At 46.7% G+C, this 288,358-nt stretch overlaps 2 protein-coding genes and 1 long non-coding RNA gene across 3 annotated transcripts; 2 read left to right on the top strand and 1 right to left on the bottom strand.

Annotated features, from left to right (window-relative positions):
- The first annotated feature begins 103,432 nt into the window (after window positions 1–103,432).
- On the top strand, window positions 103,433–114,572 carry Slc34a2 (solute carrier family 34 member 2). The gene is made up of 12 exons (XM_036201586.1): window positions 103,433–103,544; window positions 103,656–103,790; window positions 104,594–104,722; window positions 106,314–106,457; window positions 106,972–107,083; window positions 109,332–109,527; window positions 110,038–110,133; window positions 110,758–110,878; window positions 112,037–112,204; window positions 113,035–113,151; window positions 113,246–113,370; window positions 113,943–114,572. The coding sequence occupies exons 1-12, from the start codon at window positions 103,433–103,435 to the stop codon at window positions 114,570–114,572; spliced, it is 2,085 nt and encodes a 694-aa protein (XP_036057479.1).
- Window positions 114,573–151,723: 37,151 nt separating this feature from the next.
- Window positions 151,724–266,741, bottom strand: Sel1l3 (SEL1L family member 3). Its single transcript, XM_036200680.1, has 24 exons — window positions 266,429–266,741; window positions 253,761–254,331; window positions 238,823–238,949; window positions 236,741–236,862; window positions 235,567–235,682; window positions 232,544–232,602; window positions 226,253–226,385; window positions 223,757–223,889; window positions 221,588–221,728; window positions 205,281–205,492; window positions 203,869–204,048; window positions 194,781–194,900; window positions 191,918–192,058; window positions 187,317–187,379; window positions 184,502–184,678; window positions 181,725–181,852; window positions 177,509–177,592; window positions 169,267–169,357; window positions 169,048–169,132; window positions 166,922–167,031; window positions 162,471–162,598; window positions 161,781–161,883; window positions 161,631–161,703; window positions 151,724–152,821 (listed from the first exon to the last, which is right to left on the bottom strand). Exons 1-24 carry the CDS (start codon window positions 266,597–266,599, stop codon window positions 152,682–152,684), a joined length of 3,408 nt encoding a protein of 1,135 aa, XP_036056573.1. The 5' UTR covers window positions 266,600–266,741; the 3' UTR covers window positions 151,724–152,681.
- Window positions 266,742–267,112: 371 nt separating this feature from the next.
- Window positions 267,113–277,388, top strand: LOC118592068. Its single transcript, XR_004946044.1, has 4 exons — window positions 267,113–267,233; window positions 268,168–268,353; window positions 270,718–270,780; window positions 276,965–277,388. It is a non-coding gene; the product is annotated as an uncharacterized LOC118592068 (long non-coding RNA).
- The last annotated feature ends 10,970 nt before the right edge of the window (window positions 277,389–288,358 follow it).

Raw genomic sequence — 288,358 nt, 5'->3', positions numbered from 1 at the left:
GAGGAGAAGGGGAAGAGGGCCATGATGGGAGGGGAAAGAGAGAGTTCATTTCCATTCTGCACAGGGACACTAATCTCATCACGGGCTCTATCCTCTTGACCTGTCTAAGCCTTGCTCCCTTACCCCCTTACACCTCCACCTCAGTCCCCAGCCCCAAATCCAATCACCTTGGGAGTTAGGGCTCCAGGGCATGGGTTCTAGAAGGAACTCATTCCTCAGCATTCACCGGGATGCTATCTCTTTCTTGTTCAGGTATATTTCCAGGAAGATGGCGGTCACCTAAGGGCAGCTGGTGCTTGCTCCTCTTTTATGGATTTGACAGTTCCTAGAGCTTTTCTAGATCTTTAGGTAACAGAGACTTGAAGTCCACCCATGTGGCTCTTGGGCTGACAAAACCACTCATGCCTCAGTATACCTAGAAGGTCTGATCTCATGCTTACACTAGTACTATTGTGACTTTGTGGTTTTCAAGGTCCCCGCAAAGAGCATTTTGGCTGTTGTTTAGACTCCTGTGATGAATTGATCTAGGTATAATAAAATGTGCGCATTTCTCCATTATTATTTCTTATAGTTCAGGAGAGCTAGGGGAACTCATAAAAATTGTGCTAATTAACTGTGAGGCAGAACTGCACCTGGGAGGCGGGGGTAAACGTTTTCCGTCACTGTTAATTCCTCAGTTCTGTTGTGAGCATTGAGCACCATCTCCCTCACGGCCAGCCCCATGCTTGCATTTAAAATCCATCACGGCTTTACTTCTTCCCTCCTCCAGAAGACGGGGCTTTATGGTTCACAGTCAAAGTTTATTTCAAGTCCGCCATGAGTGGTTACAGTGCTCTCAATCCCCCCCCTCTTGACTGTTGTCTCTTGGGAGAGATTTCTCCTTGCTCTTCATATGTGTGTGAAGAGTGCGCACCCAGATGTAGAGATCTGAGGATGACTTTCAGGAGTGAGTGGTCAGTCACCTTCCACCTTGTAAGGCAAGGTCTCTCTCATTTCTGCTGCTGTGCCATGCACTCTGGGTTAGCTGGTCTGTGAGCTCCTAGGTGTTCTCCTGCCTCTGCACCCCATCTCATCATAGGGGTGCTGGGACTACTGATGTGCAACCCCATGTCTGGCTTTGTTTTTTTTTTTTTTTTTTTTTTTGAGACAGGGTTTCTTTGTGTAGCTTTGCACCTTTCCTGGATCTTGGTCTGTAGCCCAGGCTGGCCTCGAACTCACAGAGATCCGCCTGGCTCTGCCTCCCGAGTGCTGGGATTAAAGGCGTGCACCACCACCGCCCGGCCCATGTCTTGCTTTTTACTGGGGTCCTGGGACTTGAACTCAGGTTGATAGACTTGCTTAGCAAGAGCTTTTGCCCACTGAGCCATCCCCCCTACCCTCTTCTGGTTCTTTTGGTTGGTCCTGTTCCACCTGCCTTCTATCCACGTGGATTCACTTCATTGACCCCGGCCAGATCTCATGCCTCCTCACATGGGCTTCTTGTCCTGCTTGATAACCCTAGAATGGTGCCATCTAGACAGACAGGAATGGATGCTTCTTCTCTGCCAACTTCAACTGTAAAGTGACATTTTAGCAGCGAGGTGACTTTTTCGGGCAACGTTCCAGAGGATACAATGTGGGTGGGATTGTGTACAGAAGTAAAAGCTGGCCTCCACCCCCACTTCCCCCCCCAGCATATGATCTGTCAAGAAGAAAGCCATGTTTGGAAGTAGATGGCTATGTGAAGATGAAGCCAGTAGAGTGGATCTTAATCCATGATGACTGATGTCCTTATTAAAAGGGAATCTTTAGAAACCTAGGCAGATGAGACCCCTGGCCCCCAAGCATAAGAGAATCTGCAAGGGGAATGGTGTCTCCAATGCCTCAGGCTACCAGGAGTAGGACAGAGGCTGGCTGTGTCCTGTCCCTCAGCTTCAGAAGGAACTAGTTATAATGATACCTTCCTTGCGGACTTCTAGCCTCCAGGACTGTGGGATGCCATTTTTGGCGTTGAAGCTACCCAGTCTGTGGCGGCATGTTATAGCAGCCCTAACACAGGAAACCTGGAATGTGGGTGTCTAGGAATCAAAAGGCAAGGATTCCAGGGTGGTGGCTTTTAGTTTTATAAAGGCTAGGAGGGGGCCATATAGAGACCTCGGTATGTAACCTTTTTTAAAGGAATGGAGATATTTTAAAAAGAGATGGGCGTGCCCCCTCCCTTTTGGCTAGCAGACTGTTGATACAGTGTACACTATGGCCCCCAAGCATTGGGATTTCCTCAGAAGCCTCATGCTGGGAGAAGGAAAAGGCTGGAAGCCAATGTCAGCCAGGGGATAACTGTTACCAGGAATGAGATTTCACGTTGTTCTGATAAGTTGCAGACCACCTTGCAGGAGAGCCTGAAGCTGGATTGATGATGGATGGGTGTGGCCAGCCTTTGAGCAGGACTGCTTAGTTGTGCACATCTCTTGCCTATTTAAACCCCAGCCTCACGCCAGGACCCTGAAGACAGACCTCAGAAGGGGGTGTCATTGAACCTCTTTGCTCCTCTTCCGAATGTGGCCTCTTGGAGTAAATTGCCCCCCTTTCTGCCTCTGACTCATGTGTTTAATTGGATATTGAGGATGGGTGCTGGGGCCTGGCTTATGAGAAACACCAAGGCTCTGCCCCTAACAGTCCCAGGAACAGGTGGGAGAGGAATGCACAGCAGCCACTGGCCCCAGGCTGCTTCCCTGGTCCTCCTGGGCATCATAAATATCCCTTTCAGTCACCCAGGCAAGAGTGGCTCCAAGAGAGAAAGGCACTTGTCCAAGGTCACAACCCTAACAAATTTATACTTGTCCAGCTGCAAAGGTTTCCTCACCTTTCTGAGTTAAGCCAGCGGCTTCCTGATGCGCAGACATCTGATCGCTTATGCATTTTTCAGAACTGCAGGGACATCCTGCTTTGTAACTTTACCGAGAGTGGAAACCCTGGACAACAGTAGTCAAACTGTGGCTTTAGACCCAGGCTTCCCAACTCTGCTCCTCACAGGTTGTTTGCCCTAGGCAAGCTACCAAACTTACCCATGCTTCAACCTCCATCGTTGACAATGAAGAAGATGGTGAAGGTGTTCAGCCCATTCCGTTCTTGGATATTAGCGTCAATGCATTCTTAGATTCATTTGAAAGAACATATGGCAGACATGAAGTCTCAGCACTTGCATCGCTTAATTTGGGGGATGAGAGGGCTGGGGGTGGAAGGCAGGGCCTTGGGCATGGTAGGCAATTGCTCTACCCTGAGTTACATCTGCGTCCCCCATCACGATCACCTCTGAGCATGTGTTCCACATCTCAGCTGGTGCTGTGCTTCCCACAGTAACAGTGGTGCAGGAAAGCTGGAGACTGGAAAACCAAGGAACATGTGTTATTAGAGGGGAAGGTGCTAGAAAGAAATAGTGTTTGTTTATTGTCTCCCTGTGGAGTGTTTTGTCTTGAGCTTCCAAGAGGCACCGAGGGTACAATTTATGGTTCCAGTTGGTGGTAAATCCTTAAAGGGCTATTGTCTTATTCAACTAGTTTCAGAAGATAAAGAAAACATCCGCCATGACGGATCTCTTTGTGCCTTTTACAGCGTAGGTGGTGTGGGGCGGTGGGGCACTGTTTTGAGTCAGCAGATAATGTTTAATATGATAGAAGGCTCCAGAAGGACCTGGCTACTTAGGGTGAATTATTCCAAAGGGTCTCAGGGGTCACACACACTCGTTTCTTAGGCTCTGGAGGCAATCTGCATTATATTATGAGATCCACAAAAGCCATGTGTGTTCTTATGGTGGCTTGAGTGATAATGGCGCCCATAGGTTCACATGTTTGAATGCTTGGTCCTTAGTGAGTGGAACTGTTTGAGAAGGATTAGGAGGTGTGGCCTTGTTAGAGGAGGTGTGTCACTGGGGGTCCCATGTCTTTCCCAGCTGGTTCTCTCTGTGCCTTGTGCTAGTGGATCAGATAGATGTAAGCTCTCAGCTACTGTTCCCCTCTGCCCACTGTCCTGCTCCCCATCATGATGATCAATGACCATCTAACTCGATAGAATGTGAGCCTCCAAATTAAATGCTTTTTTTTCTACGTTGCCTCCGTTACAGTGTCTCTCTACAGGAGTTGAAAAGTAGTTGAGACAGAACCAGAGTCAGGAATACTTGGGTTTTGTACACTGGTCTTATCTTTGAAAATAGCAAGGATACCTGAAATAGCAAGATTCCCATGATCTTCCTGTTATCAATTTTCCCCTTCTCTCCAAGGGAGGGGGATTTTGGGAATGTTCAAGAGGCAGGTTTGTGGTTAGATGAGTCTGCCACAGGACCTTGCAGAGTCATGCCACCTCTGGACCCTTGGCTTGCTCAGGTAAGACAAGTAAGGAGCTACTGAGATTTATGTAGAGGCCCCAGGGAAAAGCTCTGTGAAATGATGGGCAAGTTCCCAGGAGAACAGCCGAAGGCCAGCTCTTGGGAATCATGGGAGGAGGCACGGGCATTGGGATGTTGAGCCAGGCCTTTGGGGATTCTCAGGAAACTACTAACTCCATAGATCCTTCATTGAGGCCTGTTAATGCCTCTGCGCCAGGCCTGAGCTCTGGTTTTAGAAAACACTAAGGCAGGGAGAGGACTGCTGTGTTCTGTATGTTGGTTCCTCCCAAACGCCTGTGCAAATGGTACTGCCATGGTAACAGTGTTGAGAGAGTGGATTTTGCTAGAGGAGATGGCACACACCTGTAATCCCAGCACTTGGGAGGCAGAGACAGGAGGATTAGGAATTCATGGTCATCCTCAGCTACAAATCAAATTCGAGGTCAGCCTGTGCTGAAGGAGACCTTGTCTCAAAACCAGAAGTAAGACTGGAGAGATGGCTTAAAGAGTCGAAGCTGCCTAACTGGAGTCTTAATCTCCAGAGCTCATGTGAAAGCCAGACGTGCGGCGTGTGTGTCAGTAAGCCTGGTACTCCCACAAGGAGACAGGAGGTGGAGACGAGAGAACGGGACATTGAAGGGACAGCTAGTCTAGTGTGCACAGTAGAAAAACAACAGGGAGACCCTGCCCTGAACAAGCCGGAAGGTAAGGGCCTGTTCTCAGACCTCCACACCAGTGCTGTGGTGTGTGCGGGCCCATAGAGACACGCAAAATAAAAATGGAACAAAGCAAATGGGGAATGCTCACTGAAGGAAAATTTGAGAAGCGTAAGTATAAAAGGGAGGAAACATATCTAGAATCCCACTTCCCAAGTCAACTCTCATTAACAATGGCCACAAATCCACTTTCCCGGTCTAGTGTTATACAGCCACACATAAGTCTTTACCGTCATACTCTCTTAGTGACTCCAGTGCACCCACCTTGTGGATGTATGAAAATATATTAAACCACAAAATGGTCTTCTTAATTTATTTATTTTTTTTTACTATTTTATGGTTATTACAAGATTTACAAATCTTACAGTTTATGGCGCCACAGAAGACGGGGCCAGAATTTGTCTAGTTATCACTTTTCGAGCCCTAAATCTCTACAGGGACAGGACTCCTTGGCTAACAGTGGTTTACGAGCAAGGAAGTGAGTCTGAAAGCGAGATAGGAAGGAGCCACCAGCTCTGACAGACACGGTGTTTCTAGGTGGGTGCTGTTGCTCAGTTGTTACCTTAGCTCATGTGCCACTCACCCATTCACTACCACATTTTCTGGTTGGTTTATTTATTTATTTATTTATTTATTTATTTATTTATTTATTTATTTATTTATTTTTTTATTTAAGAGTGCAGATATATCCACCAGGCTTGGGTCCTCCTCCTCCCTCTACTCCCTTCTTTCTGAAGCTTGCTATGTACTCTATGCCGGCCTTGAACTTAGGGCTCTTGTCCTCAGCCTCCCAAGTGTGGAATGACAAGCATGTGCCGTGAAGTCCAACTCATCCCCCAGTTCTCTGTTTTTTTCCATCTCATCTGCTGCGTTCTGGACTTGGAGCTGTCACTGGTCAGCAGAAGTACTTACACTGTTAACCTGTTTTCTCTGGGCTTCTGTTTTCCCATCTGTCAAGTGGGGAAGATTGCCTCTCAGGGTGGTTCAGAAGATTGCACTTGGAAAAAGTAGCCGGAGCGAGCACCTTTGCCTATGCTTCTATGGGTCACACCCCGTGGACGGTGCTGGTGAGTTCATGTGGTGGTCGGTACATCAACTGCTGACAGAGGAATGGGAGAGAGCGAACTCACCTGTGGAAAGCCGGGACGCACCTAGGCTGGGCCAGAGCCAAGACTCCCATCCCTTTGGGTGGTCTACGGCGCTTCTTGCTGCTTCTAGTCTCACAGACTTGAGAAGGCTGAGCAAGCCTCCCTGCCCCTGCCATCCCCCCATGTCCTGTGTGGGGATGGCCAGACAATCTGATGTTTACATCTACACTTAACAAAACGGACATTCTGAATTTCTGTTTCCTTATAACCTCTTGAGGATCTCTTGACTTCAGGAGTTTTTATTTTGTTTAGGATCCTTTAGAACTTTCTCTGGTTCTCAGAAGAAGGCCTCTAACACTTAAGGGTGTCATGAATTTCCTTGGGTCACGGTGACTTCTATGGACCATTAGGCAGCTCCTTAGCAGTGCTTATGTCCCGCTTCTGTGGACTGTGGAGGAACAGAACTTATTACTCTCCTGATGATATGACCTTCACTGATGTATTTGAGGCGAGGTGGCTTTGTTAACCTGGCTCCCACCAGATGCACAGACTTTCCATGAAGACCGTCCATCACTCTCTTTCTTATGGAAAAGCGAAAGAACGCAGGCACCTTGCCCTTCCATTGGTAATCATGACATTTTCTGATGATCATGGCTCTTGTAATATCCTCCTCATCAGTCACGGAGACCGTACCTTGAGTTGGTCAGCATCTGTGGCTGCTGACTTCACTGTTCCTATCTCAAGAAACAGATATCTGGTTGTTCCTTTTTGGCTTCTGATAGACTGGGCTCAAAAAACAACCTGCATGGGTTGGGGATTCAGCTCAGTGGTAGAGTGCTTGCTTAGCAAGCACAAGGCCCTGGGTTCGATCCTCAGCTCAAAAAACAAAAAACAAAACAAAAAACCCAACCTGGATTTGCTCTCCTTCCGTCTGGATGTAGTGTCCATGGTACCCTGACCCCCCACCCTGCATGAAGTAGGTGTCCTCTGAGTCTCCAGGATGTTTCTTAGGCTGGATCTGATGCTTTACCATCATAGCTTAAGTTAACCATGCACTGCTGACTTCTGCATCCCAATTCTGGACCAAGCATGTGACATCCCTCACCTTGGTACCCTGGGCGGAGATTTGGATGTATATCTGCACATCTGAATAAGAAGCATTTGTTTTTTGTAGGCTATAGATACTGGGTCCATCAGGAACTAGTGAGGACAAATGATGAAATTTCCCCACCAAGCCAGACCCCTCCAAGCCGAGGTGAAGTACAAGGCTTGGGGAGAAGAAAATGTTTCCTCCTGAGATTATCTTCTTACCCTCCAAAGGATGGAGGTCGTGTCTTTCATTTCTCAGTGTCTCTGTCAGAAAATCAATTGTTAAATTATTCATTGAGTCAGATCAGGTAATTTTGAAAGCAATCTCTACAGCGAGTGAATCTCTATCTAAGTCGACATTATTCCTGATATCTGAACAGATGAGTTCCATAATTTAATGCCTAATCTGTCTTCCAAACACAATGATGGAGAAGATGCCTCTGTTTCCTGGGCAGTGGGGGAGTGAAAAGCCTCCTAAATCTTTCCATTTTCTCATTACCTTTTCAAGAGAACAAAACTTGGATGTAATAAAAAGAGTCACCTGAAACAATGCTCATTTGGTCCCCAGTTCCTTAATTATTAATTCCTTAATTACCAATAGCCTAGCTGGCTCACTGGACTTGCCCTTGACTTCATGCTGAAAGGTAGAAGTGTCTGTGTTGATTCAGAGACACTGGGCGGGGCCTTAGAGGTTCTCCTTGCTTGTAAGATAGAGAGCAGGAGGTTATCACAGAGGCTTTGACTTCTGCTCTTTAGTCTTTTGTGTTAGGGAAGCCCTCATCCTTGAGTCTTGGTTTCATCAGTGGTGATGGGGAGTGTCTGTCTGTTTTCTTTATTGTTGGATGGATGAATGGCATCTGGGCCCAAGGAGATGTTCAACCAAGTGCCTCCCCATAGTGGCACACACAGTGGTCCTGGCGGCTTTCCTCTATGAGACACCACTAAAGAAGGCCTCGTTTCTCCTCATTGGGGCCCTCTATCAGATTCAGGGTCTTAAGGAAGCCACTGAAGTAGTAACTATCAATCTCAGAAAGATTACGGAGAACTGAGTGTGGATGGAAGGTTGGCAGGGCAGGGTGAGATTTTCTTCACTGAGACTTGCAGTGACTTGAGGACTTTGCACGAAATGGGTTCCCTTATTACAGAGGCCCCAGAGCTACCTACAACAGCCTGCCTAGCTGTGAAGCATTATATTAGCTTTTCTGTTGTTATTATTGCTGTTGTTTGGGACTGGGACTTGGTACATAGTCCAGGTTGGCTTCAAACTTCTGGTGATCCTCCTGCCTCAGTCTCCTTTGTTAGCATGTTTGGTAGTCTAGGAGTCGCTTGTAAATTGCCATGTACCCAGGCCGATGATTCTCAACAAGACAGAGGCCATGCCTGAATCTGAAGAGCCTTATCTCCGGGCAGTGCCTGGTACCTAGTAGGGGCCCAAAATATAACCACTTGAATGAATGAAGAGTGTTTTATCCAGTTGTGGGATCATAGTACAGCACTGATATCAACTAGCTACTTGGGAGTCCATAGCTGGGTTTACATCCCCAAAGCCTTCTGGAGCCCAAAGCTTTTTCTATGAGCTGACCCAGTGGTGCTGATGGAGTGACTATACAAAGCTCACTTTAGCTTTGGTATATTTCATGGCTTGCCCTTGATGAGACAGTTAGAGGAGAGTCAGGAAGATTTGTGCCAGGGAGAAAACCAATTAAAGTCCAAATGGAAAGAATTTAATGGCTTGCAGTAACTCTGTGGTCCGAGTGTGAAGTCTCAAGTCTCTTACTCCCTGAAGCCAATGCTTGTTTCTCTAACCTTCTAGAAGCTTTGCTAATGGGTTTTTGCTGTTGATGCTGGAATTGCTAGTGATATACTGGCTATTCAGATAACTCTTCACAGCACTTACTTTAGCAAATGAGAAAATCGAAGAAATGTCTCTCTTCATGTAAATTTCCCCAGATTTAGATGGTGGGAGGCACTACATAGAGCTAGAGAAGTTAGAAAATCAAATATACAGTGGTGTTGGAGCAAGTGTATCGTTATGGGGTGTTCTATCAATGTAAAGAGACATCATGACCAAGGTGGCAAGCATTTAGTTGGGAGCTTCCTTACAGTTTCAGAGGGTTCGATTATGACCATCATGGTGTGGAGTGCTGTGGCAGGCAGGTGTGGTGCTAGAGCAGTAGCTGAGAGCTCTCATTTGATCCACAAGCTGCAGGCAGAGAAGGGAGTAAGACTGGGCCTGGTGTGGGCTTTTAAAGCCTCAAAGCCCACCTCCAGTGACACTTTTTCTCCACTGAGGCCACACCTCATAATCCTTCCCAAATAGGTCCACCAACTGGGGACTGAATAATCAAATATATGAGCCTATGGGGTCATTCTCATCCAAACCACCACACAAGCTCTAAGTTATCCTTTGAAATAATTTGGAAAAATCTTGATGAACTGAACTCAAGGCTCGCTGTAGATCTGGTCTACACTTGCATGTCACTAACATTGATGTTCATTTGCTGGATTAAAAACCTGAGAAGTAAGGGCTTGGAGTCCAACTCGATGGTGGAGCTCAGCATCAGGTCCTGGGTTTGATCTCCTACACCAACCACCAAACCAACCAACCAAAACCCAAAAGGAAGAAAACAGAAAAACAAAGTGTGATGCCTAATCTAGGTGGGCAGCTTGACACACCTGGGAAGAGGGACCCTCTCTCCCCTCAGTTGAAGAATTGCTTCCATCACATTGGTCTGTGGGCTTGTCTATAAGGTATTTTTTGATTACTAGTTGATGTGGAAGGGACCAGCCCACTGTGGTACCATCCCTGGGCAGATGGGCCTAAGCTAGCTATGTGAGAAAGCTATCTGTAACTCTGTGTAGTGGCACACTCCTTTGATCCTAGCACTCAGGAAGCAGAGATAGGTGGATCTCTGTGAGTCTGAGGCCAGCCTGATCTATATAGAAGGTTCTACAACAGCTAGAGCTACATAATGATACCCTGTCTCAAAGGGGGAAAAAGCCACACATTTAATCCCAGCACAAGGGAGGAAGAGGCGAGCAGATCTCTGTGAGTTTGAGGCCAGCCTGATCTATAGAGGGAGTTCCAGGACATCTAGGGCTACACAAAGAAAGCCTGTCTTGAGCTACCCTTCCCCAAAAAGTTATCTGAGCAAGCCTGGAGACAGTGTTCCTCTATGGTTTCTGCTTCAAGGTCGAGAAAGAGAGAGAGAGAGAGAGAGAGAGAGAGAGAGAGAGAGAGAGAGAGAGAGAATACTCTCAAGACTCTGTGTCCAGGAGAGCTTTGCATGGTGGTAGGAAATACCAAGTGGCAGCTACTTGCCACTTGCAGCTACCAAGCACATCAGAGGTGCTGGAGGATGTCTTTTTCTATGCTGTGAATGTATGTTGTTCCCATTGGTTAATAAATAAGCTGCTTTGGCCTATGGCAAGGCAGCTTAGAGGCAGGCAGGAAACCCAAGGAGAGAGACAGGAAAGAGAAAGGGTGAGTCTGGAGGGACATGCCAGCAGACCAGTAAAGCCACGGAACACATGGAAAAACACAGATGAATAGAAATGGGTTAATTTAAGACATAAGAGGTAGTAGCTAGCAAGAGGCCTGCCATAGGCCATACAGTTTGTAAATACTATTAAGCCTCTGAGTGATTATTTTATAAACAGCTGCAGGACCACAGGGCCGGGCAGGACCAGAGAAAACTTTCTGGCTACACAAAGGTGACTAGAACTACCAAGAACTGAATTTTAAATTTAATTTTAATGTCGATGCAATTAATTTAATTGTTAGGCATTCTACCTGAGTAGTAGTCTGAATCAAAAGAATATTTTATTCAAAATATTTTATGAGATATTTTGACTATTCAGAAAACATGCAAGAAGTATAATAAACCAACCTGAATGAGCTTTTTTCAAATTAACTTTTTGCTATGTGTGCTACAGGTATTTATTTATTTACTTATTGAGATAGGGTCTCAGTGTGTAGCCCTGGCAGAAGTGAAATTGTTATACAGACCAGAACGGCCTCAAAGTTGCAGTGATCTTCCTGCCTATGTCTCCTGTGTACTGGAATTACAGGAGTGAGCCACTACACCTGGAGATACACACCACACACACACACACACACACACACACACACACACACACACACACACACCATTGTGGCTGGAGATAAGACTAAGTAGTTAAGAGTACTGGCTTCAGCAGGGTGGTGGTGGCACACGCCTTTAATCTCAGCACTCGGGAGGCAGAGCCAGGCAGGTCTCTGTGAGTTCGAGGCCAGCCTGGGCTACCAAGTGAGTTCCAGGAAAGGCGCAAAGCTACACAGAGAAACCCTGTCTCAAAAAACCAAAGAGTACTGGCTTCTGTTTCAGAGGACCTGGGTTCAATTTCCAGCACCTGTATGTTAGCTCACAACCTTTGTAACTTCAGTTTCAGGGATTGGACACCTTCTCCTGGCCTCCAGAGGCACCAGGCATGCACATGGTACACAGACATGCCTGCAGAAAAAAATACCTGTGGTAAGGTTGGCTGGTGGCTCTCACTGTTTCTCTGATCTCTAAGGCTTTCACCCCTGTATTTGGCTCTGTGTTTCTTCCTTCCTTTCTCTCTCTCTCTCTCTCTCTCTCTCTCTCTCTCTCTCTCTCTTTCTTTCTTTCTTTCATTTTAAATTACATTCCCTGGAACTGGAGTAACAGATTGTTGTGAGCTGCCATGTGGGTGCTGGGAATTGAACCCAGATCCTTTGGAAGAATGGCCAGTGCTCTTAACCACTGAGCCATCTCTCCAGCCCCTGTGTTTCTTATTTAATAAGACTTAGAAATTTGGCTACAGGGGCTGGAGAGATGGCTCAGCGGTTAAGAACACCAATTACTCTTCCAGAGGTCCTGAGTTCAAATCCCAGCACCCACATGGTGTCTCACAACCATCTGACACCCTCTTCTGTATACATAAATAAATCTTTTAAAAAAAAAAAGAAGAAGAAATTTGGCTACAAAACTCAAACTTGGAAAGAAGGAAGGAGGAATAAAAAGGAAGGAAGGAAGGAAGGAAGGAAGGAAGGAAGGAAGGAAGGAAGGAATCCAGCACAAAGATGCAGGGCGGGGGGGCGTTTAGGAAGGTCAGTGGTGAACAGGAATAGGGCTTAGCCTGCAGGAGGACTAAGGTTCCATCCCCAGTAATACTTCTCATCCCCACCCCCACATGCCTCAATATTTTTCCCCCATACCTGGGAAAAAATACAATTGGAGTTTCTCTTTTCATATGCAACCTTTCAGCTCATGCTTTAATGGAGGTTGTGGCCTCTGGTACCCCAGACTGGCTCTATGTATATGCAGGATGACCTCAGCTCTCCATTCTCCTGCCTCAGTCTCCTAAACTGTGGGTGGGACCACAGGCAGGCACCAGCATACCTGGCCCCACCCATTTCCACACTGTATAATGGTACAGATGTTATGAAGCATTGTTTGTTTAAACAATTTAAGTAAAAGTCACTGTACTATAGAGGACATTCTGCAACTTCATTTTTCCACTTATAATTTTGGGACCTCTTCACGTTAATATATAAATTTATTTCATGGCTAGGTGTGACAGCATGCTCTTATAATCCCAGTACTTGGGAGGTAAAGGCAGAAAAACCAGGAGTTCACAGCCAACCATGGCTACATAGTGAGTTCAAGGGCAGCCTGGGTTACACAAAACTCTTGCCTTAGAAATACAAAGAAATTTTATATATAATTCAATTTCACCTACTTATCCCATTAGAGAATCCCAAAATATAAAGAAGCCACACTGTGTTTATCTAGTTAAGTTCAGACTTAAAATATTGTGATGCGTGTCAGGCATATGCTTTCTCTGAGGGAATGTGTGAGAGAATTCTGGAGCATTGTTTGTACTGTTCTTTTTATTTTTTTCTGATATACCTGGGGTTATTACTCCTCTTGGCTTATGAATGCTTTTCTTGATTTACTATGGTTTCTGATTGCTTCTCTGCTTATCTCTTCTGCTGTCTTGGCTTAGAAGTTAAGTATTTAGTATCTATTTATTTGGTGGTTAATTAATTAACATGTATAAAAAAGGCTTAGATGTAACTGTTACGTTTATTATTTCCCTCCCTTTTCCCCCTTTTTTAAAACTTTTTTTTTCAATTGCCAGGCAGTGGTGATGCACACCTTTAATCCCAGCACTCAAGAGGCAGAGACAGGTGGGTCTTCTGTGAGTTCGAGGCCAGCTGGTCTACAGAGCAAGTTCCAGGACAGGCTCCAAAGCTACAGGGAAGCCCTGTCTCAACAAAACAAAACAAAACAAAACAAAATTATTACATTCATTTATTTTGTAAGCTTTTACATGTATGTGTGTGGATATGCATGTGGTGGTCAGAGGACAGCTTCTACCATGTGGGTCCTGGGGATTGAACTCAGGTCTTCAGGCTTGGCTGCAAGCTCCTTTTCCCACTGAGCCACCTCACCGGTTCCTCACTAACTTCTCTGTTCACTGGCTGCCTTTCTTCCTCTCAGATCTTCTGTGGTACCTGAGTCGAGAGACCCCCGAGCAAGACCACCACAGAGCCGATATATGATGCAACACACTCAGGGGTTTATCGATCACAATCAAGCCCTGACTTGGTCCGTGTCCAACACTCCGACACAACAGGAGGAGGACGGCCCTGAGCTCTCAGGGTGAGGGGTTTTTAAAGGGAAAAACCACAAGCAGGGTGGTGCAAGCCTTGGCATCATATGATTGGGCGAGGGTGTGTAACTTTTGAATTTACTGGTTGGGTTACAGTTATCATTTGGGGGCAGGCCTGGACAAGCTCCAGGCTGTGGCCTCGAGCTGCCGTGGAGGTTGGCTGGCCTAGCACGTACAGACTGTGGGAATTGACTCAGTGGCCCAGGCTCTGTCCTTGACTCACGCACGTAGCTTTAAGTTGGTGAGGGGTCCCAGATGATTGACTGAACCTTGAGCAGTCCGAGTACGTGCAGAAAGGGAGCTACTGTAACAACTGTCTTTTGTCCGCGGCCCTCCCAGAGACTGCCTGCTCAAGTCTCAGGAAACTGAAATTGAGGCCTGATCTCTGAGAGAAGACTGAGCAGCCTGTTATGGTGTCTGCCTGGTCCTTTCACTTCTTTCTGGGTTCATTGTCTTTCTTGCTAAATGGAAAAAAAAAAGTCACATTTGGTATTTTGTTTAGTAAGGTGGTGTTAGCAATAAAATTCAAAGACTTTTATATCTAAAATATATTTTTCTGCTCTCTCTGCATAATGGCTTGGCTAGACTGCTCTGGGGCCGTCTCTGTCTGCACTGTGGGACTCCTATTAAAGACTGACTGCAGAATCTGCAGTTCCGGTCTCTGCGAGCTGCATTCAGAACGCTCCTCACAGCGGCTTGTTAGTTTATTTATTCTGCCTTCTGATTTGTGTCATGTAATGTGTTCACTGAATTTTTTATTGAAATGACTGTTATTTCATGTCTAGGAGCCCAGTTGAACTTACATTAAATCTTCCCATCTCCCCTTAACACTGTACTCTTCTCTTCTGTTTTGTTTACTGTGCTCTGTCCCTTCGCTCCTGCACAGGCCAACGTGGCAATTGTTAGATCTCTTTAAGATTGCTTTGTGTAGCAGCTCCTTCTTTGGTTGCTATGACAAAATGCTTGACAAACTGCAGTGTAAGGAGAGCGGAGGAGAAGGCCAGTAGGTGAGGCCATTCACCTCCATGCCTGGTGACCTGAGTTCAGCCCTTATCCCCTGGACACATGCGGTGGAAAGAGAGAATCGACTCCTTAAAGTTGTATACACACACACACACACTTACGCAGGCACGCAAACATGATAAATAAATATATAAATGTAAATCTTTTAAAAAGAAATTTAAGGAAGGATGAGTTTATTTTGTGTAATGGTTTGAGCATACAATCCATCATGGTGGGAAAGGTGTGGAGGCAGGGGCTTGACGCAGCTGGTCGCCTTGTACCCTTCAGCAGGAGGCAGAGATTGATGAGTGCTGGGGTATCTCTCTCTCTCTCTCTCACTGCCCTCCCCCATATGTGAGTGTGTATGTGTGTGTGTGCATTGTCACAGCATGTGTGTGGAGGTGAGGGGAGTCAGCTGTCTTCTCGCACTTTGCTGAGAAGGCTCTCTTACTGTTTCTCAGTGTGCACACTTGGCTGGCTGTCCCTTGAGCTCCTGGTATCCTGCCTTAGGAGTGCTGGTTCTAAAGAGATGCACAGCATCGCATCCAGCTTTTGTTCACAAAGACGTCAGAGATTGAATTAGGTCGTCAGGCCCGCCCATCACATCTCAGGTTTATTCAGTCCAGGATCACATTCCATGAAGTGTCCATGTTTGGAGTGGACGTTCTCTCCTCATTTAACCCTCTTTGGGTCTAGGGAAGAAGCTTAACATCCAGGAAGCCTACATAAATCAAGCTTGTTGACACTTGGGAGGTGGACAGAGGAAGGTCAGAAGTTCAAGGTCATCCTTGGCTACCTGACAAATTCTAGGTTGGTCCAGGATATCGGGGACCCTTGCTCAAAACCAAACAAAAACACTCCCCAAAAGGTTGCTTTCACTGGGGATGTAGGTCAACCTGGCAGCCTGAGGCACCGGGTTCCATTCACAGTATAGCAAACAAACTCCGACTCTTTCTCTGCCCTGTGTAGCCCTGTGCCAGGAAAATGGTGCAAGCAAAATCCCAAACAGATAAGCTGCCCTCCTACAATATGGTAAGATGTCTGTTGGCCTCCCCCTCCCTCTCAAATTTTATTTATTTATATATATTTTTAGGTACAAGTGCTTCTGTCTGCAGATATGCCTGCAGGCCAGAAGAGGACATCAGACCCTATTATAGATGGCTGTGAACCACCATGTGATTGCTGGGAATTGAACTCAGAACCTGTGCTCTAAACCACTGAGCCATCTCTCCAGCCTCATACTTTTTTTTTTCTTTCTTTCTTCTTCTTTTTGGTTTCATGAGACAGGGTTTCTCTGTGTAACAGCTCTGGCTGTCTTGGAACTCACTTTGAAGACTAGACTGGCTTCAAACCCACAGAGATCTGCTTGCCTCTGCCTCCTGAGTGCTGGGATTAAAGCCATGTGCCACCGCACCAGGTATGTGGTAGGATGTGTAACAGAGATGGGCAGATCCCCTCAGCGACCTGGGATCCAGCCTCTTCCCTATGTCCTGGCCCACCCCTGTCTCCATCCCGTCCCTCCTGGGAATTCCTGGGTTTCAGATTCTGACTCCCTGGCAGAGCAATCCAGTCTCTCCTGCTGAGGCACTGACATTTCGAACCACCCAAGGTGCTGATTGGCAGGGCTCTGCAGGTAAGCGACTGGCTGTCCTGACCAGAAGGTTGCTGTGTCTGACATTGAGTTTCCTTCCATTCCTTTGTACACATAACACAGCAAACATAGGGGACAGCCACAGATGTTCTCCGTAAGTCCCTAATTCCATGTCTAAGCAGGGTAAAGACTGACCAGGCAGACTTAAGTTAGAAAAGGGAGTGTGAAGAAAAACTGCCAGTCATTCCAGAGCTTAAATAAATCAGTTTGAGATTAGACCAATGGGACATGCGACTGTCACCCCAGCATTCAGGAGGCTGAGGCAGGAGGATTGTAAGTGTGAGGGCAGCTTGGGCTATTTATCAAGACTCTGTAATTGATTAACTAACTATTAATTAATTAAAGAGGTAGAGTGCTTATTTAGCATGCATTGTTGTGCCCAGGTCACAGGAGCCCCGAGTAAGATCACCACAGAGCCGATATCCGATGCAAGCACACGGGTTTTTTAAAGCAAGCCCGGGCTTTGTCCACGTCCAACACTGGAAACAGTGGGTAGAGGATGGCCCCGAGAGCTCACTTCAAGGGGTTTATGTAGGAAAGGGTTACATGCAGAGAGTTACATATCTCGGGGTTGGACAAGGGGCTAGTGAGGCAGTTCTTTGAAGTTACTGGCTGAACTATAAGCATGAGGTTACTGATGGCTAACAGGATTCAGGTATCTATAGACATACATGTTTTACTCCCTATGTCCTGCGTTTGCTGAACCCAGGACAGATACACTCAGATTTATTGTTCCAGTCCCTATTTTCCCAGAAGTTCTGTTTCTGGTCAGTTGAGTCCATTACTCCCCATATCCTGTTTTACCAAGTCCAGGGTATATAGATTTGTTGTTCTAGCCTTATCTTCCCATGAGTTCAACTTCCGGTCAGTTCTAAAACTGCTGCTCAGCAAAAGCCTTTAGAGGAGGGAGAGGGAGGGAGTGTCTCCAGATGGCTACTAATTTTTCCCTTTCGGCATAAGGCTGTAGGTTTGATCTCCAGAAACCCCTTCCCGTTATTAAAAATGGCCAGTATGCCGGTTTCTTCAATAATGCATAAGGATAAGAAAGATACAGGTGTCTAGTGTCAGGGAAATACAAATCAAAACTATAATGAGATATCTCAGTGAAGGGAAAGAAAAGGAAATTTTATTCACTCTGGAGGGAATGTATGGGTGTAAGATGAACTGCTAAACGGTCTTACTAATAAAAACAGAACCCAGAGCCAGAGATTGGGGTGAAAGGCAAGAGAGGAGAGGAACAGAACAAGCCACAGCCACAAGTTCTTACCCTAGGAAATCCTCAGCCCGAGAGAGAGCCACTTCCTGTATACTCGCGCCTCGGTACCGTTCTGTGCCCTGCCACCTTACTTCCTCTCTCCATCACTTCCTGTCTGTCTGTACAGACCTCCAGACCTCTGTGGTTAACTAGTGTTGGAATTAAAGGCATGTGCCACCACGCCTGGCTCTGTTCCCAGTGTGGCCTTGAACTCATAGAGATCCAGATGAATCTCTGCCTCCTGCATGCTAGGATTACAGGCATGTGCCATCATTGCCTGACCTCTGTGTTTAATATAGTGGCTGGCTTTTTCCTCTGATCTCCAAGTAAGCTTTATTTTTTAGAACACAAACAAAAGATCACCACATATGGAGGGCAGCATGGATGTTCCTCAAAATATTGAAATAGCTGTAGCATATGACCCAGACATCTAACTTCTGGGCATATACTCACAGGAAGTGAAATCAACATATGAGACACACATGCCAATGTTTGTTTATTTTGACATTATTCACAAGAGTTAAGATATGGAATCGACAAAGATGATCATCAAGAGATGATAAACCAGTCATGGTGGTTCAGGTCCTTAATGCCAGTACTCAGAGACAGGCAGATCTCTGTGAGTTCAAGGCCAGCCTCATCTACATTAGTTCCAGGCCAGCCAGGGCTACATAGGGTGATTCTTTCTCTAAATAAATAAATACAGGAGAGGCTGCAGAGATGGCCGGGTGAGAAAAAATGCCTTCTGTGCAAGCAGAGACCAGAGTTCAGCCCTCCAACAAAAAGCCAGGTGTAATGGCACATACTTGTAATCCCAATGTGTAGGAGGCAGAGATGGGAGATCCTGGGGTCTCACTGGCCAGCTGTTCTGCCAATCAGTGAGCTCCAGTTTAGAGAGAGACCCTGTCTCAAAAAATAAGGTGGAGGGAGAGAGGAAGACACCTATGCTGACCTCTGGCCTCCACACATACATGTGCACGCACAACACAAACACACAAAGACAAAACAATGAGTGGATAAGGGAAGTGTGACTTAATGGAGCATTGCCCAGCCGGAAAGAAGGAAATACTGTCCACTTGAAACAAACATGGACAGACCTGAAGGATATATGCTACATGACGTCAACCAGATGCAGAAAGAGAAATGCTGTATGTTCTTAAGTTAACCCCAACAGACAACAGTGATTGGGGTGGGGATGAGTAGAGGAAGGTTGGGTTTGATCATTTCACACTCTATATGCATGTGTTGGAATATGTAAGTACAATTCATACGTGTCAAAGACAAAAGACAAAAAGGCTGAGTATCCAGAGAGGATGGTAACACAGAAAGGAACTTCAGCAGTGTGTCTTATCAAAGAGTTTCCCACTTGGCTTGTAATTAGAAACAGAGCTGAATGGAGAGACACGATTTTCCTTCTCCCAACATGAGAGAAAGTAATGATTCTGGTAAAGCTAAGTGTCCACAAAGATTCAGAGTCTGAGACCCCCATCAGGAAGGCTGACTAGCACAAGTGCTTTGAGGAACATTTCGGCATTATCCAGCAGAGCAAAAGTGCCTGCACTTGAGGCTGGGCACACCCAGCATGGGACCAACCTCACCACAAACAAGGAATGCCTCACTAGTAGAAGGGATAAATACATTGCATATTATTTGTGCAAAGGAATTCCATGTGGGTCAGAAGTATGTAAATTATCTCTGCACATGTGGTAACAGAAAAAAGAACTCTGTTGTGAAATGTTAGCTAACAGATTGTAATAGGACTTGAGGAGAAACTTCGAAAGAAGGTGGCATTAAACCATATCCCAAACTAGTAAGCCTTTCTATAGCTCCTGCTCCTGGGACTTTGGGGGAGGTTTGGTTGGTTTTTTTCTTCTTCCTGAGACAGGGTCTTGCTCTGTGAGTATCTGAATGTTAGCTCTGCCACTCTGTGTAGACAAAGGCTTTTGTCTTCCTGGTTATAAGATAAAATAATGTCCACCTCAGAGTATTTGTGGAGAGGACAAGAAAGCACAAGTTCAAGTCTTCCTGGCTTTCAGTACAGTTTGAAATTGGCCTGAAAGTACAGCTCAGTGGTGGAGCAATCATCTAGACAGAATACGGCAGGCACAGGCCTTCACGCTTACTTGGTTTGTTCCTTGAGAGATCAAAGAGCTGTGATTACGCAACGTTACTAAGTTTTGTTTTCTGGAAAAAATATTCACTTTTGTGCATATGAGTGTTTTGTGGCATAGATGTGCACCACAAGCCGGTAGTACCTGAGGAGTTCAGAAGAGGGCATTGGATCCCCTGGAACTGGAGTTAAAAATAATTATAAGCCACCATGAGGGTCATAGGAACTGAACTCTACTTCTCTCCAAGATCAGCTAGTACTCTTGACCAGCCATCTCTCCAGCCCTAATTAGTAAGTCATCTTTACTAACCCATCAATCAATAAATATTATGTGTGTGTGTGTGTATTATATACACACACACACACACACACACACACCACACCTTTGAGTAGGTATGTGTACGTACACACACACACACACACACACACACACACACACACACACACACACATTAATATTCCTTGAAGCCATGTGGTGGTGGCACAAGCCTTTAATTCCAGCACTTGGGAGGCAGAGACAGGTGAATCTCTAAGTTCAAGGCCAGCCTGGGCTACAAGACAAGTTGTAGGACAGCCTGGGCTACACAAAGAAAACCTTGTCTTGAAAAATCAAAAACCAAAACAAAGGCACAACAAAATATTCCTCATGTTTCTGAAATGCACGTTTACTTGGGGGGCTTAGTTCTTGGCCCATGCCACCCCTATGTTTAGATATGAGGCTAGGGGTCTGGCTGATGTCCCTGGGGCTGACTGGCATCCTTGTCACCCCTGACCCTTCATTCTACTCCCAAAGACTACATCTGGTCCAGCAGCAACAAAGAGTTTGGGGACACGGTCTTGGGTTAAGATAGCATCTCTTCTTTTAAATACTTGATGATTTATGGCAAATTGCTTAAGCTCTGTGAGATCCTGTTTCCTCATTTGTAAGACAGAGGAAAATAAGTAAACAAATCCACACCCCAAAGTTCAAGCTTGTGTGGTGTGTAAGAGATAATGTTTGAGAAACACTTCCCTATAGTAAGACCCTGTCTCATTAAAAATAAATAGATAAATAAAGAAAAAATAAAAAAGAACTTTACCACCTGAAACACACATGTGAGCCACCAGGCATCCACCCCCCTAGGGCAATGTAGGCAGGTTCTACTGGAGCTGTGTTCTGTGTTGTGGGTAGATGGGAGACAATAACAGAATGTGGATCCTGAACCCGAGAGACCGGGAATTCTGGTTTGGGCTGGCACTGGCTGGCAATGGATGGCACAAGGCTTGGAGCTCTTTAAAAGAGGAAAGTTCTTTCTGGTTTCTCCCTTAGTGGGGAGAGGAATGCAGCAGATGCTAGGCAAGAGGTCTCCCAGTGAGCTGCATCCCAGCCCAGTTCCAGCTGTGATGTGAGAGGGTTGCAAGGCTCATGGGGCAGCTGTAAGGCAGACACGAGTCTGTGTTCCTTGAAGGGCACGATACTCTCCCAATCCACCCCACTTTCCTAATTGGCCCAGGTCCACATTGGAGTAAGATGTCCACGTGCTTTTCTTCTGAGACAAATAAAACCCTTGACTGGAGCTTTTAGAGATGGACTCCTCGTGACCGAGGCTCTCCTGAAGCACTCATGAGTGAGCCATTTGTAAATGTTTTCAAGCTGGTCCACCCAGACCAGCCAGCCCCTTTCTTCTGTGTCCAGGAGCCCAAAGGTCCTCGTCAGTTTCCTGGAGGAGGAAGTCGATGGTGAAATGTGGAGTGGCCTTCAAGGGCCGGAGAAGTAAGAGGGTTTCTGGCTGTCAGAGCCTCTGTCATTAAAGGACCACGTGTCTGTTCCTTGGTTCCAAACTCACAAGCGATTATCACCTGTCTGCCTGACAAGGAAGACCGGGAGGGTGCCCTTCTCTTTCCTAGTTTAGGGCGTGGGAAGACACCCTGTCCTCTTCTGGGAGTAGGGCATTGGCCCCAGAAAAAGCTATAGTTGAAAAGGTCAGACTGGTTTCAGGGAGGGGAAGGGTTGTGTCCCAGCCAGCTCCTCCTGTCTTACCTTCCAGACCAGAAGAGGCGGACATGTGTGAGTCGGGGGAACCAGGGAGAGAAATACCAAATACAGGTCCAGCTTTGGGTCCGCAGCAATGGTGTCCTGAGCTGTGAGCTGTTTGTTTTGCTAACACTCTTTCTTTCCTTCCTTCCTTCCTTCCTTCCTTCCTTCCTTCCTTCCTTCCTTCCTTCCTTCCTTCCTTCCTTCCTTCCTTCCTTCTCTTCTCCTCCTCCTCCTCCTCCTCCTCCTCCTCCTCCTCCTCCTTCTTCTTCTTTTCTCTCTCTCTCCTCCCTTTCTTCTTCTTTTTTTTCTTTTTTAGTTTTTTGAGACAGGGTTTCTCTGTGTAGTCCTGGCTATCCTGGATCTCGCTCTGTAGCCCAGGCTGGCCTTGAACTCACAGAGCTCCTCCTGCCTCTGCCTCCCAAGTGCTGGGATTAAAGGCGTGTGTTACCACCACCTAACAACACTATTTTCTTAATAACAATGTAATAGTTAATTTAACCTTAAAAAAAAAAGACCTTAGGGCCGGCCGTTGTGACTCTTGGCTTCTTTAATCTCAGCACTCTGGAGGCAGAGACAAGCAGATCTTGATGAACTGGAAGCCAGCCTTGTTTGCCTAGTGAGTTCCAGGCTAGCTAAGGCTACATAGTGAGACCCTACAGAGTCTTCCTATGTTATCTGAACTGTCCTTGAACTTGTTAGAGCCTCACAAGTGCTGTGATTACAGGCATGAAGAAGTGCATCTGGCTTTTGAATCATTATTTTATAATATATTACTATTTTTATAGAAACCTGGCTGTTGTGGAATATTAGTTTGGGATGTGTTTCATTTGTTTATGCTGTGGAACATCTGTTTAATACAAATTTACATTTTACAAATTACATTTGTTAATACAAAGATGTATTGCATTCTTTTATATTGCATTTAACTCTGTGAAGCTGTGTTACTTTACCTGCCTAAAACACCTGATTGGTCTAATAAAGAGCTGAATGGACAACAGTAAGGCAGGAGAAAGGATAGGCAGGGCTGGCAGGCAGAGAGAATAAATAGGAGGAGAAATCTGGAAAGAGAGATCAAGGAGTGAGGAAAAGGAGGAGAGCAGGATGCAAGGGGCCAGCTACACAGCCAGCCACAGAGTAAGAAGTAAAGAAAGATATATAGAATAAAGATAAAAGCCCAGAGGCAAAAAGTAGATGGGGCTGGGCGGTGGTGGCACACACCTTTAATCCCAGCACTCAGGAGGCAGAGGGAGGCGGATCTCTGTGAGTTCGAGGCCAGCCTGGTCTACAAAGCAACTTCCAGGAAAGGCGCAAAGCTACACAGAGAAACCCTGTCTTGAAAAACCAAAAAAAATAAAAAAAACAAAGTAGATGGGATAATTTAAGGTAAGAAAAGCTGGCTACAAACAAGTCAAGCTGAGGCCAGGCATTGATAAAAAGAATAAGCTTCTTTGTGATTTATTTGAGAGCTGGGTGGCGGGCTCCCTCACAAAGAGCCAAAAGAGTGTTTAAAAGCAACGACAACAGGGCTGGAGAGATGGCTCAGAGGTTAAGAGCACCAACTGCTCTTCCAGAGGTCCTGAGTTCAATTCCAAGCAACCACATGGTGGCTCACAACCATCTGTAATGGGATCTGGTGCCCTCTTCTGTGTACATAATAAATCGTTCACACACACACACACACACACACACACACACACACACACACACACACAACAACAGCTGGCCATGATGCAGTATGCCACTCACACTGGTAGGAGCCTCACACACTCATATTCCCAGCATCTGTACCGACTCTATTGATTGTATCGTTTTCTCTTATGCTGATTAATGTCATACTGTCTCATTCATCAAGGCCTATCACTAAACTGCATTCCCAGCCCATGATCTCCATTTATAGGTGGCAAAGTGGATATAGGCAGGAAGATGTTGACTCACTTGAAGACTCAAGACACTGAAACCAAACATAGGTATACTGAGCCTGAGGGGTCCTGATTCTGTCTGATGCTGACCTCTTAACCATCCAGAAACACCACCTAGAGACCTGGTCCCAACCCACCATACCAGACACCTGCTCTTTGTCACCTAGATTTACAAGGATAGCATTGGCATCCCTAGCCAGCAGAGAGGTGGGTGCTCATAGAGTACTAGCAGACAGAGGAACCAGAGATTGACATGGAGATGCCAGCAACCTACCTGCTAAGCTGCTCCTCAGAGCCTATCTGTCTGGAGCCTCCTGAATCCACCCTGTTCTAAAAGTGTACAATGCCTATTGGTCAAAAGAAGGTTGCCAATAAAGATTTGGGTTTGTAGTTCCTTCTGACCACTCCAGAGGCCCTCATTCACAATCAAGTTGAGCACCCCGAATGTGAACATCAAAATGGACAATGCTCGAAATCTAAAACTTTCTGAGAGCCAATATGATAAGTAAAAATAAAAACTGCCACATCTGTTCTCATGTGATGGTCACGGAACACAGGTGCATTCAAAACATTACATAAAATCACCTTCCAAGTTGGAGAGCTGTGGAGACTCTCCCCGGGTGGAGAGGCTGAGCCCGGGGCCAAGTGTTTCCAGCTCCAACACTCCAGTTCCTGCCTTTCCCAACAGCGTGAAGAGCCCTTTGTGAACGCATAGGAAGGATACGATGCCTAATCAAACAGCTGCTTACTATGATCCTCGGCAAGAGCCTGCAACTTCCTAGACATCAGCCTCCCTACTGAGGAGAGGTTGTCAAAGGGAACCCTAGGCTCCCTTAGCCCGAAGAGCCTATAATTCTGTGCAGACTTCATGCTATCATCAGGCTATGTGCCGTAACCCCTATGCCAAACGCACCAACGCTGCCCGGTGGATTCAGGCCGTGCGTTTGTATAAGGTTAGTTACCTTTCTGTAGCTATAGTAAATTACACGACATAAGCGGTAGATTGGTTACTTTCTGCTCTGTGATAAAACACCATGACCATGGCAGCTTAGAGAAAAGGAAAAAAGAGTTTATTTTGGGCTTATAGTTTCAGAGGGTTGGGTCTATAATTAGAGTTAGGGAGGGGACAGCCTGGCAATAGGTGGCAGACATGGCAGTGGGAAGCCGAGAGCTGAGGGCACATATCTTGAACCCACAAGCAGGAAACAGAGGAATGATGTGTGGCTTTTGAACCTTCAAAACCCACCCTCAGTGACATCGTTCCTCCAGCAAGGCTACCCCTCCTAAACTGCCCAAATAGCACCAACTGGCAACAAATTATCCAAATGCCCAACATGGGGGAGGGGGGAAGCGCATGTAATTCCAGCCACCACCAGTCATTTAAGGATGGAGGGGTTTGTTTTGCCTCATGTTTGGAGGGTCTGGTCCATCCTGGCAGGGGAAGCCAGAGGTGGCTGTCACATTGTGTCTGTCACCAGGAAGCAGGGAGAGAGGTGCATGCTGGTGCTCAGCTCTCCCTCTTCTCCCTTTCTGTTCCGTCTTAGTCAATGTCCACTGAGTGTGTAAGAGATGCTGGAGAGATGGCTCAGCGATGAAGAACGTGGGATGCTCTTCCAGAGGACCCAGATTTGATTCCTCACACCCACATGGCAGCTCACAATCTTCTGTTACTCCAGTCCTAGGAATAAAACGCCCTTTTCTGGCCTCCCCTGGTACTGCATGCATGTGGTGCAGATACATATGTGCAGGCCAAACACATATGCACGTAAAAATTATTTTAAAAGTAAAGAAGGCAGGGTTGGGGATTTAGCTCAGTGGTAGAGCACTTGCCTAGCAAGCGCAACGCCCTGGGTTCAGTCCTCAGCTCTGGCAAAAAAATAAAAATAAAGAAAAATAAAGAAGGCAAAGCACTATTTTTCAACCTAGTTCCTTTTTTCCTTCTCTCATATAACACATCCTGATGGCAGTTTCTCTCCCTCCATCATCCCAGCCCCCTCCCACCTCCCTTCTCCCCCAAATCCACTCCTCCTCTGGTTCCCTTCCTAAAGGAGCAGGCCTCTCAGGGAGAGCAACCATATGTGGCATAAGAAGGTACAGTAAGAATAGGCACAAACCCTCAGATCAGGGTTGGGAGAGCATTGAGGGATATTTGATCACACTGTGAAACCCACTGTGCCTGGCTTTTTAAATTATTTCATTTCATTTTATTTTCTGTTTTGTTTTTGAAAAGCACTTTTAAATGAAATAGTTTCAGCAAAGTTCCTAGTCATGGAACTAGGTCTGCCCTGATGAGGTTCAAAAGGCCACAGTGGGACTTTTATGTCCTTAGAACTCTAATTTGACTAAGTAGGGTAAGCTCGCTCACACTGAAGACTCACAGACTTCATCAACTAACCACAGGGCCTTTGCATGGCTCTCTGAATATGCTTCTTCCACTCATAAGCACGGACAGCTATCTCTTGTCATTCAGATCTGCTCCAGGTCTATTCATCTGCCAGGCACGGTGGCACATACCTACAGTGCCAACACTTGGGAGCTAGAGGCAGGAGGCTCAGAATTTCAAGCCCATTCTGGGCTATACGGTGAGGTGGGGGTCAATATGGCTGTTCTTCCAGAGGATCAGGGTTCAATTCCCAGCACCCACATGGCAGCTCATACCTGTCTGTAGCTCCAGTTCCAGGAGATCTGACACCCTCACCTAGACATACATGTAGGAAGGAAAAAAAAAAAAAACCCAGAAAGAAAAAAAAAAAAAAAGAAAATGAAAAGCAAAAGATCTTTTATCAGAGAGGCCTTCTATGACCACATAGTTTAGAACACACTAAACAGCCTCCTGCCCCTTCACAGCATTTAACCCCACCTCACATGGTCCACTTTCTTCATTCTCCTCTGCACCCTTCACCAGAGTGGAAGTAACTTGAGGAGAGAGAGAGAGGTCTATGCTTGCCCTTTGCCTGCAGGGCTGGCATGGACTCATCTCTCTTTAAACATGTGTTGAAGGAATTCTTTGTTTGTTTATTCTTTGTTTTTCTAGACAGGGTTTCTCAGGGTACCCTTGGCTGTTCCTTTTTGTTTGTTTGTTTGTTTTTTGAGACAGGGTTTCTCTGTGTAGTTTTGGTGCCTGTCCTGGAACTCACTCTGTAGACCAGGCTAGCCTAGAACTCACAGAGATCTGCCTGCCTCTACCTCCCGAGTGCTGGGATTAAAGGCATACGCCACCAGTGCTCGGCTGGGAAATATTTATTTGTTAATTAATTAATCAAGAAATTTTTTTCATTCATTTTACATACCAATCAAAGTATGTATGTCTTCCCTCCTCCTACCCCCAGCCTCCCCTCCCAACCTACCCTCCACCCCCCCACCACAAGAAGGCAAGGGCCTCCCATGGGGAGGCACATCCAGTAGAGGCAAATCCAAGCCTTTCCCCCTGTCTCAAGACTGCATGAGGTGTCCCATCAGAGGCAGTGGGCTCCAAAAGGAATTCTTAAAGAGACAGTAGACACTAGGGTGTGGTGGCTCATGCCCATAATCTCTGTCAGGAGAAGGCCAGCCTGGGTGGGCTACAAGCACCTTATTCAAATATCTCTATTTTTCTCAAAGAATATTTCCTTTGCTTTGGTTTTGGGTTTCGTTGTTTGGAGGCAGGCTCCTGCTGTCTAGCCCCAGCTGGCCTGGGATTTAGGATCCTCCTGCCTGCACCTCCAGGGTGCTGGGATTATTGTGCACACCACCACATTTTGATAGCCCTGGCACATATGTGTCTGGTTTCTGAAGGTCTACCGGACATTCCAGTGAATCATGCAGTTAGCTGGGCATTCTCTTCCTACTCGTGACCATTATGGTAACCAGTCAGTGTAGCAGTTATTAATGGACTGTCATGCCTATGCTCCTGAGCCACAGCACTGGGGGGCTGAGAGGATGCTAAGATGAGTCTGCTTACAGGGCGTAGCGCCAAGTTGAGACAGGGTCTCATCCTGTGGCCTGGGTGGTCTGACTATATTGCTCTGATTTGGCCTGCAACTCCTGCCTCAGCTTTCTGGGTGCTGGGATTACAGGTGCAAGCTGCCATGCCTGGCTGTGAAGCGACTTCTCACCCTCAGGAAAGGAAGGATGGCGGCATGGTGGCTGCTGTTGATAGCTGTAGGAAAGGTCATTTAAACCCCCGGGCCTCCGGAACACGGGGATAAGGACCGGACCGGCTGCACGTGCTACTGTGACTTTATCTGGAGAGGTGGCTCAGAGGTTAACAGCCTTTGCTTTTCTTGCAGAGAACCTGACTCTGGTTCCCAGCCCCCACTCCAGGTGGCTCACAAGTATAGACATACCCCAATTCCAACACCCTCTTCTGGCCTCCACAGACACCAGCACACACATGGCATTCACTCACCTACACCTACATATACATAAAAACAGCAGCAGCAACAACAGCAACAAAAACCTGGGGAAGACTGTTTCTCCCACTCTCGGCATCCTTAGCTGCCTGTAGTTCTTTGTGTAAGGTTGAGGCCTCGTGAGCTTTACCCATATCCATGTTAACATGTGTGTTGCGGTTATCTTTCAGCTCATGCTTAGTTGGTCACGTTGGCAAGACTATATATGGGTGTAGCTTCTGACATCCCTAGATGTTTCCAGGGAAGAACACACGAGTTGGTTATCTAATACCAGTGCTCAGCCCTGGAAACAGACACACAAATGACAATATGCAGATCCAGCGGTTTGTACTTATGTATTTAGGAAGAGATACATATACAGAAACAAACACGTATTTAAGAATGGTCAATGAAACGGAGGCCATGAATTTAAATGAGGAGAGACACATGGGAGGGTTTGGAGAGAGGAATAGGAAGGGGGAAATGATATAATTGTTATGACCTCAAAAATTAAAAGACATGATTAAAAAATAAAACTGGCCGGGTGGTGGTGGCGCACGCCTGTAATCCCAGCACTCGGGAGGCAGAGGCAGGTGGATCTCTGTGAGTTCAAGGGCAGCCTGTTCTACAGAGTTAGCCCAGGACAAGCTCCAAAGCTTCAGAGAAACCCTGTCTTGAAAAACAAATTTAAATAAATAAATAAATAAATAAATAAATAAATAAATAAATAAACCTGAAACCTATTCATCCCGTGACTTTGGTCACATGGCTCAGTTGTTATTGCACTGCGTCACAAAGTGTGGTGGCCCAGTCAATGGAAAGTGAACAGCTGGATGCCATAGCTCATATCTGCAATCTCAGCACTGGGGAGACTGAGGCAGGAGGAGTGTCTCAAGCTACAGGCCAGTCAGGGCTACATAGTAAGGCTCTGCCGCAGAAAGGAAACAGGAGGGGCCGGGACGGAACTCAGGGAATGGAGGAGTGCTTGCCTAGAAGGCGGGAAACCCTGGGTTTGATTCGTGACACGGCACATGCCAAGGCATCACGGGGTCCATCTGCAATCCCAGCACTTGAAAGGCGTCCCTGCCCAGAAGGGATTAGAGTTAGAGCGGCTTAGGCAGGAAGCACCCGTGTGCTCTGGTCTTCCAAGAGGTTCAGAGAGCTCAAGGCTATCCTTGGCTATACAGCCATCTGAGGTCATGTGAGACCCTGTCAAAGGAAGAATGAGGTGCGTGGGGGTGTGTAAACTCTGCAATGCGCATAGGGAGCACCAGGTACTCCTGTCGTAAAGGAAGGAACCTGTGCTCCCGGCCAGGCTAACAGAAATGCTATCTTCCGTGCTCTGAGACGCCAAGCGGGTCACCAGATCCCTTTGAATCCCAGTTTCCTCATTGGCACACCCTAGGCTTATCAGAAAGTCCCAGAAGGTTTACCCGGAAGTAGAGCTCTTCCTTATCTTGATCTACTGCTGTCAGAATCCCCGATGGAAAGGCAAAGACTTCCAGGGAGTTGGGAAATGGGCAAGAGGTCAGACCCAACTGGCTAATCAGAGAGACTCCTGACACTGAGGGAGTTTGAGCTCTGAGTTTAAAGGGAAGCAAAGAGATCTCATTCGAAATCAGGGAAAAGCCCTAGAATAAGGTTCTAGTAAAAAACGTGTGGACCTTGGGTTGGTGAGATTGCTTAGTCAGAGGGCTGCACAGGCTGGATGACCCATCCCTGGAATCCACAGTGTAAGGAGAGAACTAGAGGCAGAAAGTGTTTACACACACACACACACACACACACACACACACACACGCACACGCACACGCACACACACACGCACACTCACACACACGCACACTCACACACTCTCTCTCTCTCACACACGGCTGCTGATATTTCTCTGAGATAAAGGTGCTTGCCATCAAACTTATCAAACTTTAGTCTGATCCCCAGAACCCACGTGGTAGAAAGAATTGACACTCAAAAGTTGCCTGTGACCTCCACACATGTACTGTGTGTGTGGATGCCCCCCTCCCAAATAAAATAATGTAATTTAAAAAATTTTAAATAAGATAGAAAAATACACATGTGGACTTTGGTACTATGATGGTCCTCCTCTCCTAATCAATGTCACAGAAGCCAGGGTGTCCCCCACCACCACCTGTCGGGGGGACCGGGGTGCCTTGCTTTTCTTCTGCAGAAGCCCCCGTGTACCTCATCTTGTAGGTCCTTCTGTCTCTCCCAGCATGAAGGGAAACTTTGCTTTCGACCGTTCAGCTCTTTCTAAAGTCTGCTCCCTATTTCCTCCTGCGTCTGCCTTCCCAGCCTCTTCTCTCTAACTTGGCCTGGACCTCAGTTTTAATGATTATCCACAGAGCAGGGCGCTCTGATAGCAGGCCCAGTTTCAGGCCAATCAATACCAGTATCAGTTGAAGTTCAAAGATAAAGCAAGAATTTAGCGAAACTCCCGTGTGTCTGGTTCGCTAACACAGTGTTTATCACTCTCACGGCAGCCTGCTGTGCGAAACTACTAACAGCAGCAGCGACGGGACAGTTCTTACTTCAGAAGGTAGCTCTGGGGAGCCGAGTGCGGTGTCTCGTGCCTGTAAACTCAGTGCTCCTGAGGCTGAGGCAGGAGGATTGCCCTGTCGATCTGAGTTGGCCGTATGGAGCAGTGCACGTCTGTGATCTCAGCATACCTATGGCTAGACAAGGTAGCTACAGACAGACTGGCCAGAAGCTACCCTGGAGTGCACTTGCACAGTGGCAGAAACAAGAGAGACCCTGCCTCTCCAAGGCAGGAGGCAGAAGCCAACTCCTGAGCTTTGTCCTCTGACCTCACAGCATGCATTAGCATTTGTGCCAACCCCAGCCCCGTTTCATAATACACAAATTGCTTTTTCTTTTCTTTTCTTTTCTTTTCTTTTCTTTTCTTTTCTTTTCTTTTCTTTTCTTTTCTTTTCTTTTCTTTTCTCTTCTCTTCTCTTCTCTTCTCTTCTCTTCTCTTTTCTTCTCTTCTCTTCTCTTCTCTTCTCTTCTGTTTTCTCTGTTCTTTTCTCAAGACAGAGTTTCCCTGTATAGCTATGGCTGTCCTGGAACTTGCTCAGTAGACCAGGCTAGCCTTGAACTCAGAGATCCACCTGTCTGCCTCCCGAGTGCTGGGATTTAGGCATGCACCACCACTGCCTGGCTAGTTCTTGGTTTTCAGCAGAGTTGAGAACAAGCTGTCTTCCTCATTGCAGCAGTCCTGGTGTTGCCCTTCTTTTTCCTTTTATGTGAACATAAAATCATTTTATCTAATCTAAAATGTGTATATTTCTATCTAGAAAGTGATAATCTCTTGCAGTTACATTAAGCTGGTTGTAATTACATGAAGTCTCTTTTCTTTTTTAAGACAGATTCTCTCTACATAGCCCTGGCTATCCTGGAGCTCCCCATGTAGATCAGGCTGGCCTCAAACTCCCAGAGATCTATCTACCTGTCTCTGCCTCCTGAGGGCTTTAATCCCAGCACTTGAGAGGTAGAGCCAGATGGATCTCTATGAGTTCAAGGCCATCCTGGTCTCCAAAGTGAGATCCAGGACAGGCTCCAAAACTACACAGAGAAACCCTATCTCAAAAAAATCTAAATAAATAAATAAATAAATAAATAAATAAATAAATAAATAAAAAGCTAAGTGGCCAATATCTGGGCAGGAGGAATAGGTGGGACTTCTGGGCAGAGAGAGAAAGTAGGAGGAGATAATCGAGGCATAGAGAACACTCCAACAAGACATGGAAGGAGTCAGACATACAGAATGAAAGAAAGGTAAAAAGCCACATGGTAAAGCATATATGAATAAAACAGGTTAATTTAAGTTATAGGAGCTAGTGGGACAAGCCAAAGCTAAGGCCGAGCTTTTATAATTAATAAGAAGTTTCCGTGTAGTTATTTGGGGGCTGGCTGGTGGGACATAGAAAGACTCATTACAATGTACAGGCTAATCTTGAACTTTCCATCCTTCCTCTGGGTCTCAGCCTCTTGAGTGCTGAGATGATTTGCATTCTCTAGCACACCTGGCATTATTAAGCATTTTTCACCCCTAGGTGATGGGAGGCATTATGTCCTGCATTGGCAACTAAGTTGTCTAACTTTTTCAGCTCTTACTGTGGTCAGTTAGAACTACATTATGGTCTTGGGGATGTTGCTTAGTTGGCAGAGTGCTTGCTTAGCATGTGTGAGGCTCTGGGTTCAGTCTCCAGCACCCCACAAAACCAGGCATGGTAGCATACACCTGTAATCTGACATAGAAGGCAGAAACAGGGAAATCAGGAGTTCAAGGTCATCCTTGGCTATATAGAGAGTTTGAGACCAACCTAGGCTTTCTGAAATCATATTTCAAAAAAAAAAAAGAAATACAAAATTAGAACTACATTTCTTGAGATGTGTCTCATAGTATGACTGATACTTTTAACCAGATGTCTGAGGAAGATAATCTACAGGTATGTTAGATGCTGCTGCTGATATGGGCTTGGCACCAGGCACAAGAGGGGCAATGCTGAGCGGGGCCTGGCGTCAGGAGCATGAGGTGCCTGTAATAGTGTGAAAAGTCCCTCGCTCCTCCAGTGCTGTTACTCCAGGCTCTATCCTGTCTCTACAGCCTCTTTGGGTTTGACACTGAGTGATTTGGTGCATAAGACATGTGGCCTTGAGAGTCACTCCCTTGGAAAGTTTTCTGCCCACACATCTTTTTTTACCATTTACATTTTAGCAACTCTTCTGGAAAATTCACTTCAAAGCCTACAAGACATTTCCCCCCACATATTTGGGCCGTGGCAGAACTGAACCTTTCCTTTTTATTATGTATTAGTGGGGGTGGGGACTGTGCATGGCTGCATGTGCATGCCATGTTGTGCATGTGGAAGTCAAAGATAACATGAAGGATTAGGTTTTCTTCCACATTCATGGTGCCAGGTCCCTGTCATTAAACTCAGGTTGTCAAGCTTGTTGACGAGTGCTTTTACACACTGACCCATCTCACCGGTTCCAAATTTGAATCTTTTTAAGGTAGGTTTGGCGTTTATAAACAAATACATGCCATTTGTGGTCAAATCTGGGAGTAGTAGAGGCCAGAAGTTGGAATATCACTCAGTGACAGGGCAAGAATTTTCTACCAGGCAAGAGGCCCTGAATTTGGTTTCTTTTTTCTTTTTGGTTTTCCAAGGCAGGTTTCTATGCATAGCTCTGACTGTCCTGGAACTCACTCTGTAGACCAGGCTGGCTTTAACTCAGAGGTCTGCCTGCCTGTCCCTCCTGAGTGCTGGGATTAAAAACATGCACCTCCACCTCTCAGCCAGAGTTTGATTCTTAACATTGACAAATGAACAACAACAACAAAGTCAGTATGAGAGCAGATGAACCATGGAACACTATTTGAGTTGAAGACCAGATTTGTATGTGTGTTTTTTAATTTGGCCTTGAAATGATGTCTTACAGAGAAATTCCAGAACGTGGTGGGAGTTACAGAAACCCTTTCCAACTTAGAACTCATCTCTGAAGGTACCTATTCCAGGCCAACACCCACCCCTCTGTCAAAGTTGAAGCATTCAGTCTAACACTCACCATCTTGACTCCAAGTTAAATGTTATATTATTGAGTTATAGTAAACAGAAGTCACTTAACTTATCACAAGCCCCTCTTTTCAAAGATGAGCAGTCTGGAGAGCTTATGTAAGAACAATATTACAAACAGACTTTATTTGCTTTCCAAGCTGAAGAACTGACCATGCAGGAAGTTAAACAGAATCATGATACGGAAGTCCTTGTCAACTTCCCTAACATCTCTTTTTCTCTTCAGGCTCAACTCAAATAGTTACTCTCTCGGGGAATGCAAAGTGAAGCATCCTCTTTGGTGTATCAGCTTAACCAAAGCACTAGCAAAAGTACCCTGAAGGATCTAGAACCAACATGGGAGAGGGTCCTTCTGATATTGCTCCTGTTGACCCTGAAATGCTGTGTGGAGCCAAGAAATGAAGCAAGATTGTCCGCCCTGGCTGTCCAACTGGTAAACCTCCAAAGCTGGTTCCAAGAATGCAGATATGTTGGCTTCTCTAGGCATGGGCCTTGGCTAGTCTTGGCTGGCCGTCTAAAACCAGAACTCCCAAGTCCCACTCATGACAGTCTTCATGCCTCCCTGGTCTCCTAGGCTTACACATGTCTATCTACCCAATTATAATTCCTCACTCCTCCAACTCCCCAGAAAGCTTTTGGCCCTGGTGAGAATCGGGAAGCCATAGTGTCTATTAAAAAAGACTGGATCTCAGCCACTTGAGGCTACTTCCTGATGAGCTGGACGAAGTCCCCTCCAGTTGTCTTTCCGAGAAACTATGTTGTTTGAGCTTTCACAAAACTGCAGGCTTTGGAGCCCTCTTATTATGTAAATGGGGACTTGGGCACATTTTTACACTCCCTTGGTAATTATTGTCTGAGAGTAGAATTATTGCTGATTGCTTTATGGTTTTATAACTATGTGCGGCTTAGTATCAGTTCCAGGCTGAGATCAAAGAGTAGATGGCCTTCAGGATTTTGAGACAAAGAATTACTCTTGAAATAGGCAGTGCAAGAGAGAGAGAAAGAGCAAAAGGTTTATGCCGGAAAGGGGATCTTACCTTCTAGGTCAGTCCTTCTGTGAAGCCTGTGTCTCAGCATGCTACAACGGGGGCTGAAGAGCCCTGTGTGTTCAACAGTTCCAGATTCTACTTCCATAGCTTCAGCTTTTGCAGCCGAGAGAAAATGCCCTGAGAATGTCTGCTAAGGACACCCTGACACCCTGTCAAATATATGCTAGCTCCAGTCCCCAGCATGGCATTCTTTAAAAAGACAGAGTCTCTCTGTATAGTCCTGGATGTCCCAGAGCTTACTATGTAGACCAGGCTGGCCTCAAACTCGGAGATTCCCCAGGCCTCTGCCTCCCATGTGCTGGGATTAAAGTCATGCACCACCATGCCTAGTCTTCTCAGTGTTTTTAGTAGACAGAGCTGCAAGGGCAGTGGACACACTGTGGTGTCACTTGTTTTTGGGGGCTCCTAATCCTGGCTAAGTGAGTTGAATGTGTTGGGTCATAGGGAACTTGCATCTCCTCCCCTCAAAGAAAGAGGGTTGGCTCAGGTTGCCGCTTGCAGCAGCGATGGGAAAGAATCTCATCAAGAGTCTGGGTAGTGCCCCCTACAATTTCATTACTAGGCAGCTAATACAGGAGAATCAGGAGTTCAAGGGTAGCCTGGGATGCATAGAGAGACTCTGTTTTGAAATAAATGTAAGAACAAAATCAAGACAGCACATGGGCCTCTTTTCGGCTTGTGGACATTCCTGGGTCTTCAGGGTTGTACCATCCATCCAGGACCCCCCCACCCACACACACACACACACTGTGTCAGATGGGGACATTTTGGCAAGACAGATCTGCAGCTGGGATGAGGGTAAAGCTCAGTGGGAGGTCCTTGCTTAGTATATTCCAGGCCCTGGGTTTGACCCTCAGCAGCACACAAAAATGTGTGTGTGTGTGTGTGTGTGTGTGTGTGTGTGTGTGTGTGACAGAGACAGACAGACACAGAGAGACAGAGATGGCAGAGAGTCCAGCTCTTCCTGTGGTACCAGGCACTGACACAGGGACACAGGAGGGCAGCTGTCTGTCTGTCTGTCTGTCTGACAGGCTGCCCTGAGGGTGAGATCCTTCCCATTCTAGTCACTTGGCATTGATAAGGGGCACACAGAAGGACCAGTCTATTAGACCAAACCTCTCCAACTCTGTTTCCCTCTGGGTCTCCTCTCAGAGGTAAAAGCCACCAACCAAAGTTCCTTGTCAGGGTCCTCCGTCCCACATCATAAACCTTGGGGTATAGTATTTCTCACCCTTCTGCATGTGGGATGTTGAAATGAAAAAGAAATAATAATTCTGAATCTCACGTGGAAACTGAGGAGATCGATGAGGTAATTGATATGAAATAGTTTAGACTCCCTGGGAAGCAAAGTACGGCATAAATTTAGGCTTTGTCCCTGGATGGAGCTCCATACTAACAACTCAGTGCAGTTAATGAGAAACTCGCTTGGCTGTGCAGATGGCGGGACTACATGGGCTCAGGTCAGAATAACTCTGATCGATACTTCTGTGGACTTGGTATAACCATGAGGTACCTGTCTCAAGTCATTCCTTTCCTCTCCCACTCTGTCTTTTTCTTTTTTAAATTATTATTTTCTTTCTATGACAAAGACTTTTTTTTTTTTTCTTTTTGAGACAGGGTTTCTCTGTGTAGCTTTGTGCCTTTCCTGGATCTCGATTTGTAGACCAGGTTGGTCTCGAACTCTGCCTGCTGGAGTGCTGGAATTAAAGGTGTGCTCTGCTGCCACTGCCGACACCCCCACCCCCTGCTGACAAAGACTCTTAATGTAGTCCTGGGTGGCCTGAAATTTACTACTTTATACTATTCTACAATCCTCCTACCTCTGTCTTCTGGGCACTGGGATTACAGAGATTAACTGTAATCATGGCCTTGCCCACCTCCACCCCCACTCCCATTTTTGAAGCAGGGTTTCACATAGCCCCAAACTAAGTAGCCCCTGAGACTGGCATCCTTCTGTCTCTTCCTCCTGAGTATTGGGATCACAGGCATGTACCACACTCAGCTTCCTGCCATGGAATGATGCCCTGAGACAGCACCATCATACTGAAGCCCTCTCCCGATGGCTTCTAATTATCGCCAGAGCCCAAGTTTCTGTTCTTGTGAATCTGAATAATGTGCGCTCTTTGAAACCACATGCCAATGCTTGGCAGCCGTCACTGAAAGAATCTCAGCCACTCCTTTGCTTTGATAGCAGTTGATTCTGTGTGAATAACAATCGTGTCCCTGGTTCACTGGGCGAGAAGAATAGCTGTTCTCTAGGCTCTCCCCCTCCCCCCAGGAACTAGAAGTCTTCAAAAGAATTCCCACTCTTTGGCACTCATCTTGATCAGCTTGCCTGATCATTGCAGCAAGAAGCTCTAGTCAAGGCCACCCATGTCCTCTGTGTTCCCATTGTCACCGGCTGATTCTCTTTCATCCGCTCTAGCTGTCATGCAGTATTTGCCTTGCCACCCTCTGCCAACTTGGCTTCCAGAACATCAGCTCTCCCTCCCCCCTCCCTGTCTGCATTGCACAACTCCTGGGACCACACTTGTTTCTTCCAGGGTTTGGCCTGTTATGGCAGCAGGACAAGTCAGCCTGCACAGGCTCTCGTGGACTTCATGGGAACACAGCCACATCTGTTTGCTCACATGTGCCTGCCGACACTTTGGGCTGTAATGGCGGAATGAAGTGATGGCCACAGGGGTATGTGGCTTGTGAAGGTGGAAACATTTACCATGTGACCCTTCATGAAAACATGTGCAGAAAAGTGACATGGGCTGTCTGGGGATGGCTTTGCCTCCTGCTCCACTGGCCACACCTAGTCTCCCTTGATTCTCCTCATGTCCCTGATCTCTAGTCCTCTGCCTTTGAACGCCTTCTGTACCTAATGTTGGGCTGAGAGCAACCAAACCCAGGAGGTCCCTACCTCCAACTTATCTCTCTTTCTGAGAGGATCTCAATAGCTAAGGACGGCCTTGAACTCCTGATCCTGCCGCCTCCATATCTCAAATACTGGGGTCACAGGTACCACCAAACCTGGCTTACATATGCTTTCATATCCATCGGTTTAGATTAAAAGCTTCTCAATGAAGGGCAAGGTCTCCACGTGGGCTTCCGATGGACTTGAACTCAAAATGGGCCTGCAAACCTGCTTTCTCAGCAGCTCTTCTCCAGTCAGTGGCAACTTCCTCCTGCTTGCTCAGGCCAAATGTAGGTGCTGCCTGGCCTAGAAAATAGGTATTTGGGCTGGAGAGATGGCTCCATGGTTAAGAGCACTGTCTGCTCTTCCAGAGGATCTGGGCTCAATTCCCAGCATCCATGTGGCAGCTCATACCTGTCTGTAACTTCTGTTCCAGTGTTTCTGACACCCTCACACAGACACACTGGCTAGCCTGTCTTAAACACTTGCCTTTGCCTACAGTTGGGCACAAACTTATCCCAGGTAAAGCCTACTTTGTGCTATATGGCATTTGTTTGTTTCTTTGTTTAGTTAGTTAGTTATAAGACAGAGTCTTGCTATGGATGATTGATTGATAAATAAAGTGCTGATTGGCCAGTAGCCAGGCAGAAAGTATAGGCGGGACAAGGAGAGAGGAGAATTCTGGGAACAGGAAGGCTGAGGGGAGAGACACTGCCAGCCTCAGAGAGGAGAAGCATGATGTAAGATACCAGTAAGCCCCGAGCCACGTGGCAAGGTATAGATTTATAGAAATGGGTTAATTTAAGATAAGAACTAGATAGCAAGAAGCCTGCCATGGCATGTACATATAAGTCTCTGTGTGTTTGCTTGGGTCCAAGCGGCTGTGGGACTGGAGGGTGAGAGAGATTTGTCCTGACTGTGGGACAGGCAGGACCAGGAAACTTTAGCTGCAGAGTCTAACCATGTACACCAGGCTGACTTCAAACTTAAGAGAGCCCCTTGTCTCTGCCTTCTGAGTACTAGTTTGTAGGTGTGAACCACCATGCCTAGCAAGATATTTAGGAGTTCAAGGCTATCCTTGAAGTATGAGAGTTATTTTCAGAAAGAGAGACAAGGTCAGGACAGAGGGAAAGAAAGAAAGAAAACAGAAAGAAATTCTTGTAATTTAGTGTTTATTATAAATAAAGAAACAGTCTGGTGGTGGTGGTACACACCTTTAGTCCCACCATTCAGAAGCAGGCGAATCTCTGAGTTTGAGGTTGGCCTGGTTTATATAGTGAGTTCCAGGAGAGCCAGGGCTACACAGAGAAACTCTGTCTTGAGGAAATAAAACAAAACCCAAACGGAAAAAGAAAACAAAACACCCCCCCCCCCAAGAAACAGATCTTTGACTACTGTACTGAAAGTTAGCATTTGTATTATTGTGACTTAGAGAAATAGTCAGTGGTGTTACCAAACTTGGGTCACAGAAATCAAGTTCTGTCAACTGAACTTGAGAAGCGGGCTCAAACATCACTCTAACAGTAAAAAGCAGAAAAAAGAGATACAGTTAAAGTGCCCACTTGGGAAGAGAGACAAAGAGATCTGATGGTCACTACACAAGACCATCTTCAGGGTCCTAAAGGGGGATTAAAGTTTAATCAGAAGGCCACGGATTTGCACATCTAATAAGTGCAAGTGTCAGAGCGTGGCCCTACCCACCACTGAGCCGTCACTGAGCTTCAGTCCCATCCTGTGAAGTGGCCCTGACCAGTTGTAAAAGCTGTGTGAAGTCTCTGGGAGACAAGTGCCCTTTCTAGCTGGTGTTTTCCCTTCTCCTGGCTGGAGATTCCTGGGAAACTGCTATTTCATGGGGTCTTTTCTTTAGAATACCTTGCTGGGTGCAATGACTCACACCTTTAATCCAGTACTCAGGAGATAGAAGCAGGATTTCTCTCTGTGAGTTCAAAGCCAGTTTGGTATACATAGTGAGAACCTGTCTCATAGATGGACAGATGGATGGATGGATGGATGGATGGATGGATGGATGGATGGATGGAGGGAGGGATGGATGGATGGAGGGAGGGAGGGATGGATGGATGGAGGGATGGATGGATGGAGGGATGGACAGATGGATGGATGGATGGAGGGAGGGATGGAGGGAGGGATGGATGGATGGATGGATGGAGGGATGGACAGATGGATGGATGGATGGAGGGAGGGATGGAGGGATGGATGGATGGATGGATGGATGGATGGATGGATGGATGGGGATGGATGGATGGATGGAGGGATGGATGGATGGATGGAGGGAGGGATGGATGGATGGATGGATGGATGGAGGGAGGGAGGGATGGATGGAGGGATGGATGGATGGATGGAGGGAGGGATGGATGGATGGATGGATGGAGGGAGGGAGGGAGGGATGGAGGGATGGATGGAGGGATGGATGGATGGATGGATGGAGGGATGGATGGATGGATGGAGGGATGGAGGGATGGATGGATGGATGGAGGGAGGGATGGATGGATGGATGGATGGATGGAGGGAGGGAGGGATGGAGGGATGGATGGAGGGATGGATGGATGGAGGGATGGATGGATGGATGGATGGATGGAGGGATGGAGGGATGGATGGATGGATGGAGGGATGGAGGGATGGAGGGATGGATGGATGGAGGGAGGGATGGATGGAGGGATGGAGGGATGGATGGATGGAGGGATGGAGGGATGGATGGAGGGATGGAGGGATGTCTTTAATCCCTGCCAGGCCAGTTATAACACATCCATTGTGAGCCAGGGACTATTTATGTTAGCAGGATCTCTCCTCCAGCCACAGATAATCTCCTGACGAAGTCAGGCACCGTCCTTAGAATATGCCTCTGTTCCATTCACACCTGAACATTTCTGTCCCAGCCCATCTGAACAAGCTCTCCCGGCTTGGATTACGTCATCACCTCTGGTGGACTTTTCCGGATCCGTCCCCTCTCCTTCTGACCTGTTCTTGCTGTATGAGACAATCCTTTCACAATAGGAGTCAACCATGTCTTTCCATTGCTTTCTCTAGCTCACTCAGGTGAAATCCAGATCATGTCTGCCTCCTCCTACCGAAACACCTCCCTGATTCTGTTGTCTCCCTCACTCCCCTTCCTCGCTTGGTTCCAGCTGTGCAGGCCACCTTGCTCCTGGTGGAGAACTCCGAACAGGTCTATGTTTTCCTGCATAAGAAGTGGTGAGTTGGCTCAGCGAAGGAGTTTGCCATCAGGCCTAATGACCTGAGTTCAGTTTTCCAGACCCACAAGATGGAAGAAGAGAGCTGACCCTTGCAAGATGCCCTCCGACCCAGCTGCCCACAGAGCCACACACCTGGGTACCACACAAACCAACCAACCAACCAATAAATGTAATAACATTTTAAAAATGTGGAATGGGAGGTCAAACCTCGGGTGTTTTGTGTGCTTGGCATAACTCATCCAGTGCGCTTCCTGCTCTCATACTTATATTCATCCTCCAACTATCCTGTGGGCTTTGATGCATCTGTAGGAGTTCCCTATGCTGTTTTCTAGTGTATTCAGTGGGAGACTCTTGGGTTTGCCTCAGAACTCAGTTCCCTCCCCAATACCCACACTGTCTCTGTGCTGGCTTGCGATGCGGCATCCTGTGAATTCCAGGTGTCTGTGGCCTTTGTTCGCTCTGCAGGGTAGTCAAGAAGCTCTGACCAAGGCTTCAGAGGAATACAGTTGTTTCTAGTTAAAGAGCTACAGGCAGCTGGGGATGTAGCTCAGTGGTAGAGCACTGCCCCAACATCCATGAGTTCCTGGATTTGATACCCAGTCTCACACACACACACACACACACACACACACACACACACACACACTCACACACACACGAGCCAAACTCTTGTTAGGCATATAGCTCAGTTGATAGGGTGCTTGTCTGGCATGCACAAAGTCCTGGATTCAGATCCCAGTGCCACATAAAACAGGCATGGTGGAGCATACCTATAATCCCAGAACTCAGGAGACAGGAGGATTAGGAGTTCAAGGTCATCTTGGCTACATATTGAGTTCAAGGACACCCTGGGCTATACAGAAGACCCTATCTTAGATGAGGAGGGTAGGAGGCTATAAATTTGAACCATTTCTTTGTAGAGAATGCTTTCAAATTGGCTTGGTTGCTTTCCTTTTTTTGGGGGGGGTGTTGAGACAGGGTTTCTCTGTGTAGCCCTGGCTATCCTGAAACTTGCTCTGTAGACCAGGCTGGCCTGGCCCAGATATCTCCCTGCCTCTGCCTCTGGAGTGCTGGTGTGTACCACCAGACCTGGCTTGACTACATTTCTAAATGGAAGGCCTTGCAGCCTTGTCTTTCCTTGGTTTGCAGAGTCCAATCTCCCTCTTCCCTGACCAGAGAGTTGGCAGAGGGAGGCACTGTCCGCATCTAGACCATGGTGACCAGAGGGGTCCATCCTTGGTCCCAGGTCCACATGGGATCCTGCTGCCTCTGCAGAAAGTCACAGCAGGACAGGGCTTTTAATCCCAGAAAATTCTCTGGACACCTCCACCCTCAGAGTCAAGGATCACCTGCCTGTCAGCGCTGTTATCCTTTGAGGCCAGGTGTATGTCTCCTCTGTCACAATCAAGAGGTCCCCAGCAGCATGATAACTCATGACCACCAGCACACCCAGGCACAGGGCCTTCCAGCCTTTGGACTCCAGGCTGCCTGCATGCCAGCCCCATGCAGACAGGCTATCATAGTCAAACATTGCTCCAGGAGGCTGGGTTTAATCCCTTGGCCTTGGCAGAGCCTCCGTCTCCAGCTGTGGCGGTTTGGTTTAGCTTTTAATCTTCTTGCAGCATGTTTGACTTCTTTGGAAAGCTACAGAAATCCCCAGGCTCATGCAGAAAAGAAGGGCACCAGAGAGATTAATGGATACTTTGCACCCTAGCGTCAAGCCTGCCTAGCCACGGTCTCTCGTCATTCTTTTTTTTTTTTTTTTTTTTTTTTTTAGTTTTTATTTTTTATGATTTTTCAAGACAGAGTTTCTCTGTATAGCTTTGGAGCCTATCCTGGAACTCACTCTGTAGACCAGGCAAGCCTTGAACTCACAGAGATCTGCCTGCCTCTGCCTCCTGAGTGCCAGGATTAAAGGTGCACGCCACCACCTCCTGGCTGTCTCTGGTCATTCTAATCTGAGTTCTTCCTATTCTTAATTTCAGAGACCAAGCTACCAGTTCAAAGTAGCTCTTTATTGTCTGGCCATAGCTTTTCCAGCCCTCTCTCTCTTTCTCTCACTCCCTTTCTGTGGGCAGGATGCTCCCTCAGGCCCTGTCACTCCTGTTGGTTGTTGGATGATGGGGCACTCTGAGGCTGACCCTCCATCAGGTTTGGGTTTGGGTTCAGATTGTGTCGTGTGCTTGTCAGGGAGCTCGCCGAGCATCAGAGCAGAGGACAGGGAGCCCCGGGGAGTCAGGAAGATTGAAACCACCATCACTTAACACACAGCACAGGTCCTGGGTATCATGGGAAGTGTTGAGATTGTCAAATTGTCTGCAGGGAATTAAGAGACAGAGAAAGATACCCTCTCACAGAGGGGTGCCCTGAGGAGGGGTTGGAGCATCTGAACTGAGAGAATCTGCCTGCCTGGTCTGGGAGGCAGAGGCAGGTAGATCTCTGTTAGTCGGAGGCCAGTGTGGTCTACACAGTGAGTCCAGGCCAGGTAGGGCTACATGGTTAGACCGTGTCTTAAAAAAGGAAAAGCAAGCAAGCAACACATTGCTGCTTATTGGGATGTAGGGAATGTGTTTTATATGTCACCAGTATTCACGGTCACGTGTCTTCCCCATACCTAGGGGACAGACTCTTCTATGGTTGGCTCCTCCTCTCCACCCCTCCCCCTCTTTTCTCCTTTTAGTACTGGCATCAAACTCTGGGCCTTGAACATCCCAGACAAGCTCTTTCACCCTGAACTATATTCCCAGTTTTGAAATGGTCATTTTGTTTGTTTTATAGGTTAGTTTTATTTAAATTTTAAAAAAATCATTATTATTATTATTATTATTATTATTATTATTATTATTATTGTGTGTGTGTGTGTGTGTGTGTGTGTGTGTGTGTGTGTGTGTGTGTGTGAGACCAGGAGGTCACAGGTTTCAGATCCTCCTAGAGATGGATTTGTGGGCATCAGTGAACCCTCTGACATGGGTGCTGGAATGGAACTCAGGTCCTCTGCAGAAGCAGTACAAACTCTTAATTGCCAAACCCTCTCTCTAGCCCAGGCTTTGTTTTTGAGACAGTCTCACTGTTTCCCTGGCCTTAAATAATTCTTGGCCTTCCTAGTAGTTGGCTTCTAGGTGTGTGCCATGGTACTCGGCTTACTTACAATCAACTTAAAAATGATTTATTTTACTTGTGTATGGGTATTTTGTCTGCACATATGTCTATATCACTTGCATGCCTGGTGCCTGTGAAGTCCAGACATTGGATCTCCTAGAACAGTCAATGCTTTTAACTGCTAAGCCGTCTCTCCAGCCCTACAATCAACTTTTGTGGAATGGCTACGTCTGGAAGAACTTCCTTGTGCTGTCAGATTTTTGGGGTTCCAAAAGATAGGGAGGGGTTGGGGATTTAGCTCAGTGGTAGAGCTCTTGCCTAGCAAGCACAAGGCCCTGGGTTCGGTCCTCAGCTCAAAAAAAAAAAAAAAAAAAAAAAAAGATTATTTAGTATACACTTTGGGCTGGAGAGATGGCTCAGAGGTTAAAAGCATTGGCTGCTCTTCCTGAGTTCAATTCCCAGCAACCACATGGTGGCTCACAACCATCTGTAATGAGATCCGGTGCCCTCTTCTAGTGTGCAGGCATACATGCAGGCAGAATACTGTATACATAATAAATAAATAAATAAATAAATCTTTTAAAAAAATGTCTGCAGGGAAGGTTCAGGACAATAACAGGAGCAGGTGAGAAATGGTAGTTGGACCACACGGAAGGAAGTTTGGAGGGGAGAGATTGGTGTGAGGAAGAAGAAAGATCTGGCCACAGGAGAAGACTGGAGGCCAATCTCAAACCTGGGACAGGCAGATGCAGTTGGCTTAGTGGGGCTTCCACACTTGCCAGACAGTTGTGGGATTTGTTGTTTGTTTTTTAGGTAAGTCCTCACTATGTAGTCCAGGCTGGCTTGAGATTTGCTACCTAGATCAGACTAGCTTTGAACTCACAGAAATTGGCCTGCCTGTCTTTTAAGTGTGGGCATTAAAAGTACACACCACCATACCCAGTGCAGCAGACAGCTTCATAAACTGAGCCGGCCTGGTACACCAGCAAGAAATCCCAGTCCTCTGGGCTTAGGAGCCAGGAGAGGGCCCAGTCCTGGGGTTAAGCTAGGCAACACAAGGAGCCAGTTGCTTGAACAAGCCCATCTCTTCCTACTCTACCCCTGTTCAGGGCCTGAGGCTGAGTCTTCGCCTCTGGGTCATCAATATTTCCCATAGGTTGATTCAGACCTCTGAGGACCTGTCTCTAGAGACTGGGATAAAGCGCTTTGGGAGTCAAGAAATCTGTACTGTGTTGAGAGCCCAGAAGGATGGGAGAGAGATGGCCCCAGGCTATGGTGGGAGAAACTCAGTAGAGCCAATGGATTTGGCTTAAATAAACTAAGCCAGGATAGGCATGGTGGCACATGCCTATAATGCCAGCACTGAGCAGGCCCAGGCAGGAGGGTGAAATAATCAAAGCATACTTTGAACTGACCCTGCTGCCAGCGCCCCTCCACCTTGGGCAGTGCCTAGCTTGTCTGTGTTATTCCTAGCCTCTAGCCTCCAATATCCTGGGAACAGGAGAGCTCATCCTCTGAGTGGCCTGCTTGCCGGGGTCTGTGAAGGATGGTGATGAAGACTAGCTTTAGGGCATGGTCTGTTTTAACTGGAATCTTTCTCTCCGGGTCCCACCAAGCCCCTACAGTCCATTTATAAAATAAACACACAGATGCTTATATTATTTAAACTGTTTAGCCTAATGGCTCAGGCTTCTGGCTAGCTGTTCTTATATTTTAAATTAACCCATTTCTATTAATCTATAAGTTGTCACGTGGCTCGTGGCTTACTGGTATCTTAACATCTTCTCATGGCGGCAGATGGCAGCGTCTCTCTGCCTCAGCCTTCCACTTTTCTGCATTTTCCTCTCTCTTTGTCCTATACTTTTTATCTGGTTATGGGAAACCAGCATTTTATTTATCAATCAATCATCTACAGCACTCTATGCCTGAAGGTAGCCCATCCTGCCTGGCCTTGGGGACTAAGATGAGGATCCCTATAGAAGTTGGCCATAGCCCTCCTGGGCATCAGTGTCCTTATCTATACAGTAGGTTATTATGTTGTCAGTCTAGGGTCATTGTGAAGGGTCCTTGGAGCTGGTAAGGTGGCTTAGTGGGTAAAGATGCCTGATGACCTCAATTGGATCTCTGAGACCCGCCTGGTTAGAAGGAGAGCCGTGACTCCCACAAGTTGTCTTTTGAAAAAGAAAAGGAAGTAAGTTCCCATGAAGAATCTGGTATGGCGATACATGCCTTGGTTCCCTGTACTCAGAAGAAGGTAGAAGCAGAAATATAGCTGTATGTTTGAGGCGAGGCTGGCCTACCCTACGTAGCAGAGTGCAAGCCAGCCAGGAATTATATAGTGAGACCCTGTCTCAAACAAGCAAGCAAGCGAACAAGAATGAAGGAGAATGTTCTGTGAAGAAATGTGTGGAAATAGGCCCTACCTATAGGCACAGGATGGGAAGCAACTTGCCAAAGTTGTGAAGCCAATACATCTTCCTTAAGGGTCTTATTCTGAGTACCTGAGCTGACACCTAAGGACAGCCCTCCCAGCCGCTGCCCTACCATCCCACTATGCTTCTGAAGCATTTACAAGCCCTAATTTGCATATTTCCTTCTTTCCAAGTGTCAGCTGGTAAGAAAATGTGCCCAAGGATCCTTTGAGGGCCAGGCACTACTGCCCGGCACCTCGCTTTCCCCGCTTTGCCCCAGTTCTGGCATCTGGAACGGGGCGGGGTCCTGCCGTGGTGCTGGTCAAAGAGTATGTCCTGAGGGACAGCTGATTCCGTTTTGGAATTGAGGAGTTTGTGGAACTTGGGAGGGAAGCACATGGTTTCTTCCTGACCTGAAGGCTGAGAATTTTGAGAATTTATCTGTCTCCTTGGTAACAAGCGTGCCTGCACACACACTCAATTCTCTGCTCCCTTCCCCTCCTGGTGTTATTCTGGGGCCATCCCCTTTTCCTCTCTCCCCACATCCAGCCCTCTCCAGCTCTTCCCTCCTCTCTCCTTCTCTCTGGCTGTCAGGGTGCATGCACGTGCTCCTCAGGTGAACAGAGAACAGCTGGTTCATCTGGGCAGCAGGGTGGGGGCCATTTAGCCTGGGCTCCTCTCTAAGGCTCCCCTGGGCCTTTCCCCTTGCAAGCTTTTCATTCCTGCAGCTCTGTAAACAAGCTACCTCATTACCGTCCATTTTACAGATGGGGTAACTCTAATCATTGTAATGACATTGCACAGCCAGTGGCCTTTCATCTGGGCCTCACAAAGGACTCTGCACACTAATTAGACGGTCCAGGGGAAGAGTCACTCTGCTCATGCCGCTGGTGCGGTCCTGGAGGCAGAGTCAGGGTTAGGGTGGTAGGAAGGTGTAGTCCATGCCAGGTGTGGAGTGTTGCCAGCACTCTAGAGGCAGAGGCAGGAGGATTGAGAGTTTGAAGCCTGCTGGGTTGCATAGCGTGACTCCGTCTCCAAACACAAATATAAACAAATAAGTAAGTAAATAAATAAATAGCCGGGCACGACTCATGTTGTAATCTCAGCACTGGAGACACAGAGGGAGTAGAGTTGCAACAAGGCAGCCAGGCAGTGCTGGTGCACATGGTTCTAATCTCATTAGAGGCAGAGGCAGCCGGATCTATGTGAGTTCCAGGCCAGCCTTGTTTACAGAGCTAGTTCCCGGACAGCCAGGGCCACACACAGAAACCCTGTCTCAGGGGGGAAAAAAAGAATTGCAACAAGTTTGAGGCTACCCTGGGTTTCATAGTGAGTTCCAGGCCAGCCCAGGTCTCCTAGGGAGATCTTGTCTAAAAAGCACCCAAACAGGAGCTGGGGAGATAGTTCAGTAGATAAAGTGCTAACTAGAGTTCAGATCCCTCAAATCAACCGAAAACCCAGGTGGGATTGGTAGCCCATCTGTAATTCCAATGCTTGGAGGAACTAGGGGATCCCTGGGCATACTGGCTAGCTAGACTATCAGTGAGTTGGTTCAATAAGATAATGTGCTCCAGTGAGATAGAGTGGAGAGCCAGTGAGTAGGACACTTGACATCAGCTTCTAACCTCCACATACACTTGCACCCCCACACATACATAAATACCACATACATACAAACAAAGCAAAATAAGAAATAAATACATTTTCTAATAGTAGTGATCATGAGAGCTCCCACACAGACATACCCCCATTTCCCGAATCTTGATGAGCCTGGGATATTCTTGGCTGTCCAAGAACTCACTGTAGACCAGGCTGGCCTTGAACTCAGAGATCTGCCTGCCTAGTGGTGAGATTAAAAGCATGTGCCACCACACACGGCTTTTGTGAGTGTGTGTGTATGTGTGTGTGTGTGTGTTGCCTGAGTGTTTGTTGATTCACCACGTGTGTGCAGTGCCTGTGGGGGACAGAAAAAGTCATGAGATCACATAGGATTGGATTTACAGATAGTTGTAAACTTCCATGTAGGTTCTGGGACTTGAACCCAGGTCCTCTGGAAGAGCACTGAGTGCTCTTAACCAGTAAGCCATCCCTCTAGTTGCTGGGACACTCTTTAACTGCCCATGTTTGGACCCCACTAATTCAGTCGGATCCTCCTGGAATGGGATCATGAAGTCTCTCTTGTGCTCCCAGTGGGCAATGCAGCTAAGAGTTACTGTGCTAGATTTATTTATTTCTATTTTATGTGTATGGGTGTTTTGCATGTGTGTATGTTTGTGTGTACCACATGCATGCCTCGTGCCCATAGAGGCCAGAAGAGGGCATTGGATCCCCTGGAACTGGAGTTACAGACACTTGTGAGCCACCATGTGTGTGCCGGGAAATCAAACCCGGGTCCTCTGGAAGAGCGAGAAGGGCTCTTAATAGCTGAGCCACCTCTCCGGTCCTCAGAGAGTTACTGTTAGGACTCAGGTACATCCTGACCAGAAAGCACTGGTGAAAATGCTGATTCCCAGGCCCCATCTGAGGCCCACTGAGTCCACATATGCGGCTTAGTAAGTCTCAGACTGTAATGCACCTACACACCACCTGGGCTTCTGATTAAGATTTTTTGGGGTTGGAGATTTAGCCCAGTGGTAGAGTGCTTGCCGAGCAAGCGCAAGGCCCTGGGTTCGAACCTCAGCTCAAAAAAAAAAAAAAGGTTTTGGTTCACCTCGATTCTGAATCTAAGATCGCCTCTGGACCGCCTAGGCTGTCAGAGTGCTGGTGCCATTTCTATAGTGACCCACATAGAACTCTCTAGACATTTGAAGTGGCCTTATTTCTACTTTGCCTTTTAACTTTCATCCTCAATGTGCCTGTGAGCTGGGCTCACCAGGGAGCCTCATTCCAGCCAGAGCAGTGCTGTTGCACAAGCTAGAAGCTGAACTGGGTGTGGAAATGCACTCCCCAGAATCCTGGCACTTGGGAGTGGGTCATCAGAAGGTCAGGGCCATCCTTGGCTATTTAATGACTTTGGGGCTAGCCTGAGCTATATGAGACACTGTCTGAAAAACAAAAGCCCGGCTGGGTAAGTAGCTTAGCTGGTAGAAGGTTTCGCATGTGGAGCTGACAAGAGTTTCAGGACCAGGATGGACAGATGAAGCCCATCTCCTCCCTGCCTGCAGAATCCATTTTCCACAAACACACCTCATGTGAGTGAGCCAACTGGTTTCTCCTCTTCCTTGGGCCGGTGTACACTGATGACGCACACTCTGGCTGGAAACGGGGAACCCAGAATTTGAACATGGAAAGTTTTTTTGTTTTTTGTTTTCTTTTCTTTTCTTTCTTTTTTTTTTTTTTTTTTTTTTTTCCTGGAATCAGGTAACAGGAGCCAAACAGCTACATCTAAAATTCGGCAGAAATACTATAGATAGCACATTCTGAGGACGGTAGAGGTAGGTGATCTTCACTGAGAGAAACTGGGCCGATGCCCGTGTTGTAGGCACACATCTCATGTGATCTGATAAAAACAGCAATTTACTGAGAGAAGGCAGGTGATCGCAATCTAAAACACCAGGGTATAAATTAGTGTCGGCTACCTTGTCACAGATGTGATTTGATTCCGCTGTCCTGTGCCAGGCAGGGGATGTGCAAGAGGAGCCCTTGGAATTCAGGTTGCTCCGTTCTGTTAGGGACCCAGATTGGGGGAGAGGGACCGGAGTGCAGTATGCATTTGCTTAGGGTGAGGGTGAGGTGTAGCAGAGTTCTTTGGAGGACCAAGAAGGGGGCTTCCGAGGAAGACTTGGAGCAAATGGCATCTGGTGGGGAGAAGAAGGCGAGAGGAGCCGAGTGCCACAGCACGTGTGAAATCTGGGCAGAGGACGGAAATGGCCTCTGTGGGAAACTGAAAGCTGCTAATTGATCTGGAGAGTCTGAAAGTAGAGACAGGGCTGGGCCCAACAGGGAAACCGTAAGTCTGGACTTGTGAGCAGGAGACTAGGACCACATTTGTCTTGGCTATGGTGTGTGGAGGCTGGGTTAGAAGGCAAGACTGAGCTGTGTGCTGGCTCATGCCTGTCATCCCAGGACTGAGCAGGCTGAGGCAGGAGGATTGCTGTGAGTTGTAGGACAACCTAGGCTACAAGGTGAATTCCAGGCCAGTCTGGGCAAAAGAGTGAGAGCCCATCTCAACTCTCCTCACCCCTAAAGAAAGGAAGCTGGTATCCTGGCAAAGCATTTTTCAGGTAGGGTCTGTGGGGCTTGGGTAGTTCATAGACTTTGAGGTTCTAGGCAGGGTTAGACTTTGGATGGTTCTCAGGACAGGAAATGTACTTGGCAATGTAGACGGACAAGATAGGAACTGCATGTCCACACCCAGCATGGTTCCTGAGGCCAGGATTGAAGACCCACTTCCCTTCCTTACTATACCTATGAGAACTAGTGAGACTTTCCCACTGGGTGTGGCTATGATGGAGGAAATACCTAGTTCACACTGATAGGACTCCTGCAAAATATAGATTAATAAATCCTGGAGAAGTGCTGTCTTAGTTGGAGTTTCTATTGCTGTGAAGAGATACCAGGACCATGGCAACTCTTAGAAAGGAAAACATTTAACTGTGGTGGCATCTTACTGTTTAGAGGTTCAGCCCACTATCATCATGGCAGGGAGCAGGGCATCGTGCAGGCAGACATGGTGCTGAAGAAGTAGCTGAGAGTTCTATATCTTGTAGCCAACAGGAAGTGGTCTGAGACACTGGGCAGTATCTTGGACATATAGGAGACCTCAAAGCCCACCCCAGCAGTGACATACTCCCTCCAAAAAGACACACCTACTCCAACAAGGCCACACCCCTAATAGTGCCACTCCCTATGAGATTATGAGGGTCAATTACACTCAAATTACCACAAGTGCATACCTGTAATCCCAGCACTTGGGAAGACTAGAGCAGAGGATTCAGAAATTGGTGGACAGGTGGCTACACAGTGAGACACTGTTTCAAGGCAAAACAAAACAACTGAATTAACAAGAGAAAAGGTGCAGGGTGGTGGTGGCACACCTTTAATCCCAACTCTCGGGAGGCAGAGCCAGGAGGATCTCTGTGAGTTCCAGGCCAGCCTGGTCTATTCAGGAAAGGTGCCAAAGCTACACAGAGAAACCCTGGTTCGAAAACCAAAAAAAAAAAAAAAGAAAGAAAGAAAGAAAATACTAGCTATAAGAAGGTAGTAGGGGGTTGGGGATTTAGCTCAGCTCAGTGGTAGAGCACTTGCCTGGCAAGCACAAGGCCCTGGGGTTCAATCCTCAGCTCAAACAAACAAACAAACAAACAAACAAAAAAACCACAAACAAACAAACAAACAAACAAAACCAAAACCACAACAAAAAAATATAGTCATCGATCACAGCCCAGCCCGGACTTTTGATCATGTGCTAGCACTTGTGATGAGCAGGAAGTGAGCAAAATAGTTGACATCCACTGAGTGCCTACAGTACACCTGAGTTTTTTTTTCTCCATTTTTACCCAGTTAATTTACTGTCTATACACCTCCTGGGGGAGGGTGCGCTATAATTACTTCCATTTATATTGAAGAACTTGAAGCAAGCAAAGTTAATTAAGTTGCTCAAAATTCCAACATTTAGAAATGGCACAGGCCTGGGGATGTAGCTCACTAGAGCTCAGGGGGAGAGCACTTGCCTGGCATGTTTTAGGCCCCTGCTTCAATCACCAGTATTGCAAAATATTTTTCAATTAACTAACTTGTTAAAAAAGCCTATGTGGGGTTGGGGATTTAGCTCAGTGGTAGAGCGCTTGCCTAGCAAGCACAAGGCCCTGGGTTCGATCCTCAGCTCAAAAAAAAAAAAAGCCTATGTGTTACCTGGGTACATGCCATAATTCCAGTACTCATGACCTAGTGGCAGATGGATTGACACAAGTTCAAGACCCATCTGGGGTCTACATGACAAGCTCCAGGTCAGTCAGGGTGATATACCATGAACAAATCAACTAACCAACCCACAGACCAACCAAATAAAAACAAACAAAACACAGCAAAAGTCAAACAGCCTTTCCCTGCAACAAACTGGCATGGCCTCTTCCTAGAATCCACGATGGCTCCAACCCCTGCACTTGTGGTTCATCGTATGGTGTGGACCAACAGCACTCATGTCTTCTCTTCTGCTTACTTGCTCACAAGTCCTCAAACCTCTTTCTCCTCCAGCAAAAAGGTCCTGGCAGCTCTGCAGCTGAGATTATTTTCTCTACCAAGACTGCGATTAACCCAGACGAGAGGTAGGTTATTTACTGAATCTGCGTTCCAGGCTCCACCCCTTCACAGCAGTGATGTGCTGTGTTCCCCAGGGCCCCATGGCCACAGGTGCTTGGGAAATATTGGCCTGAACAAAGCTGACTTGTTTAATAGACTGGGGGATGTCTCAGGAACTTTAGTACTAATGGACACTGTGAATCTCGGATGGATGGATGGATGGATGGATGGATGGATGGATGGATAGGTATATATATGTAGATAGATAGAGATAAGTTTAAAAAAATGGCTCAGGGGTTGAAAGTACAAGCTGCCTCTCCAGAGGACCCAGGTTTGTTTCCCAGTACCCACATGGCAGCTAACAATTCTCTATAACTCCAGTCCAAGGTGTCTATTGCTGTGAAGAGACACCATGATGAAGGCAAACTCTTCTGTTTTTGTTTTTTGGTTTTTTGTTTTTTGTTTTTTTGAGACAGAGTTTGCCTGTATAACAGTCCTGGTTATCCTGGAATGTACTTTGTAGACCAGGCTGGCCTTGAACTCACTGAGATCCGCCTGCCTCTGCCTCCTGAGTGCTGAGATTAAAGGTGTGCACCACCATTGCCTGGCTGACAAGGTAACTCTTATAAGAGAAAGCATTTAATTGGGGGCTGGCTTACAGTTTCAGAGATTTAGTCCATTATCATTGTGTAGGCAGTCCCTGGAACAGTAGTAGCTGAGAGCTACATCCTGATCTACAGGCAGAGAGAGACTCTGGACCTGATGGGGGCTTTTGAAACCTCAATACCCGCTCCAGAGTGACACATTTCCTCCAAAAAGGCCATGCCTACTCCATCAAGGCCATACCTCCTAATCCTTTTAATCCTTTCAAACAGTTCCAGTTCTGGGTGACTAAGATTTCAAATACAAGTCTATGGAGCCCATTCTTTTTTTTTCCAGAGCTGAGGACTGAACCCAGGGCCTTGTAGGCAAGTGCTCTACCACTGAGCTAAATCCCCAACCCCAACTCTTATCATAATTTACTCTTTTTTTTTTTTTTTTTTGGTTTTTCAAGATAGGGTTTCTCTGTGTAGTTTTGCGCCTTTCCTGGAACTCGCTTTGTAGACTCGTTTTGTTGGCCTCAAACTCACAGAGATCCGCCTGGCTCTGCCTCCCGAATGCTGGGATTAAAGGCGTGAGCCACCACCACCCGGCGGAGCCCATTCTTCTTCAAACTACGACTCAGGCAATCTGACGCCCTCTCCTGTCTTCTGTTGGCACTGTACTCAAGTAGTGCACAGACATACGCGCAGCCAAATCATCGATACATATGAAAATAAAAATAAAATCTCAATATTTCTCAAACACATTGAGCCATGGAGCCCATTTCCTTTGTTTTCAGAGAGTGTCTTTCACAGATGACAGCTGAGGAAATGTTGATCCTAATTTTGCTACAGGAATCTGAAAAAGCTATGGAGACTGAAGGGGAGCAGAGTGATTCAAATCTGCAGTTTGGCAATTAGAAAAAGGAAGAGAAATGTGCATCATCATCTCAAATCGGCATCTGCTGGCCATGGGCTCCTATTCTACACCATACATATCGGCTTCCTACTTTGGATCAGGCCAATGTCTTCACTTTGACCCAATCCTCTACTCATGCTATCAGAATATAATTGGCCCACTTCTTTATGGTTGTTGTTTATGGGGTACTGTGGATGGAACCCAGAGTTTCGGTACTCTACCACCTGAGCTGCATACAGTCTCTTGAATGTGAGGGTAGAGAAAGTAACCTTTCTGAAGTCATATGTGGTCATTTATATGATAAAGGGATGTGCAGGTTTGTGGAACAGAAGCTACACAAGGTGTGGAGTAGACTATTTCATCCTCAGTTGTAAACCTTTCTCTATTCAAAGGGGCCAAAAGGTGTTGTTTGTTTTGACACAGGTTTCCATTGCAGCCAAGCTGGCCTGGAACTTCTTGTGTAACCCAGGTTGCCCTCAAACTCATAGGAATCCTCCGGCTTCAGCTTTTTAAATGCTTTGATTACAGGTGAGTGCCATCACAGAAGGCTTCAAAAGTCCTTTCTCATCTTTTCTTTGTTGTCTCTTTTCTGATTTTTGGATTTTTTTTGAGATAGGGTCACGTGTAGCTCAGGCTTGCCGTGAACTCACTATGCAGCCAAGGCTAACTTTGAACTCCTCATCCCTCTTCTTTTGCCTCCCACACATTGAGAATGTGCACCACCACACCTGGATGAATCTTTTTATTGTTAGAATCTATTAGTGACCTCCTTATGCTAGGGGCCCGGACAGAAATCATACTTGGTACTTCATTGATAACTCTGACATTCTGTCAGCAAGAGGAGCTTTGGAGGGACATCCAGGCAATGCTTTCCGTAAAATAGTAACTCCCCTGAAGGTGACAGGAGTCCGTTTCCATTTTGAACAAGAAGGTCATTTTGGATGGGAAACCCATCACCACGCTGATGCAATCCAGAGACCGGAGTTTCTAGAAAGTTCTTCCTGACTGGAGTTTTTAGAAAATCTGTCCTTGTGTTGGAACAAAGTGAGCTGGGGAGATGGCCTAATTGGATGAAAATGCTTGCTGTGTAAGACTGGTGAGTTTTGTCTCCGGAAGCCATAAAAATCCCAGATGCAAATAGCTGGATTCTGTGTCTCTGCAAGCCCAGCACTGCTACTGTGAGGTGTGATACAGAGGCAGGAGAGTCACCTAGAAATTCAGCTGGCCTGGAGTAGTGGCGGTGGCGGCAGCGAGACTCTGTCTCAAAACCAAGGCCCGGGAGCTATCCTCTGACCTCCACGTGTACACTGCAGCAGGTGTTTGCCTCCAGTCTCATTGAACACACCTACATAGAATAAATGAGTAACTATTGACAAAGCAAAACATCAAGTGTGCTCTGATGACATATTCTCAGTTGCCAAGTTTCGCTGTCTGAGTCTAGTCTAAGTATTATTCTTTTCTTTTTCTTTCTCTTTTTTCTTTCTTTTTTTTGGGGGGGGGTGTTTGTCTATTTGTTTTGGTTTTGTTTGCTTTTGTTTTATTTTGAGACAAAGTCTCTATGTAATCCTGGCTCTTCTGGTGCTCACTTAGACCAGGCTGGCCTCAAACTCTCTAATATCCTCCTGCTTCTGCCTCCCAAGTGCTGGGATTAAAGGGTGTATCACCATGCCTGGCTTAGGTATCATTCTTTTCCATATGGCAGGATTTAAATATTTCAAGAAAGCCATTGTATTACAAAGTAACCCCTCCTCTTTGGTTTTGTTTGTTCCCTTATTTGTACCACCATGCTTAGTTTATATGATGCCGGGGACTAAACCCTGGGCTTCCTTCATGCTAAGCACCTACTGGTGGAGCCCAGTCCCTTAAAATCCCCATTTAGAGTCAAAGGATCTGCAGCCAGAGAATCCCTGTGTAAGCCACACGTTGAGAAGGTGGCAGAGCCGTGTGTGTATGTGCTTAGAAGGTGGCAGAGCCGTGTGTGTGTGTGTGTGTGTGTGTGTGTGTGTGTGTGTGTGTGTGTGTGTGTATGTGTGTATGTGTGCGCGTGCTTGACCCCAAAGCCTCATCACATCCACAGTGTTCTGCTGGGGAAGTTCTGCTGACCGGAACGGAGCCGTAACAAAGGCATCTCCACCTTCCGTGACTCAGGAACTGTGAGTGACAGAGTAACTAGCCGGACACCTTCGTGGTGGATAAACTCCCCCAAATTGTTTCATGTAAGCTACATTTTTTATCTGGAATTCCTGGCAGAGGTAACAGACCGTGTCCACGTTTGGCCAGGGAGCCACCAGCATCTTCCGGGCACTCGGGCAGGTGTGGTTGTAACGGGAAACTAGTAGTGTCCCTTCAGGGGGATTTCCATTTCCTGATAGGGACCCGATGCTGCCTGGTACGGGGCATTGTCTGAAGCCCCTCCACGCTGCTGTGACATGCATCACAAGGCACCCAAGGTATGCGAGGTCCCCTACTGCTGCTCTGCCTGATGTCACACATTTCTCTTGCCTGACCTGAGAATAGTTGAAATGCCACCCCAAGAGACCTCAGAGTTTAACTGTGTCCCTGTATTAATCTCTTTCCTCATCCTTGTGACAAATTACCTGACCAAGGGGACGTATGGGGAGAAGGATTTATTGTAGGTACGGTCCATCATGAGGCTGTCATGGAGACATGCGCTAGAGGCAGCTGGTTATACTGCACCCACAGCTGGGGAGAGGGATGAATGCTGGTGCTCAGCCTGCTCTCTCCTTTCTATTCGGTCCCACACCCAGCTCATGGGATGATGCCTCCCACGCATTCATGCCATCTAGAAGTTCCCACACAGATAAGTCCTGAGGTTCATCTCAGGCCATTCTAGATTCTCTCAAGTTGATGATTGCTAATAGCCACCATATCTGGGGCTGGGAAGATGGCCCCGTTCGTAAATGGCTTGCCATGAAAGCATGAGGACTTGACTAAAATCCCTGGTAGCCACATAGAAAAGCCAGGCTCATTGCACCAGTAAACGGCTTGTAAAGTTCCAGAGGGGTGGTAGAGGTGGGAGGATCCCGGCATCCTGCTGGCCGATCAGCCCAGCTGAATCAGTAAACTCATCTTCAATTAAAGACCCTATCTAAAGGAATAATAACCACTACAGAAACAGGAGAATAAACTGTGCTGTAACTACACATATTATGTTCATATGTGAAATGCCAGTTTCTTTTTCTTTTCTTTTCTTTTTTTTTTGAGACAGGGTTTCTCTCTGTATCTTTGGAGCCTGTCCTGGAATTTGCTCTGTAGACCAGGTTGGCCTTGAACTCGCAGAGATTGCCTCCCTCTGCCTTCCGAGTGCTGGGATTAAAGGCGTGTGCCACCACAGCCGGCTGAAATACCAGTTTAAAAGAGTAAATTGAGCCCGTTGGTGGCATACGCCTTTAATCCCAGCACTTGGGAGGCAGATGCAGGCAGATATCTGTGAGTTCCAGGAAAGGCACAAACAATGCTACACAGAGAAACCCTGTCTCAAAAAACCAAAACAAACAAACAAAAAGAATAAATTAACGCCATGTGGTGGTGATACACACCTTTAATCCCAGCACTCAGGAGGTAGAGGCAGGCAGATCTCTGAGTTCAAGGCCAGTGTGGTCTACAGTGCAAGTTCAGGATACCCAGAACTATACAGAGAAACCCTATCTTGAAAAACCAACCCAAACAAGCAAGAAACAAATGAAAGAATAAATTGAGGTGGCCACCTATCACTATTAGCAAATCTAGAAGCGGGTAGTGTTGAGTCAGGTACAGGGTCACCCCTGTAATCTCACCACTTAGGAAAGAGGCAGAAAGATCACTGCAAAGATGGAGACCCTTTGTAGAGAAACAAACTAACAAACAAAACAAACAAGCAGGTGCTGACAGTGTAGCCAGCCAGTATGGAATTCTGGATTGGAATCCCAGAACCACACAGATCAGGTTTATCAGCGCTTGGCTCTGTTTCCCAGCACCTGGAGTCACACACAGGAGTACTAGATGTTCAATGTCCCCTACTCTAAATAGGGAGTTCAAGGCCAGCTTGGGCTATTAAGAGACTCCATCTCAAAAACAAACCCAAGCCAATCACAGCATCAAAATAATAATAATAATAATAATAATAATAATAATAACAAATGTTGAAGCAAAAAGTGAGACTTAGAAGAATATATGGACCTGGAGAGATGGCTCAGAGGTTAAGAGCATTGGCTGTTCTTCCAGAGGTCCTGAGTTAAATAAATAAAAGGAAGATTATGGCATGGTTGGTGCCTGGCTATACAAAGCATGGAAATTCGAGTGCAGGCATGCTGTGGTTCCACATAGTGGGGGCCCAGGAAACAATATCAACTTCAAATGACAAGTCCTGGGGTGGGGGAGGGATTCCATTGGTAAAGGGAAACACAGGCATACCAGTCACACCTGTGTCTCAGGCCGCCTAAGGAGGAAACAGGCAACAAGTCTGTCTGGACTGCTGGGTGGTCCAGAGAGACACAGAATAGTTCTCTGCACATTTTGTTTTGTTTAAGGTTCTTTGAAGAACCTATAGCCCAGGCTGGCTTTGAAACTCATCATGGTCCAGGTTTCTGTTGCAGATCAGCATTGCCTGTTGGAGGGACTCTTAATAAAAAGTACGATTCAGGCTAGTCAGCTGTTCTCCAAGACAGCACAGAGTTGGGACAGATGGCTTGGAAAGGCACCCGGAGTCACAGTGGAATACACTGGACCCTGGGGAAGGCAGCACTGTGCTGATGAAAGACCGTGGCTATCTCAGGACGTTCCCCACGCCTCCACCGCTTACCCGAGTGTGACTTTAGGCAGGAGCCTTTACCTCTCCACCCGTCAGGGGTTTTAATCAGAAAAATGAGATGGTGATGAGAATAAGCCTTCCTAACTGGGCTACTGTGAAAACCAAACAACACAGAAATAACAAGACCAGTTAACACAAGCGTGCTTCTATGTCTCGGGCCCTGCATTTAGAGTGAGGCCACCCAAATCCCCCACCTTCTTCACAGGGCCTCTGCTTCCAAGAACTGGGCTCAGAAGACTCTCCAGGCTCCTGCTGTCATCTCAGAATGCGAGGCTGCTTCGCACTGACCTTCCATCTCATATCTCTCTGCTGCTTCTGCTGGGGTCACCGGTGTGTGTGCCAGCAAGACCTTTACGCAGGAGATAGAATGCGAGGGTTTTTGTTTGTTTGTTTTTTTGGTTTTTCGAGACAGTGTTTCTCTGTGTAGCTTTGCGCCTTCCCTGGATCTCGCTCTGTAGACCAGGCTAGCCTCCAACTCACAAAGATCCGCCTGCCTCTGCCTCCCGAGTGCTGGGATTAAAGGCGTGCGCCACCGCCTGGCATGAATGCGAGGTTTTGTGCATGCTGAAAAAGCACTCTTGAGAATGTGATAGGGTCATACAGATGACTGGGAAATCTCAGCAGCCCTGTGGCCCAGCCTCCCAAGGTGCAGAGGAACGCCAGGCACAGGGCCACCACACTCCGCTCAGGCAACTGTTCTCCAAGCCCAGCTCTCTATCTAGACACATGGCACAGGCCGGTAATCCTGACCCTCAGGAGGCAGAGGCAGGAGGATGGAGACCAACCTGGGTTACACAGTGAGGGGTGGTCTCTAAAACAAGTGAAAACAACCTCAAGCACTCCCAGGAGGCAGATGCAGGTGGATCTCTGTGAGTTCAAGGCCAGCCTGGGCTACAAAGTGAGATCCAGGACAGCTAGGGCTGTTACACAGAGAAACCCTTTCTTGAAAAACAGGGAAGGAAGGAAGGAGGGAAGGAGGGAAGGAAGGAGGGAAGGAGGGAAGGAAGGAAGGAAGGAAGGAAGGAAGGAAGGAAGGAAGGAAGGAAGGAGAGGGGGAGAGAGAGAGAGAGAGAGAGAGAGAGAGAGAGAGAGAGGAAACTCCTAACCCTGTGCCCAGGCTCAGAAGAGACCAAGAGAGGGCTCAGCACAGACTATGCACCTTCCAAGACTCAGTATCTATTTTCAGCTCTTAATTCCAGGTTGAGAAGGTAGACGGCGAGAAGGGTGGGGAACTAACAGCGATGTCCTAACAGGTCAAAGGACAAACGTGCATTACAGGTGGGCCGGGGCATCACTGGGTGGATCTTAAAGCCACTGATGCTATCTGTCTGTCCTACTGGGTCCATGCCAGCCATAAAGGGGTGGAGCACACGAAAGGAAGAGGAGCTACAATGAATCAGATTATTATTATTATATTATTTTATTTTGTTGTTGATAGTTGCTGCCCTCCTCTTAGCTGCCCGAGGGCTGGGCCGAGGGCCACCCCTCAGCTCAGAAATCAGTTTTGAATTGGTTTGTTTGTTGAGATAAGGTCTCAGACATTACAGGTCAGATCTGAACTTGATCTATAATCCAGCATGACCTTGAATTCCTGTCCCTTCTGCCTCTCCCGGAGGTTACGGGCCGGTAATCACTGTGTACCGATTCCAATCAGTTTTGATTAATAGGTAGAAAGGGAGTTAGTTCATCATTAGGAGCCTAAACATTCCCGCTGGGAAAGCAGGTAGGCACAGAGGAGGATCCTTGCAGACTAAGCCTGGGGGTGTTGGCAAAATCCTTCGCTTCTCTGGTCGAGCCCACAGCCATGGTCCTCCTTCCAGTATATAAAGGCCAGAAGACCATCGACAGAAGGTGGTTCTCTCCCTCTGCAGTGTGGGCTCTCTCCGGGGATCGAACTCAGGTCACAAGGTCTGGCGGCAAGTGACCTCGGAGCCATCTCCCCCCACCCAGCTTCACACACCTCTTTTCCTGAGTAGGAGCGCTTGGGACCACTTTTCTTTCCTCCTCCTCCTCCTCCTCCTCCTCCTCCTCCTCCTCCTCCTCCTCTTCCTCCACGACCCCCGTCCCCATTATTGGTTTCGTTTGGCTTTTGAGAAAGGTTCTGACCTCAAACTTGCTACAAAGTGGGGGATGACTCTGATGCTGATCTTCCTACCCTCACCTCCCCAGGACTGATAGTACAGGCATGGACCACCACACCCAGGTTATGTGGTGTTGGAACTCAAACCCAGGGCTCCGGCAAACGAGGCCAGCACCCTGATAACTGAACTACACCCCTAGCACAGTTTTGTTTGTTTTGAGGCCAAGCTTTACACTGAAGCCCAGATTACCCTACGTAGCCTAGGCTGGCTGAACCTTCAGTTTCTGCTTAGAGTTCTGAGCCTGTGTCCTCCTTTCTGCAATTCACAAAGAGAACCTTGTAAGTACTAAGAAAATTGTGTGGTAGATACTGGTAACCAACTGAGCCTCCTTTCACACAAAATGGCTACAACAGCATGAGTCCACTTAGAATTTAGGAGTTCTTTCAAGCAAATGTGTATCTTATTCAACGTAAGTGCCTACACCGCTTTGAAAAATAACCAAAGTAGCCAGACACGACTGCGCACGCCTGTGATCCTCTCACTCCAGAGGCTGAAACAAAAGGAATGTTGTGAGTTGGGGGCCACCCTGTGCTACATATTGAGTATTAGCTATATAGTATAATATGAGCTAGCCCAAGATAATGAGCACTCGCCTGAGGAGATGGAACTTGGTCTTTGTCTCCTCTGGGCGGGGGTGAGCCCCTGGGCCCCAAGACTTCTCTGCATACCAGGCAAGGCCTACTATCTAATTTTCTGGGCTCACTGCCAAAGAGAAATGTTGACCATTCTGTAAAAATGTCTTCTGACTTTCAAGATAGGAACAACGGAGTATTAAGGCAAGTGCGAGGACCCACACTGGAACAGGGCCAGTTGTGAGGAGACTCCCCAACAGGAGAGGACCTTGTTTAGTGGACAACATCCACACTCCTGGAATCCTTCCTCCTTTGTTCTGAGATGCTTGCTGAGCTGGGTGCTGGGCGATGCCTGGGGAAAACAGGAAGCCCTATGTGTTGCAGACTACTGGGATTTCTAGGTACTGCCTCAGTATAAAAAGACCCTTCTTAAGCAAGACATGGCTCCAGCCTTGAAGACGCTCAGTTTAGTGAGGGAAGATAACAGTTCTGCAAGCAACAAGACCCCAGTGCAAGGACAGTGTGTGCAGGGCTATGTCGGGAGAGCTGTCCCAAGGTGGGAAGGGATGGAATCTGGGTGCTGGGCGTTTACCCACCAACCCCACAGTTCCCTAGAGTTTTCTTGAGTGCAAGCAGCAGGAAATACTAGATAGCAAGATTTAGATTGTGGAGATAAACAAATGAAAAATAAAGGATAGTCTCGAGAGGGCCTGAACCTATTCCAATGAGCCCTGACTGTCTCTGCCCCAGGGTATTTATAGAGACGCCAAGGGGTAGAGCAAAAGACCTCCCCCCAGCCCAGCCAAATGCAGACCATCTCAGACACCTGCACTTAGGCCCATGGTCCTAATCATCCTCTCTATGCGGACCTGCTGGGAAAAGCCAAGAGGAACCTGAAAACGGGCTCCCACAGCTGAGCATCCTGAAGAGTGGACTTTATGAGTGATAGGAAGACATGGGTGTGACTGCATTTTACAAGGTCACACAGATAAAGATGGGGAAGGCCTGGATGTTTAGAGAGACACACTCAGGTTCAGCAATGGGACTACAGTAATTGGAACCAGGCATGCAGAAAGTGCCCAGAACTTGGCCTTAACTTAGAGATGGTTCCCTCCAGGTTGATGGTGGGTAGGATTAGGTAGAGCTGGATGGACGTTAAAGCTGAAAGAAAAATCAAAGGTGACTTGCTCTGGGTTTGAGCAGATGGACAGGCGAAAAAACGAAAGGCCACTTTGTTGTGTGTATGTGTTGGGTGGGGGGCAGAGTATGTGAGGTCCTGATGAGCGTCCTAGGGCCTGAGGACAGCTTTCAGCTATTGGCTCTCCCCTTCTACCTTGTCGAGCAGTCTTTCTTGTTTCAGCCATGGGGCAGCTTCTTGATGATTCCGGTCTCCACCTCCCATCTTGTATTAGGAATGCTAAAAGGTTACAGATGTGTGCTACCAAATCTGGCTTCTTTACATCAGTTCTAGGAATTGAACTCAGTTTATTAGGCTTGTAAAGTCGGAATGTTTACCTGCTGAGCCCTCTGGCAAGCCCCAGTATTGTTGGTTTTTGATGCCTGGTCTCATGTAGTTGAGCATGGCCTCAAACTTGTACTACAGCCAAGGATGACACTGAAGTCCTACTCTTCCTGCCTGTATTTCCCTAGTGCTGAGAATTCAGACACTTACAAAAACACGTGGCTTTATACAGGGCTAAGGATTGAACCCAGGGTTTCTCTGTTCTAGGCAAGCACTCTACCAAGTGAGCCGCGTCCCCAACTCTCCGAAAGGCAAGTCGAAGGAAACACTGGGTATTTTATTACTAACTTTGTAAATCAACAGAGACATTGTGAGAAGAACTACATCACTAAATACTTTAGTCTTGCTCGTGGCCCTTTCCTTGTCCCAGCCCAGCCTTACCCCCGATCACCATACCCCAAGAAAAAGCCATCTTTGGCAGAAACTGAAAATAGAGAGGTAAAGTGAATGGACTCTGTTGTCTGCCTCTGAAGCAAGAAAGACAGTATAGCCTAGGAAAGGGAAATGATGGGTTTAAAATTCTCTCTAGCCTGGTATGGTACCACATAGCACTCAGGAGACAGAGGCAGGCAGATCTTTGTGAGTTCAAGACCAGCCTGGTCTATATAGAGAGTTCCAGGCCAGCCAGGGCTGAATAGTGAGAACCTGCCTCAAAAAAAATTTAAGTATTTAATGGCTTAATAGTCACCTTGTATGCACAAGGTCCTTGAAATGATTAGTGTGTGAAAAGCTTGGTGTGGCCCATAAACAGTCTCCTTATTTAGGAAGCATTGGGCAGACTTCATAATGTGGTCTTAAAATAGCTACTAATCACATTCTGATCTGTGAGTCTGGAAGCCCAACCAGTCACCTGGGCAGTAATTAGCATGAAGCCAACCCGTGTCTGTTTCTCATTTCCCACTTTATAGACCCCTTAGTTCCACTTCAGCAGTAATGGAGGGAAACTATTTAAGTATTTATATATGCCAAATCACACGGGGGACTCTCAGGAGGGCAGTAGCTGGGATAGAATTCAGCAGGGGGACTTCTTGTCTCTGGTAACACACACCAGTTTTCCAGTTGCCCAGCACCAACCTCACAGCAAGGTCCTTTTCCTCCCCTTCCACATTGGGCTCTCGGTGACCACCCCCCGAAGCCATGTGACCTCTTGACTGGGCTTGGGAGACAGACACTGTAACTATGATGCCTCGGGTACGGATGCATTGCATGATTTCCTGTGGCAAGCTGCTACCGTAGCAGCTGGTACAAGGAGACCAAAAGAAACTTCTGTTTCTTCCCCCCCTCTCTCTTACAGTGCTGAGGATGGAGTCCAGAGTCCTACACATCCTAGACAAGGGCTCTCCCTCAGACCCTGACCTTAGCCCCAATGACAGATTCTACTGATCCGTTAAATGCTGTAGTGACACCCTTGTCATACAGGTAATTGCTTAGTGACTTCAGGTTTTGCATCCCACTACCTACAAGGTAGAACACTGAATGGTAAATTACCCAGCAGGCCCTGGATACCACTGCTCCTCTCTTCTTTCTGTTTTGTAGACATTGCTTTTGTCACAGGCCACCTGTCTCCTGGAGCATGTGTGCTCAGAAAGCTGAGAGACCTCACCTGGTCTAAGGAACTTTATGTATGAGAAAATCTCCCCACCCCCACCCCCACCCTCACCCCCACCCCCACCCCCACCCCCACAGTATTAGGGATGGAGCCTGGGACTTGTTCCTGTTAGGCAAGCATTCTGGCATGTCCTCAAGCTGCTGTGACTGTCTGTCTTCTTTCCTTCTATATATGAAATCAAAACACAGTTATATCATTTCACCCTTCCATTTCCTCCCTCATAACCCCTGTCACATAACCCCCTTTGCTCTCATTGTTTAGGAGGGTTGGTTACAAGTTGTTGTTAAGGGTTAGGAAAAGGGCTAGGCAACAGGTGCTTGTTTAAAAAAAAAAAAAGAAAAGAAAAATGAAAAAGACAATTTCTAGTTTTAAATACTTTACATTCAATTGGATTGTTTTATATTGTATACAAATTATTATTATTGAGATTGAGATTGTTAGGATATACCATACATGTATTTCTAATCTTGCTCGAGATATTGTATTTATACCATTCATTTAACAATGTAATGCAATTTGCTAATCCTTGAATGTTAGTATTACCAACTATTAGGATATATAGAAATGAAAATTAGTGGTTAGACATTATAATTGAACTTGTAGTCATATTAGGTGTGTTTTCAAGATCAAACAGATATATTTTAGATAGACAGGTCATCTTCAAATAGCCTTTTTGCTATCATTGTTGTTACATACATACACACACACACACACACACATATATCCTGATCAGTCCATATGTTACTTAAATATATGTGTGTGTGTGTGTGTGTGTGTGTGTGTGTGTGTGTGTGTGTGAGAGAGAGAGAGAGAGAGAGAGAGAGAGAGAGAGAGAGAGAGAGAGAGATTGAGATTTCAGGGCTCAACAGTCACCAAGTTCAGTAAGAGATCCTGTCTCAAAAACAGTGAAGAGGGCTGGGTGGTGGTGGCGGCACACACCTTTAATCCCAGCACTCCAGAGGCAGAGGCAGGCGGATCTCTGTGAGTTCAAGGCCAGCCTGGGCTACAAAGTGAGTTCCAGGACAAGCGCCAAAGCTACACAGAGAAACCCTGTCTTGAAAAACCAAAAACCAAAAATCAAAACAAAACAACAACAACAACAACAACAAAACCAGTGAAGAGTGGCTGAGAGAGACACTAGTGTTGACATGTGAATGCATGCACACACTGACACACACACACAGAGAAATCTTTCCGTTGTACAATGGGTCTTGTTTTTGGAGTTGAAAAATGACAGGATGACGTGGGCTCTAAAAACTCAACCAGGTGTTGTCTTCGACGGGATTAAACTCGTGCCTGAGGCGTGTGGAGCGTAACTGGACTCTGTCCTAGGGGTTCTTGCTGGAAACAGGTGAAAGTTTGGTAACCACCCTTTAGGGGAAGATGCCAGGTGCTCAAATGCACAGAAATTAACCCTGCCAAGACAGCAGCAGTCCAGAGGGTGTAGGCAATGTCACGGATTGTATTTTGTAGGGCAGCTTCTCTGCCTAGAGCAGCCAGCGAGAGGCTTCATGTCACAGCTTTGTGGCAAGAGCCACACCATAGCATGTGTCCAAAGTGGGTTACTTTAGAATGACAGAGAGCGGAGCCCATTGGGAGGAAAAAGGCTCCAAATCCTCCAGTGAGTTAGTGGTGGTCAGTGTCCAGTTATCGATTCTGGTCTTCAGGACAGAGCCCTTGATTACTAAGCCAAGGAGAAGAAAGCCATCGTATCCACAGGGAGCCTTAACTACATGGCTGACACAGTCTTCAGGTCCTACAGGACGGCTTTCTGAGCAGCTACCAGGCGCCACAATAACTCATCCTAAACACAGGGAGTTAATCTAATAGCTCCTTGGTAGGAGAATGTGGTTGTTCTGTTTCTTTCTTCCCACCTTAGTGAAGCTGCCAGTGATTCTCTGAGACAAGGAGTCTTCATCTGGGAAGACTCTGAGGTCCAGGAGGGAGAGACAGACGTTCCGGAGGCAGGGAGACTGACTTTACTTGTGTTTTCCTTAGTCTGGCTTTTCATGAGCAGCCAACGTCATCCATCCCCAAGCCTGCACACTGCCTAGCCCAGCATTCTGATGTATGTTTCCATGTACTGCAATGTCTATTAGTGCTTACAATTATTTTGCTTACTTAAATATTTCCTTGCTTGTGTTTTTTTCCTCATTTAGGATGTAAATGCCATCTTTCTTGTCACTGTCTGTCCTCAGCACCCATGCCTGGTTTATGGCAGATATTCAACATACCTTTGATGAATAAAAAAGTGAATGAAAACATAAATGAACTGTGGATATGATGGCTTTCTTCTCCTTGGCTCTGCCCTGAAGACCGGAATCGATAACTGGACACTGACCACCACTAACTCACTGGAGGGTTTGGAGCTGTTTTTCCTCCCAATGGGCTCCACTCTCTGCCATTCTATTAGGTCCTATGCTTTTTTTTTTTTCTTTTTTAAGAACTAGACTGTTGGGTTAGAAATTTACTAAAATGAAGCTGGGTGTGGAGATACATACCTTTAATCCTAGCACTCCAGAGGCAAAGGCAGGCAGATCTCTGAGTTTGAGGCCAGCCCGGTCCGGTCTATATAGTGAGTTCTAGGACAGCCATAGCTACATAGTGAGACCCTGTCTCAAAATAAATGGACTGGAGAGATGGCTCAGCAGTTAGCAGCCAGTAGCTGCTCTTCGGGAGGAGCTGATTTCAATTTCCAGCACCCACATGGTAGATCACAACAGTCCATAACTATAGTCTGATGGAATCCAATGCCTTTTTCTGCTGTGCAAGCATACATGCAGACAAAACATATATATATATGCTGGGATTAAAGGCATGTTCTACCATGACTGGTGAAGAGCTCACATCTTGATCCACAAGCATGAGGCAGAGAGAGAACACTAGGAATGGCAAGCATCTTTTGAAACCTGGAGACTTGCCCTCAGTGACACACCTCCTCCAACAAGGCCACACCTCCTAATCCTTCCCAAACAGTTCCACCAAATGGGAACCAAGTACTAAGTATTCAAACACGAGTCTACGGGAAACCCTTCTCCTTTAAACCACCACATTGAGTGCAAGTAGGTAAACCCAGCACTAGGAAGGTGGATCAGATGTTCAACATTATCCTTGACTATGCAGGGCCACACAGTGAGTTTAAGGCCAGACTGGAATACCTCAGATTCTGTCTTAAAATAAAGGAAAGAGGAATTGCTAAAATGAATTGTGCCATCTTATTGTCTCTTCTTATACAGACAGAAATCTAACAGGCATGACAGCACACACATGTAACTACAGCACTCTCGAGACAAGATTGAGGCAAGGTCAAGGCCAATCTGGGTGACTGAATGGACCCTGACTCAAAATAAAAAGTAAGGAGAGGACGTGGGGTAAGGCTCCATGACAGAACAGTGTCTAGTATGTGCAGAGCCTTAAATTTAATCTCCAATACTACAAAACCAAACAAACTGAACAAATATGGCAAACAAATATGCATTTGGGTAACCTCACTAATCCTTAGTTACAGTCTCAAGATTCCATTCCAATAACATTGGGAAGTAGAGTCCTACATAAGAATTTCAGAGAGGGAGGACGACACCCATGCCTTTAATCCTAACGCTTGGCTAAGGCAAGTAGAACATTGTGAGTTCAAGTCCAGCTCTATCTACCTAGGTATTACCAGGATGGCTAGGACTATACTGTGAGACTCTCAGAACAAACTTAAGTTGTAAGCTTGGTTGTTCATAAAGAAAGCGAGTCCTACTAAGCTCACAGAAGCATGAAGACCCTGTTCCCACCATTACAAATTCATTCATTCATTCTTTCAGTCAGTCAGTCAGTCAGTCTCTAAGACCCTGGCTTCTTTCCCTGTCTTCATCCCCTTGGCTTCCATCTGATGATGCCTGACACCAGGGCAGTTGTCTATTTGTTAAGAGAAATTGATCTGGCTAAGAAGTAGGTGAGGCAACACAACTAATAAGCCTTGCCTTACTTCAGAGACTTCTGGAAAACGCTCCCAAAACTCCATTATCTTAGCCTTGCTTTCTCTGATCCTATTTCCTACTGATCTTTAAATGAGCTGAAAGTCACTGGGTTGTTGTAAGGGTTAGCTGAGTGGAGCATCATAAGCACTGTCAACATGTGTTTCTCTCTCTCTCTCTCTCTCTCTCTCTCTCTCTCTCTCTCTCTCTCTCTGTGTGTGTGTGTGTGTGTGTGGTATTCTTTGAGACAGTGTGTCAAGTAGTCACTAGTGCAGCTGGTCTATAATTTAATATGTAACCTCAGAACACCTTGAATTCATGATCTTCTTGCCTCTACCTTGCAAGTGCTAGAGTTACAGGTATGCATCACCACACTCAATTTTGTTAGACAAAGCATGTAGGCTAGGCTACCCTGTAACTAGATATGTAGCCAAGGCTTGCCTTGAGCTCCTGTTCCTTCCAGTGCTGAGATTATTGGGTACATGCCACCATACTCTTGGCATCACAAGGTTGAAGAAAGATGTTCACAGACTACAAGATCTCTTCACTGTTCAGGCATGGAGGGACTGACCTTTCAGCACTGTTTCAAAGTTCTAGGCAAGGGGCTCATTAGTACAGCTCAGGTCTGATGTCTCCTCTGGTCTAACCAGTTGGGGTGGGGGTGGGGAGAACACAGTCTCAGCCTTCCACCAGAGTGGACAGGCAGAAGATTGCACTCTGCACAGTAGGATGAGGACTTCCTGTAGCATTTGAGCCCCAGGCTACATGGCTCATAAGTCCCTACCTGTCCTGAATGGTTTGTCCTCAATGCATCAAGGCACTGAGATCTCCAGGCTAAAATTCAAGGGAGCTAGAGCTGGCCTAACCTAGGGTCCTGCCAAGTGCCTAGGTTTCAGAGACTCCAGAGATAGCAATAGGACACACACCACTGAAGTGAGACGCAAGCTTCACCAGTCCAGGCAACCTCTGTGACCCTAGGAGGGGGTGGGGAGGCAGCCTGTGCCGAACTGGTGACCTCAAGATGCAGAGAAGAAATGAGTAGCCAATTGCTGGTGCCGGGGAAGGTGACCTGCACACTGCTAATTCAGTACCACCCCTGCTCTTGTGGTCTGAGGGAGGAGAAAATGGGAGGAGGGACGAGAATGACAGGAGGCGGTGGGGTGGGCAGAGCTCAAGAAACCAGCCCATTCCTCAACACCACAGAAGCAGAGGTTTGGTGATCTGGGCCTTTTTGATGACCTTTTTGGGGACAGAGCTTCAGCTCGGGATCTGTCCACCCTGTCCACTCTCCTGTGTCTCATTTGTAGAACAATGCTGTATTCTGAACCTTGTGACCAAGCCAGGAAGGAGTCAGTGAATTCCTATCAGATGGGCTGTGGTTGGTGCCCCTTGGACTCCACAGTTAATCCCAGATGTGAGCTGCTGGCTGCCACAGCCCCTGTCCCCCACCCCCTCCACCACACACACACACACACTCCAATGACCAAGAGAGGATTAAGGGCTAATTGGCTGGGCAGGTTACACCCTCTCAGCACATTCTTAGAGTTGCTCTGTTGAAGCTGCTTTTGGGTCTGAACCATTTTGGAGTCCCAGAGAAAATCATCTAGGCCAGGGTACTCCTGGTCCACCTGAGATCAGCAGGAAGTCATGCAGCTGGGTGGTCTGGAGGACCCAAGGGAGTTAGACTCTCAGAGACAGGCTGACCTTGCTAACTAGAGAGGTGCATTCTGGGAGCCTGTTCTATTGTGCTGCCCATTGCTGTGATAAACACCATAACCAAAAGCATCTCGGGAAAGAAGGGGTTTCCTTCACAAAGGCAAGCAGGGGCAAGAACTCAAGACAGGAACCTGGAGGTAGGAAGAGAAGCAGGAGTCCACTGAGAAAAGCTGCTTAAGGGCTTGCTTTCCTGCCTGGCTAAACTATCTTTCTTATACAATGTAGGACCACCTGCCGAGGGCTGGCACCACCCACCATGGGCTGGGCCCTCCCACGTCATCAATTATTAACCAAAAAAAAAAAAAAAAAAAAAGTGCTTCACAGACTTTGCTATTCCTCCACTAATGGACCCTTTCTCCAGATGACTCTAGCTGATGTCAAGGTGACAGAAAACTAACTAGCACAGAGCCCCACAAGCACTTTATTGAAACTTGGTGTTTTGTAATTAATTGCCTCTAATATCCTCTTTTTGTTGTTGTTGTTTTTGTTTTTGTTTTTCGAGACAGGGTTTCTCTGTGTAGCTTTGTGCCTTTTTCTTGGAATTCACTTGTAGCCCAGGCTGGCCTCGAACTCACAGAGATCCGCCTGCCTCTGCCTCCTGAGTGCTGGGATTAAAGGCATACGCCACCACCACCTCCCGGCTCTAATATACTCTTAATGATATCTCATAGCCTTTTTATTTATTATATTTTCTATTTTTATTTATTCTCCCCCCCCCCCAGTGTGTGTGTGTGCGTGTGTGTGTGATGGAATCTCCTTATGTTGCCCAGGTTGGTGTTGAATTCAAGGGCTGGACTCAAGGAACCTTCTCATTTCAGCTTCTCAAGTGTCTGGGATACAGGTGCATGTGGCCATGTCCAGCTATATTATGTAGCTCCCCACCCTCCTGCATGGCCTTTTAGACCTCTCTCCCTTTTCTTTTCTCTACCTCCCCAATGAAAGTGTCTTCCTTTGTGGCTCAGGCTGACCTTGAACTTCTGATCTCCTGTCTCAGCTTTTCAAGTGTTGGGATTACAGATGTGCACCTGCAGGTTAGTATTTATTCCCAAATTGGTAATAAAACTGTTCAGAGCTCAGTATGCACAGTAAAGAAGTCTCCTTCCCAGGCCAGGCACTGGAGACCCCAGTGGTAACCAGTGTCTGTGTTGCTCTAGAGAACCAACTGATGAACACTAGCTGGTGATAAAGGAATTGTCTGAAAGGTAAAGTAGTTGGCTTCCATCTTACTCAGAGTTTCTATTGCTGTGTTTAGGCATCTTAGGGAGGAAAAGGTTTATTTCAACTTATAACGCTCAGGTCACACTTCATCATTGAGGGAAGTCAGGGCAGGAACTAAAGACAGGAACCTGTAGGCAGGAACTGAAACAGAAACAATGGAGGAGTGCTGCTTACAGGCTTGCTCCCCGTGGCTTGCTCAGACTGCTTTCTTATACTATCTAATACCATCTACCCACTGGTGATACACCCACAATTGCCTCAGACCAGCTCTGAGAGCAGAGACTGACTCCCAAACTAGTCCACACATTCTGGAATCTTCGGCAAGCCAGAGCCTCTCTGGAAATCTGGGGGAGAAGGAGGAAGTGCAGAGAGAAAGGGAGGGGAGGGAAGGAAAAAGCTCCTTGTTTCACAATTTCCTGGCCTGTGATCAGGCACATATATACATTGCACATAAAATTCTTGTCCACAGTCTGATTTTTTGATGGGATATGAGTTATGGGTTCATATGGATCCATCCTCAGCTGGGCTGGGTCCATTCTCAGCACCACTGTCTGCCCACTAGCTGGCATGAGCCGATACTTAATAATACAACAGCCTGGCTCAAGTTCTGGACACTTGGCATGCCAGGCACTGTACCAGGCTTACCGAAATAGCCCAGTTCTCACCATAACCACTGTCCTCACTGCACAGAACAGAAGCCCAGGGAGCTCACGCCTTGGCTAGCAAACAGCCAAGCCAGGATGATACTGCTAGTGTTTTAACCCAGGCACACTCTGTGTGACTAGCTTTTCCTGGTTTCCCCAGAATGTTCCTGGCTCTGTTATTTACTTACTCATCCATCCATCCATCCATCCATCCATCCATCCATCCATCCATCCATCCAAGACATTGTCTCATTACATACATAACCCAGGCTGGTTTGGAACTCAAGACAGTCTTCCTGCCCAGCTTCTTGAGTCCTGGGATTTTACAGATGTGAACCACCACACTCAGCCTCTCCTAGTTGGAAATTTGAACATTCTACCTCCTAAGGAAAATTCCAATGCCCCAGCCTAGGAAGAAGTGAGGGAGTCAGCTGTTACAGTCACAAAATTAAAGGGATTGCCAAAAAGTAATCAATAGAAATAATGTTCGTTTTCAAGACAGTTTCTCTGTCTTGGCTGTCCTGGAACTCACTCTGTAGACCAGGCTGGCTGAGAACTCATAGATCTGCCTGTCTCTGCCTCCCTGGTGCTGGAATTAAAGGTGTGTGCCACTATGCCTGGCTTAGAAATAATATTTTGCTGCAATATTTAAAAACAAAACAAGACCGGCAGGTCTCAGGGGCAGTGGGATGGTTGTTGCCAGGAGGAATTAGTGGGTCTGGGTCTTGCTGTAGGCAATCCAGGGAGGTAGGATGTCTTCCAATGTAGAGTGTGGCTCCCCTGGGAGAGGCTGTTGGAGGAAGGCCTGTGCGTGAGACACCAAAGTGTTTCTCTTAGCATCTACAGGAGACAGGACCTGCTAGACCACGAAAGGCTTTGAGAAGCCATGCGCTGGAAAGCTGAAGGCCCGGTGCCAGAGCAGATCTGCCATGTCCCAGAGAAAAGAGGCTCCATGGCATAGGGGAAGCATCCCCTGGGGAAGAGACAGTGACAGAAGACTCCTCCATTAACTCACTCAGCCCCCTCCCTCCCTCTTTCCAGTCCTGGATTACTTTTGTAGTCATCACAGACTGATGGGGACACCTCAGAGGCCAGACACCACACAGCCACCAGTGGGTCTCTGGATTTCGTGAACCCCTTTGCTGTAGGGACCCGATGCTTCCCTCTGGGAAGGCCACTCGAAGGCTGCTGGGTTGTGAGCAGCAGTTCCAGATTCAGAGTGACTTTGCTTTTGTTTAGGTATCTATTTTTGTATCCACTTTCCATCTCTAGAGCCGAGATAGCGAGGGATCTAAGTGCCGTATTAATGGCTTTGCCACTTGCCTGAGATTTACAGAGCTCATTATGGGATCTCACAGAGATGACCTCTTGGCCTGAACCTGTTCTGCTTTCTTCCTGCATTCCCTTTAAGAGAATCGCCTCTCAGTTGTTCAGGCTACATCCTTCCCTGTGTTCCTTGCCTTCTTTCCACCAGCAGGTGAGGTGGACTTGGCTTCACCTGGGGGTGCCCAGCTGTCCAGGTTTTCCAGGGACTGCCCCATTTAACATCTAAGGTCTCTGCCCAAAGCTTGCTCATTCCTTGCTTTACAGGCAGACCTTCAAAATGTCAACCTCTTCAGTGCATACCTGACTTGCTCCTTTTCCTTGGCACGTTGTGTCTGCGTCCCTACAAGCTCACCTTTCATAGCTTAACGTAAGGCAGGAGCATCCAGATCTGAGTCCCCTACACCTAAGCTAATAAGGGTTGACATTCATCCCTTGGGTCGCTGAGGTGGAAAGGATTCCTGTGCCAATATAATGAGTTCCAGGACAGATAGGGCTATAAATTAATTTATACTTCTTTCTTTTAAAAAATATTTATTGTGTATATGTCTATGTCTATGCACCATTGCATGAATGTGGAGATCAGAGGATAACTTGTAGGAGTGAGTTCTCTCCATCAAGTGGGTCCCGGGGATCGAACTCAGGTTATTCACTTGGCAGCAAGCGCCTTTATCCACTGAGCTATTTTTGGTTCCTCCTCCTCCTCCTGATCACCACCTTCTTTCCAGCTCTTTCTTTTCCTCCTTCTATTAGACAAGGTTTCCAGTAACCCAAGCTGGCCTTGAAAGCTTTAGCTGAGAAGGATTTGTATTTCTGATCCTCCTGCCTCTACTTCCTGAGTACTGGGATTACAGGCACACAACACCACACCCAGTTAAATTAGTGTTGGGGGGCTTGAATCTAGGACTTCGTGCATGCTAGGCAAGCAAGCACTCTGCTTACTGAGCTACACTTCAAACCCATAAATTCATTGTATAAATTTACTCATAAATATCTTTACATGATTTAGAAATCTGCTGAAATAATTTGAACAACCAATGTTAAAGGTCTTTTACTTACAACTTTTATGATAAACTTCAATTATACTTTTTCTTTTGTTCTTTCTCTTGCAGTCCTAGGGACCTTATGGTGTCCCAGGACCTCATACAGTCAGGCAGACACCTTACATTGAGCCACACAATAGCCTCATTTAGAGTGTGAGAGAGAGATCCTTACGAGATCTCAGCTCCCTAGGTACCTGAGGCTGACCTTGAACTTTCGTTTGCTTTGCCTCCAGCTCTCAAGTACTGGAATTATGGGTATGAGTCTGCCAGTAGTGGTGCACACTTGGGAGGCAGAAGTAGGAGAATCTGTGAGTTCAAGGCCAGCCTCGTCTACAGGGCAAGTTCCAGGACAGCCAGGGCTACACAGAGAAACCCTGTCTCGGAAGGAAGGAAGGAAGGAAGGAAGGAAGGAAGGAAGGAAGGAAGGAAGGAAGGAAGGAAAGGAAGGAAGAAGGAAGAAAAGGAAGGAGAGAGAAAAGAAAGGAGGGAAGGGAGGCTAGAGATATACCACAGTTGTAGATAACTTGTCTAACATACGCAAGACCATGAGTTCAATTCCCAGCACCACATGGGCTTGGTGGTACATACTTGTTTGTTCGTTTTTGTGTGTGTGTGTTTTTTTTTAATTGTTGTTCTTGTTCTGTTTTTAGGAAACAGGGTTTCTCTGTGTAGCCCTGGTTGTCCTGGAACTTGCTCTGTAGGCCAGGCTGACCTTGAACTCACAGAGATCTGCCTGACTCTGCCTCCTAAGTGATGGGATTATAGGTGTGCGCCACCACCGCCCGGCAGGCCTCTCATTTATAATTTTAATGTATTTGCTACTCTTTCTCTTTCATGAGACAAAGTGTTCTTACCCTGCCACCTAAGGCTGCCCTGAAGTTGGTTGGTGGTCCTCTTGCCTCAGTTTCCCGTGTGCACCATCACACTCAACCATTTCTCTTTTGGTGTTTGATTTTGTTGATTGAGATACGCTCTCCTGCAGCTTTGCCTGGAACGCACATCATAGCCCAGGATAGCACTGAGCTCTTCACCTGCCCCTTTCTCTCCCAAGTGCTGGAGTTCCAAGCTTGAGCCACGCTGCCCTGCTAAAGCGGTGGCCCAGGCTGGCCTCAAGTTCTTTATCCTCATTTCTCGTTCTCATCAGCTTTTGTCTCTTAGCACAAGCCACCGTGGCTGACACTGTACTTAGGAATCTCCAGTACTGTTAAATTTGTTTATCCATAAAAGCATAAAACATGTCCCTCTGGTGCTGGGGCCTTTTCACAGTCCTGCCAAGGGCCCTGGAGTTCAAAAGGGAACAGTGTTTTCATCGGTTTGCTGATGTCTTCCTCTCCATCCAGGTGGCTGTATTATAAAATTACATTTTCTTTCTTTCCTTGCTTCCTTTTTTTTCTTTCTTTTTTTAGAACTTTTTTTGTTATTTATTTATTATGTATATAGAAGAGGGTGCCAGATCTTATTACAGATGGTCGTGAGCCACCATGTGGGTGCTGGGAATTGAACTCAAGACCTCTTGAAGAGCAGTCGGTACTCTTAACCTCTGAGCCATCTCTCCAGCCTTCTTTTTTCTTTCTTTCTTTCTTTCTTTCTTTCTTTCTTTCTTTCTTTCTTTCTTTCTTTCTTTCTTTCTTCCTTCCTTCCTTCCTTCCTTCCTCTTTCTTTCTTCCTTTTTTTCTCTCTCTCTCATTCTTTCTTTCTTCCTCTCTTTTTTCTGCTCCTCTCCTCTTCCTTTTCTTCTTTATATGTTTTTAAATTAAATTGAATTGTGTGTAGGTTTTCTTTCCTCTTATTATTGATTTTAGGATTGTAATGATCCAGCACACAGGCCTTGGTGGGTGGAGCCAAGGTACCCTGCAGCGAGGGAGGCAGAGATGCCATGCAGACCTGGGGGCAGGCTGTGGTGTGGTTCGTTGGAAAGTCTCTCACACCCTAGGCGCAGTATCCACGTGGAAAGAGAGAGAGAGAGAGAGAGAGAGAGAGAGAGAGAGAGAGAGAGAAGAGGAAAAGAGGGATAGGGGGAGAGAGGGAGAAAGAGAAAGGGAAGTAAACAGGAAAAGCAAAGATGTTCACACCTCATGGTAGGGAAGGGAAGAGGAAGAAGAAGGGAGGGCTTTTGGGGGGGGTTTTGGTTAGGTTTGGTTTGGTTTGGTTTGGTTTGGTTTTTTTGAGACAGGGTTTCTCTGTAGTTTTGGTGCCTTTTCTGGAACTCACGCTGTAGTCCAGGCTGGCCTCGAACTCACAGAGCTCCGTCTGCCTCTGCCTCCCGAGTGCTGGGATTAAAAGCTTGGGCCTCCTGTCAGATTGCATCTCTCCAGGCTTTGCAAGAGTTCACGCTCGCATAAATCTCTGGCCATGCTGGCCACAGCAGCAAGACTGTAAGAGACTCACTATTTCCAAGCTGTGACCTCCGAGTTGTGCTCACAGCGTGAGTTTTGAGCAAGCAGAGAGACTTGCTCCTAAGGTTGAGGGAAGGACACCAGTCAGTAGCAGCTAGGAGAACCTGAATGAAGGATGTTGTCATAGGAGCCAGGAGTGGGGAGAGTCTTGAGAGAGACAGTTGTCAAACACTGCAGTAAGATTGACACCATGAGCACTTGTGACAGACCAGAAGCCACTTGGGTTACCAGAGCTTAGTCTCAGAATGTGATTGTTGGCTGACAGTTTTGGGAAGCAAACACAAAGGCCAGCATCTGTGGCAGAGGCATCTCTTCAAGTTGTTACTGGAATTTCTCTGTCCCCAGGAGCTGCATCTTTTCACTTGAGCTCCAGAAAGTCATCCCAGGCATTTCAAAAATCTATCCAACTCCCTTAATCTGTTAGTGTTGGGACTAGAGGAAGAAAAGAATCAGTTGACTTCTGCTAAGGTTCCTTTTGCCAGCCCAATGATAAGAATGAACTTTTTTTTTTTTTTTTTTTTTTTAACCCCATTAGCTTTGCAGCAGGAATGGAAAGGTATAATGAGTCAGTAGACTCTGGGCAGGAATTACAGGGGCAACCTCCACCCATTTGGAAGAAAGCAGAAACTTGCAACCTGTCAGGATTTCTCAGCTCTGGCTCAATGACACTGTTGGTAGTTCTTTGCCGGAGATTGTTAGTTCTGTGCATTCTAGATGCTCATAATCTCTGGCCTCTGCCTACTAGATGACAATAGCAATGTGTGTCCTCCAGTGTGACAGCCAATAAGGCTTCCAGATGTTTCCAAATGTGCCCTGGGAACAGTTGTCCCCTCCCACCCTGTTCTACCTATATGAAGCCTCAAGTCAACCATTTCCTTCTTTCCTTCTCTCTCTCTCTCTCTCTCTCTCTCTCTCTCTCTCTCTCTCTCTCTCTCTCTCTCTCTCTCTCTCACTGGCAGTGTTAGATAGGGCCTAACACATGCTAGGCAAACACTCAGCTGTAACCCAGCTAGAGGGTGTTAACTTAAGAACCACGGTTTTGCTGGGGATGTAGCTCAGTGTGTAAAGGGCAGGACTGGAATTTCAGAGGCCCTGGGTTTCACCCTCACCAGTGCCTATACTGGGGTGGTAGAGGCACGTAGATCTCTAATCTCAGCCACTTCAGAGGGGTAAACTGGAGGATTAAGAGTCCAATGTTAGCCAAGTGGGAGCACTTGAGAGGCAGAGGCAGACAGATCTCCGATTTGAGGCCAGCCTGGTCTACATAGGGAGTTTCTGGACAGCCAGGGCTACACAGAAAAACCCTCTCCAAAACAAAACAGAAAAACGAAAGACTGCAAGTTGATCCCTGGCCTCAGCCAGCCTGAAGCCGCTACATTAGACCCCTGTCTCCGAAAAACATTTAGAGTTTTGTGTTGTTTGTTTTTGTTTTGCAGTGGAGGGTAATCAGGGAGTGGAAAGTGAACTTGGGGCTTCCCCACTGCTGCCTTTGTTTTGTTTTGAGGCAGGGTTTCCCTGCTTTACCCTGGGTGTCCTGGGGCCCTCTCTATAGACCAGGCTGGCCTGGATCCACTCAGGGACCCACCTATCTCTGCCTCTCAAAAGTCTAGATTAAAGGCATGAGCCACCACACCCGGCTGAGAACTCTTTTAAAAACATTTTAAAGCCGGGTGGTAGTGGTGGTGTACGCCTTTAATCCCAGTACTCGGGAGGCAGAGGCAGGTGGGTTTCTGTGAGTTCGAGGCCAGCCTGGTCTACAGAGTGAGATGCAAGAAAGGCACAAAGCTACACAGAGAAACCCTGTCTAGAAAAACAAACAAACAAACAAAAAATTTTTTTAAACTTTCTTTTTAACAGCTGGAGGTTGGATGAAAGGCTTTAGCAAATACACTGTTTTGTGGGAGCTGGGGATGTGGCTCAGTCGGAAGCTTAGCATGCACGAAGCCCTGGGCTGTCTCCCCAGCACTGTACAATGCAGGTGTGGTGCCACATGCCTTTCATTGCAGCGCTTGCTTGGGAGGTGGAGGCTAGGGAAGAAGAGCTCAAGGTCATTCTTGGCTGTACTGCAAGTTTGACATCAGCCTGGCTTACCTGAGATCCTGTCTCAAAAGGTGTGGGGAAAGCAGGGGGAATGGTTCCGTGGTTAATAGTGCTTCCTGCTCTTCCAGAGGACCCCAGTTCGGTTCCTAGCACTTACATTGGGTGGAGCCAGACCATTAATCGCTATGGGTGTGGTGCTCATTATTCCAGCTCTGAGAAGCTGAGGCAGGAGGGCTGACACAAGTTCAAGGCAAGCCTGACCTGTACTGAGACTTCCAGGTCAGCCTGGAACTACATAGTGAGACACAGAAATCCAAACAACAACAAAACGCTTTCAAGACTCCTCCAGCCTCACTACCTCTTATGTCTTCTTATTGGCTATTCGGCTTCAATACAGGACTCTGATGAGTAAGGGGATCCCAGTCGGACTAATTTAATCACTTATTTGTTATCCTAGATCATGTTGCTATGTGTTTTTCTGAAATGCAAGTTTTCATTGACAAAAAGCAGTCTAGTTTACCCAATGAAAGTCTAGTTCATCCAATCAAAGTTTAGTTCATCCAGTGAAAGTCTATTTATCCAATGAAAGTCTATTCATTCAATGAAAGTCAATTTAATTCATGAATGTTTTGCCTAGTGTATGTCTGTATATCATGAATATGTCTGGTACGCACAGAGATCTGAAGAGGGTGTGGGGTCTTCTGGAACTGGCGTTCTAGCCCATTGTAAGTCACCATGTGGGTACTGAGAATCAAACCCAACCCTAAGCAAGAATAACAAGTGCTCTTAACCGCTGGGCTATCTCTCCAGACTCCCTTCTGTCCCCTTTTTCTATTTAGACAGGATCTCAATAATATCTCACAATGGCTTGGAACTCATTATGTAGCCTAGAACTTAACAGTTTTCCTGCCTTGGCCTCCCACATGCCTTTACACTTCTTAATAAGTGTGCATTTCACCACCCCCATTGTATCCACTTGAATGAACAATAACGGAGGACAGTGTGTTTCACTGCTTCTACAATGATGTTTCAAATAACTTCTGCTGTCAGGGACATTTTAAAATGTACTTCCAGGAGAGAGGGCAATGGAGGAGGACTCGGGGCAAGGCACAATGACATATGTGTATTGAAACATCGTAACAAAAACCATTAATTTGTGTACGAACTAAAATTTTATTTATTTATTTATTTGTTTGTTTGTTTGTTTGTTTTTTGAGACAGGGTTTCTCCGTGTAGCTTTGCACCTTTTCTGGATCTTGCTCTGTAGCCCAGGCTGGCCTTGAACTCACAGAGATCTGCCTGCCTCTGCTTCCCGAGTGCTCAGATTAAAGGTGTGTGCCACCACCGCCCAGCCCAACTACAATTTTAACTTAAAAAATAAAAAGTAAAGGGTAAGGTTGGACATGGGGGTACATGCCTTTAATCCCAGCACTCTGGAGGCCGAGTTAAGCATATATCTGAGTTCGAGGCCAGCTAAGGATCCTATTAAAACATAGAAACTGGGCTGAGATGGCTCAGCTATGTAGAGTACTTGCTACTAACAGAAGGCCAGAGTTAGGATCCTAGCACCCACATCAGGTGGTTCACTCCAGATCCAAGGGATCCAATGCATCTTTCTGACCTCTGTGGATCCCTGTACACAGACATGCACATATACACACACATGCCCGCCCCCCCCCCTCTCTCTATATATATCTATATATCTATATATATCTATATCTATATATATCTATATCTATATCTATATATATATATAGTTGTTGTTGTTTTGTTTTTCGAGACAGGGTTTCTCTGTAGCTTTGGAGCCTGTTCTGGACTAGCTCTGTAGCCCAGGCTGGCCTCAAACTCACCTGCCTCTGCCTCCCGAGTGCTGAGATTACAGGCATGCACCACCACCACCCAGCTTTTTTTAAAAAATAATATTAAAATAAGCAAGCATCATCTATCTCTCTCCATTCCCACTGCCCTCAAAAATACGTACTTCAAAAAACTGATGTTAACTAAGGGGAAAAAAAAGCCAACCAACCAACCAAATGAACAAACACCTTCCCTTCCCCACCCTCCCCAGAAATCCCTACTTATAAAGCTGACATGGTGCTTGACAGAATCTGGAGGTAGAGGCAAAGGCAGGAAATTCAAGAGTTCAAGGCCAGTCTGGGTTATATAAAACCCTGTACCCCCGCCCCTCAAAAACCTCCACAAAAACTGAGAGTATCTGCATTTTTCAAGATTAAAATTATATAATCATTAGATCCATGGCTCATGGGATGTTTTTTCTGTTTGCTTATTTAATTCACAGATGCATCAGTGTTTGAATTGCTGTTTGAATGAGCTTTACAAATGGGGTGAACCATACTGGCCTTTGTGTGGAACATTTTCTTATTAAATATGTTCACTTTGACAGCTGAATAGACAAATGCATAGCTTTTTGTCTAACTTAGCTCTCTTTTGTGTGTGTTGTTGTTATTGTTTTGATTTCTTGTTTTTTCCTGTGATCTGGTTGTTTCTGCTGTGGTTTTTCAAGACAAGGTCTCTCTATGTAACCTGGCTGGCCTTGAATTCACAGAGATCCTTCTGCTTCGGCCTCAAGTGCTGGAACGAAAGGCATGGACCACCATGCCCAACTGATCTGCATTTTGACGACTGTGTTCTTCAGCTGGGACTTGCATCATGCCTCAGTTGGTTCCCCTGAATTTTGAACTAGTTACTCTAGAAGCACATGGATGGATAATCCTTTTAACCTTTTAAATGACTGTTTATTTAGCTGGGTGGTGGTGGCACATGCTTTTAATCCCATCCCTCAGCAGGCGGACACAGGCAGATCTTTGTGAGTCTGAGGCCAGCCTGGTCTACAAGAGCAAGTTTCCGGATAGCCAGGGCTACACAAAGAAACCCTGTTGGAATATCCAAAAAGCCAAAACAATTAAGTGGTCATTTATTTAAGATAGAGTCTTATGTAGCCCAGGGTAACCTTGAACTTGCAGGCCTTGAATTCCTGATCCTTTTGCTTCTGACTATGGAGTGCCAGTGTCCAGCTTTGTGCGTATAAAGTACAGAGAGGGCATGGATTCCCTGGAGCTAGAGTTATAGGCAGCTGTGAACCATCTGATGTGGGTGTTGGGAATTGAACTTGGGTCCTCTGGAAGAATGGTAAACACCCTTAACCAATAGGCAATGTCTCCAGCCCTTGTTTGTTTTGAGACAGAGTCTCACTCTGTAGCTGAGGCTAGCTTTGAGGGTCAGGATTCTAGGTAGGGGCTACATTGCCTGACGTAATCCTTAACCTCAGAATGTGTTTTGAACTGGGCACTGTAGCTCCATGGAGTGCTTGCCAACATGTTCAAGGCCCAGGAATAGAAACACACAAAAGCTTTTGAAAACAAATGATTCCAGGTTACAGAAACAATTTTCAGAGTGTGGTTCCATTGTTCTAACCTCTACACAAATGACTTTACAAAAAACAATTTGGTAACAGGGTGTGGTGGTTCATATCTATAATTCCAGAATTCAAAAGCTAAAGCAAGAAAAAATGTATCAAATTTGAGGCCAGCTTGGGATACATAGTGAGTTCCAGACCAGCTTGAACTACAGCATGAAACACTGTCTTAAAAAAAAAAAATCCTCCGGGTGGTGGCGGCGCACGCCTTTAATCCCAGCACTCAGGAAGCAGAGCCGGGCAGATCTTTGTGAGTTCGAGGCCAGCCTGATCTCCAAAGGGAGTTCCAGGAAAGGTGCAAAGCTACACAGAGAAACCCTATGTGTGTGTGGGGTGGGGGGGGGGACAACAACAACAAAAAACAAACAAACAAAAAAATCCTTGACATTAGGTGGTGATGCACACCTTTAGTCCCAGCACTCCAGAGGCAAAAGCAAACAGATCTCTGAGTTTGAGGCCAGCATGGTCTGTAGTGTGAGTTCCAGGGCAGCCAAGGCTACACAGAGAAACCCTGCATTGAACCTCCCCACACCAATAATAATAATAAAATAATAACAGTAATTATATATTTGGTTTTTTGAGACAGGGTTTCTCTGTGTAGCTTTGTGCCTTTCCTGGATCTCGCTCTGTAGACCAGGCTGGCCTTGAACTCACAAAGATCTGCCTGGCTCTGCCTTCTGAGTGCTGGGATTAAAGGCGTGCGCCACCACTGCCTGGCCCAGTAACAACAATCTTAGCTAGGCTTGGTGGTCCACGCCTTTGATCCCAACCCTGGGGAGATAGGGGCTCGTGTACCTCTATGAGCTTGAGGATAGCCAGAGCTGTATAGTGAGACCCTGTCTCAAACAACGACAAAAAATCCTGAGTTGGGTGTGGTGGCACACACCTTTAATCCCAGCACTCTGAATTCAGGGCCAGCCTGGAGTTCTAGGCCAGCCAATGCTACATAGTGAGATGCACCTCCCCACCACCTCAAAGACACCTAAAAAAAAAAAAAAAAGAAAGAAAGAAAGAAAGCAAAGACCAAAAACAAACATTTGAGGTGGGAGAATCTCTGAGTGGTCATTCACAAAAAAGAGAAAGGATTAAGTGGGTGTAGAGAGGTACCTGGGATGACAGGGTTTAGAGGGGATTCTGGGTAGGGTTTTTTGGCTCCACCTAAGGGTGGAGCTAAATTAGCCTGGCTATATAAAAGCTAGCCTCGCCTTGGTTCTTAGGCCAGTAGCTCCCTGTGTTTCGTAGCTCACCAATGGCTTCCAGCTCTTCAGCACGTCCCGGCTCAGGCTCCCAGCTCTTCGGATGTTCTAAGCTGTCCTCTTCCCAGGTATGAAAGTTGCTGTGGGGTCTGAGGGTTACAGCAGTGGTCTCTGGGAAAGTGGAGGGTCTGTGAAATGTTGGCGGCAGGCCCCAGTGAAGGTGATCCTGTGGTCCAACCCTGATGGCTCTGTATATGTTGGTGAGAACCTTTGCTTGGTGTAATGGGGTGTTCTTATAACCTACCCCTCAAGACAGTCTGCTGGAGAACTAGGGAAGGGCTCGCGTGGATTCATGCCTAGGCCTGTGGGAAGTTGGCTCTTAAGGGCCTGGCTTGTGCCGAGACACAGATGCTGTGTTGGAACTTGGGACAGAACATGAACATGGGCTGAACTTATTTGCAAATGGAGGTAAAAATCACCATATAGTGTGTCACCTGAATGGTTCAAATGTGAAAAGTACAGGGTTCTGGCATCCTGGTTGGTTGTGTGGTGCAGGGATTCTGCAGCAGCAGGGTGATGATGGGGCTCCAGGCTCCCGGGGTGCTGGAAACTAAAGAGACTCAACCCAAAGCCCTGCCACTCCATCTTTGGAAAATATGGTTTCTGGATAGATTGCCTCTGCTTGGCAGGAGGTCTTCTGCCCTGTTTCAGGCAAAGAAGGGTTGGTTGTTGGAGAGAGACAAGTCTCATGCACGGGGTCTTGACTCAGACAGGGCTCATGCATGACTTGGCATCTTGGCTCAGTTAATCACTTTGCTGTTTTTACTGCTGGGGATGAAGGTTGGGAGGGAAGTAATGAATGATCTTTGAGGTAGTTATGGGGCTTACTCCTCCTTTGGAAGGGACCCACAGCCTGTTAATGCAGCAGAGGGTCCCCCTATGTACAGGGCTCCAACTCCATAAAAGATGGGAAGGAGGGAAAAAGGGAGAAGGCACAACCCTCAGGGGGACTGGGAAGTATTGCGAATGTGTATTCCGGGAGTCCAGTCCCTTCAGGATATTTAGTGACAAGCTGTCAGAGCAACAGTGGCCATGTCTGAAGCAAACAGGTGGAAGGCAGAGGAAGGAGGTTCAGTAGCTCAAAGGTTATCTTTGGCTGGGGCAACACAAAGTCTCACAGAATGTAGAGTTAGGATGATTTGTGGCTTTTTTTTTTTTTTTTTTTTTTTTTTTTTTTTTTTTAGAAAAAGGGTGTTTTAGCCAGGTAGTGGTGGTGCACGCCTTTAATCCCAGCACTCAGAAGGCAGAGGCAGACGGATTTCTGGGTTTAAGGCCAGCCTGGTCTACAGAGAGAGTTCTACAACAGCCAGGGCTAAGCAGAGAAACCCTGTCTTGAAACAACCCCCATCTCCATAAGGAGAGGGGGATGTCTTGTAGCTGACATCAACTCCTGATCTTCCTCCTTCTATCTTAGAAACTCTGGGGTTACAGGAGTCTACCACCATGGCTGGCTTTGGGGGTTAGAACCCTTGCTTAAATATAAGGCTTAAAAACAAACAACAGAGGAGAGAATTCACATTTTTACACCATCTGACTGGAAGTGAGGTGGGTAAGCCAAGGACCATAAATACTTCACTACTGACAGGAGCCCAGCTAGACAAGGTATGCCAGACTGGTAGATGGCTGAGGGCTCTCAGTTAAGACCTTCAGCTAGTCTGCATCCTCACAGGGAATCATAGAACAGCAGCCCATCAGGTGACAGATGGTGCCTGGGTTATGTCTGGAGGACTGCTGAACTTCCTTGGTGTGACTTCCTGAGTTAGGGACACCCTCCACCTTCCCTCCCTCCTGCCTATAGAACGAGCCGGGTTCTGTAAGCCCAGTGTATCTTGGGTTAGATTTGTTTTGCTTTGCACCAGAGCTTAAATGCTTCAGGGCAGCTGGGCGTTGGTGGCACACACCTTTAATCCCAGCACTCCGGAGGCAGAGGCAGGCGCGGATCTCTGAGTTCGAGGCCAGCCTGGTCTACAGAGCGAGATCCAGGACAGCACCAGAATTACACAAAGAAACCCTGTCTTGAAAACAAAACAAAAATGCTTCAGGGCAGGGTTTGTTCTCTACTTAGCCTTAAGTCCCCCCCACCCCATCTCTTCCTATACACACCTATCCCTTTTTATCTATTTTCTTTTTCTTCCCTCCCTCCTTTTCCTTTTTCCCTTCTTCCTTCCCTCCCTCACTCCCTATGTGTATAGTACAAGGAGCAAGAACTAGACCAGTAAGCCTACACCATCAGCCTCTTTGACCTATTCAGAGACAGTTGCAGTTATCCAGGCTGGGCTCTCAATTTATTCTGTAGCCTAGGCAGGCCTTGAACTTTGATCCTCTTGGCTCAGTCTTCTGTGTGGTTTGGATTATATATAGTCCTGCATTATCAGGTTTAGATTCACCAAAGTAAACACCACCAATTACTCACTGGCTTTAGCTACTCAGAAGGACCTGTGAGTCGGAAACTCAACCTTAAGGAGCTTATGGTCTGTGGGAAATGGAGAAAGTAAAATAAATACATAGCGGAAGCAACTGGTGATTAGTGTGAAGGAAAACTAGGCAAAGGAAAGGCAGAGAGGGAATGGGTGGATACACCGCTCATCCCAGGGCTTGGGAGTGAAGTAGGCTGATGAGTTCAAGTCATCCTTTACTAAAAATTTGAGGTAACCTAAGCTACATGAGACTGTCTCAAAACACAAATGAAAAACAACAAAAACTTGACCAGCCAGGCGGTGGTGGCACACGCCTTTAATCCCTGCACTCGGGAGGCAGAGCCAGGTGGATCTCTGTGAGTTTGAGGCCAGCCTGGGCTACCAAGTGAGTTCCAGGAAAGACGCAAAGCTACACAGAGAAACCCTGTCTCGAAAAACAAAAAAACACAACAAAAACCTGACCAAACAGCTTCCAGGCGGTTACAGAAGCCTTTCCAAAGCTGGTAACATCTGAGCAGAGATCAGAGAGGGTCAAGGAAACTGTTTGATTATCCAGGAAAGGGGACCAGGAAGGTCAATGGCCCTGAGTGAGACAGGAGTGAGCATGAGGGAGTCCAGGAAGACTGTGCTGCTGTAGGTGGTAGTGAGGGTGGGCCAGCTTTGTTTGCTTCTGGAAGATTTTCCATGCTGGAGAGTTGGAAGGTAGGAAAGGCTGGGGCTTGAAGTACTTACTTGCTTTGTATGTAAACCCAGGACCCTGCAAAAATAAAATAAAATAAAATAGAAAGAAAGGGGCAGAAGATGACTGGGACTCTGTCCTTTGGCTATCATACTGGAGAAAATACTGGAGTGGGTGTAGCTCAGGGCGACCCTAGAAATCCACATTGGGGAGATCTGGATTCCCGAATCACAAGTGCTGGGACAACTCTGCTCTGTGAGCCCAGGCTAACTTAGAAACTGCTCTGTAGTTAGGGACAGCCTTTAACTCATGATCCCGCTCCCTCTGCGGCCCAAGTACTGGGATTGCAGGCATAAGCCATCAGCAGCTGCTTTTTCTTTTTAATTTATCTTTTTATTTTATGTTCATTGGTATTTTGTGTGAGGTATCAGAAGTCCTGGAACTGGAGTTATAGGCAGTTTTGAGCTGCCATGTGGGTGCTGGGAATTGAACCCAGATCTTCTGGAAGAGCAACCAGTGCTCCAACTAACTGCTGAGCCAACTCTCCAGCCTCTTCTTAATTTTTGTTTTACAAGGTTTAGCTGGACTACAGATGTTTCTGTTTTTGTTTTCAGTGCTGAGGATTAACACTGGCTTTGAATGTCCTAGACAAGCGCTTTAAGTTGCCTACATTTCCCAGCTCTCACTTCTGACATCTCTCTGCTTCCTCTTTATTCTCCTGTGCTTGAATCAATTACACTTTATCTGCTTGTAAGCTGCCCTAAGTCTATGTTGAAGCAACAAGTGGAAAAATACAGCCACCTGATGCCTGCCACGAGAGAGCGGTACTAAGAATGCTTTTGAGTACTTCTTTTCAGTACATCCTCTGCATATTTATGAATATATCCCAGTTAGGTTGAAAATGGACTACCATTACTACATCAGCCCTGTGGCCCCCCACCCCTCACCCCCACTCCTCACGCTGCCTCATTTAAGCCTGGTTCTTTGAAGTCTGGTGCTTTCTTGAGACTATGAAATGTATTCTTTGACATTTCTCGAATTCTGGCCTAAAAGGATAGATTTCCCTGGCAGTAAGCCTGACCAATTGCTCTAAGATTATCAAAATTGCCACAGGGCCTGGGAGAAGCTCCTGATGAATACTTTGAGCTCAAAGTGGGTTCGTTCAGGTTGTTTATTGGGAGCCACTGTCTCAGGCACGTAGGACACAATCCACGTCAGGCCCCTTGCAGCTGCTCATGGTCAGGAAAGAAAAGAGCCAACAGTTTGTTCAGTGGCCTCAGAGGAGACCCCCAACAGGCAGCCACAGAATGCAGATGCCTCCTCCGGCCTCACCTACTGGGTCAGCTTGGAACCCTGCCGGCAGTATTGACCATCTTCTGGCTTAGGAACCTGAGGAGTTTGTGCTGAGCAGGGCTAGTCTGGGCTCCCCTTTTTCATTCCATTCTGGGATTTTCCCAGGCCTGATGACTCAGAGGGCGGGGTGTGGCCCCAGGAAGAGAAACTAGAGCCCGGCTGTGGGTGGTCATCTCCCTCTCACGTGACAGTCATGTCTGGGTACCCTGCAGAACTTCCCATCATTTCCAGTTCTTAAAGAGCTTTGTTCCAGTCAGTGGCTTAACAGACAACCAGGACCAGAAGAGAGGGCCCATTAGATGCTGGCCAGAAACAACAGGCCAGGGTCCATCTGCACCTGAGATGACGTCAGGGTCGGAGTGAGCATTGGTAGTCCATTTATTTGACTTTCCCAACATTTCAGTTTATATTTCTCACCAGTAGTATTTACTTATTTATTTGCTTATTTATTTGAACTCACAAAGTCTGGGTGTCCGGCTTCTCCAGTGAAGTCCAAAGATCTACCAGATCAGATCGCCTCTTGATGTACCTGCCACTGACCAGTGCCCAGCTCCATCCAGGACTTTTCTCCTGTGGCTGAACACCACACCCCACTTGGCATGATCAGTTGCTGACTGCTTCCCTTAGTGGAGCTGTTTCCCCACGTGCTTGGCTGGACTCAGCTGAGACTCCAACAGCCAGCAGTTAAAAATAAGATGTTTTCCTCTCCCATTCCCTGCTGTGCTCCCCACCCCCACTCCCCACCACGGCCACCAGCTCCAAAGGAGGGTGCTGTAGACTTGGAAGGCGGGGGCGTTTGGGGAGGCAAGCTCTCCGAGAATGGTCTCAAGTGTGAGGTATACCACCACAGCGGGGAAGCCCATATGAGGAAGGGCGCTACCACCCTTTTAAGCAGGTTTATCTCGCACCTGTTTACAAGTCACCAGTGTGTACCCTTCAATAACCACATCATGTATTTGACATGACAGACAGCATGTGTAGCCACCTAAACTACAGTATAGGGTGATCATCATCCATTCGTACAATTCTTTACAGTTCCGAACTGTACTAGAACATTTCACCATGTGAGTGAGTTAGGTGAGGGCTCTACCTATTTAATAGCTGAGGAAACTGGGTCTTGGATTAGCTAGCTTGCCTGTGCCATGTAACAACTACATGGATGGATAAGCATATCATAATTTTAAAATGCTTTCAGACTTCAAAATTGGCATGTTTGGATATAGATTTTTATAAGAATATGAATCTCCTGTCATCCATGCTCAGGTTGGCACCAATCATCTAACCTAGCCATGTAAAGGCTGTAGCGATCTGCTTGCCTGCCTCTTCAGAGCTACTCCTTGCCCAGGGTTGGCTCGGTAAGATGGTTTTATCATGAAATTATGAAACAGAAAATACATTGTTTCCTTGGTCTATTTTCTACTGCTCACAATGTAATACCACACACTGAGTTAGTCACAACGAAAATGTTTATTTTGGTTCAGAGTTCTGGTTCAGAGTTCATCTGATAGCCTTCTTGGCACAGCCCAGAAGGAGTGCTACGGGATTCTAGAGACACAGACAAACTGGCTTTTATGGCAGACCCACTATCCAGATAACCCATTAACCATTAGACCACTAATTGCATGGATAGATTCATTCATTCATGAGGCAGAGCCTTGATTATCTCAGATTATAATTTGGCCTGTCTCTCACTCTGCAGGGTGGGGTGGCTCATGTCTATAATAACCCCAGCATTTAGGAAGCTGAGGTAAAGGATTTGGAGTTCAAGGCCAGCTAGGGCTTTGCACTTATTTTTTTTTCTTAAGACTGTATATACCCTCTTTGTATATATCATTGTGAATAATGCAATGAAGTTTGGACAGTGCCTCACTAGGTAGCCCAAGCTGGCCTGGAACTTGTGCTCTTTCCTCAGCCTCTAGAGTTGAGATATACATACATCTATTTAATTTCTCTCCAACATCTGTCAATATTGTATAATACAAATACATCATGCAGCAAAGACTGAAGGAAGAGATTCACCCCTAAAAAACGCACAGACAAATGAAAAGCATGGCCTATGCAGAATAACCATTGTGATACTTAGGGAGTAATGGGGTGGCTTTAGGATTACTAAAATGATGACAGAGCTTTGGAAGGCTGTTCAGTTTGCTTGTTCCTGGACAGCAAATGTCTCTTGTTTGTCATGAGATGGGATCTCATTGTGTTGCTCAGGGCAACCTCATACTGTGGGGCCTCACGCGATCTTATGTCTCAGCCTCTCTAGTTACAGGTGTTCATCACTGTCTACCTTCTCCATTTTAATATTTTCATTGTGTGGTGGGGTAAACATTTGCGACACTGGTTTGGCTTAGAAGAAACGTATTTGTAATTAAACTACAAAGATTACAGCAGAAAGCACAGAGTTTAGATGATGTGCAAACGCCGGAGCCAGACCGCCTGGTTAGACACTTATCATGACTTTGGACAAGACGGTCTCTATCTTGATTTGCTCATCAATAAAATGGAGATGATAAACTTGTAGGAAGAAATGAGTCAGTGTGTGGAAACCTTGACAGTGTCCTTCCTGCAGAGTAAACAGGCTTCGTAGCTATGCTGACCACAGTACAATCTATGTGTCAGCCGGCAATCAGATCAAGTCTCTAAAGCACTGGAATTGTTCTTGAACCAGACCCCACCCCACCACCCCGTTATGATTCTGCACTGTAAACTGCATGCTTAATCAATGTGTGGTGGTCCATACCTATAATGACCCTGTCTCAACCCAATCCAAATACATAGAATTAGCGCAAGAAACAATTCTAATTAGTAAAACTTGTGAATTGACTGGGAAGCAGAGGGTAGTGATCTCCGGGCAGTCGGCACCATCCTCTCCACAGAGTGACTTCTGTGCCGATGCCCTTTCCTGAACTTCATAGTTACACCACTTAAGTATGCACTCCTGATGTTAGAATTCAGCTGGGGCTGGTTTGGGGGTTTTAAATTAATGGGAGCAACTAGGATCTCTTCTGACTTTGACTTAACTCTGTGTTGGTAAGATGTGCTTCCTTTGGAGTAAGTTGTTCATGTGCTTTGCTGGGGATCATCTAGCTGCTCTGACAACAACGAAAGGTAATCATTTGAGTGTTTCTCGGTTCATTTCTATTCCTGGGATGAGTATCTGAGCCGTTCAGAGCTGTGTTCTTCTGGTCTTGCTTTGTTGATCATATGTACACATGTTTTCTTTGATTTATGACCATTATTACCAGTCACTGGTACCCTCCACTCTGGCTTGCTCATGTGTTCTTTTTTTTTAAGTTTCTGGAGACAGGGTTTCTCCGTGTAATCACGTGGCTGTCCTGGAACTCATTTTGTAGACCAGACTGGCCTCAATTCACAGAGATCCACTTGCCTCTGCCTCCTGAGAGCTGGGATTGTAGGCATACACCACCACCTTCTGGTTGCCCATGTGTTCTTCCTGTTTAATTTTATACATATGTATGTGGCTTATTTATTGAGACAGCAATTCTCTCTACATAGTCCTGGCTGTCCTGAACTCACTATGGAGAGCAGGCTGACCTTGAACTCACAGAGATCACTACCCTCTGCTTCCCAGTGCTGGGATTAAAGCCACACCCCCCAGCCTTGTTTAGTTTTTTGAGGCTGTCTCTTGTAGCCCAGACCTGTCTTTCTACACAGTCAAGTATTGCCTTGAGCTCCTGATTCTCCTGTCTCTACTTCCCAGCACTGGAATTAACAGCTGTGCCCACTACTGGCTTCTCCATCATTTTAGAGGTGTGTTCTTTTAATGTCTGGAATATTAATGCTTCTAGACTGTTGCCTTGCCCCTCTAGATTCTTTACGAGTGTAAGTTAAGGGGCAGGGTCCATTCTACTGGTTTTCATTTGATGGTTATCCATTTACTGAAGATTACACTGCAGGGACATTGCTGTGATCAAGTGTCCCTTTGCACATTTATGGTGTTCGAGACATGGTCACATAGGCTAGGCTGGCCTTGAGTTCTGATCCTTTTATCTTTAAGTTCTGAGATTACAGATATGGGCTACCACACTTGGCTCTGGGTTCTCTCTCCTTTATTCCATTTACATACGGGTACTTTTAGGTTCTATGAAGGAAAAGCCTATTAAAGAATAGGGAAAACATGCTGATATGAACTGGTTACATCTTAACTCAGTCACTTCTTAGTGCTGTGACTATGCAAATAGGTAAAAAATGGATGTCCTGTCCTCCGTCTTATATATGAGTTTATATGAGAAATCAAACATGCTCTACAATATTAAGAGTGTTTTCATGCCACTGAACTGTCTCTTTCCCTAAAAATCAGCCCCCAGAGGCTCAGGTTTTAGAGTTAATTACACAGAACTATCTTTACATAGCATGTAATCCTCAATTTCAGATTAGTGACCTGATTTACCAAATTCCACCTTTTAGTGCAACGTTAAGCCGAGGTGAGCTGGTGGGATCCACATTGGTGATAGTATTTTAGAAGTTGGCATGTAAACTAAGCTTTATCAGGCGAGGATATTCAGTCTCTGAGATCAAATGAAAAGAGGGAAGTGTCCTTCTGCAGGCCACGGTCTGATAAACGGAGATGAGAGAGTAGACCCTGCAGAGAAGTAATGCAAGGGACTTCCAGCAAGCAGAGCCAAGCAGATGCCACCCTGAGAGCCTTGCACACTCTGTAAAAAGCATCTTGGATTGACTTCCCTTGTCTACCGGAATATAAGGGAGACTTCCCAAGGTTTTTTTGCAGAGCTGGTTTTCATGAACACTTCACCTGCATTTGGGGAGTGATTTTAAGGCTAGGGGAAGGCAGTTAGGTCCCTGCCTCATGAAAGCTTTTAGCCACTGGGAAGCAGGTTCGCAAGATGGACGACCAGAGAGTGACTGCCTCATGAAATCTGGAAATTTTGAGTAGGTGGAGTGTGCAGCCTGTCTTGTCCACCATTGACAGGCAAGGCTGAGCTCCTTGAACATGTGTGGGTGGAATCCTTTTACTCAGGACTCCATGCTACAAGCTGCTGGTTGAAGAGGTGTTTGTTGAGCAGAGCCATTTCCTAGGAATGTCTTAAGTCCACCCTCCTGCAAGCATCATCCCTCAGCAGGGCCACTAGGCAGATTAGCTTTCTGCCCTGTCTTCAGCAAGTCCGTCCTTTGGGCTGCTGTAGGCGGTATTGGCACTGTGATCCATCTAATACCTTCCTATTCCTCCGAACACCTCCAGCGCCCTTTTGAAAGCAAGGGTGGTTAGTTAGCACACTGAGTGCTGTGTGCCATGGCTGTATTCCGGTGTTACACACGAGGAGCAAACTGGACAGTCAGTGGAAAACAAAGGGGCAGAGCAGGGAATTAAAAGCAGGCAGCTGAGCTCCTGAGAGCTTGTCCCAGACAGAGCAGCACTTCAAATACTAGGTAGGGACACTTAGAAACCTGGAGCTGAGGCAGAAAGGAGTGGGCTAGCTTCTGTTTTAGCAGATCTAGAGTGAGCTCACTCTGCTATCACCCCCCTTCGTCTTAATCTTGGCTCCTTGGCCCCAGGCAAAGCTTTTACGCTCTGATCAGAGGTGATGTCTGTCTGCAGTGTTCAGTACTAGCCCGGGGGCTTCCCACGGCAGATCGGTCTCCCAGCCATGTTATAGGGGGTGGAGGTAGAGGAAACCCACTGAAGAGAGCTTTGACAAACCCTGGGCTCTCACAGTGGAGATAGCAGCTCTTTCCAAGCCTGCCCCTCAAGACCTTCCCCAGTCTTGAGATCCTCGCTGGCCTTGTTCTAACTGCCCCAGTCCAGACAGGTCTCAGGGCAGAGGCACCTCGAACAATCCTGGCTTTGTTGGGAAGAATCAGTCCCTGAATTTCCAGTCTGTGGCTCAGTGTCTAACCTCTTTCCAGCCCGGGAGACCGGAAGGCTCAGGCTCGCGACGAGAAGGAGTCAGAGGGCAGGGGGCGCAGCTGGCCGGCGTTCACAGGAACCCCGCGTGGGAGGAAGGCCGGGGGGTTCGGGGGCTCGCGGGGCGCCATCCGGGCGCAGGCCGTTCGTCCGTTCGTACTGCCGGCCTGGTCTGAGGTTACTTCCCGCAGCCCTCGAGGTCACGATGGGCTCATTAAGCCGGCAGGTAGGCAGTGCCGTGGCGGCGGCAGGCGGTCCTGGAATGTGCGAGGGGCGTGATGACAGCGACGGCCGCCGGCCTCTTTGCGCAACACCTTCTCCGTATATATACCGGACGCTCAGCTGCGCTCCACCTGGGTGCCTCCTGCAGTCCCTTACCTGCGAAGGGAGCGCTGGTGAGTACACCCGCCGCTGCTACCGGCCGCTTCTGCCCTCCAGGACCTTCGCTGAGTCCTTAAGTGACTTCATTCTTGTAGATGCCCCTCCATGCTCAGCACAAGAGACTTCACTGCTCCACTGGCTCGGGGCTGCAGAGGAGGAAATAGAGCATTATCTTTCCGAAACTTTCAGATCTTTGCTGTCAGGAAACGACTCTTGTTACCTTCGTGAGGTGGACACGCCTCACCTGGAGCTTCTGAGTGGCTTGGGGTGGGATCTACCCGGCTGGGCTCACTCTTTGCAAGGTTACTTGTGTGACTCCCTTTAGGTCCCTGCCATGCAGTTGCCCTCCTGAGGACACTTGGGTCTTTGCTGCAAATTATATGCTTCTGACTGCTGGAGGATGAGTCGCCTCAAGGGGGACTCAGCTAAAAGCTTCCTCCCCTCAGATGTGTTGAACAGAACCTAGGGTTTGATTTCTGTTTAAGGCAGAGAGTACTAGGCAACAAGGAAGAATATATATATGCACAGGGTTGGGGAAAACCAGCATGTTCAGGCCAGAAAGAGGGGAGTGCCAGTTTGGAGTTCAAGTTCCATGGGGGCAGATGCCTGCCATATGTGCTGTGGTTATTTTCTTAAACCTGTGCTTTCCTACTTTGGGGGGGTCTTCAGGAGAGTTATGCTAGCAGGGATGGCTCTGTCATCCTGTGTCCCCTTTCCTCCTAACTTGCCCTCTGTTAGGTGTTTCTAGAAAACCTGAGCCTTCCCTCAGTGGCCATTGTTTGGGATTGGGAGACTGTCTTATCTTATGCCAGCTGATAATGACCCTTTGTTTTGTAAGCTTGTAAATGGATGGCAAGAAGGGCAGGCTTTATAATAGTTTTAGATGCTATACAAGTTACCCCTCTCTGCTCCAGCCTCCTCAAGGCTACCATAACTGTGGCTGCTAGATACAAGCCAGGCACAGACTAAACTTATGGATAAAACAGCCTTTGGGAGATTTGGAGTACACTACTAGTTTTTTCTAATAATGATGGCAGTATGTTTATGTTTACAAATTCAGCTTTTTAAACTCACACAGACAAGGCAGAATATAGTTACAGGTCAGCTACCAAACTCATTTGCAACCTAAGGATTGAACTCAGAACCTTGTCATACTAGCTAGTCACTATGCCACTGGGATACACCCAGCTTTTGGGTTTTTGAGACAGAGTCTCAGGTCAAATAGTCTTGAGTCAGTTAGCCTCAGGCCTCAGCTTCCCAAGTCCTGGGATTATAGGCTTGACCTACCACACCTGACTAAAAGTTAAAATATAAATACAAACTAAAAGGACACTGACAGATTGTGTGGGCCCAAATTTATAGAGATAGATAGGCTAATTTTAAAAAATTCACGCCTTTAATCCCAGCATTCGGGAGGCAGATCTCTGTGAATTCGAGGCCAGCCTGGTCTACAGAGTGAGATCCAGGTCAGGAGCAAAGCTACACAGAGAAACCCTGTCTCAAAAAACCAAAAAACAAAATAGACTAGTATCATTCATATAAGGTCTAAAACTGAAGCCACTCTCCACTGTAAGACCTAGAGCAGTTAGTTACCCCCCCCCCCTTTTTTTTTTTTTTTTTTTTTGAACAAGGTCTTGCTATAGTCCAGGTCAACCTCAGACATGTCAATCCTCCTGCCTCAGCTTTTGCAATGTTGGGATTTCAGGCATGTAGTGCAACCACACGTGTCTTCTGATCACACCCCTAGGCCCCCCCGCTTCAGGGAGGTATTTTTTCTGATGCTTAAAGGAAGCGAGGGAAAAGCAGCCATTAATTATTACTCAGTGATTTTTGCCCTATTCTCTTTTTTTTTGTTTTTGTTTTGTTTTTTGTTTTTCGAGACAGGGTTTCTCTGTAGCTTTGCGCCTTTCCTGGATCTCACTCTCTATGTAGCCCAGGCTGCCTTCAAACTCACAGATCCACCTGGCTCTGCCTCCCAAGGGCTAGGATATAAAGGTGTGCGCCACCACCGCCCAGCGCCTTACTCTTTCCAAGCATAGGCCCCCAGAGAGCATTAGCTACATAGAGTTGAAATGTCTTTGAAGTTGTAGTGATTCTCTGACTGAGTAATCCTTCTGCATCTCAGGTTTCCTTTTGGTATGATCATAAAGTTAGTACCCAATGATATAAAACAAAATCTCTGTAGAATGGTGTGAAGGTGGGTCTCAAAGATCACTGGCTGAGAATGGTGTTACACAGCTGTATGTAGCTCCACTTTTGGAGAGGCTGAGACAGGAGGATTGCCAGAAGGTTATATGGTATATATATATATATATATATATATATATATATATGAACCCACTCCCCAAAGTGCCTTAAAGTGATTGGCAATTAGATGAGTTGATCAGTGTACATGACTTACAACAGCCCATAAGATGCTCAATAAATGCAGGCCTGCCTTTCAGCACCAACCACTGTCCAGTGGTCATTCTTGTGCTATAGCCAGCCATACCTGGTGTGAGGACACAGGACCACTGACTTGGGCCATTTCACTTTCTCATTCTTGGGCTTTGGCTAAATGCAGCTGGCCCCCATCAGGTCCTGGACAGACGCTCAAACATGCAAAGTAAAGTGTATGGGTGGCTGCCAGGTGCCCCACACTTTCCTGTTTGAGTCCTAGAAGAGCCCAGAAGCTTCCCCTTCTGGGTCTGCCCAGGAGGAATGACTTCCTCTTGGCATTGTGTGTGACACTGTGGTAGAGCCAAGAGTGAGGCTCCGATCCAGCTCTTTAGAGATGGGTCTGGTGTGGGCTCAGGACGTGGAGCCCTTGTGATGATAGTTCTTGGTCTGGCTGGGCAGTTGACACCCTGTTAGATGGAGTGTGTCCCTCCGTGCTTGCTGCTTCTGGCAGGTAGCAAAAATGTGCAGGAATCCAGTGTTAGGCAGGAAAATGGGGGGAACAATGGCATCTGGAGGTAGGAGAAACCTTTGGAAGGACCCAACAGCTTAGGCCCTTTGTTTAGGAAGCAGATTCGGTGCCTGCCATGTCTCTGGTTCAGTGACCTCAGATTGACACCCATCCTCTCTCTGTCCACCCTTCTCAGTAGACACACCTGGAAGACTGCTGTCTGAAGTCTTTCTTGGACAAAACAGCCAGTCATTACAGAATTCTTGATCACTCACTGTATTTGGGTATCCAGTTGGACATAGGAGTGAGTCCTGCAGTCACGTTCCTGAGTCCTTGATGAGCCAGACTGAGGCTCCTGGTGCTTGAATGGACTGAAGGCTTCCTTATGCCCCCTGGCTGTGAGATTTATGGCATATGAAGGCTTCTGGCTTTGAAAGCATATCCTTGGGTTCACACACACACACACACACAAACTATGTGACTTTTAGGCCAGTTTTTTCACCTTTGCCTTCATTTTATTGTATCCTGGAAAGAAAAATTCCTTTGTAGGAACTGTATCCTGGAAAGGGAAATTCCTTTGTACGAATAATGCCACCCCCAGGCAATGGTATGACTATAGACGGCTTCCTTGGTTCTCTTTGCCTCCGCTTCATTCTGCCTTTGAAGGAAGGGTCATGTCACAAGACTTCACTCATATCCCTTGGGACCCTTATTGTGCCCAGAGCTGGCAATGGACTCTCTGTAGACCAAGTGGGGCTTAGACTAGTTCGTGATGCAACTCATTTCTCCATTTGGGGGTGACTCTGCCAGGCAGTACTCAGGCCTTACCGACACATACTGTCAATTAGTCTTCCTAACAGCTCCAGGAGGAATATGACACTTCCATTTCTGAGGATGAAATTGAAGCTTAGATGGATAGGTCTTCAGGGCTGGCCACCCTCCACCATAGCTCTGTCTCACAGCCAGACACTGTAGTCTCCACGGAAGTATTACTTGTAGCAGTGACCTGGAGGGTCCCTGGAATGATGACCTACTCTAGGGGCCAACTGCAGGGTATTTGCTTGCTCCAGGTCTAGCCTTTGCTCTGGGTTACCCTGCAGAGAGCACAGAAGGCTGGGAGAATGGAGCCTGGGTAACTGAGCAGCAGAGCGGCATGCATGGCTGGATGGTTGCCAGATGTCCTGCGTCTCCTGCTTTCAGGATACATTAGCTGTGGTGGTAGAAAGTCAGGAAGGGCATTGCCAGCCATTTTCTTTTCTTTTCTTTTTTTGGAGCTGAGGATCGAACCCATGGCCTTGCGCTTGCTATGTAAGCGCTCTACCACTGAGCTAAATCCCCAACCCCAGCCAACCATTTTAGACAGCCAGGGCTGGGTGGACTGTGCTCCCAGACCCTTGCCCAAGGTGCTTGTGCCAACAGGATATGGCCTAAGTGGTGATGGAGACTGAGTACCAGACTTGTTTCCTATGGGAAGTGTTTGTGAAGTGTGCTGAGCAACTGAGCTCAGTAAGGTGGTCCCCTAAGAAGCACAGGTAACCTATAGAAGTACTTCTCCTTTGGATGCTACAAACTCTTAAGTAAGTGGCACCAGAGGTGGATGAGGTCAGTGTAGACCTGCCACAGGGACTAGGGACATTCTTTCTGTTGGGTCCTGGCCAGTCATAGACATCTGGTCACAGGACACATCCTGTAGCTAACAGGGAAGTAACAATCCCAGTCACACCAGACTGCTGTAAGTTTCTTGGCGGGATGTGGTGGCATCAGGCCACAGTTTCTAGGGATAATTGCTCTAGCCAACAAATCTCGGGCCAATCCAACTTGCATATGGTGATGAGGAACAGCCTCCTGTCAGGAAGACTCAGGCTCAAATCGCTACTTAGTGATAGCCAACATGGAGCAGTGCATTCCCTCAGCAGGTCCCGAGTGCTGGTTTCTCTATTTGGTCATTGTGTTCATTCCCCTGGGCATGGGTGTGAAGGTGAGGTAAAGGTTCACAAGGGGAAAACAGTCCCTGTGTTTAAGATTGTTAGAAGTGGGGAATGGCTCTACAAATGTCTCAGCACGCCTCCAAGAATAGAGAGCCCATTAAGTGAGACCCCATAGTTCCTTGGGAAACCACAAGTAGCTCATTGCAATCCCAAAGGCATGTATGTGTGTTCATCCTGCTTTCTGTTTTACATTTGTTTCACTATCCCCATCTGACCTACTTTTTGCCATTCTCCTGCACCAGCCTTTCAAATTCCAGGGTTACAGGAGTTCACTACCTTGCCCAGCTTAGAGTTGGATTGTTTTGGGTGTGTGTGTGTGTGGGGGGGGTGTCTACAGACCCAGCTCTCACTATGTAGTCCTGACTAGCTCTCCTAGGCTAGCCTTGAACCTCGGAGAAGTTGCCTGAATGCTGTACACCTGAGTGCTGTGATTGCTGTGAGCTCCGATGCTTTCTATTTCCTCTTTTTGAGACAGGGTCTCCCTGGTGCCTTGACGGTCTCCGACTTGCTATTTTTCCCTTTCCTCCGAGTGCTGGGATTACAGGTGTGCCACCACTCAGCTTGCAGTTTTAATTCTGTAACTCCTAGTGATACAGTAATCTTCTATGGTCATTTTTGCAAGGGTACAGTACTGGACACTGTTCTTCTGAGAAGTCCCATTAACACAGGTGTCATTTTGCATATGGAGAAAGGACTTACCCAGCGTCACAAAGGCAAAACCCAGGAAGTTGCAATCCAAAAATCCAAGTTTCCTCTGGAGACTGTCTTCAGTCCCTTAGGATATTTGGCAATGTTTGGATATAATATCAAAATTGGGGTGAGAGTCTTGGCACTTAGTAGGAACAGGTCTGATGCTAAATATCCCTCAGAACGCATGACACCCCCCCATCAGAGACCTGCGCGCCCCAATTGTCAATGTTTAGGTTAATAAACACCTCAATCCATGAAAACAGCTTCTCCGGAACGTAAATCATATACCAGTCAGTGGCCTGCCACCCTTTCCCAATTCCCTGAGGAAAAATGTTCTGCAGGAAGACAAGTCATGCAGATGTTACTCCTTAATATTGTGGGTGAGGCTGGGCAGTAGGCAGTGGTGGCGCACGCCTTTAATCCCAGCACTGGGTAGGCAGAGCCAGGTGGATCTCTGTGAGTTCGAGGCCAGCCTGGTCTTCAGGACAGGCACCAAAACTACACAGAAAAACCCTGTCCCCAAAAACCAAAACAAAACAAAAAACCAAACAAAACAAAAAATTGCGGGTGAGGCCCCAACCCGGCAGAACTGTAGAAAGTGCTGTCCTTTGTTGCTAGGCTGCTTCTGTGGTAGTTTTGCCAGCCCTTTTGTGCATAGATCCTGACTAAGAACATATATCAGGCACTGGCTTGGCACTGGGTAGCTCTCTTGCTCATTAAATGGTCCTGGTTATTAGAGATTAAGAGATGTCATAGTGATATGTGCTGGAGTGCCAGATGAGTCACACCACTTGCGCGTGCCGGGACTGAGAAAGGCAAGGCCAGAGCAGAGAGGAGGGGGGGTGGGAATCTGGGTTGAGGACTGAAGCACTGTCCATATCAGACAGAAGTAGGACCCCAAAGTGGCAGGGAGAGAAAAGGGGTCAATTGAGGGCGGTAATGGGCCATGGCATGTTGGGGAAACAGTGCATGGCACAGCTGTGTTAGGAAGGGTCACCCATGGGGAGACATGGGGCCACAAACACTAGGGGAGTTGTGACTTCCGTTCCCTTGGGAGCTGCACATGGTGGGACTTACCTCCAGGTAGAGCCAGTAGCTCTGGGGGTTTGGGAACAGTCGGATGGCTTTAAAGGTCTAGAACAATGATGGGGACATGTGTTTTCACTGAAGGGTGAAGGGTTAGCTGAAATTGGGGTGAACATGAAGTAGAGCCTGCAAGAGATGTCCAAGAACAGCAGCCTGCAGGTGGAGAGTGCAGGGAGAAGGCAGGTCAAAGGCTCCTCCCCTTCAGGCGCCTAGGGCAGGAAGCTCTGGAGTCAGCTTCTTCCTTCCACCTGCCTTGTGTGCCCGGGAAGGCTGCCACTGACTCCATTTTCCCCATGAGGTGCAGCAAGGCATTCAGTCACCTTGCGCTGGACCTTCAGTCTGAACCATTTCCGTTCCCTCCTGTGTAAATACCATGAGGTCACCAACAGAGAGGTGGGGGGGTGTGGCGAACCTATACAGTCTTATTGTCCCTTTTTGTTGTTTTCTTGGTCTTAGCGGTGTTAGGCAAGTGTTGGGCCACTGAGCTAACTTCCCAGCCCAGTGCGTGCATGCTTGCATGTTGAGATACGGTCCTCTAGCTCAGCCTGATCTGGAATCCCCTATGCAGCCAGGCTGGCCTCAAGATCACCACAAGCCATATATACATGGCTAGAATCAGCCCTTTTAATGGGAAGTTGGATAGATGTGGATATCCTGCCCCTACTCTGAACCTCATGGGATGATTGATTTTGGGTCTTAGTTACTTACCCTAGTACAACCTTGCCAGATTGGGGCAAAGTACGCCTCTTATTCATACTAAAGAGCGTTTGCCAGTATTTGGTTTTCCTGACCACCTTTAATGATTTGCTATCTGTTACACTTTGATCTGCCTCCCTCGTTTTTTTAAAAAAGTTTTATAAATCTGTTTTATAAATCTGTTTTAAAAAAGTTTTATAAATCGGGAGGAAATACCTTTTTGTCTAAGTTGCCATCTCATCAATGAATATGTATTGGGCCTTATCTCGGGTTAGGTGGAGCTTCAGGCCCTAAGGATGCCCCTTTCTTGGTAGTGCCTGTCTGTCCTTTGGTAAACAGGAAGGTCAGCTGGTTCAGGGAATCCTCTCGAATTGACCAGGATAAGGCAGGTGTTTCCTAGAGCTCCTGTTCCTTCTTCCCTCCTAATTCCCATAAGGGAAATGAGTAGGGCCGAGATGCAGGATGAATGAAGGTACATTAGCCTTAGGGTCATACACTTTTTGAGAGCTCCCAAGCTGTTCTTACAGCATGGTACATCTTGGTCCGTCCAGAGATACGCTCCTTCTCTAGTCCTGGGCTGCCCTAGAGCTCCACTACATGACCCAGGCTGGCCTTGAACTCATGGAGATCCTCCATGCCTCAGGCTGCCGAGTGCTAGGATTACAGGTGTGGGGCAGCATGCTTAGCTAGCTACCACAGATTACATCCTGCCGTTACCACTTAATTTGCAATCTTGAATTGCTGATGAGGCCGAACTCTTAGCTGTCTGTACTTCCTTTTCTGTGAATTTTCTGTTCTTTGGATTGCTCTGCTTTGTGGTGTCAGGATAGGCTCTGAGCTGTGGCCAGCCAGGTGAGCTGGCAACCTAACTGAGAGGGACTTTGTGGAGAAAATGGGTTATGAGGAAATCTCTGCAGGGGCCAGAAACAATGCAGCTCTGATAAAGGGCCATTGATCATGGTAGGGTGACCCAGTGATAATCGCCCTTTAACCTTGTTACCAATCCCAGAGCTCAAGAAGTTTGAAGACTTGTCCCCATTTTACAGAGGAAACAGGTACCGAGTGCTTGGAGGCATAAAGAAAGGCCCTTGATCCTAAGGCACATCTACTCATAAGTGACACTATCACATTTCCACAGACCCATACAGTAGGGGGAACAGGTGGGCTGTCTAGGAGTATATATACATTATACACTTGCATTAGCGTATGTGGATGTCAAGACCACTGGGTGAGGTTTGGTGCTGATTTACAGTTGAACTTGTCTCAGAGCAACTAGCAGATGGAGTCCATTGGTACAAACACCTCTTTCCTGTCTCCCATTCCTAAGTAGAAGATTTGCAAAGGAGTGACTTTTTCTCAGACAACTGTTACATCAGTGACTACATCCTTAAGCTCTATCTTCTCTTTTGCAGATCATGGCTCCTTGGCCCGAGTTGGAAAATGCCCAGCCCAACCCCAATAAATTCATTGAAGGGGCCTCAGGTCCACAGTCTAACCCAGTAGCCAAGGACAAGGAGGCCAGCAAAAGTAAGTGCTCCTCACCAACTGGGGACAGGCCCCTTTGGAGGACCGGCGCCCTTGAAGGACCCCCCTCCCCAGAGTCAGCTCTCTCATGGCCTTTGCTACCTGTTTGAACAGATGACCGTGGGGCTCCTGTAACCAAGATTGAACTTCTACCTTCCTATTCCACCACGGTCCTCATAGAGGAGCCCGCTGAGGGGAGTGACCCCTGGGACCTGCCTGAACTCCAGGACACCGGGATCAAATGGTCAGGTAAGTGGATGTCCAGTGTCCAACAGAGACTGCTAAGAAGGACGCAGTCAATCTACAGCATTTCCCTAAATCTATCTAGTAATCTAAAGGATGAGAGCTTGGGGACCCTTTGTTCCTTCAAAGTACCAGGGACCAAGGCCGTAACAGACAGAGATTCAGTGTGTGCTGATGATGGGTTGTAGATTTCATAAGAGGTGCTGAGCACACAACCAGCAAAGCCGAGGTGACCATAAGGTTACTTCTCTTCCAGGTGTGGGGTTCCGATCACCCTGTGGACCAGTCAGCTAGGATAGGATTGGGTGGTGGGAGGGGAAGGGAATGAGTAGGGGAGGTGACAAGACACTTAGCTGGATGGGGAAGGCCCGGGCCCTCACCAAACAGCAGCTGTGGTTCCAGGGGTTATCTGTGCTGCGCTCAAGGTGCTTTGTGGAGCCATTTGCCTGTGACCCCACATCAGGTGGCAAGTGTTCGGTAACTACACTCCCTTGGTGACATTGTGGCTCTTCACTTGAACATTCCTTCTAGTCTGCTGCTGCTGCTTCTCTGGGGTCCAGAGCACAGCAAGACACCCCCCCCCCCACACACACACACACTCTAGAAACACTGGGAGGGTCCAGTGAAATGCATCATCCTAAAGAGAACTTCCAGGAAACCTGCAGCAGTGGAAGCTGCCCCCATTTCCAGGCCTTGATAGAGGAGCCAGTGGCGACAGGAGGTAGAGCTGGGAGCTCCCTTCCCAAACATCACCATTCCAGCTGGAAAGATTCTAACTGTTGGGCATTCCTTCCCACAACCCCCCACAGAGAGAGACACCAGAGGGAAGATTCTCTGCATTTTCCAGGGGATTGGGAAATTCATCCTTCTCCTGGGCTTCCTCTACTTGTTCGTCTGCTCCTTGGATATACTCAGCAGCGCCTTCCAACTGGTTGGAGGTAAGGACCTCGCCCAGGCCTTAGGGCTAGACTCCTGAATTTCATGTCAGGTGGACGCAGCTCGCAGGCCTTCCACATGGTTGGGAGTGTGTGAGGGCAAACCTGACAGGCAGCTCGCTCAGATGTCCCCTATCTTGGAGAAGAAGATTGTAACTTCTAAGTGGCTTAGGTGGCTTAAGGCAGGAGCCAGGGCTGGAGCTGATCTTGGCTGTCAGAATCCCTTCTATTGTACCCAGCAGGAAATTGTTAGACTCCTTTTATCTGGGGATCCCTGCTGTCTCTAGGCTGCTGTCTCAAGAGTATGGGGGGAGAAAACAAACCCTCACAGGCCAAAGCAAGTAGGAAAGATCAAAGCTGCTTCTTGTTAGGAAGAACCTACAGTATAGAAGTATAGAGGCCTTCCCAGGCCTGAACCCAGACACAGGCCAGTGTTCCAGAAACCCAGAAGTAAAATGGCCACGTGTGCTCAGTTAACTTTGGATCCTCATGGGTGACAACAGACAGATAGTAACCTGAGAGTCCCTGTCTGGAATAGTTCTTCCTAAAGTCCCTCCCTTTTGCAAGAGAGAATTAAGGCTCAGAGGTCACTAACTAACCAGACTTTAAACACAGCCTGTAACAAACACAGTGGGGAGTCCAGAGCATGGATCAGGATCAGGATGTCACAGAAGCCTGTGGGTTTCTGCTTCTCTTGCTGCCTCGAGCTAAATAAATAGGAATTAAAAAAAAAATATCGGGGTTGGGGATTTAGCTCAGTGGTAGAGCGCTTGCCTAGCAAGCACAAGGCCCTGGGTTTGATCCTCAGCTCTAAAAAAGAAGAAAAGAAAAAAAATTATCTTCTGAATAAATAGAAATCTAAATAATTAAAATTTTAAATAAAGACAGGGTCTTTATGTAGCTCTGGGTGTTCTGGAACTCCCTATTTAGACCAGGATGCCTTCTAACTTTCAGATCCAATCCCCTCTACTAGGATTAAAGGCATGCTCCACCACATTCTTTCCAAGCCTGTTTCCAAGTCTCACTATTTCTGGCTGGTTTGGAACTCACAGACATCCTCCTGTCTTTGCTTCCCAAGTTCTGGGATAAAAGAGATGGGCCACCATGTCCAACTGAGCTGATCTTTCTGACCTGAGAGATATAGGTGGTGGCAGGTCAATTGTTAGAGATAAATTGACCATTGATAAACCTCACTGACCTGTGGGAACATTCATAAGAAGCTTGGCTTATGATAATGATTATCTGGACATTTCACATCCAGTCCTTCTCTAGGCATCCATTATAGAATGGGTTGGGGAAGGACTGAGGGTCTCCTAGGACACTCCCAGAGAAACCTCTGGAATTCCGTGATGAGAATAGCTGGAGGCATGGCTGAGGGTGTAGGTAAACCCAGGTCCAAGACGTGGAACTGGAGGCTCACATTACCAGACAGCTTCCCTCTCAGGACAACTCAAGAAAAAAGAACAGGAAGCAAGACCCACATGCCCGGCTGAGCTGGAGTCTGGGCTCCCTCTCCACAGACCTCTGGCCTTGTGTGGACCTTAGGGGACTGGGTGCCAGCCCATCCTCACATGACCATCATTTGTTCTTCCAGGGAAAATGGCCGGGCAGTTCTTCAGTAACAACTCCATCATGTCTAATCCCGTGGCCGGCCTCGTGATTGGGGTGCTGGTGACGGTCATGGTGCAAAGCTCCAGCACCTCTTCGTCCATCATCGTCAGCATGGTTGCTTCCTCACGTGAGCTGGACTTGCTCTAATTCTATCTAGGCCACGCCACAATTCATTCCCTTCCCATCTTTTTTTTCTTATGCCAGTATTTTAGCCAAAATTAAGAATTTTTCTATATTGTGAATTTGAGGCCATCCTACGCTACACAATACAAGGACTCATGAGCCTTTATGCGTGTCCTTACCGACAACGGGACTCATCCATTCCCTTAGTCACAGACTGATTCCAGTGTCCCATGAGATGGTTCGACGTCCATCTAAAAGCAAGGCCCACAGGGCTTCAGGGGGTCAGCTAGTGTCCTAAAATTACATTCAAGAATGGGGTTCATACAGATTCATCGACTCCCCTTTCTGGATTTTAATAGCTGTGTACTGTTAGGTATGACATCCGTCCCCCCTCCCCGCCATAGAATCTAAGAGCTGCTTTCTAGAATACTCATTCATCCCACATTGGGATGTGTGGAACATGGCTCTCTTGGCTTGCAGGCTGCCTCACAGTTCTTTTCTTCTTCCCTGCCCTTCAGTGCTGAGCGTGCGGGCTGCCATCCCCATCATCATGGGAGCCAACATCGGAACGTCCATCACCAATACTATCGTGGCCCTTATGCAGGCAGGAGACCGGAATGAGTTCAGAAGGTAGGAATCTCGGGCAGGCCTTTTGTGCCCACCAGGTCTGTCGTTGGAGTCCATGCCTTTATCTAGTCATGAAGCTGTCCTTGGACCTTTACCCGGAAGGAGCCTCAAGAGTCCAGTGAGGGTTGGGAATCCTAGTTGATTAAAATCCACTTACTGATCTGCAGAGCCAGAATAACACTATCCAGCACCACTAGGTTATTGTAACGATTAAACAGCCATGCAAGCAAGCACTTGGCTCCGAATCAGGGTACATGAAAGGTAAGCACTAGCTAGACACGTACTGCTGGGTGGTGGCATTAAAACAAGGCCGGTTGGGGCGGCCTTCACTGTCTCACTTAGTCATAGATAATTATAACTTCCTAAAACTTCCATTTGGGGCTAGCTCAACCAACACTACCACTTCACCTGGAAGCCGGCGCAGGCAAATATAGTCTATGATGTATAAGATACGAAAATAGCACAGTTGGAAAATAGGCAAAGGGAAACCCTCTTAAAATGTTAATGTGGGAATTAAGCCCATTTCCCAGCTTTTCTAACCAGCGATAGACTCTTACCAGAGCTTATTAAAATACAGAAGCAACTCCCAGCTTGTCTATGATGCCATCGTGGTGTGGTCAAGCAGCTGACATTACAGCAGGTTGTCGGGAGACAGGTCATGTTTGTCGGGTCTGCTGGAGAATGGCTATCACCGTGGTCCATCTACCTGAGCCACCTCATTTGGTTCCTGATGACATGTCTTGATGGACGTGATAATACACATTATTAAGGCAGGCGCTCTCTAATTTGATCTTCTCATCAAGCCAGACAGCCTGCTCTATTCCTCATCATACTCATCTTGAAGCTAAAGGAGATGATGTGATGTTGTTGACTGGCACAGCCAGGACTCCAGCTAGGTTTCCATTCTGGAAAATTTAGACTCATCTTAGGATTAACTTACACTAATTGATGCCTTGTAGCCTAAGATATAGTGAGGTGCCTGTACGCTTGGGTATAACTGACTTAGCCTACACGGCCCCCTACTATTTCAGTGTGCTTTCCATAACCAATATTGGTTGTGGGATTGATTGTGTGTGTAACATCTTTCTCAAAGGTTTGGATTATTGCCTTAGATATCTACAATAATCACTGTATTGAATGTTTATAGGGCTCCTGTACATTTTACTGAGCACCAGGAAATGTTTGAATCCTTTTCTATTTTACCAGTAGTATATGCAAGTCTCTTGAATTTCCTTCTCCAGGACTAAAGAGAGTAGCTAATACCATAGAGCAAACATCAGAACTTGCAATACATTTCTTTTACTAATGAATTAGTATTTCACCCACCTGCTTATCAAGTGCTTCTTTCTTGAAGGAGAGTGTCAGATGCCAAGTACACCCAGTGGTAGGTATTTTCTGACAGGGAGATATTGCTAGAAGGGACATTTTCAATTTTCATCGAGGAAAAAGCCTACAGCAGTATTTGCTACCTGGCTTGCGGTAGTTTCTTAGTTTGAAAGTTATATGTCTCAGAATTTTGAGGATTCTTAGAGATTTAGAATTTGGGGGCTGTTAAGATGGCTCTGGTGTTCGGAGGACCTGGGTTTGTTCCCACCACCCATATGGTAGCCAAGAACTGCCTGTAGCTCAAGGGTACAGGCTTCTGGTGGGCTCCTCTACCACTGTAGTAGTGCACGTGCACTGAGGCACACGCGTGCACGTTGGCAAGAAGATCCTGATTGTCTGCTCTCCACTTTCCAAAGGTCAGATTGCTTTCCAAGCAGTTGAAAATGGTCTAAGCACAGTTGTAGAGGTGGCTCAGTGGTTCAAAGCACTTATTGCTCTTGTAGAGGATCAAGCACCCATATGGTGATCTAAACTGTAACTCCAGTTCCAGAGGATCCAGCAAACACGGAAGTGGTCTCCATACAAGCATGCAGAGAAAACAATTCACAATAATTTTAAATTCAAAAATAGCCTGTATGTATGTATATATGTATGCACCACAGGCATGCTTGCTGACACTGGAGCTGTAGGCCCTGGGAATTGAACCCAGGTCCTCTGGAAGAACAGGCAATGTTGAGCCTTAAAAATTTGGGAATGGAGGGCTTGGGGGGTGGTCTTAATGCAATTCTGCTAAACAATGGTTGTTGGGATCCTAGCTCTCAAATACTATACTGGCTGACAATGTCCCACCAGACCAACTAACTACCTGTGTGTCTCGCATCACCTCACTCAGAATATAGTATTAACGGCTGCTTCTATCCCTTAGGGCATTTGCAGGGGCCACTGTCCACGACTTCTTCAACTGGCTCTCTGTGTTTGTGCTCTTGCCTCTGGAGGCTGCCACCCATTACCTGGAGCTCTTGACCAACCTTGTGGTGGACACCTTCCCGTTCAAGAATGGAGAAGATGCCCCAGACATTCTGAAAGTCATCACAGACCCCTTCACAAAGCTCATCATCCAGGTAATGGCTATGCTAGTGTATAGCCCTTGTCTCCAGAGGCTAGGGACTAGAACAAAAGCCGTAGGTGTATTTGTGAGTGACATTAGCCTGGTTTGGCCCCTTTACTGGGTTAGGGATGGATTGGGTGAGGTTAGGGGTAATGAATACTTCTGAGTGAACATTTGTGGCCACATTTTTCCCATTATTGTCTCACCTGAGGCCAATCATGCCCTATGGTCCTTGGTCCCACATATTGATATAGAAAGGGCCAGTTGGGACTTGAACTTAGACAGCAGGTGTCTACAGCCTACTGGCTCTTAGTGCCCTTGCCATATAGTCCCCTCAGTATCTGCCAATCTCTAGGGGATGATGCTGTTCCCTTGAGGTATTGATAGAGGTCTTTGCACACAGCGAGTGGATTGATTCACAGTCACGGTCCCCAACACACCTCAGGGGCCCCTGACAGCCACCCTGTATGTTAAGCATCAGTACCAGGACGTGCTGACCCTTCTTCCCTATTGTTCCCCTCAGCTGGATAAAAAGGTCATCCAGCAAATTGCAATGAGTGACCCCGAAGCCCAGAACAAGAGCCTGGTCAAGATCTGGTGCAAAACTATAACCAATGTGGTAAGTGTCAGGAATGTCACTGCGCAGGTGTGGGCGATGGATGAGTAGGTGTGCCACCTGAAGGGTTCAAAAGCAGCAAATCAAAAGTCAGTGGGGGAACGAAATGAGGCTCTGGGGAGTCCAATCTGGCCCCTTCCTTTTGGGGAGACAGGCACCTTTGCCTCACACTCCTTGGCCTGGTCTCTCACAGAAGGCTGACTTGTTTCTGCTGCCTCTTTGCCCTTGTTTTGGAGATCACGAAGTCTGTGTCCCACAGCACAGATGCAGACAGCAGACAGCAGGGGCATCTCAACGTTCCAGACTCTTCTTCCTGAGGAGGCATACATATTATATTGCGACTCTCAAATAGGAAACTTACCCAACCTGCTATGGAGTGTGGGTGTGGCTTTCCCTTAATTCTTGTGTGTGTGTGTGTGTGTGTGTGTGTGTGTGTGTACAAGGCAGTTGATAAAATAATGAAACTGATTTTAGCCCAGTGGTTCCAAGCGATTTTCCACTAACCCTTCAAGGGGAAGAAGGCATCCCTATGATGGAGCCATTGCATATAGCCCTAAGGATAGTGACCCCCACAGTCCCCACTTTGTCTGTTCCCCACCATGGACACGTCTCATGTTTGTCATTTAGACTCAGATGAATGTCACCGTTCCCTCATCTGACAACTGCACCTCTCCTTTACATTGCTGGACTGATGGCATACAGACTTGGACCATCCAGAATGTCACCCACAAGGAAAACATTGCTAAATGTGAGTGGGAGGTGGCCACTGGCCGCCTGGGTGGGTAGTCGAATGACTACAGGAAAGAAAGGAAGATTAGCCCAGGTCTTTTGGTGACTCTATACCACCCAAAAAACTTGTGATGGGATTCTACAGTTCCCTTGGTGTGCCTAAGTATCCCTTTGTCAATAAGTCAGGGGTAATTGATGGCTGCTTTGATTATGTGGGGTCGATTGATTCACTTGGTGAGTCCCATCTGAACAAGGCACTGAGTCCAGCTGATACTCCCATATTTAGGAAGACTTTCTTCCTCTTAACCTATCTGGAATCCCAGTTCTCACCTACCCCATCACCATGAGTGCTGAGCACTGAGGACCTTGATACAGTGCGATTCTTTCCACGGAATCAGGTGAACTTGTCACCCTAATACTCTAAGTTGCTACCTGTCAGAAGAACTGTGCTTCCCTGGATTCATCATAAAGGATATATTGGAAGGACTTTAGTTAGCAATGCCTCCAAATGCTTTGTGGTAAAGTCATGCGGGGACCAGTGGCCGAAGAATTGGCCTGGACACCTGGGCCTGCCCATCACAAGCTATGATCTAAGGACCTCACTTCACCACCTTCCACTCCCAGGAAGTGCAACTTGTCAACACACATTGGGGGCAGAACCAGTGGTACCTGCCTGTAATCACAGGAGGTTGACGTAGGAGAAAGGATCAAACTATTCTCCAGTTTGGAGACTAACTAGCCAGGACTATACCAACAACAAAAACCAGGGGCTGGAGACATGGCTCAACAGTTAAACTCACACACTGTTCATGCAAAGAGCTGCAGTTCCTACATCAGGCGGCTTACAACCACCTGTAACTACACTTCTAGCGGAATTCTGGTTGGTCTCTACAGGTCCCTGGCATGAGTGCATGCATACACACACACACACACACACACACACACACACACACACACACACACACCCCGAATCTTTAAAAAATGTTTTTTAAAGCTTGTTTAAAAACAGCTAGCAAACGACTGTCTCAAGGCAAACTTCAAAGAAGGACCTTGTTAGCCTGAGCTCCCAAGTGTCTGGCTGCCACTCAAGATCCTTTCTATGAAAAAGAAGGAACACATGCCAGTTTCTGGACAAGGCGGCCCCTGCCATCTGACAAGGCTTTTTGTGTTTCTTCAGGCCAGCACATCTTCGTGAATTTCAATCTCCCAGATCTTGCTGTGGGCATCATCCTGCTTACCGTCTCCCTTCTGGTCCTCTGTGGCTGTCTGATTATGATAGTCAAGCTCTTGGGTTCTGTGCTCAGGGGACAGGTTGCTGTTGTCATCAAGAAGACACTTAATATGGGTAGGTCCAACACTTCAATCCTGTTCTGGCCTTTTGGGGATGGCATTGTGTGGACAGCTGAGTGGGTCTCTCTGATTTTCATCTTGCCATCTCCTGTATGTGGAACTCATTCTTGGATCCCCTGAACTGTAGTGATTAAGCTGTTATTTCCCTGGAAATTGACTAGGATGTCCCATGTAGGTCAGGGAGGGAAGAACAGGTATAGGCTCCCATTGCAGGGTGGGTAAGACCCTGAGAAAGAGCCAGAGGGTTAAGCCTTCTCATGGGCAGGACTGTAGAAGTACCCAGACTACCACAGATCTGCTCTTAGTAGCTCTTAGGGAAAGGGAAATTGGTATCCAGCCTAGGCCACATTTATTCTCATTTCTCCTGGGGTTTGGAGAACTATGTCAGCCTATGAAGTCCACACTGTTCCAACAAGAGTTAGTGAAGTACCCTACCTACCCAATGAGCATGAAATCTCATTGTGGCCATGAAATGCATCCCAGGGTCTTCTTGAGAGGGAGTCCTGTGCTTAGGTGTTTCCCAGAACCAGGGGTCCAATTCCATGCAGAGTTCATAGTGGAATGATGCCAGACCAGGCTAGGGAAGTGGGTAGGGTATTCCTAACTCCCTCTCTGTGTTTGTCTGACTCTCGACCATATCCTTGGCTTATATGTGAATTTGCAGAATGACCTAGGTTAAGGAAGGAACCTGGCAATCTCAGATCACGTGCGGAGTACAATCCTTTGCCTTAGCCTCTGCTCCTGGGTCCTTAGGAAGTGCCAGCCGGGCCTCCCCCCATGCCATCGCCAGTACTTGTGACATGACTTTTTTCCTCTGTCTTCCAGATTTCCCCTTTCCCTTTGCCTGGTTGACTGGCTACTTAGCCATCCTTGTGGGGGCAGGCATGACCTTCATCGTACAAAGCAGCTCTGTGTTCACTTCTGCCATGACGCCACTCATTGGTGAGCTTTTGTCCCAGGGTTCCCCCTCGGGTCCCCATTGTCTCTTCCCATGGTTACTTGGGCCCATGCCCTGTGTTCTGTGATTTTTCACCAGGTATTGGAGTGATCACCATCGAGAGGGCGTATCCACTCACGCTGGGCTCCAACATTGGCACCACCACCACTGCCATCCTGGCGGCCTTAGCCAGCCCAGGCAGCACCTTGAGGAGTTCTCTCCAGGTCAGCACCTGCGGTTTTGCAAAATCAGTGGTTTTATTTTTTATTTTTATTTTTTTATTTTTTTTGAGTTTTGAGTCAGAATCAGAATCTCAGAGCCCATTTTTGGTCCTTGAGTGGCCTTGAGAACTCCTGTGACCTCTTGTGTGCTGGGATTAAATGCACACACCACTATACTCAGCATGCAGACTGTTTTCTCATATATAACATGCCTTCTGTGTTATAGCCAAAAGGCAGAACAAGGAAAGATGCTGGCCAAAGCCACAGGGAGCCAGGTATGGGGACAGTCAAAGCTATGGATTCCTAAGAGGCAGGTGTTTAAAACAGCCCTGCTGAGACACTAGAGGCCCAAGGCATGGGGAAGCAGCAGGCAAGACCATGTGAGGTGACACCTTCTGACCCGAAAGCTCAGCTAGTCAGAGGAGTCATTTGCTTCTTCCATGATCCAAGCAGTGAATGTGTGTTCACAGATATAAAGCTCTGCACAGGCCCTGCCATGCACACACACTGGAAGGATGTTGCGTGACCTCTGTTTTTTCCCCATCCCCTAACCTCTCCAACATCCTCAATTTCAGATTGCCCTGTGCCATTTCTTCTTCAACATCTCCGGAATCTTGCTGTGGTACCCGATCCCATTCACCCGACTGCCCATCCGTCTGGCCAAAGGCCTGGGCAACATCTCTGCCAAGTATCGCTGGTTCGCAGTCTTCTACCTCGTCTTCTTCTTCTTCCTGACCCCGCTGACCGTGTTTGGCCTGTCTCTGGCAGGCTGGCCAGTGCTGGTGGGCGTGGGTGTGCCCATCGTCCTACTGCTGCTGCTGATCCTGTGCCTCCGGATGCTGCAGTCCCGCTGCCCTCATGCGCTGCCCCTGAGGCTCCGGGACTGGAATTTCCTGCCCTTGTGCATGCACTCCCTGAAACCCTGGGACAACGTCATCTCCCTGGCCACTACCTGCTTCCAGAGACGCTGCTGCTGCTGTTGCCGCGTGTGCTGCCGTGTGTGCTGCATGGTGTGTGGCTGCAAGTGTTGCCGCTGCAGCAAGTGCTGCAGGGACCTTGAAGAGGGGGAAGAGGAGCAGGATGTCCCAGTCAAGGCCTCCGGGGCCTTCGACAATGAAGCGATGAGCAAAGAGTCCCAAGATGAGGGCAAGGGACAAGTGGAGGCCATGGGCATGAAGGCCATGTCTAAAACCACGGTGTTCTAGGGGGACCTAGGAGTCGGGGGAGAGGAGGACTTACACCCCATGGGATCCACCCCTCCCAGGTCCCTTGCCACCTCACCAGAACTTCAGCCTATAGGTGAAATGGACCTTTCTTGTCCCGTTTCCCAGGCACCTCCCTCTCAGAAGACAGAGTACACAGATGTAGGCTGTGAATGTGGCCCCACCATAGATGACAACATCCACTTTTAACCTAGACTATGCTTTTCAAAGGCCATCCTCACCCAGAGGACAAGTGTTCAAGGAGGCACTAGGGAAGGTTCTGGAAAAGGGCCTATGTAAGACTATATGTAAATATATGTACAAAGCTGAACTTTCTTGGTATAAAGCTTCAACCACGCTTTTTTTTTTTAAAATCAAAGTCTATTCCCCCTACCCAGTAGTTCCTCCTAGGCATCCCTGCCCCAGACCAGCCAGTTCAGACAAAATGAAGTAATTGTTTGGAGCCCATAGGTGTGGTCCTTTCTAGTTTATATCACAGGACAACCCATTCTCCACCAGGGCTTCAGCTAGATGGGTATGGCCAGTCCAAGCAGTTGACCACAGTGGTCTCATCCTCAGCTTTCTAGGATGGGGGAGATCACACCTGACTAGGTGTTCATGACATGTTGAGTTCACCCATTGGTTTGCATGCCTACGATTCTTCACTGGACTGATCTAGAAACAAATTGTGAGGCATTGTGGCTCCAAGGCACTCTCTTGGTCAGGTAGCAATGTCACCGGTGGGACTTTACAGACCTGTGTCCCAAGTCCTCTCCATTGCTTCATCCGGGATCATCTGCCTGTGAGGGGGTCCCGTTTGGTCCATTTCTTTTGTGCAAGGAAACTTTCTGGGCCGGCTTTTGGTGGCCTGATTCCTCCATCCGCTTCCTCTCCCCTCAGGTATTCATTGGGATCCTTCCCAGCTTCCACAGGTCAGCCCTGTCCGCCTCCCTTCCACACCTACAAAGCTCCAAGGGAATTCTCCTGAGGGAGGAGATGGGGAGTGGCTAGATACCCTCAAAATCATGATGAAGCTCAGAGTTTGTGGATGAACTCTGGGTAAAGGGTGAGCTCCTATTCACACCAGAGAACCTTTACTGTGCCTTTAGAGCCCCCTAAATTCCTGCCACAGCTTGTCAACCATCACCCCATCCCACCCCTGTGAAAAACAAACCTGAGCTTGATTCAGGCGAGGCAGTGTGACTGCACCATAAGACTACCCTCCACATCCTCTCCCAACACACTCTTCACCATCTGAACAGGCTGAGATGCCAAATTGAGCCCTTCTGTAGATAAAAGTTCCTAAACAGCCATTTATGTGGCATATTTATAGCCCTGCATCTGTACAGAATACTCCGTAAGTTATGTAGTACACAATGATATATTTTATAGTGTCTCATTTGGAAATGAGGCAGGGTTCTTTTATGTACTGTGAAGAACAGAAAGAGCACCTTTGTATATTTTGTAATACTGCCTTTAAACACGCCTCTGAGGCCACCTCCATCGTCCCCCCTGTAAATATGTATGTTACATCCCAGGAGGTGGCTTTGCACTCTGTTGATTTCTTAAAAAATGGGATCCCAGTACCTGTCTTAAGTGTATTTTTTTTTTCTTTTTTTTTACTGGTTGAGGAAAGAGAAATAAACGAATCACCCCACCCCCAAAGCGTGTTGCTTCCAATTATGGGATGCTGAAAGCCCGGGGCCATCTTTGCTTACTCAGACCTCACCATGTGCCAAAGGGAAGCTACAGAGACTGTAGAGTCCCCAGGGTTTGGGGACACAAAGACGACTTAGCCGCAAATTCACTTTTTCAGGTTGCAGGGATCAGCTACTGAGAGCTATGCTAAGTAAATCTTGGTTATGATTTTATGGTTATGGACGTTACTGGGTTTGGATGCCAAGAGTGTAACTCATAGGCATCTCTGGCGTCACACAGCTGACGTTTTGAAGCTTGTGCAGGCGTTTCATTCTCTCAAGAGTGGACCTGGCTGGAGACTCCCGAACTTTCTACCAGTGCTCTGCACCTTAATAAGGAAGGGTTGAAAGGAGAGGAAATGGGAGGGGCTACTTCTGTGTGGCTTCTGTCAGCCTTTGTTACTAGGACAGGAAGAAGGGAGAGGTCACCCGTATTTCCCATAAGGCCATTGCTTTTTTTTTTTTTGGGTATGTGGAGCTGAGGATCGAACCCAGGGCCTTGTGTTTGCTAGGTGAGCGCTCTACCACTGAGCTAAATCCCCAACCCTTGCCATTGCTGTCTTTTAGTGCCTCGTGCTAGCCAAAATGCATGCACACAGACCCACTCCTAGCACCCCCAGGCCAGCTGAAGGAACTGCTGGGGACCAAGTCTCACCATATAGTGGTGCCAAGCTTGGGTCAGTTGGAGGCCTAGGCTCTGAACCTAGCTGCTAGTGTCAGGATTTAGAAGCTGGACAGCACCGCTTGGCCTGCTGTGATTATCAAAAAGAGTTGTTGGCCCTAGGATCAGATCCTCATTAATTCTAGGACTACTTCCCCACCATAGCAAAATCCAAGCTGCTCTATCCAGTCTTTTCTATAAAATACGGCAGTATTTGCCTTGTACTATACACTTTGAATCATCTCGTCTAGAGATCGCTTATAATGTTCAATCCAATTGTAAATACTCCATGGAAATAGGCAAGAACAGTCTACATGTCCCATCTATATCCAATTGTTTTGAGACAAGAGTCTTAAGCAACCTAGGCTGGCTCTTTATCCCTTCCTGCCAACAAAGCTCATCCCAAATCAGTAATTAGAGTTAGCCAGTGAAATGGTTTTATAATACCAAGCTTGGGGGTGTTTGTTACAGAGCACGTGACTTGATTCTCAGCTCTGCCTCTCAAGTGTAGACTTTGTTATAATTCTTGACCCTACCTACCTACTTGTTCTCTCCGGGGCTCCTTTGGTTAAATTCCCTCAGAATGAGCCTCCTGTCTATTGTGGGAGGGTAGACCGACAGGCTTCCAGACTCTATTATTTACTCATTAGCTTTAACATGTCAATGGTGTGCTATATTAGCAGAATAAACTGTCCTCCCCTGGCTCTGGCTAAGGCGGGGCCTGTGACCACAGCATCTTCAGAACTGCTGTGAGGTAAAGCCAAAGCCTTATTTGGCTCAGGTTAATTATAGAAGCTGAAGGGATTCCAGGGCCTGCCTGATTATGCTGATGTTAGAGTTCTGTAGGGCGCACTTGGTTGGTGTCCAAGGCAAATAAGTAATTAACATCCCTTACAGTATTGGAATTAATTTTTAAAACAGGACCAAAGAGCATGATGAGATGAAAAATATCTTATTTTATGAGTAAGAAACCATAAGATGCACCTGAACTGAGGTGTAAAATACATCCTCAGTTTTGAAGATGTTTGAAAACAGGGATATGAAAGTCTTACTAACATATTTTACACTGTGTACATGTTGAATTTACAGTATTTGGGGTTAAGTGCAATATGTTAATTAAAATTAATTCATCCACTTAGAGGCTGTTGGATCCCCTGAAGCTGGATGTGGGTGCTGGGAACAAAACTTGGATCCTTTGGAAAAGGAACAATTGTTTGTGACGGCTGAGCTGTCTCCTGTGCCATACCTGCTGGTTTGAGACTTGTGACCATCCTCTGGTCTCTGCCTCTGAATGCTGGGATCACAGTGGTATACCACCACACCTGGCTCTTTTTCCTTTTTAAATATGGTTACCTGGACATTTTAATGCACACATGACTCCATGGTATACTTCTGATACAGAAAGCCTAAATGATAGAACCAGTAGGATCTACCTACCAATGTGCTGGAGTCTTGTTTTCCTTAAATATGAAATAAGGCTTCTCTAGTTTTCCTAGAGCATTCTGGAATTAATTTTACATCATTTGACAAAGTTTCCTATGTATTAAATGCAACTAGGATCAGTAGAACTATCCCACATTATGAAAATGAGATATTCTCCCCCCCTCCCAAATGCTTATTAGTGAGGAGATTAAAACTATATTTAATCCGGGGACACCAAGACAAATACCAAATAGTGAGCACACCTAACCCTGTATGTCACAACAAAAACCCGAGAGCCTCATAGCAAGACATAATTGGACAAGTCTTTGGCTTGGGATTTCTAACTTAAAGGAGTTTTGAAAGGTTTAATCTGAGACGTGACTCTTAGGATTCTGGGGACTTTGTCAGTTTGGGGTCATTTTCCTTATGGTCATTGCATTTACCTCCCTACTAAGTCCTATACTTCAAAGATTTCAACTCTGTGTCAGTGTTACACATCACATGACTACTGGATGAGTTAGACACCTGGGAGAGCTCAGTGCCACTCTCAGCCAGGCCTACAATAACTGATATTTTAGATAATGATGGCGATGTGACCTTATATTCCAGTGCACCTGCGGATATAACTCAAACACTAGGGCTGATAAAACCTAGATGACTTTGTTCCTGGGAGTGTGCCAGGTGTGGTGACTGGGAGAAATGCTGCATTATTTAATTACATTATCAGTGTGCTTAGAGAACGATCAAAGAGCTGGAATTGTTAAAATCAATGAAATATGGTGAGACAAGGTCTGAAGAATCCCTGGGCGGATAACACTGCTTAGGCTTTGTAAGGGACCTAAGCCTGGATGGATTTGCACAAAGGTAAGCACAAATTAGCTTCGGCGTGTTTGTCTGTTTTGTGTTGAGGTCCAAATTTGGGGCTGTACACACGCTAAGGTCATTCCCTTCAACCTTAGCCCCTGAGCTGTTACTTCTAAATGCCTGCAGTGGAGCTAGGGAGACGGCTCAGCTGGTAAAGGCACAGCTTCATGACCTGGGCTGATACCTGAAAACCATGTGTGGGAAAGGTAGGCAGAGAGAATTCACCCCATAATAGTTGTCTTCTGATGTCAGTATAAGGACCATGGCATATCCACCCTTCCTTCTACACAGTGTGAACCCCCTTCCCCATATTCACCCCTCTTCCCTACATATTTAAACACACACACACACACAAATACATAATTAATAAATTTAAATGCCTACATCAAAGAGAAGCAGAACTCCTTCCCACCAGTCAGAGGTAGCCAACAGAGCAAGGGTTTCTGGCAGACACACTGAACTGAGCAACCGTGATACTGACCAATGACATGTTTCTTTAGCTTTATTTCAGTCTGCCTGCAAAGTCCCCTCTCGTACCACATCCAGCTCACAGCTGCCTGTTTCATGAAGTCTCTAGTTTACCATTTAGCCGCCCAGAGCGGCATCTGCTCTACCTTTCCGTACTCCGAAGTTCAAATTCCTCCACTTGAGGCCAGTGGAAACTTGATAAGCAGCAGGCTGTAAAAGTCGCCAGAGGGCAAGCATGCTGTGTGACCAAGTTTTTCCAACTGGCTAAAGTCCTCAGTTCCAGCTAGCACACACTTGGGCTTCTGGGGCCATAGGCCTTCCAGACAAAAACAGATCTTTAGCCAGATATTGTAACACACCTGAATTCTTAGCATAAGCAAAAATGTCTGGCCACCTTTTTTTTTTTTTTTTTTTTAAAATATCTACATTGGTGTTTTCTTTTTGGGGCAGGGTCTCTTACATATCCAAGGCTATTCTCAAATCTTGCTGTGTAGCTGAGGGTAACCCTAAGCTCCTGATCTTCCTCCTCTACTTCCTGGGTGCTAGGATGGCAGGCAACGGGGATCGAATGCTGGGCAAGCACTCTACAAATTGAGCCGCATCCTCCAGCCTGATGCTTCCACATTTCCACTATTTAAGTCAACATTTATAGGATGAGGGGCAGGCGTGAGCAAGCCTGTGACTGTGTGGACATGTGTGGACCCCCAAGTGTTGCTCCAGTATCTAGATGGTTCCTTTAGGATCCACCCTCTATCTAAAACAATGGTCCTCCCCCCGACCCCCTGCTTCTGAAGATTTCTAAATGCTAGCTGTGACAGGTCACTTCTAGTTCAGACTGCCACTGTCCAGTCTGCGGTCCCTGGTCATCAAATTGCAGCTGGGTCCTACTTAGTCCTTTCTGTCAGCCCGCAAAGCGCCACACCCAAGCTATTTAAAGGCACAGGCTTTCCCCCAAACTTGAAAGTGCCATAGAGCAGGCAACATTATCATAAGGAAAACTGAAATCTCAGGGTTGTCTGCTGGTCACGTGATCCCCGAGTCCCTCCTAGTCTGGCTTTCTCCTCAGCTTCCCAGTGTGGTGCTGTGCGTGTATTCAACCTCCAGCCAGGCACAGGGGCCTTTGACGTCCCTGCACCACAGACGTCAGTTAACATACAGGCCAGGGGAGGTATACACACCTTCACTACACAGACTGGTTGGACTTCTTCAAAATTGCAAGTGTGAGCTGGGGAGATGACCCAGCAGATACTCGTGCACGCTGCACAGGCCTGATGACATGAGTCTTGCTTCTCAGAGCCCACGCGAAGAGAGGACTAACTGCCCAAAGCCCTCCGACCTTCACAAGCACACCGTGGCACCATGTGCCCACGCCCACGTGAACACAAAACACCCAAGACCGAGAAATTGAAAGTCACAGATGCCCTGCTGGGCCTGCCTAGACAAGAGTGCTGGAGGGATTTTTCTCTCTCTACATAGTTCCCTCCCCCCACTGTCCTCCCCCACTGCCCTCCCCCACTGCCCTCCCCCACCGCCCCTCCTCCACCGGCCCTCCCCCACCGGCCCTCCTCCACTGTCCTCCCCCACTGCCCTCCCCACTGCCCTCCCCACTGCCCTTCTGTCCCCCTTCTCTCCTCCCTCCCCTTCCTCTTCCCTCCCCTCCCCTCTCACTGCTTTTCCTCCACACTCTCGGTGCCTTTTCACTACAATGACATGAAAATATGTAGTCATTGCCGGGTGGTGAAATTACACATCGGTTTTTTTTTTTTTTTTTAGTTCCCCATTTATATTTTTTTGTCCTCTCATTTTTACACTTTTTTTTCCCCATAATGAACTTGTTGTTTTTCATTAGTAAGGAAATATAATAAGACATAGGAAGCCTCAAATGTCCCCAGGAAGAATGATATAGTAAGAGAAGCTGGGCTTTGCCCCAGGGTCTATTCTTGCTCAGGGCTGATGCCCCATCTCCCTCCAGAGATATTGTTTTTCCTATAACTCAAAATAAATATTTCATTACAGTGTGTGTGTGTGTGTGTGTGTGTAGGACAGAGGTTGGCGTTCAGTATCTTGATTGTTCTCTATGTTGTTGTTGTTGTTGTTATTATTATTATTATTATTATTATTATTATTATTATTAAGACAGGTCTCTCACCGAATCTGGAGCTTATTGATTTTGTTAGCCTGGCTGGCCAATGAGCTTCACAGATCTCCTGCCTCTGCACCTTCAGCACTGGGTCTCGGATGGAGCCTGCTCGGTTTGGCTTTTCCACGGCATCTGGCCCTCCCTAAAAACTAGGGCATTCTGCTCTAGTTTGAAACGTCCCTGTTTTCTCCTAGGCATGCTCTTCTCCAGTGTGTTACTGTCACGAGTGGCCACCAGACTTTGGACTCAGGCCTCCTAAACTAGGAGATACATAAACCTTTCCTCTTTTTAAGGTCAATTGTCTCCAGAATTCCATCATAACAACATGGAGAGAAGTGACACATTCCATTTCATGGTTCTGTCTGCTCAGATGAGCTACCTAACCTTTGTGATCCTTAGGTCTGTGTCTTTATCACACAGGATGGCTGGATAAATTAGAAATTTCCACCAAATCTCTTATATTCGTGTCTTGCCTTTCAAAGGCTTGCTCAGAGAGGATGCCTCATCTTCTCCACCTTCCCCACAGTTTTTGTCCCCTGTAACACAAAAGAAATATTTCACAACATTTAATATATTAGTGTGCTGTGTGTGTGTGTTGCCACAGCACACATTGAGGGGGGGTCGGAGGACAACTTTCACATGGGTCCTAGCATACACAGGGTCTCAGGTTCAATTCCCAGTACCATAAAAATAAATGAATAAATTGTTAATTTTATCTCTTAACCTCTACATTAACATCACTCAAAGCAATAATATTTGTGAAGCTGGGGGTTGGAGTACAATCTTAATTTTTCTAAAAAACGACAGAGCAAATTCACAGTTAAGTTACTTTTTTTTTTTGAGGCAGAGTTTCAAAACTGTAGCCTTGGCTGGCCTGGAGCTTGCTTTGTAGACCAGGCTGGCCTCAAACTCACAGAGATCTGCTCCAGCCTCTCGAGTGCTGGGATTAGAGAGGGGCATGTGCCACTATGCATGGCAAGTTATTAGAACTTTGAAAGTTCCGTGAGGCTCTACGTACAGCATCTCATGTTCCCCGGAGGGCATCGACACAGGCCGGAAAGGTACACTGTAAGCACCCACCCCAGGGTGGGTGCCTGTGAAGCAGAGAGACTTCTGTCCATTCTGAAAGCGAGCACAGGGAGGTGAGGGACGGCAGATGCAGGGGCAAGGGGAGGCAGGGGACAGCAAAGGACACCACTGTGGCCTGAGCTGTCAGGCAAGTTAAAGGGGGCAAGGGTGGAGCAAGGGTCAGCAGGCGAGGGAAGTAGGACCTAGGGACGCTTGAAGAACTGCCAGCTGCAGAGGTACCAGGAGGGAGGCAAGTGAGAGAAGCCAGCTGAAGATAAAGAACAACATGCCTGTTCTTGTGGAAGAGTTTGGACTCTGTCCCCATGTCCATGGGGGAAATAAGAGCTTTAGACCGGGAATCACGTGATCCATTGTGCGGCTAGAGAGGCTCTCAGGGTAGTTACTGTAAGTCACTCCTGACAGTATGTCTGCACCGGTGTCCACGCTTTCTGATGGGATTCCCGCTGTCTGTACCACTGTCCACACTTTCTGATGGGGTTCCCCCTGTCTACACCACTGTCCACACTTTCTGATGGGATTCCCGCTGTCTGCACCACTGTCCACACTTTCTGATGGGGTTCCCCCTGTCTACACCACTGTCCACACTTTCTGATGGGATTCCCCCTGTCTGTACCACTGTCCACACTTTCTGATGGGATTCCCCTGTCTGCACCACTGTCCACACTTTCCCATTCCTCCTCCTGTGTGCCCCCGACTCCTATCCCCCATTGTTTAACATGGGTTTCCAGGTGGACCAGACCATTCATTCCTGTAGAAACGAGCAACCTGCTGTTTGCACTGCCTCAAATAAGCTGCACCTGCCTGGCGGTAGGAACCTGACCCAGCTGTTTGCAGTTCCTTCCCCTGGTCCATCCTCTACAAGCAGCACCAGGAGGCCCCGGAACCCCCATTGGTGCTGAGTACACCTTGTCCCCCTGGGCACCATTTCCCCTCTTTTCTTGTCCCAGAGTGGGTGTTGCAGTGATGTGCAAAGCAGCTCCTCTCTGGGTGTGTGCCCTCCCAGTGGAGACTTCCCACCTTCCCAGCCTATGCAAATGCCCTCCACTCATGGGGTCTCAGTGTCTCCACCTGTCAAACAGGATTGGTCTGTCGATACACACAGCTCATAAGGCTGTTGTGGCGATCACATGAGACAGTGAGGGTAAATCACTTCCCCGGCATGGCACATTCAGTAAACCCTGTCTCAAACAAACAAACAAACAAAGACTTGGTATGAGCTGGGCCATGGTGGGGCATGCCTTTAATCCCAACACTTGGGAGGCAGAGGCAGGCGGATCTCTGTGAGTTCAAGGCCAGCCTGGGCTACAGACCAAGATCCAGGAAAGGCACAAAGCTACACAGAGAAACCCTGTCTCGAAAAAACAAAAGACAAAACAAACAAACAAACAAACAAATAAATAAAAAGACTTGGTTTGAATATTATATCCCATCCTGTCACAGGAGATGTTTGAGTTTGAACCTGTGACCTGTCACCCCACCCCCAAAGTTAGGCTTTGATGTGCCAATGAAACAGGGAAGTGATGATAAACAAAGGAAAGAGGCTTATTCAGTGTGGCCACACTGGGGAGAGGGGCAAAGGAGGTTCAGAACCCCCTAAGTGCACCTCTGGGACCACAGCTTGAGGTGTAGGTTTAAATGGAGGAACGGAGGGATGCATAGGTATGCAGGCCTGATCATGGTGTTTTCTTACCCATCATCCTTGTCTCAGCTCCAGTGCCTCCTGCTAGGAGGCTGACAGATTGTCAGCACTGTGTGGACTGTTCTGGGAGACACGCTCGCCCACTGGTGAGCACCAGGCTCCTAGTTTATTTCTTCTCCTGGCGGCGTGAGATTCAATTCTAGTTTCTTGAGGTGTCTTGTTTTTCTCCCTCCCTCCCTCCCTTCCTGTTTTTTTAGACAGGGTCTCTACATAGCCCTGGCTATCCTGGAACTCACTTTGTAAACCAGGCTGGCCTTGAACTCACAGAGATCCACCTGCTGCTGCCTCTTAAGTGCTGGGATCGAGGATGTGTGTTACTTCACCTGGCTAAATTGTCATCTTTACTGTTATTTTATGTGTATGGGTGTTTTGCCTGCTTGTATGTCTCTGCACCATGTATATGCAGTTCCTGTGGAGGCTAGAAGAAGGCATCAGATTCCCCTGGGATAGGAGTTTTGAGTTGTTATGTGGGTGCTGGGGATCCAACTCAGGGCCTCTGGAAAAGCAATCAATGCTCTTAACTACTCAGCCTTCTGTCTGCCCTGCCCCCCAGGAGTACCTTGTCTTAATTGTCTGATATCCATAGGAGGCCATGGTATCTGTTTCTAATATCTTCACTCCTGCAAGTATTTCTTCACCCTCATTACAGCTACTTAAAACATCCCTACTAGAGGCTTAAAGTAACATTAAAAATGATTACTTCTGGCTGGGCAGTGGTGGCACATGCCTTTAATCCCAGCACCTAGAGGCAGGCGGATCTCTGAGTTTGAGGCCAGTGTGGTCTATAGAGTGAGTTCCAGGACACCCAGGGCTACAAAGAGAAACTCTGTCTCAAAAACCAAACCAAACAAAACAAAAAAATCACTTCTTACCTTCCAGAGTTTTGGAGTGAGTTGGACTCAGCAAAATGGTGGCTTTACAAAAGCTTGCAGTTGGATGGTGGCGGGGCTGGGAGTCCATTCAAGGTCTCATTTCCTCACATGGGCTGCAGTTCACATGTGGTCTGGCCCAGGGGATCAACAGAAAATGTCCCCAGAAACCCATGAGGTTGTGTCATCTTTTATGACCTGGCTTCAGAAGTCACATTACTGGCTGGGCCTGGTGACCACAGGACGCACATCTGTAATCCCAGCACTCAGGATACGGTGGTGGGAGAATAAGGAATCAAGGCCAGCCTGAGCAACGTGGGAACACACCACCCAACAGCAGATAATCCCCAATGCCGAGACTGTGGTGAGTCCCTGAGGCGAGTCCTAGTCTATTGTGGGACATAGAATCTACCTTTTGATAGACAGCAAACTTGCAAATATGTTGTTGAAGCCACCACAGTGTGACCTATGGTCACAAATCACTTACGTTCCTCCCTGTGTCTTTTCAAGACTCCGCCCCACTCTTTCTACAGCACCAGGCTTAGTTTATAAAGACCCTGTCACCCACATTAAGTTCAAGTGTGCATGAAGGTCCTGGCCTGTGGTTTCTCAGGTCTTCACAGCTTGAGTGCCAATTCTCTCGGTCTGAAGTCCTATGACATCGGGACATAAGTCATGAGTCCCTTACATGCCCAGCATTTACTGGCAAGAGGCATGTATGACAGACCCTCACATTCAGGAGGCAAAGCACAAGACCCCCAGGTACTGATCTAGAGATGACCACATGCTGTCAGTTTGTAGAGCAGGGTTCAGTTCTTGTGCTGGGAGTGCTACACATGCCTTAGTACATAATGCTCTGGTCTGGCTTTCCACAAGGATATATAGCTACATATACACACACATGCACATACACACATGCACATACACACACGCACATACACACACGCACATACACACACGCACATACACACACACACACACACACACGCACATATACACACACGCACATACACACACACGCACATACACACACATGCACATACACACACATGCACATACACACACATGCACATACACACACATGCACATATACACACATGCACATATACACATGCACATACACACACATGCACATATACACACATGCACATACACACATGCACATACACACACATGCACATATACACACATGCACATACACACACATGCACGTATAGACAGTGTTAGCTAAATAGAACAAAGCACTATAAGCTTAGGTGATTTGAAACCACAGAAAGTGATAGTGTAAGGAGGCTGAAGGTCTAACATGAAGTTATCAAAAGAGCCATGCTCCCCCTAGAACCTGTGGCAATCCTTCCTTTGACATCCTTTGTTGGTAAATGCATTGTACCCTTCCTCCAAACTCCCAAGGCTTTCTGCCTGTGTGTCTTCACAGTGTCTCTGTCGGTGCCTGGTACTCCCATTTCCAAATTTCCCCTTGTTATAACAATCCAGATCACCCAAAGGAGCTCATTTAACTTGCTTTCCTCCATGAAGACATTTCTCTGTGTAGCCCTGGCTGTCCTGGAACTCACTCTTGGAGCTCTACCTGCCTCTGTCTCCCAGAGTGCTGGGATTAAAGGTATGTACCACTAATACCCAGCAAAGACACTGCTTTTAAATGAAGCTACATTGTGGGGCTGGGTTAGGCTCTTGTGGTAGTTTGACTATGATGCCCTCATTAAGTCTTGGTAATGTTTGTTTTGTTTTTTGAGACAGGGTCTCTTCATGTAGCCCTAGCTATCCTGCAGCTCACTATATAGACCGGGTAGGCCTTGAATTCAGAAAGATACACCTGCCTCTGCCTCCCAAGAATTGTAAGCATTTGAATACTTGGTCCCTAGTTGGCCATTTGGGGAGGACTAGAAGGTGTGACCTTGGGCTGGAGAGAAGGCTCATTGGTTAAGAGCACTGGCTGCTCTCCCAGAGGACCAGGGTTCAATTCCTAGCATCCACATGACAGCTCACAACTGTCTGTAACTCCAGTTCCAGAGGATCTGACACCCTCCCATAGACATACATGCAGACAAAACATAAATGCACATAAAATAAAAATAAACTTTAAAAAAAGGTGTGACCTTGCTGAAGGGACTATATCACTGGGGGTATGCTTTGAGGTTGCAAAAAATGTGTGCCATGTTTAGTTAGCTCTTTCTGCTTCCTGCTGGTAGTTTGAGAAGGGAGCCTTCACCTCTCAGCTTCTGCCCTAGCTGCCTGACACCTGCTGCCTCCACTCTGCCATCATGGACTCTAATGCTCTGGAAACATAAGCCCCAAATAAATTCCTTTTTTCCCCCCTATAAGTTGCCTTGGTCATGGCATTTGTCACATCAGTAGAAAAGTTACTAATACAGACCTCAGCAGATCTTTTTGTGGAAACACAGTTTGACTCCAAACAGCTGGACTCAGTGAGATGCTTCTCACCGAATCTCTCAAGCAGCTGTTGTCAAATGCTGGCTAGGGCTGGTGTCATCCCTTCCTCCCTTACATGGATACTGCTATCAGCTAGAACTCCTCCTCCTCCTTTTCCTCCTCCTCCTCCTCTTCTTCTCCCTCTTCTTCTTCCTCTTCTTTATCTGAGACAAGGTTTCTCTGTGTAGCCTTGGCTGCCCTGGAACTCACTCTGTAGACCAGGCTGGCCTCCAGTTCGCAGAGATCTGCCTGTCTCTGCCTCCTGAGTACTCCATGCACCGCCACCACCCAGATTAGCTAGAATCCTTCTTGAGCTCCCTCCACACACAAGGCTGGACATCTCAGAGCACGGCTGTCAAAGAGAAGAGGATCAGACTCCACCCATCAAGGGCAGACTTATCAATGAATTCACAGACCTATTTCTAAACCTCTCCCTTTGTTCCCTAATCCTTCATGTTGACAGCAAACTGTTTTGTAAAACTCTGACAATGATATTTTCTTGGTTACAATTCTTTGTTTGAGTGTGTTATGTACATGCATGTGTGTCTGTGTGTTCATGTGTATATATGCTTTTGCATGCATGCATGTAAAAAAAAAAAAAAAACCAAAGTTGACATGAGGTGTCTTCCTCAATTGCTTTCTACCTTGTTTACTGAGGTGGAGTCTATCTGAAGACAGCCCAACTCAGCTAGTCTAAGATAGAGTCTATGTGGACACAGAGGTACCCAATTCAGCTAGTTTAGATAGGCAACTTTCCAGGAATTCCTATGCTCTGTTGGGTGTTGAGATTACAGGCAGCTGTCACATCTGTCTGGCTTTTAGCATGGGTCCTGGGGATCTGAGCTCTGGTCCTCATGTCTGCACAGCAAGAATTTAATCCACAGAGCAATCCCAGCCCACCACAGTTCTTTAATAATGTTTCACTGCTGGTGAGATAGAAGCCAAACTTTTGTTGTTGTTCCACAGTAGAGACCAGGCTGGCCTTGAACTCACACAGATCCACTTGCTTCTGTGTGGTGATATTGTCTGAGGTCAGAGAACAGAAAAACCACTAGATAAACACAGAAGCTGGAAAATGGTGGCACACATACCTTTAATCCTAGTATTCCGGAGGCAGAGATCTGTCTGGATCTCTGTGAGTTCAAAGCCACAATGGAAACAGCCAGGCATGGTGAGTCATGCCTTTAATCCCAGGAAGTGATGGCAGGAAGCAGAAAGGTCTATAAGGCGTGAGGACCAGGAATGAGAGCTGGTTAAGCTTTCAGGCTTTTGAGCAGCTCAGCTGAGATCCATCTGGATGAGGACTCAGAGGCTTCCAGTCTGAGGAAATAGGATCAGCTGAGGAATTGGCAAAGTGAGGTTGGCTGTGGCTTGTTCTGCTTCTCCGATCTTCCAGCGTTCACCCCCAATACCTGGCTCTGGGTTTGTTCTTATTAATAAGACCATTTACGATTCATGCTACACTTCTGCCTCCAATGTGCTGGGATTCAAGGCATGTGCCATCATATCTGGCTAGAAGCCAAACTCTTGAAAGTGACCCCTGAGGCTTGCGTTTCTGCTGTCCCATCCACCCCAGACCATGGAGGGTCCATCCACGGCTGTCCATGTGACATCTCCTTGAAAGCAATGGGACAGGAAGTTTCCAGAGCAACACAAAATGAAACCAAAGCAGGCCTATTCAGGCACTCCGAAGGCACCTATAAAACCAACAAAAGTGACTGCATCAGAAGTGACCTTGTGACTTAGGCTTGCCAAAAGCATGTGCGTATGGTTAGCCACAGAGGCCGTTCATCAGTGATCCTTCCAGTGATAGCAGGAGAGAGGAGACTTGGCTCAACGGCCCATTCTGAAACCCCTACAGTGGAGACAACTATCTGGATCCCTTAACTGAATGACTCCACGCTCAGCTGCTCTGATAATGGCCTGGCTCCCAGGTGCTTTGTGTGGGAGAGAACACACTAAGCTCTAAGCAGTGCTTTTGGGGGATTTGACTGCTAAACACACCCACAGCTCTCCACAGATGAATGCACTGACCTTCTAGCATTCATTGTCAGCCTCCTGGGGGTGGGGGTAAGTGGGAGCCAATCGGATCTGCAATGCACCTGGTGGATTTCGGAGCCCACATGGCTGAGGAGCTCCAAGAGTGAAATTGGAGAGAGGCAGCTAGGACGGAAGATCCAAGACAGAAATCCATCTCAGGAGCTTGCCGTCACTTCCTTTGGTTCTGAGCACTTTATCCTCTGCATCACCCTAATCTCAGCCTGGGGACACTCAGCAGAGCACATGCCGTGATGCAATGCTTTTACCCACTAACAGCCTAGGTAACTAGCTAGAGGTGAGGGTAGCCTCCTGTTGAGAAGTGAGGTTAAGCCCTGCCCCTGTTGTCTCTAGCTGGAGAGGTCCTTGAACAGAGAATCAGGCTTCTGTTGTGAGGAAAAAGCAGATAAATATTGTATTTCTCTTAGATGCCCCATGACTCCAAGGCCAGGGCAAGAGAGTCACAGAGCGATGAAGGTTTCTGCTGACTCAATAGAAGGTTGACTATCAATGTCCTGAGTGCCCACATAATAGGACTGTCCAGGGGCAGAGATATACACCCAGTCCCAACCACACCAGGTTGGCTAATAGGCAGGTATCTTCCAGTGTGAAAACAAACACGTGACCCTATGCTTTCATCTCCAGCTCAGTCTCTGCTACCAGAGACATCCCTCAGTTCAGCCCTTGGTTGATCCTATACAAAAGTCACTAAGTGGTGTGTAATGGTGGAAATCATTTACTTCTTTGATGGCTTCATCAGCTGTAGGTTGCTGATGACACAGAGAACTCTAGACACCACTGGGTAGGATCTTGGGGTTCTGGGGTGTTATTGGACAGAGATGTCATTCACAGAGTTGGGATGGGTGGACACTTTGGCCTGAACCCATCTCATCCAGTGTGAGTGGAATAATGGGTAAGGAGATCTAATTTGGAACAAGATGAAGGGGCAGTTGTTGCACATGTGGACATACTAAATGCCATTGCATTTTCAGTGTGAGTTACAAAAGGGGCACAGGATGGGAGAGAGATGGAACCAGAGGGCAGGGAGAGGTCTCAGAATTGCCATGCATCTGTCCTGTCCAATGTCTTGGAACTCCTTTCAAATCAGTGGGGTAATGTAGCAAGGCGAGACCACATCAGGTTGGTCCCAGTTTGCTACTTGGGATTAATGTATCATGAAAGAAATAAAGGATGTGGATGGGGCCAATTATAAAGTCAGCAGTGTTAGGAACATCAGCCAACAGGCGTTTCACCCTGGGGACTTCCTGTTTGTCCCGTGGTTCTTCCTTCTTCCTCCACCTCCCATCCCAGCTCTACCCCAACCAGCTTGCCCCAGAAAGAAAGCACTCATGGAGTAGACCTCAGTAGTTGGGGAGGAAGAGACAGCTGTGGGTTCCGAATAGAATTCTGGGTCACCACTGACCATGTGAGAGAGTGTGAGCAAGTTATTTTAGCCTCTGTGAGTCCCAGTTTCTCCAGATGTGAAATGGAGGCTTTACACCTGCCATGAAAACAGAAGGCTCAATGGGATGTTACCTGAGAGGTGTCTGGCAGGTAGCACCTTCCCATTCCACTCATGGTGGTCACTTCCAGGTGTTTCCACTTTGTGTTTTGGTATTGTTTTTCAAATGATGGCTGTTAATCTGTATAATCTTAATAGGAATGGAGGAAACAATTACAGCACAAGTTTTTGTTTTGTTTTGTTTTTTAATTTTTATTTATGTATTATGTATACAGAAGAGGGGGCCAGATCTCATTGCAGATGGTTGTGAGGCACCATGTGGGTGCTGGGAATTGAACTCAGGACCTCTGGAAGAGCAGTCGGTGCTCTTAACCGCTGAGCCAGCTCCCCAGCCCCTGTAGCACAAGTTTTTGAGGAAGGGGTAATAATAGTAATCCTGTGTGTGGTGTCTTCTATGGTCTGCTTCACAGGCTCCAGAATCACCTGGAGACAAAACTCTGGTGTGTCTGTGAGGGATTATCCAAGTTAGGGTCATCGAAACTGAAGAGTCACCTTAACTGTGTGAGTGGTAACACTTCCCTGGGCTGGGGTCCTAGGCATCACCCAAGGAGACAGCTCTCCAGTCTCTTTGCATCTGACTGCATTCCTGTGACCAGCTGCCACCCAAGGCTTCTGCCGCCATTTCCTCCCTGTCAGGACAGACTGTGTCCCTTTTAATTGTAGGTGGATATAAACCCTTCCTTTCTTAGGTTGCTTTTGGGCATATGTTTTGCCACAGCAGTGAGGAAAGTGACTAATTCACCAACCACGTTCAGGATCTTTCTCACATTGCAGCCCTGTTTAGTCCTTTGCAAGGACAACTAACTCTCTCTTCCCCAACAGCTCTGTGAAGCTGGGTCCGCTGGGATCTGATTGGACACAAGAGGAGAAGCAGTCAGAATGCTTCCCAGAGTGGTGGCTGACTCTAGAACTTTTCCAGGAGGAAATTTGAACAAATCTCCTTCAGACAAGGCACTAACAGCAAACCAAAGTACAATTCCACCAAAGTCCTATTTGGGGGACCTGTGAGTTTATTGAGCTTACTTACAGAGCCTAGGTGACCCCAACACAACTGCACCCCTGGAAAGTCTCACCTGAGCATGGGCAACGGTATCCCCATCCCTACATAAAGTCCCTCTTTAGTTAACCTTTCACCATCTATGCATTCTAGCACTTTCCTAGATTGTGAAGCCCATGCAATAAGGGCACAATCAGGCAGCTAGCTGAGAGGTCCAGTGGGGAGGGGCTGGAATCTCAGGTGCAGGTCCAGTGACCCTCTCCACCCCATCCTTCTGCAAGCAAGTGTGAGCAAGCAAGTGTGAGCAAGCAACAGGCCCAATCTGGAGCACATGGTGCAGGGACTTGCAGCTGTTGTGATGAAGACAATGGTTGTTATGTGTAGAGGACAGCGCCCAACAACAGTAGTGCATGTCCCTAATCCAGCACTTGGGAGGTGGAAGTCATGAGTTCAAGCTCAGCCTTGGCTACTTAGTGACTTTGAGGTAGCCTGGGCTCGAAATGCAATGAAACAAAACAAAAATAGAAACCAGGTCCGACTCTTTACCCCTGCTGATGTGTTTATTTGTTGAAGAACATCTTTATCCCTCTCCTTATTTAACAAAAAATTATTGAGGTGAATTTTTTTTTTTTTTGGTTTTTTGAAACAGGGTTTCTCTGTGTAGTTTTGGTGCCTGTCCTGGATCTTGCTCTATAGACCAGACTGGCCTCAAACTGGAGGTGAAGTTTTAAAATGATGTTTTAAAGATTTCTTTTTCATCTTAGTGGTACAGGCAGGATACTTATTGGAACTGGAGTCACAGACAGCTGTAAACTGCCATGTGGGTGCTGAGAGTTGAACCTGGGGTCCCCTGGAAGAGCAGCCAGTGCTCTTACCTGACACACCATCACTCCAGGCCCCTGAGGTGAAATTCTTATATAATGAACTACTATAAAGTGAAACAACCAATGGAATTTATTTTATTTGTAAATGTTGTACAGCTACCACCTTTGTATAACTTTAAAACATTTCCTTTACTTATTGAACAGTTTCCTCCTGTTAAAATCCACCCCAGATGCTGGGACCCACCTGTAGGCAGAAGTTTCTGTCTCACCAGCAACTCCCAAATACCCAGCAGTTGCTTCCCCAATTACTACACAGAGGCTTATATTAATTATAAATGCTTGAACAGCAGCTCGGGCTTATTACTGACTAGCTCTTACACTTAAATTAACCCATAATTCTTATCTATGTTTAGCCACGTGGCTTAGTTCCTTTCCTCAGTATGGTATTCTTATCTTGCTTCCTCTGTGACTGGCGATTCCTGACTCTACCCTTCTCCTTCCCATCATCCTCAGTTTGGCTTTTCTGCCTAACTTCCTGCCCAGCTCCCAGCCTCCCAGCCTGTCAGCTTTTTCTTTTTCTTTTTCTTTTTCTTCTTTTGAGCAGAGGATCAATCCCAGGGCCTTGTGCTTGCTAGGCAAGTTCTAAATCCCCAACCCCCTGCCATCTTTTTGTTAACCAACAAGAGCAACACATATTCACAGCATACAGAAGGACATCCCACAGTGCCCACCAATCTGTATTCTGGCTCTAGATTGATCTTGTCAGGATGCTGCATATAATGGAATCATATATGTAATTTCTGTTAAAGACAGGATCTCACTCTGCAGCTAAGCCTGACTTGGAATTTATTATGCAGCTCGACACAGCCTCAGATTTATAGTAACCCTCCTGCTTCAACTTCCTGAGTGCTAGGATTGTGGGCATGAGTCATCATGCCTGGCTCAATGTGTGATTTTCGTTGTTGTTTCTGTTCTTATTTTGCTTAGTATAGTGTTTTGCAGGCTTCTCCACATCATGGCATGCAGTAGCACCGCTCTAGGATGGAAGAAACACTTCATCTTGCATGGAAAGCACACCTTGTTCATCCATTCATCATGATGGACAGTTGGTCGTTTCTGCCCCTTGTGTGTCACAGAGATGAGCACGCATGGACATGTCCCTGTTTGTGTTCCGGTTCTCAGTTCTCTGGAGCTCACACCCAGGAAGAGGACTGTGCTGTCATGTGTCGATTCTACACAAAGCTTTTTAGAGGAATCACTGAGCTGTTTTCCTCAACATGCTCGACAACACCCTGCCACTTATTTTTGTGATGCTCGAGACCGACCTGACAGCCGTAGGCAGGCTAGGCAAGCACTCCACCATTGAGCTACATCCTGAGCCCCAAAACTTGTTCTTTCTGTTTTGTTTTCTTCTTTAACATGATGCTGATGGGTTTAGGAAGTGGTAGCTCACTGTGATTAAATAATGATGTTGCATTCTCCTAGATGTCCCTTTGCGTATCTTCTTGGGAGAAATGTCTTCTCTGGTCCTGTACCTATTTCTCTGTCCCTCTCTCACTGGATTGATTTGTGCCTTCAACTGATGGTTGCTACAACAAAAAGCACAGAGTGGGTAATTTACAATCACTGGGGTATACTTGGTTCATGGTTTTGGAAGTTTGGAAGTCTGAGAGCTTATCACCAAATCTGTGGATGGCCTTTGTTCTGTGTGACAGCATGATTGGAGGTGACACCATGCAAACCACACAGGAGAGTCACAGCGAGGATGGGAACCGAACTTCCTTTATTGGGAGCCTATTCCTGCAATTCTAATCCACTCCTCAATAGTGACACTAATCAGCTCACAAGGGCAGAGTCCTCAGGACATAATCACCTCTTAAAGGTGGCAGCTTTTAACACCTACAGTGCAATTCAATTTCATCGTGAGTTTTGGTTGGGACTTTCAAACTATAACAGGTTATGATTTTTGTTGAGTTATGAAAGTTCTCTAGACAGAATTCTGTGATTTAGAAGGGGGACTATGTCCAGATAAAGACATCATACATTGAAAATATCATAGATCAAAAATGCTCCAGATATCCCTAATATTGCAAGCACACAATAAAGGGTTGATTGTTTACCCAGGTAGTTATCTTCCTGCATTGCCTGTAACTGGCTCCCAGACCTTAGCACAACAGACTCCATGATGGAATTACTATTCAGGCCATGAAACTCAAGCATGCAGACAGTATCACCAGCCAAAATGAAAACAAAGACCTAATCCACCCAAGTCCATAGTTCTGGGAAAGTCTCTAAATGTACTAACCTTGCCTTTTGACTTCTGTAGTTCTGCTTCTGGCTAACTGTTCTTGTTAAATGAAGTATGTCAACCCAGAACATGTTTTTGTGCTTAAAAGCTCACCATGACACAGGCTCGGGGCTACACAGGGATCCCGAGCACCCAGTGTACTCACCAGCCAGCTAATAAAGACTTTTTATTGGCTTAAACACAGGTCCACGCATTGTGAACAGCCAGCATCGTGAGATTATTATATTGGATGGATGTTGCTTGCCCGTGAAAAGATCTTACAGTTCAAAACTTGTAGTGGAGTCCTCAGTACGAGTCCCAGCTTGTGGGGTTTTTAGATACTAAACCCTGACTGGATATACAGATAGACAATTACTTTTCTATTGCTGTGAAAAAGACCATGACCGAGGTGACTTACAGAAGAGAATTTGTTTGGGGCTTATGGTTCCTGCGGGATGATAGTCGGTGATGGTGAAGAAGTAGTAGCAGGCAGCCGAGAGCTCACGTCTCCATCCACAAACTTGAGCTGACTCAAAACCGTACGCGTCTTTTGAAGCATCCCCCCTCCCCCCAGCCCAAGTCAGATACTTCTTCCAGCAAAGCCACACTTGCTACACTCCTTCACTAACAGCCACAGGTGGGGTCCAAGTATTGAAATGTCAGGAACTTATGGGGGGGGGGGGTCTCATTCAAATCACCACAGCCGCAAACATTTTCTCCCACCTACAGGTTGTCTGTCTTTCACCCCACTGACAACGTCCTCTTAGCTTTGTTTCACATTTTTTCTCTTTGAAATGGGCTTCGGACTGGCTGGCCTTGGACTCATGGTAATTCTTCTGCCTCAGCCTTTCAAAAGTCCTGGGCTTATAGATGCACACCACCACACCAAGCTTGATAATGTCTTTTGATGCACAGAAGATTTCAAATCCGACAAGCTGAACCGATTTCTTTTTCTCGGGCTGCGCTTGCTTTGATGGCACAGCTTGAAATCCATCACCAGATCCAAGGTCAGAAAGTTTTACCCCAGGTTTCTACTAAGACTTCAGTGGCTATAGCTGTTCCGTTTGGAATGTTTGATCCATTTTGAGATTTATCTATCTATCTATCTATCTATCTATCTATCTATTTATTTGTGTTTTTCAGGACAGGGTTTCTCTGTATAGCCTTGGCTGTCCTAGAACTCACTCTGTAGACCAGACTGGCTTTGAACTCATAGAGATCTTCCTGCCTTTGCCTCCCGAGTGCTGGGATTAAAGGCCTAAACCACCAACACCTGGCTTGAGGTAATTTTTTATATAATTCTTTTGCATGTGGAAACTTGGTTGCCCTTGTCCCTACTACTCCAGAAATCACCCCTCCTCCACTGAGCAGTCTCCTCATATGATATCCATCTCTCTGGGGTAGGCATGGACAAGTAGAGAAGAGCTGGTGACTCCTCTCTTGGTCTACACACAAGGGAGTTAGCCGGGATGGGCCGCTCAGCGTGCTGGAAGACATTGGAGAGACTTTCCAGAGCTGCCGGGGGCTTACTCTAAGTGTCCAGTTGATGCTTTTACCAAAGATAAGCTGAGCGGCACTGCAAAAATGACTCAGTCATAAAATGCGTAAGTCTAATACATGCTGCAAACCATTATGACAATATCCAAATTCAATAGTTAGAGCTCATGCATGTGACAGGGGAAGTGACATGATTTCCCATTGCTTGGATAGTTTACTTCTTTTATTTGTTTTTCTAATACTTTTGAAAGCAAGGTGCTCTCCAAGCTGGTAATTAATTATAGCTGACCTTTTACTGTATACACCTTCTGTGGTGGCCTGTGAAGTATTCTTGTCTCTGCCTTACAGATGTGGAAACAGAGGCAAAAATAAGTCAATGTTCTTGTAGCTGAAGTTTTCCTGTGTCCCAGCCTGCCGGCAGTCAGGACAAATCTCTCCCACTCACATCCCCCAAGTAAACACACAGACACTTACATTACTTATAAACTGTATGGCCGTGGCAGGCTTCTTGCTATCTGTTCTTATATCTTTTTGTTTTGTTTTGGTTTTTGGTTTTTTTTCAAGACAGGGTTTCTCTATAGCTTTGGAGGCTGTCCTGGAACTCGCTTTGTAGACCAGGCTGGCCTTGAACTCACAGAGATCCACCTGCCTCTGCCTCCCGAGTGCTGGGATTACAGGCGTGCGCCACCACAGCCCTGCTCTGTTCTTACATCTTAAATTAACCCATTTCTATAAATCTATAAGTTGCCACGTGGCTCGTGGCTTACTGTTATCTTAACATCTGCCTCTCATCACAGCTGGCAGCATCTCCTGACTCAGCCTTCTTCCACCCAGCATTCTCCTCTCTCCTTGTCCTGCCTACACTATCCTTCCTGTCTGGCTACTGGCCAATCAGCGTTTTATTTATCAGTCAATCATAGCAACATATATTGACAGCATACAGGACATCCCACAGCATATTCTTGCTTAAGGCAAGTTCTTTTCTTAAGATTGTATTTTTATTTTATGTGCATTAGTATTTTGCCTGCATGTTTGTCTATAAGGGGATGCCAGAACCCATGGAATTGGAGTTACAGACATGTGTGAGCTGCCATGTGGGTTCTGGGAATTGAACCCAGATCCCCTGGAAGAGTGGCCAGTGCTCTTGACAACTGAGCCATCTCTCCAGCCCCCAAAGATCCTGTCTTAAAAAAACAAAAACACAAACAAAACAAACAAAATACAAGAATGGGATCTGAGCCCTGCTACACATGGTATTCCAGAGAGTGTCAGCAGAAATACACGCTACCTTAATTAAAGAACAAAAATATAAATAAGCTCCAAACAGACCCATCTAATTAAATCTGGAGCTTCTGTGGCCTATATATATTTCAGCCAATGAAACTGAAATTAAACAGTAATAGTGCATAGGCCTCCAATGGATCAGAGCAGAGCCAACATAGCCGAGTCCTTTATCTAGATAGGCTTGGGGTACACACCATGTATATTTTTGTTTTGTTATGCTTATTTGCTTGGTTTTTTTTTCTTTTTAGACTACATCTCAACATGTAGTGCAGGCTGGTCTTGAACACTCTATGTAGCCCATGCTGGTTTCAAACTTTGGGTCCTCTTGTTTAAGCCTCCCCAGTACTAGGATTTAAGCATGAGCCACTGTACTGGCTGTATATAATATATTTGATATTATATATCATGTACACGGCGAGGCTATCACTATAGATAAGCAAGTTAACGCGTCTTTAACCTTCCACAATTATTTTTTGTGGGGTGTGTGTGTATTAAACATACCTTCAACCTGTACTCTTATCAAATTTTTGACTTCCTTATGCAAATCAGACCCTTACAGTGGCAGTTTCTTCCCCTTCTGACCCTGTCAAGCAGACGATCCCAAGAGTTTTCTTAAGTTGGTTCTGATATAAAGCTGTCATTTCTAGAGTTCAGAAAGCCAGGGCAAGATCTGTTCCTTCTCTTGTGGCTGATTCAGGACAACACATCAAACAGATGAGGAACTGTTTGGACTGCTCCAAGACCACTGGCCAGCAGGGACAAGCCAGCTGGCCTGTCTAGAATTTTGCTTCTCTGTTGGAGGCTGGAGAGGCTGCAGTCTAATTAGAGTTATAAATGTCTTAAGCCACAGGCCACAATAGGCCTGGCCCAGCCTGAGGCAGCAAACTGAGATGGCCATGGGCATTTTTATTTATCTGCCATCTCCAGTTCTGAAAATTTCTCCCATAGGAATTAATATGGAAAGTACAAATATTTTAATATAAATACTATTTTCCCTTCATAATTGATTAAAAATCAAGATCTAAGGTGACATGAAATTCTTACATAAAGGATTAAATTAAATGAAATACAATTCAAGCATTACAAAGATAAAGCTGTTTTTTTTTTTTTTCAATAAAAAGTTGTTTAAGGACCGGGTGGATAGCTCAATGGTTAAGGGCCGAAACTACTCTTGTAGAGGATCTGAGTTTGGTTCCCACCACCCCTGTTGGGCAGCTCACAACCACCTGTAACTCTGGTCCCAGGATATCTTACAACCTCTTCTGGATTCCGCAGGTACCTGCACTCACATGTAACCCCCCTGCCCCATATACACAGGTTTAAAATTAAATACATATTTAAATACATGTTTAAAAAGAAGTTTGTTGTAAATGAAAAAGAAGAGTTAAATTAGAAGAGAACCACCTAGGAGACACACTTGTGAGTGTCTCTCCAGCCAGGGAGGTTTAACCATGGTGGAAATACCTACCCTGACGTCATCCCTTGGGCTGGGGTCCCTGACTGAATCAAAGAAAAAGTGAGCTGAGCACCAGCCCTCACCTCCTTCTTCACTGTATGCAGTGTGACTGCTTGCCTTACTTCCCTGCTGCCAGGCCTTCCCACCAGCATGGACTGCAGTCTCAACCTGTGAGCCAAAACAAGCCCCTGGCTTAGGAGACCCAGGCCGGGTATGTACGTCATGGCAGTGAGCAAAGTGATGGATACAGTCAACAAAGGATGAAAGTATAAACCCTTTTAGCAATGACAGACCTGACTATGGAGGATCCTGGAAGGTTTTGTGCTTTCCTGGTCTTCAGATTTTCCTGTAATTTTTATATAATAAATAGTAAATGTACAATATATGTTTATGCATGGACAGAGAAAATGTAAATCTACATGTGCATGTAAAAATAAGCCAAAGCCTGAGTTTCTTAGCTGTTTTTAGGAAAGAAAAACAAATCTGAGCTCTTCAGTACTGTTGTTGTCCTAAGAGGAAGCTTGTCCTTTTAGCCCTGTATGGAGGCCCTCTCCCTAGCCCACCTGGAGAGCTGAGAACAGATGAAGTCCTGGCTCTGAAACCTTTCTTCTCACTTCTCACAACCACTGTCTCTTACAGCATCAGGGCCTTGTGATTGACATGTCTCAAGGCAGCTACAGAGTAGACTGTGGGAGCCCAACATGCAGGGGAGGTGCCTTGCACACAGCTGGGTGTACAGTGTTTAACTGACAGGGTAGAGCTCTTGGACTTCCAGGTCCCCCTCGAACCCAGGATGGAGGTCTGTCTATAACCTCTCTAACCTTCATTGACCAGTTTCGACAGGGAAGGTCTGGAGTATTTTTAAAGGTACTCCTCAAAGTGGGGCATTTCCCTTTTCTGCTCCATGTGTGTCTGTATTTAACATTAGAGGGATACTATTGGTCAAGTCTCTGCTCATGTCTTCATGGAAGAGACGTGAGCTCTAAGTATGTGAGGACCACAGCCTCACAGCTTGGTGTGGGGACAGGCAAGAACATGCCCGGGTCATGTGCTATGTCCAGCCTGTGACATAACCTTGGACCAGTTTCTCGTCATTCTGTATTTCAAAAGTAGAAACAACAAAATCCGTGGATAGGGTTGCTAGGAATATTGAGATTCACAAACACATGACCCAGCCCATGGCACAGTATGGCTGTGTCTGGACATTATGTTGCTATAGCCAAATACCTGAGAGAAACAACTTAAGAGGAAGGAGTGATCTTGGGTCATGGTTTCATAAGTGTCCTCCATGGTTGCCTGGCTCCATTGTTGTGGGCTTGAGGTAAAGCCAAACAACATGGTAACCGGTGCATATGACAGAAGCTGCTTGGCTCATAGTGGTCTGAAAACAAAGAAAGACGGGATACAACCTTCCAGTGCATGCTACCTGCAACCCACTCCCCTGCCTAGACCCCAAATCCCAATATTGCCATCATGTGATCAAGGGTAAATAAGCTGATAATGCCAGAGCACTCTGGAACCGAGAGCCCAATGCTTGAGTCTTCAGGGAAATCTCAGATTCAAACTACAGCAGCTCCCTGGAGATTCCCTTGTTTAAAAAAAAAAAAGGATGATACCTTAGGATCTTAAAACATATTCTTCAATAAAGGAGGGACTCATGGGGTCCCATTTCTACTTGAGGAGCTGCTGGTATAGATGGGCACTGGAGGAGACAAAGTCAGTTTTCTTTGAGGGTTTGACCCATGGCAAGTTTCCCAAGCTCCGATGGGTATAGACTCCATGCATAGGGACAACAACACTAATTGGATTCCGTAGGTTATAAAAAAGAAAAACAATTGAATTTGGAAGGGAAGTGGAAGAGGTAGAGTGGGAGAATGGTAGTGAACATGATTTAAACACACTGTATATGTGTATGAAATTATCGAAAAATAAGTCAAAATCATTCCCTAGCACCAGGAGATGGCTCAGTGGATGAAATGGTGCATGAGGACCTGATTTTGGATCCCCAGCATCCACACAAAAGTGGGTAGTCACTGACCAGTCAGTCTAGCTGAATTGGTGAGTTCCAGTTTCAATGAGACCCCTAACTCAAAAAATAAGGTGGAGAGTGATTGAGAACAATACCAGACATCAACCTCAAGCCTACCCTGCACGTGTGGTGTACACACACACACACACACACACACACACACACACACACACACACACCTCCAGAGTGAGACCGTGGGGAGGAGCTAGATGGCTATCTACCAGGGACAGAAAATGTGATGGAAATTACAGAAGAAGAAGGCAGAGGAGGAGGAGGAGGAGGAGGAGGAGGAGGAGGAGGAGGAGGAGGAGGAGGAGGAGGAGGAGGAGGAGGAGGAGGAGGAGGAGGAGGAGGAGGAAGAGGAGGAGGAGAAGGAGGAGGAGGAGGAGGAGGAGGAGGAGGAGGAGGAGGAGGAAGAGGAGGAGGAGGAGGAGGAGGAGGAGGAGGAGGAGGAGGAGAAGAAGAAGAAGAAGAAGAAGAAGAAGAAGAAGAAGAAGAAGAAGAAGAAGAAGAAGAAGAAGAAGCAGCAGCAGCAAAAATGGTCGGCAAACATCATAAAAGTTGCTGATGTTTATCCTAATCGGAAACCCTGACTAAAATAAGTGGTCTCTGCACTCTGTCTGACTAGAAAGGATTCAGAATTATGTCTATCCTAAGCATTTGTGAGGGTAGAGTTGGACAAAATCAATTGAAAGTCCCACTTTCAATTGATTTTATGAAGCTGGTTTCATGGCCCACTCCTAACATTCGGGAGGCTGACACAGAAGATCTTGAATTCAAGGCTAGCCTGGGATGCAGAGTGAGATCTTATCTCAAAACACAACCCCCCCCCCCAAAAATGTTTTACCACATTGGAGAGCTAAGAGGTAATAAAGCAGAACACACACACACACACACACACACACACACACACACACACACACACGAATTGCATTTTTTGGTATGTATACCCGAGAATTCCTAGCATGATTATGGAAAGAGAACATCCATTAGTATGCTGCTTGTACTAATAACAAACACAAGAATGGATACCATGATGGTATTTAATTGCAGGGAGTTAGGAGCACTGAATTATGCGATGGTTATCTCTGAGTATCTTCCTTCCTCACTCCCTCCCTCCCTTCCTTCTTCCTTCCTTCTCTCCCTCCCATTCATCATCCTTCTCATCCCTCTTCTCTTCCTTCCTCCCTCTCTCCCATACATCTCTCCTCACATCCTTCATCTCCCACATCCTCCCATCCTTCTCTCTTCCTCTTCCTTCATGTTCTGTATTTTGTTAATATTAGTGTGCAAGCATGTGTGTAAGAATGTGTGTGTGTGTGTGTGTGTGTGTGTGTGTGTGTGTGTGTGTGTGAACTCCACCTGTGCCATGGTGTAAACATGGAGGTCAGAGGACAAGTTTTGGGATTCCATTCTCCCCTTCCACAGTGTGTTCCAGAGATCGAACCCGGGCCATCAGCTTGCCCAGCAAGTACTCTACCCACTGAGCCACATCACTGACCCACTTCCTGTTCTTTCTAGCCTGGCTTTAATAAGAAGCTGAGTTCTAACAAGGATCTTGCTAATGAAGTCTTCAATGATCCTGGGCTGATTAATCATGCTGTGACTGCTGGTGAAAAATGCTTTAAGATAATGAAGAGCTGTCCAATCTCACAGCACTGTGGGTCCCAGCTACACACTCAGCTTAATGGTGCTTATTTTTACACAGTTGGCCATGATGCCCACAAGGGCACTCTTGCAGACCCCTCAGTGGGAAGGTAAGAATGTACACTTGACCAGCCTTTCTGAAATTATGGGTTGGGGTGCAGTACAGTTGTAAAGTATGTGTTTTGCATGCACAAGGGCCCAGGTTAGATCTTTAGCGACACAGATAGAAAACCAGAAAATATATATATATGTATTTAATATTATAGTCACTTCCAGTGGGCCTTCTTTCTCTCTGTATCCCATAGAACTTGGGGTGTGCTGCTTAGATTTGTTTTTATGGAGGGTGTCATCTTGACACAAGATAGGAACATCTGGGAAGAGGGAACCTCAGTGGACAAAATTCTTCCATCACTGCAGGTAAAAGCCTGTGGGGGCATTGTCTTGATTAAAGATGGATGTGAGAAGGCATTGCCCACCCTGGGTGATGCCACCCCTTGACAGGTGGTCCTAGGTTTTATATATATATATACAAAACAAAAAAACAAAACAAAAAAACCCAAACACCTGAGCAGGCAAGTAAGCAGCACACTTCTGATTCGGTTCCTGACTCAGGTTATTGCCCTGATTTCCCTCAATGATGGATTGTGATTGGGGCACTTAAGCCAATAATCCCTTTCCTCTCCAAGTTGTTTGTTTGTTTGTTTGTTTGTTTCTCAGCAATAGGAAGCACTTAGGACAGAAAGTTGTGCCCAAGAGTGGGTTACTGCTCTGCTATTCATGACCATGTTGTTTTCTGGAAGATTGTGGAAGTGTTTGAAACTTTGGGTTGGAAAATGCATTGAGTACTCAAAGCCCAGTGGGCTGTTCTGTGGGAGCCTGGAAAATAAAAATGTGAGTGCAAATGATGGAAGCTTGACTTGTAGTTTCAGAGGGAAGCAAAGACTTTATCGGGGCCAGTAATATGATTTATTTAAATGAAGAATCTGGGGGTTCTGGTCATTTGGAGTTGAAGAGTTAGGTGTGGTTAACAAGAGACCAGTATCACCAAAGGGAAACCTTTGACAATTTGAACTGGTTGGCTGCAGCTGAGAACTCAGTTGTGATTAATAAGAGACTGATATCAGTGACATGAAACCTTCTGAGTATTTCCTCAGGGGTAGCACAGGGAAGCTGTGGTCCAAAGGGGTCAGGGCTGCATCTCAAGTTGGCAGCTGAATTTGGCAGTGTGTAAGACTCTCCTGTTCAGTACTAGTTTTAGCAGCATAGAGGCTGCAGAACTGAAGGGGTTATGGAGGCTTGGTACTGTGAGGGACCAGGAGAGGCCACTGGAGAAGGTACAGACTCAGCTGCAGTGGAGACCCCAGGCAGGATACTGGAGGTGCCAGGACAGTGGGGTAACCACCAAAGACAGTGGCAGGGATGGAGTGGAGCTGGTCTGAGCCTGAGACAAGCTGTGAGAGCTGTGGATGCAGAGCTGGAGAAGTGAACTGCTGACGTCCTTTAAGGCGCAGAAGATCGTGAGTGAGTCCCAGACACTGGACACGGAAGTGCTTTTTCCTTTTCACTGTTAGACTTTGGTTTTACTTTGATCTGATTATGATTGTGCTCTAGTTATCTCCTCTTGGAATTAGAAAGTATGCGATTGATTTTGGATTTTACAGGAACCCATAGTTAGTTATAGGACTTTGGGTATTTTCAAGATACTTTGACATCTTAAAGTGTTTGAATTTAAATTTTTAAGTCATATGCATATTTTAAAGTATGTCTATGTACCACTTATGTGCTTGGTACCTATGGAGACCAGAAGAGGGCATCAGATCTTCCGGAACTGGAATTAGAGACAGTTGTGAGTTTCCATGTGGGTGTTGGGAAACCAACCTGTGTTTTCTGGAAAAGTGCTCTTGACCACTGAGCTATCACTCTAACTCATGTTTGAAATTTTGAAAGACTATGAACTTCAAAAGTTATACTTTATTTTATACTGTGATATTAACATGAAACCATGGGGATAAACAATAAAAGAAAGGTTATAGTTTAATAGAGATGCATTTGTCAAGTTGATAAGGGGTCAATTTTGCTGGGTAGTTATTTGTCAACTTAACACAAACTAGGAACAATTGGGAAAAGGGAACCTTAACTGACAAAATGTTCTCATCGGGTATGATGATAGGCAACTCTGTGAGGGCAATTTATTGATTAATGATTAGCATGAAAACCACCCTCAGGCAGGTGGACTTAGGTTGTATAAAAAAGCAAGCTGTCTGAGTCATGGAGAACAAGCCAGTAAGCAGCACTCCTCCGTGAGTCTGCTCTAGTTCCTGCCTGGAGATTCCTGCCTTGAGCGCCTGCCCTGAATTTCCCTTCAAGATGGACTATAAGCAGGCAGCCAAACTAAATCTTTACCTCCCCAAGTTGATTTTTGTCTGTTTGTTTTATTTTGTATGAATAGGAAGAAAACTAGGGTAAGGAGTGGCCTGAAAGTGCCCTTGCTGTAATAACTCAGCAATTACACAGAGGAGGCAAAGCAAATACCAAAGAACATGAAGGCCTGATTAATGACAAAAGTATGTTCCATTCTCTTAAATTATTCTGGGAGGTTTGCCAATTAAAATAATGAGAGTAACAGGTGAAAAGTCATACATTTTTTCTTTTTTGTGAATATGTTGCATGTACAGGAGCTTACCAAAAAAAGAAGTGAAACTCCAGTGGTAAGGACAGTCTTATGTATCATTTTAATGAAGGAGAGGGAGCTTGTACCTCAAGGACGGATGAATCATGGGAAATCACTAGGAAACCTTGGGGTGTTGGTGAAAGAAAAAGATTTGGGAGGGTTTTGTGGCTGTTGTTCTTGTTGTTTCTTTTGTTTTTGCTGGGAATAAAACCAAGGGCCTCACTCAAGTCCTCACTCAAAGCTCTGCCTCAGAGAGACGTCCGCAGTCCTTAAATGTGTTTATTTTGATGAGGTTGGCTCATGCAGGCTCAACTGTCAGCTGACTCTTTGTGATCATGAGTCTTTCTCCTCTCCTGGTTCACGAGTTCCCTCCCTTGAGAGGGAACACCTCATGGGGAAAATCTGCCTTGCTATTCAGCAGAGGAATGGAGGGCAGAGGTCTCTTCTGCATCTATTCATTAAGAATTTTATGCCTAAGTAGCATGTTCATGTGGCATATCCTGGTCTGTTTAAGATAAGCAAGCCCCAGCTGCCCACAAACCCCAGGAGAAGGAAAGTCATACAAAACTCGCCTACATCCCCACTTCCAGAGGCTGCAACCACATGGACAGAGTCTGACTTGGATCTGCTGAACCACAGCTCCCCACCCCACAGGTGCCTGGCTATGTGCCTAGACACCTTGCTATTGTTTATTACTCAGAATTGCCGTAGCGATGGCTGATTTATCTGTGAGGTGCAGGAAGTGTGTGTCTTGATTTGTAACGGTATTATGAGAATCAGAGGTATTTAGCCAATGTCTCAGATTTCAACACACGAAGAATGCAGTTGTGGTCACATTCACACGGAGGGCTGATGTACCATGGTTCTGCCACAGCAGAAGAGAACGCCTTCCTAGAGGAGGATCCTAAGCAGTGTTGACTGAACCTCTGCTAGATGACCACATTGTGTTTGGTTCAGCTCCCTTGAACGGACTCAGGCTGGTCATGGGTGAAAACGCAGTAGAGTTACCATGAGTCACCAGAAGAGGAGTTGAGTTTGACCATAGGAGCCAACGGAAACACTTATCTATTGGACAGATGAACTAAGCGACCAGTTAATAAACAGTCACAGCTTGGCAAATACTATGTATCTGTCACACACCTGTAGAAAGTTATACACTGAGCCAGATGCAGTACTGCAGTAATGGCTTTGATAAAGGAGATGGGGACAGAAGATGTCCTCTGTCTCCTTTGTGCTCAGAAGTGAACTAAAGAGTCTACTCAGACCCCAGGGAGTCACAATTTGGTGAATAGCTCATTTGCTTTGGTAATGCTTCTAGAATGGCAGGTTTAAGAAAAGACCCTCTTGCCAGGCGGTGGTGGCACACGCCTTTAATCCCAGCACTCAGGAGGCAGAGCCAGGAGGCTCTCTGTGAGTTCAAGGCCAGCCTGGTCTACAAAGAGAGTTCCAGAAAAGGCGCAAAGCTACACAGAGAAACCCTGTCTCAACCCCCCCTCCCACCAAAAAAAGACTCTCTGACAGCAGCAACAATAAACTCAACCTGTTCTCCTACAGCCCTTAGGGCTTATGGCTGGTTTGGGCCACAGAGCCCTAAGGCCCACCCCATATCCACCATTGGTGGTCTTCAGATCTGTAAGCCACTTAAGAGTGTCTGGGTCCCAGTCATGAGCAGAGGTCAAGATATTTTCCCACAGGACATTTCAGTTACCATGCTGATCCAAGTCTGCACACAGCTGATGTGAGGTATCACAGGGCTTCTTATTCACTGGGTGTCACTGGGATCCCTGCTTACAAGGTGTGGCAGAAAGTACAAGGATCTTACTGTACAAGAGGACACAGTCTATCATGGAAGGGATGTCATGGCCACAGGAGCCTGAGACAGCTGGCCACATGGCATCTACAGGAGAGGAAGCAGAAAGATGGATGCAGAAGTTCAACTCATTTTCTCCCAGAACCCTAGCCCATGGGATTGTGTTGCTCACATTTGGGGTGGCTCTTCCCACCTCGACGGCGAAGCTGATCTAAAAACTCTCTCATAGGCATCCACAGTTTTGTTCTAGATCATTCCAGATTGTGTCAGATTGACAGTCATGTTCACCACCCCCAGTGATGTGGAAAACAGCAGCTACATGGGAGGGGGCTTTCAAGCAGGGCTGGCCTCTCCAACTCCTGGAGGAGAGGAAGCAGCTGCACCTGGAGCATTGGGAATGGAAAAGAAGAAAATAGTAGTGTCCTTGTACTGAGGGGGCTTGAGGATAGCTTGGGGTCGAAGAGCAGAGAGCAAGACCAGGAAGTGGCCTGGATGCTGGCCATGGGTTGTGTGATGGGTAAGATGGAGTGGTGTTCTCTGCATGGGATGACTCAGCCATCTTCTGGTACTAAAACTCTTCTAAGGCTTTCCAGAATCCCCGCAGACATCTCCTAAGTCCCGGCAATTGTCATTTTTCTTACACTCATGCCTCTTTGTATTCCCTTTGCAAAGCCCGAAATATCAAAATGTCACAGGCCCGTGGCTTGAGCAACAGAAATTTATGATTCCATGGAGCTGGAAACTCATCAAGGTGGGGTGCACTCCACCCCCTTCATCTGTTTTTCTTTGAGGGTTGGGATCGTGCACCTCCTGTTTTCCTTTGGAGCCATGCAGAGGGCAGCTGTGGACATGGGCTCCACATGGCCGCCTCACTCCAGCACACTGATGCACTGTGTGCACATAGGCTTGGGTGTGTCCCTTGACAGGGGTGGAGGTGTGTGTGTGTGTGTGTGTGTGTGTGTGTGTGTGTGTGTGTGTGTGTTTGAGAGATAGACAGAGACAGAGACACAGAGAGATTTTGTTTGATTTCAGAAAGGGGCTATTTAGCAGAACCTACTGGAGCCGGGAGGGATGGGCAGCTGTGCCCAGACCCCAGCCTGCACTGACTGGCACTGGTTCTCATCTATGCTCTCCCAGCAAGACATTCGGTGTGGTTGAGTGGCTCAGTCAGCAGAGGTGATGTGCAGTGTGAGCCCGATAGTTCTGGAAAATCAATCCGATGCATCTTTGTGGAGTGAAGAGACAGCAGAAAATAAGGGCTGTCTTGGCAGGGTCAGCTGGTTTCTTTATGCTGCTTCCCAGGACGGGGATGACCTTGGAGGCTTCTATGTCCCAGCCCCACCCCTGAACCGACTTTCTCTAAGTGACGCTCGGAAGCTCTTTGCCACTCTGAGAGATGTCGAAAGGATCACTTCCAGCTTCCCAAGCGTGAAGGGAACAGCTAACCTTGGGTGGCCACAAGTCCCTAGCTTCCATCAGCAGTTCCCAGATGGCAAGCTTAGGCCTGTGGAGAGCCTGTCTGCTGATCTCATGCATGACTGAGTTGCAGAGCCATTCTGACCGACTGGAATACTGCTGGCCTCCTCACCAATAGGAGCTCAACAACGTGAGCTCCCCGACCCCTGCCCCACAACTCCCACCGTTCTGGTAGTATTTTGTGCATAGTCTCACCCCCAGGCCTGTGGCCAGGTAATTCTCCCCAGATGACATCTCCTTCCATCCTCCTTGTCAAAATTCTGCCCACCTGTCAAGGCTCAGCCCCACCCCCATAACAATTTTGTATTTAATGGCCACACTCACGGCTGAATACCATGAGACATCTGTTGTATTGTCATGGTAGTGAAGTTGAAATGCATTTATGTGACATTTGGATGTACGCTGGAATATATTTTATCTTATCTACAACCAAGTTTCCTTCTGAGTGTATACTCCCTGGGCACCAATAATGGCAGGTGGTTGCATAGGTTGGAAACATTATTTTGTTCAATGTAATAAACCAATAGGCCCCTTTGGAAAAATGCTTAGCCTCTTAAGGCCAAATGCCCTCCCTCACAGAATGTGCTACCATCCCTCCCTTCCTCCGGAAGTTGGTGTAATGCTTTTGGAGACGTCAGCACCTCCTGTCAGGCAATGTAGCTTCTTGCTCAGGCCATTCTCTCCAGATTCCTGACAGCGACTGGTCCTGCTTCCAGCTTCTCAGGTGATTACAGGTTCCTATAGATGCAGCTGCTGCTACAGTGCAGACAGCCAGCACCCGCCTCTTTCCCCCATCTCTCCCCAGGGCATATGCAGATGCCTGGATACATTCAAACTGTGCAGATGCCAGGACATCTCCAGGAAGACACACAGGGTAGTTTGAATGAGAAATGTACTCCACAGGCTCATGTATTTAAAGACTTAAGCCTCTGGTTGGTGATGCTGTTTGGGAAGTTATGGTGCCTTTAGAAACTGGAGGCTTACTAGAGGAAGTATGGCACATGAGGTGGGCTTTGAGAGTTTATAACCTTGACCCACTTCTGGTTTGCTCTGTGCTTCCTGTGTGTGGATGGAGAGGTGACCTTGCAGCTTCCTGCTCATGCTACTTAGACCATGCCCACCCTGCTGTTGTGGATTCTTACTTTGGAACCCTATACAACAAAGAACCATCCAGCCCAAATATCAATGGCAACAATGTGGTTCATAGACTCAGGTGTTTGAATGCGTGGCCTCCAGTTGGTGGCGCTGCTTGGTGAGGTGGTGTGGCATTGCGGAGCAGGGGGTGTCACTGGGGGTGAGCCTTGAGAATTCATAGCCTCATCCTACTTCTGATTCGCCATGTTTATATTGAGGACGTGATTTCCCAGTCTCCACACCTATCACTTACTGCCTTATCTTTCTTCCTTGATGGGCTTTCATCCCTTTGGAACTGAAAGGCAGACTAAACCCTTGCTTCTGTAAGTTGGGTAAGTTGGATTTGGTTGTGATGTTCTATAACAGCCACAGAAAAGCAGCTAGTGAAGACGAGATTGAAAGACTGCTCCTAGGCCATCTTGGCAAGATTGTGACCCACTGAGTGGTGTGACTGAGTTGTCCACAGCCTAAGATCCCAGCAGATAGGGAATGGGTGTGTTCGCCCTCAACAGAGTCTCTGAGCAGAGCTGAGCGCCTTGGGTGGCTCCTCATATTTCTCTTCCTAACAGCCATGACCACAGCACTTTCTTATGGACTCTCCACACACGCAATCTCATGTAAGCCTTGTGAGATGCACAAGAAGTGGATTTTTTTGTTTCATTGTCATTGTATAGCACAAGAACATGAAGCCAGAGGAGGGTTAATTCCAAGATAACCGAGTAAGTTACAGGACCAGGACTATTAGACCCCAAAGTCTGACTCTTTTGCAAATGGCTCAGATAGTTAATTTCTGCTCAAATGTGAGCAATGCACACAGGAGAAAGAGGGTGAACTGGAGGCTGAACCTAGAGTCCAAGGAAAGATTCATTTCAGAGCAGGCACCCCAACAGTGTGAGGCTGGGCAAACATCATCTGGGCCTGATGTAGGTTTAGGATTCCCCGGAAGGGAGCTTCCTGCCACCTTCACATCCACAGCTGTTAATGGTTTCCAGGACAAATCCCTTTCCTGTAGGGGGTTGTTTTGTGTGTAGAGGATGGGGAGGCGCCTAAGGAGAGAACAAGTGGACCTTGTCGAATGACCACAGTGACAAGGAGAAAGAAAAGCAGCCAACTTCCTGGTAGCCAACTGTAGAAAAATAATTTTATTTACTACTGTAAATAAAGTAGTGCCAAGAGCAGTTGGAACCTACAGTATTGCATTACTGATTTATTTACTACTGGAACAGCAAACAGAATACAGACACTCTGTTCTTCCTTGCCCTTGTCCACACACACACACACACACACACACACACACACACACACACACAGGCAGGCAGAGGAATGATGATGTAACTGAGCTAACAGCTGTCTTCCAGCATATTCTATTGCTGCCAGTCTACTCTAATGGTGATTCATGAAGAAGATGACTACACTTAAATACTAAAGGTTTTCTGGATGTTATTGCATGGGTTGTGATGGAAACATAAACGATATCCAATAATGTCATCAAATGACCTGGAAGCACTACAATGCTAGAAAATTCCACAGGAAAAAAAATGTAAACCAATGTACAATGCTATTGTCTTCCCTGTATATGCTGTTTTGTTAGCTTCAAGGCGCCTTCTAACTGCTGGGTTTGGGACTCAGAGGGCGATCTGTCAGTTGGGCTTTTGGGAGCAGGATGTGGCAAATGCAGATGCGGAAGCATCATCAGCCTTGGAGAGGACTTCCTGTTCTCTGGTCAAAGGGGGTGAACAAAGACTAAGACTTTAAAATGCCTCTTCATGGATGAGAATATGGATGCTCCGCAAGGCAGACTGTGGTTCCCAGAACAACGACCAGGAATGGAAGAGTCCAATGCCTCAGCTCACCTCCCCACATGCTCCTGTTTTCAAGGTGATCCTTGAATGTGTTTGATAACTATATTCTGCTCTGGGCATGTCCTTGTTTAAGAATAAACAAAAAACACCAAGTGCAAAATCAGCATCCAGTTCACAAGACATTTAAGATATTTATCAGTATAATGCCCTGGCCCTAGCCTTTCCCAACCAGCTGTTGAAAGGGCTGTCGCTCGGTTGGAGAGACTGGGAGTACACAGTTCACCCACGAGACTCGGGGTTGTTAGCCATTGTGGGTGGGTCATCTTCGGAGGCATCCACAGCTGGAGGCACAGCTGGACTTGGGGTAGATGAGGTGGGGTCTGCCATGACCCAGGCTGGTGCTGGAGAAGAGCCACTGGCTGCAGAGACACATGCAAACAGAGTTGAACATTGAGAGAGGCACATGCAGGACACCCAGCCCCACCCAGGATCCAGAAAGCAGGATGGATACTCCTTGGCTGGTGGTCCCAACTCTCCGAAGACAGACAACCTTGGACCCATTATCTAGGTTCTTTGAACGTTGGTGTCCCCTTCTATAAAATACCGAGTTGGAATAGATGTGTAAAGATCTCTGGTGTGCACGCCTATAATCCCAGCACTCAGGAGGCAGAGGCAGGCAGATCTCTGTGAGTTTGAGGCCAGCCAGGGCTACAGAGTGAGTTCCAGGAAAGGCTCCAAAGCTATACAGAGAAACCCTGTCTCAAAAAAACCAAAACCAAAACCAAAACCAAAAACAACAACAAAAAAAAAAAAGAAAGAAAAAAGAAAAAGAAAAAAAAAATCTCTGGTGGCCCTTATGGCCCGAGGTTCTAAGTCACCCAGTATCTGAAGGGATTTCCAGGCAAAACATTGCTGTAATCAGTTTCATGAGCCATGACCCTATCCCCACTCCCCAACTCTCCCCCCACCCCCGCCATGATATCAACATAATATAAACCATAAATAATGTCATATAGTTGGAAAAGGGCTGGTTTTATTTACATTCTTATGCCATTTGGATGGTGTGTCAAATTCAGCCCAAGTTATTTTATTTAAATAATTGCATGCAATGGCTGGAAAATACAATTGCTGCATTTTCCATGAAATGATTAGGTTTCAGTATTTTTCAAAATATCTTTAGTAGAGAAGATAATGACTGATTTTAGAGGCGCTTATGTCAAGTTTATAACAGTAGTTTTCTTTTCTCTTTAACTTGTATTTTGTGTGTATGGGCGCTCTGCCTGCATGCATGTCTTGTACAACTTGAGTGTCTGGTGCCTACAGGGAACAGAAGAGGGCATTGGATTCCCTGAAACTGTAGTTACAGATGGTGGTGAGCTGGCATGTGGGTACTGGGAATTGAACCCAGGTCTTCTGCAAGAGCAGCTGGTGGTTTTAAAAACTGAGCCATCTCTCCAGCCCCATGTCAATAGTTTTCCGATGGTAGTGATTTTGCCTCCTCAAGGACAGGGCCACTGCCTGGAGACATTTCCACTTGTCCCATCTGACCAGGGGTGGGGATGGAATGATGGCATCTAATGAGTAGAAACCGAGGATCATGTTAAGCCTCCTGCAGGATACATGGCAAGCCCCACAGCAATGAGTGACCAGCTCTAAATGTCATCTGCGCTGGAGCTGGCAAAGCCTGCTTTATTAAAACCTAGATGTGCCCCAGGTAAGACCGAGGACTCTGGTGGCCACCCACTCTGGCCTTGAAGAGCTGTGTGACTTTGGGTAACTTATCCACACGTTTCTACCTCCAAGAAATGGAGAAGATGAATGTAGCTGCCTCGCTGAATCATTCCAAGGGTTAAACGAGAAAATGCACTTAAAATGCTTAGAACAGTGTTTGGCATGCGTAAGTCTGTGGGAAATGTTACCGGGCTACCAGGGAAATGTGTTAAGATTTGTTCATTTCAGGTACATGGCTTATGGGACTGATAAAAGAGCTGAAGCCTTTCTATTTGGATGCCTGCAGTCCCCTTTGAGGCTCCAGTACAAAAACAGCATGAACTTTAAAGCCAGAAAGACCAGGAGTTGAATAGCTCTGATGTTTACCAGCTGGGTAATCTTGAGCCTTCGTTTCTTTAGCTATAAAAATGGGGAGAGTAACACCCAGAGCTGTGTGATGAATGGTTAGCTCAGTGGCCAAAGTCTGTGCAAACACGGGCTAGTTTGCCTGTAGACAGCGATCTCAATTAAACTCGGTAGTGTTTTAGTCTCACTAACTTTGTAGAAAGTGCGGTCCCTTTTATTTTATTTATCGGGTTTTGTACTTATTTATTTGTAGTCCAGGCACACATGTGGAGGTCAGAGGACAGGTTGCAGGAACCCTTTCTCTTCCTCCATCATGTGGGTCCAGGTTTTCAGTGTCGGTAGCGAGCATCTTTGGCTGCTAAGCCATCCCGATGGACCGATGGAGCCATTTTTAAAGGGCATTCTGAAATGTATGCACCATACAAAGATGCCACCCTGTACTGACAACCCAACTCTTCATCAGTGTGGTGCCTGAACATGGTCACCCTAAGGGCCACTGCCGGAAGTTGGGGCAAGAGCCTCCCAGCAGGTTGGCTTTTCTGCCCATGGACAGGATTTTTCTGTAGGGCCTCTTCCAACACCCACAGGAGGTGTGGAGACAGAGACAAGGGGAGAGGCCATGGTGTTGTGGAATGGCGGGACACTGCTCGGGTTATTAAAGACTTAGAGACAGGTGACCAAGGGATGAGGTCCAGAGAGCACTGCACCACAGTACGAGGCCCAGTCCTGGTGCATCTTCTTTACCTGCTGTTGCCTAACCCCGAGCTAGATACTGCCGTTGGATGTTTTAGTTCTAACATGTTGGAACCCCTGGTTCCTGTTTCCTCCCCAGGGAATAGAAAGGCTTGGAGCAGCTGGTGTCTGGAACCCCTTTTACTATAGGATCTGCCTTCCCAGTGACCCCTGTAGAAGTTAATACAACACTAAAGCAAGCTGAGGGAATGTCTAAGTCACCATGGTAACAAGATAAATCAGCAATTGGTTTTCTGATTAAAACAAAAGGTGCCAATGTGTAAATGTTGAAGGAATGCCTAATTAGCGCTGCCACCACTTAATCCCCCTGGACGGGGACAATAATGAGCGCTGGCTGTTTCCATGGCAAGTTTGTTATTATCTCTGTGAGGGTTCTCTCCCTTCTGTGGGGGCTGCAATCACTGTGTGAGTCCCCCCTACTGCGTGTCTTAATTTTAGAGTGGCCCCTTTGTCTCTGCTCACCTGGAAAGCATGCTAATTTTATTATTGGGCTAGAATCAAGGTAACCAGGAATATCATTGTGCTGCTTAAAAAAAATTACAGCGTATATTCCAGAGCCAAAGAGAAGTGATTTGTGGATTACTTGCTGGCTGGGGAATCATTTCTGAACATTAGTGGGAATAATCAGGAGCTGGCACACACAGGACCCAGGGCCAATGGCTGTTTTTGTATGGGGTCTATGATCTAAAAATGGTGTTTACACTATTCAATGGAAGAACAAAAATCAAAACAAGAATAAGACTTTGTAACATGTGGACACATTTGAAATTCAAATGTGTCTACACACAGTTTTATTAGAAGCCCAACTATGATGTCTGCTTCAGATTTCCAGGGACAGAGTGGAAAAGCCAACTTAATTATCATCTACCTCCTTACAGAAAAGTGTGATGCCGGGGTGTAGCTCAGTTGGTAGGGTGCTTGCCTAGTATGCCTGAAGCCCTTGGCTCCATCTTTAGCATCACATACATTAGATGTAGAGATGTTGGTTTATAATCCCAGCACTGGGGAGGGAGAGGTAGGAGGATCAGAAATTCAAGGTCATCCTCTACTACATGGCAAGCTTGAGGCTAGCAGGAGCTACGTGAGACTCTGTCTACAAAAGAAAACCGAAGAGGATGCTGACCCCTGGTGTAGTCTTCGCACACATTTGGCTGCTAGTGAATCAGATGTGGGCTTCAACAAAGAATATGGGAGCATGTGTTACATGGCAGACCACGGGTAAGAATGAGGGGCAAGAAGATGACACTATGTTTGAGTTAGTTCCCAAGAGTCTGCAGAGCCCAGGACACACACAAGATTCCTGTCACTAGACCAGCTATAAGCTCCGGCCGGCACTGGTGGCCACCAAGAGTGAGAGCCTGGGGGAGATGGGGAAGACACTGTGCTGTGAGGTTTCTGACTTCAAGGCTATCAACTTTCTTCGCCAGCACTCTGTGTGGCATTTCACTGTGCTTTTAGCAGAAACCTCATTAGCTGGAAACGGAGGGGACAGGAGCAGAGCAGAGGAAGGTTTAATTAATCTCACTTGGATCGTCTTACATTGTTAAAAAGAAAAAGAAAAAAAAAAAACGAGAAGCCTAGGCTAAACTGAAGCCTGAAAGGATGAGTCAGCATCCATGGGCAGTGTAGAGACAGACTGGTGTGGACTCGGTCACCTCGTCATCCCTGGGAGCAGAAGGCTCCCCGGACCTCTTTTATGCTGCGTGTTCTTTAGAGTCATGGGGCAGATGGAGGATTTTTTTTTGCTCAGCAATGAACAAGACCAGATGGGTTTTGGAGTTCAGATTTGGGGCTTAGGTGAGACTCTGCAGAATGAGGTATCTTGTGGACTCAAGTAGAAATGTGAAATTCATTGTTTCATATACACACCTTATGTGCAGAGATTGAAAGGTCATTTTATGTATGTTTAGCGCCCCTGCCTTTTGACTGCAACCTGGGAGGTGATGTCAGGGGTGGGACTTCCCTCTTGTGGCTTCATGCTGGTACTTGCATTTCAGGGTTTAAGAATTTAGGATTTAAAGACAGGCGGTGGTGGTGCATGCCTTTAATCCCAGCACTCAGGAGGCAGAGGCAGATGGATCTCTGTGAGTTCGAGGCCAGCCAGGTCTACAAAGCGAGTTCTAGGACAGCCTCCAAAGCTACAGAGAAACCCTGTCTCGAAAAACAATTAAAAAAAAAAAAAGAATTTAGGATTTAGAGTCTTACAGGTTTTATGTTTTCAAAATTCAAACTCCGGTTTTTCACAGGGGGACTCTTTGTTTGAAATGCCGCTTCTGTTTTTTCTTTTCATTTTTTTTTTTCCACCTCCCTGCAGGCTCCAGGCTTTTTTGTTTGAGGGATGTCTGCAGCAGGCACAGGTAGGTGTGGCTCTGGACTCACTTTACTTTGGGATATTTTGGGTTTCAAAAAGGCTGCGCCATTAAGGTAATTAGACTTGGTGTCCTTGGTAGGGAGGGGGAGGCGGTGCTTTTGAGACACATCCAAGCAGTGAAATAAAACTCTCTTTGGAGTCTGAGAGAGGAGCTGAGCTGTCTGTGGATTGTTCTAGCAAAACGCCTCCTCCTTTCCTCTGGAGCAACCTGAAACTGGAAGGCTCCAGGGAAAACGCTAATGGTCCTGTGGTTAGGTGAAGATGCCCAAGCAGGGTGACCCAGAAGCTGTCTACCTGGACTAACATGGTAGGCCTGGAGCAATAGGAGTTCTGCTCTCAGACCTGTGGCAACCAAGGGACCTTATTACCCTGAGAAGCACTGACCTCTTGAAAGATGTAGCTGCATGGAAGAAGGCAAGCCAGGAACTATAAACACGTTTCCTTAATGGCAGTACTTGTCCCCTATTTTGTTACTTGTGACAGATTTGTTAACAACTTTGTTTAAATGCTTTTGAAGTGAAAGCTCCATAGCATAGCAAAAACATGCTAGGCTTTGGTTAACTAGTACAGAGGCAAATCAGACTAGTTAAGTATGATAGCCTCCTTGTGGCAGAATTCTTTAATTGCAGGCAAAATGTCCCCAAAGGATGGGACTCTTGACAGCTAACAGCTTAAAAACACCATGTCATCTCATTTGGTTCTTTCAGCTACAGAAAGAAGCAGGCAAAGTATTATTTCTTCCATTTTGCAGAAGAGCAAACAGAGGCACAGGCAAGCTTCTCCCTTGCTCAGCATTGCCCCACAAGTAACAGTAGGGCCAGAATCCTAGCAGCTCCCTTCCCCACTGCTGGTGGGGCTAACTCCTGTCCTGCACCACTGAACATGGGACAACTTCATGTGGCAAAGGCTGTGGTGTGTTGACTTTATATCACAGAGCATCATATAAACTTGGGAGGAAAAATGAGGCTAGCTGGGGTTGAACACACAACAGATATGAACAGCTTGCTGACAAACCATTAAAATTGAAAAACACTTGATTTGAAAAAACCAAAAATCCTGAAGTGAATCAGAACCCCAACTTCTAGTGGCAATCCTCACCCCAGGCTGTGTTGGAGTCTGTAGCTTCCAAACCCTGACTTCTTTATTGACTATTGACCGGCGCCCAGGGTGAATTACTATGCTTATTTCACACCCTCATCAGCCACAGGGACCAGGCATCCACATCTCCATTTCCTGTGGTGCAAGGATGGGACACCTGGGCGCCATCAGCTCACCAAGGCCAGTGGCGGAAGCCTACTCACCTGCCTATCACCTCTTCAGTCACCCAGACTGAACAATCGTAGTTCAAAATGACCGCCATGTTTGTGCTCTGGATAAGGATGTTAGACACCAGAAAAGGAATGGAAGAGACACTTCGGCTCTCAGCATGAGTGCTCCAGGGCTGGTGGGACCGCAGCAGGCAGGTGCATTCCGGCAGCATGTGAGCCTTTCCTTTTTATTTCTGCCATTCCTGGTCCAAGCATGTTTTACAGGATGGCTGTGTGGGCATGGCCCAGAAGCTCGCGGCAAATGTCTAATCTAGACTCACACCATCAGAATCTTCATGGAGTATGAGCTCTGCATGATTCATAGGCCCAGTAAAACTAAGAAGCAGTGGGCTACAGTTTACACATGGAAACATTATTTTGTAATAAGTAATTTTCCTTTAATTGTCCTTTAGAGTGCTTTTAAAGGAAATATGTGCGTGGGCAGGTTAATTACGAATTTTATTTTAAGATCCTTAAAACTATTAGGAAATATTCTTACTGTGAAGTAGCAATTGGTTTGAGATAGTCTACAACATTTTAAAGTATTGAGGTTTTGAAAGCAAGTTTGGAATTCTCCACCTACATCCCTCTTGGTCTCACTTCCTTAGTTGAACAGGCTACTTCACCTCTCTTGCCTCAGTTTCCCCATCTGTAACATGCCTCATGTAGAATTAAGTTCTTTTTTAGATCTTATCCCAACACAGTCTTCTGTCATTGCCAAAAAGGAAGGGGAGGAGGGGTGTGCCGGAAAAAGCAAATAAAAAAGGTTTTGAAAAGTGAGGGGAAACGTGTGTCAGAATGACCCAAGGAGAGACAGGAAGGGGAAATATGTATGATATATGAAAGGGTGGTAGGGATAGGGGGACCAGAATGCAGAGGGACTGATAATGAAGACTGGAAGACAGGAAGAAGCAGTGTCTAACAAAGGAGGTCCCACCCACCCATGAATTTTCATGGCTACCAGCTGGCATAAAACCATCAAGTCAATTTTCAGCAGTCCTAACAGAGCCACATTCAGAATAGTCATAACAGCATTTCCACAGAGTAAAAATGACAAAGATAATTTGAAATGGAAAACACTGACAAGATGCAAAATAAATGTGCTCTACCTGGCAACAAATTCAGGGGCGAGACAGAAGGTGCCCTGAGGAGATTTATGCAGGGGCAGAGGACGAGGCCTCCAGCCTAGCAGGGCTGCGGTTGGCAGCCCGCACCTCCTTGGGTAAATGAGAGGAAGATCCTGCATTTGCCTGTGAGAGAGACCAACCCACTCCTTTCACTTTTTATCATCTGCTCCACAAATACTGGCCATGCCCACAGTCCGATGCCAGCCCGCCCCTCATTTACCCATTTGTAAGTGTCTCTGTTTGTCTTTGCAAGTTATGCCCTCCTCTTGCTGCCGCTCAAGAGGGTGGAGATCTGTCCCTTTCCACCAAGAGACATTTGCAGGTTTGAGTCTCTGTTAAGTGAGAGATGTTAATATGAATGGTAGGTCTTGGGCCATCCCTTAACCTAGTGTTCACTGAGAGGGCTTTATGTACCACCTCTGTTTAAGAGCTCTCATTAAACTACAGTTGCCATTAGGATAAGCATCTTATATGCATTTATTAATGTCCCCCTCGTTTAGATCCTTCGGAAGTTATGATAGACTCTTTGGATTGATGAGGAAGTGGGAGATCAGAAAGGTTGAGTAATTTGCACTAAAGTACCCAGACTCCAAGACTGGAATCTAAGTCTAAACGGAAGGCACGAGAATCTCATTCTGTGAGTTACTTCCTTATGCTAGCTTGAAAAATCGTCTAGTAGGAATCAAAATGGACTCTCCAGGTCTACCTGGCTAGCTAGGGAGACTTCTGCATTACGGCTGGAATGTGCTGTGGGGTGGAAGATTTGTTTGACTAAGTACAGATGTGTTACATTTGTTTGTGTCGCAGAATAACTGTTTAACCATGTAAAGATGTGCTGCTTTTGTTTATGCTGCCTTTGTTTAACTACATAAAGATGTGTTGCTGTTTTCCCTCGCCTGCCTAAGCACCTGATTGCGCTAATAAAAAGCTGAATGGCCAATAGCTAGGCAGTAGAGGGATAAGCAGGGCTGGTGGGCAGAGAGAATAAGTAGAAGGAGGAATCTAGGCTCTAGGGAGAACGAGAAGGAAGGAGAGGGAGACGCCAGGGGCCAGCCAGACACAGAGGAAGCAGGAAAGCAGGACATAGAGAAGGAAAGAAAGATTAAAAGCCCCAAGGCAAAAACGGAGATGAAGAGAAACAGGTTAATGTAAGTTATAAGAGCGAGTGGGACAAGCCTAAGCTAGGGCCAAGCATTCGTAATTAATAATAAGTCTCTGTGTCATGATTTGTGGGCTGGTGGTCCAAGAAACCCTGCTCCATGAGTGGGAATACTTCATACAGCAGCTGGGTTTGAAATGAGGTTTTCAAGCATATGTAGGGAAAAAGAAAACATTTTAGTTGATTTTTGTTTTTAAGCTCAAAAGATAAACATACAAAACCCTAAGCCCTTTACTTTGAAAGTTGTAAGAGTCTGAGGCTCCCTGACAGTCGGGGACTGTGAGACACTGTATACTGTAAGGACTCCTTCATACTATGTGGGACTGCGCTAAGGAAATGAAGCTTTACCCAGATCATGAGGAGAGGGTGTGCCACTTGTTGGGAGGGAAAAGGAACCCCCCTTCCCTCCCACCTGGGCTTTACAGAAAGCTTTACCTGAGACACACTGGAAATAAAGCACCATCCAGGCGATCACTACGGAGAGCAGGAAGGTTCCCAGGAAGTAGATCTGCAGACATTGGGAGCACGTTTCAGATGCCGGTGGAAAGGGCAGGGCCTGGAGCAGGGCTCAGGGATGATACTCACCAGGGCAGGGTGCAGGACAGCACCCCAGAGAAGCCGCAGGTGAAGGTAAAGCCAGGCCAGGGAGCAGGGGCTAAGGGACTCCTCGTTACTGAGGCTCCAGCACCTGTGAACAGAGACCAGGGTACCCTGTGGTATCACCGGCTTTGGTGACATCGGCCATGATTGGTCCCTCATACCCACATGTGTTTGCCTTTGCATACACAAACTCCCTCAAGATGGTGGCAGAGAATGAAGCTAATTAATCCTAAGTGCTTTGGACCTGGCCTGGTATTTGGAGATCCTAGCAGAAACCTCTGGAAAGATCACACTTCGGTCCTAAGGAAGGCCTTGAGCATAAGATCTACCCAGACAGTATTTCTGAGTGTCTATCCAAAGTCCAGGTGTAGGATAACCTCCTTATCTTCTAGAAAAGTCAGCTAATCAGTTGTGTGATCCCCCCTCCCCCACACTCCTATGGAAAATCTTGGTCAGCACTTAAACTTCAGATCTAGAACATTTGATGACAGACCCGAAGCTCAGTGAAACAGAAACAGCATCTGGGCTTAGTGGAAGGCTGGCAGAAGCAATTCCGGAGACATTTTCTCACACTTGACATCACAAAATCAGGGTGATGCCAGCTTGAACTAAGGTTGGAGTGTCCTCCACTCGGGTCCCCCCATCTCCCCGGGATCAGAGTAGCTCAGAGCTCACCTTTCATACAGCTCCCGGAGTATGGAGGCATTATTGGGATGGAGTGATGGGTCAATTTCCAGGAACTCCAGAATGTGATGTGAGATGACAGCACCTTCTTCTATCAGTAGAGCTAGGTTGAAAAATCCCTAAAAATAAATAAATAAATAAATAAATAAAATAAAAAATGAGCAAAACTGAACTCAGTAACTCCTGGAACAAAACCCAGACACATGCCCTTCATCACAATGTAAACTTTTACAACCTCTCCATTTTTTTTTTCACAGTCCCTAGAGCCAGATGGTGTTGTCGTGTTCATTGATGAATTGGTTTTTTTCCCCTAAATCTATGCATCTGAGAAATTTATTTGCAGGAGAGTGGGGAGGTTTTCAAAAGACGCTATAGCCCATCTGCTCAAATGCTAGGCAAGCCCTTCTCCACTCTGGTTCCCACACAAAACTCGAGGAAATGAGTCGTTGCATCAACAAAGCTAGAATGCTGAGTTAAGCCCACTGCTTAACCCATGTTCTTGACCACCACCAGTCTGTTGGACACCAGATCAAATAAACAGTAGGCATATAAGCACACCTCTGAGGTGTTCTAGGTGAGTGTGGAAAACATCACATGATCCCTGTTGATGTAAATCTCACCTATGGGTCATTTTTATACCCTTTCCTCTATAGTTTGCTTCTGACACTCAGAGTGGGACCTATCCTTTGGACCTCGTAGCTCTAATAAAAGAATGTCATTCAAGAGCTGGGTGGTTGAGATGTATCTAAAATGTGGGTCCTATTAAACTACCAGAAAGAAGTAACACCTCGGCCATGAGGGCATGTGGCCAGGCCAACACGCCCTCTAAAAGTAAAGTGACCTTTATTACTACAGATCCACAAAGACAAACCATTGTTGCCCTACAAAGAACACTTGGTCGTGTTGTAATGGTCTCCCTTTGATCTCGTATTTCAGTGACCACTGATAATAATTTAAAGGCCATCAACATCCACCATGTTGTATATATCAGGACTCTCCACCAGCCCATGCGGCAATCACTGTGGACACAATAGCAGCTAATTTGTGAGTGCTTGCTGTGTGGGGGGCAGTGTTCTGTTTTATAAACAGTCACTCAATCTCATAACAATAAATCAGTATTGGTACTATCACCCTTTGATTTTACAGAGTAAGAAACTGAGGCATAGAGAAGTTAAGGGAAGTGCTTGAAGTCACCCAGCTGGAAAATGGCAGAGCTGGGATTCAAATGCAAGAGGACAGGGTTCAGAGACTCCACTCACACTGACAAATAGAGTATGGAGTGTCTAAGATGCACGCACACCTTCAGCAGCATACACACCCTTCTCCCCTCTTTGAAAGGGGGGTCCTCTTAACGCTTGAAGTGTTAGAAGGAAAGAGAGAAAGTGGCTATAAGATTGCAAGCATTCTGATCAATGGGGAAATAAGATCAAAGTAAGTGGCAGCCAGGCCAGAAGAGCAAGTGTTGGTGTGTCTGAGTGCAGCCCAGTGGCTTAAGGTTCATTATCAAGTAGGCAAATATATAAAGAACTAATTATGACTTGAGTTTTAAAAACTATCAAAGAACCAACAGATAACCAAACAAAGAACACGAATAAAGAATTCACATAAAGAAGATACGATTGGTTCATCATCAAGTGCGGATGAAATAGTCCTTCTTACTAGTAATTACGTAAAAGCAATTGGAAATGAGAATCCAGTGTCAGCCTGCAGTCACTCAGTTAACAGAATTAAACTATCCATGTGGACAAGGTTTCTGTCATCCTCCTCTGCTTATCTACTGCTCCCTGAGATAATGACAGGAAAATATAAACCAGCAATATACTATTGTGTGGTCATAAAACTGCTGGGACTCTGTGACTATCGAACAGCCTTTCTCAGTAAATAACTGAGGTATTCCAGTGAGTGGGTAAGACAGAGCCCCAAAGTGTTCACTACAGCCAAAGAGAGGCACTCCCCAGCTCCTCCTTGAGAGACTGTCAATCCCAAAAAAGCAAGAATAGTGGGGTTCCCCCTCCCCATTTTATGTCTTCACCACTGAACTCTGTCTGTAGCACATAGGATTGGATAAATCCATGCTGAATCAATAAGTTGTCAAACCAAAGAATAACCAACCGTTCATCAATAAGTACCAAAGAAAGAGACCTGTAATAAAATGTACGCAGTGTATCAAATGAGTGAGAAGATTATTTTCAAGGTTGTACGCACACTGGAGTGGATGTAACAGACACAGTTGGTGGGCAGGGACTGGAAGGGAGCAAATGATGATATGAAGAAGTGAAAAGCCCCGGGCTTGAGACACGGCTCAGTGGGTAAAGGTGTTTGCCACCAACACTGATGACCTGAGTTCAATTCCCAGGACCCACATGGGGGAAGGAGAGGACCATCTCCCTAAAAGTCCTCTGACATCTGCATGAACACTGTGGCATGCTCTCCCCTCCCTCCTACATGCAAAAATGAATGAATAGCTGTAAAAAAAAAAAAAGAAAAAAAAAAGAAAGAAAAAATGAAGAAAAAATGAAGAAACAAAAGGCCTTGTCATGAAACTACAGACACATTGAATTTATTGATTTCAGGTCTTTTCCCTTTTAAGATTAAATTTTACTGGGTTTGTGACATTGTTTTTCTAAAAAAAATATCAAAACTGAAAATCAAATTATTAGGCCTAATTTTAAATGATGGTTGATTGTCAGTGAGATTGTTTCTTCAGCAGATCTGGGAGAAATAATTTCTGAATGAACACAAGATAGATCGTGTTCATTAAGCATACTTGGCATGGAATCAGAGCTTTATAACAAACATCTCGTTCAATACTCACATCCCACAAGGGAGGGGCTGTAATGGCTCCCGCTGACAGATGAGAAAATGGAGATCTGAGGGTTTAGTGATATGTCATGTACAAGTAACTGAGTGGGAAAGATGTGAGATTTTTAGCCTGGACACACAACTGTGACACACGAGCAGGTATCAACCTTTCCATCCTCCATTGTAGAAAAGAACCTGAGATCTTCACATAATTCTAATTAGGAAGCTGAACAGGGGAAAAAAGGGTTACCGTAAAGACACAGGCTAGCAAGTGTTGCAGACAAGATCTCCTAAAATCTGAGCAAACTTTTTAAGACAAGCAAGATGCTTGAGTAGTTTTGAGATACTTCCCCCAAGATAGTCATGAATTAGAAATGCAAAAAATAACTTTACAGACATCACCTGTTGTGGATTCACTGTGAAATGTCCCCCACAGGCTTGTGGGCTCGAAGACTTGCTCCCCAGCAGGTAGCGCTGTTTGGGAAGGTTGTAGAACCTTTATGAGGTGGAGCCTCCCTGGAGGAAGTAGACCACTGGGGGCTGGTCTTCATACTCTGCAGCCCAGCCTCACTTCCTGTTCACTCTCTGCTTCTTTAGTGTGACAAGTCAGTCTCCAGTTTCCCTAACATGCCTTCCCTCCTTGTCACATAGAACTGAAAGCCAAAACAAACACTTTCTCCCTTAAGTTGCTTTTGGTCAGGGTATTTTAATAACACCAGGTAGTTAAAATAAGCTTGCCAATGAAGAGGCATTCTGACGGCGTGCATTCCTGATGCTCGGGGATCTATCACTTCCTGGGTGCTGGAAGTCCATAGTGTGCTTCACAGGTGTTCTTGCCCCACATATATAACCTCAGTGTACTCATAAGAAAATAGAAGACAGTCTCAAAAGGCTGACTCCAACAGAGGACTGTTCTCCCAACTACCTAACCAGGGTTCTTCAGAAATTCAAGGCCATGAAGACAAGGAAGGACTGAGGAACTCTCACAGACTGGAGATTGGAAAGAAAGGGAACATCCACATGTCATGTGGGATCCTAGAGCAGAAAAGGGGCACTGTGGGAAAACTGGTGAAGGCAAATCATGACTGGAGTTAGGTAATTCTACTAACGTCTTCATTCAACAGGGCATGTGGCTGTAAGAGATGAACGGTGCCGGCAACTCTCTGGGTTCTTTGTATAACCTTTTTTAAAAGTCTGAAGTGATTGAAAAATAAAGTTCCAAAAAGCTCTTGGGGGATCAAGTCCCATCACTCACATCCTGGCTCAGTGTATGTGCAAACCACTTCTTCTTGTGGGTACACCTCGAGGGCCTTGAGTTTCTACCCCCTGAGTTAGCATTATGGAATGTGGTAGAAGTACTGTAGGCTTCCACCAGAGACGGAGCTGTGGTTACTTTGGTTACAATCAATTGTTTGGCCTTGAGCAATCTCTGGGTAGAAAATGGTGTGAACATTCCAGTCCTGTGGGATTGGTATGAGACTACCATGAGGACCAGAGTCAGTGCTCTGTCCAGATTCATCTCATAGAACTGTGGGGAAGGGTGTGTGTGGCAATGAGGATCCACGACATGGAGCCATGCCACTGAAGCCACGGAGCAGGCTCTAGGTCCTGGGCCTCGAGAGACAGCTACTGTTGCTTACCTGGGAGTCTCCATCCAGGGCTGCTTGGGCATACATCTGCACAGACAGCTCCAGATCTTGGGACTGGTTTTGGTGGCCATAGTAGTAAAGGTCTCCCATCTTCAAATATGCTGCAGAGCACAAAACATGTATCTACTCGTCAGGCAGTTTTATTTCCAGGGGTGGGTGTCTAAGCCATAAGCTGAGAGAGCATACATGCTTATTTCGGGTGACCCTGTGATATGACATTGTCATCTGAAATTTCATAATCTAGAACCTTGCAATCAAGTTTAAAAAAAAATGTGAAAAAAGTCATAATGATGACTTGGTGTGGTGGCTCACACCTTTAATTCCAGCACTTGGGAGGCAGAGGCAGGAAGAGCTCTGTGAGTTCGAGGCCAGCCTAGTCTACACAGTGAGTCTCAGGAAAGCCAGGGCTACATGGTAAGGTTCTGTATTAGAAACAAACAAACAACAACAACAAGAACCCCCAAACAAACCAATAAAAGGTCATAATGTTTTAAGAAAGTTTATGATTCTGATTTTGGTTGTATTCTATGCTTTCTTGGGGCCACATGTAGACACGCTGTTTTCGAACATATTAAATTATTGATGTTTCCTATCATAATATGTTTATACATGCTTGTAAAACACTGTTCTAACTTTAATTGCCAACCTCTAATTGTAAAATTAACACAACCTAGAGTCATCTGAGAGGAAACTCTCAGCTGGGGAATTGCCTAGGCCAGATTGGCCTGTGGGCACATCCATGAAGAACTATCTTGATTAAAATTGATAAAGGAGGGCCTAGTCCACTGTGGGTGACACCATCCCTAGGTGGGTGTGGTCCTGGGCTATATAAGAAAGTCCATATGATAAACATAAGCCTATAAATGAGAACACCAGAGAACAAGCCAGGAAGCAGCATTCCTCCATGGTTTCTGTCTCCAGGTCCTGTCTTGAGCTTCCCACTTGACTTCTTTCACTGATGGAATATGACCTGGAAGCTTATGCCAAACCAACACTTCCCTTCCCAAGTTGCTTTTGGACAGGGTACTTGTATCACAGCAACAGAAAGGACAATGGAACAAACATCTTCATGTTTTCCTTGGTGGAAGTCTTAGGCCCTTAGATCTTGCATCTATCGACACACTGTGTTTCCATGTTGGCTCCCTGTACAGATCTGCTCGGGAGGATGTCCATCAGCAGGCTTACAGCCCATCCGTTGAGGCTGTCTCTTATCCTGTGTCACAGCTGCAGTGCTGTGGCCTGTCCTGCACATGTCCTGCATCTTTCTGACTTTGTTTCAGTCATGCATTTCATCTGCTTAGGGGGATAGCTACAACTCAATGCCCAAAGAGAAATGCGGAGTCCATCTCTGGTAGCTGTACATAGGACTTCCACCACAGGAAAGTGGGTGCCGTTGAAGAGCTCTTATGAAGAGCATAAGGGGTAAATGGGAAACCGGAGGTGATTTAGTAATCAGGACTGAGGAAGCAAACGTCACCCTTAGTGTGCAAGAGGGTGGTATGGGAGGATAGATGTGGCAATGCCAGGCCTTTGTGGCCCATGAGAGCTGAGCCCAGAGATGACAGAGTTGGCTGGTGGGAGCCAGAACACTGAAGGGCTGCAACCAGAAGCTGGGTGCAAAGAGAAAGATGGAGGTATGCCTGGCTTTCTCCCCTCCTCCCATGATGCCATCTTCTAACGGTACATCAAGTTGGCAGACGTACACCTGAATGCTCTGGGCAAAGGAGTCTGGGCACTGTAATTCCTGGAGGCTGGCCTCTACCCAGAGACCAGAGTGTGTGTGTGTGTGTGTGTGTGTGTGTGTGTGTGTGTGTGTGTCGGGGGGAGTCCAGGAGCCCATCTGTGTGCACAAAGACAAAGGACCAGCCCAGGGAACCGCATCATAACAGCGGTCTCTTTGGAGATGTCTTGGTTTGGAAGGAGTTGTTGGCTTGCAGGAAGTACACAGCGGGAGGTTGACAGCAGTTTAGTCATGACCTTAATAGCAGACATTTTTCACTTTCTTCCCTAATTGTTGAGAAATATCACACTCCCTACCAACCTGTTAGATGGTCCCTGTTACTATAGATTAAAACCTCCCCACCACTCCAGTTTAGCACCTGTTATTCTATACATACCAAATGAAGGAGCATCGATTTGAAAAACAGAGAAATTATAGTATCGCCAAACACAATTAACGCCCAAGTATCTCCCAGCCAGGTCCTAGGAGGGGAAGGGGAGAGAAAGTTAATTCACTAATATTTTGGTCCAGTGACTAATTTTGCCCCTGTAAAACTCAATTCATTATCTTTAACCTCAGAGCTTCTACAGAAAGAAGAATAGAATACATTACTTACTGGCCGCTCCTCGCAGATGTGTGCTAAATTTGTCTGTGACACTTCAATTCCAGTTTCTGCTGCTAAAACATAATACAGCAAAGCTTCATGCCTAAAAATAGATGATTAATAATAAATTTCATATAGCGGCTCTTACTAATACTCAGAGAGCCTTATATTCAAACAGAAGAGGGCAAAAATAAGCAGTTTTTTAAAACCACAAAATCATGAGTTGCCCCCCTCCACCTTTAAATAAATACTGTTGTTAAAAATACTTCCTGCACTGATTTATTTTCTCTTAAAAGCTGAAAGGACAGATAAGGCCAGGAGCTACTTGATACAACAGCTACCTCTACTGGTTGAACGGCGTGTGGCCATGCTGGCTGGGGACTGTCTGCAGGTCCTAGCTTCTGGAAGCCTTCTTCATCATTTATGATGAGTGGTATGAAGGAAAATCCCCGAGCTTTACAGCCCTCTGTTTCACAAAAGGCTTTCTAGGACTTAGGGTTCTGAACAAGCTTAATTAAGCGGGGCTTTTGTTGTGCATTAGAAGTTGGGCAAAAGAAAAGTGGTTTACAGGGCTTGATAGCAATGGTCAGAATATACAACAGAATAAATGTTGAACGCAGCACATAATTGCCTGGGATTTCTGCATGGGGTTGTGACAAGGTGTCTGGGCCTATAGATATGGCCCTATATCCCCTGATGGTGGGAGGGTCATGGACACCATGGCTCTGGAGGACGAGGTAGTCATGCCAACACAAGAAGCATCAATAATATGTGTGCCACATGGTCCCACACATCTCACCTGTGGGCTTTATTCAAAAGGGAAAAATCAGAGCTATCTACAAAGATTCCCTTGTCAAGGGGTTCATGGGAGGGCTGCACATATGAACAATAAGAAAGCAAACCGGAAACATACATCTGACAGCTGCTGAGAGATGCAAGGACTCCAGGGTGTAGCTGCTTTCGGAGGGACGTGGTTGTTCAGGAAGTAATGTCATAAGATGGTGTGGTGGTGCATGCCCATAGTCCCAGCACTTGCCAGGCAAGGGGGGGGGGAACTAGGGGGGGTTCAGAGTTCAAGGTCATTCTTGGCTAAGCAGTGTATTGGAGGCCAGTCTGGGCTACATGAGACCGTGTCTAAAAAACAAAGCTGGTATCCGGGTTGAACTCAATTGGAAGAGTGCTTCCCTATCGTACACGAAGCTCTGGGTTGCAAAAGCAAAGTAAAACCGAACATGCATATGCACACATGTGAATGGACACACAGAAGACAAACCCCCAAGGCTCTTTGGCCCAGTGCTAACTCCCCTCTTTTCTTACCTTAACTCTTAACTCATTTGGGGACAGTGCATGCAATTTTTATTTTCTTCCTTTTAATTACCCACTCGCTCCCTTAATTATGTATATGGCCTAGTTTATGAGTAAAAATGAATTATAAGTAATTGTTTCCCAAGCTTATTTTCCACTTGGTGCAGTTGATACTGCTAATGTTTTCTTCGTGTTAGCACTACTTTGGAGGTGGACTAGGGGAAGGGTGGGGGAAGCATGGGTGAGACAAAACCAGGTAAACAGTCTGATGTCATCGCTACGAGCGGGCAGCTTTGGGCAGCCCACATCTTGAGCCAGAGAGATGGTTGGAGATCAAGCTAGGACAGTCAGGACCTTCATCAGACACATGTAGGCCATGGGCTGTGTTTCTGAAAAGGGAGCCAGTCCCCAGCCCATGAGAGACTCAAGACAGCAGACTCATTAGCTGTGATCATGCTGAGCGCCAAGGTCAGCTGAGCAGTGTCCCTGCAAAGACAAGTAACAAGCCCCAAACTGTACCTACCGTAAATATCGCACAGCCTGCAACAGCCATGTTTGAGTACCCGACTGCTCAGAGCAGAGCAGACCCCAGAAAGCATGTCTGTGGGACCCAGCAGAGAGCTCCATCCTTCTGCAGCAAGGTTCCATCCAGTGTTACATCTTCTCCCTTCCCACTTCTTTCTGAGGTAGGGTTTCATGGATCTGTACCCCAGGCTGGCCTGAACTCCCTATGTAACTGAGGATGGCGCTGATTTACTGTTTTCTCCTTCTGAGTGCTGGAATTGCAGGAGTGTACCACCACGACGGATGCTGGGGCTCTATGTATGCTAGGCAAGTACTCTACCAACTGAATTACATCCTGAGACCTAAGGTCTCAAAATCTCAAGTTGTTTCAGAGATACTTGGGTTGCACTCATGTCTTGGTTTCTGTCCAAAATTCATGAAGGCTAGGCGAGGTGGCACATACCTTTAGTCCCAGCACTCAGGAGGCAGAGGCTGGAGGATCTCTGTGAGTTTGAGGCCAGCCTAGTTTGCATGGGGAGCACCGGGACAGCCAGAACTACACAGAGAGAGATCCTGCCCCCCCCCAAAAAAAAAAGAAGAAGCACAAGGGAAGGGCATGATATTGATTTACAACCCAAGGTCAAGATCTGGGCCGCAAAGAGATGGAACAGGCTCACATTATTAAAACATAATGCAAGGAGCTTTTCTTGAGCAAGAGAAACATCAGCTGGCTGTGAGAATTGAGGACTGGGAGGTGAGCTTGAGACTGACATCCTCCTTAAGAACAGTTGCCAGACAAAGCTTGTAATGACGGCGCCTCATCTCTCCAGTGACCTTGGTGATAGGAGGAAGAAGGGAGACTTCGGTTGTCCAATTATTACATAAACCGAGAGGAAAGTTAGCAGGCTTCTGGAATATTCCCATCAAAGAAGAACTGAGATCCATCAAAATGAGATGTCTAAAAGCATCTATGTCAATATTAGTGCTCAACAGAAATCCACCTCATCTTCCATCTGGCACGACCAATCACCTAATGCCTGTGTGCCTGATGTCATCACATTTCCTTCTGAACAGTGGAAGTCTACAGGGGACGAGACACTACAGACCAATCTTCCCCACTGACTAAAACCTTTGAAGGGCTGAGGGGATGGCTCGGTGGATAAAGGGCTTGTTGTGTGTGCATGTGGACCTGAGTTCAGATTCCCTACACCTGCATAAAAAGCCAGGCATGACAGCATGTGTTTGTTACCCTAGAGCTGGTGGGGACTGGGATGGGGTGGGGTGGGATACAGGCAGATCTCAGGGGCATGCAGGGCAGCCAGCCTAGCTGAAATGGTGAGTTCCAGGTTCAGCAGGACCCTGTCAACAATCAAGGAAGAAATCCCATGTCCGCCTCTGGCCTCTGCATGTGTGGCATGTGCATACTCATGCATACACACACACACACACACACACACACACACACACACACACACACTTCTGAGACACAGACCTTACCACATGTAACCTCCCGGCATTCATTTGACTATCTCCACTGAAATCATGTCCAAGTATACAGATATTTCTACTCCTACATTCTGAAACATTTGCTCATCCCCAGAAGCCCAAAGACAGAGTTCAAAGCTTTCTTGTTCTTCCACGGTGCCCCTCAAGGTGGAGAAGGGCAAATAGCATCCCCATGCACGGAATCACCACCCTTCCGCTACAGTTGCTGGGACAAAAAGGTCGAACAGGCACAAACAAGAAGGGATTCACAGAGAATGGACTGAGACACATTTTCTACCTTCTCGTCTCAAACGTGGCATAAAATGTTCCTAGCACTTTCCTGGTGGTACATCTTCATGAGAGCTGTGTGGCCACCTGCCGTGAATGGTGAGTTTGAGCTCTCTGAGTGGGTCCTCCATTAAACTATTTCCTCTGTGCTCTTTTATGCTAATGTCTGAAGCAGCTTAGACAAGAGAGATGAGAGACAACAAAAAAGCCCCCCCAAACTAACATTTAGGGTCTCCCCATGGAATTCATTGCGGCATTACAAAAAAGTGACTCTCCTCAGCTCCCCATGCCTCCATGTCGCGCATGCTGGCTAACCTCTGGGGTTAAATACTTGGGGTGTGTTGAAGACAAAGGGCATTCCAACTCACAGCTGGAAGATGAAATACACACGAACCAAGCGGATTGAAATGAAGCATGACAGCTGGCCCTTCCTCTGGAACTCCTTCTAGAGTCCGAGGGCTGCCTCAGGCCAGACAACGTTATCTCCCAAGTCATGCCAAGGCAGCAAAAGCCCGTCTCCCCACCACCATCTTCTCTTAAACAAATTCCACAGATATCTTGGAACAACAGAAAAAGCCACAAGCCCATCAAACTGACACGTGTAATTTGGAAATAACGTCCAGAGGCTGGGGACATTGACGGATGCCTTAGTTCAGTTACAGCAAAATAGAAGGTACCTCGCAGTCGGGGGCTGGGAGAAGCACCTGTCTATTTCCTGTTTACCCCTGGGGAGGGCTGCGAGGCTGGAAGGGCAGGGAACCTTAGAAGCACTTTGCTCCAAATATATTTTGACAAGGATCTTCCCACCATGATGGATAGAGATGATTCTTTTCCCCTGTCAGACTAAAGTTTCAAATCCAGACCGATTGCGTCAGCCACACTTAGCTTCATTATTAAGAGTGGCAAGGACAAGGAGGAGCAGAGACGTGCAGATGATGAGCAGGACAGCAAAGGGATCCGTTCTGGGAGACAGGGAGCATCTCTGTGGAAGGCTGAACAGAAAACAGGTGCCTCCGCAGAGACCCAGGAGCCCCACTGGCAAATGTAATTGTTCACAGGTCCTCTGGCCCAATCTTCAAGCCACATGGGGCTTCAAGCCAATGACAAGGAAACACAACCATGCATTAACATGAGAACCTTTAACATGTGTGACCACCGAGAGTGTGCTTCAGTGTTACCCAGAGGCAGGAACTGAACTGTAGAACTGTAGAAGCATGTCAACTTGAAAAAGCAGGTGAAGAATTACATGGATAATGATTTTAGTAATATAAAGGTCGGAAGTAAGCCAAACCAAACTACAGGCCAACATATCCACATATCAAGATCCATAGAAGAATCTAAAAGCAAACAAGAGGCGGGTGGGTGCATAAGAGGATTAGCCTAAGAAGTACTTCTGGGTACTGGGGTGGTGGTGGAAGTCAGTCTGGGAGGGGCATGCAGTCACCAGCACAGGACCAGAGCAATGCTTATTGCCCCTCCCTTCTCCAGCTCCCCACTTCTGATCCTTTCTTCCTCCCCTCTCTCCTTTCATGCTTGCCTCCTTCCCTGAGTAACCCCTGGCTGGCCTGGCACTCACAGAGATCTGTAGATGTAAACATGTTGTTAAATAAGAAACATAGAGCCAATTGCAGAGTTAAAAACCTGCCTCTGCCTCCCAAATGCTGGGATTACAACCACACTAAATCCTCCATGCCTCCCTCCTTCTCTTCTTCCCTCCCTGGATGAAAGATTTCACTAAGTTTCCCAAGCTGGCCTTGAACTGCCTGCACACCGCAGGTTGGCCTTGAACCTCGGAGCCTTCCGCCTCCGCCTCGGCCTCCTCAGTGCTGAGTTCCAAGGCATGCACCACGATCCTCGGTTCATGCTCCTTTTCTTAGGTAAGGCAGACCTTTGCTGCACTTTACTGTAAGCTTCTGAACTCATGTCCATGTCACGTACTGTTTTGCGGGGGTCTCTATCACATAAACACAGGCGAACTGGTCAACTGATTCAAGCCACAGCTCCAGTTCGAACGCTCGGCTCCCTTAACTTGGATTCGAACTTACCCCCTTTCCATTCTTGTCACCGATTAAGTGGCTACTCTGTCACTCATAATCCCGCCAAACCGTGTTTCTCTGGCTTTGCCATATTCTCTTCAACAGTTGCCCTTGCTGGAGATGGCTTAACCATTCCAATCACACTCATCTTTTCTTTCTTGACTCCTGTAACTCTCTTTGCCGGAGACTCTGCCCCCTGCAGGCTCAGACGACACTCTTCCCATGCTCCAAGGCTGTGTTCTCCCTAATTCTGTCCTCAAGGCTGTCCCAAGCCTCCCAAGCCAGGTAGCATCTTTTCCTCATCCGAATTTCCAAAGCCCACGCCACAGCTCTTCATCTGTTCACCTGCGTTAATTCATCCAGTGGTGTCTGGATGCTTCCCAGGTGCTCCCACGTGCAGGACATTGTGATACAGGCTCTCACTACTGCTAAGCTAGGAGCAGGCGTGCCCCATGATGGACAAAACAGGGGAGGAGCTGGCCAGGATTCCTGGGTAGAAGAAATGGTAAATGCGGAGGCCTGGAGTCGGACCGAACACAGGCCTTGCAAGAATACACACATGAAAGAGGAGAGGCAGTGAACAGTCCCAAGGGTGACATCTGCCATCCTCACAGCCAAGGGCAAGGTGCCCTAACATTTAGACAGTACAGTAAATCTTTCTTTTCCCCCCTAAATAATACTTTTTGTTTTTTGAAAGTACCATACAGTTAGGCTTCTTTATTTTTAATTTTTATTATTTTTTAATTATGTGTAGGCGTGTCTGTGTGGAAATGCGCACATGAGTGCAGGTGACCACAGCGGCCAGAGGTCTGAATGATATGCCGCTGGAGTTGGTTGTGAGTTGCCTGGTGTGGTTGCTGGAGGCACACTCAGGTCCTCTGGAAGAGCAGTGCACGCTGTTAACCACTTAACCATCCCTCCTGCCCACTATAGTGAGTCTTAACACACGTGGGGCAGCACACACTCATATTCTCTTCCCCTGCCACCCACAGCTTGTGTAGGGGAATTCCTACTATGGCTGGGCTTTAAGAGAGAAAACAAAACATGCATCTCCCTATTCATCTAACCCTCTGAGGCAAGTTTTAAAATGTGTGAACTGAAGTGCTTTTGTGAAGTTTAATTCAAAAGCAGGCAAAGAAACAAAACTATCTGCAAACCCTGTGTACGAAACTCAGGCGTCAGACATCTGAGGGTGTGTCTGCAGGCCCAAGTGTGTTTACAGACACACTCCTCTTTGAGGAAAACACCACAAAGGAATGCTTTGATAACTAACTGGCTGTTAGGTTCACCCTAAGAAGCTCGTGAGAAGAAGAGAAGGGAGGCTAAGGTTGGATTTGAGAGAGGTTCTTTGCTTGGTTTTGAGACAGGGTTTTGCTGTGTAGCCTTGGCTAGCCTGGAACTCACTATGTAGACCCAGCTGGCCTTGAACTCGCTGTGATCTTCCTGTATTGGTCTCCCAGAGTACTGGGACTAAAGGTATGCACCACCACTTCCAGCCCCGGGTTTGAGATTCTTATGAACTCAAGTTCACTTGGGAAACAAGATAACACAGCACAGAAATGGTGAGGCATGTTCACAGTCGGGGACAGTTATTTCATTTAAAGAAACTCCTTCATGATCACGCACGGGGAAGCTATACATAATGAACAGTTCCAGGGCAACAAAACAAACATTTGTATTTGGTGCTTTTTCCAGAGTCTCATTTCCCAGAATGCTTTGATTTAAGATCCTTGCTCACTGATCTGTTGGTTCAGCTATGAACTAAAAGGGAAAATGGCATCCTTTTGGGCCTACGCTTTTATTTTTAATTAAGGTTCATATCAGAGTGTGATCTATTCTAGGTCTGGTCTAATGTCTTTGAGGCAGTGGACCGAGGGGATTTCTGATGATTTGCATATCCATTTTCGTTATTATGGAAATACCCAGATCATTTAAGCAATAAACCAGCCAAGAAAATGTGGCCTGAGGGAGCCAAGATGGAGTGCTGGAGTCCACAGAAGAAAACAAAGGGGGGCAGAAAGCAGGTGGTGCTTGAAAGCTGTCCGGCCGTTTATGAAATCACCAAATGGTGAGAGAGATGCAGAGGATCTCATCTCTTTGGGACAGGGTGGGTTACCCATGTCAAGGTTAGGATAGGGGCATCTGTCAGTGAGCAGCAGCCAAAACGCTGGGTTCCTAGGTACAGTCAACTATTTGTGAAGGAGAAGGGCAGAGTGTTGACCTTACATACTGGTCTCTTCACCCACCAACCAAGTGTATATGCCAGGCTTTGAGCAGCTTGGCAGAGTGAAGAAGGCTCTTACCCAGGACTGTGGTGTCATCTCTAACCCTACAGCCAAGCCAAACAGATTTGAAGGAAAGAGAAATCCACGTATGTGTGTGTCTCTCAACTTGATGAATGTGGACACTCCCCCCTAGAGAACTAATTTTTGTGTATAATTAAACATGGAAATGCAATGTTTTCTAATCAACAGCCAATCAGCCCGTGTGACTCTGAATATCATTACTAGGAGGCTGTGATTTCCCTGCAAATTGCTTTTGGGGTTGCATTTGAAGGTTCCCTCTCCCAAGACTATGTTGACAGGTTGAACGTGAAGGGTTGAGGAAGTTTACTTTGACGTGGGTCCTGAGCTTACCACAGTCCCTCCAGGTAGGCGTTGAGGCCTTTGCGAATGACGTGACCCAAGTATCCATTTTTCTCCGCCACATGCTTCGCCCATCTGAAAAAGAAAGGAAAGAGAAGGGAAAACATGCAGACTGCCACAGATTAAATAATCACCTTTCCTCATACGAGCTCCATAAATCCCACTTGGGGAGTATTTTCTTGTTTGAATTTTTATAAAGCAACAAAGCAGAACAGAATATTAAGAAGGCAAAGAGAATGTATTCTGAGAACGCTCATTCAACGTTCTCATTTACAAATGCTGAGTAGCATCCTGCTATGGAAACAAAGACAAGTAAGGCACATAATGTCAAATTCGACTGATATAGGAAGACATCTCCGCCAAGGGTTCTATAGCTGCTCCTATTAAAATGAGTTCACTGGCACTATCAGCACATCTTAGAGGTACAACAGTGCTTAGCATGTGTCAGGCCTTGGGTTCAATCCTTGGTACCATAAGAAGAAACAAATAAATACATTTACTGACATATGGTCTTGAGGTTTGAATGAGAATGGCCCCCATAGGCTTCTATGTTTGAGTAATTGGTCCCCGCTTGGTGGAACTGTTTGGGAAGGATTGGAGGGTGTGGCCTTGTGGGAAGAGGTGTGTCCAAGTGGGTAGGGCTTTGAGTTTCAAAAGCCTCCAGTGCTATTCCTAGTGCCACTCACCTCCCTCCTCTTTCTCTGCATTGTGCTTGTGGCTCAAGCTGCGAGCTCTCAGCTCCTGCTCTAATTCCACGTCTGCCTGCTGCCATGCTCCACACCATAGTGGTAACGAATCTTAACCCTCTGCTATTGTAATCCCCCCAAACCCTTTCTTCTATGATCTGCCTTGTCCATGGTGTCCTATCACAACAACAGAAAAACAACCGAGGCGTGTGATAAGGTTTCTTTGTTTTTAATCTGCTCCCTAAATGTATCCTGAAGGGGTTTATTAACAATGAGTTACTGTGTTGTGATCTATAGACTTAAAAAAAAGGTATCAAATTTTACTAGGTGTGGTGGTACACAACTTTAATCCCAGCACTTAGGAAGCAGAAGCAGAAAAATTTCTGTAAGTTTGACACCAGCTTGGTCTATATAGGGAGTTTCAGGACAGACAGAACTGCAGAAAGAAACTTAGGCCAAAAAACCCAAAAGCAAACCCAAAGAAATAAAAAGTATAAAAATGAATAGCCACAAGTCAATAGAAGGGAAAACAGAATTACTTACAAAACAATAGATTAATACAAAAGAATAAGAGAGGAAACAAAAGATGGGAAATGAACCAGATAGGGTAAATAGGAAATAATAAAATAATAGATTTTAGAGGTTTATTTATTTTATTTGGTGTTTATGAGTGTTTGCCTGTGCACTACATGCATGCCTGGTGCTCTCTGGAGGTCAAGAGAAGGCACTGGATTCTCTAAAAGTGGAGTTATAGATGTCTGTGAGTTGCCAGCGATAGGTGCTCTTAACCACTAAGCCATCTCTCCAGTCCTAAAGCGGTACATTTTAAAACCAAGTGCATCTACAATTGCACTAAATGTAAATGGACTAAGTGTGCCAATTAAAAACTAAAACTGTCAGGTGGAATAATTTATATGTAAAACTCAACTATATGCTGCTTATAAGAACTTTACAATAAAGGGGAGAAACGTGATACATTAAAGGACAGAGAACAAATTAAAGTAAGTGGAGGCTAAGGCAGAGATAACAGAGATAAAAAAGACACTGTAAAATTACACAAGAGTCCCCCAGAAAATCAAAATAAACCTATGTGACCCAATTACATAAATTCAAGACACACGGCACAAAATTGACATAACTGTAAGGGAACAAGTTAAGTCTATATATACAGAGCGTTCTAACACATTTCTTTCAGCAAATGGCTTAAGAAGCGGAACAAGAAAAGCCAGAAGGGATGCAGAACAATGCAGTCAACAAACCTGGTGTGGCAGTGTATGCAGACACTGTACCCAATGAGTTTAGAAGAGCCTGTTTGAAAGACAGCACAAAGCGCCTACCAACACTGTTCGCATGCTGCTCCCCCAGCCTGCTTCAGCAAGTTCCCAAGGACTGGCTGAGGTCACGATGAATATGCTCTCTCATCATCCAGGACAAAAAAGTACTAAGAAAATCTACGGAGTGAATGTTCACCCCAAATACCCTACATAACACTGAGAAAAGGCTTCAAATTAGCCTGGGTTTTCTCACCAAGGTAAGGTCAGAATAGATTTGATCCCAAATGTCTTAGGAAAACCACCTTTCAGGGAGCCTGGCTACAGGTGAGATGCAGCCAAAGGCAGAGTCAGTCATGTTTTCTGCTTTCTATAAAGGGTGAGATATCAACGCTGGAGGTCCTAGATGGTTTCTCTTTGTTTGCTTTGTAACCCGTTAAAAATGCAAAAACCTTGTAAAGCTCTGCAGGGCAGGCACTAAACCGCATCTCATCCATGAGCCACAGCGGGGCCAGACTCTGAAAAGCATTTTGGGTAAGCAAGACTTTAAAAATATTCCTCCTGGGTGGCTGGAGAGATGGTTCAGTGGTTAAGAGCACTTGATGATCTTGCAGAGAATCCATGTCCGGTGCCCACATGAGGCTCACAACTGCTTATAACTCTAGTCCAGGGGATCTGATGCCCTCTTGACCACTGTGGGCACTGCAGTCACACGGTGCACAGACACGCACGCAGGCAAAACACACGTGAAATAAAAATCAATGACTCTTTTTCAGAAGTGGGCCTCCTCACCAGTCTTCAGGAAGTTGTTCCCTCAAAACACTGGGGAGAAGTCTGAGAAAGACAAGGACCAGCCTGGAGTGTCAAAACACCGCCAAAAACAGAGAGGGAAGGAGAGCCCCAACATGGGACAATATCCATCTCAGGATCACAACCCCAAAAGCCCACCCCCACCCCACCACAGGCTCCAGGAAAAACACCATGAAAAGGTTAACTTATTAGAATAGACCAGAAGTGTCTGGGCATCCTGAGTGGACAGGGGAATTGGATCAAGAATATGGAAAATGACAGGAAGATGTCTCAGCAGTTTAGAACACTGGCTGCTCTTCCAGGGGACCTGGGCTTGCTTCCCAGCACCCACATCATTGCTCATCACCACCTACAACTTCAGTTCCAGGGTATCCGACAACCTCTGCTAGCCTCCTTGGGCACCAGGCATACATGTGGTATGCAGACATATGTGCAGGCATGTGAAATAATAAAAAATGAAAAGTAAATAAATAAAGGTTTATTTTTTTAAAGAATATGGAAAATGATTCATATATAAAGAGAACAAAAATAATAATTCCTCAACAGAAACTTATACAAGAAAGAAAAGGCTAGGCTAGTATAATTCATGGCTGAGTCATATTAATTCAATACTGATACTATTCCAACCAAGACAAAAAGCTCATGGGAAGATGGTAGCAGAAAAGAAGCCCCGGTGTGCTGGGTCCTGGGAGGTAGCAGAGAAATAAAACTATGCCTTCATTCTCCCAGGAAGTATCACTAATCAAGGCCTGTGATGGGAATACTAAACACAGTGGTGAGAGCCTGCTGCTTAGAGGTGGAGGCCAGGAAAGAAGAAATAACAGTCAGACAGGGACATTGTCTATGGACCAGGAACCGGAGTGGGGTGGAAAGTGGAGGCTGGGATTGCTTGTTTTGTCTTGCTGGATTTTTTTAATTAAAAATTTAAAATACTTTGCTTGTCAATTATCTGGTTTTCTTTTCTTTTTTTTTTTAATTTTATGCGTTCTAATTTTAGGGATGCTTTACCTACATGTCTATCTGTGTAATGTGTGTGGCCTGGTGGCTGAGGAGGTCAAAAGAGGGCATTGGAACCCCAAGACTAGGACTGTAAATGGTTAAATGAGCTGCTATGCAGATGTTAGGACTCGAACCCAGGTCCTCGGCAGGGACAGCAAGTGCTTTTCACCTCTGAACCCTCTCTCCAGCCCCAATTATTTGCTTTTTTTTCCCCTTTTAAATCTACATGCATGTATGAATGATAAATGCAAAAACTGAGTTTTAAAAAGTGTAATGAGAGATAAAGAAATAAACAGAGGGGGGAGGGGAGTGAGAGAGGGTAAGAAGGAGGGGAGAGGGAGGGAGGGAGGGAAAGAGGGGAAAAAAGATACCCCTTTTGTCAGGCCAGGTGACTAGAGGACATGGCTTCTCAATGGCAGGGGACACCTGACAGATTCTTACACAACAGCTTTCTCCGGATCTCTAGGGAAGGTCTCCAGGTTGCCCGTGATATAGTAAAGAGAACACCACAGCGTCCCTTCCATGTGCCCTCCTTGTGCAGCCTTATGGAAGTATTCACCAGCCAGCGTCTGCAAGGACATGAACAGGAGCCCCTTCATTAGTGCCAAGTCCTGGCCACCCAGGCTTCGGCAGAGCCAAGGTCGCAGGTCCTTTAAGCCCAACATTATCACAGGCTTACATCTTTGGATAATTTAAGGCAAAACAGGTCAAGAAATAACTCCAAAAAGACAATTCATCCCAGAGGCCCGGGATATCCAACCTCATTGGGAACTATGCTGTTGATTAAGTTTACCCAATAAGGAAGGCACCTTGTAACCAGAATCGCCCTGCCACCTCACTGGGTCCTCACAAAACCTCTGCACGCTTGATGGCAGAGTGTGACAGGAGTCACGGCGTGTGAAAACTCAAGCATTTGCTTTCCTAACCTCACTTAATACCTTTCTTTACGCTCATGCACAAAAACTGCACTTCTAGTGGGGAAGTGAGAATTAGAAAGTGACAGGGGATAAATCCACGCTCACAGATGTGTGGGAGGGCTACCAGACATTTGCAATGCATAAAAATATCAGCTTTAGTGCAGTCAGGGAGAGGTGGAGGGAAAAAAGAAAACAAACATTTAGGATGTGTGTGTGTGTGTGTGTGTGTGTGTGTGTGTGTGTGTGTGTGTGTGTGTTTTCCAACTCCCACTGATCACCATTATTTATATCAGAGGGTGGTGAACTATTGTTTTTAAGAAGCGTGTGCTTTACAGGCAAGAGGGACTTGGGATCGTCTGTCAGTCTGTGTGGCCTCATTTTTTCCAAACCTTTTTAGTTGTTTGTTTGGTTTTTGGTTTCAACTGAAAAATGTGGCTTCTGAAGTCAGACATGGTGGTATACATTTGTAAGCCTAGCCTTGGAGGGGTGGAAGGAGGAGGCTCAGAAGTTCAAGGCTTGCCTTGGCTATATAATAAGTCTGAAGTCAGCCTGGTCTACCTGAGAACTTGTCTTAATTTTTTTTTTTTATATTTCTGACAGTCCCTAGTGGAGAGAGTGAAGTGAGGATTACACGGGAACACGTGAAGATAGGTTCTGAAGGGTAGACTGATGTCTCACAAAGAAACCTCCAAACCATTATGGTACCCCTTGCCAAATCTAGGGTGACCATAATATTGTCCATCCTAACATCTGCTACCTCCACCACCCCCATTCTTTTCCTTTTTTTTTTTTTTTTTTTTTACTCTGAGACCGGGTTTCTTCGTGTATCCCTGGCTGTCTTAGAACTAACTCTGTAGACCAGACTGGCCTTGAACTCACAGAGATCCTCCTGCCTCTGCCTCCCAAGTGCTGGGATTAAAGGTGCGCCGCCGCTGCCACTACCACCACCACCACCACCACCACCACCAGCCTCCACTCTTAATCTCAATATACATCATCACCAACTCCTCCCCATTCTCATATCCCCATCCAACCCATCAGCAAATTCTATTTCCTCCTCGACCAACCTTGGAAATACCTTTGGTAGCCAATCCTGTAAAGCCTTGGCTCCTCCCTGCTCCATCTCACCTGGATGCAAGGCCAACCTCCTCTCCTGTCCTTGTCTCCTCCCTAGTCAGAATCACTAGGACCCAGGAGGGGTTTTTTGAAAGCATGCCCTCATCACTCAAGTAGGGCCCTCCTTCAGGACTATTGTTGGCAGTTTCCACCTCCCTTAGCACAAATGTCAAGTCAAACCAGGGCCTGGTCAGGGACCTCCTTGGCCTCATCTCCCATTTGTCCCCAGTCCCTCCTTCTCTCAGCCTTCATGCTGGTCCTCTAACATGCCAAGCCTGCTTCCTTCTCCGGGCCTTTGCCCTAGCCATTGCTTCTTTCTGGAATGTTCTCTCAAACATCTATAAGATTCATTTAGAAGCCTTTACAATGTCATCTTACCACAGAAGGCTTTCACGGTCCCCCTTCTAAAGCAGCATCCCTCCATCTCCTCTACTCCCAGACTCTTTGTCTCTCTCATCAGGGCAGGGACTGGTGTGTCCACTGCTGTGTGTCCAGAGCCCATAAGTGTGCCCAGCAGAGGGGGCTATATGTCAGAGTTCTGAGCTATGATTCCCATCAGCAGTGTGACCATGAAGAGAGGGTTCCCACGTCACATCAGGGACAGGGCCCTGACTCAAACCAAGTAGATGACTCCAATGACTCAGAGACCTGGTAGCCCATTCTAGAAGATGGGCACAGGCATAGCCCAGGTCCTAGGGGCTCAGCTACATGAACCTGCACTTCTGAAGCGCTTGGTATGTGGGAAGTACCTGGTGAACACCAACCATGGCCTCGGCTCTTGGCTTTGCATCTCTGGTCTCAGCTCTGGCAACTCTACTGGCACCTGGCCCTTTCTGCTCCTTAGCTCAGTCTTCCCGAACCATCTCTTGCTCTCCCTCGGTGGATAATCTCTCTTTCCACCCTCTACTCAAGCCTTCCTCTTCCCCAAAGATGTCACGGCTGCTCTGGCCTTCCTTGGTTCTGCTCCCTGGAAGCACTTGGATCATCTCCCATGTGGCTAAATGCATCTTTTCCTCAAGGCTGTCACACCTTCCCCACTAGACCCTGAGCTCCTTGAGGGCAGGCCCATGTCTCAGGTCGTATTCTTACATCCCTCTCATCCCACCATGCACTCGGCATGCCTTCTTCCATAAGCATTCACAACCAGCTACCGGCCAGGTGTATGGCTGTCTCAGGTTCACTCACCAGATTCCTTCCAGGAACACCTGGGAAAATGCCATCCAAATACAGGACCCCAAGGTTGTATGATGCATCGGGGTTCCCCATTTCTTCTGCTTTTAACCAGTACTTTGCTGCTTTGGCATAATTTTTCCTGAATTTGTGGTAATACCACCCCAGGCCATTGACGGCCTGATGTAATCCCTGAATTTTAGAACAAGAGGGAAATTATTATTATTATTTTATGAAATCTAAAGACATCTGGAAGCAGTTGCTGTGGCAGCATCCTTCCCGAGTTTTCCCTTTCTCGTTTTCGAGGGGCAGATGGCACTAAAGAAGAGCTAACAGATAGACAGCACGAGCCTGCCTAAGAGACTTCCCAAGTGGATTTTGCCCGGCTGCTGCTGGGAGTTCTGCCTTGCAGCCTCAGTAGTGACGCTGGTCCCCAAATCATCTCTCAGTGCCTACAGGCCTTTGCGTAACACCCCTGCAAATGCCTCTCCTCACCTAGGAGGATCCGGCATGCCCTTCAAATTCATGAGAGCTGGGCTGCAGCAGGATGGCTGAGATTGAAACCCGCCCTGGCTAGGATGCTTTCTAGGTGACCCGCCTGCCCATCTGTTGATTCCTCTGTCCTCAACACCCACAAGCCTCCGAGGGCAGCAGCTGTGGCAATCCGCTTGCACAGCTTCGGTGCTTTGAGCTGAGTTGGCATTCCCAGTTCTGATGGGATTCAGGGTCTGATAGGGACTGGGGCAGCAGAGAAGGCTGGTGAGGAAAGGTTTCAAAACGGAGCTGGTAATGTCAGCTCCAGGGAAGGAAGGGGCTGTTCATGTCAATCTGTCCTCTAGTATCCTGATTCTTATTGAGTGCATTTCATCGGGGACTCTTTCCTACTCTCTCAGACGCTCAGATGATGAAAGTTCAGGTGTCTTGCACACCTCTGTGCACACTGGGCTCTCATGTCTCAGTTCTTGCCTGACCTAAAGACCAGGGAGAAAAAAAGGATTTGAGGGACCAACGGTGCCCTTGTGTCTGTGGACTTGTAAGGACAATCTCAATGTGGAAGCATATGTTAGCCTCCCCTTTCATCAGGGAGGGACTGCCATCTTGGTTTTTAATCTCTGGCACAGGGCAGACACTTAAGCCAGTGCCAAATGAAGGAAAGCTATACCCTGAATGCATGTGCCAAACAAAACCCTATACCCTTCAGGTGGAGAGTCGTACCTGCAGGCCACCAGGATCTCCAGACTAACAGTACCACTTGACATTCACAGAAGCATTCTTACGAGCCTGGGACAATGTAAATTCCCTGTAAGGACTGCAGACTCTGTCTAAAGAAGTAATAGACCAAGGCATCCTAGGAAATGGCAACAAAATCTCTCACTGAGACATGCCCACAGCAAGGGAACATCCAAATGGCTTTTCATTGTTCAGCTGGAGAGAACACAGCCTAATTCAGATGAACCTGCCACAAGCCGAAAGTCAGTGCTTCTCTGGGAATTGCTCTGGGTTCAGTTCAGCGACCCATAAGCAATCCTGTCATATGACTTAGTACTCAGCCCTTGTTCTGAACATCTTCTAATCCCCAAAATCGAGTTGTAGGAACTTTCCCCACAGTCCCTGGCAAATACTGGGCCCTTAGTGAGTCTGCGCCAATGACACTCACCCAGCACTGAAGGACAGAGAGACTTCAAAAATGCTTTGTAATCTGAATAAAGCAGGCTGAATGTGAATTCCCCACCAGGGGGGCTAAAGAGATGCAGATTTCACACTTGCGTGGACAACCCTCAAAACAGCCCCCACTTGAGGGTGCTCTGGACTCAGTACCCTCAATGGCCATCAAATAGAGTTGCTGTTCTCTTCCCGTGCATCCCTTGTATTAGCTCAATAGCACATATGCAAATAATAAGTGTGGTCCGGTGCACTGCTAACATACAGGTAGAAAAGCCTTTCTTTCTCCCTGCTTCAACTTGCTGCTCTATGGGGCAGGATGCTCTGAGCTCCCCCAAGAAAGAGTGGGGCTGAAAAATCAGCATGGTTACTTTTAGAAGCCTTGAGAACAAAGGACCAGCCAGGGGCCATAAAGGGTATAGAGGACCCTGGTGAGGTGGAGACTCAGGATGGCTTCTGTGAATCTATTCACATGCATCTCTGTACACAGCTGTGTGTGTGTGTGTGTGTGTGTGTGTGTGTGTGTGTGTGTGTGTGTGTGTATGTACTAAGTGTGCATACATTTGGACATGAAGTATGCACGCACATGTGTGCATGTGTGCACCTGTGTGTGTCTTCTTTCAAGTGCCCTTGTGGCCTCTATTCTGCAGGGTTCTATTGAAACCAGCTGACCGAAGATACTATTGAAATATAATACTGACAAAGGCAAAATAATTCATAAAGCTCTGACCTTGGTGATGATCTTTGTAAACAGCCCATTATCAAAGCACAAGAAGCGAATGGGAATTGGTCAGAACAGGGTTAACTTTCCAGGAAATTGGGCTTTGGTTTCCCTAATTCAATGGCTTTTCTCCTCATTCAATTTCGAGGAGCCTCTCTGCTTGTTATCAGGGCAGCCCGTGATTATAATTTTAGCCTTCAAACAAAATCAGCCCGGATTCTGTTGGTGGTAAGGTGCATTCAGCCTTTGAATGGTGCTGTCCTCATTGTGGCAAGATTATGTGTGTGTTATAACTTAAAAAAATGACTAGTCGCTGTACAGGGGGACCCCTCCCCACCTCACTTCCACCTCTGCTTTGTGGAAGAAAGCTGGCCATTTGCTTGAGCAGCTTTCTGAGAGCGTGGGTGTGTGAGGAGCTGTTTCCTCCCGACAATGTGCATGGGTTACCTTGGAAGCAGCTTTCTTCATGAGCTCTAAGGCAAGCCGTCTGTTCTTTTTAACTCCTTGACCCTAAACATTGACAAACAGCAATGATTATGAGGAAAATAAACCCCAAATCCTCACAAGCATCACACAGAGACACCAGTGTTCAATATAAAATGCTTGCAAATAAGCCCTGAACCTTTAAAACACACACACACACACACACACACACACACACACACACACACACACAAACCTTTAGCTTTTCTAGGCACAGCAATATTGTGAGATATCATTGGTGTTGTTGCCATAACCATCATCATCTTGTTCATGTTTGTGGGAGAGAAACAAGCCCCAACCTCCCAGCTCATCAGCAATAGCAATAGCCCCCCCACCCCCGCCGCAATATTGATTATGGCGTGAACTGTGTTCCTATCACTCCACAGGTGCTTGGGGAGAAGCTGTAAGAAAGGTTGGATGGGTTTGGTCAGCCTGGTGCTTTCCTCTGGAATTATCTAATTTGACACCCAGATAACATGTTATCTGTGTTGAACAGTCAAGAGTTATTGGCTCCGGTCCCTAGGGTATGACACTGTGGCTTCCGAATCAGTTTGAGAGCATGCTGAAAATGAGATAGGACCCTGAGAAGTCAGTTGCTTGCCTCCAAGTCAAGTGACAGATGCTAACAAGTTCCTTTCTAGCAAATGAGAGATTTCCAGAAAAGGTGGCTTGTCCTCTGTATATAGAGATGGACTTTGGAGTTCTTGTTACAAAAAAGGGTCTTTCTAAAGGGTCTAAAGGTCTATGTGGAGAAATGGTGGGTCCGAGAGTGCAGAGGAAAGATGTCCCTGAGGTCTTGACCCAAGCCTGATGTCAGGAGGGACCGACTGAAAATCTCTGTTGCATCAAATTTATTCATAATCATGGGTCCCTTCCACTCTCCCAGTGCCTTAGGAGATCCTCCTTAACTCAGACAAGACTTGTAGGGTCACGGGATATGACCACAGGGAGGGCTTTCTTTGCATGAATCCAGCTCTCTGCTCTGATTGGTTGGCTCTCTAAGAACCAGAGGTGGTGACTAACACACCATGTGATCTTGGACCAGCACCCCCATCACCACATCTAAACAACCACAGCAGCAACCATACAGGGAGCCACTGACATTTCCATCCTCCTCAGACTCCCCATAATTACATGATATGTGAGAACGGGAGGCAGGATTTGAACACAAGCCAAGTAGACTAATGATGGGTGATATTGTTCTGTATGCTGTGAATATGTGTTGCTCTGATTGGTTGATAAATAAAGCTGTTTGGCCAATAGTGAGGCAGAATAAGGTTAGGCAGGACATTCTAACTAGAGAGAAAGAAGGAGAGAAAGAACAGAGCAGACACTGCCAACCGCCGTCATGAGAAGCAAGATGTAATGATACTAATAAGCCACAAGCCACGTGGCAAAGTATAGATTCTTAGAAATGGTTTAATTTAAGATATAAGAACCAGCTAGCAAGAAGCCTGTCATTGCCATAGTTTAAAAATAATATAAGCCTGTGTGTGTTTATTTGGGTCCCAGCGGCTGTGGGACCGCAAGGCCATGGGAGCTGGGAGGGACCAGAGAAAACAGACTAAACCTCTGACCGCCACACTATGCTGTCCACTGTGTACTTTAGTTCCACTCTAGAAAGTACAGTGACGCCTAACTTCCTGCATGGTACAGCAAAGACAAAGGGTATACTTAGCTCTATATTTTTCAGGCTCTCCAATAAAAATAAGAATCAAACTAAGGGTTAAACTCCACCCACGTTTCTACTGGACTGTAATTTACCTATTTAGTAAAACTAATACAAAGGGTAGAATGGAAATATTTTTTCAGAAGTATAACTGTGCTGGCTAGTTTTATGTCAACTTGACACAGGCTAAAGTCATCTGAGAGGAGGGAGCCTCAGTTAAGAAAATGCCTCCACAAGATTGGGCTGTAGGCAAGCTTATAAGCCATTTTCTTCATTAGTGGCTGATGGGGAAGGGCCCAGCCCATTGTGGGTGGTGTTGTCTCTAGACTGCTTCTAGAAGAACCTGGGTTCTAGAAGAAAGCAGGCTGAGCAAGCCATGAGGACGGAGCAAGTCAGTAATCAGCTCCCCTCCATGGCTTCTGCATCAGCTTCAGCCTCCAGGGTCTTGCCTTATTTGAGTTCCTGTCCTGACTTCCTCTGATGATGAACAACAATATGGAGGTGTAATCCAAATAAACTCTCTTCCCCCAACTTGCTTTTGGTTGTAGTGTTTCATCAAAGCAACAGAAACCCTAAGACAATGCCATTGTCATTTAATTAGGAAGAGGGTGAGAACATAGACGGATACTTCGAAGTATTAGACAGGGAACAAGATGACCTTTGGACTGCCTGAGGAGCACCAGAAACAGTGGACTAATGGAACATCTAATCCCGAGAGGACACAAGGTCCACCTTACTCAGTTCTTTGTTTTGAAGGAACAAAACAGGATGAGGGAGGTTAATGTATGCAAAGGCTCACAGAAACACAGTGTATCCTTGAACCCAGATATTCCAGTTTCCAGGGTAGAAATGTTTCCAGTAGCCTTGCTGTTTAATCTAGTATTCTCGTCAGTTTCATCACGTAACTTCTTGAACAAAGCCTGCACCACATGCTACTGACTCTGAGCAGTACCGGAAGTTCTTCAATGAGACCAATGCCAAACAAGGCAGAGGGCATGAACACAGTGACAGAGGACAACACAGAGTCAAAGTCAAAGCTTCCTGGTTAGGCAAATGCAAGAGGTGATACACTTGACCACTTTGGACAAGCTGCAATCCTCAATCCGATGTCATATTTGCATGTGGTATGTTGGGTTCCCTACGCAGCCAATGCATACCATTGCCTTTGCATCCAGAATGCCCATTTCCACCGGAGGCCCTTCTATGTGAACTATACTTAAAAAGAGCTCCTTGCCAGAAGCAATGCTCTCCCCAGATGCTGATGAAGGCCTCCTGCACTGTTCCCAGAGATAACTTAGTCAGAATTCAATAGCACTAGCAAAACAAAAACAGATTTCAGATCTGGGAAATGAGACCTGAGGAAACATGTCATCCACAGTCACAGATGCCCATATGTGCATCTCATTCTACACCACCAGATGCCGGTGGGCAGAAACAATGCCTGACTCATGCCTCCCTCCTCTCAGGACTTTGCACAGTGTCTGGCCCCAACTCTGGTGGGACAAGCATCTCTCTGCTACAGCATTTCTGTCCTCAGTCTTCCTCTCCAGTGTATGAGCCCTCTGAGGCCAGGGATGTGACTCATGTCTCCATATGTCCCTCCACTGAGCACAGAGGCTGGCATGTGGCCAGCACAGAATGGATGTGTATTAGGTAAACACACTGGCATATGGAGAAGATTCAAATAATTTCTGTTGATTTGGTGCCTGGAAAGAGAAGGTCTAGGCCTCAATTTGGAAACCATAACAACCATTAGGTTTTCAGGCTTCAACAGGGTTTAGAGGATTGAGCTGTAGCGACATCATGGTTGTCAGTGAGTGAGTGGCCACAGCTGTGGATCTGGAGACAGGCCTGGCCAGGCACACAGGTGACATGTGGTTATTTGACGACATTCATTTGGGGGCATGGGCATAAGGTCCAAGGATTTCCTTACCAAAGCCAAAATGTCTCCATTTCCAAGCTTGAGTCTGCAGCTATACCACCCTGAGTGTGCCTGTTCTAGTCTGATTTCAGAAGCTAAGTGGGGTTAGGTCTGATTTGTACTTGGATGGGAGACTTTTCTGAGATTAGTGACTTGATACATTTGCATCTGGGCATACAGACCACAGATCATAAAGCCAGCCTGCCCGGATCCCTGCCCCAGGTGTGAAATGCACCCGCTGGGTGACCATGGGTCAGTTACAAAAACCTCTCTGTGTCTGTGTTGCTCTATATGAGTATAGGACACTAAAATTACATAAAACATCTCCCCGGCCATGAGGATCCAATGTGCTAGTTTTTTGAAGCAGGGAGCAAGTACTTCATTCAACAATGATTTTCTTGTGAAAGGCACACGTGTGGTACAGTTTTCAAAGCCTGCTGGCCATATTGTTTCATTTGGTCCATGATCACGAGCATCATCCCAGGACATAGGCTTCTTCAAAGGTATCTGCAATGGGTGCAGCAGCGGGGCTCTAATACCTGCCCTCTGTCTTCTAAACTCTTCCCTGCCCTTCCTCCTTAGGTGGCAACCAGGTTCATCCCCCCCCCACCTTCCCACCCCCTTCCCCCATCATTGGGACAGTTGGGGTCTGGCCCAAACACATGCTCCATTGAACCAGAGAGAAACATGCAGCCCCTGTGGGGCTGGTGGCTATGCACCAAGCCATGAAATATGGGTGTCTCCTTCAGAATGTCACAGAAGTATAGACAAGCCAGGTGTCAAGTGTAAGACTGTCAATTAAAAATGCGCCCAGGGAAGTGCTTCTGACTCTTCCTTTTCAGCGGTGTCCCTCTCCATCACAGGTGACAGCAGCTTGTTCTAAGACTCCCTGTTTGCCTGCACGCCCACAGGAAATGTCTCAGGATGTCTATTATCAGAATCGAACAATTTTAGTCCAAATTAAGTGATTCTCACCTTGAATAACACGATGGCGTAGTCATATATCAGTGCCGGATCCTCAGTCTCCAGGGCCCCCTTAGCGTACCACTCGATGGCGGCCTCGGGGTTCTTAGCCACCCCTTGCTGTCCCCAGAACAGCATCTGGGCCAACCGTTGCTTAAAGACAATAGTGATTTAGAACAGTGAGTTTCCTGGGCAATGTTTCACAGGACACTTGAGGGAGTGGGTGGACAAACCTAATGTAAGCTGTTCTAGATTGAATGGCCAGCCACAAAAGGGACATCTGTGTCACCCCTCGAAAGCCCAGGGATACAAAGACTGCAAGAGATGTGGAATGCTGATTTCCAGGCATGGCATAGCTGTTACTCTCTCTCTCTCTCTCTCTCTCTCTCTCTCTCTCTCTCTCTCTCTCTCTCTCTCTCTCTCTCTCTTTCTGTGTGTGTGTGTGTGTGTGTGTGTGTGTGTGTGTGTGTGTGTGGTGTGTTTGCGTGCACGCTTTCATAGGTCTGAGGACAACTTGTGGTGTTCTCTCTCTTCACCATGTGGGTCCCAGAGATCAAATTCAGATAAGCTAGATATCAAGCTCGGTGGCAAGAACTCTAACCCACTGAGCCGTCCTGCCAGCAACCTGTTCACTCTTCATTTTTTGAAAGGTTTGTTTATTATTTTTATGGGTAGGTGTGCATACCCAAGAAAGTCTGGGTGCACCACATGCATGCAGGAGCCCCTGGTGGCCGGAAGAGGGCATCAGAGCCTCCGGAACTGGAATGACAGGCAGTTGGGAGCCACTCGGTGAGTACTGGGAACTGAACCCGGGGTCTCTGCAAGAGAAGTGCCTGCCCTTAACTGCCGAGCTGTTGCTCCGGCACTCCCACAGCACCTGTCACTCCTGAATTCACAGCAGTTGTTATTACCTGCACATGATCTCTATAAGAATGGGCCTATAAACACCTTGTCGTGGAAGGGAGAGGGGTCCATGGGCCCCCACTCTTCCCTATATTAACAGCTGATGAGGGATGGAGAGCTATTGTCTCCAGTGGTACCCACGCTCCTGTAAACAACCTTCATAAAACTCAGTGGGTTTCCCCTCCCGACCCTCCCTCCCTCCCCTCCTTCTTCTTCTTCTTCTTCTTCTCTCTCTCTCTCTCTCTCTCTCTCTCTCTCTCTCTCTCTCTCAAGTAGAAGGGGACTAGTTGGGAAGAGGAACGGAATTATTGGGAGGCTGGAGGAATGAGTAAATGGAAATACATTATGTACGTGTATGAAAATATCATAATGAAACCCGCATTACATGATAATTAATATATGTTAATGATAACATATAACGTGTTTTAGGTGGAGAATAAAGAATCAAACACATTATTTGTAAACAGAGGCAGGAGGAGGAGCCTGAAGGTGCATTTGCATAAGTACAAGCTACCACATACATGTGTGTTCTTGCCTCCTTCATCTCACAATGGATCCAATCACAGAGATGGCAATGTGGACAGGAGATTAGTGCCCCTGAGAAATGTCCCAAGACGGATCTCCTTGCTGATCACTGACCAAACACTCCAGGAGGGGGTGCTTGAGAAGCAAGCTGAGACTCTGCTGACCAGATTCTGTGATGACTAGACAAATTCCATCATATTCCAGCCAGTTCTGGTTCTGGTCTAACACACACACACACACACACACACACACACACACACACACACACACTGCTTTGCCTAGTTCTCTCAAAAGTTCCCAGACACACACACACACACACACACACACACACACACACACACACACACACACACTGCTTTGCCTAGTTCTCTCAAAAGTTCCCAGAAGCTTGTGCATATGGATTTGCTGAAGGAAAGAAGTGAATGTCCACTATTTCAAGACTAATGTAATTCATCACAGTAATGTAATTAGTGTGAGCTCTGGAGCCCCCAAGGGAAGGCATTTCTAGAACTACACTACTCCCTATTGGAAGGACATCAGGCCAGGGCAGGGCCTCCTTTGCTAACCATTTAGCCCCGTGGGGGGGGGGTCTCTGGTTGTCTTCCCTCTTTCTGCCCCCACACCCATGCCTCCAATGTCCAGCAAAAAAAGAACCAGGACAATCTCAAGGGGGCACCAGGAGACTTGTGCCCCAAGGGGGACGATTTGTCAGTGCCTCTGACCCTTGTCCCTTTCTTGTCTCTGTTCTCCTGCCACTCAGCAGTGCTGGAGCCTCCTTCCTCAGACTGCAATGTTCCCTAGGAGCCCTCATCAAATGCTAAAGCCCTCTTTTGGGAAAAAGGCTTCTGGTGAAGCTAGCCTCAGCAAGCTGCAGCCAAGGGCTTTTCATCCGCTGCAAATCAAATTCCTAAAACTCAAAGATGTTAAAATGTTCAAGAGACAAGGTCAATCTTTCTGGCTTGACACTCTGTCAATGGTTACTGTTCTCCTGGCTGAATACACGGCCATCTAATTTTCCCCACACCCAAGGTGCTCCTTGTTTGCTATCTGATGTACGCACACACCAACAGGAGGAGTCTTTGAGGGTACAGACATCACAGTATCTTCTCTTTCTGACTGGGTGGGAGGACAAAACCCCTAGCCTCTTGAACTTGTGAATGACCATGTGATATGCTTGGGGACTTGGGCCCCTTATGAGCAGAAGTGTTGCTCACTTGGCTCAGATGTGCCATGACTGTGGCCCTGACGATGATAATGATGGAAGTATATGCAGAAGCCTCATCCACCTGGGCTCCAAGGCGGCAAGAAAGAGCTCCATGAGACACAATTGCAAGCAGAAGATATAGCGTTGCATTGCTTTAAGCCTCTGGGGATGGGGAGGTTTTGTGGCTGAAGCAAAACTTCTTCTGAGATAATAGACAGACTCTTGAAGACAGGCTCTGCCTACCTGGGCTGCTGCGTTACCCCGGGTGGCTTCATGTTTCAGCCACATAAAGACATCTCCATCTTCTTTGGTTTGGACTTTGAGTATTTCATCATCTTTGAGTCTAATGGTTTCAACATATGCCTAAAAAGTAAGGAAAGGAAGAAAGAGGGGAGGAGGGGAAGAGAGGAGGTAAACACCCAAATGCCATGAGCATGCACGGACATAATATTTTCAAACCAGCAATTGTTCAAGCGGAACCCATATGAATAATTTAAATCTTAGGCGTGACTACATGGTCACGGGAGCGAATTATTTTTAAAGCGAATAGACCACATCCTGCATGTCTGCATTGATATTTGTTCCTATCAAAGTATTTGGGGGAAGCCAGGCTATTTTTTTTCCCACTCCCACTTCATTATTCAAGCTTGTTCGAAAGTCTGCCCGATGTCATGGTTCTTGGAACCAACTCCCATTCCCGACAGCACCAAAAAAAAAAAAAAAAAGAAGAAGGTATTTTCTAAGTATGACCTTAATTTTTACCGAAGCATCATTATCTGTCATAACTAAACATGTTTACTTCACAGCTTCAGTTATCTGCTGCTACACCCTCAAATTTAGAAATCCACCCTGAAAAGAAGTGAGCATATTAAACTCTAAGAATTTGAGGTGGGATGTTCCACGCGCTCTAAAGATGAACCCAGAGGGCAAGTTCACATAGTAATTTGAATTTGCACACAGCCAATCAGATAGTTGACTTCTTTGAAGAAAGTAAGATCCACTGCAGTGTACACATTTTGGCCATGTATTAGAAACCGACTCCCACTGTTTTGTGGACCGCTGCTATGCATGACGGCGGCTGTGTAGCATGCCACCCAGGCACTGCCCTGCCACAGGCAGGTGTGAGAAATCGGAAGAGCAGCCTCAGAGAATGAGGCGCCAGGCCTGATTTCCCTTCTGACTGCCTTTGTCTGTTAAGAAAAATTATTCAGTTACAGATTCTGGTCTGTAGCTCCATTGCTTAAAAATGTCTCTCAGCTGCCTCCTCTGCTGGGTCTGTGTGGGGCCCAGGGTCCCTTGCAGAGGCATTAGGGGACTGAGGAGTCAAGGCTCCTACAAGGCTCAGGACCCAGCTCAATCCATTCCGGCCAAGTTCAACGTGGAAGCAATAATGATGGCCTTTCACTGAAGTCAAGTACTGCGACTGTGTGTCTAACGTGTCTTCACATATTCCTCACAACAAAGCTGTGACTCAAACCCCACCCCACCCCACCCCTAGTCCCCGTGAACAAAGTAACAAATGGGGGCTCCTAAAGGGAAAACTTGAACTCCACCCTTGTGATGTCGCCCTCTAGCGGGAAGACCATGCAGTCTCAATAGAGTTAGCCTGGCCAAGCGAGGGACTCCATATTTCCAGGGCAGGGCTGGCAGCTGGCATTGCAAGGACACTTTCATTTCTGGTGAGGAGCCTGGGGTTGGGCAGGTAAGAATTCTCAGTTTTATGTTCATGTGGAGAATTCCACTCGGTTGATTCTTGGTTTTCTTTTTCTCCTTGTCATGAGACTTCAAAGAGAAAGACTAGACACATAGAGACAGTTCCACCTGAGGGCCTCACGCTCTTGGGTCTCTGCAGCTTTGGCACAGATGACATACACAGGGACCCTCATGAGTAATGTGACAGGCGCTGTCCCACTCCTGACCCACAGCAGACAACCATGCTTGGAAAGCTGATGAGACAGACGGTCATGATCCACACCTTCACGTCACACACGTGGATGCCGAAGCCCATGGAAGTTAACTGAACTGCCCAAGATCACATCATCAGTTTTTCAAATTTAGGAGTCAAATTCAGGCTGGCTCACACTCATGCCTGGCCCCTAGTACCCCTCGAAGGAATGCTGCATCTGAGAAGAAGCACATGGTGGACTGTTTCAATGTCCCCTGCCCTCCACCCCCATACACAATGAACTCTCTCTGTGGGCGCTGTCAGCTGGGTCTTGCTGAGACCATATTTCTGTGTATGTAGGCAGGTGGAGGCACGGGGGGGGGGGGGGGGCGGTGCGGGGAGGGCAGGGGAGAAGAACCTGAGCAACCATGCGCAGCTGTGAGAAAAGAGCACACTTGCTTCTGGCTCCATGGCCCTTGCAGGACCCGTGGGTGCTGCCACTGAACTTCCCAGGAATTGAAAAGTATTAGGACCACACCCTTTCCTCTCTGATCCAGGGGATTTCAGTTCTGATCCACCACCAACTAAATGTGAGCCTTGGGCCGCTTACTTTATTTAGATGGTACTGCTTTTCTGCAACCAGAAAAAGTGGCATAATATAGTACCTCCTCCCACCTCCAAAGCACTCAAGATGTGAGCTATTATTATTTTTTTACAATACAAAGAGGAAGATCTAAGCTGAAATCTAGAGTCTGCTACTCATTTTCTGGGTGACTTTAGGTGACCACTTTTATAAAATGGAAATAATATACTGACCCACAGGTTTGCAGGTCTAAATGTAATCTATGCATATATATATAATCCCAGCACTGGGGAGATAGAGGCAGGAGGATCAGAAGTTCAAGGTCATCCTGCATAGTGAGTTTCATGCTAGCCTGGGCTACATGAGAAAGAAAAAGGGAAGGAACACAATCTGGAGAGAATGTATAAATGTCAGACAAGTTTTTGAGAGCTCCTATCCTGTGCCAAGCTCTGTTCAGCACGTGGGCGAACTGATGGGTGTTGTAACAACTGTGTGAGAGAGGCAGACCGTCATGGCACCCAGGTAAGAGTGAGAAATGGAGGTAAGACCAAGAGCACAAGGCTTCACCCCAGGTGTAGACAGTCAAATCTCATCAGTCACACTGCGTGCTGCACCCAGGCAGAGAAGGGATGCCTCTCCACGTTTCTGGGGTCCCCAAAAGCAGCAGTTAGCACATCAAATGCCTATGCCTGGGCTTTCTGTGAAAGGAGGTGGTCTGCAAAAAAACCACCTAAAGACAGAATGGCCTGAAGCGGGGCAGCTTAAAGTTGCTCATTCATTTGAATAGCATGCTGTGGCTAGGGATGGGGTAGGATAGAGAGAAGTAGCCAAGGTGGGGAGAGGCAGGGATGCAGAGCCAAGGATGCCATGCTAGATATTCTGAGAAATCCCAAGGTTTCCGGGAGGTCCTCTAGCTGCTTTTCCCCCCATAAATCAATGTCATCAGAATGAGCAGCTCAAAAGTTCAGATCTTATATCACAGGGTTAAAGCCTGCTGCCAAGTTCCAGGAGAACCAGTGCCTGGAAACTGCCACCCTCAGACCCCTGGACCAAGCGCCAGAGAACGGCGCCACACTGTCCGGGAGAAGCTTCACCTTCCTTCCCGTTGTTCATGCAGGCAGCCAAGGGCGCTGTTCCTGTTAAAAGGCTGCGGTCACTGGTTTCAGGAAAGGCCAGAGAGGGGAGAGTGGGGGTGGGGAGGGGAGGAAGAGAGAGAGACAGACACAGACAGGAAGGAAGGAAGGAAGGAGGGAGGGAGGGAGGGACGGAGGGAGGGAGGGAGGGAGGGAGGAAGGGTGAGAGAGAGAAAGAAAGAAAGGAAGGAAGGAAGGAAGAATGAATGAAAGGAAGGAAGGAAGGAAGGAAGAATGAATGGAAGGAAGGAAGGAAGGAAGGAAGGAGGGAGGGAGGAGGGAGGGAGGGAGGGAGGGAGGGAGGAAGGGTGAGAGAGAGAAAGAAAGAAAGGAAGGAAGGAAGGAAGAATGAATGAAAGGAAGGAAGGAAGGAAGGAAGAATGAATGGAAGGAAGGAAGGAAGGAAGGAAGGAGGGAGGGAGGAGGGAGGGAGGGAGGGAGGGAGGGAGGAAGGGTGAGAGAGAGAAAGAAAGAAAGGAAGGAAGGAAGGAAGAATGAATGAAAGGAAGGAAGGAAGGAAGAATGAATGGAAGGAAGGAAGGAAGGAAGGAAGGAAGGAAGAAGGAAAGAGGAAGAAGAGAAAATGAGGTAGGGAGAGAGAGAAGAAGAGATGGGAAGAAAGGAAAGTAGGGGGCGTGGATAAGAGAAAGGGAGAACAGAACAAGAGGGAAAACAGAGAAAGGAAGGGAGACAGGAGAGAGGACGGGACAGCTGGCTCAGCTGCAGCTGGACATCATCTAGAAATTCAGCCTTCTGAGGATTTGTTTTGTGGGCTGCCGCCCAGGCCGCACCAGAGAGCCAAGGAGAAGCTGGCGAGAGGCTGGGCCAGTGTCCTAGCCAAGGCTTACACCTGCTAACCATGGCTTCGTTCTAGCCAGTTGGACTGCTGGCTCCAGTTTGAAAGGGGTGGTTCTTAGCTGAAAGTTAAGTTCTTGTTTTAAAGTGGCGGTGGGGAAGTGCTGACTTCTGCAGAAGAGAGAAGGGAAAGCGGGATTTCACAGATGCTCACAGCTGGATCTTGCCAGGGTTCTTGCCCTGGGAGCTCAGTCTGTCCAAGGAAGCCACCCTACAACCCTGAGTGGGCAATGACAGAGATGTGCCTGGGCACTATGTGGGAGCTCCAGCAAGGCCCCAGAGGAGGTTGTTGCTGAGCATATGGTACAGTCGGAAGGTTCCCAAGGGAATTGTAGGGGAGGAGAGAGCAAGGAGACTGGACAGGACCAGGACCATGAACAGTGTGCTGTGGCCAAGATACGGTGGTGCCTAAGTTAGCAGGCCAAGGGTAGCCAAGGGTAAGGATGGGTAGAGGGAGGGAGGGCAGACAAGAAATGCCCTTGTATGCCCTGGTATGACCTGTAATAGAGCTGGGTGCCTTGGGGTCAGTTCTTAACCCTGACTATACATTTCTAATATACACATGCACACACACACACACACACACACACGCACACGCACACGCACACGCACACGCACACGCACACGCACACGCACACACACACTCACATACATTCATGTATACATAAATGCACACATACCACACCACATGCACATATGTGCATTGTGTACAAATGAACGTACCTATGCAGACACAAATAAATGCATGCACACACACATCTCAGTATCCCAGGAGGATTGCTTCTAGGATCCCTACAAACAATGAAATCCTGGATTCTTGCCTCTTATCAAATGTGATGTGGTCATTGGGAACCCAGAGCACCAAACATGCTTCAAATGCACTCAACCACTGTCTCATAGCCTCAGCCCCATGCTCTAAATCATGGCTAGTTACTTATAATACGTACTATAATGTAAATGGCATACAGATGGCTATGATGTTGTGTTTCTTAGGGATACTGAAAAGAGAAGAAGTCAATACACACAGGGTCAGACACCTTGTTTTGGGGGGAATATTTCCAATCTCTGCTTGGTTGCATCTGAGAGTGTGGCCTCTCAGGCAGAGAGTAGAAAGCAATATACACACAATATATTACCTTCTGTCTAGGTGTGATCTTATTCAGCAGTTCTGGGGGTTGGGACATCAACATTTGAATTGGGGGGAAACACAATTTTGCCCCTAAGAGAAGTTGTGGCAGCCGCTCAGAGGAGAGATAATCAAGGACCACATTAGGCAGTGGTGGCAGCGATGGAGATGGGGAAGGGAGAAACTGGGGTGGTTATTAGGATGAGGGGCCAAAGGTGGCCACCCCTATTTCTTAGTGTAGCTCTTGGTGTCATCTGGGGAGCTGTTAGCACTGGAGGAAGGGAGATGTGGAAGGCCAGCTTCTTTTGTGTCATAAGTGAAGGGAAAGAAAGATGTGAGGTGGAGATAAAGATTGAGTACTGTCAATATGCAAATGTGACCGTGGCCGGGGATGGGACTGAGGCCCTCTGTGCTCCTAGAAGCCACAGAGAAAAAGGAAAGCTGTGACCAAACTGAGAGAGACAGAGAGAGAGAGAGATGGAGGGAAACTTCGAAGGTCTGGGCTGCAGGAATGCAACTCATTTGCTATGGAAGCCACAGAACAGAGGGGAAGCTCGCTGCCCCGGCCTGTTCTACCTGCAGCAAAGTCCCGCTCAGCCATGTGTGGGGAGCCCAGTGAGAATCCCGATAAAGAAGAAGAAATGAGTCACAGAAGCAGAGACACCAAGAGAAGGGAGAAAGGCGTTATTGACAGACCCTTCTCTGTTAATTAGAAGGCTGCCTTTCAAGAGCTCCTCGTTTGCTACATTATGCTGGGGAATTAATAGATACCTCAACAAAAGGACATTTAAGTGAACACATGACACCTGCTTCAATCCTCAGGAAGCCATTAATTATGGATTCTTAAGAAAATGAGCGATGACACAACGGCTCTAAGTGTATAATTCCTATCCACGATGCCTAATCATACGGCCTTTCAGCGGCGAGACACATCTTTTCTGTTCATCTCCTCCGGTTCTGACCAATTAAACATTTTCATTCCTAATCATAACATTTCACATGCCAAATCTTCAAAAGAGAAGGAGCTTGTCAGCCACGTACCCCGCTTCCCGCGGCTAAGTGATGCTGAATTCGAATTCTCAAGTGTGTGATCTATACATACAGGATGTTGTGAACATGTTTGGGCTTGGTGGACAGGTGAAGGCAGCCTTATTTTTGCAACTTGATTTTGGAAAAAAATTTTTTTTTCAGGGCAGTGTTTTTTTGTTTTTGTTTTTTTAAAGGTTGTTAAAATTAAATTAAAAATTTAAAAAATTTTTAATGTAAATGTAAAAATTAATTAATTGCTGTCAAGCTGAGGTTAAATTTTGTAGATCACTTATATACACAGAGGGAGTAAGTGGCAAGTGTTATGTGGGTTTATTTGAAGAGAACCAATATTGTCTAAAGGAATTAGAATGTCTCTATAGAGACAGACTTCTGGGTTTTTATGATTTCTCTCCTCCTCCTCTTTCCCCGTCCCCTCTCTTCTCCTCCCCCTCCCTTCTTGGGACAGAGTCTCACAAATCCCAGCCTGGTCTTGAACTTGCTATGTAGCCAAGGATGATCTTGAATTCCCAGTTCTCCTGCCTCCCTCTCTTTGGTGCTGAGATTGCGGGCACATGCACCACACCTGGTTTCATGTGGGGCTGGGGATCGAACCTTGTGTGCGCTAGACAAGGGCCTACATCCTGAGCCCACTCTGTCATGTTTCACATTCACAGAAGGCTGTAGTAGGCAGCTGTTCCAGCTTTGACCTGGAAGTACTACCCCCAGTGAGGCTTCCGGTAACTGTCATAACTACCTATGACCTGCCCCTGAGGCGGGGCTGAGCCGGGAGCCCTTAATACCCGAGATCCAGATGTGCGGGCTCTCTTGGTTCCCGGTGATCCCGAATGCTGGATGGTGGACTGAGCGGAGTTCTCCAGAGAACACCGCTGGACTGCACTTCACCTCTCCCGGATCCTGTAACCCATCCCTTTACTTGTTGTAAGTTACTCCAAAACGAACCTCCCTTTTAACTACATGGAGTTGCCTTAATAAATCCCGCAATAGGAGGCTTCTCTCGGAGCTGTTTATTTCACAACAGTAGAGCGGCCACTGTAGGTTTGTTTCCTCCCCCCAACCCCCCAGAAACCATCTATTTCCAAGTATCAAACACCACCTTTCTGTCCTGTGGGCTTCTGACTCAATCCAGTTTGGTTCCCAGTCAGACACTGAGATTCTGACCTGAGGCTTGTCCCTCAGACAGGCCTGCCCAGCAGGCAGGAAAATCGAAGTTCCCAGCACAGATTCTGCCAGGGAGCCTCACACTGTCTGTTGGAGCATGAATCCCAGTTGATCTTAATAAAAACCCGGAGCTAGATATGGGGGTGAATGGTGAAAGCTCAGAGACAAAGGAACAAGCCGCAGCCGCCTCTCACCTCACCAACTCCTCAGCCGAAAAGGACTGAGCTCCTGTCACCTCCTGTCTCACATTCCTTTCTCCACCCAGCCATGTCACTTCCTGTCTCCACCTCCCTAGTGCTGGGATTAAAGGTGTGTGCCTCCCAAGTACTGGGAGCAAAGGCATGAGAGCCCAGGTGCTGGGATTAAAGATGTGTGCCACCACTGCCTGGCCTCTACGGCTAACTAGTGGCTGGCTTTGTCCTGTGATCTTTAGGCAAACTTTATTTGTTAGTGCATACCCAAAATATCACCAGTCTGTGACTACACAAACCCAGATGCCCATTCGTTTCCACATTTCCCTGGCAGAGATCAACAGGTGCAGAAACACCATCCAGTCAAAGCTTGAAATCTTCACCAGCTGGCCCTTTACAGAAAAAAACCAAAACAAACCTCAGCCCCCACAGCAAACTAGCTGCTTTTATCAACAGGAACCATCTTAGGCACTTCTGTAACCCGGAAACCGACCCGCCCACTGTCTCCTCTCACATCTGCGGGGCCCTGCCATTAAGGAGGCTTTCCTGATGTTCTTACACAGACACCTTCAATGGCAGCCTTTTATCCTTACCCTCAAAAGAAGTCCGGAAGCACGCCATCAGTGAGTCTAATCTAACACATTATGATGTATTTTTTTTTTTTTTTTTTGGGCAGATGTGAGCCACTGATTTCTTTGTCCAGTGAGTCAGCAAGATTGGGCCGCCTGCAAGAAGCTGGGACGGGTGCTAAGTCCCCCTTGTCTTTAATCGAGGCAGGCCCATCTAAAGAAGACCTTTCGTAAGCATCCAGCGCTGGGAACCTGGCTGGAGATAAAGCTGGCTTCTGTGAGTGGCGAACCCTGCTTGTTTATCCCTTGTATATAGAGAGAGGGGTGCCGGGAAATTAAAGCCTCTTCTCAAATTGATTCCTTCCCTCCTAACATCTCCAGACCTCACTCTGTCACATGGACAAAATGATTATGTTTCTGGTATGTTCTTTTTTGTTTTTTGTTTTCGTTTTTGGAGCTGAGGATTGAACCTGGGGCCTTGCGCTTGCTAGGCAAGCGCTCTACCACTGAGCTAAATCCCCAACCCTCTTTTTTTTTCAAGATCCAGCTGCCCCTGGAGCCAATCTCCCCTTCACACACTGGTCTGTCCACCCATGGACAGCTCACAGATGTGGGCTCATGCCTGCACAGAAAACGGGCACTGAAGACAAGGCAATAAAGCTCTGCTCTCCCATCACACAGTGCACACCCTCGGAGAGCCAGCACATAAAGCAGATGCAGGTGCAGCCTGCTCAGGACTGTGACAACGGGCTGTAAGCATTCTAACACATCTCTGCCCTACCTGGTCTCCCTGTAGGGTGTGCTGGTCAAGGGGTGTCTTCGTAGCAATGTTGCTGTAGTAGGCATAGGAGAGTTCCCAGTCCAGTGGATAGCTGTCAACACCCTGGTAGTGTTTGTACCCAAGATTCATCGACGACAACCTCTCACTGCCCTGGCCTCCAACCAGACTGTATAGCATGCCCTGTTAGGAAGACATTGATAAGTGTTCACAAGACTGTAGATGAGGTAATAAAATCCCCTAAGGCTGAAAGGTCATTTGCCCTGCTCCCTCTCTATAATCTTAGCCATCCTAGAAAGGTTAATGTACCTAAAAAACAAACAAACAAACAAAAAACCACACACACATACAAAGATAAGCAATCACACACAGAGATCAGAAATTAAAAGTCATTAGGGAACATGTAGTGTTTTCTTGTAATAGTGTTATCTGTCAACGTGACTATGCTGGCAGGGACCCAGCATCATTTCTCAGGGAGTCTGGTAAGCTGTTTCCAATGAGGCCTGGAATTGGGAGGCTGAGTAAAGCAGATGGTCCTCCCCAGGGAGGGGGAGCAGCATCCTACCCATTGAGAGCCCAGAGAGAACCAAAGGCAGAGGAAGGAGGAATCCATCCCTTTCACTTCTTACCGGCCTGCTTGAGCTGGGGCCCTGCTCTTTCCCTGTCTAGGGGCTAGATTTTCTACTACCAGATCCCTGGTCATCAAGGCCCTTCTGGCTTTGACAGGAACCCCACCAGCAGCTTTCCTGACCTCTCACTTAACAGATGGCAGAGCAGGGAACTTCTGCGACTCCATAATTGCCTGAGCTGATTCTTCAGAATCAATCTCTTCCTATATATATATCTAAAATCCCATTGGTTCTGTTTTTCTGGAGAACCCTGACTAATACGCTTAGGAAAATGTGATTCTAAAATGTTAGGCACGTTGCATAATCAATTTGGATTCAAGACCCAAAGTAAAACTGTCTACTGCGGCATTTATTTTGATAGTAGAAGGAGTAGATGGGACGACACTCTGCGGGGAGATCTGAAGGCTTTTCTGAGCTCAGAAGTAATGTGGGGTGATGGCATCCACGGGACAACCTCAACGTGAGGTCCTCAGTACGAGGGCTGTTGCACTTATCAGGGAAGTGGTCCCTGATTCTGAAGGATGGGATTTCAGCCAGCCCTGCTCAGACTGTCTCAGGGATGGTTTACCAAACATGGAAGCCACGTGCAGAAATTGAGAAGTGCCTTTTTCTCTTCCCTGAAAACAGGTTACTGTATAGTTCCACAACCCAAGGACATTTTTTTCCCTGGGTATAAAGGTTTTTAGGGGACTCCAAGGAGCTGCAACACATCCAGTGCTGGCAGGGTCATCTCTCTGCACACATAACCCAGGTGACAGATGCTCTGGACCCCATGAAATACGCCACCTGCAGCTGATCCCGAGGTCCATTTAATCCAGTTTCATAGAAGACAGTGAGGTAGTAGGATGCTTTATGGTATCCACAGCAGCTGGAATCCATCAGAAAGGGGACGACAGAGCTAATTTGGTGAAGGCCATCAACGCCGGAGAGTCTCTTTACAGCCTTCTCAAATATCCTCCCACCGATTTCTAATACGGAGTCATTTTGGTTCCATGGCACTGTAAATAACACAATTCGCAGCACACAGAATTAATTACCACAGGGCTGATGTGGTTGGAGATGGAAGGAAAGCCAATTAAATACCTCTGTTATTGACAAGGTGGGCCCTACAGTACCTTGAAATATACCACCCTCTGGGGAAGTAAATTAAACCCTTTGGGGGAAGCTATGGAGTCACTCTGTAAAAAGCTTTTCCTCTGGCACTAAATGACAGCCTAGTATCCTGGGGGAAAGAATGTGCCTCACAGAGCTGAGAGGGTGCCTCAAGAGAGTAATTCACTCAGTGTAATTCACTGCCCAATCAGGGCTGCTGAAACTTCTAGAGAGCCTCTCTTCTGAGACACGGAAGAAGAATGTGTTTTATCCCAGAAATAGTTCCTTGGTACTGCTCCCAAAATCCAAGCAAGAGCATTTTATTTTGAGATGCTTCCTCATCATCTTTCCATCCCAGTTTTGCTTGTGGGTCTCTTGATATAATGAAAAGAATGAGTCAACTCTCAGGAAGGCTTACAAGCTGCCTAGCACAGGGTCAAGCATCCTATGCAAACGAGGCCATTGGATCTGCACAAGCTTAGATGGTTGGTACTATTATTAGCCTCCTCCTTCTTCACAGCAGGGGATTAAGGCCTGAAGAAACAAAATAACTTGTCTACAGTTACAAAGGCTGGCAAAGGGCTGGGCCAACCTTTGAACCCTGCTAGACAGGCCACACAAGCCAGAGTTCACACTCACCCCCTTGTGGACAGGCAAGCAGGATATTCACCAGGGCCCTCCCAGCATGGATGGGGACTTGTCTGGTCTGCCTTAATAAGATTGGTGCTTTCTTTCATGAAACCTCTCATAAGTCTATATGCTGATCAGTGTCCAAGCCAAGTGAGCAAGTGTGATGACTCCAGGATATAGACTTATGAGACGTTTATTAGTGCAGCCCAGGAATGCTTTTAGGACAGGCAAGGTACTATTGTAGGTGCCAAGCTACAGAAGGTCATACAGGATGGAAAGATGTTATTTACAGGAAACATAGGCCCTAAGTTACATGCAAACAATGTCAGCTTGAATGTTAAATTAAATGTCAACCTTGACTAAAGTTTCACCTTCCCCAAAACTGCTATTTCCAACATCTTTTATTTTCTTCATTCAAGTTATTTAAAAAAAAGTTATTCCAAAAAAATGTTCAGGAGGCAAAGGATAAATCACTCTTCTTAGTACACCAGAAGGGAATGGGCAGAGAAATTTTGCCCAGAATGAGAGGTTTGGATTAGGTTTACTGAAGAGCAATTACCTTGCACTGGTTCATTGTAAAAACATGGGTCAGGGGGGCTGGTAAAGTACTTGCCACAAAACACGAATACCTGAATTTGACCCCATGCAACCACAGGAAAAGCAAGGTATAGAGGCATTTATTTGCTTATAATTCCAGTGCTGGATAGACAGGGCCAGGAGGTGGGAGGGCTTGTTAGTCAGCTAGCCAAGTGGAATGGGTGAGCTCAGGCCAGTGAGAGGCCATCTCAACAAACATGGGGCATGATGTCTGAGCAACAATACCTGGAGTGTCCACTGGTCTGCGCACAGCACATGTACATCTTCACATAGGGTGCATAAGTGTGCATACAGACAGACAGACAGACAGATAGACACACAGACACACACATACACACACACACACACACACACACACACCACACCACACCAAGATCAGGAAGATCCAGAGCTGGCATTAGGAAAGCTGATACATTTGTTTATAAGTCACTAGTGGTCTCTGTGGGCCCCCAAAAGGCAGATATGGTCTGCACCCAAAGACCCCTGAAAGGTGGCCAGCCTCCCAGCTCCAGCTGCATGTGCTTAGGCTTTCCAGACCCCACACTCCCAGAACCACAGTAGCTGAAAAAGCCATCCTGGCACAGGAAGAGCCGCACGCCTTTTCCATATTCTCTGTTTGTTTATTTGCTTGCTTGCTTTACTCTGGAAAGACATAACTATTTGTTATGTAAGAAACATAACTATTTGTTTTTCTAAGACAAATCAAACAATGCAAATGGCTTTAAAGAAAACAGAAGCCTCCACTCCCCCACTCTGTCTTTAGTGAAGATAAAATCTGTTAAAAAGCTTGGTACCTATGCTTGGAGACTTTCCCTTTACATGCACAGTAATTCATGTATGCATTTATTTACATATATATTTTTCTTTTCCCCAAGTAGCATATCATGCCACTATAGATTCTGACTTCATTTTTTATGTTTTAAATTTCTATTAAATTTTACTTATTTATTTGTGTGTATACATGTGGAGGTGCACACATGGCCCAGCATGAATGTGGAGGTCAAAGGCCACCTTACAGGGGTCACCTCACTCCTTCTCTTCCACTCTGTGGGTCCCAGGGATCAAACTCAGGTCTCTGGTCTTGATGATAAGCCCCTTTACCCACTAAGCCATCTCATGTATTATTAATAGCTCTCTACAGCCGTCAGAAGTTCATTCTGTTTAACGCTCCAATAATGCGGAGGAAGTGTAGGGCAGGAGCTCTGTGGGCAAAGTGCATGCTGTGTAAGTCTGAGGACCTGAATCCAGATCTCCAAACACCCACATAAACAGCTACAGGTTGTGGCATATTTCTGTAATCCAGCCTTCAGGCGAGGGAGACAGGGACATCCCTGAAGCTCATTGGCCAGCTAGCACAACCTAATCCATAAATTTTAGGTTCAATGAGAGACCCGTAAAAGTAAAAGGTGGAAAGTGATCAAGGAAAGACATCAGTGTTGACCTCAGACCTTCACACACATTTACCTGCACATGTCCACATCCTCCAAACAAATAAATTGAATAAACAAATAAATGAATAAATGAATGAATGAATGGCGGTAACTGGGGTACCACTTCCAGGATTCTCCCTAGTTCCCCATACCAGAATATCTGCATGTGACCAGTGTCCATCTTCCTATGTACCTCCACCTGTTTACTCTATCAGGTGGGTCCCAGCTGCAGCTTATGGCCACATGTGGCCAAGAACAGCTCTGAACCCAGCCTAACACAAAATCTAAACTTACCTGAAATATTACGAGACAACTGTTTGTGATCCTTTAAAAACAAAACAAAACAAAACAAAACAAAAAAAACCCCTCAATTGTATGGTTCTAGACCATGAATTTTATAGGTGACAGCACCCACCCTGTTACACTGTGAATCAGGTGGTCATGCCCTTGACTCTAAACCATGTCTAGATTCCTTGGAAACCATCTCTAGACACATTGGAAATGCTATGGAAATGGTTGTTACAAAGAAGTATAAGGACTAACAACAAGAAAAAATATGTCCATACATGTTCACTACAGATTAGTTTGTGTGTGTGTGGTGTTCAGTGCTGGGGATTGACTTGAGGACCCTCACACATACCAAGCATTGGAGACCACAGCTCCACCCTCTATGGCCTGATGCTCTAAATACCTTTGACTCATCTTTGGTTGTGTACAGATGCAGCGCCCACAGGAATAGAGGCCGACCATCCTGCATTTACAGCTGCACAAAGTTCTCTAATTTTAGACTCTTGTGATTTTGCTATAACCAACACCACAGCAATGGGCAGCCTTGGACGCTTCTGTCTGTTGTCCTGCTGGGCTATGCCTGCACAATAACATCCTTTTCCACCAGGACTCTGGGAATCTCTTCTGTTGGGTTTTCCCTTTGCTCTGCTGAGGGCAGCACTCCACGGTATGAGAACATTCCCTTGATAAGAACCTTCTCCATGGATTCAGTGAGCACAGAGACACCGAAAACATAGATCTGACTGCTACTTATTCATAGGTTTAGTTTTCAGCCCGGGCTCCTTTCAGATGCCCCCGTGCACACATTCCTGGCAGAGTGGCATCTGAGTTATTGTTAACGATTCATTCTGGCCTCTCCTCCCTGCCAAATTCCTAACTAAGATGACGGGTTTTGCTTGACTACACAGGGACGCTGGCTTTGTGGGCTCAGAGGAGGGAAGGACTCCAAAAGAAATTAAACTCTAAATGAAACACCTGCCTCCACTGACCCCTGGCCCAGAACCCCAGAAATCAGCATCAGGATTGCCCAGGTAGCTGGGAACAAACTCAGAATTCTCCAGTCTATCCTGAGCCCAAAAAGCTCTGCAGATGGAAAGGGCTTGCTCATTTCTTTTTTCTTTTTTTTAATATTAAAATTCTTAACTCCCTCCCACAAAAAAAAAATCACCAATTGGTATTTTCTCTGCCCAAGAATCTAAACAATTTTCTGCACTACTGAATTTAATAAAAGTAATAATTCTAAGGTACAATTACTCATTTCACACTTTTGCTAAAGTTCGGGTTGTAACTATTATCTAAAAATCAAAGCCATGGTGTCTTTGTCGATATTAAAGTCAGTTTAATGAAACTGTTAATTTCACCCATCTGCTTTAGCATATGCATTTTTTTCCCTAGCCAATCTGTAACTAAAAACATGTCTTGTTTGAGGAGATTAATGGTATAATGAAGAAACAAACGAACAGAATGGGAGAAATCACTATTTCTCCATCTTCTTTCTTTTTGTATCAGACACCAAGGAACAAAAGCCACAGTCACCATCACTTAAGGCCCATTTTCCAGGCAGCATGGCTTATTTTACTCTTCATTCATATCAGAAGGTGTGTGCTGATTGTCAGAAGAGGCAAATGGTAGAATCGGTGAAGATAGCCACCCACTTAAGACCTGCGAGCTGGAGCCAGCTTCTGATTGAGAATTCAGAAGGAGAGAGGCACCCTCCTCGCTCCCCATGAGAGGGACGGAGACATCAAGAGCAAAGTCATTTTTAGTGTCAGGCTTCTGAACGGCAAAGTGCATCCAAAGCAGAAGTTTGAAAGAGGAGAAAAGTACAAGGAGGAAATATCACGCCACTGTCTTAAGGAGCCCCTCTTCATCAAGTTTACTGACTTAAAAAACTCGGTGAGTTCCTCATCTGCATTCTGATCTGAAGTGCTGATGGGCTCCAAGAAGCCTTAGAGCCGGCTGCAATGGTGCCCAAGTACTGCATGTGTGTCTTTCACCACTGGGAACGCCCATTCTATCCCTCTCTCTCCCTCCTTCTAATACGGTGGAAATGCTCAGGAAATAGGTGTTACTCTGTACTGTTTAGGTACAGATAATAAGAAAAAAATGTCTGTACATGTTCCCTACAGATGCATTTTTTTCCCTTGTTTCTTTTGTTTCTGGGTAGCATTGAAGATTGATCCACGGGCCTCACATCTACTAGACATCAGCCCAGATCTCCATCCATCCTGCTTTTCTAAATATTTACCCAAGGTTCAGAAACTTGAAGTTCCTTTCTTCCTTCTTCTCTCCTCCCTTCCTCTCTTCTCCCTCCCTCCCTCCCTCCCTCCCTCCCTCCCTCCCTCCCTCCCTCCCTCCCTTCCCTGTCTTCACCATCCCCCTCTTTTCCCTCTCTCTTTTCAGGCTTGTTATTTTTTGGGTGGGAAAACTGTAACCCATTCTTTGTTCTTTCCTCCTCCCCTCTGTATATGTGCATTTTAAAACCTAACAATAAATGCTTTCAAACCCTAATAATATAGGTGATGACTTGCCAACAGCCAAGCATAGCTCCTAAGGGAAGGGGTGCCCTGGGGTCACTGGTTCACATGACTACATGTCTATCATGTCCATGCTCTGCATTTTTTCAACCAAACAGTGGAACTGTTGGCCAAATTAAAATCAAAGTAGCATTCTGGTGCGGCTGCCTTCCCCTCGGCAGACTGTGCAGAGACATCTCATCTCTACATTGTGCTCTAAAGCCTGGGGCAAGAGGCCCTGCGGAAACCAGGCAGATGGTGTCAGCCCTGGGAGAGGAGCCCAGGCTTGGACCTGGCCTTATCCCAGAGCACCATTTATTGGCAGCTCCTAGACTTCCTCCAGGCACTGGCACCAGCAAATGTGGGCTTAGCAGGCAGAAAGGAGGCTGAGAAGACAGTTCCGGCCTGGGGCAGATGTCCCCCCAGGTACCCAGCCATCACATCAGCCTCACTCACTCATCCCTCCTGCCTTTATGGCACCTGGTCCTAACCTGGACCCCTGCCTACCTGGCTGTGAGTCTTGGTGGTCTTCTTCTCTGTCCCCAGCCCTAAAGCCCAGAGTCCAGCCCCCAGTTCCCCCAGCACCCTGCTGGTCCTGGTACCACAGGACTCTTCAACAGGCTTTTGATGTCAAACCACTCAGTTTTGACAAGGAGGGTCTGACAGGAGAACACAAGAATGAAATGGCCAGAACAACTCTTAAATAATGAAAACCACGTAGGCTAAATTCTACCGTTGCAGCATCAGAAAAGAAAAAACCAAAAACCAACCAAACAAACAAACAAAAAAACCCAAATGCTACCAGGGCCATGTCCACGCCCCAGCAACTGCCATTTTCCTAGAGAAGTCAAGGATCGGGGATGGCTTTAAGTCTCACTGATCCAAATGCCCTGCTGAAGTCCTGATTGGAGGATCTCATATTGGATGCCACCCCAACACCATGCACAGGGGGAACTTAGTGACAGAGAAGGGGTAGGAGATTTCACAGACCAAGCAAGGTGATCAGGATGCAGAGCTCATCTCTGGAATGCCGCGGGGGTGGTGGGGGAAGGGTCTTGGGAGCATCTATACGCACTGCAGCTGGGTACCCCAGGGATGCTGCCATCTTTAATTCAAAGGCTTGCAGGCTCTGTGAGGTGAAGAACAAGCCCTGTTATACATGAGCGTGAAGACACCAGTGGGAACAGCTGAGTTTTACAGCATGTTAGCACATCAGCTGTCAACATTTAGCAAGCTTCTCCCACAGCACCCCCCGGCACTTGGCCTAGAGCTGTGTGTGGGCTGGTCCCGTTCCCAGTGTGGTTGCCCCAGGGCCTAGCACAGGGCCAGGAGGTACTCAATCTATGGGTCCCAAAATGGCTTTACAATGTATCTCGGACGGTTTTAAATCTGGCCACCTGTCCATCCCACCCCTGGAGATCCGAGAAAGCAGCAAGGATGAGAGCCATATTTCCGAGATTCTTTGGTATGCACGGAGCTGAGAGGATTCCAGTCTCCTTTCATGGACTCCAGAGAGGGCCCACAGTTTCGGGGGCCAGAGCAGCGGTTACAGAGGCAAGATGGCAGCTCCCAAGACGGAACAGGTTCATGATGAGAGAGAAATGAGGAAATGCAGAAGGTAGGAGAGGAGCCGTGGGGACTCCATCAGTATGACTGGAGCTGTGGCTTTGCCGGTGCAGACCTCCCACCTGGGTCTCTTAATGTGGACGATGCAGCTGCAAAAGGTCTGCGGGTGGCGAGGACACTGAGCTCCCTGGGCGCTGGGAGGCTCGTGGCTTCTCGAGACTTTTTGAGGTGAGGGTCTTCAAGAAGCACGGAAAGCTGCTAGTAGTACTGGACAAACAAGCAGCCACTGGGAAGACAGCTCAGCTGGCAAAAGTGCTTGTTGCCCAACTGTGAGCACCTGGGTTTGATCTCCAGAATGCATATTAGAAAGCCAGGCATGGTAGTACACACTTCTAATCCCAGTACTGGGGAGGCAGAGACCGGAAGATCCCTGGGACTCACTGGCCAGCCAACCAGCCTTCTGGGTGGGCCTTCAGGCCAGAGAGAGACTCTTCCATAAAACAAGGTGGATAGTGCCTGAGAGTGACCTCTGGCCTCACACACATGTATACACGTGTGCATGCATACTCCATACATACATATGTACAAACTCTCAGTGAACAAGAATAAACACACACACACACACACACACACACACACACACACACACACACACAAATAAAATAAAGAAAGTTGAGGGATTGCCTCTGTGTTTGAGGACTCAAAATTATATGGCGGAAGCAGACAAGCAAGCATTGTAATATAGAAAGGTGTCAATTGTGCAAGCGTGCATGAGAGGAGGGGCTGTGGGCTTACAGAGATGGTCAAAAGACACAAGGAGGTGGAGCAAATTGGGACACAAAGGCTGCTTATTAGGAAGGAAGGAGATGTGTGAATCACATTCATTGACCAGCATGGGCACAGATGTGCTGGGCAGGATCATATGAAGGAAGCCTTTGTCACCAAGCAGCTAGCATACCCCCAGAAGCTCTGCTGGCGTTGTGGAGAACCCAAAGCATAAACTGATGACTTGGATGTTCTGCTCCACCCTGCACGGGCCAGCACCTGAGGTCAAAAGGGCACACAGAAGAGCCAATAGCCCTAAGTCAAGGCAGATTCCATTCAGACAAGACTGTCCCTCATGCCCACATGGTCATTTTCTGTCCATGAAGTTCTTTCCCAGACATGGTGTCATGTTGTAACAGCCTCACATTCTGGATTCTGATAAGACCAGACTTTCCACAGTACGTAAAGTACTGCATAGAATTTATCACCCCCACCTACCATCAAACTAAGTGGAAAATAAGTGTTGGTTAGGATTGGAGAAATGTAATTCCTTGTGCACCATTAGTAGGAGCTGAAAAGGGCAGCCATTATGAGAACTGTAGAGGTTCCTCAAAAAACTAAACAGAACTGCCCCATGATCCAGAAATCCCACTGCTGGATATACACCCCAAAGCATCGTGAGCAAATATGGCTGAAGAGAGACGTTTGCATTCCCATGTTCCAAGTAGTATTTATCACAACAGAACAGAGGTGGAAGGGATGAATGGGTAGATCAATGTGGCCAGGACACACAATGGAAGACTGTTCATCTTTAAGAAGAGGAAGGAGATTTTGATATGTGCTATACCATGGGCAAAGACATTATGTTAAGTGCAATAAGCCAACCACAAAATGAAAAAAGCTAGATGGTCCCATTTCTAGGGAACATTTGAAGTAGTGATACAAGGAACAGAGAGTAGCATGGTAGTTTTCAGGGTCTTGGGGCAACTAAATGGGAATTTTAAAAAACAAATTTATAAGCCGGGCAGTGTAGGCTCATGCCTTTAATCCCAGAACTTGGGAAGCAGAGACAGGCAGATCTCAGTGAGTTTGAGGCCAGCCTGGTCTACAAAGTGAGATCCAGTACAGCCAGGGCTACACAGAGAAACCCTGTCTTGAAAAAGCCAAAAACAAACCAACAACAACAACAAAAAAGAAAAAAAAACCCAAATATATAAATTTTAGTTTTTCAAGATATAGAGTGTTGTGACCTGATGCAGAGCACATAATTATTCCTAACAATGCTGAACTATACAATGAAAAACAGTCAAAACAGCAGTTTTTATATTACGTGTATTAGCACAGCCCTCCAACAGTTAGGGTGTAAACAACAGCTGACCTCACTAGGTGGGGACATACAGACTGCTCTATGCTCATCTCATTTGCCAATGGAGTGGAAGCTTCCCCCACTCCTGCAAAGTACCCATGTCTCCTTTCAAATGTTGGCTTCGATGGGGAGCAGATGCGCCATCTGAAATCACACAGTGTGGGTTTGGGGGAGAATCACTCTCAAGTCTCAAATGTACATATGCAGAGGCCTGGAAGCAGACTGTTGGCCATATACATGAGGAGATGCTTCCAAAGAGAAAGGATTCCTCATAAGGAATCAGAAGTTCTGTCATCTTGTCTCATCGTCTCTGTTCAAAAAAAGGAAACAGAGGGCTGGAGAGATGGCTCAGCAGTTAAGAGCACTGACTGCTCTCCCAGGGGACCTGGGTTTGATTCCCAGCACCCACATGATAGCTTATAGAGGTTTGTAACTTCCAATGCCCTCCTCTGACCTCCCTGGGCACCCAGGCATGCATATGATACACATACGTGTAGGCAACATACACACACACACACACACTAATAAAATAAATTAAAAATCAGGAATATTAATCCCACAAATTAATTTCTCTGAGGAAACGAAGAAGCTATTGTTTACTTTTTCTTCTGGCCCAAATTAACTCTTGTTTAAAACCCAGTCTTGCTGAGGATGTGACTCAGTGGCGGCCTCCTTGCCCAGCACACACAAGGCCCTGGGATCAATCCACAGTGTAAGGAAATAAAAACATCTTGTCGGAACATAACTTGGGCAGTCAAGGTGGCTCAAGGGGTAAATGCTTGCCTGGTAAGTCCAGTGCCCCTAGTTCGATCCCCAGAACCCACATAAAGGTGGAAGGAAAAACTCCTTTCACAAAATTCTGACTTCCACATGTACACTGTGTTGTGCACATCCACAAATATGCATCATGCACCACACATGGAGAAAAAGTCATAAAAAAAAAATCTTTCCTTATTCTTTGTTCTAGTCTGGCTCATGGGGGCCATTCAGCTGATACCTGTTTAGTGAATGAAGGGGTGAACAGTTGAGAATGAGTTAAGAATATACTCAACGAAAGCCTTTTGTTCCTCTTCCTGCCCTGTGGCAAAAGTCTCAAGCGCCAAACATCTGCCGTTCAAGTCCATTTTCATAGCCTTTCTCAGATGTGGGAAATGCAATGTGATGCACACATCTGCTGCTTTGCATTACTATAAGTGAAATGCTCTGGGCATGGCACTTTTTTTTTTTTCTTTCAGGAGAAGTGCTTTGGTTTAAGGCACAAGTCTGGAAGTTCAAAGGGAATGTGGCTGGCATCAGCTTGGCCCTGGGGACCCTCTCATGGTGGGAGCTTGTGCAAATGAGAGATGCCGCATGGCCAAACAGGAGTCTAGGGAGAGAGTCCGTGTCTGGACTTGCTCTCATAATAAGTGAGCCTCTTTAAAGTTCAGAGATCCCATGAGAACAACCACAATCCCTTCTGAGGGTAGTGCCTGGAGTGTCCAAGAGATCTCCCACTAGTACGTACTTTGTGTGCATGTTTCATAGGCAGGTATGTGTTCGAGGGTGCACATGCACTTGTATGCACATGTATGGAAGCCAAAAGCTCTTCACTCTCCCCACCTTAAGTTTTGAGATTGTCCCACTTACCCAAACCTGGACCTCACCAATTCAGCAAGTCTAAGTGGCCAGCCACCCCATGGATCCTCCCGTCTCTGTGTAGTGATGTATTGTGTACCCTAATAAACTTTGCCTGAAGATCAGAGGACAGAACAAGCCATCTATGTTTATAGATGTCAGGCAGTGGTGGCACACACCTTTAATCCTAGCACTCAGGAGGCAGAGCTCCATCTGGATCTCTGTGAGTTCAAAGCCACCCTGGACAACGCGAGATTGACTCAGTCTAGGAGAGAAACAGAGCCAGGCAGTGGTGGCACACACCTTTAATCCCACCACTTGATATCTCATGCCTTTGCTTGGGAAGCATGCATGCCTTTAATTCCAGCACTAGAGAGGTTGAGACAGGAAGTGATATGGCAGGGTGGAAAAAGGTATATACGGCATGAGGAGACAGGAACTAAAGGCTTTTCGGCTGAGGAACCCTTTTTGGTCAGAGGCCTTTTGGCTAGAAAGCATTTTCAGGCTGAGGAGTTGATGAGATAAGAGGTGTTGGCATTGGCTTGTTCCTTTGTCTCTCTGATCTTTCAGCATTTACCCCAATATCAGGCTCTGGGTTTTTATTATAAGATCTTTAGAAATTCGAGCAACATCTCTGCCTCTCTGATACTTGGATTATAGGCATGTGCCACGTCATCTGGGTGCTGCGGATTCAAACTCGGGTCCTCATCCTTGTACAGCCACCACTTAATTGACTAAGCCACTCCTCCAGCCCTTAACACTCATCTCCTGAAACTTCCCTTCCTTCCCACAATGCCACACTAGTGACCTCGTGGGAGAAGCCACATGCAAACCATAGTGAAGGGGGCTGACGCCAGTCTTCCGATCATGAAGACAAGACACACCAGGGCAGCAGTACACCAGAGAATGCAGACACAGGTTCTACAAATGAGTTGTGAGGAGCATGCTGGGGCTAGCCGGATGCTAACAGAAGGAAGACCTTGTCAGAAAGGGGATCCCAGAGACCAGGAGCACCGGCAGAGCAGTCTACTGACATTCTTTTGATAAGAGACCACAGCAAAGGTCCATTAAACATGTAAACTGATTTTCTACCTTCAATTTTCAAAATCAACTTTTCTGCATTTTTCTCAACCTTGTTAGGAAGCTGGGTACGAGATACGACACCAACTGCTCTCTCTTGGGTTAGCCAGATGATGCTATTACAGCCCCAAGCAAGGGCACCATGCCAGGCAGTGAGGAATTTGATGGCGTGTGTACCCTGCCTCTGCAGGAGGCTTCGAGGCCTTTCCAACCCAACCTAGAAAAGCAGCTGCCTCTGGCAGAAAGGGGTACTGGCTCCAGAAATTTACCTTCTCCTGCATCCCCCTGCTCTGATGTTCCCTGGGGAAAGAAAGGCAGAGGAGCAAGCAGTGACTGTGTGCCCTTAGATGGCCAAGGCCACGGTTTCAGGAGAGATGCAGAGCTTCCCAGTGATCTCATTTGGCCTGAAATCTGCATTTGACTGACAGGTCTAGCAGAGTGGGTCTCAGGGTGGAACACCTGGCTTTGGGGAGTGGAGGCGGGGGGCGGGGCGGGGGCTCTCCTTCCTCTCCTGAGGGCCCCAGCAGCCTGGCCTCTGCTGGCTGGTGGCTAGAGCTGGCTGTCCTACAGGCTCACGATGTGAGTTTTTTATTTGACTCTATTCCCAGGCCTCCATGGAGAATAAAATGGTCCTAAATTCAAATAAACAAAACTGTGAGCTGTAAAAATAACAGGAAAACATTTGTATTGAGAGTATTTTCTTTAAAAAGAATGTATTGTGCAGATGATTCGATCCTCCTCCCCACCAGTGCATCTATATTTAACTACAATCAGGAATCACAGGCACAGGGTTTGGTAGATGTGGCCAGAAGTTCGGTTTAAACTCTGCAGTGCTCAATGTGTACTCCCTCTCCTCAGGTATTTACTAGGTGTCAGGCACCTCCACCACCTCACAGGGGCTCAGGGAAAACATGGGGTACCTCTTCTCAGTCATCATAGAAGTTGGGGTGACTGGGCTTCTTGGGGACACTGGATTGGTCAACATCTAGCGGTGTTTTGGAGGAGTGGGCATGGCTGGTATTAGTGGGTGCAGAGGAACACAGCAGAATATCCTACCATGCACAGGAGGACCCCAAAACAAAGGCCGTTCCAGCCCAGTAGGTACAACATTGAAGATGAGAGACGCTTCTCCCAAAGCGCTAAGTCGCGGTTGGTTTTTTTTCTAGTGCTAGGATCAAATGCTTGCACATTCCAGGCAAGTGCTCTATCAATTAGCTACATGCCATTCCCACCCCCAGTGTTTCATGTGCATGTCAGATTGATGAATAGGAGGGGAGGGTTGCTACAGAAGGCTCCTACCACCACCTTCCCAATACCACCACCTCTGCCAATACCACCACCTCTGCCAATACTCTACCACCTTCCCAATACCACCACCTCTGCCAATACCACCACCTCTGCCAATACTCTACCACCTTCCCAATACCACCACCTCTGCCAATACCACCACCTCTTCCAATACCCCACCACCTTCCCAATACCACCACCTCTGCCAATACCCTACCACCTCTGCCAATACCCCACCACCTCTGCCAATACTCTACCACCTCTGCCAATACTACCACCACCTCTGCCAATACCCCACCACCTCTGCCAATATTACCACCACCTCTACCAATACTCTACCACCTCTGCCAATATTACCACCACCTCTGCCAATACCCCCACCACCTCTGCCAATACTCTACCACCTCTACCAATACTCTACCACCTCTGCCAATACCACCACCACCTCTTCCAATACCCCACCACCTCTGCCAATACTCTACCACCTCTGCCAATACTACCACCACCTCTGCCAATACTACCACCACCTCTTCCAATACCCCACCACCTCTGCCAATACTCTACCACCTCTGCCAATACTACCACCACCTCTGCCAATATTACCACCACCTCTGCCAATACTACCACCACCTCTGCCAATACTACCACCACCTCTGCCAAAACCCCACCACCTCTGCCAATACCTCACCACCTCTGCCAATACCACCACCACCTCTTCCAATACCCCACCACCATGTCTACAATACCCCACCACCACCTCTGCCAATACCCCACCACCTTACCAATACCACCACCACCTCTGCCAATACTCTACCACCTCTACCAAACCACCACCACCTCTACCAATACCCCCACCACCACCTTTACCAATACCACCACCACCTCTACCAATACCCCACCACCACCTCTGTCAATGCCCTACCACCTCTGCTAATACCACCACCACCTCTGCTAATACCACCACCACCTCTGCTAATACCACCACCACCTCTACCAATATCACACCACCACCTCTGCCAATACCCCACCACCTCTGCCAATATCCTACCACCTCTACCAAACCACCACCACCTCTACCAATATCACACCACAACCTTACCAATACCACCACCACCTTACCAATACCACCACCACCACCTCTACCAATACCCCACCACCACCTCCACCAATACCACCTCTACCAACACCACCATCCCCACCACCACCACCACCCACCACACTCAATGTGTAGATGATGAACCCAGGGCTCAGCGAAAACCAACACTTGCTTAAGAGCACACAGTATGTAAATGTTGAATGAACTGGAACCAGGTCACCTAGCTCCAGAGACGTCGATGTCACGGGGTGTGAGGCTCTTCACATCACCCAGCAAACATGGGTACTACAAAGCCACCTCGGTCATATCCTTTGGCTCTGTCTCCATTCCTCTGCCCCACTCAGGCCTCTGCCTTTCTCCCCAAGACTGTGCAGTCTCCTCCATACTCCCAATTGCTCCCAGAGGAAGATCAGAAAAACCCTCTGGTTACACTCCAGCCACAGCCTAACACCCCCCAACAAGTTGCAGGCACCTAAAAGGGAAAGTCACACAGATTCCAGTTGGTGACCGAGTTTTGCCGGCCATCCCCCTGGTCAGCTCTGGCTCCCCATCTCATAGGAGTCACTTAGCATTCTGTGCTGTCCCCTCCTCCCTGCCTCCAGCATCTACTCCTGCCTCTCTCATCTGGAAAATGCCTCCAGAAGCAGTCACAATGTGACCTCCTCCAGGAAGTCCTCAGGGACACCTGGGTGCAGAAGCAGCCACACCTCTCTCTGTGCCTTCCCTTCCCTTGCTTTGACTAAAATGACTTACAGTGTGTCTTTGTTTTGAAGCCTATCCCTCAAGAGGAGGGACCTTTCTGTCACCTCTTCAATCAAGGTAAGTGACAGAGCCGTCCCTTAGTCAATATGAAAGAGTAGAAGATCAAATATCCTGTACAGCTTGATTCTTCCAGCATGGGCAGGGCCACTTCGTAAAGTCCATGCCTTGGGACACTGCCATTTCTAGGGGGTCATTCTCTCATCTCCTCCACTCAGCCTGCTTCTGTATCCAGGAACACAATGAGTCTATTTAATCACCGGGACCTACGTGTAGACCTGCGTGGTGTGCTTCCCATGTGAGCATCTCCTCCTCTTTCTAACAGGCATAGTTTCAAGATCTCCTCTGGCCCCACAGTGTGTACTTAACTAAGCAAATTCAAATGGCAGTGGGCCTAAGGAGAAACTTCCAGCATCCAGGAGGGACCTGGAAATCTGAGATGACCCTAAAATGTACTTCAAATCAGGAGGCTCATGTTCAAATGCCTAAGGGCCCAGCGGAGGGCAGGAGGGGAAAATCGGAGAGGAGGGGCTGTGGGTCAACAGAGCATGCTCGAACCTGGACCTTCCCTCCAGGATCACTGACCATAGGAACAGAGGCCCAGGGCAGCTACATCTTTGAATTACTTTCAAGTAAAGCTAGAAATTTGCATTTTTCTGAAAGTTTTTAGATACCGATAATGAAATTCTTTTCAAAATACACAAAAAGGTATTTTGCAAACTAATTCCATTTGGAGGCCAATTCTGGCGGCGGCCTGTCCGCCGTTTGCAGCCCTGGCTCTCGATATAGAATCGCTTGAGTGAACCCTAAATTTAAGTTTTGGGAAATGTGCATAGATATATTCAGCGCTGTGGACACACAAGGGCAGAATTTAATTCTGAAATTAAACTAGAACACTAGGGTTAAAAATAACATCAAGGCATAAATCACCAAGAGAGAGTGAGTGAGACAGAAAAGCAGGGCGCCTCTCTAGCTAACACCCAAAGCCTAGGCAGGGGCCTGGTTACCAGTTAGCAAGTCCATTTGCAGCAGTGCCTGGAACAAGCTGGGGTGCCTGTCTCTCAGCTCCTTCTCCCAGGGTAACGCTCTGCACACCTCCGCTCTTCCATACCTGCGCTTGAGGTCCAGGTAGGAGTTATAGACGTCACCTACACAGAAGCACAAGACATCACTCCCTCAGGAGCGGCAAAGCTGTTCTCCCTCTAAAAACTGCCCCTCCCCCCACAAGAGGAGCTTGGAAAAGAAGGTCAGGCTTAATGGTCCTGGATTTGGCTTGGGGCCTTTGGGGATTTGAAACTGGCTGTGACATCCCTGCCTTGGGGTCAGCACCGCGAACCAAATCCAAGAGAACATGCCAAGGATGTTGATGGCTGTTGACTAATTCTACAGAATGAGCAGCTGGCCTCTGACTTGTCCCCAGGAGGCCAATATCTAGGCCATTTTGTTGATATGTGTGTTGAAGAGCGAGGTCCAAGAACCCCCCGAGAGGTGGAGCCATTGAAGACTAGGAAAATCTCCCTGATACCACCAAACAGGTCAGCATAGAGGGCTGGCTTTTGGACTCATGGTCTCTCTCCTGGTGCCGTGTAAATTATCCAAGAGCGTTTCCTCTTTGGGACATTACTATTCCTGTGTGACTGCCCCCTCTCCTGGCAGCATCTATGTTTCTGTATGATTCAGCAGTAAGTGGAGCAGCTGATCAGGACAGTCTATTCTTTTTCATTTTTTTTATGGTCCCATGTGTATGGGAGGGGGTGCACAGGTGTGGGTGTGCATAGATGTGTGCACATGCATGTAGAGGCAGGGGACAATCTTTGGTGTCATTCTCAGAAATGTCATTTATCCTTTAAGATGTGGTCTCTCTTTGTCCTGGGAGCTCAACACTTATGCTAGCCTGACTAGCCAGTGAGCCCTTGTCTCCTCCTCCCCAGCACTGGGATTACAGGTGAGTGATATCGCGCTTGAATTTTTATGCGGGTTCTGGTTATGGAACTCAGGTCCTCATGCAAACATTTTACCAACTGAGCCATCTCCTTAGCCCAAGGTAATCCAGGCTTTGCTTTTTTTAATTTTAGATTTTTGTTTATTTATTTTATGTGTGCATGTATGTGAAGGGTGGGAGATCCTGTGTGTACCATAGCACTCAAGCAGAGATCAAAGGACAGCCTTGGGAAGTCGTTTCTTTTCTTCTACCCCATGGATCCCAGAGATTGAATTTAGGTTGGCAGGTTTGGTGGTTGGTGCCTTTACCCACTGAGCTACATCACCAGCCTGAAAATCTACTCTTGAATAGAGTATTGACCACCTGTCATCCTCTCCAATCTCTGTGTGACCCTATCAGACTGGAGCATGACTGAGATACATCTATGCACCCTGCTTCCCCTAGCCTGGAACTGCAAGTTCCACTCTGGGGGTGCATAAGACAGGCAGGCAAGATTGAGATATGGAACTTGCCCTTGCTGACAGCAAACATCTCACAGGAATTTCTTTTCCAGAAGGAACATATGTGACTAACTACAGTGTCACCACATCCAACATGGAAATCTAAGGCACAGAAGAATTTACAAGTGCTAAACCTGAGCTGGGACCTGGGGAGACAAGACAGGACCAAACTCTGGCCACACCCTGAGTGAGGAAGGAGGCCTGGGGCAACATGGGCACCATGAACAGCAGTCTACTTCAGATTCATCCCTTCTGTCCAATTTACCAGTGCCTTCCTGAGCTGATTTTGAGAATTCAAGAATAAAACAGGGCCCCAGACCAGAAAGCCATTATTCAGATATTAATGGCCTAAGACAAAAGTACACTGTTGTGTACAGTGATTTCTAGTGATTAATTTCCATTTTTCAGACCTGCCTTCCGTGTAAGAGAACTCCAGGCAAGGTTCAAAACATGCTCATTCGTCTGTATTCTTAAATAAAATCAGGTATGGTGGGAGCTCTGACCAGTTTAGTTCTTGGATGCTGCTTGTACTTTTGGGGGGAGGAGGGGATCAAGGTGGAACGCACCATCTGGTTCCCATCCATCTGTGGAAGACTTGAGGTACACCTGATCCTGCTGGTATCTGGGCCAAGTGGTACATGGGGTATGTTTCTATTTTAGTTGCTCCCAGAGCAAAGCCCAGCATGTCCATGCAAATGCTGAGCTTAAAATCCCCTCCCGAGCTCCGTACTTACATGTTTCTCGTCTCTCACCCTCGACCTGGACTGTTGCAGCATATGCAGATATGATTTCTTGGACCTCAGCACACCGCTCATAATACAACTTGATTTGTTCAGCCAGCTCCTTCTGAAGGAAGGGATTATGAATCTGCAGGAAGTCAAGAAATCGCATGAACAACAAGTCATCAATTGTCCACTGGCTAGTACATAGTCAGGTGTGTTCAGCTGACAGAGGTCTCTCATTGACATCACTAGCTACCATCTCATTTGGATTTGTAAGCTAATATCATGAGGATCAACTCAAGGCCATGCCAGCTCTGGCTTCTGGTATACCACCATCTCATCTGCAAATCTTCTTCCCTATCAGTGTGACCCGGAGACCTGTTCCCCTCCACATGCAGAAATGCAGAAAATCGTATTTATCTCCATTTCAAAATCTTACCCAGCGATGCTAATTTCTCCCCAAGCTGTGCCTGCCACCTGAGGCCCTCCTTCCTTCTGCCTGGCAGCCCCCTCAGTCTGCAAGAGCCCATGCAGGGCCACTGTCCCAAAGCACAATTCCCTACAGCCCTAAGTGTGGCCAGATGTACACATGCACCTCAGTGAGCCCAAACCCATGGGAATTAACTCAAGTCATGTGACTTTCTATGACAAACAGGTCAAAGTCCTGAAGAGCAAGTCCCTCAGGACCAGGGACTTAGTCTTAACTTCGTGTGTTTTCAAATGCACGTCAGTACCCAAGAGAGGCTCATGAACTGGGCTCACTGGTTGTAAACAGCAGTGGTTTCTTTTGTTTTTATACAGAAAGATCCAAACCGTTAGAACACATCAGAGGAGGATGAGGATTTTTGTTGTTGTTCTTTTTGGTTTTTCAAGGTAGGGTTTCTCTTTGTAGGCCTGGCTGTCCTGGAATTTATGATCCTCCTGCCTCTGCCTCCTTCAGCAAATCCTTCTGGTGTGCATCATTGCAACCAGCAGGAGTAGGTATTCTTAGTAAAATTTTTATTCCGGTTTCATGTGTTAATACGTAGATATGTGTGTTGTGTGTGTGTATGTGTGTGCACATGCACGTGCATGTGAGCTATTCATGATATGAAACAGACTACCTTCAAAACAAATTTTAAAGCTGGGTCTGTTGACAAACATCTGTAACCATATCTACTCAGTAGGCTGAGGCAAGAGGATCAAAACTTCCAAGTCTGTCTGCACTCCAGAGTGAATTCAAGGCAAGCTTGGATAACTTACTGAAAACTTGTCCCTTTCCATTTTTTAAAAAAAATGTTTTTTAGCCGGGTGGTGGTGGCAGCGTATGACTTTAATCCCAGCACTCGGGAGGCAGAGGCAGGCAGATCTTTGTGAGTTCGAGGCCAGTCTGGTCTACCAAGGGAGATCCAGGAAAGGTGCAAAGCTACACAGAAAAACCCTGTCTCGAAAAACCAAAAAAAAAAAAAAAAAAAAAATGTTTTTAAGAAAGGAAAGAGCCTACATGTGGAGAGAAAGCTCAGTGGCAAAGTGTTTATCTAGAAAGTATAAAGTCCAGTATTCAAACCCCAGTACCAAAGACTATTATTTTGTTTTTGTGAGACAGGATCTCCTGCATCCCAGGCTGGCATCAAACTGGATCTTAAGCTCTTGATCTTTTTGCCCCAATCTCCAGGTGGCTGTCATTACAGGTGTGCACCACTACATGCCACAACAGCAAAGTGTTTGAAAATCACCCTAATCCATCTTGCATGCCCAGGGTCTGGCACAAAGTAGGTACTCTGAAGTGTTTACTGAACAAATGAATACATGCGTTTTCTTCTCCTTGACGTCTCAAAGACAGGGAATCGGGTGTCTATTTGTTCCCGTTGTGTCTTTGTGTGGACTCCACAGATCGAGGGAATAGGAGAAGAATCCCCCCTTAGACATCTGGCGGGGTCCCCAATCTGTGACGTGACAAGGTTGCATGGTAGGGAGTCCTGTGTGGAATAGCCCTCTGCAGGAGTGTTAGGATGTGTGTTCTTCAGCTTGGGATCCAAGGGCCTCTGGCCTGCTGTGCTCTGGGCCACCCCAGCATGAGCTGAGGATGGGCTTCTGCTGAGATCAGTGACGGACTGGCGAACGGGCACCAGGGCTTTAATTTGCTGGAGTATCTCATCTTCCGATACTTTAAATAATTGCGTAGAAAAGAAGCTTTACCAAAGAACTAAGATTCTCTCCTTTCATTAGCTTAATCACTGGATAGGCAACAGCCTGATAAAAATCTACTCTATAATTAAGCTAGTAGTTATTAAAACAGAGGAAGTAAATGGTTTCCATTTTATGAGTACTAAATGAACCGCACGGTAACAGAAATCTATTATTGGGCTGGCTCAGGGGAAGCCTCAATATTAATTATGTTTGGTGGCTGAGCCTAGGCATGGTTCAGTCCGCTTGGGTAAATCTTTTGTTTACACTGTGTTTCCTGCCCACAGCAGCCAATCGTCTCACACACACTCCTGGCAAACTTCTTGATTCCCCCAGGCTCACCTGGGCTGGGTGTAGGCTGCGGAGGCGATAGTATTTCACGGGTCCAAAGAATCCTTCGATGCCTGCCACGTACCTGCTCCCTCCGATCATGAAGTAACCAGCTGTGTCGTTATAATAGAAATCTTCCTGGAAGCTAGAGAGGAGCACAAAGGATTGAGACGGTCTTGGGGCTGGGACCTGGTTATTCACAGAGACACCCCACCCCTTGACCTAACTCAGGTTGCCACCAGCCTCTCACTCTGGTTTTCAGCTGATGAGCCCACTGTAGGGTCAGGTGGACTTGGACTCTGCTAGTCAGCAACTGTGTGAGCCTGGTCCAGTCACCGAGTCTCCAGAGACTGCTGTCCTTTGTAAAATGGTAATTCCCCATTTAGCGCATTTTCAGAATTTTGTGCAGCTTGGTCCCTTGTAAACACCCAATATCTACTGCTGAGGTTGGTGACACTTTGGAATCAGCGAAAATACTGAGAACTCTTCTTCTTCAAAATTTTGTTCTAAAGGCAAAGGTTTATTTATTTGTTTATTTTTATTGAGTAAACAGCAAGTAGATTAAGGAGAAACTTAAAATATAGATTATTTGATAATGATGAGAAGTTAAATTCATTGAGGAGGAGGCATGTATAGCAAGGTCAAAGGTCATGGCCAGAGACAAGAGACCAGCAATAGGTGATATGCTGAATGTCCGCATTGCTGGGAAGGGCTTGAAGCATCCGAGAGGAGACAGGGACAAAAGGGTAGCATGTATAAAGAGCATGAAGGTGCCCCTTGCAGTGTTCTTCATAATCAAGGTTGGAGAACCCCAGGTGTCCCCCCCCACTCCCCAACCCCCCTAACCCCCCACCCCCCAACCCCCCTAACCCCCCACCCCCGTGAGGGATGGCCAGCCAGCAAGTCTCAGGCATGGCTTTATTGACTATGTAGATTGAAAAGGGGGCAAAGCCTGAAGACAAAAATATGTTGCTAAATTTAAAAATGAAGATGCAGAGGTGAGGGAGCTAACTGGTACATACACAAAGCCCTGGGTTCAAGCCCCAGCCCCACATAAACTGGGTAGAGTGGTACAAGTCTATAACCCCAGCACTCAAGAGGAAGAGGCAGGAAGGTAGGAAACTCAAGGTCATCTTCAGCTACACTGTGAGTTCAAGGCCAGTCTGAGCCACATGAAAGAAAGAGAGAGAGAGAGAGAGAGAGAGAGAGAGAGAGAGAGAGAGAGAGAAACTTCGTCTTCCTTAGTCCATCAAGGCTGAGATTCTGAAGAGACAAAAACACATGACGGAAGCCCTTCTCCACCAGTGTTGTGTGTGCATAAGCTGACTTGTTTCTACGTGCTAGCTCTGTGGCAATGGTTACCACCGAGGCCAAGCCCATTTCCTCCCCTCCCCTGCCTTCTCCCTGGCTAGGTTACACCTCTAGAGAGCAGGGTCTTGCTGAAAGGCAGTCAGTCCATCTCTGTCCTGGAATAACCCCGGCTGCCTGGCTTCCCTGACCCACCTGTCAGGAGCTGCCTGTCCCCCTGGCTCTTGACTTCCTCAGCTCCCTGGCTTCTGCCTGTCATTTTGTTCTCTCTTCCTGGCCTTCCATCTGCCCTTTCTGCCTGTGGCTCTCTGCTCCTGGCCTGGCTTCTCACTTGATACTTGTCTTGAGTACCCTGCTGTGCACATATGCTCTGGTCACGCCAGCACCTCGTCCTAGTTTGGTTTTAAATAGGTAATGAGTGCACGCGGTTTCAGAAGTCCAAACCGATGGAAAAGAGTGAAGAAGAAGAGAGAGAGTCAAGCCTTGCCTCCAGCTCTCCCGTTATTTACTCCAGCCTCTCCTCCCCACCCTATGGGGAAATAGTTTCATTAGTTTATTGAATACATTGCAGAGTTTGTGTAGATACAAAAAAAAAAATCTGCTTTCTCTACACAGATACAAACTATTCTCTCTCTCTCTCTCTCTCTCTCTCTCTCTCTCTCTCTCTCTCTCTCACACACACACACACACACACACACACACACACACACACACACACACCTCCTTTCAGGAGAGATCATAAAGTTAAACTCTGAGAGCTGAACACATTCTGTTTTTCAGGACCTTGGAAAGGCTGGAATGTTCTAACAACTCCTGTGGGAGTACTTGGTGCTGAATGGATGAGAAGCTTTATTAATGAACCAGCTTGCTTGAGGTCCCCATTCTCTGCGACTCTATTGGCCGATGTTCACAACACACTGGGGTGCTCCCTAGTAGAGGCTCTCTGGAGCCCTCATCACCTCCCCCTCCGTTTTAAGCATGGAACTCACAATGTCTATTTATAGAGTTGTTGTGAGGGTGAATGGATACAGGTTGAATAGCCAAATGCTTCCGATTAAAAGCATTGTAGATTTTTGAGGGCTCGGACACTGCAGTGCATGCACAGATGCAGTGGGTTGAATATCCTGACTCAGAAAATCTAAAAATCCCCAAATGCTCTGAAATTGGAAATGTCATGAACAGCTAACATGCTCTAACATCTGATGTGACACTCAGAAATTGCCAGATTTTGAGCATTTAGGTTTTAGATTTTTGGATACTCAGCAGTTAATACACAAAGTGTGTAGTGCAGTGTTGGGCACATGGTAGACACCATGGCTGTTGGCGACAGGTGTGATCTGCTGTTCATTGTAATCCTGGCATTTACAAAATACAGTCCATTAAATTACATATGGGGAACCGACAGTTCCTTCTCTTACAGAGCAAGTTAGGCTGAGTCTGTAATCAGCTACTCAGGAAAATGAGTCAGAAGGATCAAAAGTTCAAGGCTGTGTTGGCTAACATAGTGAGACTCTGTCTCAGAACAAAACAAAAAAGGTTCCATTGTAGAGTGTGGGCCTAGCATGCAAGCTCCTCTATATTCAATCCCCAGTACCACACACACACACACACACACACACACACACACACACACACACACACACGCACGCACGCAAATTCATTACTACTTTGAATAGACTCAATAAAGGAAAGTTATTTTAGTCAAGGAATTATGACTGTGAAATATTGTCAAGATAAACTGAAGGAATCTCGAAGGGCTCGAGCCTCAAACTGTCTCACAGTGTCTTCTTTCTTCCTATTTGGAAGGAAGAAAACAAATGGTGTGTGGTTTCTGCAAGAAACGAAACCCATAGCAAACTCCGATTTTCAGAGCAAAAGGAAGGCCCTGTCTAGAAAGTTGAGTACAAACGTATACAGCAGTCCCCAATCACTCAGGGGGTGCAGCCCAAGAACCACAGCAGATGGCTGAAACCTCATATTGCTCCAAACCCTGCCCATGTTGGTTTCCTGTCCCTGCACTTCCACATCTATGATGAGCTTTAATTAATAAACTCCACACAGTACAGGATGAATAACAGCAAACGATAACGCAGAGCAACTAGGGCAGCGTACTAGAATAAGCACATGCAGGTGCGGTCTCCTTTCAAAGTATCTTTTGGTGCTACGCTCATCTTTCTCCTGTGAGGGAGATGATTCTTGGGGGAAGCCCGTAACAGCTCCTCACCGTCACTACTCTTGTGCTTTGGGCAATTTTTAAGTAGATTGAAGATGGTATGAACACTGATATAGTGACAATGGGTGTGATAACTGCAGACCAAGAGAAGTAACGGGCAGGTAGCACCCACTGCGTGGATACATGAGAAAGGACAAGGCACAGTAGCACAGATTTCATCCTGCTACTCATGACTATACGCCCTTTAAAATGCACACACGGTGTTTGCTTCCGGAATTTTCCATTTAATAGATCTAGACCACTGATGACTGTGCATAAGTAAAACCACAAGAAGTGAACCCCTGGATAAGAGAAACTACTGTGTGTTTAAATTAGCATAAGATGCTTATGGTAAGGGTCCTGGCTTTTACTGTTTTATTTTTTTTCCCACCTAATAATAAATTATTCGGTCTCGATGTCATTGCCCAATAATTTTTAAATTGTCATCATGAACAATCTTCAGTAGATATGTCTAGCTGGGTCTCCATCTGCATCTCTACATTGTTTCCACATTTTTCTCCTGTGAAGTTCTCAGTGTTTGCACAAGATTGCAAGAGAACCCTTATACTGTGCACGGCTTGATGGCCATCAATTTCGCTGACATGAAAGCTGAGCTAGACTCTTCCAGACCTTGGACTAGTCTCTTTGGGAAACGGCAGACACTCTGGCAAACTATCTTTCCTCTCATCTGGACATAGAGGGCCCTGGTTTATTACCAAAGAGCACCAGAGTCCAGAAGATTCACAGACATTGTTAGATAGGCCCCTGCTCAGAATCAGGAAATAGTCAGACTCGCAGTTTCATTGAGAGGAGACTTAAGGACCCCTCACTTCTGATCATAGTTTTTGTCTGATGTCTGTTTCTTGGGACCTGATATGAGTTCTGACACTCTCAAGATACTTTATTCGTTTCTTCCTAGCACTTCCAATAGACTATAACTTTAAACTTATTTGTGCATTTATTGTTCAGTATCACTCTCCTTTATTGATTTTTTTTCCACTTTCCTGAAAATAGGGACTGTATTCCCTCTGTTTACCTTCTCCCACACTCCCAGAATTAAGTCTTGTGTCTGGCCTGTGAATTTGCTCAATAAGTATGAGTTGGACAGATGGAAGGGTGGGTGGGTGGATGGACAGACAGATAAGTCGCTCATATCCTCTTACCTGTACCCAGCACCGACTTGCTAAACACTTAATTTCTGTTTCTATGACACTACCCCCACCTTCATGGAGTAAAGCCGACACTATGTTTACACTCCAAGAGCAAAGAAGGGAGCTAGGAGGCTGCTTTATAGGACCAGGAAGCCTAGACTGAGACGCTCTTCTCTTCACTGGCTTGTATCACTGTAAAAGTGCGGCTCCAGGTGAGAGTCTCTACACCCGCTTGCAGAAACCCCAGGGGAGGGTTGCATACCTTCTGGGCCTGGCTTTACCCTACCTAGCTGTTCTATTGGCAGGGTGTCTTGGGGGGCATTTTGTGAAGGAGCCCCAGATCCTGTCAGGCTTCTCTATCCCTTGAATTAGTCCCTGAAGCCACTTCCATAAAGAAAACCAGGCTGTACTGGATGTTTTCTGCCAGTTTGGGGACACCTTAAGACTTTATCCTTAGCCTCATTCTCTACGTTTCAGTATAGCTATCAACTTACTCTTGACCTTCTCGCAGCTAAGCCATGATACATCCTTAGCCTTTCTGAAAATCCCTAATCCTTTAATCTGGCCACAACAAAACAAGAACTGTTCTAAGCTCCTGGAGCCTACTAGAAACCAGTTGGATTTACATGTAAACAGGAATGGTGGAAGAGAAGAGTGTGCCTTCTATTCCCACCCTCAACCCCTCTCTGCTCTGGTTTCTTCAGTAGCCGGTTTTTTAGGGAATCTGGGGATGCAGCTATAATGAGGTTTCCCAGGTACCTACTGAAGGCTGTCTGTGGTTGACAATATAAAACCCACTGTTATATGTGGATATAGGAGCAAATTAGGAAACAACAAAACACAAGGCAGGGGCCCCAGGTCTCGGCTTCTGCAAGTCATGTGGAGATGGTTGCTGTGCCCATATCAATAGCTGCACACATTTCAAGTCTAGATTATGAACATAAATATGAAGACTGTCTGCTTTTATGCGCTACACTACGCCAAAGTTTCCAGCCATTCACAATGAGCAACATTAATACTTAGATTTATTTTCTTTAGAATCTTTCATAAAAGATAATTTTCAAAGAAAATAAATTACAAAGTGCTACAAAGGAAGAATTTATGGTGAGATTCGGAAAAAAGATTGACTACTTTCCCTTGCTTAGAACTAAAATATATATTTCATATATATATATATATATGCAGGAAAAATAGATGCCTTGTAAAATTAAAAAGTACAAAGTCTAGCTTGGGCCCAAAGATGGTTCAGTGGGTTCATGCACTTACCACCAAGCCTGACCACTTGAGTTTGATCTCAGGGACCTACATGGTGGGAGGGGAGAACCAACTCCTGTAGATTATCCTTTGACTTCCACATGCACATGGTGGCCGACCTATGCATGTCCAACATGGTTGACCTCCACTTATATGCCACAGCATCTGTACACAGGCAAGTGTGTACATACACACACGCAGGGCAGGGGGCAGGTAATAGGGGATAAAAATGTGAAGACAAGAACAAACTAAAAACAACAACAACAAAAAGTCTGTCTTGGAAAAGCTGAAGGAGGTGTGTAGAACACCCTTATGGTTGAGGGCTACAACATGAAGTAGCCCTAGGGCAGTCTACTTATGAATGAAAACCACACTTACCTAATGGTCTGATTATGGTAGCTTTTCAAGTCCCATCCAATGCTGGCAGTGACCACTATCTATGTTGAAAGAGAGAGAGAAGCATCAGGTAGGTATGCACATCCCACGCTATAAATACATACGGTCCTTGGTATAAATTACTCATGAAATGTGCTTGTCAGTCTCCTGATTAATTTCTACAAAAATAAAATTAACAGTTTACTAGCCCTGTGTATATTTTAAGACTTAATAAATTTAGCTTTCCCAAATGACTGGATGGTGCATCTAAAAATATCTACAATGCAATTTCTGCCAGTGGGTTTTGGATGCTTCCAGACATCAAGCCAGAGGTTGATTGGATGTGTCTGTGTTTCAAAACTCATAAAGAAGGCGAGGAAGTACATCTGGCAGTACAAGTTGGTTTTGAAGTTTTACTGATTTTACCGGAGCCATAGGGGAGACAAGACAGGTGCTGTATGTTCTTCATGGCTTGCTGGTCACACCTCTCGTCCCATAAGCAACAACAGTCATCACCCTTACTTCAGTGAGGACAATGGTCTTCTCATGATGTTTTGTGTTGTCTCAATTAGGTTCTTCTTAGACCTAGGGATGCTGTGTGAGTCCCTGGACTAACGGGGACACTTTTACTCCGACACTTCCTCGAGAAGTATTTAGCAAATGTGTCCTGACCTTTTTTAGAGTTCCGAAGACTTAGAGGCCACCCTGTGCCTGCAGAAGACAAACTAAACCACTAGAAACCAACCCTACCAGTCATGAGGGCATGTGAGAAGAGAAAATGACTCAATCAGTTGTCTCTCTTAGCAACCATTTACCTTTACATGGGGGATTCCCTTGGCCAAAGCAGTGAGCATGGCAATCCCACCAGAAGCCTGGACCTATGTCCATGAAGGGATCCAGATGAGGCAGAAAGAAAGGCAAGTCTGGAAGCATCTGAAACCCACTGGCAGAAGAACACACACACACACACACACACACACACACACAGCCCTGCTTTTCTTTCTACCTTTCTGCCCTTCCTGCGCCTGTGTGGCTTCATCCCACCACATACACATTCACCATGTAGCACATTTCTCTATCTAAGAAGGACCTATACCCTTTGGTTGTTGAACATTATCTGTGATTCTCTACTGCCTTGTAAGCTGAAGTCTACATCCAAGGTTCTGCACATTCTAGTCCCAAAGATGCAAATTTTCTTCCATTAGTTTTCTATACCCCTCAAATTTATATATTGGAAATTTGATTCCCAAATGTATGTGTTGATAGTATTTGGGGATGAAAACTCTGGGATTCATATTCTAGGAAGCCATGAGGATAAGACCCTTTGATGGGATCAGCAGCTACCTAAGAAGAGAGGGCCCAAAAGGTGGTTCAATGGGTAAGGGTGGGGCCACCAAGCCTGATGACCCCAATTTCATTCCACATAGTGGAAAGAGAGTCTTGACTCACATAAGTTATCTTCTGACCTCCATATATATATATATATATACAGTGGCACGTGAACACCGGCACTCACACATACAAATCATACATACACACTAACGAATATATATGTAGATGTGTTTAAAAAATTAAGAAGAGAGAGATCTGAGCCAGAATATTCTCTCTGGCTATTATCTAGTGATGTCCATGACATGTTGTAATGCAGCAAGAGGGCTCTCACTAGATACCAGCAATAGCTCTCAAAACTATGAGGAATTAACTTCTTTGTCTCCAGGTTGTTGGTAGCAACTGACTAACACTAGTCAACTTGGCTTATCTGTGAACTTCCCAATCATGTGCAGAAAATCCCCCTCGTTTCTTCTCCTTTAAAAATTCTGCCCAAACATCAAAACTTTGTACGCGAACACTTTCCTGAGCATCCCAGCATGGAACACTGTCTTCCTTCTAGAAATCAATATGAATCATTTGGCAATTAAGCTTGCTTTATGACTTCTCTTCACGTGCTTAATGTTACTTCCATAAATAGTCTATAAGTAACTGGAGCCCGGTGCCTTGCATACAGCAGGTGCAGCTTAAGATCTATGAATCTGCTCTGATGATTTGATGCCTGTCTTGGTGACATATCATGTGCCTCACATATATGGGCATGGGTGACATGGACCTCAGCTATGTTACTAAACTTTTTTTTTTTTTTTAAGGAAAAAATGTAACACATGAAAATTCCCAGCTGGCATCTCACTCAGCCCTCTCAGAAAGGCAGCAAGAACCAACCTGATTAATTTTTTTTCTCTTCAGAAAACAGAATTGTGAGAACCTTAAGCACAAGGGAGGACCATGCATTATCTAAGGCACGAGACAAATAAAATGTCTCCTCCAGTTTTGTTCCAGGAAAATCACAAATCAATAGGAAAAGCTGATGAGAAAATAAAGTAACCAGAAAAAGGCTCACATGCCAGCCTTGCATCGATGGAATCGTCTTCAATTACAACAACAGATTTCCCACAATCCATAAAAATCTCTGTTATGGGGGTTTTGAAACAGTTGTGAGCAATGTTTTATGTACAAAATAGATAAAGACCCTCCATCCCATCACAATCATCACTTACACGTGTTGGTTATTACGAGTGTGTTTGGTGCCAAACGTAAGCAATTGTTTCAACTGCCAAAAGCAGTCAAATCATTTCTTAGCTGAACTAGCCAATAAATTCCCTAAAAAAAAAGTTGTAGATCTAAGAAGGCCATGTGAACATGGCCAATGTGTTTTTGACACACTTATGTGCACGAGGATTGTCTCCCTAGGGAGAAGGACTGAATAACCCGATAACTGTGGCTACAGAGCTGGCTGTGTTATTTACTCCTTCACCATAGAGTGGAGTAGAAGCACTTTAAAAGTTAATTAAATGGGATGAGACTCTTATGATTTAAACTTCCATCTATAAAGTTCGATTTAGCAAGTGTGTAATTGTAACGAGCTTGTCATTTGCCAAATTCCCTCCCAGGTTTTGTAGCTCTCTGGGCTCGCAGCAATGTTTAGCTCAAAAGAGATGCTCCCATGACTCCAGGCAGAGTGAATGGAGAGATACCTGGCCTCCATTGAAAGAGATATCCAGTCGCAGCCACTCCTTCAGAGGAAGGGTGAATTTTGTTTTTACAGCCAGGTCCTCTCCTTTGACAAGATGCATTTGAATGTGCAAACTGCCTATGAGGAAAAAGGAAGGTCATGACATTGGCAAGGAGCACCTCATGGTATGTGAAGAGGCAACGCTTTTTAAAAATTCTCCTAAAGAAGTTACAAGGATAAATCACATTCTCCCCCTGGACCCCTCCCTTTAAACAATGTCAAGCCAAGCTAGGTGCAGTGTGTTGCACACTGTAATCCCAGCACCAGGATGGAGGGTGATGGTTCCAGGCCAGTCTGCCTTAAGTTCCCACCTTCCTACATAGGGAAGCTTTGAGAAAGAGAGAGAGAGAGAGAGAGAGAGAGAGAGAGAGAGAGAGAGAGAGAGAGAGAGAATGAAAGAAAGAAAGAAAGAAAGAAAGAAAGAAAGAAAGAAAGAAAGAAAGAAAGAAAGAAAAGAAGGAGGGAGGGAGGGAGGGAGGAAGGAAGGAAGGAAGGAAGGAAGGAAGGAAGGAAGGAAGGAAGGGCAAAGCAAAACCCAAACCAAACCAGCAACACTCCAAAATGCATCTGTACATGCATTTCTTTGTAAATAAGGTGTTTATTTTGAGCCCCTAAGGGGAGAAACAAGACTTGATTTGGAACTCACGGTTGGTTCCCTATGATCTTGTCTGCATAAACAACACCCAGTTTCTATTTTCAATTTCTATTTCCAAATGAACAGAAAACAGACACCTTTGTCTAATAACCTGAACCCAACATTCATCTAGATCTCATCAATTTATTTTCAACCTTTCCAAGTTTATCATAATTCCACAATCATTTCTAGTAAGATTACTTCTCTAAGTCTCCCCAAAAAATAATCAACTTGGTTTTGTTTGTTTGTTTGTTTTTTGGGTTTTTTGTTTTGTTTTGAACATGCCTTTCTTTCTCCATTTCTATTTTATTGGATTACACATCTAAGTGGCATAATTACAATGCCCCTACAGTAACCAGTGGCTGCTTGCAGAATAATATACATTTTAACCTCATAGAGCTGCAATGTTGACAGTATCTTCCTTATCCCAGACAGATGTTTGTGCCAGGAGAAAGAGTCTGAGAAAACTACACGATCGTTTAGAGGCTCTGTTTATACTCACCCTCTTCCGTAAGGAACACAGAAGGTGTGCCATACATCTCATTAGAATCAACAAAGTACAGAATTCCACAGAGACTGGCCTCGCAATAATGGAGTAAATAAAGCCACAGTGAAACAGTAACCCTAAAGGAGGGAGGCGGAAGAAAATTCTGCAGATTGATATCATCCAAGAACAGGTAATTACAGTTAACAATGACCAAGTAAATTGCTTTCCTTCTAACGAAGGGGTGGGTTTGCCTTAGTGTTCATCATGGGAGATCAGCTTGCAAAGCCTGAGATTTGGAGACAAAGGAGGTAGTTATAGTAACTGCAAAGATTGGCGTTAAGCTCCTTTGTACAAAACTCGCTGACATTCTACCTTGCACCAAAACTGTTCCGGGGCTCTCAGAGATGCTCACGTGCCAGCAATTTGAATTCTTGATTGAGGCTGATACAGCGAGACAGTGAATAAAAATATGGATTTTTTAATAAGAGGCGATGTGATAAGGAGCTATTTTAATATCTGTGATTAAAAGGTAAAAAAAAAAAAACATAATTAGGGCTTTTTGAGCAATTTTGTTTCTTTCAAAGATAAAAGCCCCAAATGTAATGCTCTGCAAATGGCATCTCCACGTGACATGTGGACACAAATGCACCATCTTAACACATTAGGGTGTTTTGGTAGCCTAGTTCCGGCCCACCGATATGACACAACTCTTCTAATTATTCTGTTCCTGCATGGGGCTATTTCAGTTGGGGGAGGGGGAGGACACTATGACAGAGTAGATGGCTCAGTTGGTAAAGTGCTCGCTTTACAAACATGAAGACTTGGGTAAGATACCCAGCAACCTGGGCAAAAGGCCAGCAGCCACGCTGCCCTCTTTCAACCTCAGCCCTAGGGAGGCAGAGACAGGAGAATCCCTGGGGCTCACTGGCCAGCCCACCCCAGTTGGCAAGTTCTAGGCCAGTGATAAACCCTGCCTCAAAAACAAGTTGGACGGCTCAACTTAAACAGCCGAAGGTTGACCTCTGGCCTCCGAATGTGTGTGCACACATCTGCCTGCACACTACAAAATGCATACACACCCACTCGCATAGAGAAGGGGAAGAATTGTACATCTGTGATTTATGGAATGAGGCTAAAATAACAGGTCCCAAAGTCAATTAGGACAGTTTTAGTCAAGATACATGATACATCCGTCCTGCAGGAAATATTTGCTAAACACTGTGGGAGGCTTCACACCGTGCTAGAGACCAACCGTTCAGAGACAAGGAACACGGAATCAACATGTGTATGACACACACATCACTCAGTGTCAAACAAATGCATCCCGCTCTTTTGATTTAGCCCAGTAGCTAATCTGAAACCTGGGTTACAACAGCAGTGGCCCTCAGTTCTTTGGGGGATAGAGCCAAAGAACTCTTTCAGAATATTCTCGGCTTTGTAAGCTGGCCTTGAAGTCAGTGTCACAAAATGCAAACAGATGGTGTCACAGACTTCCCTCCTGACCTGCCCAGCTGAGCAAGCTCATGAAGATAAGTTATTACAAGGAAGCTTAGCGAGAACATACGCTTGGTGAGTGACTCAAGATCTTTTTACCGCCAGCAGCACAGGAAGAATTAAATCACTCGGCTAAATCCATCTGATCGGAGGTGAGCTAGGAGCCATTTCCAGCATCTTCGGCTCAGCAGAAGGCAAAAATAGATGTGGATTCTACTGAAATCAATGGAAGAGATCAGAAGCCCAGAGCGTTCTAGCAGCTCATCCAATCTTCTAGGACGGAACGGGCCAAGGCCACGACTACAATCTGTGCTGGCTTTGGATGGCTGCACTTGATGCCTCAGAAGACCTGAGCCTCAACACCTCACTACCTGCTCATGCCATCTCTGGGACCAGCCCAAAAAGATGGAGAAAAATGGAAGGCTCTTATGTGCAGAAATAATTTCCATGTACATTAAAGTTTCCTGGTTCTCCGATTCTCTTTAAGCATTTGTGCAAAGCGCCTTGCCAAGCTGTGTCTTTGGAAGGAGTTTCCCCCACTAGCTGCCAGGTGGTCAGATACAAACAGACCCACCCCACTAGCTCACGACCTGCCCTCCTTACATGGGGTAGTCCATGCGCTGGCTTCGAGTGGCCTCCAGCTCTCGGTTCCGGAACCTCAGGAGTTTCTTCACGAGGCCCGTGTTTTCTCCACTGGAGGCGTACGGGAAACTGAGGAGGGCAACTGCATCTGTAACCATCACAGAGTTCACCTTCAGTTCTCTCCAGAGAAGCACCCCTTCCCAAGGCACACCCTTCCTGGCACCTTGGGCTCCCACTTCCAGCCAAACTGTTAAAGCAATAGCCTGAAAATGTGATCAAGCATTCACAGAACACAGAATCTAAGCCAGGAACCCCCATGCTAACTAAACACATCAGCAAGATTGTCTTCATCAGTTGTCATTACAACTTCAAGTTTTTGTTACTAGTACCATTCTGTGTTAAGTTCTCAAAGTTCAGAAGTGATAAGGACATCTATCTGTCTGTCTATCTATCTATCTATCTATCTATCTATCTATCTATCTATCTATCTATCTATTCATCCACCCATCTATTCATCCATCTATGCATCTAAATATCCATCCATCCATCCATCCATCCATCCATCCATCCATCCATCCATCCATCCATGTATGTATGTATGTATGTATGTATGTATGTATGCATGTATGTATGTATATGTCTGTATGTCTGTCTGTATGTATGTATATGTCTGTCTGTCTGTATGTATGTATGTATGTATCTGTCTCTCTGTCTGTCTGTCTGTCTACTCTATCTATTTTCTCTGTGGCACTCAAGGGCCTTGCACAGGTAGGCGAACACTCTGCCATAAGTTACATCTCCAGCTGGCATTTGTGTTCTTACCCACATTGCATACAGCCCTTTAATGCTAGGGAGAGCCTTTTCAAGTTGTGTTATAGTTATTATGATGTTAACACTTTGACAGAACTCACGATGGTACAGTCAGTTTATAGCAGTACAAACATTACATATGTATTACCTTATTGAATCCTCATTATCATGACCAGGCTACAGATGGGGAAACAGAGGCACAGTTTGCCAGCGTACTAACTAACATTTGGTGTATGCCAGGCAGCGTGACAAGCACAAGGGTAATATCACTAAACTTCACAAGTGACCAAGTGGGTCCTTGAGCACAGCACTTGACAGATGAAAACCTGAGCCTTACAGAGGGATAAATAAAAAGAGGTGGGGCTGGAGTTCAAACTCAAGCAATTTGGTTGTAGAATTGGTGCTTTTGAATTTATACTGCTTTTTGTATTATTCTGGTTTTGTAGTTCTGGGGATCCAACCCAGGCTCTTGCACATGCTACATGCACACCCAATCACTGATGTATATCAGCCCCATTTTGGTTTGGATTCAATTTCCACTCAACATATTACCTCTGCATGAAACACCTAATTGCATCCCTAAAAACGGAGAAGGGTTCCACTTTCTTTCACCAGCATGGGACTCTAGAGCATAGGCATATCCATAACAGATCTTCTAGGGGAAACCAGGCTCTTGGGTTCTTTATCTAACGTCTACTGTTTTAATGAAGGCTAAGTATACATTTCTTTTTTCCATATTCCCTTGACCTAGGAATAACTATGCCTTTCTCCTTCTTAAAATAAATGCTCCTGGGTTTAAACATCCATAATTCAATGATGGAAACCCACTCTTCCCGGGACTCCTGGAGAGAAGAGCTGGTTTCTGTAAGATTCATCAAATACACAGTATTGGCACATATTACAGGTTCCTCAGCCTGGGAGGCCAGGTGCCTCAGCTCACTTCCCAAAGAGATACAAACTTTAGTAAGTGTAGAAGTACCTTGAGTTTAATATGATCTGAAAATCCCAAAAGCAGTTTTTAGAATCGCCAGCCCTTGTATATATATTTAGTAGGATTAAGAAAGCCAGTTCCCCCAAAGCATCTAAATCATGACATGAACTGGAGCCCCATTTGAGCACAGAAGACCTGTTGGTCTGTTATGAGGGCGATGATGAGGACTGTAAATGGAAATACTACAGAGGTCTTTAGACTCTGAAGATAGTTCATCAAAAAGATTGATTTTAGCTCACCCTTGGCTTGGCTTCTATGTGTGGAAGGAAGCTGAAGAGGCCAGACAGGCCACATTTGTGCCAGGAAGCCTGACACACATAACAAAGCAACCTCACACAGGAAAATGAAAGAGGTTTTGCTCACCCTGGGATCAAAGTGCCCTGCAGCCAGGGTCTGTGGAGGGAGAGCTCTCAACCCAAACATCGAAAATAACTGTGCAAAGATACATAGTTTTGGTGCCCAACCAAGTCAAAAGCACAGGCATTTTCTTATCAACTCTGTAGATTTAATAGTTCTGCTGTGTTTTTCCCTCGGCATCATCTTATGTGTCCTTTACAATCAGAATTAATTGGAAGAGTGACATTTCAGAATCCATCTAGGATAGGAGAGCACATAGGCTTGCAGTCCACTAGCTGACAGTGGCCGTTGGGAGTGTCAGATAGATGTTCTTTGACTTATGATGGGACTATGTCCTCAAAAAATTTCAATGGCAAAAATTAAATATAAAAATGCACTTAATATCCTAATCTACCAATCATTATCACTTAGCCTAGTCTATCTTAAGTGCACTTAAAGCACACATTAGCCTGGACTTGAACAAAATCATCTTACCCAAAACCTATCATACAGGGTACTCTTGAGGAGAGAGGGATAAGAGATTGAGGTAGAAATATAGAGGTAGAAGGATAGAGGGGCGAGAAACAGAAAGAAACACAGGATAGCCTTGGGAGGGCCTGGATCAACATCCACCAGCCCCTTCTGTCTCTTGTAAAGGGCTTTTTATAGGAATGCCAAGGGGTGGAGCAAAAGACCTCCCACTAGCATAGCCAAGTGCAAACCCTTCCAATCATCTAGTAACCACACACATGGTCAAGCAATCCTCTAATGCATCCCTGCTGGGTAAAGCAAGCTCAGATCTCACTAGGAAACCTTTGTGGGACTCTACATAATACTGTACAAAAGTGGAAACCACAATGGTTGTGTAGTTACGATTCTCCACTGTCAAAAGTTGAAAATTCCAGGGCTGGAAGGCTGATTCGGTGGTTAAGAGTCCTCTCTAGGCCACCAGGAGGACCCAGAGTCACATAGAGTTGGCAATGTAACAAGCCAGCTATAGTCTTGTGCATGCCTGAAACTCCAGCACTGATTATCATCTGAGTTTGCTGGCCACCAGCCTAACCCAAAAATTCAAACTCTGGTTCAGGGAGAGGTTCAATCTCAAAGAAATAAGGCAGAAAGTAATTAAGCAGGGCACCCAATGCCCTCCTTTGGCATCCATGTGCACACACAGGTGTGTACATTTGCACCCACATGTACACATACACCATACATACACACAGAGAAGTTGAAAAATCCAAAGTCAATCCATCATAAATCAAGGATCATTTGGAGTTGATTAGTGATGTCTATCACAAGAGTAGACTGGGAGTGACAGTATCATTCACCACCAAAACATTTATAGAGAAGTTAGGTACAAAGAAATTTAAAGACTTATCCAGTTGTCTCTGGATGGTCCATCAAGCAGAGACCTTCCTGCCATCATTTCCATTCTCAGAGCCTGGAACAGTGCCCAGTGCTTGACAGGAGTCCCATAAATATTGACGAATAAATGAATACATGTAACATGTAGTGATAGACAAGTTAGAATTCAAACCTGTCTCTCTTTCTTTTCCAATATTTTCTACAATTTCTAGAACATGCACCACACTATCTAAGACAAAATATCCCTTCAAATCCTTCCTTCAAGTCTATTTCTTTGACTCTTGTATGAGATAAGGTTGGAGGAGGAAAGAACATTAACATAGACACACACACACACACACACACACACACACACACACACACACACACACAAACTGACATAAAGGTAATGCATGTTTGGCATTCTTCCTGAACTGCTTTTATTTTGTTTCTTTAAATTTTAGAGCAATAAGAGGCATTGGGTACCAAATAGTGCAAATCTCTTCATTTGGAGACAAGAAAAATGCCACTGTCCTGATGATAACTGTGTAACTAATAAGAGGCCCAGCTCTAACTCAAACTGGAGCTCCCCATAACACACAAGTGGGGTGTTTACCAACCAAACTATGCCTTACAAGCACTCTGGGAGAACAATGGCTGATGAACAAACACTAAAACATTTTGATATTGGCTTGTTAAGTAATGCAACCTTGAATTCCCAGAGCCCCACCGCCTTCTCTGCCTTACCTTCAGGTTACAGCCCAGCTCAGCATAGCTGCGGTGAGGGAAGGCATCCACCAGCACCACTCTACCCCACCACAAAGGCTAGTATCCAACCCATGATGTAGACTGGGGCCCCATCTCTTCCTGGTTATTGTAGTGTGTGTGTGTGTGTGTGTGTGTGTGTGTGTGTGTGTGTGTGTACATGAGAGTCCATGTGTATATGTTCGTGTGTGTATGTACATAGAGTTCATATGGATATGTTTGTGTGTGTACATGAGAGTCCATGTGTATATGTTTGTGTATGCATATGGATGAAGAGTCAATGATCAACATCTGGAGTCTTCCTTTATTGCTTGCTCTCCACCTTACATCTTTGATACAGGGTCTCTCACTGACTTGAAGCTCACCAATTCAACCAGACTGACAAGCCTGGAAAATCAAGGATCCTCTGGTCTCTGCTTCCCTGGTGCTATGTTGTATGTGCGGCGCCACAGTGCCCAGCATTTTACATGGGTTCTGGGGATTAAATTTAGGTCCTCATGCCTTCTCAAAATCCTTCTTCCTGGTCCCCATTGACTATTTTAGTCTCATTCTTGAGTGGGCCGGGGCTCAAGGAATCTTGTTGACCACTGTCTAGTTCAGCCAGAGGACTGGGACCCTGACATGGAACCCTAACTCGGGGGAAGGTCCTGTCTCCATGCAGCAAGGCCCTTCTCAGGATGAACTTCAGATACTGCAGGAGGACACCACTGAGAAAGGCCTCCAGTTTGCACAGGGAGGAATTAGGCATCTCCTTGCAACAAATCTCTATGGCTAAAGGTCGGCTAGCAGAACCTGGGGAGAAAGAAAGTATGGTTTTTCAATCCTGAGAACTTTTCGAACAGAGGACCCTAAAAGAGCAGTAGATATTGAGTGCACTTTTGTCCTTAATGTCAAGCCTGAAAATAAAATCAGTATGTTCCGGAAGGGATGATTTCAATCATAAATGCCCCAAGAGGTATCTGGGTAATGAAGTGGATTCCTTTGGACATCTGTGGGATATCCACTCTCAGGAGTCTTGAGAATGTAGGTTCCCATCCTTAGAACTCATCCTCCACACATACTCACATGTACACAAAGATTCCTGTAAGGATGTTCAGAGGAGCAACATTATTAAAAGCAAAGGAAAGAAAAGGGGAAGTGCTGTGGATATCGCTCTGTATAAATAAAATGCTGATTGGCCAGTAGCCAGGCAGGAAGTATAGGCGGGACAAGGAGAGAGGAGAATTCTGGGAAGTGGAAGGCGAAGGCAGAGAGATACAGCCAGCCATTGCCATGACAAGATGTAAGGTACTGGTAAGCCACGAGCCACGTGGCAAAGTATAGATTAATAGAAATGGGTTAATTTAACATAGAAGAAGTAGATAACAAGAAGCCTGCCACAGTCATACAGTTTGTAAGCAATATAAGTTTCTGTGTGCTTTCTTGGTTGGGTCTGAGAGACTGTGGGACTGGCGGGTAAGAGAGATTTGTCCTGACTGGGCCAGGCAGGAAAACTCTTACTACAAATGGCGCCCAATGTGTTGGCAAGAGTTTCCACCTAAAACCTGACAAAAAAAAAAGATTCTAAAACAGAGCTAAAAACAGCTTCCTAGTTGTCTCTCTCAAGTTAGTGGCAGCCTGCCGGTTTGAGCTACTATGGCGGGTTCCTGGTGTGTGTGTCTGACCTGCAGTGTAGCGGGAATGAGAAGTCTACAAGCGTCACTTTACTCTGCTGCATGGTGGATTTAATCTTTGCTAGTTTAAAAAAAAAAGGTTTCTGGGCTATGAACTGCTTTGATAGAACTACTTCTGATAGTTGATGGTGCACATGGCTCCAGACCCAGAGCTGGCAGTAAACTATACCACTGCCATGTTGGGAAGCTGAGGTGGGTGGAGCCAGCAGCCACAGAGGCATTTCAGTCTTACAAAGATGGATATTACACAGAGAATCTGATTTGTCTTGTCTTTGGGATTATTAACTTCAGAAAAAGATTTGATCATAAAAGCTGTTGAGTTAAACAAATATATAAATTTTAAAGGTACCTTGACTTCAAAATTTGGATATAAGAATATGTTGCTTTGGAAAAGAGTCTCTGCTTTTGTTTCCACAGAAAGCCAGAGGCTGTGGATTTGTTCCAGATTAAGATACATCAGGCTTGATTAGCCAAGACCACCTGAAAGGTCTCCAATGACACCATGGCCCAGATGATCCAACATCCAGAATGGTTTCAAGGCTCAGAGGTTTACCCTCACGGATTACTCCATAATCCTAAAATTTTCTTTATGTCCCCATAAGATACAGCGCCCCCCTCCAGCAGGAAGTAGTAAGAAAAACTATGCCCAAATTCCCAGCTAGCTTTGGAGATGGAATTGGCTCACTCCTTCCCTAAACCCAGGCACATTGTTAAAAGAAAAGGTTAAGAGATTCTTGTGTCCCAAATCAGAAGAGCCCTCTGGTGTGGGACAGAGAAAAACCAATATTTTTATTTAAATCAGGTTGATTATAAATGTGATCTCTTTCTAAAGAAGAAAAGGAGATATGATATAGATATGATAGGATGAAAGGGTAGATTAATGAAATTACTTCTAAAGAGCAACAACTCGTTTAAAATGTTTTACATTGGTATAGATTTTAGTCTATTGATACAAACTTAAAGTTAATTTTGTTATACTGTGTGTATATTTCTACTCTTGTTTAAGGTATTATGTTTGTATAGCTCATTTAAAATTGTAATGGATAATTAAAAATAGATTAATAATTAATCATCTATGATAATCATACTCATAGCCATGTTAGTTAAGTCTTCTAGGTATACATAGAGATATTTCAGATAGATAGGTAATCTTCAAATACTTCAAAGACCTTCAGAATATGGCATTTAAAATATTTTTAAAATTTAGACTTTCTCGACAGTGAGACATGTCTGCTCCTGGCAACACCGATTTACTTCAGAGAGGAGAATAGGCATTGAAGACACTTCATATCTTATCTTCACCTTGGCAAAAATAGCCATTTGGGCAAGAAACTGTTCTTGCCTGGACTGCTTGATCAACTGGACATACAGGACCCATAGAAAGGTGACCACTAAACTTTTGTTGACAAAATGGTCCTTCAGGTTCCTGCTTCACAGAGGAAACTGCCAGACATTCTACAGGACACTGAGAGAGGTGATCGAGAGACTCTAGCCCCATGGGCTGAAGACAAATGCCCCAACTTTACAAAGGAACATTAGGTGACTTTCCAGGCTGCCAGCTGTCTCTGTCTACCCTGCAAGACTCCTGAAAGTTGTTTGCATCCTTCTCCCATTTCTCAGGTAATATTATATCCTTCTGAGATCTTTGATGTGGTTGAAGACTAGATAGTTATAATTTCCTCAGTTATGATAAAAGATAAGTTAGATATAAAAACCTCAGACTCACAAATATAAGATAGATAGGATATCTTCCTTAATATTGTAACTGTAATTCTTGCTTAATAATTGTTTTGTTATATGTAATTTTACTATGTAAAAGTTAAAACCTTCCTTTAAAAAAAAAAGAAAAGGGGAAGTGCTGTGGATATTGATCTGTATAAATAAAATGCTGATTGGCCAGTAGCCAGGCAGGAAGTATAGGCGGGACAAGGAGAGAGGAGAATTCTGGGAAGTGGAAGGCGAAGGCAGAGAGATACGGCCAGCCATTGCCATGACAAGATGTAAGGTACTGGTAAGCCACGAGCCACGTGGTAAAGTATAGATTAATAGAAATGGGTTACTTTAAGATAGAAGAAGTAGATAACAAGAAGCCTGCCATGGCCATACAGTTTGTAAGCAATATAAGTTTCTGTGTGTTTACTTGATTGGGTCTGAGTGTCTATGGGCCTAGCGGGTGAGAGAGATTTGTCCTGACTGGGCCAGGCAGGAAAACTCTAACTATAGCCCTGTGTGGAGGTTAGGGAGGCTCTGTGAGTAAACTGCTTGCTTGAGAACCTAAGTTAAAAAGAAAAAAAAAGAGCTAGGTGTGGCATCACCCCCTGTAATCCCAGTGCTGGGAGATGAAGACAGAGGATGCCAGCGGCTTGCTAGGCCAGCACATCTCACCAAATCAAAAGGCTCATGAGAGTAATATACACCTAATACTGACCTCTGGCCTCCACATGTGGACATGCATCTCCATGCATCCCCACATCCGTGAGAGCAATCATGCATAAAACACCTTTGTGCACACACATTTGGCCTGCCTGCCCATCCGAGAAGACAGGTTAAACAAGTGATAGACTATCAGACAACAGACTGCTAAGAATCTGTCAGAGAGAATGAGGCCAAGTAACACAGCCTGATGGAGAAAAATCTCTGCTGCGTCGCTAACGAGTATAAGGCAGAGCTGCTCCTAGGCTATCGTTTGCTTGTGGAGGCAAGGAGCTAAACTTAATGCTTCTGCGTGCAGAGGATCATTCTGGAAAGAGAAGCAAGAAATGCTTGCTCCAAGTTAGCTTCTGGGAAAAGGACCAGAAGACTGGGGTGGGCGGAACTTCTTCCTGCTAAACCTTTTTACACAATTTGAATTTTTTACCAGGTACATGTATTACCTTTGCAGCTAAGGAAGGTGAGAACAAAGCCTTGAACATTTCCATGCAAGCAGAGAGAAGAAAGCGGCTGTATTCCGCTGGCCTCCCTACCCCGGGCCTCTGAGGCTGTTCAGCTCAGCCCAATCGCTTCAAAGAGACAAAGTCCAGTGGGTGAAGGAAACATGATTCACATCGATAAAAATTCAACTTTAAAAAAAGTCTGCCTTCTAATTTAGAACCTGGGTTAGGGCTGTATTAGCATATCTCAGAGAGGCGTCGGCATAGCAAAGAATGGAGGTTTGGACTCCAGTTAAATAATCTCTCTGAGCCTCTGTTTTCCTCCTTCATTAAGAAGAGGATGAGAATAATACTGTCTTTCCCATGAGACTGTTACAAGGATTAAATGAGACAAAGTGCCTGGAAAAAAGTGTTTTGTACATTATAAAGGGCAACGCAGATGCGAGGCACTAATTAGCGCTATTACTGGGGAACTCAGACTACTGTGATTAACTGGGGACGGGGGGACTGAGTCTGTAGTGTCTTTTTTTAAGTCCAAATATATAGCTTATAATTAGAAATGGATCATCACGTCATTGGCTTGAATAATCCCGATGCATATAGAGCTTGTTTGGGAGTCTGCTTTATTTCTGTCCCCACAAAGACAAGTCACGCCTGGCTCCAGCATCTGACTTACATTTCAACTATTTTGTTGTAATGGAATTTCATGGAAAGAAACCATGCTTTCAAGGGGCGAGATGGCTCAGCAGGTAAAGGTGCTCGCTGCTAAGCCTGATGACCTGAGTTTGAACCCTGGAATCCCCGTGGTGAAGGAGAGAACCAACTCCCTCTCAGGTTGTTCTCTGGCCTCCACACACACATACACTGTGGCATGTGCATGCCCCCTCCCCGCCCCCAAATAAATAAATAAATATAATCTAAATTATCATCCTTCCGATCCACTGGAACTACATGTGAGAATGACCTTTCACTGAAAGGAAAAGTCGGTACCCATGATCTCGGAGAGTTTCTTATCAGAGACCAGAAGAACAGTCCGAAGGAAGACATCAGGGCAGAGCGGTTCCATAGGGTTAGTGTAGTACTTGAAAGTCTTCCCAGCATAGTCCTAACCTAAATAACCTCCCTCGCACCTGAGATGCTGCTTCCCGCTCAAGTAAGCTCTTCAAACACATATCAAGCATACTGCTAGTCTGCATCTTCATCCCACGGCAGATGCCAGCAGTCAGTTGACATGACCCTTCTCGTCAGAGCAGACTCTCAATCCACCCCTGCCCCGCCCCCGATTTAGGCTGATGGCGGAAAGCCTGTCTGCCACCCTGCCGGAGGAGGGATGCAGTCACACAACCCTCTCCCCCATCCAGCGCTGTAGCTCCTGCTGTCCTTTCTGCCCCATGTCCTCCCCTCTATTCCTCTCACTGCAAAAGCTGTCCTTATCCGTCAGGTCTCTGTCCAGTGTCACCTCTGTGACAAATCCCAGTGATGCACCTAATAAACACACAGAAACTTTGTCCAAGGTGAACAACGTGGAATAAATAAATAATAAATAAACAGCTCCATAATACCCGCAGCCTGCTGTATATATAACCCAGTGGTTAAATAAGAAGTTTGGGAGGCAAACGATCCAGCCTTATGTCCCAGCTTGATAGTTAATAGCTGTGTGACCAGAGATGCATCATTTACATCCCCCTGTCCACTTCCTCATCAGCAAGTGTGAAGGCAGGGTGTTGGGAAGAGCTGCTAGATTCTTCCCACAGTGTCTGGCACATGACAAGGACTCAGGAATGGAGAGTAGCCGTGGCTGTGCCATAGCTGTGTCTGTCTCCCACACAACCACCTTAAAGAGAAGGACTAGGTCTCCATCCATGAGTTTCCCGGTTGGGAGAAGAAACTGGTCCATAGAGGCTCAGTTCAGTCTTTGTCTCATTTAACTGAACACAACACACATCCTCCTAGAGGGCTTGGGGAGCCAGAGGTCAGAGAGGCAATTTCTGATTGGGGAAATAAAACACTCTCATGAGCATACATATATTTGGGGTCGGGGCAATGTGAACTGGCTGCCCAAGTTTAGGGAGGATTTCAGGAGGGAGACGTGGAAGGTGGCAGGGGGTAAGGCTACATGCTCATAGCGCTGGTGGTTCTGGTTGGGATGGTGTAGGTCTGTAGCTCTTCTAGGTCAAAGGAACTCAATTAGGAAGATGTAAATGTGGGAGCGTCAGATTCAACCGACTGACACAGAGTTGAGCCAGCTGTGTTTGCTAGACAAGTGACTGGGAGTCTGCAGCCTTAGCCAGGGTGGCTCTCCTAGGCTGCCTGGGAAGCTACAGCCTGTCTGCAGAGGGCCAAAGGAAGAGTGAGGGCCAGCTCCACACCTCCTCAGCCTCCCCAGGAGTTAGGGCATCAGGGTGTTGTCACGGTGTGATCCGCACTGGAACGCAGCGTAAGGAGCTTGCATTATCTTGGTTGACGACGGGAAACCAGAATACAAAGCTATTTGATGACAGTGTCTGGTGGATATTCGCTATGGAGGAGACAGAGGATGATGCCAGCCAGGCAAGGACACTAGCTCAGACCCGGTGGCCAGGGAACTGGGCGTTTAAGCAGAGGTCTGAAGAAGGTGAAGAAGCAAGCTGAACAGAGATCTGGGAAACGAGCATTTTAGGTGGTAACGGTCACTCAAGTGTCCCCAAGTGAGACTCAACATGGTCTGTTTAGGGAGAAGCAAGCAGGTTCATGTGGCTGGACAAAGGTACGCCGGGGGGTCAAGCCAGCGAATGTTACACGACAGCCAAGCAGGGGAATGAGGGGGCTTCAAGGGGGCATGAGGGGACCAGCCTGCACTGCACAGGCTGCCTGGGTGTGTGGGGGGGGGAGGGTGAAGCTGGAAAGCCACCACTAGACTGTGGCCAGAGTCCAGGAGGGTGGTGCCTTAGACCAGGATGCCAGGAGTGCACGTGGCAAGGAGAGACTGAACCCATGACGTATATGGCGGAAGCTGTAGCCAATAGTACTGGCAGACTCTCTCCTTAGGGTGTGACAGAGGCAAGTTCCCAGGGTGGGCCTGACTAGACTGACCGTCAACCCTCCAATCCCCACCCCCCCCCCCCACGTGGTTGACTCCTTCAGTGAGTTCAGGAATGAGTCAGACCCACAGGGGACTTAAGGGATAATGCCCATCCCTTCCCCCAGGGAAACAGACAACAGTAAGTGCTTGCTCACCCAACCACCTATGGCAGCAGGAACAGGTATGTACAGGGCCATGTGGCCGGGCCTTAGCACAGTGTATCTGAAGGCTGTTGACTTTCGACCTGGGCTGGGCTGGGCTGGCTCAGCAGAGCCAGAAGAAAACCTACCAATTGTCCATCAAAAGTCCGACCAGGTGGCCCAGCCTGGGCCTGGCAGAGAGAAGTGTCTGGGAGTACTCAGTCCTACCCTAGAGCATAAGCTAAGCTGGCAGCAGCTTCTCTGAATCTTCCATTCTGGAAAACCCAGGCGCAGGGGCGTCTGAGTCTTTTCACACACAACAACAACAAAAGATGAATCCAGATAGGGTGCTGAAGTTCAGCAGCAGGACTATGGGATACCTGACTCACAAAAAAACGTTTCCCAAGCCCTGAATCAACGGGGCTGCAGTTTACAAAGAGGCCCGGATCTAACAGGTGCCCTGAAGCTCAGCTGGGGTCTCCTGATACTCTCTTGTGTTTTAGCTGCAGTAAAGCAAGAGGAGCCAAGAACAAGGTCTTTGCCCAGGCCGCGCCCTCCCGCCCAGGCCCCGCCCCTCCCCGGCCCGGCCCCGCCCCATCCCCTGCCCAGCGTACCCCCGCCCCCACCAGCCCACAGCCCCATCCAGAACAAAGGTCGAAGCACCTCCACGGCCCCGCTGCTCTCTCTCCACTCAGGTGACTTCTCTTTTAAAGAAAGAGGGAAAATGGTCTCATTTTGGTAAACAAATCACAGCTACAGGTGCAGAGCTGGCTAGAGAGGGCAAGGAACTCCCGCCTCCGTGTTCAGCGATTTTTAACTCCTCAGAAAGGTTTTCCTCTGTGCTATGATTTGATTAGATTGGTTCTCACACCAAAAGTAATGTTCTGAAGAAGGCAGGTAGAAAATTCCCACTGTGCCCTTCCTGGGCTTTGCAAACAGGGCAGGGAACAACGGAAGAAAAGGAAAAGACGGCTCCCATGTTCAGGGCACCCTGAGAGCGAGCCGGTTTATAAATGATTTCATTTCAAGGCAGCCCGCTTGCAATTTGGTCGTTTTTCAGTGAGAACTATATACATTTGCAAAACATGAAATGGAGTCATTAGGCCCTGATGAAGTCAGAGGCAAAGCAAAACTGTGGCTGTGTGTGTGCCCTGTGCTCTCTTTGGCTTGACAAATTAGGAATCCCTGTGGAAGGCACTAGAATAGGACTCTGCCTAGAGGTAGGTGGCACACCCATTAGCCAGGGGCACACAGCTCCCGTATTCCAGATATCTAATTACCGATCTCTTCTCACAATGCGCGTGCACACACACACACACACACACACACACACACACACACATGCAAATACCTGAATTCAGTCTACAGTTAACAATATTCAGTCAGACTGGTCCCCTGTTTTGATACTGTGCTGTGATTGTAAAATGCAGTACCATGAGGAGAAGCTGGGCCGTGGTACAAGGGCCGTGGAACTTTCTCTACCATTTTTTTACAATTTCTTGTGACTTTACAATTAGAGTCAAATAAAGCATTTTCAAGATGCCAACTGTTTAACGCATGCAGCAAGAACCAAGGCCCTATACAACCACACACACACACACACACACACACACACACACACACACACACACGTCACACACACGCACACGTTCTTATTATATACAAAGCCACTTTGGAACCTTACCAAGAAACTACCCCAGCCACTGTTTCCCTAGAAATCATATTTCAAAGGTGAGAAAACACACGTCACTAGAGGAAGAACATGGAATCATGTCCTTAAGTCACCTTCTCCCATACCGGATCTGGAGAAGACTAGGTATGAGGAACAGACTGTGGAAAAGCCTGTTGTCACGGGCTGTGGAATTCCTGCACCTGCCAAGCCAGCCTGGGGGTTGGACCACAGTCAAAACAAGATCAAAGTCCTATCCACAGTCCCACTTGCTAGCCCTGAGATTGAAATTTGTGGGTGCAACAGAATCCATTTCAAATGCTGAGTCCACTCCATCTCCAATCCTAGGTAGATGAGGATTATCATAGACCTCCAGTCCTGATGTGGAGGGGGACTGAGGAATGACCCAGGAGCCTTTGTATGGACTTGACTCTGTATGGGCTGTTATATATGGCATTTGGGATAAAATGAAGAATTTGGACTCTCCCATCAGTGTGGCAGCGTGGTGCTGAGGGGTGATGTAACCGGACCTCGCTCAACACTCATCTCTTTATTCTGAGGGAAGGATCCATTGGCCTATTTCATAGGTAAGGAAAGAGAGGCCGGGCAAGTTCTAGCTACACACTCAGCAGTAGCCGGACAGGATGGCCTCAGCCACAAGTTACTCCCCTGAGGCACAACCTCCCCATCTGGCCCAAGGATTGCTTCTGGGGGTCCCTCTCATCTCCTACAGGATAAAACGTTTTTCCTATAAATAACAGAAGCTGTGGGGCTTGCTGTGGAGCCAGACTTTGTTTCAGCGGCATGATTGTTTCGAAGCAGCTCCAAAGCTCTCAAAGGTCTCCTCCACTCCTCCCTCCACCACCCCTTGATTTCTTTCTGCCTTTCATCTTTCTCCCTAGTCTCCCTTAATCTTCCTCCTCTCTTTCATTTATTTTCATTCACTCGCTTTTGTCCCCAAATTCAAAACGACAGACACAATAGACCTCTCCGTTATCCTTGTCTTACTGATGCTAACTTAAGAATTGGCTTTTGGAGCCCCAGCATGATAGCTCGGTGGGTAAAGGTTGTTGCTGCCAAGCCTACTGACTTGATGAGTTCAATCCCCCAGACCCACAGAGAGAGAGAAATGACTCATGCAAAACTGTGCTCTGATGTCTATGGGACACACACACACACACACACACACACACACACACACACACACAATTTATAAAAGGAATTTACACCGGCTGCCATTTGATGACGCTGGCCATCTGAAAACACAAGATGGTGCTCTGCTGTGAGGCAAGTGACCTACCACTCTCCAGAGGACACTGTGGGATCCTGTTGGCCCAGAGGCTCCAAATATAGTCCATGTTCCACTCTAGGCACACCTGATGGTCTTTGAAAGGCCGTTCAAAAGGTGGGACCGTCTGCAGCAGTGTGTAATTCTTTGCTACTGCATGCAGCAAATTCTCCTCCCCTCGGACATTCAAGGCCCCACCACTGTGCCTGTGAGTAATCCAGGCTCGTAGAATCACCGTGGACACAGAGATGGGGTGTCTGATGAAGTAGTCGTCTCGGTACACCATAATGCTTGGGAACTTCACGTGCACTACTTGTGTCCTGCTGGTGTGAAGGTGTTTCTCATTCCGCCACCTCTTTTTGTACACGGGAATGCCACTTCTGAACTCAGATGAGACAATGGCTTCCAAATTGACAACACAAGGCTGAGAGCATAAATACTCCACAGAGACCTCAGAGACGTTGCGCACGCTCCCTTCAAAGGCAGTAAAATAAATAAAGTCTGTGTACGTCGTGCTCTGCTCTGCACTGGGCAGTACCGACGTCGTCAGGGAAGTCTGCCTGCCCAGAGATGGCACAAAATTCTGGAAAGGAGAGAAAAAGTCATATAGAATGTTTTTAAAAAATCATCCTGAATTTAACACATTCACGAATTGTTGTTTTCTTGGCATTGGAGACTATATCTCTCTAGGTTAAAGCAATGAATTTGGATAGTAAGAGATGCCAAAAGCATGACTATTAGACTAGAGAAAAACCAACACACACACACACACACACACACACACACACACACACACACACACACGAAGATTAGGTCATGTTGAACTCTCTACACAGGCTCTGCAACATCTGCTGATCAAAATACGACTTTCAAAGCTTTGTGGCAATCATTCCCGAACTGGTTTCCAAAGGACGAGGCTGGTCCCTGGCAAAGGTAATAGTGAAAGGGACCTGCCTTGGAATGAAAGAGGTAAGCCAGCTTCAGGCATGTGCAAACTACTTCAAATGGTGGCCGGACATGCCAATGAAAGAGCTGGAGAAAAGTTGGAAAAGCATCACCAGGGAACTTAAAGAGAAGGGCAGCCTGGCATATTCATCTCCCTTAAGCATGGAGCCAGGACAAGCCTGCAGGCCCGGTGGCCCAGCAGGAGGTCTCAGCTGCTGCACACAGGCAAGCTGGGACCACAGCGGCCTAGTCCTGTTGTTTCACTGTGCATGATGTGGCAGGTGCCAAGAAAGGTTTTAGCCGTGTGCCCACTGGGTTGTTTCTTGAAGTACCCAAGCCCTCTTCTCACTATGTGCCTTTCTTCCAGAAATCTGAGGAGCTTGGTTACAGAATCCAGGCAAGTCGTGAGTTTGAGGTAATGAACGATGGCTCGCTGAGCCGTTTTGACATGACTTTGTGATTCGGGTGTCCAGAGCAAACAAGGTCACTGTGACCACTTCACACCCATGTTAATGGCTATGATCGAAGGGGAAAAAAAAAAAAAAAACGTAAAAGGCAAGCTTGGGTGATGGTGTGGAGAAATTGGAGTCCCTATGCACTGTAGGTGGCAATGTAGCATGGTACAGCCTCTAAGGTAAAGACTAAAGCCACTTCTGTTTTTAAATTAAAAATGTAAGAACCACATGGCTTGATCCCATGAGTCCTCCCCCAAATACACCCAAAAAGTTGAAAGCAAGAACTTGAGGACATAGCTATATGCTGATATCCACAGCCACACTAGCCTCCATAGCTAAACGCAGCTCAAGTGTTCATGGCTGATGAGATGTGTGCACAACAGTGGAACGGGATTCTGCTGTCCTATGAAGTGGATGAACCTTAGAGACATGCCCAGTGAAAGAAGCCCAACACGAAAACAGGAAGTGTTGTATGAGGCACTGAAGGAAAAGGTAAAGGAGTCAGCCTCCTGGGCACAAAATAGAAGAGGGACTGCCGAGGTCTAGGGGAGGGAACGGGTGGTTAAGGTTAAGAGTTTTATTGCGGGATGATGAGGATGTGCCAGAAACAGCCAGCAGTGGCGGCTGGGGACAACGTGAGCTTGCTTAGCACTGCTGAACTCCACGCTTCAAAACAGAAAGCTTTATAAATAAAAACTGTATCACCATTTGAACAGAAAGGCCGGATCCACCATCAGACAACAATCACGCCCAGTGCAGATCAGCACCACTGACTGGGGGTCTAGATCAGCTTACAGGAGAAATGAGCATTCCATGTGGGCTTTGAGGGGTAAAGAGAAGTTCTCTTGGGGACAACAGAAGGGAGAGGCTGAAAGTGGCATACACAGCACAATCCGGGGCCAGAAGCAAAGAACAAAGAGTGTTAGGAGAAAGCAGCTCAGCTTAGCCAGAGAGAACAACAGCCGAGATGCAAGCAGGCATGGGAACCAGAGATGATACGGAGCATTTGGCCCTGGGGAAGAGCGAGGGGCAGCCCAGGGCAGGAGCTCTTCCCTCTGCAGGCAGGCTTCTGTGGAAGAGGTGGCAGATTCTTTTGGACTCAATGCACCAGGGTCAGGGTGACTGTCCAGCAGAAATATGAGCTAGGCATAACTCAGTGATGAGTAAGGCCCCACTCACGGAACAGTAAGGCACATTAAAGCCACATAGAGACGACATTTTTAACCTGTTAGACACTCAAGATCAAGGTCAGATTTCATGTTCCGATGGCTGCTGTGGGGGGAGGCACACCCACTTGTGTGTTGCTGGTGGTGGTCACTTCTACAAGGCAATCACACAACACCTACCAAAAAGGGTAAGCGCAGTCACCCTCTGGCCCACCAGCCCCACTTGTAGGGTTTCACCCTACAAATATACTAAATCTGTAGGTAAGGGTGTAAGTACAGACTTCCCATGTCAGCACTATCTGCCACGGCAGAAGATAAAAGGTGCAGATGTCCGTTGCTTCAGTAAGTGATGGATTTCCAACCCTGGAGGACTCTACAGCCATGAAGAGACTCAAGGTCTTCATGTGTTGATGATGGGACGGTCTCTGAAGGGCATTTTTGGGGGTTGGAACTTTTGTTCCTCTTGTTATTTTTAAGTTGGCTCATAAATACCATAGCATCAGTTGCTCCCAGGGAACGTGGAAGGACAGAGTGACCAGAGGACAGACTAAGAGAAAGATACGTGTTGTGTTATCATTTGCATTCTTGACCACATGAGCATTTGGAGCAGAGAGCAACCATCTTAAGAAGTGAAAGTGTCCCTTTCCACAAATGGCAGAAAGGGGAGAGAAGGGCTGGCCATCCCTTTACATCCGTCGTGGGAAACCTGGGGGGACGAAATCTGTAAGGACTGAGGACAGTTCAAACTGTCCACCACCACCACCACCACCACCACCACCACCACCACCACCCCGGGAGAGGCTTAATTGCTTTCTATACTACTTTATAAGGCTAAATTAGAGAGGGAAGACACACACAAAGCAGTCTTGTAGTTGGAAGTGGAGCAGGAGCCATCGTGCTGACTGGTCCTGTCCTTCACTGCCCAGACGAGAAAACAGTAGGCGCAGTTCTGCATCTCTCACATCACCCCACTGTGGGGGGCTAGCAAAGCCCAACCAGAAGCCTGGCTCCTTCTTCACCTCCACCTACTCACCAACACAATGCCCACCCCAAACTATACCATGGCAAGACAGATCCACTGTTGCCCGGGGAACTCTGGGCTGCCTCCTCCTTTTGCACAAATAGATGAACCAGTGTTGGTCCATAGAATGAATGCATTCATTTAACACCCAAAAGAATTTCCCAAAAGCCAACAGTCCCTGGGGCTATGGACCTACTCCAGAAGAACAGCAGACAGGTGGACAGTACATCTTATGCTAGGGTGATGCCCCAGATGCTTTCCCATGGAAATCCATGCAAGGAGCCATTCACTTTGTGAGGCGAGACAAGGCCCAGGGTGCAGGGCCCGCCTTGGTACAGTGTGCACCAAGTGTTCCCTTGCAAAGAATGACCCCAGATCTCATTCTTTCCATCCCTCTCTGAAAAACTCACCAGGTCCAATTTTCTTGTTATTTTGTTTTCCTAGCACATTTTTTTTCAATGTTAAAAGAAGAGAACTCTCTTTTAAACAGAAATGCAGGAGGAAAGCCATTTGATTCCCCTGCAAAGTCTGGTTCCTAATAACCCTGTTCATTATTTTACATCTGATTGCTTGAAAATCTTGAAAATGCGCCCGTCACACTTTTCTGCATTAATTAAGGGCAGCATGCCATGGTTTGCCTGGTGTGTTATACCAGTCACACTGCGGCTGAGGGAGGTGGAGTCACACGTTACCCTGTACCTCCCCAGGGCCTGCCTTCCAAATTCTGTTTCAAAGGAAATGTCTGAATACCGGCACGAAGATTATTGTATTTTCATCTGGCTCTAGGTCTCGAGTCAGCAAAAGCGACCCCAAAGGATGCAGATCCTAGACATATGTTCTCCAGCATGATAGTCAGGAGGTAGCTCGGCCGCTGTGACATACTGGAAGTATAAAATATACCCTGAATTTCAAAGCCTTCCTAGTTAACAAAAGGCCACAAAGTGTCTTATTCATGATTTCATATTGGTTGCATGTCAAAATTATAATATTTGGGTATAACAAATCAAATAAAACATATTAAAACGAGTCATACCCGTTCTTGTTTATTTTTTCAATGTGGCAACTACTGAATATAAAATTACAGATGTGGCTTGAACTGTCTACGGATGGTGCCATTCTAGATTTGAGGTCATTTGACTCTTGCTATTAAAAAAAAAAAAATGGTCACATGTCAAAAACCAGTCATCCCTCAGCCTCTGAGAGGCATTGGTTCCCAGACCCCAAATAGCCCGGATATCTGCAGATGCTCAGGTGTCTAATACAGTACAGGGTAACTGTGTAGGACAGATCCTCCTACGTGTGTACAGGAGCACAGGTGTGTGCAGGCATGTGTCCACGCATGTGGATGTGATGGCCAGAGGACAACCTTAGCTCCTGTTCCACAAGTGCCATCCACCGTAGTTTGGTTTGTTGATTGCATTTTTTGTTTCATTGGAGGGGAGTAATTGTTTTGTTTTGTTTTTCTGTGACAGACTCTCTCATTGGCTTGGAACTTGCCAAATAAGCTCAGCTAGCTGGCCAACAAGCCCCAGGGATCCTCCTGTCTCCACCTCCCCAGGACTGGGAATAAAAATACATACCATCACATTCACCTGGTTTTGTTTGGTCATTGGCTCTTTGGAGATAAGGTCTAACTATGTCATCCTGGATAGCCTGGAACTCATTATGTAGACCACGCTGGTCTTGAACTCACAAAGATCTGCCTGCTTTTGCATCTTGAGTGCTGGGATTAAAGGTATGTACTACCATGCCTGGTCAATGCTCACTTTTTTTTTTAAACATGTGTTCTGGAGATTGAACTCAGGTCCTTGTGCTTATAAGGCCAACATTCACTGGTCAGGCCATCTCCCCACCCCCTCCCTGTATACTGCAAGGGATCTGTAGGTGATTTAAGGCTAAGTCATATAAATGCTTTGTGCACAGTTGCTCTATTATGCTGTTTCAGAAATAATAACCAGGAAACACCTGTACATGTCCAGTACAGATGCAATTGTTTGTGAAACAGTTTTGATCCTTGATTGGTTCAACTCCAGGAATTTGGAAGCCTTGGAATATGAAGACTGACTCATCTCGGGTACCTTTGGTCACATGCACTCACTGTGGTAGGAAAACAGCCAACAGGATGACATATACCTGAAGGAAGTTGCTGTCCCACACTTTTGTTCACAAACTGGCACGCTGGCTGGATTGGCCCGTAGTTTGTCAACTACCGTTCTACGACACCAAGCTTTCTGTCTAGATAGAGTTCTAAGGCACTGCATGGTAGACGCTAAGGCCTGGATGGAATTGCTATCGGAGAGGTGGGATGAAAGACTCAACTAGGCACAATGACCCAGAGAGGCTTGACTGTGTATTTTTCCAAGGCTCTCAGGTGGGGGGTGCTGACATCCTGCTAATGCTTCCTTCAGTAAAGATTCGAATAGGACAAGCCCCTGCTGCTAGGCTGGGCCATGAGATAGCTTATTTGAGAAGTGGGAGAGGTACTGTGGTAGCTGGAATGTAAGAGGGACTTCAGGAAGAGGGCTTTTCTGTAACATAATAGGGATATGCTGGCCTCAGAGAGGACCCCGAAATCACCCCATGTGTCATATGCGGAGCATTGGCCCAAGTCCTTTGAGCAGCCCTTAGGATCTCAGTCTTAGGGACATCTCTGCACTGAAGGAAGCTGGCTTCTCCCAGGCTGGAGCCAACCCAGAGGGCAGCTGCTACACCGTGAGCTGTGGCTACCTCTGCTATGTACAAAACCAACACCGATTAGTAACACATCACACTCTAAATATTGATTAAGCCAAAGCTGATTTCCTGGCTCAAGTCATGTGTGTGGTTGTCGGCTGTTTGCTGCCAGGAAAATAAGGCAATTAACTTGAAGAGTTCCAGCTTGAGGCATGACACGTGTCCAGGCTTCATAGGTATTTTCTTGTGCCAGGTTGCATTAACATAAACTAGAAGGCCTAGTTACACGTTCCCTGGTCTAGAAACCCCTAAGTCAGAGTCTATATCCTTGTTACCTCCCGGATTCTAAAAGAGACCTTGGCATACAGTAGGAATTGTATGTTTGTTTCCTGGAAAAACTGCCAGCTGTTTTAGTGGTCAATCTCCTGCTACAGCTTCGCAGCCCTGGCAGGTACCTAGACACCAAAACATCCAACCCGAACTTGAGAGTACACTGTCCTTCCTGACTGCCCCGAGTTCTCCCAGGAATGATGACCACTAGCCTACTCCCCCGCTCAGCCTCCCCGGCTCCCTCTGCAGAATTCTTCCCATCTGCATTGCCAGCCCCAGGAACAAAACGGAAACAAAGACCTGAGAGGACCCAGAAACCACATCAACTCCACCATCACAGCCTTTTCACCCCTCCTGACCTTTCCAACAACCACTCTATGTCCTAGAACTTCCCCGTGCTTCCAGAAAAATTTAAAACCCATTTTGTTTTTTTTTTTTAATTAAGAAATTTCCCACTCTGGCCCTTCCCCCAATCCCTGCTGGATTCCGGTTCATCTGTCGAGTTCATCCATGTTAATGTGATCAGGATAGTACCACATCTCTGTACTTGTGTTCCAGCCTTGTGAGAGAATATCGTAAAAGGGGGTTGAAAAAGCCCCAGCTCAAATGCATTGCAGCTCTAAGCAAGGCATTGCGGATGGAGGGGGCACTCCTGGCCCCTTGGTATCATGCTGTTTAAAGGACCATATCAACGTTCCACTCCAAAAGCTAAAGAACTGCTCTGCACACTTGGGGCTGGGGAAAGACTCCAGAGCCCTCACATAACTGGTTCCAGCAGACGGGAGCCCCAATCAAAGTCAAATTTGAGAATGCCATGCGCAGTCACAAAACATAAACTCTTTTGCCTGTGTAACTGTGTACCGTAGTATTTTTAGAAAATGAAATAGATCGGTTAATGTGTATTCATGATAGAAGATCCAAAGTTAGAAACCTGAACTCATCGATTCAGCCTGGGCATCAAGGACAGATGAGTCCATATATCTTCCGGGCAAAGAAACAAAACTACCCACACGGGCTAAACTTCTTTTAGGATGAGTGCATCTGATTCCTTTAAACAGATCAATACGGAGTGACTCTGTTCAAATGGCCCTGTTCCACAGAGCTGGGAAACTGGCTTTCTTCTCTACATGGTCCACTAGGTATTGAAGGAATGAACAGGGATTGGGGAATCTAAAATCATTCCCTCTCACCACAGGAAGTTCATTTACACTTACCAGTGTGTGGGAGCAGATCAGATGTGCAAACAATAATCGTGTCTGTTTCTCTCGTTCCTGCCCGCTCATTCCATCCATCACCTAAGAAGACCTTGGCTCCAGAACATTTTCTTTCCAAACTGGCTGGATCAAACCTTCCATAGGTCAAAGAAGGAATTGTATTGGCTTAAAAGTCCTATTTTGTTCCATTTCTGCTGACTACATAAGCAAAACTTCCCTTGATATCCACAAAGCACACAGTTATGCAGAATGGGCAATGATGTCAACATGGCCTTCCCCATCAAGATGTGCCTGGGGAGACATTTCCCGTGAAACACTGTCCCTTCCCAGCCAGAGTCGGCCAGAGATGCACCATCCCAACCACGATCAATATTTATACTTGTGTAAGAAACCCCCAACACTAGTCAGCATGCTCTTCCATCCTAATTCACACCCTACAAGGACAGATAAGGTTGGATTGGTTTTATTTCATTGGGGTGTTCTATGTGCTGGCCACTGTGGCAGGTGCCATCAATCTTTTTTTGTTTTTTTTCTTTTCTCACTCACTTTCTAGCCTCATGTCCCTTGCCTTCCAGAAACACCCCCAAATGACACCCTCAGCTCACTTGACTTCCTGTCTCCACTCTGACTTAAGATGAGGAGAACTGGAGACTTCAGTATCTCATCTTAGAAGGACCACGTCTCCCTCTGGTTGATCTTGGAGGGAAGAGATAGTATGTCACACAGCGACACATGGGCCTGGGTGTTCACACCAGCTTGAGTAAGCCATTCTCCAGGTAAGAGAAGAGGCAGGAGCTTCCAAGGCAGAACCTTGTCAGTAATTCCTCAACCTCTTCCTTCAGTCCCTCCCTCAGAGGGACAGGACAAGCCAATAGACAGAGAAACCGAATTCACTTTGGGCTATTTATGGTTTGTGCCAGCCTATCCATCAGCTCAGAGAATTGCTTGGGTCCTTTATTTCTTCTCTTCCACATTTCCTATGGCTCCTGCACTCTCGGCAGCCAGGGAAAACAGGAGGCAAAAGACAGGGGCCACAGCATGGGAGAGTCAAGAGCGATGGTCAGGATGAACGGGGATGTCACCGGCAAATATGGAATCTGGAGATTACCTCTGAGTTCCACATATCCATAATCACAGTTCCCTAAGCGGAGTAACTGACGGTCCCTAGCATATTTTTTTCTTAAACTTTCTATATCCTGTGTCGCACAGTGTGAAAGGGTAATGAATACTCCTGGATGGATAATGGATGGGATGTACGCACTTACAGGGGTTCCGGTACAAGACTCTATCATAGCCGTTGTCCATCTGCTAATGATCTCTACATATATCTGAGCTGCTAATGTCCTCTCATTTCTTTGTCCCTGGCTGTCTAACAAGCTCAAATGTCCACTCTGAATACTTCAGCTATACAGCTGACATCAATATTGCCTACAGTGAGATTTATTTCCTCAAGAAAAAAAAAATGATTCTTTCGAGACTAGAGTTCAGAGAGACAGAATTGCTTTCCAGAAGCCCCAATGTCAAGGACAGGACTAGGACCTGTTCTAGCATGTCGAGGAAAGGAAGGGAAGCCCTGATGCTGTAAGAACACAGCAGCGGCTCTGTGGGGCAGGGTGAGTGCCCTGTGAGGGGACTTCTCGGCTGCAGTGACTTCCCTGGAAGCAGTTCAACCTTGTGCTTTGAAGGCCCTCACTCTCCCTGGAGGCCTTCAGCATCTTGGCCTTTGGGGACCTCAGGATTTTCTGGCAGTCACTGGAACCAGGAATCACCTTTTCGGAAATTGGTCTGGCGTGGCTTCAGGACTTATCTTTCAGACCTCACCACAATTATTCATGCTCCGGCAGTATCCTAGTTACAGTCACAGTACTACTGGGGACGGTACCGAAGGTTACTTTGTCCCAGTTGACTCCAGTGGACAGGCTCCCCGAAAGGGCATATTCAGAATGCCACTGCATCCCAGCCTGTGGGCAGGCTGACATAAAATAGGAATGAACCCCCAAGTCATCAGCGATTTGGCATCATAGCGCACCCTACTGTTTGGTCACCATCTGCTTAGGATGCCATGATACAAGCTCAGATGCTGCATCTTGGGTTTTGCCTCACCCTTACCAATGGCAAATAGTTTCTGTGTTTACTTTTTTTTTTCTCTTTAATATCCTGCTTCTCTTCTGTGGCCTGTCCTTCCTGCTTTGTGTATTTTAGGTTACTTGAAACATGACCTCACATCCTGGACAGTTGCACAGTAGCTGCTAATTGCTGGGGCTCTGCTAATGGACTATACATTTGTGCAAGAGGGGAATGGGCCATAAGAAGCAAACTCCAGAAGTCAGTGAGCTAGCACAGGTCGAAGTGAGGGCTCTGGAGAGGAGGCTGACTTGAGCTTCGCCTCAGGTTGTCTGTGTGGCCTGCAGCAGCTTGCTTAACCTCTCTGAGACTGCTCTCTCGACGGAGTGGAGATCATGACAGCTCCTGTCTCACAAAGGGTATTACTGGGATTAACACTAGACAGTGACCACTCATGACTTAGCACAATGGGAGCTGTTATTATGGCTTCTAAATTCTGGAATGGATTTCACCACTAGCTCCTGTCTAGACATTCTGCTCCACCTGCCTGCCTCTAGCTCCCAACCAGTCAGCTCCTCCAGGAAGCACTCCTTGATCAAGGAGAACCCACACAATAATGTATCTTCATTGTTTCCTGATCTCTTCATATCTGTGTGTGTGTGTGTGTGTGTGTGTGTGAGAGAGAGAGAGAGAGAGAGAGAGAGAGAGAGAGAGAGAGAGAGAATGTGAGGGGGAAGAGGGAGGGAGAGACACGTTTACATTTTCCCCACTTCACACCCCAAGCTTCTCTAAGATCTAGCTAGATCTAGAAGCTCCACCTTTCACAAACATCTCAGGGAGACAGACCATCCCAGGAGAGCACAATCATCAGCACACAGCTGGGCACTCAGAACAAAACGTGGCAGTGGCCTCTGGAACCCAGCTTCAGCTTACCCCTTCAGTCAGTGATTCACGGCTCTCTTGCTCATTCAAGTCTCCGTTAGCAGGATATCAGAAGCCCCCCCCCCCAAGGAAGCAGGGACAGTGACAGGTGTCCCCCATCATTTCTCATGTCCACCCCTCCACCAGCTACCAAGTCGCTCATTCACGATCCACTCTCCACACTACAGCTCCACCTCACCCTTCCCTCTGTCTCCTGTTGACACTGCTACCCCTCCAACCCCGTTTCGTGAGCATAGGACTGGGTCCACCTTCTATCTCTGCCACGTCAGCCATTGGGTTTTACACTTGTTACTCTGATTTCCTCTGCTGTCAAGAAGTGCCCCCTCCCAGGCCTTGAGAGTCTCACGTGGAACTTTCCAGATTACCTGCATGGAAATATTTCATGAAACACTCAACTACATAAATCCTGTTTCTGTGCTAACCAGCGGTGCCCTGTGTGCAGGATCATCTGTTTAAATGAAAACCCTGTCATTTGTCATGGCGGCTTTATTTATGAGTCTGTGTACTGTAACCCTATGGCATAAATATTAAATAATAACATCCCTCGGGCAAAAGAAAATCATTCCCATTACCTGGCAACTTCTTATAAAAATAGGAAGTAAACCCAAGCACAAAAATTGGTATTGGCAAATTCTAAAATACAAGTGTAAGCAAGGATTGTTCAACAGGTAGAGAGGGGCGCCGTTATAATTTGCATTTTTACATTGTCTTGATTCAAGAAATGAAACGGCCAAGAAGTCAAGAGTGTTTAAAACAACAGCAAACTTGAGGTGACACATTTCTTCAAACCCAAACTCCAGTTTTCTGCCACCATCTCCTAGGCAGCTAAGCTCTCAAGAAGACCGGATCCAAACACTGGCGGTGCCACACGAATGGGGTTCTGGACAAGGACATTACTCGTTTTTTAAGCATTCTGTGAATTTCCTATTACATCAGTTTCATGATTCAGCATTTTCCTTTTCATTTATTTACAGTAATATATGGTGAGATAACCCAAGCTTTCCTCAGGATCCTGGAACATAAGGTAGGCTGGGCCGCAAGGGTGTAGCCTTCGGTAAATTTACTATTGCTCAGAACTCAGGAACAAACGGGAGAAAGCAAGTCATCCAAAGAACCGGGAGATAGCTCCTCACCGTACTCTGGGGGTCTCAGCTACTCCGGTATTTAAAATAGGTTACTGCCATCTACTTCTTAAGGCAAGCAGTGTGCAAATTGCAAGCTGACGTGCATAAGCCAAACGCAGCTCTGAAATGACAACGTTCAAGACGCAGCTAAAGTCACCACTCTGGCGGTAAGCGTGGTACAAAGAAGTATAGATTTCGTTCTGGCATCCGCAACTTGGCTGGAGTGACCAAGGAGTTGAAGGGCCTCTGGAAACGGGAGGTGCGGTGGCACAGCACCGTCCGGCCCAGGAGGAACCAGTGAAAACTCCAAGAAGGGTCCGGGTGGGTGGCAGAGGAGAAAGAGAAGTTGGGGACAAGAAGGAAAGGAGCTAAGGAAGGTGAAAGAAAAGCCAAGCATGGGTGGGGATAGGGCTGGAGAGCTCCGCTCCCAGGGGCTGCAGGCGAATGCATGGTAGGGAGGGTCCAGTGTCACTGGGGACAAGAAGGAACTCTAGGGGACCCTAGCCCTGGTCTTCAGCGAGGCCGTGAGGAAGAGGAATGGACTCCAGTGAGAGTAGCTGGCAAGTCCAGACCACGCACCCGGGTACTCATCCCAGCTGCTGGGAGCGCCCGGGGCGCAATGGCAAGGAAGAGAGTAAACTCGCGTCGTCTTCCCCACCTCCTGCGACTGGGGTCCGCGGCCACCCCACCCGCCTGTCCCCAGGGCCCGGGCAGAAGGAAGGACCCGAGTAGGGTCCGGCGCTCACCAGGTAGCAGAGGAGGAGCAGCGCGCCTGCAGGGCGGCCGCCGAGGCCCGGGGGGACACCGCCGCTCGGGGGGACCATGGCTGCGGCCCGGGGACCGAGCGCGGGCGGCGGGGGCTGCTGCTGCTGCTGCCGCCGCTGTGGCCACCGAAGCCCCGCGCCGCGCCACTGCATGGCGAGGCCGCCCGGATCCCGGCCGGAACAGGTCACCTGGTGCAGGGACCGGCCCCCGCCCGAGGCGCCACCTTCCCGCCCGCCCCCGGCCGGCGGCCCGCCGCGCGCGGGGCCACCTGCCGCCGCCACCGGACCCGCCGCCGCCGCCGCCGCCGCCGCCACGGCCGCTCCCGCCGCCGCCCCCGCAGCCCCAGCCGAGCGCCGGCTCCTCCCCGCTCGCAGTCCCGTCCCCTCCCTCGCTCGGCCTCCCTGCCCAGCCCGCCTCCCCGGTCGCTCCCTCCCAGCCCCCGGAGTCCACCCCTAGGGGCCGTGGGCGCCCACGCAGGTGGGGACCGCGTGGTCCCGCCCTCTCCCCAGCCCCCCCGGGCCGCTGTTCGCTGCCGGGTCCGCGGGGCTCTCGGCTGCCCCCATCCCTTTCTCTGGCTTCCTCCTCCGCCCCTTCCGCGCCCTTGCAGTCCACGATTCCCCCCTCCCCTTCCCTCACCCCTTCTTCTCCCCACTTTCTCCCTTTCCTCCACGTCCTTTCTCCCTAACTCCCCTCCTTCTCCATCGCTCCCTCCTGTATCTCCCGCCAGTGCCCACCCCTGCTGCATGCCGCTCATTCCCACTTCGCGCCCGGGCACTAGGCAGTGAGGTTTGTTTAGGAGCTTGAGGGCGCGGGGTGGGGAGGGTTGTAGCCGGGGCGCCATTCCCGCAGGGCGGGGGCCGAGGGTGCTTCCTTAGAGTTAAGCCACGCGGCCACTTGGCTTCTAAACCTTAGGTATGGATTTTGACCCCTGCCAACCTCCACCTGTCCACCTGAAGGGCTTGGGGCCGCTTTCCTGCTTGCACGTTTAGAGCCCAGGCTGCGCCCCACCCTGCCGCCTGATTGGCGACGCGTTCTGGATGTTTCCCCAGGGTTTTGTGCGGTGCCGCCGCCACTGCCGCCGCGCTCTTTGTTTTAATTGTCCGGAGTATTGGCGCCCAGAGCGGGTTTGTATTTGATTTGCATCCCCGAGCTCCAGCTTCCACTTGGACCGAGAAGAAAACGAATTAATTAGGCCAGGCCAATCCGTACTCAAGCCCCATATGAAAGGGGGTGAGGCCCTTGAAGTGCGCCAACAGCTTTTTAAAAAATTAGGACACATCTTAGGCTTTGGGGAGGCAGGGTGGTACTGACTGTTTTAGTAGACCTGGGTTCTGTAGCCAGTCCCAGGTGAGGAGGCCTCAGGGACAGGGTGAGCAGCTCAGGGCGTGCCCTGTAGTTCCGGGAAGTGCTCGGCTGTCTAGCTGCTGAGAAAACTCCTTGGGGGCCAACAGCTACTGCTGTGAGATAGTTGACCCACCTTGGAAAGTTTGCCCCTTTGGCATTGGTGTGGATTTGTGGATGAGAACTATTAATAGATTGGAAGTCACAGAATGCAGCCCTTTCCCTGAGGAGTTGTCACTACTGTCGGCCAAGTCTTGCCAGGTTTGAGAGGTTGAGCAAGGGTGAGGCTAAGAAGCCCAGAGTGAGTTATCCTGGCCCTGGTCACGCAGGGGATATCAGCAGATAGCTGGGTCTCCCATGCTCATGTTTTGTTTCGCAGGTCACCTATGAGGTTGTGGGCCTGTGAAAGGATCCTGGTACCCCAATCACAGCTGGAAGGCTCTCAGATCTTAGTTTGGCCAAAGGCACCTGGAGACCAAAGCAGGTAGCTGGTGGAGTGCCTCTGGGTTCTGCCTCAGTGGGTCCTGGATAGTGTTGAGAAGCCGTCTGGTGAGTGAGTTTCCAGGTGGGTGACAGCGCCGACTCAGAGAGGCCTCACTTTCCGAACCGTGGGCTTCCAGGAAAAATGCTAGCCAGCTGCAGTCACAATGAAGCACTCGGGAGGTTTAACAGATGTTGCCAGGATCCCTGTCCCACTTCCACAGAAACAAAGCACTTAAAATTCTCCTCTGTGATGCAGGAAACTATTTATTCCATTTAGTGTCCAAGGGAACAAAAGATGGGTGGCTTTGTCCCAGATCCCATCTGTATTTTGTCCATCCAAAGAAAAAATACTCCACAGATTTTTTTTTTGCTTTTGTTGTTTTTCTTCCTTTCTTTCTTTTTCTTTTTTTGAGACAAGGTCATGATTCTGTGTACCCAAAATGTCCTGGAGCTTGAGATCTTCCAGCCTCAGCCTCCTGAAGGCTGGGATTGCAGGCAAGGACCACCACATGACGCTATTAATATATGTGCATGGAAAAATGTTGGTTTATTTAAGAGAAGGGGGGGTGTCAGAGGCAAGACAGATTTTGTGGGCGTCCACCTGTCTTCCTGGGCGCTCCTCCAGAGTTTCTGTCCTTTCTTGTGGGCCCAGACTCCTATCCTCAGGAACTGAATAGTATCCCCTGTGGCTTGCAGTCCGAGGCTCAGTTTTCGAAGCGCGTTGTGAGCTTTGAGCAGCTGCATTTTCCCCCAAGTAGTCCATGCAGAGGTGTCCCATTGAAGCTGAGTGGTACTTAATGTAGCACCCTGTGTCCAACTGTGTATTCTTTGTCTTCTGTAGCACTGAGTACCACGCTACTCTAGGAAATCAGAGGTGGGCGGGATCATCCATTTTCATCAGGAGCAATGGACATGCTTCAGAAAACTGACCTAAACACAGTTCGGTCCTCTAAAATGATCCCTGAGTGACTTGGGTTTGCCTTGTGACTCCTATATTGGAAAGGGGCAGAGAAAGATCAGTAATTCTCACGGTGACCTTTTGATCCAGAAGACACAATCATATTTTATTACCCTTGCCTCTGTTCTAGTAGATTATTCGAAGGGTGTGACTTTATTTCAGAAGAAAGCCCCTTGTTTGGAAACAAATATATTTTCCCCATTGCCTTGGAACTGTATCATCACAATTCATTGTTTGGATTAAGCTTTTATACACCACTAAAATCCAAAAGACCCCCAGGAGGAGACTGTTTGAATCTGGCCTCCCTTGTGCCTACCTTAGTGTAAGATAGTTTATCATTTCCCCATTAAGAAGACAGGGAGAGAAGAGCAGTTTCGTAGCCAACCCTGACAGACACCAAGGCAATCCAGTGACCCAGTGGGAGAGGAAGCTGAGATCTAGAGCCTGGATGAGTAGGAAGATCATGTGAATTTGAACAACGCTGCTCATCTCTGGGATCTGCAAGGACCACCCCTCAATCAGTCGTTCTCAAACTTGGAGGTGGTTTAAGATCAGCAAAATCTTAGGGAATGCAATTGTCCAGCTAGAAATGTGATGAATAAAAATAGTTAGTAAAAGATCTAAAATACATCATATTCCGTCAACATCATTTTATCCAAAGGACAAGATTTTTTTTAATCAAATAATTAGGGAGGTAGAGAGGAATGGAGGTACATGCCTGTCAAGCTAGCACTTGGGAAACTGAGGCAAGAGGACCATGAAGACAAGGCCAGGCTAGAAAACATACAAGATACTGGCTCAGCGGCTTAGCAGGTTAAGGTGCTTGCCACCAAACTGGACAACCTGAGTGCACTTCCTGGGACCTACCTGGCGGAAGAAGAAAATCAACTCCCAAGTGTCCTCTGACCTCTACACACATATTACGGCACATGCCCTACCCAGATTTATAGATAAATGAAGTCAACATTTTGTTTTAATTAGGGAGGATCCAACATTATAGTAACAGATCATCTCAGTCCTCCACAGACAGTCCTGGAGTGGGGAGATGGCTCCAGCTTGGTGAGTGAACATGAGGACCTCTGTCAGGAACCCCAGCATCCACAGGAAAGCCAGACATGATGGCTCCTTCCTGTGACCCCACCACTGGGGAACAGAGACAGGAGCATCCTTGGAGTTTGCTGATTAGCCATTCTAGCCAAAACAGGATGCTCCAGGTTCAGTGAATGACTGATCATATCTCAAAAGAAGTAAGGAGAAGTAATCAAAGATGCCTCCATACCTGCACACATGGGTGAGCATCCATGCACAACACACACACACACACACACACACACACACACACACACACACACACACACCATACATATACATACACACACCCCATATATAGAAGATTGGTAGATAGATAGATAGATAGATAGATAGTCCTTTAGACTTTGTATTTTGCTTGTGATGAACTCACAACTTGTCTTTGTCCTTCTGCTATAGGTCAGTAGGAACTCACTTCTGACCTGGCATAGTCCTTGTGGGTACTTGGAAACCATGCCCCAGGTAAACAGCATACCCAGCATAAAGAGATCTGTCCCCACAGAGACATATGCCCTTGGGTTTTAAGAGATGGGAAGGCACTCTATGGACTGTGGCATGTCCCTTCTCCCTGACTCCCTCCTATATAAATATTCAGGGCCCAGGCAAAGGCTACTGACTCTAGGAAGCCCTCTGTCCTAATTAGGGTTACTATCGTTGTGATAAAGCACCATGACCAAAGTAACTTGGGGAAGAAAGGGTTTATTTCACTTCCACATCACTATTTGTCATCAAAGGAAGTCAGGACAGGAACTCAAATAGACCAGGAACCTGGAGGCCGGAGCTGACGGAGGGGTGCTGTTTACTGGCTTGCTCCCCAAGGCTTGTTCAGCCTGCTGTCTTATAGAACCCATGACCAACAGCCCAGGGGCAGCCCCACCCTAAATGGGCTGTGCCCTCCCCCATCAATCACCAAGAAAATGCTCTACAGGCTATGTCCAGATCTTGGGCATACAGAAAATGGGATAATGTTCTCCATTGAGGCTCCCTTCTTTCCAGTGACTCTGGCTTGTGTCAAGTTGACATAAAACTAGCCAGCACACTCTCTCTCCCTCCCAGTTCAAAACACAGTTGATCAGTTCTCTCGAGTCCATTGGCAACTTCTGCCTACGATTGTGCTTGACTGGTAGGTAGCTTATTCTAAATAAAACAAGGAGTTGGAAACAGGACATGTTTCCTGGGCACCGTTGTAGTGGGTGGCCATTCCAGCTTTGACCTGGAAATACCACCCACTTTGAGGCTTCAGTAACTGTCACGCCTACAAGGCGGAGCCAAGAGAGGACCCCTAAAGACCCGAGATCCTGATATGCCGGCTCTTTTGGTTCCTGGATCCTGGACACTGGAGGTAGACCGAGCAGAGTTCTCCAGAGAACACCACTGGGCTGCGCTATACCTTTCCCAGACCCTGTTACCTATCCCTTCACTTGTGAGTTACCCCACAAAATAAACCTCCCTTTTTACTATGTGGAGTGGCCTTAATAATTTCACCAATACACCGTTGTCTGCCTGCCACATGCCTGATGTGTAGACCATTCACCGAATTCTCATGTTGGCTTGCCTTTTCTCCTGACTCTCCTCCCCTCCCTGCCTCTTCTCCTCTTACGATCATGTCATCTCCCAGTCTGTTTCCACACACAGGCCCTCTTCTCTTTTCTGCAGTTTCGGTCATTCAAAGGGTGGTGAATAAACTACACCGTTCGTCTTTCCCATCAACATAGGAGAGAAGCTTGCCATCAGCCAGGGCCTCCATCCCAGGAGGGAAACCCTGGTCTTTCCTCTCTGCCATGGTCCTTCAGGGTCCAGCTATACCCTGCAGGCCTCTTTTCATAGTCAGTGTTTCCATGCTCTGGTGCTTCCTAGAGTGTCTCACACACATTCCTTGTTTCGGGTCCCCTGCTTCTTACCACGCCCCTCTTGTTCTGTCTTTAGACCACCCCGCCAGATCCCACTCTTATCCCCTCATCCTTGCACTATCTTCTGAACCCTGTCTGTGACCAGCCAGTGCTTCCCGAGACCACACAGCCTTGCTCTGAGAAGTGCACTGGGGAGGGATAGGAACACTGGTGTCCTGGTTGTTTCTAGGGGTTGCTGAAGGTCTCGGAATCATTCTGGCTGGAGCTCTGGTGTGCTCCGGAGTGAGCTCTATTTCTGGGCCTGTCAGATGAAATGTCGTTGCTCCTAGTTATTTTTGGCTCTTTGCCCTTCTGCATAGGTGCATGTTCAGCTCAATTCTTCCCTTACCCTGAGCTGGAGAAACAGGCAGCTTCCTTTAGCCAAGCCTTTCCTGGGTCAGGAACACCTGTGCCATCAACAGCAGCTCACAACAGCAGTTCTCTGGGCTTGGGCAGAGTATGGGTGGGCCTTCCTATCTTTGGCCTTCTTGCAGCACCAAAGAGTTTTGTGGGCTGAACATCCCTAGGCAGGTGGCTGCAGGTGTCCAGAGCATTATCATGTTTCCTACCCTGGCAAGCATGCCTTCAGATTCTTCAGCCATCCTCATAGGCACCTGGAATAAGAAAGGAGGGCACTGCAAGCTCAGAGAGAGCAGAGAGACATTGGCATCTGGGGAAGGCACCCAGGATGCAGGAAGCCAAGGGCCTGTGTCTGTAGATGTAGGGGTATCTTTGAGTGAATGAGTTGAAAGCATGTGTATGAAAAAAATGGAGTGTAGTGGAGAAAGATTGAGCAGGAATGCACAGATGTTGTTGGGATAGAGTGAAAAGGAAAGTGGTCTGCAGCCAGGGGAGAAAGTATCAGTTAAGTATCATCCAAAGAGATGGAGTGTACATGAGAGGCTCTGGAAAGGCAGGCTGTGCCTACAAGTCACGGCCGTGTTTCGTAACTGACCCTGCAGTCCTCCAGCAGCCATTAGCATGGATTTGGGGCTTCTGGTTTGTTGGGAATGTTCTGTATCAAGCCAAAGAAAGTAGCAGCTAGACAGACACTGGCCAATAAGCTCCACATCAAATCAGGACAATCGGAGAAGGTGCAGCAAGACCTGGGTCCTCTCAGCAGCTGCTTTCTCTACTTCTTCCCACCCAGACAAGTCTTTCCGGCTCTTATAGAACATCCCTTTGCTATACTCATTCACTGAATCCACATGATAAACCCCTGAAAGGAGGCCCCGTCATAATCATCAATCTTACGTTACAGATGAAGAAATTAAGGTACATCCAAGACCCAGGCCCACCACTGAAAGGGGCCATAGCCAGTGTGAACTCTGGCACTTACTTACTTGTTAGTTAGTAACATCACTCTGGTCCTGGGGTTTGAGCTCAGGGGGCTGTGTGTGCTCATCAAGCATCCCACCACCCAGCTGCACCCCGGTTTCACTCAAGGCGGCTTTATTCAAGGTGTAGGGTTCCTCACCAGAATGTCAGACTCTTGCTGAGAAGGACTCATGAAGAGGCAGCCAGGCTCTGCTCAGAATGAGAGGCCCCACCTGGATTTCAGACTCAGCTCTCTGTCCCTGCTTCCTCAGCTGCTGAAGACCATAGGTTGCCATGGTAGACACACCTTTCCAAGACCCAGCTGACCACTGCCTGGCTGAGTTACCTCGGTTAGGCCCTAATCATTATTGAACCTCTGTCTGTAAAACTGAGAACAAAGTGGCTGGTTTGCCCACTTACATGGTATTGGGAAGGCAGGCGAGGTAGCACCGTGGATACACATAGCACACGGCACATGGACAGGCCCTGGACAAGAGGAAAGCATTGCTTGTGTGTGCTCACCAAGTTCCCCTAAAGGCTCATAGAGAAAGATGCATGATTCCCAAGATCGTGCAAAATCGACAAAGATGTATAAAAGCCACTGATCTCCAAAGATGATCCCATCTATGAATCATAGCACTGTTATGATGCTGTGGGAAGTCTCGCCTCTTGCAGAGGGAGCTGCTGGGACACCACCCCTCAGTGAGAAGGCCCAAGCTAGCCACATGGAGGAAAAGAGCGATGCACAACCTGTCTCCAGTCAGCCTAGCTCTCCCAGCTCAGGTGCTGGTGGGTGAATGAGCACACTACCTCCAATACCCCAGAGTCCCCAGGCAAACTGCTTAGCAAAGTCTTGTCAATCTGTTGAACCACTAAAGAGAAAAATAAATCGTTGCTTTGAGCCACTCATTTTGGAGGCAGTTTGTTCTACGCAAAAGATAAATGAAACAGAATCCTGGGCTAATATTGGTATTTTTAGCTGAGATGTATTTAGTGCAGAGCTTCCTAGCGGGCAAAGCAAAAAGAGGAGCAGAATGGGTTGCCTGCATCTATTATCTTGTAGTACTATAACCTACACGAATATAGAGTCATTGCATTTCTTTGTAGTCAAAGCAAAATGAAAATTAAAACCACTTCCGTTACACGGACTCTGCTGTGTTTACCAGAATTACACACAGCCCACTCCTGCAGATTCTGTAGCCTGTCCTGCTGGGGTAAACCAAAGAATCACCATCATCACAAAGGGGGAACTGTCCCCTGTCTGGGTGAATCCGCAGATCAGCTCAAGCCTTTTCCCCCTCTTGTTAGACTTCCAGCTGTTTCTTGTGCCTCCCACCTCAGACTCATCCCAAATTAAGCCACGAACGGGCTCAGTGGCTTCAGGGTCCTAAGCAGGCAGAATTAATGACGAAAATAGAAATGCTGAAAATAGTGGAAACCAAAGCAGATTGGATGATTTATTCAAACCTTGAGGAGAAACGACTGTTCAGCCCAACATTGAAATTTAGACCTGTGCTTTGTAATCAACTAGGATGCACCTCTTTCTGGCATTAACCCCAAAAAGGAGAAAGGAAGGAAACACAACCCTGCTGGTGTCCCTGGGTCCTCCCTGTATGGTGATGGTCCTTGGAGAAGTTCCTGGCACCCTTAAAGCTGGTCTTCATGAAGTAACCTTTGAGGTCAGAGCGATTAACAGCATGGAATTTAAGAGAACAGAGAACATGGATTCTCCCTACCGCGGCTCTGGCGATGAGCACACCTTGCCCATTGTCTCATTCTTAGATGCCCAGATGGTCACTCTTTCCCCTGGGAGCCCTAATGTGACTCTCAGAAGGTAACAGGGTCATCTTCTGTGCCTCAGCCTCACCTTCTCAACTCAGTCACCTCCCTGGCTTTCACTCCCCTGAAGTCCACTTCAGGGGCCTCCTTCTGCTGAAACTTGGTGGGAGAAAGCCCCAGCTGAGTTCCTGGCCTTGAATTTGCATAAACACCTTCCCCATCTCAAGACAGTTACATCTGTGTATTGAGTCACTTTTCAACGAGTCCATGAAGTAGGTTCTGTGGTTGAATCTAGTGCTTACGAAGACACGTGGTGTTCCAGCTCCCCATCGCACCTGCGGGTGTGGCTGTGTTTGGAAACAGGGGCTATGTGGATAGGGCCAAAGTCAAATGAGGTCACGGGGTGGGCCCTGACTCAATGACCGGTGGCCTGATGACAATAGGGGCACTTGGCCATGGGTGTGCACAGGGGAGTGACAATCAAACACAGAGAGGACAGCCATGGGAAGGTGGGAGTGAGGTCAGAGTCATGAGGCCATAGGCAGGGAATGCCTGGAGCCAGATCCTGCAGAGGTAAGGCAGGGTCCCCACTGGAGGTCCAGGAGGGAGTACATCTGCACGCAGATTTACCAGGGCCTCGGGGTAGGGCTTTCATCTTCCTGAACTGTAAGGATATGCTTTACTGTGGTTTTATTTTGAGACAGGGTCTCCTGTACCCAAAGTTGGCCTCCAACTCTGTATGTTCAGCTCTAAAGTGCTGAGGTTACCTGTGTATTCCATCACACCTATTAGTTTATGCAGTGCTGGGGGTTGAACCCAAGACTCAAGGCAGGCAGATCTCTGTGAGTTCAAGGCCAGCCTGGTCTACAAAGTGAGTTCCAGGGCAGCTGGGACTGTTACATAGAGAAACCCTGTCTCAGGGAAAACAAAAGACAAAACAAATAAAAAACAAACCAAAACTGAACCTCAGACTCATGATGCTATGTGGGTGCTTTACCAACTGAGCTGTATCCCAGCCCCAAATTCCTATTGTTCCAGCATATGATATTTTGCTTTAGAAAATCTACAAAAGTAATACATAGATAATTTCAGTGTTAATGTCCCAGTTTTTAATCCAGTATTATTGGGTACTTACTATGCCCTAGACTTGGAGCTAAACTTTGGAACCCAAACCCAAGGCTATAAATAATACAAAGCAAGGCAAAGTTCCTGAGCTAGCTAGTGACTTTCTGAACTTATTCCGTCGTGTGCTTTGGACTCCCAGTGTCCAGTGTCCTCACACCCACACACCCCTGCCCATCACCAATGTCTGATTTTTGTCAGTCTCTGATTTGAAGCTACCTTGGAGGGCTAAGTCAGCCCCTGGTTTTGCAGATCTGTAAACTGAGGTTGAAGGGGTACTGCTCCCAGCAAAAGGGTGGCAGTGGGCTTGAACATCTTTCTCTGCTTATTCATGCTACTAGTAAACGCAACACAAATAAATACTCAGTTATGTGTGACTGGTCAAAGCCATGTCCTCCCTAGTCTGGGGTCTTAGAATGGAGAGCAATGCCTTCACGGAGAGCTGTGACTGCAGTGGAAGAGACGTGGGGGGGGGGAGTGTCTTTCACTCACCCTTTGTCTCAGAGTCCTAAAGAAGTTCCCCTGTTGGTTCAATACAGGACTGGCTCCTTAGAGAATTCTGGAAGTGGGCCAAGGAAGATCTCAAGATCTCCCTCTCCTCCGTGCTTTGAGAGGCCACAAAAGCTGCGACCAATGCCCTCCCAGATGCAGAAGGAGTCGCCGGCCTCATTATATGCATGTACCACTACTGCTGTTTGAAACTCCAATACTGCTGAACAATTCAGAAATAGATCCATTATGGGTCTGCTTTCGCCCCAGGGCCTTAACACAGGTCACCAGAAAATCCAAGATTTCACAGTCAGTCCAACTCTGAAGAGGGAAAGAAAAAATTCTCTGCAGCACTTCCGCCCCTACCCCCACCCCAGCCTACCGGGAGCCCCTCTTCGCTTTTTTTCTGCTGCTTTGGAATAAATAGGTCTTTAATTGAACTTGAAATCTAAATTCTCTTCAGCTATTAATTGATAAGAGCGTCTCCTTTTACCTCTCATGCTCTGAAGTAAGATTAGAGTGTAAATAAACGAGGTCAGGTTTAGCAAGACGGACGTGAACTGTTCTTCTTCCCCTTCGTCTTAAAGGAATAATTAGGGACTGGACATTCAATAAGTAGTCATGTCTCTGTTCCTTCAGACTCCAGATAAGTCAGGGCAGGGCACTCCAGGAGAATACACCAGATCTCTAACACTCTCTGAGATTGTAAACCCCGCACCACGCCCCCTGTACCCCCCTCCCCCATAGCTTCTACCTGATTAGAGACCATTGAGGTTCTGGGGAGACTTGACTGGGTTGGTAATCATTTTTAGACTAGATGGGATCTCTTACGTCGGGGAGGTGGGGTGGGAAAATGGGAATTTCTTGGGATATCCATAACCACAATGTGTTCAGCATTTCCTGAGCCTGGCTTCTCATTTGCACAGCGGGTTAAAATCATTACCTAATTATTAATCTCACCCTAGAGCTCTTCCGAGCTTATGATGCCCATAGAAGTTAATGAAGGCTTTTACCTACAGATCTGGGGCTGAGTCACTGTGACTGACAGTGCCCAAGGTAGGGTAGGTACCGATGGAGCTGACCCAGGGATGAGGGCTTAAACAAATGGAAATGCAAGGACAGGAAGATGATGATGATGATGATGATGATGATGATGATGAAGATGATGATGATGCCGGAAGGGAGAGGAAGGAGAACGGAGACAAGAATGTAACTTCAAACACCTCATTAGGAAAATGGGGCAGTTAAGGAAGAACCAAGTAATCTGCTTAAACTTTAATTAATTATTCATTTATATATATTTATGTGGCACACTTTCTCCAGGGAACCCAATGTGCTTTTGCAAACATATTAAATAATTAACTCTCTCCAATCTGAGTGAAGTGGAGAGGCAGCAGAAAGCTTCTGGAAGTGGCCAAAAGGCTTGGAGAATGACAACCAGAGTCTCTCTTAGAGTAGAAAATCCCCTGCACCCAAACTGAGGTCGCACAACAGGGGAAACTCTCTGGGGGCTAATGAATACTTTGGGGATTCATTTGGGTGCCGTCCAGATTGAGCAGGCCATGTTTGGAGAGCTAGATGATGATCGATGGGTTAGATAAAATAGTTGTGCAGATGCGTAGTGAGCTGCCATCAGAAGTCATGGGGACAAACATTGTTAGAAGAAGACAGCAGAACACACTCTGAAAACATGCCGCCTTCAAGATCAAAGTTAGGGAGGAATTTAAACCAAGACTATCAACGACAGCATTACAGAAAATGGGGCCGCCAAGGCCAAATGGCAAACAGTGAGCACTAAACATGCACTAACTTGTGTTTTATCACATTTCGAGTTCCTAAAATTGTATACTCCAGGCACTGTTGACAGCACCCAGGACACGGGACACGTCTATAATCCCAGCACTTGGGAGCTTGAGGTGGGAGGGTCCCCACATGCTTAAGGTCAGCCTGGGCTACATATATATGTATCTAGCAAGACCCTGTCCCCCCAAAACAAAAACTGAACAACCACATACCTTTAACAAGTCGCTTCAACATTCCTCTGGAAAGTATGAACGTGTCTTCTAAACCAACGGAGGGCAAATACACTACAACAGAACAAAACTTAGTAAATTAAAGGAAAGACAAGTGACGGTGACCTCCTGGGGCAGAGCAAGAGGTTTGTCTTGAGACAGCTACTCAGGGGGAGGCTCAAGCCTGCATGGGCTCCAGCTTTTTGGCCAGTTACAGCAACTGACTTCTGCCCACTGCCTCTTAAAACCAGGAAACTGAAATGTACACACTGGCCTTGGGGAGATCAGATCATTAAAGTCACAGTTTGCTTTTAGCCACAGTCCACGTTAGGTACGGCTAATGTTTGGCCAAGTAACATGCAGGGTGGGAACAAGACAGCAGTCAAAAGGGAGAGAGGGCTTCCTTTCTTTCTAGAACGGGAGATGACCTTCTCCTACAACCCCCAATAGAGAAGGAAACTCTAAAACCAAAGAGGAGTGATAAGGGGAGACATATTTTTAGACAAACAGAACATTTTGTTGTTGTTGTTGTTGTTGTTGTTGTTGTTGTTGAGACAAGGTCTGGCCTTGAACACTCCACATAGCAAAGGGTCTCTCTTCCTTCCTTGGGATCGTGAGCCATTGGTCCACATGGGTGGAGAGAGCAGAGTGGGGGACAGGGTTCAGATGGCTGTGGCTATACAGTGGAGATAGCCCTCTGGGAGATGGCTTCAGTGAGACAGCTCAACTTTATTCCAGAAAGAAAAGGGAATGTAAAGGCTGGGGACAGTGGCTGGGGCATCACCCAGGTTGCGTTAAACAGCACTCTCCTGTCATAAGCCTTTGTATGTATGTGGCAGGAGGGTTGTATACCAAAGCTCCCACTACAAGTCTCAATTACCATATGGGCAACAGGAGGAAAGCTTTTAGCTAGAGATAAATCAGGTGTCCAGGTTTAGAGACAGCTTTCAGATAAGGTCAGTCCTCCAGGCCTAGAAACACTCTCCAGATAAGAGCAGGTAAAAAGCAGGAAGTCTCTCTGGGGAGGGAGTCCCTCATGTTGCTGAGCTTGGAGAGAGCTGGCAGCACATGACAGAAGGCAAAGTCTGACCAGCAAGGCCTCTGAACAGGATTAGAGGGATGTGCCACCACTCTAGCTCTCCAGCCTGTTTTTTGAGGCAAGGTCTCTCTTTTGTGTCACTGTGTACTCCAGGCTAGCCCGTGAGCTTCTGCCTGCTTCCCCTGTCTCTGCTTGTTTTTAACGCAGGTGCGTGGGGCCTACAGATGCTCACCGCTGCATGTAGGGCTTTCACGTGTGTTCCTACAATGACACTCAGGGTCTCACTTTTACTCACAGAATCATCCTGATGTCCTCATCTTCCAGCCTCCATTTCCCAAGTGCTGGGATTACATGAAGCAGGCATGCCTGGCTGGGAACACCATTGCTCCCTAGCTAACTCATCTTGTAATCCTTACTTCTATCAAGTTTTATTTTATTGGGTGTTTTTAAAAGAATCTCTCTCTCCCTCCCTCCCCCTCCTCTCCCTGTGCCCCTCCCCGATAAGTGACTTGGTGTACAGAATAGATTGATTTGAGCCCAGACTCCACCAATTATTAATCAAAGGCTCTGAGATGTCTTGACCTTCTAAGTCGGCTTTATCCATTGAAAATGACAGTAACCACTTTCAGGATTTCCTTGCAGATCACTTCAAACACTGGCCAAGAAAATGCTTGGTGAAATCTACAAATTCACTGGATTTTAAGTGTCTTTTTTTTTTTTTGGACTGAGATGAAAGTCTTATTGTTCAGGCACACGACTCTTCCACCCTCTTCCATGAGACATATAGCTCATACTCCTGTTACTGGAACATTCTAGAATCACACTCCAGTTTAAAAGATCTATTTTTTTTTAATGTATTTGCCTCTTGCACTAAACCCAGTTTTCAAAGGCTAATTTCAGCATTAGTCGGGGATCAGTCTTTAGCCCTAATGTAAACGCACACTTTCCTGCCTAAGCTTACTGTGATGTGAATAGGAGAGAACCACTAAGTACAACAAAAAAAGACTGTCTCTCAAATTCCCCTTCAGGGGCTGCAGATAAACTCTTCTCCTATGGATAGACTGAAATGCATGCCAGCTGACTGGCCGTTTGTGCTATAATTTACATTCAGGTCCATCTAGGTTCCCTAACTCCATTCATATTTTCATAGATGCTATTGACTGTGTGTGCTGCCATGAGGCTGAGTCTGCAGCCTCTCCCTGAGGTGATAGTCGGGAAGTGATTTGATTCTGTGGGCAGAGCCTTCATGAACCATATAAATGGCCTTACGGAGAGACCCAAAGAGGTTTCCCTACCTTTCCATCCTTTGAGTATATACTGAGAAGGCACCCTCTATGAACCAGAAAGTGGATTCAGTAGACACCAACTATGCAGGCATTTGGACTCCTGCTATTCTGTTTATAAGCCACCCTTTCTGTGGTATGCTGTTGTAGTTGATTGAGCTGATCAAGGTAGATATTGCTTATATCTTCTAATCTAACATAAAAGCTTTTGCAAATGACAAAAGTCATGGTACTATTGATAATTTTAGGTGATAACTTATTATTCATATAGTAGATCTATTGAAAGATTTATCTATTGTACATATGATATACATAATAAAATATTTATATATTATTATTGTCTTTGTTAGGGTTTCTGTTGCTGTGAAGAGACACTATGACCGTGGCAACTTTTATAAAGGGCAAACATTTAGTTGGGTCTGGCTTACAGTTTCAGAGCTTCAGTCTATTATCATCATGGTGGGAAGCATAGAGGCATGCAGGCAGACATAGTGCTGGACAGGTAGCTGAGAGTTCTACACCTGGATCTGCAGGCAGCAGTGCTGTGGAATAATCCTTTACACTGTGAAAATGTGTTGCTTTCATTGTTAATAAAAAGGCTGATTGGCTAGTAGTCAGGCAGGAAGTATAGGTGGCACCACCAAACTAAGGACTGGGAAGAAAGAGGGGCAGAGTCAGAGAGATGCTAGCAGACATAGAGGAAGCAGGATGTATAGAAAATGAGGTAACAAGCCATGAGCCATGTGGCAAAGTATAGATAAGAAATATGGATTAATTTAAATGCAAGAGTTAGCTAGTAATAAGCCTAAGCTATTGGCCAATCATTTACAATTAATATTAAGTTTCTGAGTGTTTATTTGGAAGCTCTACCAGGACAGGAAAACTCCGCCTACACAGAAGGAAGAAAAGAATCACACTAGGCCTCAGTTGGGCATTTGAGACATCAAAGCCCACCCCAGTGACATGTTTCCTCCAACAAGGCCACACCTATTCCAACAAGGGCACACCTCCGAATAATGCCACTCCCTATGAGCCTATGGGGGCCATTTTCAATCAGACCACCACAATTATCATCTATCTGTATCTAAGTATGCATCTATTGCCTATCTGTACCTGCTACATTTCTTCCTTCCTTCCTTCCTTCCTTCCTTCCTTCCTTCCTATCTATCTATCTATCTATCTATCTATCTATCTATCTATCTATCTATCAACCATCTTTCCATCATCTATTGAATGGGTCCACAGTACACAGCCTTAAATTTATGATGGATAGCCTTGTTTGTAGGACACCTCTCAGTCCTGCACCTTTATATATACAGAGGAATCACCTGCCTACTTAACCCATCTAACAAAAGAAGTAGTCAGTATGCTAGGAAGGACCTGGTGGGCTCAAGGAGGAAAGGCATCTCAGCCTGCATCTCCCAATTGCAATCTCATTAAACTCCACATATGCTGGGGAGGCACTCAGCCACTGCTTTTAGTTTTATTTTCAGAAAAAGGACAGTGGAGATCCAGAGAGATTTGCCATTTTCCAAGGTCACACACAGACAGCATGGTAAAGAGGTAGAAAGCCAACCGTCTCCAGTCGACACGCGCAGCATCGCCTGGGCAGTGATTCCTGTCCGAGTGGAAGATGCTGGGCAGCTGACCCCTGTCAGAGAGCCTCACTCTCTTGGGAAATTTTACAGGGCCTTTCCAATTCCTCCACACCACAGTTAAGCATCCAAATGATTCCATTACAGCTTTTAATACCCTTCCATCTCCCACCAAATCATGGTGGGAGAAATATGTAAAGTCTCTAGAGGAAACAGCCAACCATTTCCTTTCTTATTTCTCTGTGAATGAAGCAATTGCTGTGCTTTTCTTTTCTTTCTTTCTTTTTTTTCTTCCAAACTTTAAATTAAAATGCTGACTTGTGGAGTCCTGAGCTCAATAAGTAGAGAAGGATCTGTTAGAAGCAGGCTGAGGGGGAGTCACCTACATCCATATGTTCTGTGTCTAAAGAGTTTGAGAAAAAAAGGTTGATCTCAGGTTGAAATTTCTGACCATGTTCCGTAGGGAAGAAAAAAAAAATCTAATTTAAAACAGTCCTGACCAGATGCTTGGTTGGTAAACATTTGCCACATAAGCATGCGGAACTAAATTTGATGCCCAGAAGCCATGCAAAAAAAAAAAAAAAAAAAAAAAAAAAAGTTGGGTGTGGTGGTACATACAGGATCCCTGGGACTCAAAGTCAGCCATCCTAGCCAAATCTGCAAGCTCCATGAACACGTAAGAGACCACGTCTCAAAAACTAGGTGGAAGAGTGATCTCTGGCCTCCACAAGCATATGTGCTTACACCTGTACACACTTGTGCACTTTGTATACACACATGCATCTGCACACACACAGGAACACATGCACACGGAGAGACAATTCTCAAATTATTGACAATAACTGTTTTCCGTTTTGTAAATTAATACAAAGCAGGTTTGTATTAATTACAGAGTCTCTATTACAGTGATTCAGAAGTGAGGGAATCCCACCTCTCCTAGTAAACACATGACAAGCTATGGAGAGATTTGGGGTTGTCACAACTTGGGATAGGAATGGTGCCCGAGGGTAGAGGTCAGGGGTGTTATTGAACATCTCTTGAAGCATAGCATGATCTGATCCAAAATATGAGTGACATGAAACGGAGGACCTACCTTTGTGGAAGTTATCATTTACATGTCCATCAGCATTCAGATTCCTTCCCATGCATGTGTGTGTGTGTGTGTGTGTGTGTGTGTGTGTGTACACGCGCACACTTGCGCATGCATGCAAGTGTACATGCATTGCATGTACATGCGCTCACCTGAGCATGTACCTGTGGAGGTCAGAGGTCAACACCAATTATCTCCCTCTATGATTTTCCATCTTATGTTTCTAAAGATAGAGTCTCTCACGGAACCTGGAGTTCATCGTTTCCGTTAGGCTGGCTGGCTAGTGCAGCCCCAGGGTCTATCTGTCTCTCTGCCCTGTCTGCCCCGGGGTTGCAGGCTTGCACCGCCACGCCCAGGTTCACATGGATGCTGTAGGTCTGAACTGAGCTCCTCCTCATGTTTTCATAGCCAGCATTTTACCCACTGATCCATCCTCACAGCCCCTCCTGGCCTATGTCGGGTCCCCACTGCCCCAGGACTCCTTTTTTTGTGGATGCTGAGCATGGTTCTGCCCGGTCAAGGATTACCAACTACACCATCATGCTAGGCATTGCAAAAGCTTGAACCAAAAAGGTTTTTTTCCCCCAGATCTTTTAAACCAGCAAATGTTGAATACCTAGACTATGAAAAGCTATTGTGATATTTTATTATTAGTTCTATACATTGAGTCAAGAGTGTTTATACTTTGAAGGCTTGGCACACATAGGGCATATGTTACCTTTCCGGGGAGAGATTATGCAAGCTGCTTGGGTGCCCCAAGTTCTATTAACATTGAAACCAGGCTTCCCCGTCAGGCTGTTCCAGGTAAACACACTCAGATCTGCAAGCAGTGAGCACAGGCTTCCAGCCCAAATGACTCTTTGTGTGTTGAAGAGAAGGAAGATCCAGACCGCTGGAGCGTATCTCTCACCACCCCCACCCCCACCCCCACCCCCAGCATCTTCCCTATTAGCCGCTCAGACCTGAGAGATCAGCTAACAGCCGTGAGTGTGTTTGTGTGTGTGTTTGTGTGTGTGTGTGTGTGTGTGTGTGTGTGTGTGTGTGTTAGTGGGGGGAGGGACACCTGTAATTGAGTCAGACAGGAAGAAGTTCTACATCCCTCTACCTATGTGTTTCTGAGTCTCACAGGCCACACTAGGAAACCAGATCTCTTCCTGTCTCCTGACCACGAAGGTCCTTTAGGACCCATAGGGCCGTGCCTTCATCTGTTCCCACCCACTCTTGCCACACTGGCCTTTTTGCCTTCCCCCAAAGTCACACTCTGTCACCACAGGGCCTTTGCACAAGTTTGGTTGGTTTTTTTTTTTTTCTTCTCCATTTCTTCAAGCTTCTCCTCCTTTACTTTGTTAATGTACCTGCTCACTTCTCCAAGGTCAGCTGAACTATCACTTTCTCACAGACACTTCGCAGGCTTCCTTGGCACTGCCATACAAGTTTCTCTCTTCAGCTCCCTCAGATCAGTGCCATTTTATAATTCTGTCTGTTTGGTTAACATGGAATCTGGCTAGGACACATCACAGTGTCGCCCTAAAGCACGACGTTCAGCAGCATCTAGGGAACCATTCTCGAGCTGTTTGGTTTTGAAAATCACATTTCATTTATAGGTTTATTTTGTGATTTGGTGTGTATGTGTGTGTGTGTGTGTGTGTGTGCGCGCGCGAATGCTCACACGCCAGAACTCCCATGTGACGGCCAGAAGACAACTTGGGAGTGTTGATTCTTTCTTTCCACCTTGTGGGGCCCAAGGCTTGTTGACAAGTTCCTTACTCACTGGGCCATTTTCATGGATACTTAAAAAAAAAAAAAAAGAAAAAGAAAGAAAGAAAATGAAACAAATAAAGGCAACCATCCTGAGATCTGCACTCAGGAGCGGAGTACCAGCTGGGAGGCCAAGGGCGCATAGGTCCAGAAGACACTATGGGTCATCAGTACTTGCTAGTGTATTTTAAGTCACAGAAGGGAAATCTTGCCTATAAACCTTGGAATTCAGAAGCTGCCATTTCTGCCTTCATGAGAGCATCATTAAGTTAGGAAACAACTCCCACATGCAGCCCTAGGGTCAGGCCAGCATCTAGATCCTTGGGCAGCACGACTCAGCCCTGTGCCTCCTACCGTTCCTGCTGCTTCCTAATCAGGAAATGTCCACAGCCTTGCTTTTCATTCCCCCAGTGAGGTTAACCTTCCTTCTTGGGTTGTGTGTTGTACAATACCCACAAGGCCAGCATGACCGTCGGAGATATTTAGATATGACTTTGAGAAATGAGTCTGTCTTCGATATAAAAGCCTACAGTCACCTCGACAAACATGACCGCAATGTTGAAAATCCCTAAATAAAGAGATGCTGCGTTCTCTGCATATTCATGGCCGAGATGAATCTTATATATGATGCCTGGTTTTGTAAGCATTCGGATAAAGCAGAAGGCGAGAATGCAGATTGACTTATTTTTATCAATGGAAACAACGCCACTTGACCAGCAGAAGAATGGTTTCCTCTGGTCTGAAGAGCAATGCGCCTGCGGACGGCAGTTATGCCTATTAGTCTCCGGGCATAGCTTTATTTTTATATTATTGTGTCGTTTTATGCACAGTCCCCAAGTGCCTTGTCAGTGACAGCCACTCATTAAATCATTTGAACTATCATATAAAAATAAAGATGGATTTTAAGCTACACTGAGCCAGGCAGTTGGTTAGCAAACACTGATTGCTCCCCATGGGGTCTGGAGTGTTCTTTCAGGTGATGGAGACCCATAGGAAGGAAGCACATGGCCCGTTGCCTCGGGAGGGCTTAGGGACCAATCTAAGCAACAAACAGATGAATCTTCAAGCTGAGTAAAACTGCTCAGAAGAAACAGTGTCTTTAGAAAGTGGGGTGAAGGTCAGCGTGAACCAGGTTTCAGAGGCAAGAAAGATAGCGGCAGGTCCTGTTGGGAGGGACAAAGCAGGCTGTGAATGTGAAACACTGCAAACCCTCTGGAGAATGAGACCACCTTGGGCTACAGAGTAAGAACCTGCTGGGAGGGAGGGAGGGGAAGGGGGAAGGAAGGGGTAGGGAGGGAAGGAAGGGGGAAAGGGAGGAAGGAAGGGAGGGAGAGGGGAAGGGAGGGGGAGGGAGGGGGAGGGAGGGGGAGGGAGGGGGAGGGAGGGGGAGGGGGAGGAGGGATCAAGCAAGGAAAGGAGAGAGAGGGAGCAAAAGGCAGTGAGGAAAGAAGAAATAGAGTGAACACCTCGAAGAGGTCAACTTAGCAAATGGTTATGTTTCTTTAACCAAGGACAGGTAGAGCCGCAAGATAAACTTAGAACTTCTACAAGGATTATTCTCCTTTCTGGGCAAAACTATAAATTTTCAACAAGGACATAAATGTGAGTGTCTCACAAAAAAAGAATAAAACAAACTCCTGAAAATGTGAAGCAGGAACTCTCCAGATAAGGACACGGGCCAAATTCAACCACCCCCCAAAACTGCTAACCTGGACAGTAGGAAATGTCCTCCACAAGCTCCCACATTGAATGCTTTTTGTAAAATGCTATTTTTGGAGGTTCTAGGAACTTTAGGAGGTGGAGTCTAGCTGGACGATGTAGGTCACTGGGGGTGGATATTGGGGTACGCCTTTCCTCTCCCTTCTCTACTTCCTGGCTACCAAGAGTCTAATTCTACCACTGCCGCACATTACCACCACCATGATGTTCTTCCAAAGTGCACAAGGTCCAGGGTCGACAGATGGAACTGATTGTGATGAATACATTACCTCAGCTGAAATGTCCAAAATATACTCCACTCTGCAATTCACTTATAGATGTCTACAGTCCAAATTCACATTCATGTCCACCAAGGGAGAATCATAGATTGTTCATAGCATACCAACTACTGTATACAACCTAAACATCCATCAGCAATGACACACATAAATAAACCTGGGTGTACTCATACAATGGAATACTGCGCAGCACTGACAATTGGTGTCCTGGAATTGCAGACAGTATCATAGATGAGTCTCAAACATTGAATAAAAGAAACTGTATGCAAAGAAATTCAGGGTGTATTATTCTACTTAATTTTTTTTCTTTTGGCTTTTTTTTTTTTTTTTTTTTTTTGAGACAGAGTTTCTCTGTGTAGCCTTGGCTATCCTGGAACCTGCTCTGTAGACCAGGCTGGCCTCAAACTCAGAGGTGCACCCGCCTCTGCCTCCCGAGTGCTGGCATTAAAGGCATGTGCCACCACACCCATCTATTTAGGGTTTTTTTTGTTTTTTTTTTTGTTTTTTTTTTTTTAAATTAAGACAGCCAAAAATAGTATCTCCAGGCAGAACTTCATCTGGGGAGCAGATACAGAGGCACAGGGCAGGTGAGGGGTGCATCTGGGAAGTTTGTTCACTTCATATCCATGTTTTATGGCAATTCATTAGCTGTATGCTTACTTTTGTATGC

The sequence above is a fragment of the Onychomys torridus genome, chromosome 10 (assembly GCF_903995425.1).
Source record: "Onychomys torridus chromosome 10, mOncTor1.1, whole genome shotgun sequence".
NCBI lineage: Eukaryota > Metazoa > Chordata > Mammalia > Rodentia > Cricetidae > Onychomys > Onychomys torridus.
This window is presented reverse-complemented; position numbering and strand designations above follow the sequence as displayed.

Bases quoted from the DNA above. Each gene is read 5' to 3' on its own strand.
- Slc34a2 (XM_036201586.1), top strand. From the start codon at position 103,433: ATGGCTCCTTGGCCCGAGTTGGAAAATGCCCAGCCCAACCCCAATAAA. The intron at 109,528-110,037 runs GTAATGGCTATG...TGTTCCCCTCAG, and splicing joins TCACAAAGCTCATCATCCAG to CTGGATAAAAAGGTCATCCA. The intron at 112,205-113,034 runs GTAGGTCCAACA...TCTGTCTTCCAG, and splicing joins CAAGAAGACACTTAATATGG to ATTTCCCCTTTCCCTTTGCC.
- Sel1l3 (XM_036200680.1), bottom strand. From the start codon at position 266,599: ATGCAGTGGCGCGGCGCGGGGCTTCGGTGGCCACAGCGGCGGCAGCAG. The intron at 194,901-203,868 runs GTAGGGCAGAGA...CTTACTTTTTAG, and splicing joins ACACCCTACAGGGAGACCAG to GCATATGTTGAAACCATTAG. The intron at 187,380-191,917 runs GTGAGAATCACT...GTCAATGTTTAG, and splicing joins ACGCCATCGTGTTATTCAAG to GGTCAAGGAGTTAAAAAGAA.